At 42.3% G+C, this 288,358-nt stretch overlaps 2 protein-coding genes across 5 annotated transcripts; both read right to left on the bottom strand.

The window, feature by feature from the left end:
• Nucleotides 1–43,775: 43,775 nt before the first annotated feature.
• On the bottom strand, nucleotides 43,776–53,469 carry AQP4 (aquaporin 4). 3 transcript variants are annotated; one of them, XM_010977162.3, is made up of 5 exons: nucleotides 53,330–53,469; nucleotides 49,951–50,365; nucleotides 48,899–49,063; nucleotides 48,531–48,611; nucleotides 43,776–44,572 (listed from the first exon to the last, which is right to left on the bottom strand). In XM_010977162.3, exons 1-5 carry the CDS (start codon nucleotides 53,359–53,361, stop codon nucleotides 44,294–44,296), a joined length of 972 nt encoding a protein of 323 aa, XP_010975464.1. In that variant the 5' UTR covers nucleotides 53,362–53,469; the 3' UTR covers nucleotides 43,776–44,293. The 3 variants fall into 3 exon arrangements, with proteins under 3 accessions (XP_010975464.1, XP_010975471.1, XP_031294888.1); XM_010977169.3 differs by lacking the exon at nucleotides 53,330–53,469 and adding an exon at nucleotides 53,073–53,317; XM_031439028.2 differs by lacking the exon at nucleotides 53,330–53,469 and adding an exon at nucleotides 52,112–52,219.
• A 27,475-nt stretch (nucleotides 53,470–80,944) lies between these two features.
• CHST9 (carbohydrate sulfotransferase 9) lies at nucleotides 80,945–266,037 on the bottom strand. Of its 2 annotated transcripts, XM_031439022.2 has the most exons (6): nucleotides 266,000–266,037; nucleotides 239,706–239,916; nucleotides 192,375–192,413; nucleotides 168,107–168,148; nucleotides 105,038–105,075; nucleotides 80,945–82,823 (listed from the first exon to the last, which is right to left on the bottom strand). In XM_031439022.2, exons 2-6 carry the CDS (start codon nucleotides 239,824–239,826, stop codon nucleotides 81,732–81,734), a joined length of 1,332 nt encoding a protein of 443 aa, XP_031294882.1. In that variant the 5' UTR covers nucleotides 239,827–239,916; nucleotides 266,000–266,037; the 3' UTR covers nucleotides 80,945–81,731. The 2 variants fall into 2 exon arrangements, with proteins under 2 accessions (XP_031294882.1, XP_031294884.1); XM_031439024.2 differs by lacking the exons at nucleotides 105,038–105,075; nucleotides 239,706–239,916; nucleotides 266,000–266,037 and adding an exon at nucleotides 199,361–199,607.
• Between the last annotated feature and the right edge of the window lie 22,321 nt (nucleotides 266,038–288,358).

Genomic DNA, 288,358 nt, shown 5'->3' with positions numbered 1-288,358 from the left:
AGTGATGAGGAGTTCATCACCTAATAAGGTGGCCCATTCGGTTTTTAACTGATTTGATAGCCTTTGGGAAATTCCATGTGTTGAATTCTTCCTTTCTATAGCATTCGTCTTGCACCTGGTCCTAGGTCTTAGCTCTTTTAGATTCTATCGTTTCCCTTCAAGCTTCTTCTCTATTAGCTATTGAATTTGTATTCTACAGCTGGAGTTATTTTCATTTGCTTTATGACATGTTAAAAAAAGAAACACACAAAAAATCGTAGCTTATGTACTCAAACTAAAATTCTTTGGTATGACGTCTATGTCCATTTGGAGACCTCCATCCGTTTAAAAGGGAACTTGAAGTCAACACAACGTTGGTAACTTCGTTTACTCATTAAACTGAAAAACTCTAGGCTACACTTAGTATTTTTCCCGAGTTGAGTGGTCTGTGATGTGTCTTTGATAAATGTCTTTCTGTGCAGGACCTTCCATTCCTGTGTGCTGGACCTACTGGGTGGAGCCAGTCTATGGCACGCAGCACAGCCATGCCTTTTTCAGTGGTGAGCCTGAGCGATGTCTGAGCTACCAGACAATTTAACAGCTGTCACTTACAGAGGTCCATTTGCATCCAGATCTCAGAACTCTTTTTTCATCACCATCTTAGGGAGAAGGGACCATGCTAAACATTTTTCCAGATAGCCCAGCACTAAGGTGGTCACAAGTGAGTATTTAGTAAATTCCTGCTGAGCTGGCGTGAATGGAATCTACTTCAATAGATTTTCCTTCTTCCCTTGGACTTCTGTTTTCCTGTGGGGGTACTGGTGGTGTTCCTCTCTGCAAAACCAGAAAGACATCTTTTGATAATTCCTAATTCTGCAAAGTGTATTTGGATTCTGTAGCAATTCTCTGAGAGACTAGGTCAAGAATTCTGATAGATGTTATTGAAAAATTGTGTTTTTGTTTAAATTGATAATACAAAAGGGAAAAAGGATAAGAAGCTATCAGGATTGGGTCAGGAATCTAAGTTGGCATGTTCCAACGGGCAGCAGAAATTCCCACTGCTCAAAATCTCACGTACCAAAATGCTTACCTTTTTTGGTCTGGGTTCTTCAGAGGCTGCGGGATATCTGGATGAATGTTTTCAGTCACGTTTGTCTATCAGAGAATTGACGTTGTTATTTTTGTCCACAAGGACTAAGACATATGCAAACAAGTTGCAGTTTTTTTTTCCCATACATAGTTTTTCAGGGTGTTTTTCCTGATTCCCTTTACATAAGTTTAAATACACTGTGACTTGAGATGAGACCAATTTAAAATAGACACTGTTCGTTTCATTTTAACACATTCCTTTATCATATCCGTCTCTATTACTTTCACCCTGATAGGCAGTTCTTTGCTGGATCACTTGGCTGACGTGAATTCATGGGTTGCATTTGGGTTCCTGGGTACCAGATTCATTTGTAAGTCCCTCTCTGTCCATTTTCGGCAACTGGTCTGTCAATCTACTTAATGATTGTTCCCCTTGGCCTTTTTAGTAGGCATTTATGTACATTAATGGTAGAAGTTTTATGTACAAATAAAATTTGACATGTTTTTCAAGTGTTGGATTGGCATGTAGTGGATACTTTCGTTGCTTCCTCTGTAAACTGTAGGGATGTTAATTTTACTGGAAGGCCAGTCCTTGGAACCAAATCCAATAGCAAGGCGCCCCTCCTGGGCCCCCTTAGCCCTTTTGTTGAGGCACAAGTTTTCCTATAATTTCAATGAAAGGACAGGTCAGGAGATGACAGTCATCTGGATGTCAGGGTATTGGAGGGGTTGGCAGAAGGAAAGAGTGTGAAGAATGGGGGGGGTAGTTCAGTAGAAGATTGTGGGACCACGGAGATCTGAGGTTATTAGACAAATTAACAAAACATTGTCTCTCTGGCAAATGTTGTGCTGAAGACTTCTTACCCAGAGTGGAGTGTGGCTTGAATCCAAATGTTCTTGAAGATCCACATATAGATTTAGACGGGTTTGGAATGGAGCCAAAGGCCTTTTTTCAAGGTCGATTTCCAATGTCATTTTCCGATTCTCCTGGAGATAGGCTCTGTCACCATGATCTCCTAGAGCCACCAGCGCCTCATTTTGCCTTAGACGTTCTTCATTACTCCTCATCTCCTTTGCTGAACCGGGTGCTCCCTGAGGGCATGGCTGTCCTGGTATTCTGCTTGTGTCTCCCGCTCTGCTTAGTGGAGAAGGTGCTGTCCGGATGTTGGAGCTGAGCTGCATAGACTGGGATTGAAAGGATGGGAGAGAAAGCAGGTCAACTTTGAAAGCCTCTTGCATTTTCAAGAGCTGGAGATCCCTCCAGAGGCCACTCCCAGGGGAGGAACGGGCCGCGTCATGATGTGTGGAAGCTGCCTTTCTGGTGGAGGGGATGGCTGTGAAGCCCTGCCAGGGCATTTCCAAGCGGATGTCTTCTCAGAATCCTCAGTGCTCTTGGGCACAGCCAGGCTCCGAGGAAGAGGGTGACTCTGTTGGGTCATTAGAAAGCATTTAACCTCCAAGCGCTGAGGGCAGGAAAAGGAAAAGGCCTGGAGGATGAGATCGGCTCAGGGTACCAGGGAATAGATCAGAATTCTGAGTGACATCTTGCCTGTTTAAGCACTGTGACCTCCTTCTCTAGGTAAAGTCTCCCAGATCGAGTAGGTGACATGTCCCTCCTCCTTTATTTCCTGAGCCCTTTCAGCCACACGGATCTGCGGAATCCTGCAGCACAGGGGTTTCACTAATTCATCCCTGGGTGCTGCATGCCATAGGAGCGGAGTGAGGAAATCCACCCACCCTGTTACCCTGTTAGGATGCTAGCTTCCACGGTCCTGCCTCTGCTTTGATACTCGCAGCCTGCCACTGAGCGCCTGACTCTGAATTTCTGAGGTGCCTAGCACAACGCCTTATGCTGACTAGGTTTATTAAAACAACAATAATAATACATTTTAAATAAAACTATTGTTTCATAAATGCTTTCATTTTAATATACTAATTAAAAATCAAGAACATTCAATTTTTAACATGGTTTTACTTAATTTTATCTTCTTGGTTGATATTTATAAAATGTGATTATGTAAAAAAAAATGATAGCTTCAAAATCATGAACCACCACCTAATCACAGACTATAATGTTGTTAAAAACGTCCATCTTGCTGTATATCTTACTGTTACCCCAAACCCTGCTTCTATCCCACAGGTAACAATTCTCATAATGTTTGTATTTATCAGTCTGTTGCATTTCGTCTTAAACACAGTTTTATCTCCACGTGCACAAGCTTAGACAAGGTACTATTTAGTTGTATTTAAGTTTTAGTTTAAAAATCCTATCATCTTGGTTTTAGGTTTCTGGAATTTTCTTTTCTCTACTTAAAACTACATTTCCGTAATGTATTCATGTGGTTGCATGTAGTCATAGTTTATTAATTTTCATTGCCACGTAATATTCTATAGTGTGAAAATAAATAGTTTTTTTTTCCATTTTCCTGTTGATGGACATTTGGCTTGTTTATTGTTTTTGCTATTGGATGTTACTGGTGTGAAGCAAGAACAGTTATTTGGGGGGGGGGTGTATCTATTTAGGAATAAGGTCTACAAGTGTTCAGCTTGGCAGGATGATGCCAGACTGTTTTTGCAAAGTGGATCACCACTTATTCTCCCACCAGCCAGCTCTGAGATTCCCCGCTGACCTGCTTTCTCTACCGCCCATGGCAGACTTAGCTTTCTTCCCCTCTTAAACCATCCAGTGGGTATAAGATGATATATGACTTTTTGTTTCTCTGCTTTATCATGGGGATGGGACTGAGGGTAGGTTCTGCAATGTGTGCTTGTTGAACTGCCTTTACCGGAAAGTCCATCGAAGTCAGAGAAACAGAATTTTAGAGCTAGATGGGATTTTATAAGATGGGCCATCTGGGAGAGCCGAGGACCAGAGATGTCAACACCTGTATCTATAGCATCTCTTCCTTTATCATCTGTATCTAGCTCGTCTATGGCTACATCATCGGTATCTGTCTACAGCTGTGTTTCACACATGTTTGTGTGTGTCGTATGTTATAAAGAACAAACATGTCAATATTATCACAGTCCCCATGCAGGAGAGGAGGGGAGCAGGAAAGGATGAAAGCTATGCAGGCTGACAGGTGCATTCTCCCGAGAGAAGTAGGGAAATTATCTGCTCTGCTAAAGGGATTGTGGGCTGTGCGGGTCATCACCGCTTGGAGAATGTTATGCAAGATGACCTGTATGTGTACACATGTGGGTGTATGAAGAAGAGGTGTCTGCAAAGAGTGTGGATGAGAGAAATTGCTGGAGTTCATCAGTAATCACAGATGAGGGGAGCAAAAGAATTGAAGAGGAAAGAAGATTCTAGTAATGTTGTCATGACCCCTGTATTCTTTTAAGGTTCACTGAGAAATAGAATAAAGGATCTGAGTCATCTATGAAGTCCTCTTGGAGACCCTGATGTGTTTCCTTTAACTTGACAAAACATTGTGATGGAACCAGATGGAATCCATAAAATTTCAGCACTGTATTCACACAGATCCTAAAAACTCTAAGCACAGTAGATTGAAAAAATACCCACTTGTTGTTAAGATGATCATTACCTTTTTTTTTCACTTAAATAAGGAATAAGATATAAATGCTGCATGCATAAAATAGGATGGAGAGTTTCCTTTTCAAGTACAAATATCTCCTTATGACCAACAGGTCCCTTTCAGAACATATTTTAAAAATATAATATCCACTGAACTCTTGACGTATGTCAGCTAATAAAAGACAAATGAGTAGAAATATTCTCCTTCTGCTGAATATTAGCTTTTGGTTTCAGGTGCAGTCGAGTCATTCTGATGGGCAGAGAATCACTTGCGTTTATGTTAACCTCCGTGTAGTTGGAATTCCACTCGACCACGTGAATAAGAGCCCAGCTGTATTTAGCCGGGCTGACATTTCCACTGTCAAATCCACTAACCAAAGCCAAGTTGTAACAACATTTCCTGATACTCCTCTTAGGGACTGTACATCTATTTGTTTACTTATTTAATGTGACATTTCTTTCAGCGGCGACTCTTTCCATTGCTGGCTGTAATAGGAAATCCTTCTTTTGTACACTGAGTAATAAAGGAAAAAGGGAAAAGAAAGTAAATCTATACCTTAGATATTTTAACCACAGCATCCACTTAACATATGGTTCTTGTAACCTATAATAGACGTATAAAAATATGTGTCACCGCATTTCTCAGGGTCTCCCATTTGGAATCCTTTGAGAAGCATCTTAGACAATGTTAGATGTGCTCAGGGTGACTGCTCCTGTTCTGAGATCTTCCTTTTCATTTATAAAGTGTCAGGTGCTGCGACGCAGGGACTCCTATGCCCGGCTCTAGTTCTGACCTCCACGTGTCCTCGAGTTCCCTGGCTTCAGAAGCTCTGTTTTGCAGGGGCAATCCCCTTCCTCTGTTCACAGACAATTTCTCTCTTCCTCTCCTCCTGACAACCTGTCAGATAGTCACTGATTTCTCTTCCCTGGCAATGCACTGTTACCTGCAATTGCAGAAACCATTAATAAAACGGGTGGGAGGGGGCGGGGGGAGAGGGAAGTAAGACACAAAGGGAGTAAGGACTGTACATAGCCCGCGGGTTTTTCCCTCCCACACATATGATTCTCTGTCGTTCCCCGCCTCACGTGGGAAAACGTTGTCCTGCTGGAAATACACCTTGAAGGCAGCTCTGCCTCAAAGACATCACTATGCGTATTAATCACACACACTTGGTAGTGCCTAGAGTTGTTTTTCACGAAGCAAGCTGAAATAAACCCGCAACTTGCTCCTTGTCTTCTATAGGATCCCGGAGTGTGGGCTCAGGTGGCTCCTGCCCCCAAAAGAGGGATGAAAAGGGCTTGGAGAGGAATTCTTTATGACAGAAACAGACAGGGAAGGAAGCTTCACTGGATGAGATCAGCCCATCATCTAGGAAGACCAGAGCTCTGGGAAGTATTTCAGCACAGGAAACGGCCCCATATGTCAGTAAGAGAATCAATTGCAAAGGCACACAGAGGGGAGAAGGACCTAGAAAGGAAAATCAGAGGCAGATAAGAGAATTTCTAAGAGAGAGTCTTTGAAGACGCACGAGGATGCCTTAAAGGCTGAGATGACTTTCCCCCACATCTTGCCTGCTGCTCCCCCATTTTCCTACAGAACTTTACAGTTTGCTTATTTGAGAACAGATCACCTCTGTTACCTGGGCCAAATGGAATCTTGATTTTTTTTCGGAGCAATCTAGTGGATTCTGCCAACCCAGTGCCCACTCCGTGGGGTCCGTTGCTTCAGAGGAACAGCTGATGCTTTGGGGCTCGGCCGTGAGCAGCACTGGCTAATGGATGTTTGGCTTCCCTTTGTTAGACCAGCCCGAGGTGCAGGATGTTTTCTTTCTCCAAGACTAGTTAGTTGGTTAGAACACGATGTTAATGAGACCAAGGTAGATGTTTCTGAAAACTGGCGGTTTCACTTTACACAGAAGAAGATCTCTTGTTTGCTCACAGAGTCTACTCATAAAGGGAAGTGGTACTGTGGCCTGCACAAGCAAAGCCGTCAGCACCACTGGGAAACCAGGGACAGAGGCTGCCCTGTGCCTGTGTTTCTGACACCTGTTCCTTTTTCATTCTGAGAGGAAAGACCCTCGTGACCTGTCACACCTGACTTCAGAAGTCTTCTGACGTTCTCAGTGTTTTCAGTCGCTTCCCACCCTCGACACCGTACACGTGAAGGCCAGCTGTAGCTCTGCGCATGTCACTTTCATCAACGGCCCCGGGATTAAAGCCCAGTTCTTTGTATTTAAAATATTCTGGTTTGAGCCTGGGTTTTTCTTCTAATTTTGGTGCCTAATCTTCCATGTCACTCAACGTTTCAGTCAAACTGGATGATCCCTGAGCCCTGAAATTGTTTCCATTTTTTTTCTTACCTCTGCAGCTGTTCTTCTGATGTTCGCCCTGATGAGAGTGATGTTTCCCAGTTCTGTCTCTCATCCTTTCATTTTAAGGCGCTGTTCAAGTGTCACCAGTCCCATGAAACATTTTCTGTTCTCATAAATGAAGGCAAATTCTATCCTCTGAGTGTCTCTTGTACTTGGTTTATACCTCGCTTACGGCATGTGATTTTTTTCTATAATCATTTGTTCCTTTAGTAAGTATTAACTGAATACCTAAAAGTGCTAAACACTGAGGCACACGGGAGGTTGCACACAGACATATGTAACCCCCTCGTGTTAGTTAAGGATATCCGAGCTGCTCTAAGAGACAAACCCCAACACTGAGTGGTTTCCCAGGAGAGTCCAACACAGTGTTACTGGTTGGCTGGAGGCCCTTCTCTCCATGTTGATTCAAGGACTTCATTAGTTTTATTTATTGACTTTACTTTTATCTATTTTATCTCTTAGTTATCTATACTGTAGATAACAAATTAGCTGCATCACAAATTAGCTCCAAACCAGCTGGCTTAAAAACCACATACTATTTCACAAGTGCAGGGATTTGGAAGCGGTTTAGCTGGGGGGTAGTGATTTTCGGGTTTCTCGTGTGGTTGTAGTCAAGCGGATGGCTGGGTCTGCAGTTACCCGAAGGCTCGACCAGGGTTGGTGGGTCCACCTCCAAGGCGTCTCCCTCGCAGTCCCACACCACCTGCCTACTGTCCTCGTGGCAGAGTAGCTGGCTTGCCCCACAGTGAGAAACCCAAGAGGGAGCAAGATAGAGCCTGCTGGGTTCTAGTCTAGAAGTGAGTCGACAAGGCCAGCTCATGCTCTGGTGGGGGGCAAGGATTAAGCACCAACTTTCAAGGGAAGAATCTGTCACAGAATCTGTGGCCCTCTTTTGAAACCACCAGAGCATGGGACTCACACTCCCTCAGTTTGTGTTCTGCTGTCTCCTAGGGCCTAGGTTCTTTAGCTTCCAGCAGGTAGAAGATGAAAGCATGGAGAAGGCACACCGGCTTCTTAGAAACATTGATCTAAAAGTGACACATATGACGTCCATTCTCATTTCAGTGGTGAGTAGCGGGTGGCCACCTCTGGATTCCAGGGTGGCTGGAAAACGTCGTCTGGGGCTGGGCAGTGACAACACTCCATACCCTCCACTTTGCCCCAAAGGCCAGGGACTCTCTTGTCCTTTGTGTCCCCCGTTATACAAATAACAGGCCTTGTCAGAAGAGGTGCTCTGTAAATATTTCACGAACAAATGAATATATGAATGATGGGATGGGAGCACTGTTTTTCTGTATGTTGCAAAGGAGAAACCTAGGCTTGCCTCTTACTAGAATCCACACCAGCCATGCTACTCAGATCCTGTTTACAGCTCAGCTGCGGCATGCATGTCTACGCTCAGAACTACCTAGGCATGATGGCTCTCTTGTTATTGCTTATGAATTATTTATCTCCCCCTCTCTGAACTTTCTTCAAATGGCACATTGCAAAGGACTAGTTCTGGACTAAAGAATATTATATAAAGGCAAGAATGTTCAAAGCTTCCCTGTATCACTACACAAACAGTTCAAGTAAGAGGCTGCTGAACGCCGAAGTGATGGGATCACAGGGTAGCAGAGATAAGAAACAAATTGTCATAGCAACCAGAAGCCCTCACTTGGAATAACTGTACTTCAACTTAAAAGGTGGTTCTGGGAGCTTAAATACCCACAAAGAAATGGTTAATTTTGTAAAAGTGTCATTTAAATACGGGAGAACCTCTAAACTTTTCTGAGTGAATATAATTTGAAACCAGTATAATGTGGGAAAAAAGCCATAAAAGCGCTAGTGAACTTTCACCATAGTGTTTAATAGGAACAATAATTTGTGTTAATTGCTAAACACTATTTATTTGCTGAAAAAATAAGATACTGTTCATTTGGGGATTATACAGGGGAGGTGCAATTAGTACAGAAAAGTTGAAAAATGCAGAAAATATAATAGTATGAAAAAAATAATCCTACCACTCTGAGTAATTTTAAAAACATTTTTAGTCAATATAGATATGTATCTCTGTATACCTTCTTTCAATAATATGTATATTAAAAAAATTGAGATTGCACATGTATTTTCATTTAGTATGTTGATTTTAACTTCTGTCATCTCGTAAACATTTCCTCATGTCTTTAATATTCTTCAAAACATTAATTAGAGTTTCTACATGATTTTTGATAATTTAGACATATCATAAATGTATCTAATTATTCTTATAATGTTTGACATCTTGACTGTTTCCATAGTTTTGGCATCATAAATAATTTTCTAAACAACCCTGTGGTTTTAACAGTATTTGTCACACGGTGAGTTCTGAACAAGTGTTTAATGAATAAATTACAAGATACCAATCTTTATGCACATCTCTGATTATTGATATCATGTTCCTAAAAAATGAATTTTCAAGAATTATCAATAAGATGGGGGGGACTTGTGAACACTCAGAGATTCACTTGAGGGGGTAACTGGTCCCTCTTGGGGTTCACCATTAATAACATCTTATTGAACCCCCAAGTTAGGCTTGAAAGATGTCAAGTGACTGTGTGAATTTGACCCAATCATTTAACATTAGGTGTTGCAACCCTGGCTGCACAATAGATGTATCTGGGGAGATTAGGGGAAAAAAATAGCCATGTCTGGCCCCACCCTTGACAATTAAAATCCAAGTCTCTTGGGGGTAGAAGCCAGCGTCAATAGTGTGTAAAAGCTCCTGTGTGATTTTAATGTGCGGCTCAGGTCGAGGCCCAGGGACTTTGAGAGCATCTTCCCACGGGGATGGATGGACAAGAGGGTTCAACAGGTGGGCCGCTGGGAGGTGAGTGGGTGAGAGCAGTTTCCTGAATTATTGGGCACCAGGGATTTTAAATATTTTAAAATATAAATATTAAAAAAAAAAACCCAAACGGTAGCACCTGCAATCAAAGGGCAATCTTTTATACCAAGAAGTGGTGTGAGTCTCCCTGCTGAAGATCTGCAGGGGACTTGGCGAAAGTAACACAGTCCCCACCAAGCTGCCAACCTCCTTACCTGGGCTTTAGCCATTCCACTGGCCTGTTTCCCTTGACTTGCCGTTACTAGTCCGCATTACAGAAAGCCCTTCTGTTAACTGAAATTGTAATATAGTACTGAGCTTGCCAAGTACCAAAAAGCTCTGAAATCTAAACTTAAAAAGCAATTAAGGGTGGAAGAAGCAACTATTTCCAAGCTAGACTTCAAGAACAACCTTTGAAGCAACTGAAAATTTAAATTCTCAAAAATTTCTTTACGAAATAACGTCACGGGAAGTCCAGATTGCAGTCTGATCACCACAAAGCCCAGCGCCACACTCACGCACAAAGCCTTCTTGAGCTCGTAGAAGACACATCTGAGGCTCCAATAGTCAACTTTTCACAACGTGAAGGACAGGAAAATAAGCTGTGACTTGGAGAAGCTCATAGCGCGGGGGTGGCTGGTTGTGCACAGCGCCACCTTCTCCAGCCTCTGGATTTCAGCACAGGGCAGCAGCCGAGCCTTCCTTCCTTCTGGAAGGTGAGTAACAAAATCAACCAGGGCTGCACATGGCTGCAGGCAGACCTGGGCACATAGCTCCCAGCATCCTCTCCCTCCCCCTTTTCCCTCCCCACCATTGGCATCAGTCCCCTTATTTATTGGAAACACCAATCATTCTTTTCAACCAAGGCATTATTTTTCTTAAATATCATTTCTCCTGCCTCTAGGGATGTTGCATACAAACTTATTAATGAGACTGCTGTGTGATGTCACTGTGGATCTTGCCCGTGTTGGATGATCTGCTTAGTTCATGAGACATCCAGAATCTACAAAGTGACTGGCAGGGAACTGAGCATTTAGCATTTGCCAGCGTGGCAAGACATCACTGAAAGTGCAAGGATGAAAAGCCAATGTGTGGTTAAGTTGCTCGATCATAGCGTCTTTTGACTGCCTCAGCTCACTGTTCGGAGGCATCTAACTTAATGTCATTGCATTTGCTGTTAAAACAACTGTCCAGGAAATCACACCATGAAAGGAACAAATCATTACATCCTTTTCCCCAATTTTGCTGTGGTGATCCCTTAGACGACAAAACAGCTTCACCACCCTCTTTTTCATCCTCCACCCTCTGAAACTTAAATTCCACCCCCCATGGACATCTAATAAAAAAAAAAGAAAATCAGGATTGTTAATACAGATATGACTTACTTTCACCACCTGCCAAAGGGTGGAGCTGCAGAACCACAGACCGTGGGTACTTACAGCCTTTTCCATCCCATCGGTACTGCATCCAGCCCTGACTTAGACCCACCTTCTATCCCTTTTCCTTATTTAGCATTAGGTTCTCAGCCTTTTCTTTCCTGGTAAATTTACTCTGATGATAAATGGTGTAAATTTCTTCACAATTCGACCCCGAGATAGAAAAGCGGAGTGGGGACAGGCGCTTAAGGTCTCAGCTCTCAAAGAACCTCTGTTGAGAAGACATGTGCGTGAAATGTAGAGCCAGAGAAAAAATGATGAGGCGGAAATTGTGGTTTGTCAAGTTTAACAACTTTGGTTTTAAAACTTTGTGCAGGACTGCCGCTTAGTTAAAAACATGGGATTCATGGAAATTTAGCCTAAAATCCTGGATATGAGGGGACACTGTCAAGTAAGTCCTGCCTTTTCCAATTTTTATTCATGAAACGTAGCGACGTATTTATTTGCTTTTTAGTTATCATATCTAGTTGATAATCCAGACTTTACTGTTTAGAAGCATCCTCAAGATCTTTATTGGAGCCATAAAACAATGAAACCAAGGCTAGTGTTTGGAACCGTGTCAAAGGAATTTATGGTCTTATCACACTTAAATTAGAGAAGAGAATCTTGGGGGTTTTGTTGAGTGCAACCGTGCTCTTGAATCATTTGAAGCAACCTGGTGTCACCATTAGGTGGCGCACTGCAGCCACCGATCGCTTAGGCGGGCAGGAAGCAAGCTACGCCACAGAGGCAGGAATTCCTGGGCCCTTTCTCCGACCCTTCTTTCAGCCATTTAAGACTGCAGAAGACAGTGCGTGTGGAAGCCGGCAGCGCCTCTGACGCCCTTTGTGTGACGTCTGGCTTTGAGCTGCAGCGGCTGCGGCTCCTGGCCCCCGGCGCCTCTGAGCCCGCTGCCCCCGCCGCGTGAGCTCGCGCTTCCGGCGCGGGGTTTGCACCGGCAGCCGCGCCGCACCTGTCAAAACCTGCGCTCGGCTTGGACCGGGGTCTGCGGATTTTGCAACATTTGCGGTGGGGCAAGAGAATGAGTCTGATGAGGCTGTGTTTTGTGAACGAGTGCTGCTCTAGAATCCTATCCCCGCCTTTTAACATTGGGCAAAGGAAGAAAAATATAGTGAAAAAGTGAAATCGTGGTAATTACTCGGATTCTCGGCATCTGCTAATGTAACCCTTTTTCTTTAATCACGTTCTATAATGTGTGACCTTTACTTCCCCCGGTCACGCTGGCTAAAGGGACAAATCCAAAGTGCAGTTAACAAGGATCAGGATGGCAATAATCGTCTACGGCTGCAGGGTCTCCACGCAGCAGAATCTCAGGGCGCAGGGTTCCAGGTTGCCTGCTCATTCCTGGCAGCGTCTGGCTGCACCGGCTCCTCTCCATGGAGACTGGTAGGGCTTCTCTCCCCCTGGCATTCTTTAATCCAGTTTCCCACTCAATGAAGACACTTCTCTGCTCCCCACCATCAGCCTGCTTCTCCCCTTATTTTTCCTGTGGGTCCATCACTCCTTTGCTTGAAGATTCTCTTCCTGGGCTCCGGGGAGGCTGGGCATGGACTTCCAGGATCTTATAGCTCTCTTACTCTGGGAACTTGGAATACCTTCCCCCGCAACTAGATTGGAGCAGATTTAAGTGGCAGTGCCAATGACCAAACTCAAAAGTGTCCCTTGCTACCAACAGGACCCTTGAGTCTCGACCACTTCTTCCTTCAGCTGTACGGTCTGAGTTCAAATCACAGCCTTTCCACTTTCGTGCAGTGTGATCTTGGGTAAGTTACTTAACCTCTCTCTGCCTCAGTTTCCTCATATATAAATGGGGAGTGGAGGGGTCATCACAGGACCAACTTCCCAGCTTCGTTGTGAGGATGAAATGATTCAATCAATGCATATGATGGGCTGAGAACACGGTCTGGCTCTGAGTAAGCACACACTCAACAACGATTATTATTAGAACGTTTTGATCTTTATATGCCAGGAAATGACCACTAGTTCCCATTTTTCCAAAGGGCTGACTGAGACTTCTCAGGAAGTCTGATGTTCTGACTCATAAGTCAGAATTCTCCAGGTGAGTGGGCAGCTTCAAGTCACTATCTCCCCGTTCCCACTTCTCACTCGATAAATTTCCTGGAGGTAGACATGTTGCTAAACTACTGGTAGGAAGATGACTGTTGACCTGGAGCCCAGACTGGAAGAACCAGATCCTCAGAGCTTGCTTTGTATTTGTGGGTCTGGTTAGACATCCCTTTCTGTTTTAGCCACCAGCCCCCTTTCTCCTTCCTCAGGGCACCCTGAATTTCCTTTGGGAAACCGCTTGCTCCCTTTCTCAGCCATGTGGGATTGGGGAGGATCGAAACTCCCTCTGGTTCCAGCGTAGCCCCGATTGGCCTAAACCATCAGGCGGCTCCGCCTCCTCTGACAACTGCGGTAGGTTCAGTGAAGGAGCTTTAAGCCAATGAGGGCCTAGGGACATTTGCTGGGGTTTCTGAGAAAGAAAAATACAACCTTTTTTCCCAAACACTGTAGGAAAAGACCTTCCCTCTTCCTGTGGGTGGTGAGGCAGAAGGTGAGGTTGTAAGGTCTGAAATTTGGCAACTTTTGGACGAAGTCAACTGCTGGGAGAGACAGAACTCAGCCCTGGTTGTATCTTCTCAGCTGCTGGGTCCAGCTGCACCACAGCGTCCTCTGGCCTTCTCAGCTACAATTCAACACATTTCCTTTAGGAAATCAATCTGAGTTGAGTTTTTGGTCACTGGCACCGTACAAGGTCTGTCCTGACCGACACTATGGCAGCGAGGAACACTTCATGGTTTCCTAAGATTGAATTTGAAAACTATTCTTGCTGTTTTAGTCGTAGTTAGATGCCTAAAACACCTAAACATTCTGAAGCTTTCTATATTTGCATATGACCTCCCCTGATACCCAAATCTAGAGTGGACTCATTTGTTAAGTTGTGTTTCCAGAAAAATGTCCCACCTATCAACTAGGAAATGGCCTTTCTTGCACTTTTCTAAAGTGACGTAGATCAACACTTGGCACGTCGCTGGTGCTCATGGAATGTTCAAGAAATGAGGTTTTCTGGTTACTCGAATTTCTGATTAATTGAAAATTAATTAAAAGCTCTCCCCTTCCCCACCCATAACCTACTGTTTCCTCTCTGTAGAAAATCTTTGTGAAATGTTTAAATGCACTTTCTTTCCTTAGTAATTACAGTATAGTGAGCATAATTGCACTTTTGATGGTTACGAATTTTACAGTGCCTCAGGGTTATCAGGGTATAAATTCTCACTGTACAATATTTTACATGTAGAAGTTGGGGAAGTTGGGCTAAATATGGATTGATCTGGGGACATTTTCTAGAGGTTTATTTTTCAAAAACTAGTTTTCATTGTCTTTGGTCTTTTTCTTTAAAATATAATTTGTGTAAAAAGTTTAATCAAAATTTTGGTCAGATAGACTTTTTTTAACTTTTTTAATTAAAAATTACTATTTAATTTAATTTTTAACTTTTTAAAATTGAATGAAAGATTCTTTAAATTCTATACTGCTTTGCAACTGTCACATGTTTTGCACACATGATTTCATATAATCTCATAATAACCCTTTTTTCGTAATCCCCTGCCCCTCCTTCCTTCTCTCTCCCTACTGGTAACCACTTGTTTATTCTCTATGTCTGTGAGTCTGCTTTTTTTTTTTTTTTTTTTTTTACTAGCTGTATTTTTTAGATTCCACATATAAGTGATATACAGTATTTGAGCTGGACTCTTGTTAAGGAAAAACATTTTTTTAATAAGACATTTAAACACTGACATCAGTAATTACGCAGCAAAATTACTAATGTGGGGCAAGGTTGAAAAGGGACATTAGGGAAAATATGGGACAAAAGGGACCTTTCATTGGCAAGAGGAGTTTCAATGATGAGGTTATACTGGGGGTTAAGTTTGATTGCGTAAAGCCTCAGAAATGACCCAGGCTGACCTGTGAGAGTGAATTCACGGAATGTGCACAATGTTGATGCCAGGGCATCCGGCAAGCAGCAGCCGTGGTCCATTCTGGTCTTGTTTCTTTTGTAGACTGAAGGCCCAGTATTTCCAGATCCTTGTGTGTCCTGTGGCTATGGCCAACCCTGGTTGGTCATGAAGCGAGGCTGATGTGGAGGGAACACATCCGGCAAATACATACTGTTCTTGGCAGTCTTTTCTTGAGTGCATCCTTTCTGGTTTCTTGTCACCACTGGACTGATAGGCTGTAGAGGATTCAGGGATTTGGGATCAGGGCCGTTAGTCCTTTTATTTCCATCAGAGGTGTGATTGATAGCCAGAGTCAGAGTCAGAAGGCAGCGTAACATCGCGTGGAGAGCTATGGGCTGAACTGTGCCTCCCCCAGACTCAGACGCTGAGGCTCTCACCGCCAGTACCTCAGGGTGTGACTGTGTTGAAGACAGGGTCTGTAAAGAAGTAATTAAATAAAAATGAGGTCATTAGGATGGGCCTTAATCCCATAGCAGTGTTGTTCTTCTAAGAGAAGGAGATGAGGACAAAGTACAGAGGGAAGAGGATGTGAAGACCGAAGAGGAAGACGGTCGTCTATCAGCCGAGGGGAGAGACCTCCGAAGACACTCCCTCGCTGATGCTTTGGTCTCAGATTTTCAGCCTCTAGACTGTGAGAAGATACACTTCTGTTTTTAAGCTGCCCAGCCTGTGGCACTTCGTCATGGCAGCTTCAGCAAATGAGTACCTAGAGTTATCCAAGGAAGGGGCAGGCCAGCCATCAGGGCGTGGAGCCAAGGATGGGATGGAGAAATTGCAGCTCAAGCTAGGAGGATATGAAGGGGCCCGTCAAAGCATCCGGGGAGCAAACAGCAGGTTGCAGAATGTGGAAATTCACTGGCTGGGGACCAGCGGGTGGTACTGGGTCCTCCCTTTGGTCTCAATCCTCTTGATGTTGTGGTTCCCCTCTGCCTACCCTTGCTCCAATTTCTTACTCAAAGAGGCCATATTCTGTATGGTTGAGAAACTGCATTGGACAAGTTAAAAGTTTGTTTTCGTATTTTTTTTTCCAGCCTAGTCTGTCCTTTGCTAGGATCACCCTTCATGTGAATTAACGTTACGTGACCTACCGTCTGCAGGGTTTGTAGGTTGAGTTTTATTTACAGTAGTGGTGATGAACTCAGTAGCCTGAGTTAGCGAAACCCTCTCACTGGTCTCCCCTGTGAAGACGGCTTTGCAATGGTGGAGAAACTACAGAGGTTTCCTGAAAGAGTATGTATTGGCTGGAGGACTGATAAGATTGAGACACAGTCCATAATTAGGGGACTAACTTCTCTATAAGCAAAGCTGCTGCTTCTTTTTAAAATCGGGTTTAACCTCAGTCATCCCTCAATAGCACTACGCTATGCTCATTTTAGTTATAGACAAAATGTTTTACTCCCAAGTCAATCAGCCACCACTGAGACGAGCTCTAAGGAGATGAGTTAGTCTTCAGTCTCAGAATCCCACAGGGGAGACAGATAGGAGTGGTTCGAACATGAGAAAGACTATGAAATGTGCTGTAACAAAAGCGTGGATGGGTTTCATTCAGAGAAACAAAGGAGAAAGAGGATGTTTCCAGCCTGGGAGACACCTGGAGGAGGAAGGGACTTGAGTCCGGCCCTGGAGATGCAGCTGCATCTCAGACACAGACTGGGGGTAGGGGGTTTCAGGAGGAGAAACAGCCTGAACGTGCGCACAGAGGCCGGAGAGGGCGGGGTCTGCTCCGGAGCACAGCGTAACCTGATGAGACCGAGGTGCGGGCACGTCAGTCAGGTGAGGTGGCAGGGGAGAGACTGGAGGCAGAGGCTGGGGCCTGAGCCTGGGTGGCTCTGACTGCCAGGTTAGAGCGAGCTGGGAAGCCGGTCAATATTTTCGAGAACAGGAGCTGATGCGGGTATCTTGAATTTAGGAAGACAGTTCTGGAGGCAGAATGGAGAATGCGTGGCCTGGGTGGGTGTCAGGGGCCGGGACAGACCGGAGCCAGAGTGTCCAGCCTGGAAGCCACTGCAGTCGTTCAGATGACAGCTGGGAAGGTCATGACCTGGGAAAGTGACAGCGGAAAGGAAAAGGAGGCCTTGGACTTGGAGGTGTAGGGACCCAGGGAATCTGCCTGATACAAATGTCTCTGGGGTTAAACGCAATGATGAACTTAGAGGAAGTAAAGAAGGGACCAGATTCATTTTAATAAGAAGGTGAAAAACTCGTTTTTGAATACGTTGAATTTTGGGTGTGTACACATTCAGCAAGTGAGCTAAACTTGCTCTTTGAGGACTGGAATACGTCTCATTCACCTGTGTAGCCTCAGCACAAAGCAGGGCATCCATTCATTCATCCATTCATCCATTCATCCATTCTTCCATTCAGCTGACACTGATAAAATGCCCATTCTGTACCAGACTCAGAGGCTGGCCTGGAGAGGGTGCTCAACATTTATTTGTTTAACTGAACTAAACTGACCATTATGGATTCCCACACAGCTAAGATGTCATATTGAGAACGTCTAATTGGTAGACGTTCGTAAGACTACTAGATTCATGGGGATGGGACTTAGGGGTGGAAATGTAATAACTCTTCCAGGGAAGGAGGAGCTAATAGCCTCTCTCTGGACGGGTCGCTGGTGGAGGTGAGGTGGGAGTTCACCTGCCCTCTGCTGGGTCTTTCAGCATGGAAGTGGATGACGAACACAAAAGCCTTGGACACAGGGGAGGTGGAATTGGATGGCTGGGACATGCTGGGATCTGACCTACTCAGTTATAGGACTCCCTTCCCCTCCCCTGCTGACCCTCAACAATGCTCAGTGGTCAAAATGGGGACCAAAAGCAAAATGGATAACTGGAATCAGGTGAGATTGAAAATTGGAAGGGAGGATGTGGAGGTGGATGAAGGTTCCTGACAACCAGCATCTCCAAAGTATGTCTGAGAAAACAGAGCAAGAGTGGTAGGGGAGTGAGTGATGTTGTAAAGATCAAGGAGTTGAGTCTTGAAGACAGAAGCCAGATTCGGCCGCGATGAGAGAGGATAGGGGAGGTGGAAAGTTTGGAGTGCTCATCAGAGTTAGTTAGAAGCATTTTGTCAGGATCTATGTGTAACAATGAGAAGGGAGGGGATGTCACCCTTCACCTCAATCATGACATCCTTTGAAGTTAATCTTTGGAAATAGAATCTCAGTCTGAATTTCCTTGAGGTTCTTTTTCAGACATATGCTAAGTTGCAGCAGATTTCCCCCCACCCCCAAGTTTTTTACTTCTTCCTTCCTTGGCTGTAGCAGGCGTCAAAAGAGGTGCCTTTAAACAGAACACAAGATGCTGTCTTAATATTTGTGGTGCCCTGAGTCTGTGGGCTCCGGGTAGGCAGAGTGGTTACCGCTGGTTCTCAGTAAGCCTGCCCTTTCTATCAGCATTTAAGGAGGTGGTCCAGGTAGCAGAGCTCCTTTGACCTGGGCACAGGCAGTAGGATTGCTGCCTATACTGCCCGGATCTAAAACTCACCGAGGGCAAAGTGGCTCCGCAGCCCCGTTCCCACGGCAGAGGACGCAGGTTCCGTCCAGCAGCCATTAGGTGGTGCTGCCTGACCATCATTGCCCCTGCAGTGTCCTGCCCGGAGTGTGGGCACGATGTTAAACGCCGATCTTTTAAAAGGTGGAAGTGGCTGAGATTTCTCTATCGCCTCTGTGAAACTTACTGAATTTTCTCTATCTTTCCCCCCCTGCCCTCAAGAATAGCCAATTAACTGCTCTAAGGAAGCAGCAGACTGGGATGTGTCTGCTCAGACGGGAAACAGCTGTTGACATTTGAACAGCGGTTTCCATGTTGCCAGGAGTGTTCACATGTCAGAGTTCCTGGAGTCTAGTAGGTCTGCTCTCAAAAAGATTGCTGAATGAATACAAGAAGTACCGCACGGAGGGAAAATAGCTAACGAGCGTTGACTTTTGATCATGTAGAACAAGCACATCAGAGTTGATCTAGCAAAAGAGGTGCTGTTTCTGCGAGACAACGTGTATGACCATCGACAAACACGACACATAATCCTACTTAGTCTGCTGTGGGGGCAGGTACTATAGAAGTTGCCTCGTTAGCAGAAAATTGAAACAGCAACAGCAATTAGAGTTTATGTAAGAACATAACCTCAGACGCTCCTGGTCTCCAAACGGCTCTTTAATGGAAGGTTAAAGACTTCGTTCTCCATCACATGTTGCTATGTGGATGTGCTACTTTGCAGTCATGCTGAACGATTTGGGGGGGAGGCAGGGTAAAAAGATATTAAAGGCAGTATGTGCAGTTTCTTTGACCAGTTTGGAGAGTATTTTTATTTACCCGTGAAGTTGGTCATGACTGCAGGAACTGTCTTCGGCAGCTTCCCCTCTTGGGGACCCCGGGAGGTGACGGGCGCCCACAAATTCTTACATCGCCTTCTTCTGGGACTTGCTGACTCTCTAGAGGGAACCCCTATGGTGTCTAGGATTTTTCAGGTTCCCTGCTAAAAACCCTTGGGATGCTGGGAGTTGTGGCTCCTACACAGAGTGGGCCTAGGATTATCTAGGATGATTGTCACAAAATATCTACATTTTTTTAAATAATTTTTTTTAGTCTTTTTGTTTGTTTGTTTCTGTTCAGTCTTTTTGGGGGGGAGGTAATTTGGTTTATTTATTTAATTTTTTTAATGGAGGTACCGGAGAGTGACCCCAGGACCTTGTGCGTGCTGAGCATGCGCTCTACCACTTGAGCTACGCAATCTGCCCCTACAGTTTTAAATTTGAAAAAAATGACTCATACATCACAGGAAAAGAAAGTATACAATTTTGCAAATTTTGAATTATGTCAATAAGAATTAACAAGTTCCCCTTGTCCATGCTCCTGATTTCATTCTCCGTCAGAGGCAGACACTGCTGTTTGATATGTATCTCTTCCAGCTTTTTCCTATATTGTTACATCTCCTATAGTTCTAGAAACCTCCCCGTCTTGTTTTCTCTGCCTTTGTGACACACACACACACACACACACGTACACACACAACTCTTGTCTTTCCTTTCTTTCTTTTTTAAACCAAAAAATGGCATACAGTATTCCATTGCACAGATGTGTCACAATTTATTTCAGCAGTTTTCTATTGATGATCATTTTTGTAATATTCCTTTTTTTTTTTTTGGCTGTTATAAGCACTGCTATAACTAACATCCAGATGGGGGCAACTTTGCATTCTATCGACTGGTTTGAATTGGTGATGTTGTACACGAGGAAAATTGCGTGGCATCCTACCTAATGGGTAAGCCTGTATCAGTATTACACTGCAGATCACCCTTTGTGGTTTTGAGCAGGAATCAGAGGATGACTATTTCGGGACCTCCCATCAATGCAGCGATGGGGATTTGGCCCACAGCTCCTCACTATTTCACATTCTCCTGCACTGTTAGTTTTCTCTGAGGGTGTTACACACTCATCACCTCAAGAAAGCTATAGTTATTCAGTCACTGGCCCCTGCCTTTTTTTTCCCCTTCTTATTTCCCTTTTTAACAGTATCTAATTTCTTTATAGAAAATATGCCCATTTTTTCTTTCATTTCCATGTCTTTACTTTCTTTTTCCTTCCCTCCCTCCCTTTTTTTTCTCTCCTTACTTTGAAAGCACAACGTTACTTATCAGTCAGGTTTCCCATTTGGAATGCTCCCCTCGGAATTATTTTTTTTTTTCCTGGGGAAATTCTGAGTTTAAAATAAAAATAAGCAGGTGGCTCATGTGCTATTTCTCTCCCATCTCCCTTTTAGTAGGTAAGGCTCCATGGAGTCTCCCCGGGGGTTGCCAGCTCTCAGCAGTGAGCTGTCATACAAGCATGTTCCAAGACTTCCTCTTAGAACCCTGCTAAGACTAAGACGACTGTGTCTGGTGGCAGGAAGCTATGGGGATACCAGAAATGAGCGCCTTAACGGTGTGGTTTCAAGGTGGCTCATCTCCCAGGGTGGATATTTCTAAGAATTTATAGGGAGAGTCGTTTGACCAAGACTGTAAAGTTGAGAAAAGTGGTGGCAGTAGTCATTGCCGATTAAACAGAACTGGAGGAATCATCGCTATGAAAAGGGAGGGTGGATCTTGAGATGGAGACAAGAAATCACCATTTAGCAGGTGTTTGCAGGGACGAGGTTTAACCTGAATATTCCTCAGCGCATCATAATAGCAACTGATTCTATTTGTTGGGAAAAATTTATAAAATGACTAGTTAGTCAACCTTTTTTCCCCCCAATGTGTCACTAGTATATACACGACACAGGCAACAGATGTTAGAACAAACAAATCAATTTTTTCTCTTGTGAGTAACTGATCAGATTCTATATGGTTGACAAGCTCTGGTCGTCTTCACTGTAAAATAACAAGGTTTGGTTCGGTTGTTGAATCACTGAAGGTGGTCCATTAGGACTGGCTACTTGGAGCTCAACTTGCAGAGGGGTGCGTTTTTCATTGTGATGGCCGGACAGCCTCAGAACCATATTCTAAGAGTCTCTGCTCCTTTATATAGATAGTCACAGCTTCTCTGAATGAAGATGGAGAGTGAAGCATGTTGCCATGTTTCATTTCCCAGCATCTAAGATACAAAAGACAAAACCAAAGGCATCATCGGTGTTCCTGCCTACCTGTGGTTTGCTTTTATTGTTGTGCAAGAGGAGGTCTCACACATGGGAAACCATATGCTCCATCGCGGTTCAACTTATGATGTCTCATCTGGGAGAGGTTTGAGCCCCCATCCCTCAACATTTCTTTTATGACTCCAAGATTAAAAGACCATATTCCATTTTATTTTATTGTATCTTTTGGGAGAGGCACAGAAACAGTAACTCCTAGCGGAGGAGGGGACTGTGTGCCCTCTGAGCTGGAAACAGATGCTAATGCGAACCTCCTGGCAAGATCGCTGGCACAAATATATACAATATTTCTGCATCTTTCAAAGTGAGGATGCGTCTGACAATAAAAGAAAGTTGAATTACTGAATATATCCCCCCAAATACCATGTTCATGTGTAAAAAAGCAACATTCCTCTTTTCTGACCAAAAGAGAAATTTTAGTTGGTCGCTCAATCAAAAAAAAAAAGCCAGGTAAAGTAAGGAATCATGAAAAATAGCTTATGCAAGTCTTACAGGCTTTACTTAAGCTTGAAATCCTTAGTTATACACGAATTCACCAACCTTGTGAGGTGGGTCAGGACCTTGTCCCTGGGTTGGGACCTGCTGACGAATGCTCTGCCTTGGCTCTCGGGCACAAGGAACACCCACACCGCATCATTTACAGTGTTCAGCTTCAGCTTCTTAAGTGCAAGGAGAACTTACGGAAACTTAGAAGGAAATCTGAGGTCAGGATGCTTCTGGATTTTTATGATTACCCCCTTCAATCCTTTACTTGCCTTCCTCACATTGACTATAAAAGCTCTTTTTAAGTGAACTGTTTTTGTTGTTTCTTTCCAACACATTTGATATGGTTTTGTAGAAATAGATCTTTGGCTCTTTGTGTTCACATTCATTTCTTTCAATAAGGCTCAATGAAGTTACACAATTATAGTAACAAGCACAACTGGCGACACTGGATTTAGGAACGGCTTCTTGCGAAGCACCCGACGCAGGGGCCTGGACAGAACTGTGTGGGTCTGATGAGCGGTCTACTAGTTGAGAGAACTGGGTGTTCCGTGGGCACCAAACAGTATGCTTCACAGAGGGCAATGACAGCCAGCCTCAGTTAATCTTTCCTCATGGGAGGGATGTTGGCTAAGAGAGGATTTTTGAATCATTGTCATCAAGTATATAGGTCCTTGTAGGTCAATGAGCAACTCTTCCATATTCTTTTTTTTTGTTTTGTTTTGGTGCAATAAATGTATTTATTTTTCAGTTTAAGCAAGCCAGGGGGTGAATAAATCCAAAATGAAAATGCCACCCAGAGATTAGCTGCGGGCCACGCATGCAACATGACTGAGCAAAACCAAGCTGTTTCCAAACCCGTGTGCAGACTCAGTTCCTTCATGAATCAACTCTGTGTGGCACCACCTGTTTCATTAAGTGTCTTTCTGAAGATACAGAGTTTGTCTTTGTGCGGCAAGAAGTCTCCTTTCATAAAATTGTGTGTGTGTTTGTGTCTTCCATATTCTTTCATTGCATCAACATACAGAATGGTTGCTCTCGGCTAATGTCTCTTTAAACAATTGCAACATAGCATCCTTTAAAATCTGGTCTCATCTTCGGGGGCCAGCAAGTCTTCATTCAGGCAATAGAAATGTGTAAATGAATGAAGTCTGTGTATTAAACACTTCTGAGTGCAGGCTATCACAAACTTCTTTTGGTTTTTTTTTTTTCTTTCTTTTTTTTCCTAAAAGACATATGCATTACAGATGATGGGAAATCTCCATGTTCAACAATAAAAGTAAGAGAGAAAACCAGAGTGTTATTTAATGTTGGAAATCAAAACTGTCCCTGATTGAATTAGGAGGTGGAGAGGAAGACTTTCAGGACCCCAGGTGGACTGGAAAATGTAGGTGCCTGCAAGCTTGCAGTCGGTCACCAAATATCCAGTCCCTGTGTCTTTTCACTGCTCGTAATAGTGCCCAGCTCTGGGCTCCTGCTTGTTCTGCCTGATGACAAGGCCACCTTGATGAGGAGCCCCCCCCCAGAACCTTCCCCAGGGGCCTCCTGGGCTGGCCCCCCCGGACATCTGCCTTCAGAGTACACGATGCAGAAATCTTCAGGACAGAAGGAGGGCTGAGCTGCTGCTGTGTGCTCGGCTGGCTGAACTCCTAACATCCGATGATTAGATTTGATTTTTATGTCATCCTGAACTCTATCTGCAGTTCTCCCCCTTTTATCTTTTCTCGGCATCACAACCTTTACTACAAAGCTCATTTCAAGGGAAAAATCTCTAAGAATTCTAATCACTCCTGCTTCACGCTGGTCTGTTTGGGACCCCAGCTCACAAGATGTCCTTTGAACGATTGCTTTTAGTGAAATCAAAGTGACTTGAGGGGCAGAACTTTGATGCCCGACTACGTGTTTTATGCCACTTTGGGGCTTCCTCTCGCGACTTGATGGGATAAACGTGAAACGTGACTCATCAGGGGTGAAGAGGCTGAGGCTTGTGTTCTAGATTGTTGGCAGAATTTTAAATTAACACCAGGAACGTGCTCAGAAGAACTGGCCATTTTGTGAGACTTCAGAGGCAACCTGGAGTCAGGTCTGTGATTCTAGAATATTTTCAAATTGGGGCGATGGGTTTTCTTTGTGGTCAGATGCCTCAGGCAGCAGCCACAAAAGTGACTTCTTGCCCTTAGAGGGTCTTTTCCTTCCTTACTTTTGCAGCAGTTCTGCAAGTGGTGGTGACTTTGGGGAGATTACTAAGGGTTATGTAGGAAGGGTGGAAGACCTCTCCTCCATCCCGGGCTGGCACCCAGGATGCAAGATCTACTTCCTTCCATCTGCAAGCCCTCTGGAGCCGGGCCTGCTCTGAGAGCTATGTCTTCTCTTGATTAGAAAAGGAATCTTCAGCACAAGACTGCAGAACAATGTAGCCTTACCATTCTTTCCATCAGAGTGGGCTCTTAAAATGACTTACAGCAGCAAAAGTTACCAGATGTCCACTTGTCACCTCTAATAAAAAACACTGAACGCTTACTATGAACAAGACATGGCACACATATATTTCCTTTAATCTTCTCAATAGCTTTGGTGGCTTTATCATCCTCTTCCTGCAAAGGAAGAAAATGAGGTTTAGAAAGATAAAGATCCCACAGTTCATAAGGGGCAAAGCTGGGATGTAAATGCCCTTCTATCTGCTTTCAAAAATGGTGGTTATTAACTGGGAGACATTTGGGGGTTCTTTCAGGGTATCATTGTGAAGATTTATTCCATATTATTCATTTCAAGTTAGAGAGATGGAAGCACATGACATCTCATCTGGCCTCTTCAGTTCTTGGAAAGGAGAACGAAATGAAAAGGTGAGTACTTTTGATTATTGTCTCCTTAGATCACCGTCCATGCTGCCAAACAGATGCCACACTCTATCATCAAAGTGCGTTTATTCAGCATAAGGGAAACGAAGAGAAATTAGTAGCTACTGGCCCACAGGTAGGAAGGAGAATGGAGAATATTCTAGAATAATATAAAGCGTAAGCCCAAGTGAAGGAAGGCTGTTCTTGCCTGTGAAACAACCAGCAGCTCACTGGTCACTGCAGATGGCAATCTCTGGGTGCTGACGGGGACCCGGGCTTGGGGAAACCCCCAGCCCAGCGAGGGCTCCTGTGCTCTCCTTGTACGCGGGCTTCACGGCGGCGAGGGGCTGGCACAGCTTCCGGGGTCCACCTTCTCCATGGGCTTGCCTTCTGAAACACTCTGACAGCCTGCATTCGGACGGGCTAGCGAGCCCAAGAAATGAGGGCCGTTTTCTTTGCAAGTGTTTGCCAGGGTGTGGCCTAACAGGAGGAATGACTCTGTACATAATTGTATACCACTGTGATGAGTGCTTTTAAATGAAAAATACCCCGAAGACAGCACTGCCCAGCTCAAAAGCAATTCAGATGGATTACCCAACCTCTTTCGGCACCAACGTTTCCTTTATGTTCTTGGAAATAGCTGGAGAGATTTTTATATCCACACATATTTCAATCCTGGGACTTGGAAAGTTTCTCTCTTGTGCCTTAAAGAGCAACGCGTGCCACTATTAAACTTGAACTGCCTGGACAGCTGTGAAGACGGAAAAGAAATCCCAAGCTTGGAACATTTTCATTTTGTTGTGGGTATTGCTTATCGTGCAGCTGGTCTGAATTTTCTCTAAAAAGATGTTGTGCCACTGTTCCTCTGAGGCAGAACCTGAGGGCAAGTATCTCAACCCATCACCCTACACCTCCTTTCCGATCTCAGCAAGCTGTTTTGCCCTTAACTCTGTTGCGCAAAATCACAAAAGATGGCTGTTTGTCAGAATCTTCTTTAGGATGCAGTCTACGAGCTCATTCTCTGAAGTTGCTGGAACACGGCATTCCATTGTAAAAGATTTTCTACATCCACCCCCAACCCCATTTTCACAGTTTCCATGGTAACGTTTTGCTCTGATGACACCTCCAGGATTATTACCACCGTCCCAGTTATTTCCTTGGATTACTACCGCTGTTCATTGTCATCAGCATCATTTTGACTGTAGGTTAGTCACATTCGGAGCCTTAACGCCTGGCCTCTGGGGACCGTCTTCTCCAAACAGCTGCAAAGTGAAAAAAAAAAATTAGGATGTGAATTCCAAGAGGTTACTGGAAGTGCAATTATCCGACATCAGGTTTATTTTTTTCCTGTCCCTTTTCATTTTCCCACCAAGTCAATCTAACCCCTCCAGAATAGATGTGTTTGTTGGTATTACTTTTTGTTTTTAGAGGAGGAATGTATATGTGCCGTGTATGTGTCGGGGGTGGGAGGAATTCTACACCCAAAAGGAAATTTTCATTACTAATGGAAATTTTCATTAAATGTTAGAAACGTGTTATTTAGAGATTAAGTTTTAACAGACAATTATCCACCGATTTTATTATAGCTGTTGCACCAAACCTGTGCCCCTCCTCCAGGCTGAAGGGGGAAGAGGCCTCCTTTGAGTGACATGTTAGTTAGCGAGACCCCCAGGTCAGCTGGGACATCCTGTACATTTGAGATCTGCTTAAAGTTGCCTGGAAACCCTACCACCTAGGCCTTGAGAGTCCAGAGCCCTCACTGTAATGTGCACAAGTCCCCATAGCTGTGCTCTCCATCTCCAGGTCCCGGTGTTGATGCTTACTGCTCCTGCAGGGTTTAGGGGAACCCGGATGCAGGATTCAGTGTCTTCACCAGTTTCTAGAAGAAATCCAGATCAAGTTAGCTTGCCTTCTTGCCTTCCTGCCCTCCATCCCTCCCTCCCTCCCTTCTCCTTCACTCTTTCTTCCTTCTGGCTCTCCTGCCTCCTTCACTCACCCCTTCCTTTCTTTTGATGGGGGGTGGGGCTTTGATGACTTGGTGAGTCACTAGTCACCTCTTCAGGGAATGGCCACCTATCACCTGGCTCCCCAGCTCCACCGTCTCACCTCCTTTCTTCCTCTCTTCCTCTTACTTCCCCTCCTGGCACATTTAAGCATTTCTTCTCCTTGTCTTACTTAGGCAGCAATCCCTGAAAGCAGTTCAGTTTTCTCCTCTTGGTTCGTTTTGCCCATAGATATGTTTGTGGCACCTACAGATCAGTTAAAGATCTTTCTCCGCCCACAATGTGGTTACACCCTGAAGTTGAAAACATGGTTAAGTCCAAAATGCATTTAATACACTTAACCTAGCAAACATCATGGCTTAGCCTAGCCCACCTTAAATGTGCTCGGAACACTTCCGCTAGCCTGTGGCTGAGCAAGGTCATCTAACACAAAGCCTCTTTTATACTAAAGTGTTGAAAATCTCATGTCATTTATTGACTACTGGACTGAAAGTGAAAAACAGAATGGCTGTCTGTTTTTGTAAAAGCCTCTTCGTAAGTGATGTCACAATACGCTGTATCTTTTCATCTCTGCATTTCTGTTTGTAGTTATCTGTTTATTTCTGATTTATTTAATTCACATAAGCCTCCAGTAAAACTCATCGCCGTGGCCCGTTGTTTAGCACCTGTCACACAGGAGGTATATGATCAACATTTTTGAGCAAATAGGTAAATAATTGCCTCCTTTGTAAGACTGAGGTCTACATTATAGAACGCATCTAAGTGATGTGGCACAGTGCCGGTATATAGCAAGTGCTTAATACATGCACATCATTATAATTATTCTTACTCCTGTAGGTCTGCTGTTCTTGACTCCTAGAGAAAGCTGAGAGATGAATACTTTGCATTTCTTCAGCTAAGTCGCAATAGCTCTGTTAGCTAAGTTTTAATAGTACAAAGGCTTTCATTAAGCTCAATATTCTGCCCCTGGCTTTCGACTGAGTGTTAATTTAAGAAATGGAGACTTCCGAGGTCATCTGTGGGGCCCCTCATGAAGACTGCCTGCCGTGCAGCAGGCAGGGGCAGGGGCAGGGGCAGGGGCAGGGGCAGGGGCTTTGGGGTTTGGAGTCTGACTTTTTCTTTCCAGCAGGAGCCATGGGCGACTTCTGTCTCTGTGCCTTTATTTTCTAACCTGTAAAGCAGGCATACTCATCTGTCTCGCTGTGCTGTGATGATGATTAAATTATCAATACGTAAAGAGTTTAGGAGAATGCTTGGCACATAACAGACATTCAATATATCTTAGCTGTTCTTTTTACAAGGACTCGTAGGATACATTATTCCTGGAATTTAGTACAAAACAGAAAATAGTCACCCTTAAAGAGTTGGTATTTTTCTTTTTACATCATGGCAGATTTAATACAGGCCGTTACATATCCTCTTCGCACTTGCTATCAGAAATTTCAGAGCTAACTTTAGTGCTTCCGTGTAGCGAATCTCTCATCTCTAACCCATGTACATAAGCACCATTCTGTCTGTAGAGTTTATTATTCCTTGTATTTATCCTGCGGCTCTGGATTTTTTTTTAAAGTTGAAATCCCCCTCCAATCCTTTTGGGAAGCAGGTGGGGGTACAAATGATAAATTCATGAATTTCATAATAATACGTTAGGAAGGAAACACATTTTAGGTACTATTTATGTCAGATAAATTTTTTGTGATCTGAAGTTTCTCTGTAACCCTGCATAAACGTCTCCATTCCTTTGTGAATAACTAAAAGCAAATTCAGTATTATTGTGGGAATGATTCAGTTCAGAAATTCTAATGTAATATGTTCCAAATGCTTATAACTAGAAATTGCAAAATGAATGCTGGAAGTATTTGAAAAGCCCAAATTATTTTCCACTATTCATATCACAGAATCATAGAATTATAGAACAGCATGTAATTTGTTTCCATGTTTCACTTGGTTTGACCAAACTAACCAACTTAATTTCCTGTTAACCTAGTTCCAATTTCTTCTTAGAAATGAGACAAAACTACTGTATTTTCATTGATTTCTGGCATCAGAACATGTTTCCAGTTGGGTATTTCATTTGACTCCCTCTCAAGGTCAACACCTCAACCACTTGAAATAGAAGGATATCAACCCCATGCTAAAATTTTTTGAAGAACAAATTTTAAAGACCTTCACTGATAACTTTTATCAAGACTTTTTAGCATTCTGCTGGAGAGGGTGCAGAGAAAAAGGAACCCTGGTGGGAATGTAAGTTGGTGCAGCCACAGTGGAAAATAGTACGGAGATTCTGTAAAAAACTAAAAATAGAGTTACCATACAGTCTAGTAATCTCACTCCTGGGCATATATTCAGAGGAAATACTACTCTGTGAAGATACATGCACCCCAATGCTCATAGTTGCACTATGGAACATGGAAGCAACCTAAATGCCCATTGACAGATGATTGGATAAAGAAATATATATACACACACACACACACATACACATAATACAAAGACACACACACATACATACAATGGAATAGTACTCAGCCATAAAAAATAATGAAATTATGCCATTTACAGCAACATGGATGGATCTAGAGATGATCATACTAAGTGAAGTAAGTCAGACAGAGAAAGACAAATATCATATGATATCACTTCTATGCAGAATCTAAAAATAATATAACACAAATAAACTTATTTGCACAATAGAAACAGATTCACAGACATAAAAAACAAACTTATGGTTATCAAATGGGAAAGCAGGGCAAAGGGTAAATTAGGAGTTTGGGATTAGTAGATACAAACTACTATGTACAGCATAGAGAAACAACAAGGTCCTACTATACAGTACAGGAAACTACATTCACTAGCTTGTAATAACCTATAATGGAAAATAATATGAAAAGAATATATCTATGTATAAATGAATCACTATGCTGCACACCAGAAACTAATACAATATTGTAAATCAACTATACTTCAATTAAAAAATGAACAAAATAAAAAAGAGTCTATTAAAAAAGGACTTAACATTTCTGTTCTTTCTGCAGGTTGAAGCTAAAACTCATACCGCCACTGGGTAGAGAGAGGAGAAATATTTGGTAACTATGTGTTGGGTAACAGCCCACTGCAGAAAACCAGTAACAACCAATTCATACATTCAGTCATCAGCCAATAAATATTTACAGATTGCTGGCTGAGTGCCATGTGGGTGCCAGATTTTCTTGGGAAGTCTAGGGACTGACAGGGTAGTGAGCTGCTTTGATGCCACCCAGGGATCAGCCTGCATGCTCAGAGTTTGCACAAATAGAAGCTGTATTCGAGTTTCTCTTGGGAGAAAGGGCCAGGCTACAACCATCTTAATTCCTACCGAACCAGAGACAGAGGGCTGATTGCAGGTCTGGGAGATGGAATACATCCTCTTCAGCTCAGTGGCAGGGGAGGAGTTCCTAGGGATGGGAATCCCAGAGAACTAAAAAAATAAACAAAATAAAACCGAAATACGACCCATGAGGGAAAGAGTCAAGAGTAATCACTTGCCAGATTCAGAGAGCTCAAAGCTACCTAACCAATATTTTTATTTGTTAAATTTGGCAACTCTGTTTGCCTACTTCTCCCTCTGCCTGCAGCTTAGTGAGCCATTATCCAAAGGGAAGGGGAGGGGACAGGGAAGATTAGAACAGAAGCTATTCACAGCCCCTTCCTGGAAGTCAGGCATCTGCCAACTACAGATCTTAGCAAGGTGGGTGGGGGCACTCTTTGAAGAAAAATTGAGAAACTGCTTAATATTTGGGGAAGGAAATTTTCTATGTTAGTGAATCTGGTTTTGTGAATTAAAGCGATCATACGATTGTCTTTTTCATATTAAGTGAGCAGAAAATCATGGGGATCTGCCAAATTTCCTTCCAGGAACAGGGAATGATTATCTCCACTAAATAAAAGTTTAAAGGAACAGAAAGAGCACAAAAATAAATTTGTGTTTTGGTTCCATCCACACCCACATCCACATGTCTGACGGGAGGAACACAGGGTATTAACAGGGGAGACGTAGCAGAGGCACTAATAACGGCTGGAGGGAGTTCTCCGAGGAAGTAACAGTAAATGGGGAGCGGAAGAGAGTAGAGGATTTCTGTGCAAAGATGGCAGATGAAAGATTTTAACTCCCTCTCAAGATCCCCATAAAACAATTCTGAAGTGGTTTTTTAAAAAGGTATGAAACCCCAAAGCATAGGAAGAACAGAAAAGGAGGCAATAACTACAAAACTTTGTAACCTGGAAAGCAGATGGACGAGTGATAAAGGACCAGAGAGAACTTAAAGCTAAGTTCAAGCAGAGGAAGAAGAAATCCAGCTTGATGACCCAGCATTCACAGCTCAGAAATGGGACCCACCTGGGACTTCCCAAAGTGGGGTAGTTAGAGAGGCTAATATGGGTGGGAGCGATTGAAAGGCAGTTTTTGGAATAGTCAGACTCCCAGCTCACCTTGCCTGCTCACTGACCCACAACCCTGGCAAGAGGAGGAGGATCTACTTTTTCTAGAGAGAGAAGCGAGGCCCCGCTGAGGATGGAGAAACCATCCTGAAAACAGAGGCTTAAGTAAATGTATGCACTACTGGACGTCAAGACCGTCCCCCAGCCTTCTTCCCACGTTTGGCTTCCAGATATTGACTAGCCAGGCTGTCGCCTTCCACCAGGGGGATACAAGAGCTTTCTCTGGGGAATCCGACCAGCCTAGGGGCAAAGGTCTGCAGACGGTGGAGTCAAGACTTCCTCACCTAAACAGCCCAGTCAGGTCACCCTGCACTGAAGTTCAGAGTTCAGAAGTCCCAAATATTTGTTTGGGGGATTTAGTCTCCACACTTAAATATGAGCTGTCGCCAAGGATAACCAGAAATCTGAGTAAAGCATCTGATATAGTACAAGAAGTCCAATATCTGAAGAGCAGGGGCTCCAGAAGAAAGAACAGGCAAACTGGAAAGCAGGAGGTAAGGGACAATTCAGGTAAATATATCAGAGTTGAAGGGTTTGAGTTTTAGATTGAAAAAGCTCCCTGAATGCCTAGCAACAAAACAAAACGGGTGGAAATGGACCCAAGACATATCATTATGAAATGTCAATGCACTAGGGGAAAAGAGAGGGACCTACAAGCTGAGGAGACAGGGAGAGAGAGAAAGACACAGACAGGCAGGCAGACAGACAGAGACAAAAAGAGAGAGAAGATCAGGAAACCAGTGGCATATTTCTCATCTGCTAGACACTAGAGCCTTCAAAATTTCTTTTCTCAGACTATAATCAGTTGTCAGGATAAACAACCAACCAACCAAATAGAACAAACCAACAAAGAAAGCAAAATAAAAGAGGAAGATGAGAAACACCAGAGGGAGGCAAAGGGACTGTAAAGAAGATGGTGAGGGCAGATCCGAGGGTGGCAGACACTTCCTGGGAGAGGAGTTCGCCAGCCCAGGCTGGAGCAGGTCCGAAGGCCCCAGGAGAGGTTTCCTCAGAAAGGTGTCATCAAAAGAATGGCATGTCTCGGCATTTTCAGAGGAGATTTAGACAGGTGGCAAGGAATCTGGGGTTGGACTGGTAAATACTTAGCAAATGAAGAAAACAAACCCGACAAGATTATTATAAACTTTAGGGGAAACCACAGCTCATGCAAGAAAGGCAGAGAAATCACAGTCAACTCATGGCTGTGTTGTGAAGAGCATGTATGTGTACGCTGACGTGCTGGAAAGCGGGGAAGGAAAGACAATGTCTTCTTCTTCCGTGGTGGCAAGTCAATAGATGAATGTCTAAAATCAAAAACTAAAGAAATCAAAGCAGCCATGCAAACCTATTATTGAGAGACAGAGAGGCAATTGCTCAGATATTTAGTTAAGAAAAGTAAAAGTGATTGCCTTTCAAGGGTGAGGGGGAAAATGACAAAAGAGAATGGAGGGTATGATGTAGAACTATTAAAATGAACATTTTGAAAAACAATTAAATTATTTTATGGCAAAATGTGGAGTGACGGCATTGTGGTGGATGGGTTCGCAGAGAGCTCCAGGCAGAAGAGAAGGGACATGTGCAGGCCCTGGGTGAGACAGAGAGAATGGGGCTCATCTGAGGAATGGAAAGAAGTTCAAGGTCAGCATGGGGAGCAGAGGAGTGAGAGGGGCAAGGTGGGCAGGAGTGAGATAAAAAGCTAGAGGACTAACAGGGACCAGATCACAAATGGGTTTTAATTTTCTCCTAAGGACAATGGAAATCCAATGAAGGGCACTTTTATCTGCGACTAAGAGAAAGATCAGATGAAATAAGGGAATTGTACTGTGTTGTCTCACATCACAAGAAGCCCAGAGGTAGGACGGTTAACTCAGCAGCTTAGTGATGTCATGAGGGATCTGGCTCTTCTCCACTTTCTCCTCTGCTCTTCTCAGTGTGCCCGGTGTGTCTCAGACAAGCCAGATATTGCTTCCTCTTCCAACAGCATCCGAAGGCTAGAAGGGGAAGAAGGTCCATGTTCCTTCTGTCTCTGTCTCGGTTACTTGCTGTTGCGTGACTGACCGTATCAAAATCATTGTCTGAAAACAGTCACCCTTGAGCTTGCTTGTGGCCGTGAGTCAGGGATCCGGGGTGGGCTTCGCTGGGCATCTCTGCTGTTCTCTCTCGGACTCACATATTTGCTTGTAGTCAGTTAACTGGTGGCTTAACTGGGGCTGGATGGTCTCAGAGAACCTCACTTACATGTCTGGGACCTCAGCCAGGATGGCTGGAGCTGCTGACCTCCCTACTCCAAGGGGTCCTTCATCCCCCTGTTGACTAGACAGGGCTTCACGTGGGAGTCTCAAGGCAGTGTTCCAAGGAAATGAGGGCTGAAGCTGCGGGCCTCAGAAGTCCCACAAGACCACCCTGCTACATTCTATTGGTAGAGCGAGTTAGAGGAACAGCCCAGATTCAAGGGAAGAGAAATAGATTCCACCCCACGACGAGGAGGCCAGCAGAGCCATGTTGAGAAGGTGCCCATGAATAGGGATGGTATGAGTTATTATGGCCAGCTGTGCAGATAAATCTATCCAGCCTCCTTTTGAGTAGAGAATATTTTCTCAGATCCTTTCCTAAACCAATCACTGAAGAAGGCAATTTAATTATCCTAACTAGGTAAGCCTAATAAATTTGACTTCTTGGAACTGAACACCCATCCTTCTCTGGAGCCGAAGGATTCTTATTACAAAGAAATATGTGTGTGGGATTTGGATAGAAAATACAGTATCTCCCAGATTTTACTAACGAAATATAATTTCATTTTAAAAGATAACCTTTACAAGATAATGATTTCATTTAGAAAATAACCTTTCAAGATGAAAAGATATGACTTCATTTTTAAAAGATAACCTTGAAATAGGATTTAATTTTTAAAAGGAGGTTATTCTTCTTGCTTGGAGGGAAGCAAGACTGAAGGCAGATAGACCAGTTGCAGGATTTCTCAGTCTCAGCGCTGTTAATGTATTGAGCCAGATAATTCTTTGTTAGGGTGTGGAGAACTGTCCTTTGCTGTAGGATGTTTAGAAGTATCCCTGGCATCTACTCATTAGATGCCAGAAGCTCCCCTCCCCTTACTTGTAACAACCAAAAAAATCTCCTGACATTGTCAATTTTTATCTAGAGGGCAAAGTCACCCCCGGTTGAGAACCCCTGGGTTCAGAGGCTAATCCAGTTATGCAGGTGACTATTTCACTGGCCTGAACCAAAGCAGAGGCAGTAGGGATGGAGGCAAGAAGGATTTAAGAGATCTTAGATTTGGCAAATAATTGGATGGGGAGTGGGGACTACATGTGGATGGCTGCCATGTTTTGGCTTAGACAACTCTATAGTTTGGGGTACACAAGAGAAGAAACAGGTTGGAAGAAATTCAGGTAGCTAGTTCCGCTTGGGACATGTTCAGTTTGAGATGTTTGAAGAGCATAAATGAAGATATCCAAGAGACCTTAGAATAAAGATCTGAAACTGTTGATCCTTGAGCCTGGTCCAACCTCAGACATATTGTCTTTGTCTCTATGGTTTTAGAAAAAATACCTGTGAACCAACATTTAAGACTTTGGAGCCTCCATTTTCTAAAGATTGTCTAAAATATTAGAAGCTTAAGCCACACCGGACCCGGATTCTTAGATGACAGAAATCTGCTGAGGCGAGTTTAATGCAATTGGTCCCAGGCTCCCCAGAACCTTCTTGACTCTTGTCCATCACTTGCCTGCTTACCTTTGGAATAATTGGAGTGTATGACCTTTGCTTTGGTTGGACCTTTCTTCTCTTTGGTAGAGACACAGATGTGGGAACCATTACCATCTGAAAGGCTCTGCATTATACCTCTGTGTCCCTCTCTCACCCATATGTTTAAGTCAGACTTCCTAGATCTTTTAAAATATATCATTCATTTCCCCCTCCTCGAATTGACAGCAGTACATGTCCCTTGCAGAAAACATAGAAAAGACACCACACATGTTATCCCAAATCCCACAGTCCTGTTGGATTTTCTTGCTAGCTTTCCACATACCCTTGGGAGTGGTGATTAGGGAAGGAACCACCCCTTTCTGCCTCAGTTGGGGTAAACTTGCTGCCACTTTTCAGTCTAGATCTCAGGGTGCTTCATCTCTAAAGCAGAGTTATTTTTCCAAATGTCAGTGGAAGAAAGGAGATGAGCTGGTTGGATTCACCTCTCTGCTTTTGTGCCTTTTAAGCCAAACTTTGTGTGTTCTGGGCTTCGCTAAGAAAAAATCTCTGAAACAATCAAGAATTCAGGCAATTTAGTGTTTTCCCAATACCAAGAAATTCAACAGTCAGAATTTATTACCCCTGGTGTCTCTCAATGTTTCAAGGAAACATTTTCCATTTATGTTCATGCATTATCTCAAATGCTTTTAAAAATAAGCCTTAAATGTATTATTTGTAGGTAGCGCTTTTAAAACTGCTTGAATAATAGAAAAAAAAAATGACATGCCTCTTATAGAACAAAATGGGCCCTAGGAACAAGAGAGAGAGAGAACATGTAAGAAGGCATGTAATGGTTAGAATTATAATGACGTCTGACAATTACTTTCAATTTGAACTGAGGTGAAGAAAATCAGAATTACAATACTCTTGTGATTAAACTTTGATGAGCTGAAAATGTCATCATTGTTTGAGGAGAATTTTTTATTAGAGTTCAAAGAATATGAATGATTTAACCACAATGTACCAACACCACAGGGCTGAATAATCTGTATCAGTTTTTCTCAGCTTGTCCTCACTGCAGATCACTAGAGAAATCCCAGCTGCCCTCCTGTTCGTCTGCCACTGTTTCCAGAAGATCGATCGGCTTTTGAAACCACAAGATCAGCCTTACGTCCCTTGTGATAAGTTTTGACCCTGAAATCCTGAAGGAACTTAATACCATCAGTCACCTCCAGGAGCCCTGTGCTGAGATGAGGCTCATGATTGTTCCTTCTTAAAGAGATCAATTTTAAAGGCAAGATTTCTTGAGCGAGATGGAGGGAGCTCACGCTTTCATCCTGCACTTGTGGCTGAAGATCAGGATTCAGTGAGTCCCTTAATTCCCCTGGAGAAGTCTGTTTCCCTTTTACATGATGTTTTGACAATTAAAAAGGAGATGAGGGCTTATGTTTGCAGAGGACGATGTGTAGTGCAGTTCTCTGTGGGGCACTGATACCACACAGGACAACCGAGGTGCTAATTACAGCACAGGGTGACAAGAACACGCTAACTCAGCACCAGGACTTTGCTCTGCACGGAGCAAATGCTGTCCTAGCGGGTTCTGGGTGGCGTCAGGAGAGCCAGGAGCCCCTGTCCGCGTACCTTGCTGTTACTGAGGGACTCTTGCCCCCCTGCCCTTTCCTCCCTCTCTGGGAGCCCCACATTTAAACAGTTTACCAGTCATTGGTGGTACATCTCTATTACTTTCAAAGATTTTTGTCTTCTGAGAATCTAAGTCAAAATATTCTGGGATTTAAGCTACAATTCTGTAGTCTGGACACAGGGAAGTTAGTGCTGGCTGTGTTCCTTCTATTCATTTCCCGGAGCTGTTGCCGTTGTAATAATGTTACAACTTGGTCCACTCAATAATCTCAATACCTTTATTTGATTTGATTTCTTACAAATACAGTCTGTCAACTTTGTAGACTTATCCAGAGTAAGTTAATCATACACTAGTTCAATTTATTACCAAACACCATTTTATTGATTCCCCAACTAAAATTTTATTTAAATACAGCTACTACATCTTTAATAAATATATGTAATTTATTAAAATTTTCGATAGAGCCTTCAACAAGATAGGTGCTTAAACATCTACACTGACTGGGTGATTAATAGGTGAAAGGGAATTAAAATGACCTGGCTTAATGAAGGTCAAAGATAAATTGTCTAAGAAGGTAAATTAAAGACCAGCTAAGCAATTTGAGCTAAAAAAGTGGGAGGTACGTTGTAAAACCAGTCTCTGGTCAAGAAAAGAAAGTGAATTCTCGCCCATTCAAAGTCCTTTTCAAAAATACTTTTGTGAGTTTGGCTGACCTATCTTTGTGGCATTTGCCCTTGAGGGTTTAGATCTTCCTTCAGAGGTGGTCAAAACGATAACCAGAGGTTAAGTCATGAATAACTGAGAGGTTCAAACATGCTGCAGTCTGTATCGGCTGTGTAAGAATCAAAGGCTTGGAAAAAGCAGGTATGAATGTTGGAACAAGTGGGGGCCTAAAGCACCCCAGGTAAGAGACAGCACAGGGCAGTGGCTGAGAGCAGGGTCTATTGTTACTATAATTATTATTGAAATGGGGGAGACTTTATCAGTAACTTTGCAGTTAACCCTCAACTCTCTTTTCTGGACCAAACGAAAAATATCTTCAATAGTGCTCTTTATAATATTTTCCTTAAAAGATCAATCACACATTTCCTAAATTACCCAAAGTATCCTAAAGTAAACCCATTGTAACAGTCAACCCTATTCTTTGATTTAAGATATTTTCTAAGTTCTGTAATACTCACTCCAGGTCTGTAGTACATAATTTATTGCCCCTTGTTGGTGTTATACATGAAGATTTCCCCCAGTATGGCTAGAATATATTTATTGCCACTTAAGGAAAGATGGCTGATGGGAAATTAGGCTGAGGGATGAATGGGAGAACTTAATGTGATCTGGGAATTAATTTAAGGAATTGGGATTAGTGGGGATGTGGGCTCCAGGTTTTGCTTTACTACTAGGTAAAATTCTGGGTAATTTACTTAATTTTCTTTGACACTCAGATTCCTCATCTTTAGAAATGAGAATGATAGTAATGCTTGCCCCACAATGAGCTTTGAAGAGTAACTCATTGAGACTAATATTTATAAATTCTAAAGCCCAATATATACTCATAATTGGTAATTATTCTAATTCGTGAATTCCTCCTCTATCATTCTGAACTTTGGCCAATGCTTTTATAAGGGAAAAAGGAATACAAGCTATGATTTCTATCTGTTCACAGATTAACTTTATTCCTCCAAATTGGAGAATTTCTTCCATCCATCCATCCATCCATCTTGCATTTATTGAGCGCTAGCTATGTACTATCACTGTGTTATGCACAAAGGTTGCAAACATTAAGATCACGGTTCCTCAGAGACTTCTGAACATTTGGAGGTAGCAGAACTCGACTCAGCTTTTTTTTTTTTTTCAGGTCTCTTTAAACTTAAGGAGTGAAAAGATAAAAAAACTAAAAAGCAGTAAGAATTAATTCAGGTGACATATTGTTCTGGATATTTTCCAAGCAGGATAATTACCTAAAATCAGGCTGACATTTATTCTCTAGTTTCCTAGGCTTGTTAAAATACTTTTTGTGCTGAAATACTCATTGAGTTAAATTTCATCTAACATCTGGCCATCGTATAAATATGGCAATGAAAACATGTCTTGTTGCTTATACATTAGGTATAAATTTTAGAAACCCAATTACTGTTTCATTCTTTCTGTGCATTTTCCCTTTTATTTTCTTTAGTGTTGGAGCTAATTTTGGGTTCTTAATAGGAACTATATTAAGCATTCAAATATTTTGCACACACCTATACAGCGAAAACCAACTAGACTGAGGTATAGTGCTTTGTAGCATTTCCTAATGATTGTGAGATGTTCCTGAAGTTCTTTATTCATTTATGCAACAAGCATTTATTGAGTTGAAGCCTAGTCCTCAGTGTTGAGGGTGGAGAATACAGAATAAATAAGACACAGTCTTAGCCCTTAAGGAGTTTAAAACCTCGTAGAGGAGACAGATACCTACACAAATGATTTCACTACAACGTGATAAATGTGATAAGAGAGGTAGACATCCACCTGGATCCTCAGGCATCATTCACCACTCTTCCGATGCGTTGCACGTTACATTAATGACTGTCCTCAATCCTTGCCTGCGGGTCTGTATCCTCTCAAAATTGAGAGATTCAACCCAAGAACCCAAGGGAGTAAACCAGTACTCACTGAGACTCCGTTATCCATCTGGGTAGGCAGAATTTGCCAAAAACCCTAAGGGCAGATCATCTATTTAGTGATACCAGCCCCATCTGAGCCACTGTGGTTTGAGTCTTCACTTCTGGACTCTCTAATGAAAGCCGATATTCAATGTTCTATTTTGCATAGATGTGGACATTTAGGATTAAGCCCATGAAAACACAATTTTCACTGTTGACACCAGGGTATATACTCTGCACACTCTCAAAAATGCATTTTACTATATGGATTGTACCACCGTTTCATTTGGTGTTGATTGGACTCAAATATCTAAACCTTCTGGTCATTCTAAATGATGCTCTTAGAATAGAACTTGCAAAAGCTATGAATGAGTTTTTGAAACCATCAAACACAATGCTTCCCTTTTAAAACATTAAAAAGTTTATTTGCAAAAGCTTAGTAATATGAGATACAACATAATTCATGGAAATCAACCAGAATGCTAATACGTTAATAGATTATTCCAAATACTAGACATTACAGTTTCAGCCTCCTTACCATTAGCTCTAATATTGGAATAACGTTTCAGTTAATAAATAATTGTGAATATAACCATATGTTCAGTTTATTCTCACCAGTTTATCTTGAACTACAATTTTGTGATTTGGGTCATAAAAGTGATAAACAATTGCTTATATAGTTTCATAAATTGCATGTTTATTTAATTAATCCTGAAGAGAATCTAGAAATATATTCTGATGGGTTATCTAAATTCGGTGTATTTTTTAGCTCTTGGATTTTTAACATGCCTGGGTAACACTATAATTGCTCTTGAGTTTAATATTCTGTGCACATGTTGTGTAACATTTCGTTGATATGTGTTTTCATAGGCTGTTGTTATTTGCCGAAGTGAGTGGCCATAGTTTTTAAGCACTGAATTAAATGTCTTCCATGTATTTCAGAGAATTATGGGTTTCAAAAGTTACTGCTGTTATGGAGTGATCTATAAAGTACTGTAACACCAACGCAAACACACACGATTTGTGGTAAAGAGAGTGAGTTTTGTTATATTACATTTCCTGGATACTAACTACCTCTGGCCTAATAATTTCAATGCCATCGACATATTAGGAAAGACAGAATTACCTTCAGGTACAAACTATTCTGAATTTGCATATCCTTCAGTGCTTATAAGGAGAACTTACATGGGCTTTCTGTTGTTTGATAAGTTTGTCTATTGGGCCCAGCTGTCACAAAGGCAATTTCTCTGTCAAATGTCCATCACGTACGGGAACAGTGTCAACAAAAAGCAACAAAGAGCTTCTCTGGGATTGATGTCAGCATTTGAATCTGCTGTTCTATTTTGGAATTTTCTGGTTCATTATCGAGTTTAAACCAGTAAGTGAGTTGCCTGGCTTCACGGCCTAAAATTTGTGCTATTTGAAATCGGTCCACACTGCTAAAAATCAGATAGCTTAATTCCATCATATGTGTTATTGAAATATTTCTAATCTCCTTGTAAAATTTTCAAGACTGAGCTGCAGCTTAAGCCAGCACCTACCAACGGCATTAGGGAAAGGGTCAGACGAAAGAAAGAAAGTATCAAAATTTATGCCAAACATCAAATGGCAGCAACAAAGCGCAGGAATCCTACATTTAAGTAACTATTTAGATACCAGAAAATACTTCCTTCCAGTGGAAAAGTTTAGGATTTCTTGAAGAAATTATCATCTCCTATAAAATGAAAACATACATTCAAATTCTGGGTCCCCAAATTTTAAGAAAGCCCCGAAAACTTAAAAAATGACTCCTCACCCTTTGTACTCCTTTGCCCAACTCTACAGTTCTGCAGATTGGGGACCACCTTACAGTTTGGGGGTGCTTGTACTTTTCCTTAGGGAAGAGATGGTTGGCACCGTTTCCTGGCTGGCTATAATTCATTTATGTCCCTCCAGTTTTTCTCTCTGATCTCTTTTCTGTATATCTGTCAGCAGCGCTCTCCTGGGAGCAGCGCGATGCATTTCATTAATAAGACAGGATTAAAGGAAAAAGCCCCAGTCTCCTAACACACTTGGATAATTTGGTGCCATCCACCAGGCAGTAGACCCCTGCTGCAGAGATGTCATTAGAAAGGTACAATTTCATTACTTTTTACTAGCAGAGCCTTGAGTGAAATACAAAAATATGTTGTCTCTTATGTGGGAAAAGAAAAGTGCAAAAGCTTTCATTTGCTGCATGCCCCTAAAATAGTAGAATGCAAAAATATATTTTATAGTTTTTACATTTATATTGCCTTCCCTTAGTAGTCCTTGAAATCCTGCTTTTATTGAACGTTGAGCAAAATAAAGATTAAAAGAAAATTATTTATATTCTTAAATCACATATGAAATTTACATGTATTTTTCTTAACTAACACACTTGTTTTAGAATACCTACTATGTGCCAGGTACTCTGTTCGTTGATGGAAAACAATAAAAACATCATTTATGAGTTGTTTTTTTCCAGCACTAACTTAGTGAATGCTCTAACTGGAAGAGGGTGTAAAAGTGAGTGTATAGGAAGTAAACCATATGGCTGGATAAAAACGATCATGGGCCAGTAAAATGGTAAGTGTATTCGGAAAACCTGTTTCATTTTTCCCTTACTAACCGATTTTTGAATTGACTATTGGCCGATGGTTGATAGTATTATCCTTTGAGCCGAACCACCCCCGGTTTTAAGCCTTTAGTGGTACACTGCAAACATCTGAAAAGATGGGCATAAATCATCCTTAGAAATGCACCGTAGATCCTACAGATTCTGCCCCCAACAAGAAGCAAGGGGCCTCAGTGGTGGAGGTTGTGGTCGGCCCCCTCGCTGCAAAAGGGGCCTGGGATTTAGGCACCTGCCAAAAAGATGCCAGTGGGACTCCCAGGCGCTACCCTGGCGTATGTCTCTCTGGGAACCTCATGCATTACTTTCCTAGCACCGAAGAGAATCAAATTTAATAGTGGTCCATTATCTCACTGCCACAGACACACAACTGCCATTAGCACTAAAAGGTGGTGCACAGTTGGAACTGTGCATGGGAGAAGAAAGCCCTTGATTATCAGCTATTTACAAGCCACTCTGTGCAGTGATAGGTTTTCGCTTTCCTATTAGCTTTTGTTCAGTGGAATTGACTTTTGCTGCTCTTTGTCTAAGATAGAGGCTAGACTAGACAGTTAAGATGGTAGAAACTGGGGTTTCCAGAGATCATTTTACTGACATAAGGCAAAGCAGTAGAGGGAAAAAACAAGCTATTTTGACAAATAAATGAGCCAGTAATAAAAGACTTAAAAAAATGGGCTGGGTTACATGTACTATCTACTACAAATGAAAGACTGGTCACCTAGTCAGCTTTGAATACAGAGTTTTGAAGTCCCCACCGTTTTACTTTGCAACCACGTCAGTCTTTGTCTCTCGTGCATTTTAATTCATTAAAATATCATTACGCGCACAATGCAGATTATCAAGAAACGTCATGAGAAGTGGGACAGGAGCAGTGATCGGGACTGGTGGGACCAATTCATGCCTTCTAGAATGAGCAGAGCTTAATGATTAACAAAAAGTCAGCACTCAACTAGTCACGTTCTTGTTATCAAAAGTAGGTCTCGGCTAATGTTTAAATATAGATAACCAAAGTTACAAACAAACAAACCCCCCAGTTTTGCCAATAAATTAAAAAAAATTAGCAAAATGGTTAAGTAGTTAAAAGCTTAGATTGTTAACCTCGTGTAGTGTATCTGAGGATGTGCACTGAAAACAGATCAACTATTTGAAACCATTATGTGGATTCCCTTTCTCTTAGTGATTTTTGTATGATGGTAAATTTCCACCCACCCCCCATATGATCTTACAAGTCTTTTGTCCTGAACCTCAATAGATGCCTTATAACTTGGATTTTTTTAGGGTGGAACATATATAGGGTTTCTGAACATTCTTCAAATTTTCTGGGCTTTAGTTCCATATTACCTTGGACATTGAGGAGGAGGAAGGAATATTATAAATTGGAGTTGAGGTTGAAATTTGGGCATTTAAGATATAAATGAAAACAATTCATTAGCATTGACTCTTACTAATATTCTTTTGCCGAGGTAGTTTATAAATAGGGATTGTCTGCAAAAGGGTTTGTTCTATTTTCTCTCTTGAATGTGCATAACTCTGTGACATGCTACATTTTGCCACTGATAAACTTGATTTAACAGAATAACTACTCAGGTGAGGATTGACAATACCAGTTTCATGGTGGCGAAGGAGTAAGTTGATAGGTATGTCTGTAAGCTTTGTCAGGCAAGGCTTAACAAAATCGTGGTACACATTTTAAATTGATTGTGAATGAATGGCAGATACATAAGCTAGACAGACATTTGCTTTGGGGATATTTTTCAAAAGATTTTTTTTTTTAGATTTGAAATTCACGATAGGTTTCTTCCATTCCTCCTTGGTAAATAACGAAATATGCACTGTCTAGATTAAGTAATATGACATGAAATGACAAACCTGTACACGTCTAGTTTATAGCAGATCTGTTTCCTTAATGGGTGGAAGGAAATCTGAGGACAGTTCTAAGGGTTCTTGTCTGCTTTCAGCGCCGTCCTCTAGTCATACTGAAGACAACACCTCTCCAGATGGCTCTTTCCCCTTCTTCTCCTCACCCCGGTCAGTGTCGATCACGTGCACCACTCCGGGTTTCAGAATCAGGTCGTCGGTCTCTACCTGACTCCTGTTATCCTCCACCTCCATGTAGCTCCCTTTTGTTTGCTGGGCAGCTTTGCCGAAGGCTTCTTTAAAACAACGTTTGAGTTCAACATCTGGACAGAAGACATACTCATAAAGGCCACCCGCGAGGACAGCTCCTATTATTGGTCCAACCCAATATATCTGGGGAAAGCATGGAAGAGTTTTAGAGTGTAAGTGGAGTAAAACTATTTCTTTGAACAATACGCAGATATAGAACTTAGCTGGTTTAAATTGAGAGCAAATGTGTCATGCATGAGAAAAAGGAGAATTGGAAAGAAAATAAGAAAATTAAATCTGTATCCGAGATCCATGTGTTACTACATAACATTTGAACAGAAAATAAAAAATGACTGTTTCTTCTTCTCTTTTCCTGCTTTCAGTAATTATGTTCTTTCCATTTTCTAATAATCCTTAAAGCAAAGATAGGCCCTCTTTGGCTGTATTTTAAGTTAAGAAGACACTAAGATGTCTTCAACTAAAATAGAAAAAAAAATTCTGGAGAGTACGTATTTTCTTAATATTGCCATCTTACATTGGTTTTCTGTAGAATCACAATCCTAGTACAGATTGTATCATTTTGGGCTTTAATTATTCAGGACAGCATGACAAGTGGAATCCCAGCTCCACCACTCAGTAACCTTGTGACTGCTTACGTCTGTAACTTCACCTCCTAAACCTTGATTTTCTCATCTGCAAAATAGGGATTATGGTAATACATACCTCATGGGTTGTCAGGACTAAATTCAAATAATACTGGTAAAGTACTTAAGAGTTCTAATTTCATTAGTAACCTGTTCCATTCTATGTTTCCTAGACAATTTAAAGATGTCTGTGATGAGGCTAGCTATAGGTCATCTTCCTTCTGTTACATGCTTTTCTCTCTAAAATTTGGTGATTTGCTTTAAGAGAAAAACCTCATAGTTTGTCCATTAATTTTGCAGAGCTACTTCATCCTCATGGTTCTTACACTGATGAGTTGGTGGAAAAATCTGTTCTGAGTTTACGGGTGATGGCTCGCTGAGGATGAGCCATTCTAAGGGCTTTAAGTCAATAACAAGAAGTTTTTTATCGTATCACTTAAACGTCTAGAATAAACTCAGTTTTGAGTTTGGATACATTTCAACATTTGCTTCAGAGCACATGTTGGCTGTGGGATCCTAGCCATTCATTCAACAGATAAACTTCAGGAACAGAAACCCTGTTTCTGGATCATGCTCTCTGAGCTGGCTCCACTCAGGGCTTTTCTTGTCTGAACTCATTTAATTCTAACAACGACCTTCGATGTAGATACTATTATTATTCCATCTGATGGGTAAGACAACTGACACTCTGAGAGGGTAAGAAACTTTCTTAAGACACAGGAAACTATATTCAAAATCTTGTAATAACCTTTAATGAAAAAGAATGTGAAAATGAATATATGTATATATATGCATGACTGAGACATGGTGCTGTTCACCAGAAATTGACACATTGTAACTGACTATATTTCAATAAATTTTTTTTTAAATTGAAAGAAAACTTGCTTAAGATTTCATGCTTAGCAAGCGATTGAGGTGGGATTTCAAATCTCTCTTTTGAACTGTTACAGTTTTCTGCTACATTACACTTCTCTTATTTCAAAAAAAAAAAAAAAGATGAATGCTTCTGGCTTAAAATACTCTCTGGAAATTAAGCTCACTTAGCATCCTCATTGCAAAATCTAAAGAAAAGTCAAACTTTAAGCTGAAGCTGAACACATATACTTAACAGGGAACCTGTTGACAGAGTGGCTGCGAGAACCAAGTGCCTTATCTTGAACATGAAAGAAACGTGCGAGAGTTTACCTTCTCTGTGCCCTTTCAAAGGAGAAACGAGAGCCCTCCTCTAAATGTCTTTGCCCTCTGTTCCTTTGGTAAGATCTCATTAGGTATATTCTATTCAACCAACTACAAATCCCACACGGGAGAAAGAGGACTGCTGAACAATTCCGACACTTCCCCCAAAACACCTGTGGCCAAGACATCTCACTGCATGCTCTCAAAAACACATCTCAATTTCAAGTTGCTATTCCCAAAGTCATACTGCCCTGTAAAGTAACTTTTAAAATTTATAAAAGTAAAGAAGATTTATTGATTAAAAATAAAGTCCAGAAAAGTATAAAGAGGGAAGCTAAAAAATGTTACTACACTACACACAAAATTCACCATTAACGTTTTGTTGTTATTTCTAGTCTGTGGAACTATCTACAGACAGACTTTAAGTTAGTTGCTAATTTCACACAACCACTGCTGCAAAATGGACGTTCATTTCCCGATAAAGTAGCAACAAGGGGAACCTTTGATTCAACCAACAAGCTAAGAATTTTCTTACTATTTAAATTTTAACCCATTTCCTATAACTAACAAATAATTGATAAAAACATGTTTTCATCCACATTTTAAAGTCCTCATGGATTAAAAGTTGTCATTTTCCAAATTTAATTTATAAAACTGTTTAAATTTAATTTAAATTACAAATGCTGTTTGAATGTATAAACTGAACTAAAAGTTGTACTTTCGTCAGAAGATCTACATACTGTCTTTCCATTAAAAATTTCCGCTCCCGTTAACGTGGCAAATCTCTGGAGACATAAATGGAAATGTCAGTGGCAAAATGACCAATCTCACAGATAGTATGGCTGACTAAGTGTCTGCATGGCTGGGTCCCAAATCTTGCTTTTGATCATTGACTCGCATGCTGTTATTTGATGGGCTAGACTACTGGTAAGAACTTGGGACACTTTTCTTAGGAGCAAATGCACATAGCAGTGGTGCAAGGTAATCGTGGTTGTGTGAGTGTCACTGTGCCAATAACCACTGCATACATGAGATTAAAACAAAAGTGACACCCATAATGGAAAAGAATCTGAAAAAGAATATATATGTGTAATCAGGGGGAAGGTATAGCTCAGTGGGAGGGCACATGCTTAGCATGCATGGGTCCTGGGGTCAATCCGCAGTATCTCTGCTAAAGTAAATAAATAAATAATCCTAGTTATTTCCTCCTCTATACAAAATAAAATAAAATAAAATAAAATAAAATAAAATAAAATAAAATAAAATAAAAAAGAATACTTTGAACAAGAGGATAAAGTTGAAAAAAGTAACTGAATCACTTTGCTGTACATTTGAAACTAACACAAATTGTAAATCAAGTATACTTCAATAAAAAATAAATTAAAAAAACAGAAGTGACATATACTTACATTCATGAATTAAAAATGAAAGGTGTAAAATAGGATTCATAACGTGTAAATGAAAATAAAAGTTAGCCCCATTTGAAGCTGACATACGTCTCATGTTTATTGGTTATTGTAAGTTAGTGTGTAATAGACCTTCAACACTGCCACATTATTCATTTAAAAGATTTAAATTTCTTTCTGGTAAGAAACAATTGAAACAAGATTGATTGTGGTATTTAAAAACGGATACCCCAGCTCTCTGGAAGTGTTGCCACCACATTAATAAGTAGGTTAGGCATGAGGCTGAGAAGTGTGTCTTTTTCTGAAAGTCATTTATCTTTCTAGCCGTGGTTATGGTCATAATAGCATAAGCATTTGCACCATTTATTCCTCACCATCTGCAGTTCAAATGCTTCCAACTCGTATACTATTAATTGGATTCATGCTTCTGTAAACAGAAAAGGTAAATATTTTTGCTAAGGGCAGTGCTTTTAAGCATTTCTCTTTCTTTTTCTTTTTTTTTTTTTCTTGCAAGTACATTTTTTGTTATTGCTGGGAAGGATTTACTTTCAATTATTTAAACACCATATTCACCCCCCCACCTTGATTTTAACTTGTTTCAGATAGGCAACCTCCATGTATAATATATTCTGCCGAAGTCTGGCAGATACAGCGCCCAAAGCAATGCTTAAAAAAAAAAGGACGATCATTGAAGGCCCAGAACAGATATAAGATGAGACATTTTGCAGCAGATCTGTGCTAGTCTTTATGAAAGACATAATAAGATGTAAAGGGGGCGGGTGGTCAAAGTTGGGAGGAAGAGAAACTAGTGAGCAAAATACTGAGGAAAAAAGAGCTCAATGAGAGGAAAACAGGAACAACGAACAGAAAGGTTACCCAGTGGTTTTCCCAATTTCCCATGATGACTGCAGGTCCAAAGGATCGGGCAGGGTTCATGCTGGCCCCAGTGTAATTGATCTACAGGGAAAAAGAACAGAACTTCAGACGTTGCTGACACAGGGCTCCTAACAGGTATCCTTCATTGCACTTTGCTGCCATTTGCCAAGTCAGTTACGGGAACTGTCCAGATGATAGCCCAGCCATATCAACATTCTCATCACAGAGTTAGCAAAATGATCACCTAAAATGGACAGACGTGGCTGGATACTAAAGAACTACAGCTGGGAAACACAACATCTTCAGGCCAGCTCAACGGGGAGGATAAACGACATGGATCAATTATTTAAATGGACTGGGAGACTTACTGCAAATAAATGTCCAATTGCAACAGAAATTCCAATTGCTAAAGCTATCGACCCTGTGACATCGGTCCGTTTGGAATCACAGCTGGCAAAAATTGTAAACACCAACTGAAATGTGATTATCAACTCCACCAGGAGACCGTGACCAGCACTAAGATTTCCATGAACCTGGAAAGAGAAAAATATTCCAACTGAATTAAAGCGAGAGAACATTTTCTACGATAACATATCATTGTGAAAGATATATTTTATCTCTGTAAAAACTGATGATTAATTTGAGTGTTCTGTCCCACCCTTAGTTGAGATACTTCCCCCCCTCAAAAAAAGAAATAAGTTTCTACTCATCTTGGGCCATCACAAGATAATTAATTATTCTCACAATGACCAAGCGGGACTTTGTGCTGAATATCCTTTTCTACAAAGGAAGGAAAATGTGCCACTGCTGCACTTAACTTATAAAAGAGTTTCTTGAGAGTTTTGTAATTTTATAAGGCAATGATTAAATCCATTAATTAGATTTAAATTAATTAATATATATTTCAATTAAAATTTAAACTGTGTGTAGTTTTTTTAATCAACGCTGGTGCCGAGCTAACCAATGACATTCCTAATCAGCTAAGAACAATACTAGGATCAAGTGCCAATTTATTTTTTTGAGTGTTTACCCCGAATGTAGACCATTTTAAACCTCATGCCCATGACAAGAAACAAAAATGGTTCTTTCTGCTAGTGAACCAACAAATAATTGTAATAAAAAACGCCTTAAGCTAAATATGTAGTCGGTGTAGTCATTGGGATGGAGAGAGAGAGGAAAAAAACAGCACAATTTTTGTGCTACCCAGACTCAGTGATATTCAAGTCATTCAACAGCAAATCATGATTTCATATGATAGATGCAGTGTGGCCAGTATCAGTTTTCACCCCATCAAGAATCAGACGGTCCCTGGGAATAAATTAGCAACTTTTAGGAAGGTCTCTTAGGCCTCTAGGGTGTCATATAGCAGTCTATAAAGAGCCTGGAGTTCTAGTTTGAAAATGAGAGCTAAAGATGGTACCGTGGTGACCCCCAAGCCCCCCACCACGCTGGGAGGCGTGACCAGGTAGAGGATCCCAGCTCCAATGATGGCGCCCAGGCACTGGGCTGCGATGTAGAAGACGGACTTGGCGATGCTAATCTTCCTGGTGCACACCATGGCCACCGTCACAGCTGGGTTGATGTGGCCCCCACTGATGTGGCCAAAGCACTGGACCATAGTGGCGATGCTGAGTCCAAAGCAAAGGGAGATAAGAACCATGTCGACGGGTAAGGGCTTTTCTGCTCCACCCCAGTTGATGGTGGATCCCAGGCCGAGGAGGACAAAAATGAGCATAGCCAGAAATTCCGCCGTGACTGCCTTCCAGAAAGCTTGAGTCCAGACCCCTTTGAAGGCCACCATGATACTCTCTCTTCTACACAGAGGTCCACACTTACTGAAAAGGAAAACAAATTGGCCTCAGAAGCTACTAAACCAGGGTTTGTGAATTTTGGTGAAGATGGCCCGGCCTGCAGACTTGCCCTACTGTGGGGAGCCCACCCCCCTCAAAGGTTTTTTGCATACCAGGAAAGAGTGTTTCTGGAAAATCTCCTTAGTTAATTATCTCCTTAATTAATAGTCAAGAGATAGTTATTCTAACCTCCTTTGGTTTAATGTCCAAAGACCATCCAGTTTCACTGGAAAATCATCTGAATTGTCCCTAGAAAGGAAAATGCTTAAGTCGAGTTCCTTAAAGAATTAAGACTAAAATAGGTTTATCTTGTAGTTAATTCCCTCAGATCGAGTTTTGAAGTTTCAATGTACTTTTTACAGGTCATTTGTATTTGGAATTTACAGCCATAAAAAAGGGGGGGTCTTTCCCAGTTTTGTACTTTACTGTTCAGACGGCATTCTGAAAATGGATTTGTAGACTCTGGCTGAAGGGGAGGCCTGCTAGGAAGCCAGGAAAGCTGCAAGTCTGTCTTTCGAGAAGGTAAATTCGTTTGGCTGGAAGGGAACTGGGCGGCTGGCAGGGCAGGAGCTGGGCCCCGGGGACCCGGACAGGGACGCCGCCGCCCTCTCCCCCGCCAGCGGGTGGAGTCTGGGAGCCCGGCACGCCCGGGTCCGGGGGCGGCGCGGGGACGCAGGCCCCGGGGTGAGTCCGGGGCGCCTCCCCGAGGGCGGGAGCGGCCACCCCGGACCGTGCTAGGCTCCGGGCAGCGCCAGGGGCACAGATGCAGCGGCCCCGCCAGCCCGCCAGTGTCCCAGGCGCCCGGCAGCTCGCCCGGGAAAGTGCATCCAGGCCCCGCGGTGCATTTGCAGAGTTCAGGGACCATCCCTTCCTGGGCCTGAGACTCCACCCCTGATAAAACTTCCCAAAGGGATCCTGGCGGCCAGTGTGTGTCAGCAGCGCCCAGGCACGCTGCCTGCCAACTGTGGGTGACAGCGACTTGGGCAGAGCTGCGGGAGGCCGCGTGCAAGGGGGTGTGGCCTGGGAGACCGTGGTCCTCAAAACAGAAGGCTCTGGACAGCTGTTTCTCTCTACTGTCTTCTTCATGGCCTTCTCTTCTTCTTGTGCCTCTTCCTGGGGCGGGTGTGTGTGTGTGTGTGTGTGTGCGTGTGCTTGTGTGTGTCGGGGTTGGGGGAGGGGGTGAGGGTGGGGTGGGGAGCAGCCACGCAGCCTTTGGGACGGTGACCCTTTCTCCCTCCCGTCTACTTTCCTCTTAATGTCCTGGATCTTTATTGCTGAGAAGGGATGGAGTTTGAAGATATTAATGCCAGCAGCTCATTCTGTCAAGAAATGGCTAAGATTCTCTTTGGTGGGGGCGGGGGGCAACGACCCCCGTTCCCCCATTAGTTGAGACATTTGCCCTTTTCCTAAGCCTGTGACAGACATGGGAGCAAAGGAGTGTGGACAGCATTTAGCAGAGACTCTCATCCCAAAGGACTGTGAAAAGGGTTAGTCAAGAAAGCCAAGTATTTTAACAGATGGGCACGACGGCAGCTTTCCCCTTGAACAGTGCTGAGAGTGGGCCCTCCCTTCTCCCATCGCTCAGTGTCCCCAGGAGCCCAGGTCTGGCTGGGCGGTGGGGAAACGCTGTGCCAACAAGGGCCAGGGGACGTCTGCCTTGGCCTTTAGGATCTCAGCTCAGCCCCTGGTTTAATACGGGGCTTTGCTTCAGAGTTGGAGAGAGAAACCCACCTTCCGCCCAAGCCCAGGTGTCTGTAGAAGGGAGCAGCCAGCCCTGTCCCAAGCGTCCAGTGCCCAAGTGAACTCCTCTAAGTGAATCACGTAATCAGGAAAAACCCCAGCGGGGAAGACAATGCCATCACACTCCCTAGAGGAAGAATAAGGAAAGAGACAAAAACAGCCCTCGGAACAGGGCAGGGAGGGTGCCCTGGGAGAGAGGTGAAAAGTCTCCCCAATGGGGGAGAACCTCGAACTCACAAATTGGAAAAGAAGTTCGAGGGTGGCTTCTGAATTCACCAGCAGCCCGCGGCTTAGCCGGGACGGCAAAGGGCAAGGTGTTATGTCAGGTGCTGGTCTTCCGTGGCCAGCCTTAGTGGGAAGAAGGAAGAGGACAGAGCAGGAAGCTAAGGAAGCCAGGTGGGTGGGCCCTGGGGACAGCCCCCTCCCCGCCCTGCTCATTCTCTGTGCTTGTCTCCCTCTGCGAGACCCTGTCTAAGAAACGCAGTTGCTCTTTTCAGGTTCAAACTTTCACCAGCCAGAAAAATTAAAAACAAAACAAAAACCAAAAAACAGAGCCCCCAAATTCCCAAACAGATAAATATAGTCCTTAGGTGTGCATTTAGCCTTCTTTGAAAACCCATGAAATCTGATCTCTTTGCAGGGCAGAGTGAGCCTCAGGCGGCCGCGAACCCCAAGGTCCTCCGGCGGCATATGTGTCCCTCTGGCCCCAGCGTCTCCCACGGCCCCTCTTTCTGCCTCTCATCAGCGTTCCCTCAGGGTTCACGCTCCTGGAAATGGATCAACACCATTTGTTTTGCTTCTTTCGCCCCAGAACAAAGGGGGTTTGTTGATGTGACCGGGTTGTACTGGGCCGGACACATTACTTTCCAGCTGAACCCCCAACCGGATTCACTCCTGAGCCCCTGGGTAAGTAATTTTTCTGACAAAAAAAAATACGACAGCTTAGACTGACCTCCGCAGGGGGATTTTCTGGTGCTTTCGCGGGTCTCCAGCGCACGGAGGGTTTTGCCACAAAGCATCCCTTTTCTTCTGCCCTCCCTCTGCCTCTCTGATGAGTACGCCCAGTACTCAGCCCTGAAAGAACCATGCACCTGCCCTGTGGTTTCCTCCTAGATTCTGCCTGACAAGGCACACACATCTGTACTAAAAGAGTCAGAGTTTCATCTTCTGGCCCTGAGCATTGTTCCCTTACGGCAGAGAAGGACTTACCCCCACCGCCTTGCTGCGGGTCTGTCACTCATGCCTCTCCTGGCCAGAGTGCCGCCCTCATTGCCAGCCCCGCGGCTCCCAGTGAGCTGGGAGTCAGATTACGGCCGCTTGTCTGATTGGGTTTTTGGAGTCTAGGGGTGGAAAGATTCTGCACCATGTGGCAATCGAGTTATATTTGCACTTGAAATGCCTTTCTCTACCTGATCGCTCTAGGGTATTTCAGGAACACAGAACACTTGCCCACATTATGTTTTTTCAGCTGGTAATCCTGGAAAATGAGGATTTCCCCAAATTTTTGTGTGAGTTCTTCCCACCACAGAGAACGGTGGAGACATTGTCTTCTTTTGGTTATGGGTGTAGTTGAAACTGAACAAATATTAAAGCACGGATCTGCATGATCCAGTCGTTGAGATGATTGGAGATTCAGACTGCAGTGCCCTTGTCTTTGAGGGGCAGACTATCCAGTGGGCTCTATTTAAAGTTTTTGATCTCAGAAGCAGACTTTTAAGCACAGCAGATAACTGCAGGTCCCTGTGTAGCCCGGGCAGCACTGATTTGGATAACAGGAAATAAGACAGCTTCAGAGTGCTCCCCTGTAATAACAACTGTTGGGTAAGAAGTAGCAAATTTTAAATATATCAAGGTAGGGTGGGCACACAATTTGGGGGAACTGTAGGTAAATTTACTATCTAGAAACCTAGGGACAAGACTGTCTACATCATTTGTGGGGTCTAGTGCAAAATGAACACAGGACTTCTTGCTCAGAGACTATTACGAATTTCAAGATTGCAACAGCGGGACATTAAACAAAGTGCGGGGGCCCTTCGAGGTGCACAGGTTTGTGTGCCCATAAAGGCATCCCTGGCTAAGGAGTTGGGTGAACTCTGGAAGGCCTGAGAATTACTGTCTGCATCTCCATCTTATTAATTTTTTTCTTTAAATGGACCTCAAATACATGGAATTGGAATAATAATAATCCTTGGTGTGTGATGCTCTCACCAGCGGTACATATGTGACCTTCTTTAATTTTGTAATAGTTATATAATTACTTTTTAATAATATAATGAATATCTGTGAGTCGACCACTCTCCCCAACAACTGGAACTGTCATCATAACTCGCTTTTATCTATGGGACCCTCCCATCTCTGCCTCTCCGCCTACCATCTCTTTTCACATCAGAGTTTTTTTTTTTTCAGAATGAAATGTGGCAATAAAGACATGCAGGAGAGGGAAGAAGAAAACGGTTCCATTTTCACATCATATTTACAGTTTTTTGTTTTCTTGTTTCGTTTGGGTTCTTGAGAATTGGGAATGGCTGAAAAGCTCTTGTGGGGAAGAGGAATTAATATTTTGAGTGCGAATTTCAGACGAGCTCTTTATTTCTGTTTCAAGCATTCTCAGATAACAAAGATTAAGTCCACATCCTTCAGAATGTGGCCGCACACGGATGGTTATCCATCAGGGGTTTTGGCCTTTTAAAAATAAGCCCCCTGACGTCAGAATAAGCTCTGATGAGGGGGGAAACGGGGAATTTGTGTGAATCCACAAAGAACACTTAAAATATTTCATGTTGATGCTTAAAACTATTTATCATTTAGACTTGAGAATGAGATTTTTTTAAAGATGCAAAATGTTTTCTGTTCTTTCTTAAATTTGAAAACTTGACCTTGACATTGAGTCAGAAGTGTTTGTGAGGCCTCTGAACCCGAGGAACAAGGCCGGCTGCAGGGCTAGGTTCTTCCGTGCAAATCAAGCCTGTGGTCGGATCCATAGGAACTCACCCCGAGCGGCCCTCCCGAGGGCTGCTGGTCACTGGGGGGACATTTTTCAGGTCCACTCCCTGGAAACGGCGCTCAGCTCATTAGCATTCACTCCACTGCCCTTGGCAGTTCCCGTCACCATTTTACGAAGTGCCAGCAGAACTTGGTCACCACCGTTTCTCAGCCCCTTTCCCTTTCTTCTGGCTGGCTGATCGCGGCCCTGGGAGAATGTGTTGACAGTTCCTAAGGGATGGCTGTTCCCATCAAGGGAAGGGCCACCCTAATTGGCACCAGCTCCTACTGCTTTATTAGTACTCTCAGCAGAGCGGCTTGAAATTGACCAGGGATTAACCCTTCGCCTACCGGAGCTGGTTTTTCTTATTAGGTATTACTTCTTATCCTTTCTATATTTGAGTTGATGTTATTGATCTTCCTACAACATGCTCCTGTGAAATAACCAGCTACTTTTCTGGCTTTTCTTTAAACTAGGCACACAGACACTTCCAATAGGATTGGGGCAAACTACGCAGGATACAGTAATAAAGAAATCAGCTGTACTGCACATGTGATCATGGTGGAAGCATTCTGAGGTGGGGAGCCCTGGAGAACAGAAGAAGCTGAATTGTTTTGAACTGGTCTGGGCCTAGAGTCAATTGAGATTAGGAATCTAAAGTTTTTCCCCCACCTTTGGTAGCCTTAAAAGAGTCTAGATGCATTTAAAGATGGAATAACAATGTACTGAGGAAATCTTGACTTACTGTACCGTGCTCTCATCTTTAGGGAAAGGATAGTAGCATGGCATATTGATTTAAAATCAGTCTTATATGCCAGGCAAGCTTGTGAGGTTTTAGTTGAAGAGCTTTGTGAAGTTGTAGGTCAGTAACTTACAAGAAAAATGAAAGAAGGATAAGTGAAAATCACAAAAGTTCCTCAGCAAAAAGTAGCCAGTGGATGCACTTGGCTCCTGAATTCGTAACTATGTCATACTGTTTTCCTCTGGAGCTGATGTACAGCTTTCGGGTCTGTGGACTCCTTTTCCCTCCCTGGCCCTCAGAACTTTGAGTATTCCTTCATTCGTTCAGAGATTGAAGACTAACACAAACGCACCAAAAATGGCAGCATGCCTCAGTCCCAGGAGGGAAGTGTCCCCAGGCTGGCAGGGGCAGACTCAGTCACAACTCACACAGCTTACCTTGCTTTTCCTGAGTCTCAGCGATGTGACTCCCCCCAGAGCACTTATATATCAGTATGTTTGTTGAAAACAAAACAAAACCAAACCAAACAACAGCAGCATTGGCAGCCACCACACAAAGGGCTCTCACAGAGCTTTGTTCTCTTTTGAAAGAGGTGTTCCCTTCCTGTTACAGTAATTCAGAGTGGTGTCCGGAAACACAGCTCACCCCCAAAAGAGTAAAAGAAAATAACAATCAAAACCCAGCAGGGACCCCCAAAAAGTTTGATGTAGCTTCCCTTCCTCAGGGAGGTGACTCTGAGAAAGCCTGGGTCTTCCCAATGGACGTGAGACCTTTCACTGTGTTGCGCCCCTGCCCCCACGCCCCACGGACCCAGGTTTCCCCGTTTGGTCATGGCAGGCACGGTTTCCTTGGTTGAGGTCCAGGTGGACTCTGCTTTGGCTGGTGAGCCGTACTCTGCTGACATTTAAGGCAGGAATTCCCTGGGAAAATAGTCCAGAGACTCTCTCGGTGCTGCTGGCGGGGTTCCAAAGGTTTAGGGTTCCCTTCCCTCGGCAAACGGACAGAGGGAAAGGGAGGGACGGGAAGACAAATAGAAGGACTGTATTGAGTGACTGTATTTCATCTGAAGCTTGTGCAAAAAGGCAGACATGTGGTTGGATGACTGGATACTCTTCTCACCCCTTATCTCTCCCCAGCTACTATGACAGTTCAGAGTTTGGCTGGCCGTTTTAAAGGTTGCTCAGACATCCACAGTCGAAAATCAGTTTTCTGGGAAGCAAAGAACTCTGGGATCAAATGGGTTGGACCAAAATATTTAAAATGGCCAATAAGTGAAGTGTAGTCTGTATTAGTAATTCTTCCAAAATTTAAATTAAATTTGAATGTATTAAGAGCCACATCAGCATCTTGGCAATTATTACCTCTTATACAGAAAGCCTCAGAATCTTCATGTTTTTAACAAAGAAAGATAATCCCAGCTTCAGGGAAAGGGCAAGATGCTTTAAATTCTGTGGGTAAGGGGACCTGACAGGAGGAGGAGACCAAAAAACTAGGAAGCTTTAAAAAAAAATGCTTTTTGAATAATGTTAGAAACAGAATATTTTCCAAGAAAAGAGAAGAAAAAATAGTCATAATCTGTGATTATTTAAAAAAAAAGTGATAAACGTTCAACAGTCAAGTTATTTAGGAATTTTCTCAGATGACCCTTCTAATAACTCAGGCAAAACTCTCCCTTGCTTCTTTCTTAGGTGATCACACACCCTTCTCCTTAACCTCTGGACTTCCTCTTCTTGTGCAATCAGAAGAATCGTGCCCATGAAGAAATTCACAGGGCCTCTTAGAGGTGTCAATTCTCTTCAGTGGGTTCACCTTACCTGAACGTGCTTATCTTTAGCTACCCCTTGGCCTGGATGCCTGTTGCAGGGGACCACGCCATGGCCACACCTCGTCGGCTCTTCTAAGGAGCCAGCTAAGGTGATCCTTTCATCTTCAATTCCTTTCCCTTCTCTCCGTGCCGCGTGAGTCTCTGGTTCTTTGAGCACTCCTCAACATCTGTCTCCTCCGAGAAACCGCCCTTTGCAAACTAGCTGGGCTCTTGTCACTTGAGATACCCATGGATCCAACGCAACACTCTGCAGGTACTACTCGGGGATGTGTTTGGCTCGTACACCGGTGTTTTGATGCTAGTTTACTCTCTTTCTGGATGTGAATTGAAGTTGCAGGCTATATATGTCCTGTTCAATTTCTGACAGTAATGGGGATGATGGATGAGGATGGGGGGACAGTAATAATTTTGGGGATGACACCATTGTGCAGTGGGAGGAGAAGGGCTAAGAGCTGGCAGTCTCACCTCCATCACTTACTTCTTACGGCTGTAAGCCGTTTGATGTTTCTGAACCCTATGTCTTCATCTGTGAAACAGAACAGAACATTATCTCTGTCCTCCCTTTTTGCAAAGTGGTGCTAAGTCCAGATGCCCTCCTGACCCCATTCTGGTTTTGGACCACCTCATGTGGGCTTGCATAATACTTTGGTTCCCCGAGTTGTATCACACAGTTGTCCCCAGCATGCTTGTCTAACTCCATCACTGTAGTCTGTAATCAAAATGAGAGCAGAGAAACGCTCCAGTAATCTTAATCATTCATGACACCTAATAATTCATTGTTGTATCCCCAGCACCTAGAATGGACCCAAGACACTTTCTAAAGACTAAAAAACATTGTGGAATAAATAGCTAAGCGAACGAGGCTCAAATAGAATGATATTAGCAGACGTGCTTTTCCAACAGAATTGATAAAAGTAAATAATGATGATGTTGACGCTTGTGATGAAAAGGGCATACGATTTGTTAGCCAGGAAACCTATCCATTCCAAATCTTGAAAAAGCCATGTATTCTTAATCTCATTTACCCATTTCAAAATGAAATAATAAGTCTTTTCTAGTTCAGGTAAGAATTAAGAAACAGTAAATTGGTAATGTATGTGCAGGGCTGTGAAATAAAGAGCTAGGGAACTGGGAAGTACCAACATTAATGACCCCATTTTATAAACTTCATGTAGACACAGATAATTCCAAGGCCACATTTCCAAGCTGAAGTCAGAAACAATACTAAACAAACTTTGCCTTATGGATTAATCCAAAATGTCTCAGCACGTTTTATTAAAAAGTAAGAAACTGACCCTTGGATGTCATCTCCTCACTGGCTCAGGAACCCTTTGGGGATGATGACAATAAATGACATTTACAACTCTGACATATACATATATATACACACAAATACATAATATATATAATTATATATAATATATATAAAATAATACTAGTATATTTTTGTCTACTATGGGGCTATTGGTTGCTTTTTAAGTATATGAATTCTATCAGGGTACAAGTGCACCTTTTCTTGTATTCTCCCATTTATCTAAAAGACTTAAAAGGAAGTTTATGCTTGGCTCTTCTTTTGAAAATAGACTCATAGTTTATAAGGAAATGGGCTAATTTGGGGATCATTTGTTAAAGTATTTTAATAAACACAGAATCCTATTCTTGCTAACTGGTTAGATTATTTTTTTAAGTAACATTTTCATTGCAAATGAGAGGGACTTTTAAAAGAACAATTTAGTGAACCAGGAACATACTGACATAATGAACTATGATTCCCACTGATAATGGAGAGCGTTTGGTACAATAGAGCATTATTACAAAGTCTGAAACTGTTTTATCGACGTACTTAGTATATAGTTCATAATTTGTTGTAATAGTTTTCTGTGTACAAGACTTTATCATCACCCAAAGGGGCATATGAAAATCACTTTATAAACTTTCAAGAGCAATACAATTCTTCCTTATGATTATTGTTAATAATTCCATTTGAAAAATGAGAGTTGCTGAGTAAATGGAAGACTTCTGTGACGTCTTGGTAATGTCAGCATGACACCCTTCAACAGCACGTCGCGTAGCAGAGCTCACAGAATAAGTATGCAAACCTCATACTACCCTTCTCATTGTGCACAACATTTTGAGTAGAAAAAGTGTTGTACCAAGTGGCTTATGGCTCCTGGAATGTTAGAGACAGAGATCGTCAGTATCAGAACATGTGAAATTCTCAACACCTTGATTTCAGCTGAGATCACTAGACCCAACTACAGCCCAACATGGGGATACAGCCCCTCAAACACTTTAGAGTGCTGTGTAATCCTCTGAACATTTAATTTTGGTGAAGGGAGAACATAGTTGGGAGACTGAAGTCTTAAAGGTTTGTCACCTGTCAAAATCACATAGTTGAGGACATGAACTAGTCCTAGAAATCTGGGTCCTGAAGAGTTCACTTTAACCACTGGAATTTGCTCACTTCAGCTTCAATTTTTTTGCTTGCATCAGATCCTTACTATGCCAACGCACTGAGTCAGTAGGCCATAGCATATCTTTAAAAAAAGAAAGTGAAACAAATCCATTTAACCATTTTCCCCCCAGCAAAATTGCTGTTGGCTCTATGAAGCTAAAATTAGATGGAAAGATTGTCGATTGTCCAGTCTTCTAGGCTGACATTTCAAAATCAACATTGGAAGCAAAATTTTAAATCTGTGCATTTATAAAATCAGAATATCAAGAGTGGACTAAGCAACTAATCAAATATTTTAGGACATTGTGAGGTACCTAGAAAAAAGTTAAACAGCCAGTCTATGTCACCTATGGTAAAACATGAAAATTGTTAACACGGTAACAGTAGACTGACAAGGACTGAGATATTGTCCTATTTCTGGATGGCTGAAATATGAAACTGATGAGAAATTAACTAAATACTGTAACACCTGCTGCTTCATAGTATGGGATGCTCTTGCAGAATGGCTTGCAGGGTAACGAGCACAGGGTTTTCCCTGGTTCAGGAGTGTGCACCCCACCCCAGCTTCCCATGCTGCTCAGTCTTCCCTCCTCATGGCTCTGGCCAGGTGTTCTCCGGTGCCTCCAAGCTGCCTGCCCCAGGGGTCCCTCAGCCTCCTCACCTTCTTGCTCTTGCTCTACCCCTTCCACGGATGAGCTCAGCCCCTACATCACAGTGAAAACAAGCCCGCAGGTGAGAAATCCTTTGCATTTCCACAACCAAACCTAAAAATGTCTTGGCATCTGCCTAATCCTCTCCCCCTCATCTGTTTCCTGTGGGAAGAGTCTCCCTCGGTGTGTCTTGGGTGAATTCTACCACTCCTGGTCTGGGTCCCACCCATTTCTGCCTCCTCCAGTACCATTCTCTATTCTTACCTTTCTGATCAAACTTTTTGATCTCAGGAGCCCTTTACAACTGAAACTTACTGAATGAACTTTTTGTTTATGTGAACTGAAATAGAGAATTTTAAAAGTGTTTTATTTCATTTAAAAATAACAATAATAAACCCAGTATATGGTAACTAAATTGAATTTTCAAAGAGAAATATTCACATTCTCTAAAACAAAAAAATTGGCGAGAAGAGTAGCATTGTTTTACATTTTTGCAGTTCTCTTTAATGTCTGGTTTAATAGATGACAGCCGATTCCTCTTTCTGCTTCTCGGTGCAATCTGCTGGGAAATGATTGTTTGGGAAGAGAATCCTGCCACACACACATGTAGCTGGAAAAGAGAAATCTATTTTAGTAGCTTTTTCAGATCACTGTGGGTGTTTTTCTTTGATAGTACACCAAAACTCAGTAAGTGGTCATTTTTTTAAAGGTTAGCATCAATGTGGATTCTGAAGGCATATTAATAAATTTCTGTATCTTGTTACTTTAAACTCTATTCATCTATTTTTACTTTGAACTAGTCTTCTACTCATAAGGCATGATTTTTAACATTATGCATAGTCATTTGGAAAACATTCATTGACTGATGTGGCTCTTCCAAGGGTTGGCACATTTTACTTTATAATATCAAAAATATCATATTTATTAATATCACCACCAGTCACATCAGAAAAGTATCAAGGTTTTGAGAGCTGTCAACCTCATGGTAAAAGGCAAATTTTCCAAAATTAGAATTTTTGCTTGAAAGCTCAAATATTATTTCTGGCAACAAATTTGTCAGTTTTTCTAGAAGTGACAAGCTCATTTACTCATTTCCAAGAAAATGTTTGCCAATCACTCCATTTGAATAGCCGTAGCATCAGCCATTCCTTAAAGTAAAAATGGTATTCCATGAACAAAGGGGCTGGTTCAGCCCCCTCCTCCATCAGTCCTGAAGATGACCATCACACTCCATCTGTGGCAGAAGTGCTTACGCATGCTGCTCATTTCGTCACGTAGAACACCGCAGAGACCTGCACTCAGGGCCGAGAGTTAATACAATGAGTAATTTTTGTGCTTCCTCAAGGACCTTCCTAAGTGGAACTGACACTGATTTTCCTGGTGTGATGGTGAAGAGTTCCACCACGGCTAGGACAGTCCGACCCCTGATTCCCACCAACGTGCCAGCAGCTCTACCCACCACGGCTTTTGTGCTGACAATGCAAAAGTCATACAGTGAAAAGGGCAAGTAACATCGCGTTATGATCTTGAAAACAGCTGTGATCACCCAGACTCCCTGAAACGTCACAGGAAGCCCCAGAGGGAGAGACCACACTTTGAGACCCACAGCTCTAACTGATTACTCCTTTTTTCTATATTTTAACTCCCTACTTAACATTGTCTCTTTCAATTGGGAACCACCCCCACGAAAGCAAAAAACAAAACAAAACTGTTCAACCTCAGTTACCTACCAGAGACCATGAAATCTATTTCCCCCGTATAGCCAAACATCCTTAAAGAGCCATCCCCATTTATCGTCTCTGCTCTCTTCACATTTTGTCCTTTCAATCCCTCGAATCTAGTTTCTATCCCTAATGATTCCTGTAAATGGCTCTTTTCAGACTCCCAGCGCCTCCTCTGCTGTGTGACCCTAGAGGAAATCTCCAGTCCTTACCTTCCTTGACCCTCTGCAGCCCCGACCACACTGACCACTCACTCGTCCATCACATATGTGCCAAGCCTGGAGCTAAGTGCTTTCCACCACACGGCTCATTTAATCTGTGTGGCATCCTGGTGATGGTGCCATGATTACTGTTCCATTTTACAATTAAAGAAAAAAAGGAAAGTGCCCAAGGTCATACAGCTCACAAGTAGAAGTGCAGACTCTCAAATTCAGGGCTCCATGACCACAGGTCTTAAGCACCTCAATATACCCCCTTAGAAACACCCACCTCCCTTTCCCACGACATCGTTCTCCAAGTTTGCTGTTACCAGTTTCTCAAACCTCTATCATTTCTGTTCCACCTTCGCCACTTTTTCCATATCTAAGTCAACTCTTTACTACTACTTTATAATCATAAATGTACATATATGTACACAGTTGACCCTTGAACTGTACAGGTTCACATACCCAGATTTTTTTCAACAGGAAATAGCGCAGGACTACATGATCCGAGGTTGGTTGAATCCATGGATGCCGAACCTCAGATTTGGAGGGTCAACTCGAAGTTACAGGCAGAGTTCTGACTGCTTGGAGGGTGGGTGCCCCTAACCCCTGAGGTGTTCAAGGTCAACCGTATTTAAAGTCAGCTCAGATTTTTACTTAGCATCAATTTGTGCGACTTCTCCGCCAGTTTGATAGGCTGGTTAGATTTTTACGATGCACATTCAGTTCACTATGTGACTTTCAGAGAAGTCCATTCTACGTCCCACCTCCAGTCATCCTGCACACTGTCAGTGTGCGTCTGCTGCCTCCACGGTGAGCAATGGCACTCTTTTCGAGAAAGGAGGCAAGGGAGAGCAGATTCTGGAGGAAGTGCCTTCTCTCAAGATGGAAGGAAAAAGGGAGGCAGATGAAGACGTGTGTGCATCTTAGTTGATGGTGGTAAAAAATGGCCAGCCTTCAGGCTACACAGATTAAGGAATGTTTGATAGAGCAGCATAGAAATCGTTAGAGAATTAATTACTTCAGGATGAAGGATGGCGTTTTTCAGGCGCGAGGCTCAGGCTCTGCTGTCCGTCAGTGCCTACTGCACAGACCGGAGAGCCATGTGAGTGGCAGCGGCACTGTCCTCAGACCCCGGCCACACTGGTCCTGTGCTGGTCCACTGCTCTAGAAGGCTCTGCCCTAGCTCTGGTCCCTGTCCTCCTCCTCCTCCGGCACGTCAGAGCCCCTGCACACCACACAACCCACAGCCGGGACCCCGGGTCTGGGCCTGCCTCCTCTCTTGCCCCCCTCTGCTCTCGGGGTCCCCCTGCTGTTGTGCGCAGACCCAGGTCCCAGTGGCGGCCAGCGGCCGCGGGCGCAGCTGTGCGTGTAGGAGCTTGGGCGGGGGTGTCCGCACGCGCGCCGGTGCCGCGGCTGGGAGGGGAAGGGGGCGCCCCGTCATGCAATAGGCTTGGTTACCCCAGAGTCAGAGACCTGAGCCAAGGAGACAGAAGTGCTTCCCAAGAAACAGGAGCCACAGCTCAAAGGGAACGTGTGCTGCAGGTTCCACGGTGTGAACCCTTTTTTTTTTTTTTTAAATCAGTTCCTGGTAGGAACAGAATTAACTAGGGCTAGGCCACGCGTTGTGATGAAGAGTCTATTTAAATCAAGTGGGAAACTGGTGGACTGTGGACCTGGCGGAGCAGCGCTGTGTGTGGTTAGCACCCAGCCTAGCTTCACAGGTGTCACCACTGTGACTGTTCTGATACAGACCCAGCTGGAACCGGGTACCATTGGACACAGAACAGCAAAATGAGTGGAAACACGATGGCAAAAAGGGGCCTGAGTGAGATGAACACAGAAAGTCTTCCCTTATTTGCATTTGGCAAAGATTTTCCCCAATTCTTTAGGGAAAAAAGGGAAATAGTTTGTGTAGAAACTACACTCCATATTGTTTTTGGCTTCAGTCAGGTACACATCTATTGAACAAACTCAGCTGTTCCTCAAGGCGCTGGTAGAACAGTATGAAAACCAACTCCGGAGGGTTATCGGGTGGGAGCAGAGACTTCAGGTGCAGAAGACTTAAGACGGCAAAGATTTGGATAGATCTGTTCAGGAAGTATGCCGGGGAAGGCACAGGAGAGAAGTCACAAGGTCTTGGCCAGCTAGGAGTGCTTCTGAAGTTAGAAACTTGTAGGGAAACCAGCAACATTCTGTACTTTTCTTTAGCAGTGATTTGCAGTCGGCACAGGAACAGGTGAAATGAATGGAGCGGGTTGGGTCAAGCTTGGCACAGTGATTGCTTAAAAAATCCCCTGTTTGGTGAGGACAGCACTGAACGGGGTGGCCACGCTAATTGTCGTCATCATGGTCACTAACTTATTTTTTTTAGGCTCTTCCTATAGGACAGTTTCTGTCTTAAAATGTGTCATTTCTGAACTGGGCAGGAGTCATATGACCACAAGAAGGTTAGCAAGCTCGGGAAGATGGAAGGGCAGAGTGATTCCAGGGCTGGATGAAGGTTCCAGCAATTTGTCTTTAGTCGTTTTGACTTACACTGGAGGTGGGTGGAATTGCAGTACGAGGAATTTAAAGGTCTGACAACTGAAAAGTGAATGCCTGAGACACAGCATAGTGATTGTCTCTGAAGGTCATTAAAAAATGCAATGTATCATTTTGGCTGTTTTAGAATATTTTAGATGTGGCCCTTTTTTTTGGAAGCAGGATTATAAACAAGCTGATTACCCCGAATCCCTTCCTAACTTTAGGGATGTGAAATTACACTTAGTACTTTTTTGTTTTGTTTAGGCTTTTACTGATAGGGGGAAAAATGAGGATTTAATCTCATTATTTAAAATTGAGAAGAGAGATTTTCAAACAAAATAATTTGGCTCTCTGTGCTGTGGTTGAGAACTGTGGCTGTCTGTGAAAGTGTTTCCTTTATCAGGTGAGAAAAATCCAGTCCAGACCCATTTCATCTTTCATTTGGTTAGGATTTTTGGTAAGGTGGCCGTGTCAGGGAAGCACCTTACTATCATGTCCGGAAGATCTTAATTGGCATTTGTCACAGTAACTTTTAGACTTATGTTTAGAGGCATGTGGAAAAAGAGACACAGATTTCAGCCCACCTGGCTGGTTTGCTTGTCTGGGGATATGGAGCAATCTTAATTCAGATATCATGCAAGTCAGCGGGCCATGCAGGCAGCATCTTCTGTGAAGCTGATTGTTCATGCACAGCAAAACTCGCTTTCAATTACTGAAATCAATTTTTTCCAATGCCTCAAAGCAGGGATCATTCTGAGGCCTTTGAAAGCAATTTTTCATTTTATGTCTTTGCAAACCGATACATCACTCCGTTTGCTTTGCAACAGAAGAGCTGATTTAAAGCATTTCGCGCCCATGGCTCTCTCTGCCTCTTCTACCTGGGATCCCATGACCTTCTAGACCATTCTGTGCCACACGGTGGAACTCCAAGATGGCTTTCTCAATAGAAAATGTGTTGGCAGAGTGATAAAAATTGAGTGAATGTATGATTTAACCAAGGAGATTCTTTCCCCAATATTGGTACCGATGTGATTGCACTGATTCTTTTGTCAATTTGATTGCCTGGAAGATTGTAAGAATTCAGCAAATGGCTTTTAAAGAGTTTTCATTCTTTACATATATAGGTCACCTACTCGAAATCTTATTTCCCAGCTTAAAATCATTTTCTGACTAATGTGTTATATACTTCCATGGACAGTCTCTCACTTGTAAGAAAAATATGTTTTTTTTCCTCCTAGTGATAAGTACTAAAACTGATACATTTTTGAGAACATGACATTGAACACTGGTAGCCTCTGCTCATCTCTCTAGTCCTCGTGTCTGGAAAGCTTAGCTTAACATGGAAAGATTTCGTGTGTGTGGGTATATGTGCGTGTGAGTGAAATAAAAGGGAACTCCATTGCACTGTGTGGCTAGTTTCCAGACAAGTTTTGTCTTGCAAGTGATCATTTTAAAGTAATTTGGATTCTTCAATGTACTACCATTTAAAAATCTGTATTCAGGAACATTGCTGTTAATACTAGAACTTTAGTTACAGTCTCAAGTTTGAACCCCAATAAAGCCATAGCCCAGAGCCTATAAAAGTGTCCAAAAGATGTTTCTGAAAAATATTTCTGTGGACTGGAATGGGGAGTCGGCGGGGATGGGATGGTTGGAAGGAGGAGTCCGGGAGTGTCAACTGTACTGATTGACTAACAGCTAAAAGTGACCCTTATTTTGATCTTGTCTTCCATTTTAAAAAAAAGTTTGCATTTTTAAGAAGATCATTATTGCTGATATATGTCAGTTTGGTTGTTAAAAACTAGTACTGATCTTTTGATTTTATTTTGGGCCGCAGGCTTGCAAAGCTTTACTTCGGACTGCAGTAACTAAAGGTCCATGGCTCAGATTTATAGAATTACTGCAATGTGGGTATCTAGTCCAATTTTCTTACTTTTCAGAAGATGAAACAGAGTCCCAGAGAGGTTTGTTGATAAACGGAGAGAGTTGTGTTTTTTAACTCTATTTGATAACAGAATTTTTTATAAAAAATTTTCATTGGGGTTTTGGTGCAATACATAAGTATCTGATAGTTGGAGAGTATAGAAATTGAAGATGAATTACTAAATCAGAAGGTTGCGCGGCATCTGGTGGAAGGGAGCTTATCTTTTAGTTTTTTTCTGGCTCTTCTTCCACATGCGGCAGCCACTTTTGGCTCCGTCAGATGAGATCTTGTTTTCTACCTTAGCGTGAATTTCCCTGTTTGTTCCTCCAACATGCTAGGAGCTGTTAGAGCAACTCTCTCTTCAGCCATAATCATTAAACAAGTATCCACAGAGCTTAATCTATGAGCCGCAAAAGAAGAGCCAGACATGATTCCTGTTCACGTAGCAGAGTGACTAACACATCATCTTTTGGATTACCGTTACCCAATGGCCTAACAGGCTCAAGGTTGTCTATGACAGACAGTAAATAAGGAGGACGTAGCCGAGCTGATTCTACATCAGATCAGAACCTGATCATGTGTTAATTGAACGCTTGGCAATTGTTTTCTTGGTTTACCCACTCAGAATACTTGTACCGAGGAAATGAAGACAGAAAAGATGGGTGGCTTCATTTGACAATGATACGTGGGCTGTGTGGCATGATAAAAATTGTGGACAGGCAATTTTTAGGCCAGTTAGGATGGCTGCACTAGAGAATCCAAGAAATGCAAGGCAGTATCCATCATTCTCTTTACAACATACACATGACCTCTGTTTGGGTGTGTACCTAGTCACTGCAAACGCTGCCTCCAGGGTAGTTCACCGACAGGGTTAAGGAGAAGGGTGCATGTTAGGAAGCCAAGCTGCATTTGGAGAGAAATTGTGACGAGGTAGGGTTGCAAGGTTTACTGGTCACAATCCCAAACTGGGAATGAAAAAGTTGCCCTTTTGTTTAGCGTTCAAGTTGAGAGTTTGCCCTGCAAGAGATGGTCAACTGCTGACTTTACTTGAATGTCCTTGAAAAGAGAAGGCCTTCAACCAGACATGAACAGGAGAAGAATGCCAGGTTTTCTGGAAACATCGCCAAAACCCAACAATTTCTCAGAATTTTCAGAGGCGCCAGAGGAGTGTTTGCATTTCAATGGAAAAAGTTCTGAAAGCTCTGGAAACTATTCCCCGTTTTACTTTTTCATTGAAAAGCAAAAACCATTGCTGTGAATAAGACACAGAAGCACTTGCTAGGGCTTTGTTAAGAGTTAAAAAAGGGACCTCTGGGAAATTTTATTTGTTCAACCCTTTGCCACAAAGCCAAGACAAAGAGGATCAAGTCGTTACGGCAAATAGAAAATAAAAGTACTGTTAGTTTCAGCACAAAAGTACCCAATGCCTGGAGCCGCTTTCCACTGGCCTGGCTTTGAAAGAAAGGCAGACCTTTCTAGGTTTAAAGAAATGTCATCGCAATGACATTGCAGTAACTTAATCATACCCCTCATAAGTACGCACTCCTCCCAAGTGTTTAATCAGCTCATCACTACAGACACCTGGCCAGGAAGCTTGGAGATTATAGCATTTATAAGAGACAATTTTCAAGCAAAAGAATAATATCCAGTTGGGATTTGGAAGGATTTTACATAGACCTATAGCAACAGTCAAAAGTAAACAAAATTATTCTATGTTTAATTCTGCCGCAACAAGCTTGCAGTTGGCATTGTCCAGTAGAGACACAATGTCAGGACGGGGGTAGAGGTCCAGTGGAAATACAGTGTCAGCTCAGTGGTAGAGAAGAGGCTCGGCACGCACAGGGTCCTGGGTTCAGTCCCCACTACCTCCATTAACAAATCTATAATGTCAGCCACATAGAATTAAACATTTCTAGTAGCTACAAGCAAACAGTAAAAACAATAGGTAAGCTTAATAATACTGCACTTTATTTAATCCGATATATGTAAAATATTATGACTTCAACAGGAAATCAATGTAAACAATTAGGAATGAAACACTTTACATTTTTTTTCTTACTAAATGTTTAAATTTTATAAGTACTGTATACTTACAGTCTCTCTCCGTTTGGGAGCTAAATTTTCATTACAAATACAACTGACCCCTGAAAACAACAGATTTGAACTATGCAAGTCCACTTTTACATGAGTCTTTTTCAATGAAACGTTCACGGAGTTGGCTGAATCCCTGGATGTGGAACCTCGGGTACCGAGGGCAGCTATGGGGCTTGAGTGTCCATGGATTTTGGTATCCACAGTGCGTCCTGGAACCAATCCCCAGGAGATGCTGAGCGATGACTGTACTTGGCTGGTCTTCAGGTATCGTAATATTTAATTCAAAAGAGGAGATTCACAAACAGACTTTAAAAATTTCCAATAACTGAACTGAGTAACAGGTTTTAATTTTAAACTAATTAAAATGAAATAAAATAGAAAATTCAATGTCTCAGTTTTACTAGCCCCATTGTAAGTACCCAATGGCCACCATGTGGCTAAGTGGCTACTGTATTACATGATGTATTAAGAAGTTGCTAGTTTTTTTTTTATTATTATGCTGTGATTTTATTGTTTCAAATATTAGCTAATCAAGTGAGCTTTTGAAAATGCTGATGTCTTTTTATGTATAGATGTTTTGGGGAGAATACAAATGTTGTATGAGCTTTGGCCTGTCCTTTGCTACAGGGGTCTGTTTCTCCATTTAAGACCGTGGTGCATATTTTGCTAGAAATTGTCAAAATTCTCAGCAAACTTGGCCTGGGGGGCCTTGGGAATCAGTTGGTGATGAGGTTCAGGGGGTGGGAAAGAAAGATGAGGAGGTGGAACTGGGCAGAGGGAGGGGCGTTTTTCCACCAGGCTCAGAAATGTGAACATTATGTTTCAGGTAATATGATATCACCACATATTTTCTGATTATTAAAATAATGATTCTTTATTATAAAAAATTAACAACATTCAGATAAGCCTGAAAAGATAATAGAAACCATCCATAATTCCATTACGTGGAAATAACCCCTGGTAACGATGAACATACTTTTTTTTTTAGTTTTATAAATTTATTCAAACAATGACTGCTTTCCCTAGGGGCTTCTCTGGTCCTATTGGAGGCCCTGTCCTGATGGCTAGTAGGAAAACTTTGCTCAATAATGAGTATTATCTCAGTCTTAGAAATATTTGTTTTCTGCTTCAATATTCAGTCTTTTCAGAGTTTAAGCCCCTGTCGAGGTGAATTTAAATAGTTTCTTTTGGATGAGCTAGACTCCTGTTGAATGCTCAGTCTTGTGGATTTCTGCTCCTTTCCCGTCCCCTTTCCAGGTTAACTGAGCGTACGGAGCCAGTCGCGTGCCCTTCTGGCAGTCAGCCCGACCTCTGGGGCAGGGCACTGCTCTGATCTGCTCCTTCCCAGTGACTACACAATGTCCCTGGTCCGTCTGGTCTCTTGATGTGATGCGTCTTTACCCATCACAGGCACATCCGGTACCATCAGACATGCTGGGTCATGTGGCCAGGCGGCGGGGCAGCTAGCCTGAACTTCCTTCAGAGTCCTCTCTTGGTCTGAACCTCAACTGAACAGGCAGTCTTCTGAGTGTCTCACCCCATGAGTTAGACCAGGACCCCCGAGCACAGTATTTGCTGCCTCTAAAATCCAAAGAGGCAGCCCTTGAACTAAGCCTCTTAGTGGCAGGCGGCGCAAAGTGCAATAACGTGTCATTTCCCACAGAAGGAGTGCCCCGCACCTCCCCGACTGTTTACCGCCCCAAACCCTTGTGGATGTGAGAGACTCGGACATTTCCGTGGGGTTTATCCCCCACGCTGTTGCCCACTTGTATCTTCCTGGGACATCGGGGGATCTTGGCCATTTCCTGTTCTACAGGGCAAATTAACCTGGTGTTATCAGCACAGAGAGCTAAGGTGATGACTGGCAGAAGGTCAAGATAATCAAGGACTCTGTGCAGCCGACTCCAACAAAAGGCACAGAATTAACACAGCCCTGGGGCAAGATGGTGAATATTCTCTCTCTTCTGTGTGAAACTGATCTGTGTTTGATCTTTTCTGTCTTTCCTCTTGAAGGGGAAGAATGCTTTCACTAGATCAAAATCCACAAGCCAGAGGTCAGATGTTTACGCGCTGAGCTCCTTGCTTGAAAAAAAAAGACCTCATCCCCTTGAACAAGGGTTTTCTAAAACTATGAGAAGAAAAGGTGGTAAACAGCCCCACATTCTTTTCAAAAAGGGACTTTGCATTCTTTGTTAGGGTACCTGTGCCTTTGGGAAAATACCCAGACTTTTCCAGGTCTGTAAGCTATTGGGTCCAAGCGAAAGTTAATATGGAGGGACCCAAGACACCATCATCTGAAAGGCTACAGAAATGTGAATGATACTAGCTGTACGAACTCTGCACCAGAAGTGGACGCGGCTTGTCAGACATTCAGCAACACGGGGCTTCGGAACTGGATGGCCCACTGGCCATTGGCGGGAGCTGACAAAGTTGTTCTCAGACCCATCTCCTGCCTGTTTCAGTTTTTGGAAGAGTTCCTCCGCCATGTTACCCCCAGGGTAAATTAGAGCCGTCAGCGCTCTTGGTCGACGAAGAGGTCACCTTTTAATCTTCCCAGTCTTTTCTATGGAACAAACCTGAGATACGGTCCTGCCTTCTGTTACCTGAAGCTTTAAGACTTCAGTCGTCAAGTCGCTCTGGTGTGTCATCCTTGTTCGTCCAGCACCTGCCAGTGTCCTGTGAAGGAGGGAGCCTGAAACCCAGAGCTAGGTCCAATCAGTTCTACGATATGACTTTGCTGAGAGAGTGTCAACTACAGACTTGGCACTGAAGAAAAAGCAAGAAATGTGACAGAGACTGTCCCCGACACACGGAACTGTCTCCTTTTCCCGTGGGAACGTGTAACTTTGGAAAAGTGGCTACAAATGATCCGACCTGGCCTGGGTGGGGAGGGGGCTGGCCAGGAAAGGCTCTTCTGAAGACCGATGACGTTCTGAAGACTGGCCCCGGGTGTCCCAGGCTCAGAGACTCGCCCTCCGCAAGGCCCTGCGACGGGGAGCAGCGTGCTTCTCTGAGGCGATCCTGGTCCAGCCTGGTCAGGGCGCGGGGCTAACGGAAAGAAGGGAGCTGAGGATGGATGGCGTGACCGGTTTTTCTTGCTTGTTTCTACGTGGTGGTTAGGAAACCCACCGTTTTAAATGATTATCTTATTAAAAATAATCAACGCTTGAAAATCCAAGACTCAAATAGATGTCTATTTATTGAGCAAGACATGCAGTTTCTGCCCTCAGGTAGCTTAGAATCTAACAGAAAAGTTAAGGCCCATTTTCATACTGTTATTTTACAAGTTATAATGTGTTGTAAGGGAAGGACACAGGGCTAAGTGAACGTTGGGGTGGGTGTGTGAGACTCGGTCCTGTGTTCATTTCTTCAAAAAATATTTAATGAGTACCTTCTCTGCCATTACAGAGATGAACAAGAGAAGGAATTCAGCGAACTGGGGGGCCAGTTGCATACAGAAATGATTAGAATTCTCTCAGAGCAAAGAGAGAGACATGCACAGGGTCTCATGGGATAACAACAGTAGTTATAATTTAAGTACTTGGGTTGGGGGTATAGCTCAGTGGTAGAGTGCATGCCTAGCATGCACGAGGTCCTGGGTTCAATCCCCAGTACCTCCATCAACTAAACAAACAAACCTAATTACCCCCCCCCCCAAATTTATTGAGCATTTATTAAACACTTTACATAATTTTCCTAATAACCTGACAAGGGAGGTACTGCTCTCCTCATTTTCGATATGAGAAAACTAGCACTTGGAGAAGTTAAACAAATTGGAGCTGTCCCAAAGGTTGAAGGTTGAAGATGTGGAATTCCAACCCAGCTCTTGGTGATGACAAGCCTGGGCTCTTCCCCAGCAGAGCAGTGTGCTTCCCAGTAACACCAGGCTGGGGCTCTCACCGCAGTGTGAAGACTGGCAGTGTGGAGGGTGGCGCCGAGCAGAACCAGAGTGGGAGAATGGTCAGAAAGGACTGCAGCATTGCACGCAAGACAGGCTGAGGGTTTGAACCAGGAGAGTAACTGCATGGACGGGAGGGGAGGAGAAGCTTGAGAAGAATGTGGGTGGTGAAGGCAGTGGCCTTTCCTTGGCTGCGGGGAGTCCGCACGGGGAGAAGTCTGGCTTGACTCCTCGGCTCCTGTCGTGGGAGACAGAGCAGATGGATGGAGATGACATCAAATATAGAAAAAGCAGGTTTGGGGGTTAGATGATGAGTTCAACTTTAGTCATGAGGAGCTGGAAGTGCCAATGGGCCACTTCGGTGAAGAGGTCCAGCAGGAAGCTGGAAATCTGAGCAAAGGTCTGCTGCAGACGTGTGGGCTGGAGAAAGAGATTGCGAGCCATTAGTCTATGGGTGGAGTTATGGCAAGGAAAAGGGAAGAGATTCCCCAGGCAGAGTGGGTGCAGTGGGCTGAGTGAGGGATAGTCGTGGGGGTGGGGAGAGGAAGGGGTGATGTTGGGGGGGGAGGCAGCATCACATTGGAGGGGGCATGTGAGGGGGCCGTTAAGGAGAGAGAAGAAAGGGTCACTTCAGGCAGCGCGAATAGTAGGAACAAAGTAGGCAGAAGAGCAAGGCTATTTTCAAAGAATGTAATGGTTCAATCTGGATGGATCATAATGGGCTTGATGCCGTTACTGGGTGATATTGGATAAAAGTTACATTGTCGAGAGCCTTAAAGCCAGGCAGTGAGAACCTGGGAGCAGAACGATGATGTAGGAAGTTTATTTTCAAAGCGCGCAGAGTGGATTAAAGGGAGAAGTTATATGTAGAGTGGAATATTACTCAGTTTCAGAAGGAAGGAAACTCTGATATGTCTACAACATGGGTGAGCCCTGAGGATATCGTGATAAATGAGATAAACCAGTCACAAAAGGACAAATACTGTATGATTCCACTTACATGAGGTACTGAGAGTAGCCACATTTATGGAGACCGAGAGTAGAATGTGGTTACCGGGGACTGGAGGAAGGGAAAGGGGAAGTTATTTAAAGAAGAATGGGTATGAAGTTTTAGTTCTGCACAATAAAAAGAGTTCTGGAGATGGACAGTGATGATGGTTGCCTAACCACGTGGACATACTTAATGCCCCTTGAAAAGTTAAGACGGTAACTTAGGTTATGTGTATTTTACCACAATCAAAAGTTTAAAAAGGAAAAAAGGGGAGAAAAAAGAGAAGAGCAAAGGGAAAGGATGGTGGTGGTGGGGGGTAGGGCTTTTTCCAGAGGCTATTTCTAATAGTCCAGTGAATGTGGTGTGGCTAGAACTGGGTAGACAGCAGTAGAACTAAGAGTGGAAACAGGAACGGGCTGTGTTTGTATGCCAGAAATGGTCAGGTGTTGGCAATGTCATATGGTTCAACCTATTAGGAAGGAAAGGAGAGACAAATTGTTTAATGAAGTCCATGAAATGTACATTCTTACCATTTCAGTTAAATTGCAAAATATTTCCTGGGGCACTTGCTTTCACACTAATAAACCACATAGCAAATATTTTCCATTTTCAATCATCTTATGTCAATTTGAAAATGGCTATTTTTTTATGGGAGAAATTCACACTGTCTTCAATTTGTTCAGTGTGACGTGAAGTTGCCAAAAGTGCCTTCAGTACACATTTGTCTTTTGTGTTTCAACCAGGGAAAGTTTCCATTTCCCCATTTCATCCCAAAAGCTTTCAAAAGGTTTGGGCAGTGCCCAGGGCCGTCCCCATAGCTCACTTTGTTTCAGCTCTAGTTTGTGCAGTTGGCAGACTCAGATGCCAAGTTTCTGCTTTAGCACTGGTCAAAATCCCATGCAAGATTTTGGTACCACCACCTGCTGATCCATCTCTGAGTTGAGAGTTTTTCACTTTTAAGAGAGCAACGGAATGAAAGGAGCAAGTTTGATTATTACCTATAATCGACTAGGATTTAAAAAAAAATCATACATACGTAAGTGGCGCTCAAACTTTGTTGTATATAAGACTTATCCCAGGATGATGATGAAAAGCTTTTCTGCTCTCTGGGGACAAGAGTCATGGTTAGTGCTTCCCATGGCTGTGTTTCGGTTTTCTCCAGCTCTCCAAGTGTTGAAGTGGGAGAAAGAGGGGTTGAAGCACTGAGAAGCAAAGATAGTGGGGTGTCCTTGGGAAGGCTAAAGTCACCCAGGATAATTGCAGGAAGGAAGTGGAGAGGAGTGTTATGAGCTGGATAGGGAGATGCTCAGAGACATCTGGGAAACAGGCAGTTTTCAGAGTTGAGGATGAGTGGGTCCACCTTCAAAACAGGAGTGAGTTTTTCAAGAAAGGTTATGGAATAACAGCCTGGATGGATTTATGGGAACCAGTTTTCATCTCTAGACACCGAGGCTCCAAGGGCATGGGAGAATGACTCATCTCTGCTGAAGGGGATGAAAGGAATGTGTTGCCGGGGGACCCAGTGGCTAAGACAGAAGGATGCCAAAGAAAGGGGCTGGATTTCTCCCAACATGTGAGTTGTTGGTCAAAAGAGATTTCTTCAAACAATGAAATATTGGTTGGCCATCCCACTGGGCATAAGACCAGAGAACAAGCAGCATTTCGAGCGAGGGTAAGAAAACCCAGAATGTGACAACCTCACGGACTGCACAACACACATCTAGACAAAGAAAATGTTCAGAAGTCGCTTTTCCTTTGGAAGTTTGGTGGATGAAAGAACACACATTTCAGAGCAGGGGTGGCAAAGTGGGACACTCAGGGGTCAGCCAGGTAAGCGGATGTGTGATGACAGCTGGGTGGAGAGCATGAACAGGAGAGATCTCTGACCTCATCTAAAGGGGCCGACCTTGACTCTGCCTGTTTTCAGTTAGGCAGGTAGGATGCAGAGTAACAGAAATTCCCTATCATTGATAAAGAGTCCCAATTTTTAAATGTTGCTGATGAATTCAAATACGGAATAAAACGCTTTGTAGGTCAGACCAGACATCTGTGGCCAGACGTGGCCTGTAGGCAGCCAGTACATGGTCTCAGCTTTGGAGCCAGAGAGACCCTGGCAGGCACCTGGCTCTGGGGGGTGCCATTAAACCTCTCTGACCCTCAGTTTTCTCACTTATAAACTGATGGATGGAGTAATGCTTCACTCGCCTATTCTGGGGAATGGATTAGACATACTGTTCATGCTGTTAAGTGAATGTACATGAAGTGTTTTTCCAGTGTCTGTTATCCAGTAGGTGCTCAGTAAATGGCTCTCATATTGACCAGAATCATGCATTTTTTTTTTCACCATTTCCTCCCAAAACTTCATGAACAAATACATCATCCTAGGAATGTCCAAGACTGCTGTGTTCACAGCTACACTAAGGTGTGACTGTTAGGATAGAAAAGGCATGTGGCTTGGATCCCTTCCCCCAGTTGCCCTGCTCTGGAGCCTTCTCTTTAGATCCACAGATCCTACAGACATCCGAAAGTCACAAGGCAGAAATATACACACGATCCACTAAGAGATGCAGTAGAGGAGCCTTTACATGACATCAGGAAAACTTTTATTAAAGGAACTCTTTCTTTCCATGCAGTGCTTTGCTAGAAACTGTGCAAAGCGAATGAAACAGACACAGTTTCTTTCCACCTAAGACATATTCCAGTGACAATAGAGATTTTGTATGCATATAAAGAGTGACAGAGCAAATGAACAAATGATTAATGAAGCAAAGGACCAAAAGGTAGGGAAGGAACGCCTGTGTTTATTAGCAAGAGAAGAAGGTGATGCGTGTCACATTAGGAGGTCATTCTGTCTTCTTCCATTGTTAAGAGAGCACCTGAAGAGATGAGATTTCAAAACTGAATAATCGAAAAAGATTGCTTGGTGAGTTACCATGAAATGAACGTCCAGATAGAGAGGAGAGAGTATTTCAAATAGGAGATAAGAGTTGAGCAGAAGCTTAGAGATGAGAAAAAAATAATTGCTTAAATAGATTTGAATACATTTGCCTGGAAGAAGAAGATTCTCATGAAGGATTAAGATGGGAGCAACCAGGCAATTCAGAGCATTAAATGATGCAGAATGGACGAATGATGTTGAACTCAGAGCTGGCCTTCCTCAGATAGAGGACCTCGCAGGCTGAGGAAGTCTGTCTTCTTCTGGCTGAGCACGTATTTAATTTGATTTTTTCCGTGGTCTATTTCAGTTGGTTTAAGTCTAACTGCTCCTCTATTCTTTACTACAGCCTTCCTGAGTTAGTTGAGGGTTATCTAACTACTGAACTAGTACTGGGGATGGGAACTTGGGAAAAAGAGATGAGAGCCATTGCTTAGTTTCTAAGTGTAGTCGTGGAGTTCTCACTTTGGCTGACTTGCTGAGCTGCGACCATCTTCAACACCAAGTGCCCACGTGCGGAGAACTGGTGGGACTCCCTCCCTCTTGGACTACATTCCCCTTGACCTTGCCCTCTCCTGCAGCCACCCCGACTCTCTCGTCCAAATGATATTTTGTTTTCATTAAGCTAAATTTGTTCCAAAGACTTTTCCCTCTCTTTTTAAAAACTCTGTGTCTTATGATCAACTAGGGATTAAGAAAAAAAAAAAAAAAGAAAGAAAAGGAGGAGAGGAAGTCTAATTTTTTATAAAATCTTTGAAACTGTCAGTTGAACTCAGCAAGAATAAAGGGTTAAGCTGATCTGAAATGTCAAAAAAGTTTCAAGATGCCAACATACATTTCTTGCCTTTGGCTGTTCTAAATATAGGTAAGAGAAAGCAGAAGTAAGTTGTTACGTTTATAGCATTCTAAGAAGAGAGTGTGGTCGTGGTACTTGCTGCTCGGGTTCATTTCCCTGCCTAATTACCAGCTGAGTCTCTCTAGGCAAGTTACGCAGCCACCCTCTGCTTTAACTTCCTTTATTGAATATGGGGTGGTGATGGCGGTGCGTATAACACCCTCTAACTTAGTGTGACTATGGAGATGAAATAAATTAATGCCTGAAAAGCACTTCAGCATTGAGTAACTGCTAGCTATAATCGTGAATATTATTGTAAAGAATATGATTGAAATTGAGACGGAGTGACCCCAAAGGTAGGACTAAACTATGTTGGTCTTGGTCGAAGGTCCTCAGGTGGCTGAGCTACTATCAAATGCCTCGGCCAACCGTTCTTCAAATACCAGGGCACTTTGGGGAATGTTAGCCACGGGCAAAGTTTCTGCTTCGCCATCTTCCAAGAAGGCTTAGAGTTTTAAAGTCGCTCCAAGGGGCCAAGTGAGAATTCAGGGTAGGGAGATGTTTATTACAGCCCCAGCCTACTAATTCCAACTTCTACTAATTCAGCAAGTGACGTCTTCAAAGGGAACACTATGATTCAAAAGTCTCTGCGTCTGCTTACGTATCCCCTCAGCTAAGCACTAATGTGCAGTGTTAAGGAGATAACACCATTTTAAGAGTAATTATTCATGAAAACAGTGAAACCGTCTTTTTTTCCTCTTTGTAGTTACATGTGGTGTCCAGGTGGTTGCTGAATTGCTAGAGAATATTTTATACACCATGAAGTTGGAGAATTAGCAAGTGGCCCACATTTCCACTGGCTTACTGGGTATTTCCAAACACACCATGTCAAAAATCAGACAGTTGGGTGTCCTGTGCATACGTTTATGTTGAAGTTTGTGGCAGTTTCTGGGCACAATCACAAGAACACGTCTCCATAGGTAGTTCCCCAGGTTAAATAACTGTGGTTTGGGGTTTCATTGCCAACTTGTTACCCAAATAGTAATTCCAGACAGGAGAATAACAGAGTGGAGGGGCCTTCCCAGGGTGTCACTGCTGTCTGTGAAAGAAAGTCAGATCCTTAGGGTTTAATTAGAGGACTTATAATTACACCGAAAGCATGCTACTGTCAGCTGGGGACACTGCACATCTGGAAGATGGGTCTCGATGTGGTCACTTGCCTTTAGGGAATGAAATCCAAGAAACTGTGACTGTCCAGTGGGACAGTGATGCTCACGCTTGGCGTTTATACACAGGCAGAAATGCCAAAGGTCAAAGTGAGCCAGTCTGCAAAGCAGAGTAATTCAGGCGAGATAAATGGGAAATGTACTTAAAATTCCAAAGAATCCAGGATGAATGTGGTATCTTTGGCCCTAAGATGAAAAGACGTCATTTAAAAGGAAGAACAGGTACATAAAAGTGTGTTCTTCCTCCATGAAAATGTACCTGGCCCCCGGAACACAACCGCACAGGATGCCGGTTGGCATCAGAGAGTCTGCTTAGGGAAAGGATGACTGAGGGGCCCCCGATGGTTACACAGGCTCTGAAGAGAGGGTCAGGAGAGGAGCTGTTACAGCATAAGGGATAGAACAGCTTTGACAGGGAGAATTTTGTACCATTTTCTTCCTCTCACCCCTTTTCTCTACCACTGATGCCAGACAATCACAGATATGGACATATCATTGATCAGACATATGTATGCACGATTGGTTACATATATGATTGTGCATGTAGACATAGTCTATTCTCTCAAGTGCATTAGAGATGCTAATAAGACAGACAGGACCCTTGTTTCCACTTTTTGTTTCTTTCCAAAGTTATGAAAAGAAAGGTCGTTTGTTCCTTTCATGGTTTCAGGAGTAACTTTGAGAAAACCGCCTCTATCCTTTGTAGCAGATTCCATCTCAAACCGGTTTTGTGTAGTTGAAGAATAAACTGTCAGGCTTCTTGGCACGTTTTTATTCTTTCTCTCTCTTTCTCCATAAAAAGAGAAGTTCAATGTCTCTGAGTTACTAGGAATCCGCTCTACACGGTACGGCAAAATTTAAATGACACGATTTAGATTACACCAGAGTAAAACTCCTTAGAAACAGAGAGCGCAGCTTAAGTGCGTAGTTTAGAGGGAAGAGTAAATGGGGTGGAACAGTAGTAAAAGTTTGGTTGTGGAAGGTTTAATACTTACGATCCGGCGGCCTGTTGTAGTTAGTCACTCACTCCTTGGGAGACAGACGGGACGGGGTAAAGTGTGTGAAGAATGAAGCAATTCAGGAAAACTCAGCCATGAAATGGAAAATCAAAATGAAGTAAGGGCGACTGTAACTATCTTGGTCTATTAATATTCAAATATTAATACTTTTCTTTGAGAGCCATCACTGAATACTTACTGACAAGAAAAAATGGTAGCTTGAGAAGAACATATTCCAGAAACGCATTTAACAGGGCTTGAATGTGGGGTTTGCTTAACTCAGAGTAACCGCTGACCAGTTCAAGTGCATTTCCCATCGAAATGCATCTTCGAATTTAGGATCCCTTGGAAAAAAAATTCCCCAAATGCATTGCAACTTTTCATAGGGGTGACACATGATCGTATTTTCCAGAGACTCTGATTTAATATCTGAATGCAATCATACTTGACTCTGTTAAATAGAGAATCGTTAAACTTGAAAAGAAAAGACCTTAATTTGTATATGCATAAGCCTATTAAAAAACTTTTCTAGGGGGTCTTGTTATGTTTATTCTCTAGAACATAACCTATCTTTGAAGTGGTATATTCGTTTTTAAAAAAGCATTCCCAAGCCGAATAATTAGACTGAAAACAAAAGCTATTCTTTGAGTATATTTCCCACATAAAGCCATGCACGTGATGCTTTGATTCAAATAATGAATGCTCTTACAAAACTTTGTTATCGTTTGAGGTCTATATGCAGACTAGCAACTTTCGTTTTTGATGATCATTCCATCCTGAAACAAGTTCCCGCCCCCCCCCCCCCCCATTAAACCAGAATTAGGAGCACATTTCTATCCAATGGGGCTTAAACTTCTCCACCGCCTGCTTCAGAAGTGAAGTTATGTTCATTTTCTCTCTGCAAAGAGAGCTCAGAAGAAGACACAATTAATTCCCTGAAGTTTTTCTGGAACAGGAAGGTTGCCTTTGTTGCTTTGATCTTAGCATGTGGTGCTTTTTTTTTAATTGGCTGTTGAGTATTAAAAGCCACAGCCTCATCTGGTTTTTCTGCTATATTCTCATATTGTAAATCATATGATGCCTTCCAATCTAAAGTAAAATGCTCAGGTCCAAAATACCATTTTGAAATTTGTTTATCATTACAGCTGATAGAAAGATTTCCAAGGGTCTAAGAAAGCCATCCGATATTTGATTCATATGCCGCAAACTGCTAACAGTATCTCCATGCACTTCAGACAACACAGCCCAGAATGGAGACACACGCTCATGCTATTTCAGACCCCCCTTCCTAGAGCTGCACGAGGCTGCTGTAGCTCACGTAGCAGCTGGCTAGGTTACTGCTTCTATAACACAATCCATACCGCAAAAGTGGCTCTTTTCCAAACATTTTAGAGCAACTGGAGTTGTCTGCAGGTCTCTGTTAGGTAATTTTCCTATAACTTTGTGCCAGTTGGTTTCATACTATTTGGTAGACATCGTCATTAAATCAAGACAACAGCACTTGGTTGAATTTCTCTCATACAGAGAACTATAGGAAAATTACAGCTAGCTGATTTCAGGCCCTCATCACGACGCAAGTACAGGATGTTAGAAAATGAACGCAACCTACAAAAACGGAGTTGTATAATTAAACATCAAGTAGTCCAAGGAATAAAAGTCATAGATTAATTGTCTCTCAGTTTGAGTCAGATCCTTTAAATACTGTCTCACCACCTGAGCATTGGTTCTTCTATCAGAAGCGTGTCGATCCTTAAAGTTGGGAAATTTCAGCTCTTTTGGAGCTCCAATCAGCTGTAAAAAGTAATTGGCATCTTCTTCCAAAGTTTCAAATTTTCCGACAAAATCATAGCTGATCAAACACGGATAGCAGAGTTTGCTGACCTTTTCCCAGTGGATGTCCATGCCTACTGGACGGTGCGAATCCAGCAAATAGTGAATGAACTCTTTGAATTTGACTCCAGAGCCATTATTTAATGCTTCCTCACAGGCATTCGGCCGATATTTCTTTATAATTGCCTTCCCAAACACAGGATGGTAGTAACTATTGGGGTGTTCAAATTTGTCCCTAAATGCTGACACTAACCTTTCCATGGGATCACGAACAAACACAGCTTTGGTGTAGGTGTTTAAACGAATATGAATCCCTTTTAAGTCAAAGCTGTCGAGCTTTTTCAAATGCTTCCCATAGTGAACAGCATCATGAGAGATGTTGTCCGCAGAGGGAGCCAAGCCACTGAGTACCATCAGAACTCTCTTCCAGTTGGAACAGCCAGCTTTCGGCACTTCACAATATAAGATTTTGTGTTTGTCTTCCACATAGATCCTGGATACCATGTGAAAAAGATGTGACTGAGGGCGACTCACCCCGCCATATTTCTTGCAAAATTCCTGAAGGAAAGACCGGCGTTTTTCTTGAGTTGCATCAGCTCTCTTCCATTTGCCATCACTGACTAAGCTTTTGTTTAAAGGGCGAACATCCATTGGCCACTTCATTTCGCTGAACTTCCTGAAAAGGGTATTAGTCCCTTGATGTCTTTCAGTCAACTTAACTGTTGGTGACCCTGTGGTCCTACTCAAGGCTCGTGCCTCACCTTGTGGGTGGCTGGTCTCCGTTAAGACCCGAGTGGGCTTCTCAGAGTGGAGTAGGAGATTTTCTGTTTTCTCCTTGCGATCCCTGGGCATGTGGGACTTGGGGTTCTGTTAAAATACAGAAGGAGAGATGTTGAAGGCACATTCACAAATGTGGGTATATTGATAAGGAAATTAACATACTTGTTTTAAAATGCTATCTGTAGATCGACTATACTTAGAAACAGAAAAAGAATGTTATTGAGGAGAGTACATTTCACGTAAGCTGCCAGAACAAATTAGCAAAGCATGTGGAATATACATTTTGCAGTAAGCATCTTCACAGAAAATGTAACGATGAAAAATGGAATCCATGCATTGTTTTGAATCAAAGCTTCACATTTTACATTATGTATATTTGGGTTACTATTATGCTATTCATTTAATGTTAACATGATGCATTACATTAATGGATTTTTCTCATACTAAATTATCTGAACATTATTGGGATAAAACTACTAGTTACTCCTTTGAATCTCTGATCACAGTGAGTTTGCTATTGTTTTTGTATTGTCTTTGCATCCATAGCAATCAATTACATAATCTTACAAAATGCCAAAAAAAGAAAAATTCACAAGGTGGAAAGGAAAAGGGATCTTCTATCTTAGCTTTGCCTATAATGCAATAGAATGTAACTCCATCATTCTGTAGGTCAGTGATTCTTCAGCTATTAAGAAGTGTGTTACTTAGTGCATTTGAATGTAGATACAAAAAGTAGCTGTATTTGGACTGAAATTTTTGTTGTTTTGGGGAGGCATTCTGTAATGTCCAGAACAGTTCCACGTTGTAAATTACAACTTAAAATTGAAGCAAGGCCAATTTAAAATTCTGATGACCACTTCAAGTTTCCAAGCACTTGCAAAGCGTAATATATTTATCTGTTTCCCTTAGAAAGCGTTTTATTTTTCTAAGCTCATTTATCACAGTCGTTTCATAACTATAGTCATACTATCATATAATTTCATTCACGTACAAGACCATCCCTCATTCCCAAGTGAAGAATGACTAAGGAGTCCAGAAAGGTCTCCTTGATGTCCTGCTAAATAAAACTGCCCAATGCAGGATGAGAATTTAGTTCTCTTGTCGGTGGGATGAATCACCTGATTTATCATCGGCTCTCCATCTGACTACATCCTTTCCACAATTCTACTGTCTATAGCAATTGCTCTCAAATATTTGTTACATGAAGGAATGCATGTATGAACTGAATTAAGTCTTCAAGGATGATTAGGAATTTTCTGGCAAATTGAGCAAAAGAGCACTGTGTGTGGGAGGCACCTCCAGGCATCACGGTCCTCCCACCAGGTGAGTTTTAAGGAGAAGTGCTTCTTCCTAGTGGAAGAACACTGTGTAATCCCTGATCACTATGGCCCAACTGGCACAGCCCCACCAAACAGCTGCCTACATCCTTCACTCCACTGAGCCAACTCTTCAGGGTTTCAACTCTAAAACCATTGGTCTGCTGTCTTCTCAGAGACTGCCAGGAGGACTCTGAAGCCTTGAATCCCTCTTTACTCTGATCAACAACTTGTCGCCCAGAAGGTGTTCACGTGTCATATGAAATTTGACTTGAGGTTTGACAGATCACGGGGTTACTGCTAGAATGCGTGGGAAGTGCTTAGCATAGTCCTGAAGTCAAACTGCCGCCGTATTTCTGCTGCTGTTTCTTCAACAACTACAGCTAGAACAAAACGCTTGCGATTATCATTGTCTAGTCCTAGTAGTTGCCGCAACAGCACTTCATCCCAGTGACCTAGTGAATCTCGTTTCCCCGGTTGTCCATTATTACCCAGGCTGTAATTTGTGTTTCTACATATGACCCTATTGATTATCTCCCTGCCTCGCTAATAAAAACAAAAACAAAAACAGCCTTCCACTGTGTGCCCTCTGGACCTTCCGCTTGCGGTCATCAAATTCCCCTTTAATCTTCTGGAATGGACTTCTGGAATGTTTGTTTCCCATGACTTTCTCTGATGAAACCTGATTGGCCCCGGAGACTCTGCTTCCCTTGCACTTTTTCGAACAGATGAAGCTTCACTTTTTCCAACCACGTGACCCTCAGGCCAGAAGACAGGGAGCTATTTCCTGGGGCCTCATCATCACGGCTTCCAGGACTCGCCCCCAGCAAAACCGCCTGCCTCCCTGCCGCACATGCGCACAGGCGTCCTGCTCAGCATCCCTTTCCCTCCCCTCCTGCTGCCATCTGCCTTTCCCCCGATCTTTCTGCTTGATGCACTGAAGACTTTAGCTCCTGGCTCAGACTCTCGGTGTCCACTCTTGTCCTTATGTGTTGTGACTGCTCCTTGACCACCTCGCCTCTCATAGAAGTGTTCTCTGTGTTGCACAGACCTTGCCATCGCTGGAGCCTGCCTCACCTCCATCATCCCCACGACCCTCCTCGTCTCACCTTCCAGTTCATTGTTACTCCCAGTTTTGCACTTCTCTGACCACTTTTCATCACTATGTTATTCAGGCTTTTGAGTAACAGCCAGCATGCCTAGTGGCTCTCAGAAAGTCACCTCTGTGGGGAGGCGGTCCCTGTCCACCTTGTCTAAATCACTTTCCCCTCTGAGATGTTCTCCCACTGAGCTATCCTTATTTTTCTCACAGCACTTAGCACAATATGAGATGAATGTATTTACTTCTACGTTGTTGGTTTCCACCCCCTTCTACCTCTCTTGCACTAGAATCTGCCTGCAGAGGTCTGATCTTTCTTGTTCTTTGTAGAATCTCCGGTACCTCGCACGGTCCCTGACACGTAGAATATGACCAAGAAATGACTGTTGAAGGAGGTGATGTGATTATAACTCAATGATGGGCTTCTGACCAATTGTTTTATGACCTTGTTGAAGAAAAACAGTGCTAATCAGAAGGTGAAGGTTAACTTAAGATGAATCACTGACCGATTCCCGGTAAGGTGCTGAAAATCTGTATTCAAACAAATCTTTGGCAGGAGGGAAGACAAATAAAACAGGCACACGTAGAGCTGCTCGTGCTAAAGAAGGCTGGAGGGCAGGGATCCTTGCCTGCCTGCCAGAGCAGATTGGTTCAGTCACTCCATGCCCCCTGGGAACCCCTGGAGGCTTGCCAGCAACCTGGACTCCTAGGCCTCACTGTGGACACCCCGAAAAAGGATCTCTGGGGATGGGGCTCCTAACTAATTGAGACAAGCTCCCTACGCAGTAATGGCATTTGGGGTCCACCGAACTGGAGCATGGCAAAAGAAAGTGAAAAAAAAAAAAAAAAAAAAAAAAGAGTTCTTATTTCTCTTATTGCCCAGGAGAGGGAGACACCAAATAGGGTGGACGTGAATATTTCAGTAAGCAGAGACGAACGTCAGGTGTCACCTCAGCCCTCACCCGGACCAGAAGAAGTACCCTTCACCTTCGTCCACTTCCCTTTGCTGCAGGTCCCTGCTCCCCAATCACTGGCTTGGCTAGGAGATCACTGCCCGGGGAAGAGTGCATTGCTCATAGATCAGACTTCAATCTCCTACTAGTTTACTGAGTGCTAATCTGTTTCCTCTACTTTGACCAAATCAAGGTATGGACACAGGCTTAATTCTAAGTAATGACACCCCCTGAGGCTTCTTGTTGGTTGGCTGTGAGGCCTTCTCCCAGCAACACCTCATTTCGCCATCACGCACCTTACAGAGCAGTTACCAGGATGTGGCGACATCCCCCGCCTCCCAGCCCTCCCCTCCACCTCCTTTTAATCGCAGCAAAGGCTTTCCATAACTGAGGGGTTTGCGCTGCTGGTGTTTTAAATTTGAGGTTATACCAATGACTCGCCATCACCATCATCATGATAAAAACAGTTTACAATAACAACAAGAGTAAACGCTTACATTTCCATTTTCCTTCAGGCGCTTCATTCAGATTGTCCCTCAAGCAAATGTATAGAAAACCACACATCCTGCTCCTTCCCAAAGTGGCTCCTCCTGCACTCTTATCTATTTCTGGGATGGTTCTGTTACCGCTCACAAAATCTGAGATACGCTTTAACAATCAGAAAGTAAACTGGTGACTTCACATCTCATCAAGTCTTTCAAAAAATCTTTTCTTTTTTATTTATTGTCTCTTAATTGGATATTCTTTAGTAACCTCCTAATTAGCCTTCCTGAAACTTCCTGCCAAATTAGTCTTCCTAAAACATTTCACTTTTCATCCCCTTAAAATCTGGAACTGGCTCAACTACATATAAACTGAAGTCCCGACTCAGCTGGCATTGGCAGCCTGTCACCCCTGGGCCGCGTGTCACTTTGTGTTCTGGGTCCTCTGTTTGCATCTGTCAGCTTCTCAGCATCTCCCACCCACGCCCTCCCCCCTTTCTCGGGACTTTCCAAATCTCCTAAGTTGATATAAAATCCTGCTCTCTCCAGGAAAACCACCCAGGTCTCCAGCGAGGGATTCCACTCCTTGCTTCCACACTTAGTCTACACCACCTTTGTTACTGCATACACGGTTATTTGATTTTCTCATCGGAGAAAATCTTTCAGCCACAGCTAAACTGTAAACTTTGGCAGAAAGCTGTAGTTTTCCATAAGTACCTTTAAAGAGGCATTTCCTAGACACAGAGGTAGAGACCGTCACACACTCTTGCTGTTGGCTGAGTGCCCGCCACGAGCCAGACCCATCGCGCCCACTGCTGCCTCCTGCCACGACAGTCTTTCCCTCTGCTTTCCAGAGGAAGAAATGGAGCCTCAAAAACATCAACGTGTTTAAGACACACAGCTGGAGAAAAAGGGCCAATTCATGAGCTCAGTTTTGCTTTTTTCTTTCTTTTCTGGGCTCAAAGACTTTTCCTGTCCATGTTGCACCTTGCAGAGCAGAGAAGGGCTGCAGGGTCTGGAGGTCGCCACCACTTGGAGAATGATGTGGACGAGGAGCCTGAAAATGACACTGTCAGTGACTGGCTCAGGGAACACATCAAAGTTTCCTCTTCGAGTCTGAGCTCCTTAAGGGGGCTGGACTCTGCCTTCTTCCTTGTCCAAGAGAAGTCAGGCACCTCCACGTCAGAGATGTGGTAGGAAGAGGTGTGATGCCCCCAGAAGCTCTTTGGTGAGACTGAGAATCCAAACGTGTGGGAACTTAACAGTTCATCACCGGCAGCTTTGGGGCTCGGTCTGGACACCCTCTTGAACCATAGGAACAAGTTTGGATTCTCAATTTCTCCTGAACAGGACAGGCAGCCTCCGAAGGCAGGGCATTGGGGTAGGTAAGGGCGCAGCCTGCCTGGGGTGGAGTCCTGACTGTGGGGCAGCTTCTTTGCCTTGCCTGGACTCAGTCACTTTTTCTGCAAAGTGGGGACACTAGCAGCAATCATCTCAAAGATGCTGAGGATCAAATGAGTAAATAAAAGCAAAATGCTCTTAAAAGTTTCTGGTGCATAGTAAGTGATATGATGTGGCCATCCTTTAGGAACAATTTATTTGCTTTCAGCTAAAACGTATTCCTTGCTTTCACGAAATTGAAACACAGCACTTATGGTAAAAGTCGCCTACGTGATTTTCATGCTGACTACCGATTTGTGCAGACGATGCCACTTCTGAGAGTGTCATCAACACTGCAGACTGTCTCTGCTGTGCAGGGACCTTGGTGAGCAATTAACAGACAAATGTGATGATAATATTGGTAAATAAATGGTGATTTTCCCCCCTTCTTCCTTAGTTTTGACATTTTTTCTAGTTTACTTATATAATATTACTTTTAATAATGTACCTTTTGTGATTTATCTTGAATCTAGATGTGAGTGCATTTTCACTTCTTCATATTACCATGAAGACCTAGTTATTTCTAGTTGTTAATAAGAGTAATGATGGGAGCTGGTGGGATGCTTGAAAGCCCGTCTTTCTGGGGATACAAATCAGTGTGTCCCTGCCTGATGCCTCGGTGCCATGGCACCTCCTCTCAAATCTTAGGTCAAGGGCTTCAGAGGCTGATCGCTTAGTTAGGAGGGGGGTGAGGACCACGACCACATTCCCAGCAGGACACTGGGGACAGGCGGGAAGAGTGTGGGGATACAGTCCTAACACTGTACAGCCCCGCCCATCACCGCCATCCTCACGCCCCACTCTTCCATCTTCAGTAACGCACCCGACAAATGTTTCCTGATCACTTAGTGTGTCCTGGGCGCTGGGCTGCATGTCGGGAGTGTGGCTACAAACCAGCCTCTGTCCCTGCTCTTCAGGGGCAGCCTCAGGGTCAGGGTAGGGGAAGGAGATGCAGAAAAAACCAAGCATTACCATACTCACGGCAGGTGCTAAGATGCAGGAAGAAAGTCATGCTAGGACTGCCTAAGAGAGGGGCGTTTAACCCTGCCTTGGGGGCCAGCGAGGGTTCCCTGGAGAAAGTGTGTCCTGTGCAGAGTCACTTGTTTCCTGTCTCTGTAACTTGTCCCCACTCATGAATATTCTTCTCCATCTTGTTTGCCAAGTGACAAAGCAGGGGCCTGGGACAAGCTGATTTCCTGCACACGTCCAGTGTGGATGAGAGTGCAAAACGGCGTCAGTTACATATAGCATGAAAGAATAGAGAAGGTGGATTATGACTATTAGGGTTTTGATATTTCATTGGAATTTTAGATCGCTAATAGATTTGAAACATAGCTCTTAAAAACTGAAGTATAGTTGACATACACTATCATTGAAGTTATATACAATATAGAGATTCACAATTTTTAAGGCTTATGTTCCATGTGTAGCTGTTATCAAATATTGGCTATACTCCCCACGTTGTACAAGGAATCCTTGTAGCTTGTCTTATACCTAATAGTTTGTATCTTTCACTCCCTTACCCTTATCTTGCCCCTCCCCCCTTTCCTCTCCCCACTGGCAACCACAAATTTGTTCTGTCTGTGAGTCTATTTCTTTTTGGTTACATTCACTAGTTTGTTGTTGCATTTTTTAGGTTTTTACATATAAGTGATATTACACAGTACTTGTCTTTCTCTGTCTGACTTATTTCACTTAGCATAATGCCCTCCAAGTCCATCAGTGTTGCTGCAGGTGGCAAAATTTCATTCTTTTTGATGGCTGAGTAGTATTCCATTGTACATCCGTACCACAGCCTCTTTACCCACTCCTCTGTTGATGGACATATAGGCTGTGAATTAGAGCTCTTTAGTATTTCCAGGTTTCTGTTTAGTTTTCTAAAAATGAGTATTTGTCAGCCAGCCTCTCCTCCCCTTGCTCTGAAGATGAGTGACAGCAGTGTGTATATCTGGAGGGGAAACGGAGGAGGGCGCCCTGACTCCAACACCATGCTGTAGACAGTCCATCCTCGCTCTTGTTTGCCTAGTGGGGTAGGGGAGAAGGAACCAGCTTCCCAGGGCTGGAATGCCTAAATGTAAAGTGTTCCCTTTTTTGGGGAGGGGGGTATTGTTATGGGCATGGATTCCCAAGCAAGACATTTTCCAGGCAAGAGGAATGAGTCCATGAGGTGACTGCGGAATTGGGGACTAACTGGGGTGAACCAGGGGGCTAAGAAACTCAAGGGCCTGTTTCTTCCCCATCCATTGCCCACTAGTCCTGAGCTACGTGAGCCCTGGGAACAGCAATGCCTCCTGGGAGAGCAGCAGTGACACGGGCAGGGACACATTCCATTTGTCTTGTTTGGTTAAGCGTCTGCCAGCCCCAGATCAGGTTCGTCTGTGTCAGCACCTCTGAGGGACACACACGCCCCTCTGGCCGACATCGCCTGCAACATTGACAAGTCAGCTTTCCCCAAGGCTGCCTCTCCCCCAAGCCGGGCTCCACCCTCTCCGTCTGAGCAGGGGACTCACTCCTGCATGTTGCCCTGTGTCACCTGGGCCGGCACTGCGCTAGGAAGAGATGGTGGCCTGTGGCATCAGATTGTGCCTCGGGAAACCTGAGGCCATGCCGAGAGGGGTTCCTTTTCAGGATTTCAGTCTGAGAAAGAATGCGAAGGAAGAATGTAAGACATAAACTTGCATCAAAGCGGGACAGAGAGGGGGTCAGACAGAAGACCACTAACAAAGCAAATGCATGATCCAATGGATATTTGTCAGGTCTTATCTCTTCGTGCATTAAGATACATTTTATCACTTTTATTTTGCAAATATTATTTCATTAATTATACATATTGAAGCTTTTGGGGGGGAGGTTCCTAAAATAGTTTGTTTCTCCCGAAGATGACTATTTGGTTCAAGATGTCATTGAAGTGGCTACGAAGAAGCATCAATGGCCACGGCCAACTCCTTCTGGTCTCCCTGTCTTCTCCAGGCCAGGCAGGGGTGGCCCTGGGCCTCACCCCTTAGCCTGAGGCCGGGAGCCGTCAGGGGCTGTGCAACCTCACTGCCCGCAGCCGGTGCAGCAGGAGCGCCTGCCGGACGCGGGGGGTCACAGAGGGGCACCTGCCCCCTGCAGCCCAGCCTCGGTAAGTGCAGCTGTGCCAATGGAGAAGGGGTGGGAGCGGGGCAGCCCAACCCTTCCCGGCCCCGGAAGCAGCATTTTCCTGGGGAACTGTGTCTTCCCCACTCATTGCCGACTAGTCCAAAGCTACTTGAGCCAGCTGGGAGAGTGGCAGTGACATCGGCAGGGCTGGTGTTGACATCCAACCACAACTCTCTCATATTGAGACACTGATGGCGAGGAGTCTGCCTAATCAGTTTATAGAGAAACAGCTATCACCAAGCAAGCGAGCAAGCAAGCCTAATTCTCTAAAGATCCTCCAGACACTGCATCATCACCCCGTCTCCCCCTTCCTCATGATTCCGCAATCTGTTTTTCGGAAGGAACAAACACATCTTGAAGTACTTTGCTCAGAAATAGCATCACAGTGTATTGGCGTCCCCTACTCCACGAGGGAAAACCACCCTCAGCAGGAGGAGGAAGTGTCGGCTCCATACCGGGGCTCTTCTTAGGGCCCCCATAACTGTAGCCACTAGTGACTAGACTGGAGCCAATCCTGTAACAAGATGCAGGTGGATGGATCTGTGTGCCATCCACCTACGACAGCCAAAGAAAAGACTGGCACTGTTGGACTGGCTCTCAGACCGCTGGGAAGACCCTAGCCTCACGTGTGACTCACGGCCCATCGACTGAGACGCCAGGACCAGGGCATGCCCCCTCTGGAGTGTTTACACCACCGGAGCGGGCAGGCTCTTCTTGGCCCCTGCCAGGGCTCCAGCCTCCTTCAGGTAAAGCACGGCTGTTGGACCAAGACGTATGGAGAGGGTGAGTGATGACAGTGGGTTTGGGATGGGTCTTGATGGACGATTTGCGTGTGCTGCTCAATTAAGTTCATCCTCATCCCAGCTCTGTCACATGGTTATGATCAAGTTTCCATTAAACTTAACTCAGTGTCTTACAATTGGCGACTCCGAGAGCTGGGATTAAAATCCAGGCTTGCCTGGCTCCAACCCTTGTGTTTCTCACTGCATAACACACGTTTACCCCACAGGGCTCTCAGCGCCATCACATCTGGGATTAGAAGAGTGTTTTCCTTGCTGCTAGATCCAAGTGAATACTCTCCTTTGTACTGAGCCACCTTAAGGTGGCCAGATTTGTCTGAGCCAACTGGAGCTAGAGCGGACAGGGGACACGCCAAACCTATGATTGCTTACTTCTCCAATTTGAATTACATAGGTTGGGTACCAAGAACTGATGCTCTGCTGGATGATCCCAAATGATTAGCGTGGCTGAGGGCATACTGGGTTCTTGCTTCTAGAAAACCACGATGTAAACTAGTGCTCCTAGACTCCAGGTCTCTTGTTATGCTGAATAAATCCCACAGAGACGTAGTCATCCGCTCAGCTTTGATGTCAGAACAAAGCTCCTTATCGTCATGGCATCTTTATTTCCACTCCTGCCTCTCCATTCCTACTGGAAACATATAGCCAGACTTGGTGGTTATGGAGCGGTGGTGTCTTTACTTCATCCTTGATAACCTTTTCAAGAAAACTTACATCTTGGCATTTCAGGGACTGCAAATCCAGGACGACACCTAAGATGTGGGCACTTCTGAGCCGTGTGCCTGGATCAGGGGTGACAGGAGGAGAGTCGAAGTTCTCTTTCAGTCTCTGATAAACTCCCAGTGACCAGGGAACCGGGTCCCCACGGCTTTTTATCACCGAGACACTAGCTCTACGATGCCATCTCCATGGAGATTCATACATTGAGGGTAAAAAATGCCTATTTCCTGCCACGAGTAAGAGGATGCCTGAGAGTTGGGTCACAGCACCTTCCACCTGCCTGGACTCATCAGCAGGACTGTGTGTCCTCTGGGTCCCAGTATAGAACTCGTTTTCAGCAGAATCCAGTTTCTATATTTTAGGTTAGTAACTTATCAGATGGTTGGCCCAAAAGATGGAAACCAACAAGTTTCATGTATTGCATTTTGGTTAATTTCTCAGGGGTTCTATCGCCCTCCAGGTGGCTGTCTCCCAGGTTACTGGCATCCTTCTGCTCTAATCATCGCATCTCCTACCTCCATCCGGTCACTTTTCTGTACCGTGTCTTCTTCAAGGTATTTGCAGCCCCCAGCCCTGCATGGTTACAATCGTGGAGGTCTACAAGTGCCCAGACCAGTGTGCAGAAGATCTCCTGAGGGCCAAGGTAGGTTGTGAGACACAAATTTCACACCTACTTCAGCCCAACAGCTTGTGGCATGGGAGGGAGACCAGACTTAGTAAGTTTTTACCCTTATTCATGCTTTACTTGCAACTGTCAATTCACTTTAAATCTGTACTTTCTACCAGATCAACCTCACTTACACAACAGCGTGAGTTAGGTTACACAGCCTCACTACACAAATCACACAAATCACCCTGGGACAGGGGACCTAACTAATCCACCCGGGAGAGTTGCCTCAAGCTCTCATGTGTAAAAGAGAGATAATGATGCCGAATTTATGGACTGGTGAAAAATAAGTGGAATAAATACACAATCCCTGTCATATCTATTCATTAAATGTGGCTTGTCACCATAACTTTCATATTTCTGCGAGAGTATATTACCTCCCCGCAGCCCCCTGAGCCCTTGCGTTAAAACTTGTCAGACTTTGTTCATTCACAGCCCGTATTTAGACACCAAGTGCTATTCATTTTTTTCTATTCATTCCCACTATCAATGTATCACTTAGACACATTTTTTTTTATGCCCACACTATTGTCATGGCTGCTAGCGGAATAAATTAAGCAATGCATTCATTCGAGGAGGATGAGCGTCTAATATGTGCAATGTTGAGTGGTGTTGGGCCAGAGGGGCAAACCACTCTGATGAGGGTCAGTCCTCCTGGTACTTAGGTTCTTGTGGGTGAAGGCAGATCACGAACAGATAAACAAACAAAAGTTTTGATGGTGACACGTGTGACGTCAACACCAAAACAGCGTGATGTGATGGAACATGGGGGGCAGGTGGAAGGCGGGGAGACCAGGAGAACCAGCTGTCTAGGGAAGAGCTATTTGTGGAGAAGCTACTTGAGCTGAGATCTGAGAGACGAGAAGAAACCCAAGATCTAGGGGCGGAGCGTTTTAGGCAGGGGCAGTGAGGGCAGAGGGCCCTTGAATGGGAAGGAGCCTGGCCAGGAGGAGGGACAGTGGGCAGCCCAGTGTGGCTGTTTACAAGAGAGAGGAGCCCAGGGACACAGGATGAAACCAAAGAGGAGGGCAGGATCGTCTCCTGTGGGAACATCAGGTCATGGAGAATTTAGGGTTTAGGTCATGGGAAGGATTTAGGATTTCACCCAAGGTGTAAGATGAACCACTGGAAGTTTTTGACAAGGGGATAGCAGGATGTGATGGATGCTTTAAAAAGCTCACTGCGCTGGCCCAGTGGAGAATAGAATAGGGCGAGAAGCTGGTGGCTGGGCTCGGTGGAGATGGAACAAAAAGGAAAATACAGGGCAGGGTTTTAAGAGTCCATGCTAATGGTCCTGAAGGGATTTCTCTACTCCAAAATTTTCAGTGCTATCCCATATACTTCCTGCCAAATCAAATCTCAGTAACTTTGGTTTCCAAGTCCTCCTTGACCCTTCCCTGGCTACGTTTCATGGACTGTTGACTTTTCCAAACTCCACACTATCTACACTGTGTGGTTAATAAGCAAGCGAGTAATCACACCCTCTCTGGGGTTCTGCGCAGCCTTTAAGGTGGATTCGTCCTCTTTTTCAAGATAGAAAATCCCTTTAGAAGAGGCTCTGTATTGACCTTTTCCCCCATATCCTCCGTCATACTTACTACAGCTCTAAACACAGGGTATGGTGTGGAAACTGCTGACTGATTGATGAAAACCATGCATCACTCGCATTCGTTTCTTCAGGATTTCTCTTGTATGAGAGGTGATTATCTGTCAGTATTCATGGTGTCATTGAACCAATATGCAAGGCATTCATCATCTTGGGGATAAGCAGATGAAGCTTCCTTGTAATCTTTCTATTTTGCTGGGAAAATTTCACTTGCTTCGGAGTTTATGAGGCCATAAGTGGCTCCCATCTGTTGATGAACATATTTCTAAGAGTCATTTAGTCTCAAGGATGAAATACTTGAGGGGAAGTTAAATGGTAACTTTTATATTAAGTGTCATCTCAGTAACAGAACCAAAATTGGAAGCATGTGTTCAATTTTGGTCTTACGTTTTCGAAGCTTTAGGTCAGGCGAAGAATTAATTTCATTTCTTTACAAAGCAGATTATGCCTAATAAAATCTATTTTGTTTATGGTCACATTTAAGTCAATCCATTGCCTTAGAAAATGAGAGAAATCTGATTGGCTAATTACTCAACATAGTAAATTACATTATTCCCCATCCACAGAACACTGCCCTAATTGAATTATCCAGTAATAAATAGTGTGATGGAAATATTTCCTTTTAATACATTTTGAGCAAGGCATACACCAGTGATGAAACAGCGAAGAATCTTGTTTATTCCACCCTTGTTTGAGGATCAACCACAGAATATAACATAAGACTTCTGTGGATAATTCCACATTAAAGATAACAAAGCAAGGTAGCTCTCACTGGAATCCTTACCGGTACTTTTGAATTTTCACTACTTGTCTGTGTATCTTTTCCTTCCCAGAAATTTGTTCTCTGATAAGCGCTACTTTACAAAATAAAGTTTCAGTAAAATTGGTTTTAATTTACGCACTATCAAAGAGATATAGGTTGGATCATGCTCTCTCTGGGGAGGTAGAAAAACTCTCTAGGACACCTTCTTTCACTCTTGAGATTCGGGTGAGGACCACTTCCTCAGCCAAATGCAGATGCACACGAAGGTCTACACACAGTGTCAGGGATACCTGAGGGATCTGCCCCGAGGGGCCAAAACCGTGTATTTAGCATGGAGTCCGCAGCATCGGCCTTGTATGAATGACTACTAGTTGTTATTTATTTATTTTTTTCATTTTGGGCTTTTAGAAATATTTATTGCGGCCAAATGTTGGAAACAGTGAAATTCAAAATGATGAAGATTTTTTTTTTAAAAAAGTGTTTCAGTTTGCACATAGAAAGGAAATAGGCATTTTAGCATCGTTATGGGGAACAGAGCTCAACCTTAAGCAGCGATCTGCATACACTATAAATGTATTTCTGATCCTTGATCATTACTTCTTAAAACACATTTTTTATGTCCACAAGCAACTTTTATTCAGAATGATGACTGCTCAAGGGCTTCTTTCCCACACCCCCAGAAAACACCAAGCTTGCTCTTGAGTCCTTCATTCAGTTCCTTATCACGAGAAGAAAGAATAAGATGGGCAAACAGCTTAAAGGTAGATTAAAAGATACTCCATTAGAAATGTATATTCAAACATGAAGACAAATGGGCTCTTTGGCCCGTTCTGATCATAGCTTTAACCCAAGAAATGGAAGACTTTCTATGGGGAGGTGACGTCTGAGTTACTGAATGTTGAAGGGTCCCCACTAACCACGCTCCTGGCTCGTAGAACTTGGCCGCTGGGGTTAGTTTCTATGTGTTGAGGGAAAAAAATCCCCGAGGATGGTGCTGACCATTTTGCTCATAAAACCTGCTGAGCTGAAAGCCTGCAGTTACCCAGTGAGGCTCACCTTCAGGTACAGATGCTAACAAGTAGGGAGGGATGCATTAGAAAACTCAGTCGAGGGGATGAAAAAGATGAGAAACAGACTGACTAGAAAACACTTGTGGAATAAATTTTCCTGGCCTGTTGGGTGACAGCGTCTTAGGTGGTGTCATTCAGTTACACTAGATGGTAAATTCACTGTTTTTAATTTTTTTAAATAGATGTTACATTTTTAGTAGTTTCAGAATCCCATATTCTCTCAAATGAGTAAATATATAGTGACATATTATTAATAGTGAAGAACTTACAAAAGGGTTTTTAGAAGTAAGGTACTTTTCTGGAAAAGAGAAGAAGAGAAGATGTTTTAGCTGGTGACAGTACAGGTTTCTACTTCAACACTTGTTTTGTGCCCGTGGTAGTTCGGTCTGGGCTCTCTTAAGAAAAACTGCCAGTAGGCAACAGATTACCCCAATGTATACTGTTTTTTTTTTTTAAGTTTCTTTTCAGGCGACAAATAGTTTTTCTCTGAGACCAGATTCATTTGATTTTTCACTTACTTAATTAAAAAAGTAATTTAATGCTCATCAGGAACCCCAGAGTGAGTACCTGCTCATTTTGATAGTTACTACGTTTTGAAAAAAATAAATAAAAAGATCTACCACATCATAAATACCTGTATTCTAGAGTCAGTCTCCTAACCAACTGCTTTGGTGCTGGTGTCAAAATTAGAGTACTGGTTAGGGTGATCCTAAGTGGGAGCATTTAATTAATGGAAGAATGTTCAGAACTTGTGTAGTACAGCACAACAGCAAGGAGAAAGGATTTCAGAATGAGATCCACCTAGATTCAGGTTCCAGCTCTGTCACTCATCATCTGTGTGCCTTTAAATAAAGGTATTTAAAGCCACAGAGAAGAGTGGCTGATCTTACGGTAGAGTTGGACTGCTTGCTTCCATTCTTGGGCAAGCTACTTAGCTACCCTCGCCTTGACTCCCTTGATCTGTACCTACCTCCCAAGGTTACTGCTGTGAGGTTGAAAGGAGATAATTTTATGCAAGATTTAGCATAATGCCTGCACACATCAAGTTCATTAAACGCTTAATGGAGATTCTTCAAGATGGCGGAATAGGACACAGAGCTCACCCTCTCCCACGAAGTCACCAAAAATACATCTACATGTGGAACAGTTCTCACAGAATGCCTGCTCAACTTTGACAGAAGTGCAACTGGAACTATAGGGAGAGTCTTCATGAAACTGGATACACAACAAGGTCCTACTGTACAGCACTGGGAACTATAGTCAATATCTTGTAATAGCCTATAATGGAAAAGAATATAAAGAGGAATACATATGTAACTGAATGACAATGCTGCACACCAGAAATTAACACAACACTGTAAATATACTTCAATAAAAAATTTAAAAAACACTTAATAATAATGCTAACCATTATTAATTTCATGCTCCACACGGCAGGACCTGAAAAATTACTAAATCTTTCAAATGTGAGTTTCCGCCTGTATAGAAAGGAGATTAAAATAGGTGCCCTCCTAGGCTTGTTGTGACCAAGAAATGCGACGAAAACACAACTCTTGGTCACAGTTATTCAGAAGCATTCTGAGTCAGAATTATCTGCATATGTGATTGCTAGTAGTTCTTGCAGATTTGCTAATAAACAATTTTCCTTATTCCAGCCATTATTTCCTGCTTGGTATTCATGCTTTTAAAACACTCAAGGACTATTTTCTCCTCCCTCTTGACAATATATTTCCAAAGGCTCTTGTCTTTTTCCATAGACATCCTTATACAGTATTTTAACTTTCCTGGCTTCTGATTAAAGAGGCGAGGGCCTGCCCTTTGACATTAACACCTGAGTATCTCCTAGATATGAAGTCTTCTAGCCTTTAATAAAGATCATCTTTTATAAGTTCTTCTTTGTGGACCACCGTTGGTGCCGCCACTTTCAGTCTTGCTTCCAAGTACTTTTCAAAAAGACTCCTAAGTTGGACAGTTTTTTTAAAAGCACAACTTCCAGTTTTAGAAGGTAATCTTCAAAGAGAACGGAGGGACAAAAAAGGTCCTACTGCAGAGCACAGGGAACTATATTCAATAGCTTGTAATGGCCAATAACGAAAAATAATTGGAAGAAGAGTATATATGTGCATAAATCAATCACTATGCTGTATACCAGAAATTAACACAACATTGTAAATCACTATCCTTCCAAAAAAGGCATAATAGTCCCACATACACAATAAACAATGTTTTAGCTTCATAAGGAAACCAAATATTTTTAAGCATATTCAAACTCTACCTTGCTCTTTTGTCCCCTTCTGCACAATTTATACAATACTTTGTCTTTAAAAAGCAAAAAGAGAATGAGGAGATGGGAATCTTTACTAGCTCCTTGAGTGCTGAACCTGTCAAGAGAAACTCTCTTTAGGTCAAAGTTGTCTCCTTGAGTGCCTGGCCACTTTGATAAGAATAGTGCAAGGTAATGCAATCCCACTTTAAATTTAGAAGTTGTAAAGTTCACGCTATGCTGAAAAGGCAGCAGTGAATGGCATCGCCAACGCTTACATTCGAGAAAAAAAAAATCAGATGCCTAAGTCTTGACCCAAGCAAACGGTTCGATGTTCCGTAGGCAGTTATGAAATGTGGACATAAAGGTGAAATGAAGATGTGGGTCTCCTTGCCCTCCGATTCTTTCATTCCCCGACTGCGTGACCATTCTTCATAGAGACCACATGCAGCCTTAGCTTGTCTGTTTTTGGTTTCAGTTCCTTACTTGGAAGGGCAAAGGACAACATCTGGTTCCTGCTTGATAAGAATCAACGGCACACCAGGTTTGAACGGTCCAGGGTACCGGAAGGAGACTGCCCGCATCCCCACAATCCATCCCTCTGCCTTTTGAGATAATAGTTCAGTGAGTTAACGGATTTGCATTCTACCAGCAACTGGCTGGATGTTGCATGCAAGGAATACTCTCAGCTCTGTGATGACGAAAGTGTCTTGGAAGAGGTGACAGTGCGTTGGGCTCGGGAATATGAGTAAATTTTGTACATGCAGAGAAACAGGTGAGTATGTCGGCATGACAGTTTTAAATAGGACACAACAGTCTTACAGAAAGTGGTGCAATGGGAAATAAGTCTAGGGAGGCAGGGTGCACGCTCACCAGAGGAGGTCACAGGGCCTTGGGTTTTGTAGCCAAAGGTTAGGATTCTGTGGACAACAGGTGAGTGCGTTCAATCTTTTCTTCTTATTGGAATCACATTTTGAGATTTTTTTTTCTTCTTATTGGAATCACATTTTGAGATTTCTTATCGCTGATTTACAATGTTGTGTTAGTTTCTGGTGTACAGCACAGTGATTCAGTTATACATATACATATATATTCTTTTTCATTTATAGGTTATTACAAGCTATTAAATATAGTTCCCCGTGCGATACAGTAGGACCTTGTTGTTTGCCTATTCTGTATATACTAGCTTGTATCTGCTAACGTACTGAGTTTTTAAGTTGTAAATGTCTGATCAGGATCATCGTCAGCATATACGGAGCCTACAGAAGGATATGAATGGAGGCCCACGTACTGTAGGTCTAAATATTTAAGAATTTAAAGTAAGTGATACTCAAGACCTGGTCGTTGTTTTCACCCAGGGTCTGCAGCCTGTCCCAAAGGACTGCTCTGGGCCTAGAGGCTAAAGAAGCCCCTTCTCCTTGACGGCCACCCTGCCACTGGGGGCCACCAGGAGGAGAGTAGGATGGATACTGGCCTCAGCCAGGGACCCCAGGCAATGGCTGACCTGCCTCCACTGAGGACGGGGATGACCCAGTAAAGCTCATCAGGTTTCAGGAAACCTGTAAGGTTCTCTTACTTCATGCCTCATTTTTCTGACTCAGGATTGCCAGGCAGTTCTAAGTACCACGCAGAACATCACCTGCCCACGGCACCCATGTCCCAAGCAGGGGGGAGGGCAGGAGTACCGTTACCCAGAGGAACGCCATCTCCTGCACATCCTTCCACTTTGGGGTTTGGGGGGCTACCTTGAAACTAAAGCAGTTTCTTTTTCTCTCTGGTTTCAAAGGGCACAGGCTGATCTTTGATCACCCAGCCCAATCCCACCCCACTCGACCAGGGGGCCCAATCCAGCTGCTCTGTTCCTCTCCAACATTTTGTGTGTGCTCAACTGGTTATCAGACTTTACACATGAAGATGAAAAGCAAAAACAAAACAAAACAAAAAAAATGTTGCTATTTCTGTGCTTGTGATGTTTGGGTTCTTCCAAAGCATATGAACTCTCTTGGCCTGGTTTAGACAGTTATGCCATGTCTGAATCCAACCACTGACCCAGAATTTCTTGGCGGGGGAGGTGTGGGTGGGGTCTCAATTCCTGTGCTAACAGCGTTCCACTGGTGACTACAGTGCAGAGGCAAGGTAAAATCAGGGAGGCATTTCTGTTTAATTATTGTTTTTCGGCAGAGGAGAGATGCCAGGTCACTGGGATTTTGGCAAGTGCAGTGGAACAGAATGATGAATGGAATGGCGGCAGAGCAGGAGGGCCAAGCAGGTGAGATGAGGGCCCGGGGAAGCAGGGCCCAAGGGCTGGGCGTCGGGGGAGAAGCTGGGTGGCCGGAGATCTGGGGCTACCGGAGATCCCATCAGAAGTGCAGGTGTTCGCGGCAGAAGGAGCAGAGGCTGACTCTCAGGTTTCCAGCTTGTTAGGAGGTGAACTGCCCCCAAACTAGTATGTCACAGTCCTAATTCCTGGTACCTGTGAATGTGACCTTGTTTGGGAACACAGCCTCTGCAGATGTAATCAAGATGACGTCATGGCTGATGTCCTCATAAGAAGAGAAAAGACACAGAGGGAGCACAGCCATGTGCCGACCGAGGCAGTGACGGAAGAGATGGAGCTAAAAGCCGAGGACCCCCGGGGTTGCCTGCAGCCGTCAGAAGCCAGGAGGGAAGCAGTGAAGCCTCCTCCCCTGCAGGTTCCAGGGAGAGCCCGGCCCTGTGTCGATACCTTTGATTTTGAACTTCTAGCCTTCAGAAGCGAGAGACAATACGTTTGTGTTTTTCAAAGCACCCAGTTTGTGATTGTTTTTACAGAGCACTCCCAGGAAACGAATACACAGCTGTGAGAGCAGCCGATGGCATTGGCTCTCTGGGCTGGGCGATCAGCAAAGGCAAACCCGCCTCACAGGCAGCGCCTGAACTGGGAAAATGTTCCCCACAACACGCACATCCAACCCACGAGAAACGGAGTCCCGTATTCAGTGTCCCTCTTTGTCACCAAGTTGTATAAACACAAAGTATGAATTCATTCTGGGTTTCAATGATCTATTATCCAAAAAGGCATAAACAGAAGGTATCAATTTACTACGGATTTCAATTGCCTAGGCCCTATAGAAGAAGGCAGTTTCCATGATTTAAGGGAAGAGCGTTTATATTCAGTTTTCCCATTCTCATACTGACCATAGTCTACTTTGGTTTTGAAGGTATGTTGGGAAGGATCTTAAGGTATTATCTTTCATCTACCATAGTCAAAATGATTCAGAAAAACCTGGAGGAGATTTTCATCTCTACGAGGAACATTTTTCAGAGAGGAAATTGTTGCAGTGTTGAACTGCCAAAGAGACAGCTGAAAAAAAAATGGGTCACGCATTCATCTCATTCTGGGACATAAGCTGCCAAGTGATTCACTGCTCATTTCTGTCCTCTTCTCGTAAACAAGCTGCGTGAACAAGTTACTTTAAAAAAGCATCCTGATTTCCCCAGTGAATTACACAGGCAAAGAATCCAAGGTTCCCTCCAGAGAACTCAAATAGTTGTTTGTTCTCAGAGCTCAGGTGTGGTAAAAGAGCCCCGGGCTAAAAATGCAGCATATCGGCTGGTAGGCTAGAAACTTCCCTCCACTCCAGCCCTGATTCCTCACGCTGGTCTGCAGCTCGTAGCTTGCCCAATGGCATAAAAAAAAAAAAAAAGGAAAAATAAAGAAGACTTGCTTTTCGATTTCAATTTAATTACACAATCTATAGTGCCTAGTGGGAAGGATTTAGGAGCAAGATGGACGCTCAGCAGCGCTCCATTGTACATTCCTTTCTGATAAAGAACCCTGCATTGATTATCTAAGGTGAATACATAGAAATGTTTTTCAAAAGCCAAATCCTTTGGGTGGCAGAGTGTTTTAAAGAAGGGGAGCGTGGAGGCAAGAGGTACGAACTTGCAGTTGTAAAGCCAGTCAGTCATGGACGCAATGTACAGCATGGTGACCACAGTCAATACTGCTGTGCACGTGGAAGTTGCTAAGAGAGTAAATCTTAAAGCCATCACCGGAAAAAAAAAGTTTTGTTAACTTTGGATGGTGACAGATGGTAATTAGGCTTACTACAGAGATCATTTCACAGCGTATATAAATATGGAATCATTATGTTGTCCACCTGAAACTAATGTATGTTATATGTCAATTATATCTCAATTAAAAAAAATTAATAAGGAAGTGGCTTCACTTCTTGGCTCTTTGCCAGACTTTGGATAAATTAGAGGTGTAAGATGCCTCTTAGAATTGTATTCCTGGTGCCTTCTTGAGAGTCAGGGGCACCTCCCTACTTGGAAGAAGAAAGGATAGACATTCCACTGCAGAATTAGAAACACCAGCTGGCAGACACTGACTGAACAACAGCACAATTATCTGTTTTGAGAATGACTGTGTAATGAATATACTTAAGACCCTTACCTCTTAAAGTCAAGTCCAAAGAATTTCACTCTCTGACTGGGACTGGAAACCATTATGATTTTATCTGGCACCAAATCAATGTTTAAGATTATGAGTAAATATTTGGTGTTCTACTTTGGTGTCTACATACTCTTACTAGTTTGGCCAAGGGTAAAAAGAAGGAAAGTACAGGAATGAAAATTAGCCCCAAAGAAATGGTCTTAGTATATTTTTTGACCAACTAACTGCTTTACCTTGTTAAGTTAATAAAGAAAAAAGGCCTCTTTATAAGCAAAAAGGACTCCCTATGTGACTTTAAATAAATAAAAATGGTAGGATTAACTTTACTGGTTATCTGTTGCTCAGCCTTACCAGACCACCTGAGTATGTACAGAGAGCTGAAAATACAATGTCAAAGATACAAAGCACAAAAGGCAAATAAACTCTTTGAAATGGCTCACTGACTTTAGCATTGCACAGTGACACCATTCTGAAGTATTAACATGGCTGCTAGGAAGAGTCAATGTTTACAATTATATTCAAAAGCGGAATGGTACCCGGTAAGCATTACATTTTCCCTACTGCATCTGCAGTCTAGTATTTTAGCCAAATGAATGAATAATTTTTACAGTTTGATGAATTACAGGGCATCTGGCACAGATTAGGTAAAGCTAGAGCTTAATTTGGTTGGAATGACAATGGAGACTGGAATTGGAATTTATTTTGAAGGGCATCAGAAGGCTCTGAAACACGTAGCCTTGACTGGTATAAATGCAGATGTACCATGCTTCTCCTTGGCGAGCGTGAGTTATAATTGACGCCATAGGAGAACAACAGAAAAAGACACGGAGATTTTTGTGTCTCTGCCCAAGGCCCACATCTACATTCCAAGTCTAGTGGAAGGGGCAGCCTTCAGAGAAGCAGCAGCCAGACTGGCCTGTGGGAGGAGGGTGGGGCGGGGCAAGACAGGCTGCACTTGGTTTGTATGTGTGGCTGCGTGCGTCAAACCCCTCAAACAGTTGTGCGGAATGCCTCCATCTACTGGTAAATATAAAAGAAGAAAAATCAGTAAAAAGGGAAGCAGGCAGGAAGACACTGGTTCAGTATACACAGAAATCAAAGGCTGGAATGGAAAATCAACTTGCGTGTTTCCATCACTGGGAGTTTAGTTCTTAACTGTTTGGGATGGAGTGACTGGGTGAATTAGAACTTCAGAAAATCACGGAGGAGCATTACCTTAGTTAAGGGAGACGTACATAAAAGTATCTATTTGCTGCCATGAGAGTATCCATGCAGAGGTCACCATTTGCCCAGAGACACTTATGTGTTAGAACTGCCTCCCCGCCTTGGGGAGGTGCGTGTGGAGGGAAGGAGTGAGGTGGGAGGGACAAGGAAAGTGCATGATCATCCACATACGACCCATTTATTTGTTCTCAGAAACAATAACCATACGTCGCTCATATCCAATACCTAGCAATGCTCTTTTTAAAATATTTACAAATGCTTGATTATTAACATTTAAAGTAAAATTCTATATTACAGTTTATGAGAAGTGAGGAAATACCTGGTTGGTGATATATTCCTGGATTTTTTCTCTAGTCACTGAAAGAGAAAGCAAAAAGAAATTTAACATTAAAGTATGAAAATGAATAAAAATACAGTACTGGTCTTGCTCTGTTCTCACTCAAAACTCCATCAGCTGTCATGGACTCTCCGAGCAAAGATGTGTATCACAATAGAGACATTTACCATCACTCCAATAATTGGAATGAAAAAAGTCAAAACCAAAATAAACTACATTAGGCACAGATAATAGAAAAATGAGTGGAAATCTGGGAAGGGAGATATCAGAAGAATGTATTAAACTCTGGCAGAGAAATGGTAAAGCAATGAGAAGGTCAGAAGAAAAATCTGAACCACAGCCAGTCAAAGGTTTCCAAACAATGACAACCTGTTCCAGCACAATACTGACACTGAGCTCCTGGAAGCTTGAGGACGAGACAAGATTTAAAGTGGCGGATGGCAGAAGGGCTACTTTTCTCTTGCCTATGAAGATGAGAAGGACATTCTTATGCTTTGGTACCACCAGAGACTAAAACACAAACCAACAGTTCTATAAATGGTATCTTGGTCAGGACAGAAACAAATCAGGGTAACATATGAAAAGCAACAGAGGGGTACAAATAATGAAGACTCTAAAATAATAAACCTCAGTCATGGCAAAAATAGCTTGAAAGTGATCAATATCATGTATGTCTTAAAGACAAGGGAAAAAAATCCATAGTGATAACGGATCACCAACAAACCACCAGAAAGAGAGGAAAGAAGACATTTTGTGGGCCCATCGTTATGTGCTTGTGAACATCTTGGTGTGATATGTACACTTTATTAAACCTGTCCTTTTAAATTTTTCATTAAGATAATTGTGTAGTCATGTGCATTTGTAAGAAATAATACAGACAGGTCCCAGGTACCCTTTACCCCGTCTTCCCCACCGGTGACATCTACAAGATCTGTACTACAGTGGTATCACGACCAGGACACTGACATTGACCCAGCTGAGACACAGAACACTTCCACCACCACAAGGGTCCCTCACATCGCCCTTTGATAGTCACAGCCATCCCACACGCCGCCCCACCCTCTTCTTAACTCCTGGCAACCGCTAATCTCTTCTCCATTGCTATCATTTTCTCATTTCAAGAATGTTGTGTAAATGGAATCATACATTTTATAACCTTTTGGGACAGGATTTCCTCACTCAGCATAATTCTCTGGAAAGTCATCCAGGCTGCTGTGAGCATTCCTAGCTTTTTTTTTAAAAAAAAAATTGGTGAGTAGTATTCCACGGCAAGGATGTACCAACCCTTGTCTAGCATTTCACCTATTGAAGGCTAGTTTCTAGCTACTGTGAAGAAAGCTCCTATCAACATTTGTATACAGCTTTTTATGTGGACATAAGTCTTCATTTCTCTGAGATAAATGCCCAGGAGTGCAATTGCTGGGGGGTGTAGTGTTGCATACTTAGCTGTTTAAGAAACTATCAAACTATTTAAAAAAAACACATAATGAGTAAGTGATATTTACCAGTCAATTAAACAACCAATAATAATCATATATGGAAATTTTACTAAGTGTTCAGCACCAGGTGAGGTGTTACACAGGACACAGCAGATGAACAAGGAGCACAGAAAATGAAATGGTTCTGTTAAGAGTGGGCTATTCAATGTTAAAAAAAAAAAAGAGCGGGCTATTCAATCAAGCCACTGTCACGAAACGCCAGGGGCCGGGCAATCTTGGCGTTTCCAGATAATAAGGACCAATTTTCTTCATTTTTTAAAATGGTACGGCCCAACCAGACATTCTTGATATGTTTTAATATTAAGATTTCTTTTGTCAGATAATATGCAGAGTGTTAAAAGAGGAGTGTTTAATGGTTTGTAGAAAAAAAAAAACACCTTTTGAATTAGACCACTAGTATGGCTAAGAAGAGGGGGAAGAATGTTCTCGAAGGAGGAAGAGTCTATGCAAAGCTGTGTGACAGGAGGGAACAGGGTGGGTCCAAAGCCTGGGAAGGAAGCCAGCCAGGGGGAAGTAAGGGGAGGGGGGTGAGGGCTGAGACGAGGCTGGACAGACAGGTGAGAAGCTCAGGTAGACCGTTTGTCAGAGATTTATGATCTTCCCCAAAGTAGTGGGAAGTCAGTTATTAAGGGGATTTAGCCCAGAGTGTGATGGGGACACTGGAATGGCTTGGTCAGATTTGCATTTGTAGAAGACCCCTCCCACTGGGCAACGGGCTGGAGGTGATGCTGGGGGCAGCAGCATTGCTACAAAATCTTAGTTTTGCTTCCTTAGGAACCAAGGGAAAGCTGAAGGGATTCAAGTGAAAAATAAGAGCCCAAACAATCAAATAATTGTCACCTAACCGTGTAGCGGGTCACTGGACTCTAGAAAATGGAGGAGACAACAACCTGGTGCCTCATACTGTCATTGACTACATGTCTGACTTGGGTCCAGTTAATGTTCTCGTCTTGTTTGGCCATTTACAGGAAGACTTAACCATATTTTCCCTTCTCTGGATTTGTGAGGAGTAAATAAAATAAGCATGAATTTTGCAGGCAAAGGGTGAGAGAAGGCATTCTAGGGGGTTGAGACAGGAAGATTAGTCTCGGGGGCAGGATGAGGGTGTGTTTGGTGAGTCGTGAGGCGTTCTGAGTGGCTTGCGCCGTACGACCGCATGTCCCACAGCAGGCGGGATGCAAGGGGTGTGGGAAGAAGGTAAGAGACCAGCCTTTGGAGGTTGTGGACCAGAGGTGAGACTGAGAGGGGCTTTGCAGGCTGTGGGAGGTCAGCAGAGAGTTTTTAGAAGGGGGACGAGGTAGGAAAAGCTGTTCTCGAGAAAGAGGGCTTGGGCGGTGGTGTGGAGGATGAGTTGAGGGTGAAGGGAAGACGGAGGCAGAGAGAGCAATGAGCATGCTTAGTGTCTGGGCTTGAGTGATGAGGGCTTGAGGCCAGGGATGAAGGGACGTCTGGAGCAGGTGGCGTTTCTGAAGTAGTGTCTGGAGACGGACTGGACGTGGGAAGTACAGGAGCAGGGAGCAGGGCACCCTAGGTTTTCAGCCACGGGAACACGTGGGTAATGACGTCACTGAAGACACGGTGGGAGAAGGAACAGAATTGAAGGGGACTTTATTAAGTAAGTCCTGTGGGCTCGTTCTCGTAATTAAAATGAAGATATCTATAGGTTATGAAAGCTGACATGGCAATTATGGTGGATTGAATAATGGCCCACCCTCACATGCCTACATCCTAATCTCTGGAACCTGTGAACATGGTACCCTACCTGGCAAAGGCATATGCAAATGCGATTAAGTTAAGGATCTTGGGATGGAAATATTATCCTGCGTTATCTGAATGTGCTCAATATAATCATAAGAGTCCTTATAAGAGGGAGACAGGAGAGCCAAAGGCAGAGAGAAGGCAACATGATGATGCGAGCAGAGGTCAGACTGACGCCGTGGCTGGAGGGGGACCATGGGGCGGACAAAGCTGCAGAGGGAGGCCATGGGCATTGCTGGCTCCACTTAGAATAGTTTGGGGACACTGTTGTCCATCAGGAGCTTCAGGGACAGAAGTTACAGAAATGCCCCCAACTCCCCCCCCAACCAAGTCTGAGGGGACTTACTTCTCAAAGACTTGTCATTCCAGAGTAACTGCCTCAGATTCTCTAACCTCCATGCCGAGACTCACGCATCCCTCCCATTGTAAGTGGTTTGATTAACCACCTCAAACTGAATTATAACTTCAGGGGACATACTTTTGCTGCCTAAACAGTTTAGAACAGTGGTTTTTAACTTCTTTTAGGTTACAAGCCCCTTTGAGAATCTACGAGCAGCTACGAATCTGCTCCTCAGAAAAATGCCAACACCCAGCAAAACAGGAAAACGGCAGGAGGCGAGGGGCCCTCTGAAGCCACACACAGGTTTGCAAGAACCTGCAGTTTCAAGTCTCCTCTGAACAGGAGGCCCCAGCACATGAGATAATTTCTCAGATTCCGGCTCCTCTGGACCATTTTTAGTCCCTGAAAAAGACTCATTAGCTGATTAGCCACTGCCCTCGCTTAAGGCACTGAAAGCATGAGTCTAATGTCTTATTTTTATCCTAAAATATATGGTACCTTCAATATGTCAGATATCTCCTAAACTTGGGTGTGCAGGGACGTACACGGCAGGGCGACCACCCTCCAGGTCAAGGTCAAGTAGGAGAAGAGATAAGTGGAGATAAATGGCAGCACTGCACTGCAGGTGTTTTAATCGAGTTTTATGAATGACGCAGGGTGAGGACACAGAGGAAGAGCCACCCATGTGGCTGATCTTGGGGGACAAACAGGTTTCTGGGAAGGATGTTGCCAATGACCACTCTTACCCTCCTCCGTTTTAGCTTATGCAGAAATATGCCACTAACCACCAAGGACCACAATTTTAATTGATTTTTTAATTGGCTCTTTACTTAATGGTCTTTAAGAATATCTCCTGGATAAAGGCATGTCTGAACATACGCTTAGATGATGAATACAAGGATCAAGCATTGGGATGCAGGAGTCGGAATAATGAGCAAGTGGAACTTGAATCAGATCTTCAGAAAGGGGTGGAATTTGGAAAGCATCGTGACAATGACAGCTGTGGCTAGACGGGAGGATTTGGGAGAATTATTGGTGCCCAGGTAGGTTTGGGTGACCTGGAAACAAGTCGATTGCCTTATGTTTGAAGCAGTAGACAACTTGGGAACAATTATGGTTTCTTCAGCAGAGGTGGACTATGAAGAAAATGACACTGGTGAGTAGACTGAACAGAGCAACTGGAGAACACAGAGGGGGCTGTGTGGGTGGATAAACTGGGATAAAGGATTAAAGATGGGAAAGAGTCATATGGGGCTTATTTAGTCACTTAACAAATATGTGATCGGCTACCACGGGTCACATATGGACAAGCTCTGGGGAATCAGCTGGTCCCTCGCTGCACCCAAGAGCTTGCTGGCTGGGCTCCCTGCCCTTCCCTGGCATCGTCTACCTCTTTACCATCGCCGACATTTTGCATTATCCTTTCTGTAGTGATGCTCAAACTGTTCTGAAGGTACCACTGGTGAACTCTTCAGACGAGGCAAGGAAGGGGAAGTCGGGTTACGAATCTCCTCCTCCTTCTTGGAGCACAAGCACACCTGTTGTATCTCTGTGTATTACGGAGAGTAATCTGATATTCCACAGCTGCCAGATTCTGGAGTATCACATCCTCCCTCCTCTCCATCTAAGGGAATTTTAGGAAGGAATCTGAGAACTGGGGAAAGAGGACCAACATGGTGATCCGCAACAGAGCAGCTCTGGCAATTTGGGGAACTTTATCTTTATCCCGCAAAAGAGGACAGGGCAAAAGAGGTAACTATGGCTGATGAAAGGGCTCAAGGACCAGGAGTAGTTCAAGGGGGCCAAAGATGGGAGCCGAGGAGGGGTTTCCGAGCAGCCCAGGGGCAGTAGGAACAGTGTCTCAGTGTCTTCAGAATCTACCTACAACTTATGCTGTTGGTTTATAGCCGCTGACTTGCTGCGGCCCATCCATAGCTCTCCCCTGGATTGTGATCTTGCCGTCTGGCCATCCTGCCTCTCTGCTTGCACTCCCTAAACTCCTTACTACATCCTACTTGCCTTGCATCAGCTGCGTCTCGCCCATCTTTCCAAGCTTGCCTTGTTCTCTATTCCCTCTCCCTTCCTATCCTCCAGTCACTTGGGTTTGATGTGAATTTCTGGTCCTTTTGACCTTACTGTTATCTCTCTAATTTTGCAGGGCTGGCTTTTTCGAATTTTTCAGGTTTCAGTTTAATATTAAGACCTTAGGGGCTCTTCTCTGGCGCCTCTTGTGATTCTTTTTTAAATTATTATTATTTTTATTTTTTGGGGGGGAGGTAATTAGGTTTACTTATTTATTTTATCTTTAGAGGAGGTACTGGGGATTGAACCCAGGACCTTGTGTGTGCAAAGCATGCGCTCTACCACTTGAGCTATACCCCCCACCGCCCCTTTGATTCTTGATCTCAGCCCATCATGTGTTTCTTTCCTAGCACTGACCACGACTTGCAATTGCTTTGTCATTTGTATGTTTGCTTGCTTTTTTGCTTATTTCCTGTTTATAGTGGAAGCTCCCTGTGGTCGGGGACCAGGCCCTCTTATTCATTGTTGTAGCCCCAGGGCCCAGTGCTGGCACCCTCGAGGGTGCCAATGACTCTGTTTTGTGAGAGCAGACATTTTTGTATTAGTTCCCAATTGATTTTCCAAGAACTTTTAAGTACCCTAATCATAGTGATTATTATGTCAAAAGTCCTTTTCCCCCTATCTTATACAACATCTGTAGTAGCCCAGTTCTGTATTAGGAACATAGTAAGTGTTCAAAATTGTGGGAATTGAAGTGAAGGATGGAGAGTTAATTCTAGAAAACTTATAACATCAGGTTTTATACTTTTCCTGAAGGTTAACAATATTTTAATTGTCCTTTTAGTTTGAATTTACCTAAATTACCAGTTTTCTTTTTCTCCACTAAACTACTGTTTACGAAAACAAGATTTCTTAGCACAGCTACAGTGAAGATACAGGCTGCTCGTTAACTGCACTGCGGAGTACGTGGAATGAGGGGCCCTGGGTGATGGCAGGCTGGACAGCACCAGGGCAGACGACTTCAGAGCCCCAGCTACGGGTAGGAACCCAAGGCACAAACCTGGGCTGCGTCTTGGGATGATAAAGCAGGCTGGATACAAGTGTCTCTGGAGAAAGGTCACAGTGCGTCTGGGATTTGTGGTGTCTGCCCAGATAAGGAAGAGGTGGGTGACTGTTAGTGATGTAGGTGGCAGGGAACACATCCACGTTTGGAAGGGACTTGGGGACCAGGTCAGGAACAACTCAGGCAACAAGATAAGAGCCATGCTGGGGGACTGGGGGTAAGGGGGGCTGACTCAGAAGGTAACAGGGCAGGCTTCCAGTCACTGAGGTCAGAGAGTCAGCTGAGGGTCACGGGGACTCAGGAGCTGGAGAGACCTTTTCTGTGAGATACAGCTATTTACATATGAGAAAAATTATCTCCTCCCTTGAACTATTAAAACTCTACTAAATTAAAATATATAATTATATAATTATTTTGTGGCTCTAGTGGTTATGATTGCGGCTAATGATAATTTTTTTCTCCTGCTCACGGACAGTCTTAGCCTGGCAGAGATGTAAATGTTCCCCGGCCAAGACAAGAAAAAAGGAGGGAATCCCACTTAAGGAAAACCTAAGTCATTCCCAAATTTATTCAAATCATATTTGAGAAAGAGGAATGGAATTTAGGGGATCAACTGTCACTGCATAAGCCTTTGCTAATAAAAGATTAAGAAGTATGTGGTTTAGCATCTTTTAATTATTTTTCCTAGCATCTTGAATATACAATGTTTGAAATCTCTGGTTGGATCAACATTATTTTGCTCAGAGGTTTGTGGACTTTGCATACTGATTCTTTCCTGTTTCCAAGTACATTTGCTTTTAGGCTATTTTTATTCACTTTAAAGGAATTTTAATAACTTTCTGTTGACAGCATGGACAGCTGGTCTTGAGAATTAAAGAAAATTCACTTGCTGACTGAGGAAGGAAGTGACATCAATGAGCTTCTAAAGTCAGCCCAGAGGGGGGAAACTGGCTTGTGAGAGAGTAGCCTTTCATTGCACTGTATTTATCGAGCGATGCCTTGAGATGCAAATTGGTGTATCAATCAAATCTGTGGCGCCTACCTCCAACCAACTTAGTGCAAACTGAAGGAACAATGCCCCGAAACACTGGGGAAAAGGATGAGGGGCTTTGGAACCTAGGGGCGAAGTGAATGATGGGAGCTCATGGTCCCCTCTCTGGGCTGATGCTTCATTCTCTGTCAAGCCTCAGTTTCTTTGTCTAGAAAATGAGTTCGATGTAAATTTTTGGCTGAAGTCAGTCCATTTCTGTGACAGGTGGCTAATGAGACCATGTCCTAACAGGTGCAGTGGAGACACGTTATCTCACCACTTTGTCCCAAAGAGAGCTAGCAATTGCTCTCGATCCTCCACTGACAGCGATCTAGAAAGAGGAATCTTTACGTGTCATTTGTAACTGCCACCTTTATCACTTGATATTTTTAAAATTGGTGTTTGCTGTTTAGAACTCTGCTGTAGAAAAAGTCAGGCACCAAATCGGGACTTTAAATAATAATGACAATCGTCATAACAATGATCATTGTCACAGTAACGGATGACTTGATTCTTTCCCACCGGCAGAGAATTTCCCTCTGGAGCTGCAGATAACCATGTCTCAAAGGCAACTGTGGTGCAGGTAGAGTGTGGCTGTACCAGTGGGTTGTATCATGTGCACGTGCACATGCGTGTACATCTACACATCTGTGTAAAAGAGAGGCAGAAAAGTACCTGAATACATCTTATGGTAATGAGCTGAAAGATTAAATTGCTGATGACTTATTTCTTAGCTCATTTTACAAAGTGTCTGCGATGGTTGCAGTGATGGCGCGATACCATTGTTTAACCAATCTCCGTTGGAGTTAGCAGTCTTGAGTTAAAGGGAATTTTACTCAGCCCAAGAGGTAGATGCATTAATGCTGGCTTCTTTTCCTTGTCTGTAAACTTATTTGGGGTGTTCAATTACATTTTCAAATTGTGTGAGCTTACATAAGTAACTCGAACTACTCAAAAAACATTAAGTAAAGAAAAGAATGACTGGGTTCTCAATAGCCATAGTCTTCAGGCCAAAGCATTTTCAGATTACCCCCAAGCAAAACTCGCTCATTTGATCCTACAGCAATATTTTAATAAGCATCTATTCTAGACAATATGCTCAGTGCTCTGGAGGTACAGAAGTAAGGGAGAGGAGATCAGATGAACATCTCCAGAAATAACTACATGAAATCATGGAGCTGTAAGGGATTTATTAGTAAATTGTACAGGTCATCAGACCAAAAGGTATTGAAATCTTGATATAGCAGAACTGGCGATGGGTTCACTTTCAGGTTTTTCTAGTCTTGGCTTTGCCACTGTCAAGTTCCATGGCATTTAGCAAATAGCTTCACTCCTGTAGTCTTTGCTTTATCTTTAGTGCCTAATGACAACATTGCACGTACAGATGGCCTCTAAATTTGTTTCGAGTTACTTAAATTCTTGGGCCCTAAAAAAAATGAGAGAGATTGAAAATTTCCAGAGAATTGGCAAAGGTGAAAAGGAAAAAAGTTGTGTTTGGTGGGGGAACCGGAGGAGACTTCATAAAGGAGGTAGCATTTGACCTGGGTAGTTAGATGAGTAGAAATAGATTGGAGGAAAGCCCAGAACCAGGAAATTCATGGGGCGTGTACAGAGAGTAGTAAACAGTTCTTCTTGACTTCAGTGAAGTCTGTCTGTTAGCAAGTAATCAGAGGCAAGGAAACATGTGTATGATGGACCAATACCATGGAGTGTTCTAAATACTTCAGGAGCGACTTTGACATTTATTTGATAACAGAGCTCTAAAAGAGTTCTGAGCCAGAGAGTGATCAAAACTGTTTTAAGAAGAACAATCTAACAATACTATGGTTTGAGGATGAGGGGACACTGGGAAGGAGGTGGAATAATGTAGGTGAATGTGAGATACACTGTGTAGGTAGAATGGACTTAATTCAGATGTGGGGCTGGGGCAGCTGGACAGTGGAAAGAAAGAAACAGAAGTTGACTAATATCTTGAGCTTGGTTACTTGGGAGAAGATGCTCTTAATGCAAAGGTGGAAACAAGGAAATAGGGCCAGTTTAAAGAAGCAAATTTGGTGAGTAATGGTGGAAGTGGAATGATTAGCTCAGTCTCAACATTTATTAAGTTGAAAAAAACCAGTAAAACATCCCGGAGGAGGCAGAAAATGAGATCAGCAGAGAGGTCAAGATGAGGCAGTCTTCTGCAGAGATGGCCGGGGAAGCTACAGGATGCAAGATGCTTTTGAAAGTATATACAGAGAAATAATGACCAAATTAGAACTTTGGGGAACAGTTGTATTGTAGTTACATTTGGATAATTTGCTGCCTTCTTAGGCAATGGGATGCAAATCTCACATTGTCTGCAGTGAATAGGAGATGCCACACAAGCTATCACAAGGATTCACTCTCAGGAACTAGCAAGTTAGAGGTTTGGTTTCAGAGTTTAAGTTCTCACTGGTCCTGCATTTGAGTCAAAGTCTTTGATTCTGACACCAATTGCAATGGCATGTTTTTCCTTTAACATCCCAAACAATTAACTGAATTCTCCACGGATACTGACTGGGTAGCCCACAAATTTAACTCAATTCTGACACTATTTACCCAGAGACAGAGTCAAATTCCACAGGTTAAAGGCTCAGTCCTAGAAGCCTGCACCCCCGCCCCAGCCCCATCATGCACATGGACACACACACACCACACTTCACGGATGCCAGCTGTGAGTCCAGCTTGTCACCTGGGTTCCAGCTATTGACCAGAGGTCCTCACGACTCCTCCTTTGGGTTTGTTTAATTTACTAGAGTAGCACTTACAGAACTCAAAGAAAGGTTTTGCTTACTACATCATCAGTTTATTGCAGAAGCATGTAACTCAGGAACAGCCCGATGAAGAGATGCACTGGACAAGGTATGGGGAAGGCGGACAGAGCATCCATGCCCTCACTGGGGGACCATTATCCCTAAACCTCCACTCCTTCACCAACCCCATCCTTCTGGGGGTTTATGGAAGCTCTATGACATAGGCACGACTGATTAAATCATTGGCCATTGAACTCAATCACCAGGCCCTCTCCCCTCCCCTTGGAGTTCAGGGGTGGGACTGAAAGTTCCAAACCCTCTAATCACATGGCTGGTTCTCCTGGCAACCAGACAACATGAAGTGAGGGTCCAAAAGTCACCTCATTAAGACAACAAAGGACACCTTTATGACTCTCATCACTTAGGAAATTCTAAAAGCTTTAGCAGCTCTGTGCCAGAAACTGGGGACCAAGACTGAATATATATATTTCTTATTATAAACCATAATGTTGCAAAGGCAAATTACAAGTTCTAGGAGAAGAAACTTAGGTTGATTTCCTTATTTATAAACTGAAGCTTTCCAAAGTTTGGGACTTTTCGAAAGACATCAACCACAGATTTTAGTAATGGGCAAGGGTAAGGGTCAAGCAGTCAGACTGTCTGCTGGAAATTCAGTTTCTCTACTTTCTGTCTGAGTGGCCTTGGGCAAATAACAACCTCTTTGAGTTTCCTCATCTGTAACTAAGGATAACAAATATATTACAGAATCTTTTTTCTTTTTTTTTTGATAATTCAACGAGTTAACATAAAGGGCTTGGCACAATACCTGGCATCAGGAATGACTGGTATCACAGGATGCTCCAGCTAAGGACAATAAAGTCGGATTGTTTAAAACCCAGATGGAAGCTGTTTTTGAATGTGGTTAAGAAAAATAACAGCAAATTTCAAGATGGCAAAGTGTCCTGTTCTGGAGTGGCCGAGCAGTATGGAGGAAAACTAGGGATCATGTGTATTTTCAGTGCCCCACAAAAGTTGAGTCAAATTTAAATGATTAACAAATGGCCAAGAACTTTAGCTTAGCCAATCAATAAAAATGAAAATGCCAATTTTTACCTTAAGGCATTAATGCACAGGCATTCATCCCAAGTCCTGCTCTTGGCCCCAGAGGGTCACAAGGACACACAGGAGAAAGAACCCTGCAGCTTTTGGTCCAGAGCAGTTGAGGGGCAGAGAGGGACCAGCTGACACAGAGGCAGAGGGACTTCCCTCAAGAACTGTGGGGGCGGGGCCCCCCTGGAGAACTAATTCTGGTTCTCCTGCAAAACACGCTATGAGAAGGAGAATGTGCACAATTTCCTGTTTACCTCTTGATGCTTCTCAGGGTGAATTACAACATGGCACCTGTCAAAGACTCTCTTCTTGATCAAACTTTACCCAGGTTCCTCTGACCTTGACCTTGACCTTGACCCTGGTCCAGTCTTCTGCAGCCTAGCCCAGTCTCAGCAAGAATCCTCCTGGGAGTAGGAGTCCCTGACTCTTGCTCTGTGATCAACTTCCTCACCCCCCACCTTTGACGTGTAAGTCCTTGGCCTGCCTTTAGCAAGAATCCTGTTAGGTCAGTTTAGCAAGACTCCACCTACCTTTAATGTCTCCTCTTAGTAACTGTCCATCCACTAACCCCTCACTCTGCTCCCTGGCCGTCAGTCTCCGCTTGTTCTTGTCTTTTAGCCCACGTCTCTCCGCTATCACACACCCCTATTGCACCAGTCCTGAATAAAGTCTTCTGGACCATTTTAACAAGTGTTGGAATTCCTTTTTTCCTTTAACACACCTAGTATTTTATCATTAAATTCATTTTTCTTTCCTTTACAACCATTACACTGTCTAAAAATGACTGTGTTTCATTAATTCCTTAAGTTTGCAAATCCCAGGGACTCACAACTTCTAATAATTCCTGGTGATGGCTTAAAGCCTTAGTGTACAATCAGGGCAACTGTAAGTGCCACAATCAATCAATGGCAGCCACTAGACCTCACAGTGTCATTCACAGTAGGAGCCACAGTCTTAGGAAAAGTTAAGATCCCTCCCCACCCCCACTTTGGAAGTGGCAAGAAAGGCTAGCTTAGTTTTTAAAGATCAAATACAGATTTTTGAAATGGAGTTCCCTTTTTCTTTCAAATTCAAGCCAAGATTTTTTTTTTTAACACTGAATTGGGACAGCTGGGTTTTTTAGGGAAGTTTTAGAGTACCAGAGGCGACAGACAGGATATGTGGATGTTTTCTCAGGGACCTCTTACATCAGCACTTACCCACTGAGGGCTAGAACGCACTGAAAGGATTGCTAATGTGCTGTAATTGCGAGGCAGCCTCCCGGCTCTGTGGACATGATGTGAGCAGACCTCCAGAGAGGTTGTTTGGATGTTGCAGATTACGGTTCCAGGCAGGGAAAAAGTGAAGGCTGTGCCTTCTTCAGCGTCCCTCTGTAGGACCAGGGGGGTCACGTTGTGGCATGTGGGTGGCCTGTGGTTCAGGCAGCAGGGACCAGATGTAAACAGGCAGTGTGACACCGTGTGACACCGTTTTCCCCAGAAATCAACCTACCAGACATTTTCCTGTGCAATACCCACAGGAAAGGATAGGCTTGTGACTTTTATGCTTTTATTTCACGTCCCTTACTTTTTGGTGTAGTTTTTTGGCATTTGGGAGAACGTTGTCATTTGTTTGCCTGTTTTACATTTCGGGATTTCTGACCACCGCTCCCTGCCAGGGGAGGAGGGGGGGACAGGAGGGAGGGGAGTGGGGAGCATGGTAGGGCGGCATAGAGAGTTGTTATAAAACCAATTCTGTGGTCAGACTCTTTTAACACTGAGGAAAAGGTAGAAATTACAAAGCTGAACCCAATCTCTATGGTTGTATCATATTAATTTCTTCTTTATTCACATACTTATTTTATTTGACATCATTAAAATTAATTAGGGGGAAATCATTTAACATTCATTCAAATCATAATTGATTTGTAGCTTCTTGCTTTTCATGAAGAAAGATTTTTGGGTTTTAAATAAATGCTCACCACTTTATTACTTAGCAGGAAAATATGTTGCTTATTCTGTTTCACAATGGTGACAGAATAATTTTCTTTTGTTTTTTTTCCCCTTTCATTTGGAAAATGTATTTCTCTGATTAAATTTGGTTGTTCCCATAAAAGCAATAATTTGAGTAAGTAACTGAAACTCATGAGTCCCTAAACTATTATATATATATGAACTGTTACATGATTTTAAAAAAATTTTAAATTTCTCATTCTTCTTTTATTCCTTAAAAGAACAGAGAGCAACAGCCTTTAGAGTTTTCCAGTAAAGGCAAATAATACTGATTCTGCTCGGGTGCTTTATTGAGCACTGCATCACTATAATTCTCCTTACGTTTAAACACACCCAACTGTCATATGTAAGAATTTAAGGTGCTCATTTATCTCCTCTGACTGTCTTGCCCATTCCATCCTTCTCTGTTAATCAGGTTAAGGTCCATAATACTTTGGTAGTTTCAATCACCAATTTCAATCTTATACAAGCAGAAAACCCTTTCTCCTTGACTTCGATTAAATTCATTACTTATAGAGGATTTTCTTTTTCTTCTGTTAGAGACTATATGTATCAACAGCATGATGCTGGTTCCGGGCTCCAGTAACTGCATAGGCTATGTTTCTTTCTGCACCAGCCTTGGCTCTGAGAAAGGTCCATTTCATCATGGATCTTTGTGGCTTATATCCCAAGACCAAAGAGCATCACAAAGAAATTATAAGCCTAACACCCAGCAGATTTATCATCAGCATTATCATTTTGAAACAATTTAAAGTAGATAGTAGGATAAAGAAAATAAATATATTATTAGGAAGTCCAGTGTTCAGTGTAAGAAAAAAGAAATGAGAAAGGCAGAGGAGTTCTAAATTTCAATGGAAAACATATGAAAGCACCACTGAGAAAAAAACAAACATTTTAGCAGCAATGAGCACACTGAACACCCAGATCTTAGTTTCTACACTCTACTTTCAACTTTTCCGTAAGTTTGAAAACTTCCATAACTCATAGTCAGGGGAAAAAAGAAGGCAATTGAATTCAGTACTAAGTATGGCAGAGATAAGACCTGGTTAACAAGTTTATTTTTTGACCAGTGGTGAGTAAGAATAGTTTCTAAAGAATGGCAGGGGCTGAGGCCAAATGGCGGTGATCTTGGAGGTGAGAAAAGGGAAGCAGGAAGGACGGGCCTCGCATATGAGAAATGGGAATGAAATGAAAGGCAAAGGATTGAGTTAGTGCAGAAATATTAATGGAACCAAAGGACTCAAAGACAGCTCTGGCTGAGGCCAAGGAGCTGGAGGAGGAGGAGGAGACTGGAGGCAGCACTGGGAACTCTGTGCAGCGGGTGAGCGGGCAATATGTCCAAGGCGCAGGTGTGGCTCTGAACTGGAGGAGGGACGCGCACCCTCTGATGCTGAAGGCAAGGAATATGGAGAGCACAGAGTGAGTTTGTAGGTAAGTGAGAAATGGAGAGATTGCACGCCTGTGGCTTCCATTTCCTGCCAACATCTGAAGCAAGGCAGCCTGCAAAAAATGCGAAGAGTGAGGATGTAAAGATGGCAGTGAGGGATTAGAATCACCGTGAATGGGAACCAGGACATTAAGATAGTGGGTGATGTAAAGACCTTCCTCATGTTGGAGGACATGATTTCAAAGTGGCACTTGTCAGCACCGCTGTGGGATGTGCTCCATCTTTCTAGCAGGTGATGTGAAAATAGAGGGTGCAAGGGCGCCACGGTCCTGAAGAAGGGGAGCTCTGATGATGGACATGAAGGCTCCGAACAGATTAGGAAGGAAGATGGGCTCAGGACAGAAACAAATGCAGAGAATGGCTGAATAAAAGGTCCAGAGAAATCTATGAGGCCAAAGAACAGTTAGGTGGGCAAGAAGCACCCTGTGAGGAACAACAGCAAGATGCAGTCAGAGATCTGAGTTTCTGATTTTTGAAGGAGAGCAATTACTTGAAGTAGAGTAGGTCAAGATCAAGTTGTGGCCATGGGAGCTTGTGGCTGAAGCTGAGCAGCGATTAAGTTCATGGTTGCTGTGAAGTTTCCCAGAACCACAGGCTCTAGAGTTAGATGAGCAGAGCCTTTATTCCAGTTTCCACCAGAAGTTTGAAAGTGCTTCTGTCTGTGAGGCGTCCAATTCTGGTTCACTGCCATTTATAAAAGTTTGCCGTACTCCAATGAATGGTTTTGCTTAATTTATTTTTATCCAAGTAAGAGGATTAGGAAAGAGTCAAAGCTGAGGCATGAATTCCCCTTCTAGGATTCAGTCTAAGGAAATCCTCAGGGCGGTGTACAAAACTGCGTCAGCGTGTGTGCTCCAGGCTGGGCAGGGACAAGCTTGAGGATGACTTAAGAGAACCTCAGCAAGAGCTGGCTAAAGAAGTTCTGGAAAAAATCTTTCAGCTGGACTCTTACGTAGCCAGGCAAAATGATGAAATGGATCTATTTAGTGAGCTATGGATATATCTAATGAAAAAAGTGAGTTACAAAACATCATGAACGTATGTTTGTTAAAATGGATATATTTTTATGAAAAACATTATGAGTCCCTGGGTGATGGATTTATGGATCCACTTTTCAGTTTGTTTCTCTGTACATTCGAATTTTCTATGGTGAGTTACTTGTTAATAAAAACGTTTGAATTTCTTCTTCAGTGAAGACACACAAATGGCCAACAGGCACAGGAAAACATGCTCAATATCACTAATTATCAGAGAAATGCAAATCAAAACTACAATGAGGTATCACTTCACGTTAGTCAGAATGGCCATCGTTAAAAAGTCCACAACTTATAAATGCTGGATAGGCTGTGGAAAAAAGGGAACCCTCCCACACTGTTGGTGAGAATGTAATTTGGTGCAGCCATTATGGAAAACAGTATGGAACATCCTTCAAAAACTAAAAATAGACTTACCACTTGATCTAGCAATCCCACTTCTGGCCATATATCCAAAGTAAACTCTAATTCAAAAAATTACATGCACCCCAATGTGCACAGCAGCTCTATTTACAAGAGCCAAGACATGGAAGCAACCTAAATGTCCACCGACAGATGACTGGATAAAGAAGTTGTGGTATGTGTACACACACACACACACACACACACACACACACACACACAATGGAATACTACTAAGCTGTATAAAAGAATGAAATAATGCCATTTGCAGCAACATAGATAGACCTAGAGATTATCACACCAAGTGACGTTAAGTCAGAAAAAAGTCAAATACCATATGATACCACTTGTATGTGGAATCTAAAAAAAAAATGACACAAATGCACTTATTTACAAAACAGAAACAGATTTCATGGACTAGAAAACAAACTTCTGGTTAACAAAGAAGGAAGAGGGGGTATAAATTAGAAGTTTGGGATTTGCAGATACAAGCTACTATATATAAAATAGATAAACAACAAGGTCCTATTATACAGCAGAAGGAACTATATTCAATACCTTGTCCTAACCTATAATGGAAAAGAACATGAAAAAGAATATATCTATGTATAACTGAATCACTATGCTGCACCCAGACACTAATACAACATTGTAAACCAACTGTACTTCAATAAAATGTTTGAATTTCAAATAAATTGAAAATGAACCATAAACAGCTTATAACATGACTGTGTTAAAAACTTTATTGTCTTATTATTACTAAATCAATGTTTGTTTTTTTGTGAAAAATTTAGACAATATAGATACAAGAAGTAAACAATAATGACTTAGGATCCTACCACCTGTAGATAAAACCTGTTAACATTCATGGTGCAGCTTTCCAGATATTTCATTTTTATTCTTTCAAAAATGGTACCATCTAAGACATACCTTAAAAAATGTTTTGTTCACTTAAATAATGTATTATGAATAATCTTGGCTTGATGTTAAACATTTTCAATCTGCATCATTCTGAACGACTATTATTATTATTTTTTTAATATACCAAAGTTCCTTTAATCCCTCTCTTGAGATATCGAAGTTATTTTATTGTTTTTTTTTGGGGGGGAGGGAACCCTGTCTTATGCAGCACTGTGAGGGGTGTTCACATGAACATATCTTTAGGCTCATCCGTGGCTCTTCCCTAGCGCAGATACCTAGCCGTGGAATTGATCGATTATAGTTTTACAAAATGTCTTAACACTAATACTAAGAATCTTCCTATAAGCCTATTTCTCGGCCCTTCTGTCAACTCTGAATTTAAAAAATGGTAACAATGTTTTAGGAAACATGCTGTTTAAGCAATCCCATTGTTTTGACTTTGTTTCATTTTTTTCTTTCAGAGGATGAACACTTTTATGTGCTTAAAGGGCACTGATATTTCTTCTTCTCATTTCTCTGACTCCCTTTTCTAATAGAGCATTTCTCTTATTAATATTAATTTTTGCCTAGCATACGTTCTGTGCATATTTTCCCTAATTTATCCTTTGCTTTACTTGCTTGCAGAGGGAAGGTGATAAAAGGAGAAGGTGATGGCTGCAATGGCTCGTATTTAGGGAGCCCTTACATGGTACCAGTACCATGCCAGAGGCGTCACGTGCAAGGTCCACACTCTTACTGCGAGAAGCCTCCTGGTATCTCCAGTTGTGCAGATGATGAAGACGGGGACTGACCGAAGTTAATGTGGCTCAGATCACAGAGCTGGGAATGGGTGAGCTCAACCTCCTGACTTCAGAGCCCGCCACCCTTCCTTTCCTGGTTCCTGCCTTTAGTGCAGTGCTTGGAAAGACACACCGCTGTGTAGCTATTAAAAACAGTAAGGTCAAATCTGTATATGGTGATGTAGAACAATGTCTGCACTGTGTCCTCAGAACAGTGCATATAACTAACGTGCTTTAACAACAAGTTCCGACTGTATAGCACAGGGAACTACATTCAGTAACTTGTAATAACCTATAATGAAAAAGAGTATATACATATATGTACAACTGAATCACCGTGCTGCACACCAGAAACTAACACACACTGTAAATCAACTAGACGTCAACGAATAAAAGGTACGTGTATTTATATACAGATAAGGAAGTCAGAGGACGTACACTTGAACACTTTGTTATAGGTGGAGGCTTGGTAGGAAAGGGGTGATATTCGGTTTTATTTTAGACACATTTGGGGTTTTTTTAAGCTTTTTATTAGAAACGTACTTGGTTGCTCTAAAGAGAACGGTATTTCTGTTGGGTAAGAAGGCGCGGCCGAGGCTTTAATCTGCCTTTTCTTTTCTGCACATTGGGACAAGCATGCATCCCTTCATCCATTCATCTGTTCAACGATCAAGGTACCTTGCCTGAAAGTCTACTTGGTGTTGATCTTGGACTGGATATGGTAAAATCAAAAATGAGAGGATATGACCTGTCCATTGCCACAGTCTAGCTGGGAGACAAACACAGGACAATTCTGGTGTCCTGGTCACAGGAATACTGCAGAAGACAGTAAGAACAGTGGGAATGGAGGACCACTGGCCTGGGGATGTCAGGAAAAACTTCTTGAAAGAGGAAGCATTGAAGCGGAGATGTACCTACAGAACTCACCCCTTCCTGGCTCCGCCTGCCTCTCCAGCCTGGGTGGCAACAATCTCCTGTCACTATCCTGGGGTTAGCACTTTATCTCCTGTTGCCTGCTCCCTCCTCTCCCCCGCATTTTGGAGGCAGTTCCTTTCTAAGTAACTGCTTTCTAACTTATCTCAACCTGAGTGAGACCTCAATTTCCTTTGGGACATTTACTGATACACAGTGGCTTTGGCCTGGGGCAGGTGCAGCCCAGCTGGGCGGTGACAGGGCTGAAGGCTGGCAGCATCCCTGGGGGTGGCTGGCATCTCACCTGGGCACTGAGGTCAAGGCCTCTGCAGCAAAAACCTGTACAGGTGTCCGATGTAACAAGGAGAAAACTGGCAGGTGGCGGGTGGTAGTGTGTGTGTATGTAGGACAAACTCTGAAGACTTCAATAAACCATGACAGATGGGATGGAGCCGGAGAAACGTGATTGGTCTTCTAATGATAAGGCTGTTTGTTTGTTTTAAATTCCAGGGCTGATGTTTTTAGAGAAACACCCATCACTTAGATGAGTAAATCAAGACTTCAAAAAGCTGACTTGCTCACTCATTCATTCAGCAAAGACCGAGGGCACGCTGAGTACCAGGCACTTGGCTGAGGATAAAGAGTGAACACCGTGAACCCAAGCCCCTTCAGTGATGGAGCCGGATTGGAACCCAAGCTGGTCTCCCCGCTACACACAGTGCGCCTGCTCCTGCCTTATGCTGCCTCCTTTTTTAAGTATCTGGCAAAGTCTCACTTTGCCAAAACGCTCCTTCAAAAAGACCCAGCCCTGCCACTTCTGGGGGCCCCAGAGACCACGGAGCTACGTCTGCATCTTGTCCGCACACTTGCAGTTAAGCCCGGCAGCACCTCCAAGCTCCTAGACTCTGCAGGCTGGTAACACAGGCTGGGAAGTCATTACAGGGACTGGTTGTAAAAGCTACTGTGTGTGCTTATTACTGAGCCGTTGGGTCTATTTTTAAGAGCACAGAGAAGGAAAAGATTAGCTGCCTACAAGCTCCCCCAGCTGTTCAAATGGAAAAATTTCACAGAGCCCTAGGGTGCTCAGCGGCACTGATTCAGGCCTGTATTTTTAAAGAGCGCTTAAAAAGTAAGTGAAACAACCCTCTGTGTGTCTCCTCCTATGGAGACCCCTGTTACAACTTAAAGAACATCCTGTAGCCCCAGAGTGTGATGATCAGGGACCTGGGGTCCATGCCAACCCCTCTATTTACTGGCTGTGTGACCTCGAACAATTTACCTGGCATCTCTGAACCTTGCTTTCTTTTTCCAACTGGAATTATCAGAATAATACCTATCTCATGAGGTTTTCCTGAGGACTGAATGACATTAACATATGTCTCATAATTAGCACAGTGTCTGGCACATAGTAAATGCTCAATAAATGGCGCCACTATTATTACAAGCATTACCTCTTTACTTACTACAACGTTAGGGAGGGAAGGGGAAAGGAATTTTAGGTAAATTTAGAGAGAAAAATCATCAACTACATTAACATAAGAAAAGAGGAGTAGAACTGAGATTTCTGTTCCCCCTTAACAGGGACACTGGGGATTGAACCCAGGACCTCGTGCATGCCAGGCACACACTCTACAGATGAGCTATCCCCTCCATCCTCCTGGACTGAGATCTTGATGCAGCTAACACAGGCTTGACATTTACCAAACTTGTAAAGCTTTATAAAACCTGGAGACCAAATCTAAATCCATATCGTGTACTTTATACCATTGCTCACATTTAATTCCTCCACTAAGAAATTAGTGCAATTATCTATGGATATACTCAGAGGCAGCTCTTTTCTTATATGTTTCAGTTAATCCTCTCAACAAGCTCTTGTTACATACAGTGTACACTGGTTCTCAAGCACCCATCTGGTTACTGGACAGCTGCTTCCATAAGGACAGCCCACCTCTGCTGCGGTCTGTGCGCGCCTGTCCCAGACAGCGGGCCGGGAGGTTGGCATCTCAGTAAAGGACTATTACCCTCAAGCAAGTGCAGGAAGGGAGAGGGGAGAAGGCACTTTTTTTTTTTTTATAACTTCCAGAAACAAATACGATCATTTTAGACTTCAAATTTCTTTTTCCCATTTAGTGCACGTTACTTATAGCTGTTGTTTTATTTTTCTTGATGCATTTGCAGTAAGCAAGAAAATCAAAGACAGGCCCAGAGGACAGTGATGGAAACCCTAGTGATCCTTCTGGCAGGGCTTCTCAGTGCAGGGTGAAGAGGAAACAGCGCCGTCAGGATGCTGACCCCTCAGCCCCCAGGTCTCTGGGTCCTTTGCACTCCCCCTCCAGCAGCCCTGTCTGCTCACCACACAAGTGCATGTCCATTCTACCCCAGAACCACCGTTACCAGGTGTGCAGTGACGGAAAAAGGATGGAAGCCCTGCCTTGGAGAAGGGGAAGCTTTGAGCACTGCCCTTTCAAAACCAGGCCAAGGGAATTGTGCAGGGTTGATTCTGTATTTCCCAGTACAGCACAAGGAGGCAGCACAAAGCAACCACCACCATGGGAAAGAGATGATACAACCAACAAATGTGCAGGAAGAGGCGTGGGACGGGGAGTCCCTTTTCCTAGTGGTCAGAGTGAAAAGCCAGGCCAAGATAGTGGGCGCTCAGTCTAGGGAAGGAGAAACACATCTCCTATTTTATATTCAGAATAGTGATCTGTTGCTTCCTTTCATTACCTGCAGTTGTCCAAAGCCAACACCTTCTTGGGAAGCCTATTAAAACAATGTAAAACTTATTACAAGGACTTCCTCCCAGTTAACAGCTCAGGTATCATGTGGGTTTAGAATTTTCGCTGCGGCTGGACTGTAACTTTCAGGTAAGTGTCACCTGATCGGTGCATCACAGTCTGAGGCTGCGTTGTGCCACTTGCCACGTGTTTCACAAAAATACTTCCCTGGAGTAAGACATCCTGGTGCCCAGGGAGTGTTATTGCCACTTGCAAGGGCAGTCTGTTTTGGCGAGAGGGCCATCAATTTATAATTACGTGAAGATATGTGTGCGGAACCATGAGTGAGCTGATGACACGATCTCTGTTTACTCCAGTGATGTTCCGTGCTTTTTATAGACTGGCATCCCGGGGCAGTGGGCCACCTGGCTTGCCCTTTAATTTGACCTTGGCTTGTAGCGTGGGCTTTGGCATCCACAGGCCTGAGTTCAAGTTCAAGCACTTCCATTCATCAGCTGTGCAACCTTGGATAAGTTATTTAACATCTCCAGGCCACAGGCTGCAAACCAGAGAGATGTGGATAATAAGAGAACTGATTTCATGATGTGGTTGTGAAGGCTAATGGATAAAGCAGACCACGTGCCTGGGAGAGCTTAAAACGGGTTCCCTCTTCTCTTTAGTCCTGTGACAACAGAAATGGTAACAAACTCTTCTATCAGTACCAGCAGATGGTGAATACATTCATGGGGATCGGAGGGTCTTGTGACCAAGCGGCAGGCCTCACGAGGGACCCACGAAGGAGACATCTCTCAGTCAGAAAAATAAATGATATTGAAGAAGTGGTCATTGAGGGAAAATGGAATCCTGACTCTATCACCCAAACAGATGACACTGGCAATTAAAAGAGAACAGATATGTATGGTCTTATCTTGGTCTGTATGCCTAACGTTACATGGCTTAGCAAAAATAAATACTAGCTTTATTCATAATGCTGCCTTTATTCTTCTCAATTAATTATTTTGTTTCTTGCTAACGTCTCTCGCATTCCTAGTGGATAATCCCAACGGATCATTTTAGGGTGGGAAGTGTTAGGTTAAAAAACTTCACTGTTGTTAACAATTTTTCATAAGAATTTTGTTGGTGAGTTGAAAAGGTGAAATGCTTTATAAAAACTGTTTCTATGACAGCTATTGTAAAAAAAAATCAAAGACAAGCTATGATTGATAGGATACTTTCATTTTTTTTCTAAAGAAATCTCTAAGTCCTTGGAAAAGATCAGGCACGCAAAAGTGAGTCAAACCTTGAAAATTATGCTCTTCTTATTGTGCACTCTGAAGCACAAATACACCTTCGTTTTAAGTTGCAAGAATAGTAATCTAGTACTTTGGGGATTTAAAACAATTCATTTCCCTGCTTTAAATTCTTTTGAAACAACAAGGGAGGAATATAAACATTGCACACGGTATTTCTTGATTTAAACACCAAATCCTTGATAAAATGCTGATTCTTTTAGAATGTCGCTCTCTCTCATGCAAATACATTCACACATCCACACATCCAGTTGCTTATAACTATCTGGCCTTCCAATGAATTAATCACAAATCTTCCTGTTACAGCAGCATCTTCTCAGCGGGCCCAGCAGTTTCCTAGTTCCCTTGGCCATGTCGGAAAGGATCCTGTGTCAGTATCAACTGAACGAGTGAAGCCCAGTTGGCCATTCTGAGGCCTATGAATTATTTTTAGTATTTTAGGGTTTCCCTGGCTAATGTTTGGTGATCACCAGCAATATAAAAATGAGACTTTAATTTTTCCTCTCTAAAAAAGATTCACAGAAGCTGCTGCAGAAGTTTAAAAGACCCTAGAAATCTACCTAACCGTCCAGTGTTCCAGTGGGCAGATGTCTCGGGCTAGCCTAAGGATTCACGTCATTTTAATCTCAGGCATGATCAAGCAAACACTACAGATACAACTTCTTGGGGACAGGTCATAAGGATAGTGTGACCTAAATATTGAGGGTTTTATTCTTCGTCTTATGAAATTCCAAAGGTAGCCTCATTCATTGTGGAAAAAATTTCCAGTATTGAGGAAGTGCAAAGTGAAAGCTTAAAATGTTTTCTCCCCTCCTCTCCCTGACACTGCTTCTTCTGTACTATTCTGTAAGTTTGTTGCACATACAAGAATTTTCACATTTGTCTTTTTGCTTTCAACAAATAGGGCTATGCTACAGGTGCTGTTTAGCTACTACTTCTGTTTTTTTCTTTTATTTAATAGTGTATTGTAAACATCTGTCGATTCACACAGACACATCCCATCACTTTTGATAACTACACTGTATTCTACTGTCACTTTTTAGCAGATCGCTATTGTATGTGTTTAGAAATGTCTTCGTTACAAGCAATTTGTCAATGAACTTTCTTCTATCTTCACCTACTGACACAAGTATATTCTGTAGGTTAAATTCTTAGAACTAGAATTGCTTGGTTAAAGGGTATGTGAATTAAACATTTTGGTTGTTACTGCCAGGTGACCACAAAAAAGATTATGCACATTTAGACTCCGAAACAACGTTATGAGAGCATGTCTTCTCCACATCTAGTCTTCAGCGTTTCCAAGTTCTGAAATCACTGTCATCACTCTCTTGGTTTTAATTGGCATTTAAAAAATTAGTGGTGAGGTTGACTTTTTAACTTAAATGATTGTAATCATTTATGATTACTTTTCTGTGAACTGTCGATTTTCCACACATCTACTTTTTATTTATAATAGTTCATTGCACATTAAAGAAATCAGACTTTTGTGTGTTGAATTCTGAAGGACTTTTCGCTGACTTTCAACTTGGATCATGGAGAATATTTTTTGTGTGGACGTTTTTACTATTTGTGTCAATTTATTGAATGCTATATTATGCTGTGGGCATTTCAAGCCTTTATTCAACAGGCTTTTACAAATGCACGGCTATTTAAAAAAAATCAGCTATTTTTTCCAATATTCTTAAGGTTTATTATTTTTTGATGATTCCTTATCTTAGATTTAAAATTTCGTTATGCTTGAAATTTAGGAAAGACCTAAATATATTTTTCCTGCTAGATGACTAGCCAGTTTTGCCCAAACTACTGATTTTGAAGACTGCATCTCTCCTGCACTGATCTGAGATGCCACCTTTATTTACACAAAATATCCACATGAGTCTGGGTCTCTTTTCAAATCTGCTGCTGACTCCTTTGTCTATCCTTGTTTGAATTCACACAGTTTTATGTTTTAATGCTTTACTATCTAGCCTTTCTTCTTTCTTTCTCCATTTTTCCCCTGTTAATTCCTAAATAATATGAGAATGGAAGCCTCTACACAGGCTTAAGGTGACCTCTGGTTGTTAGTATGTATTTGGCAACTGTGATCACAGATAAAAATGCTTTTATTCCTCAAAATAGTTTTTGAAAGACGACAGGCCCAGACACTTTCCTAGGCTTTGAGAGTAAAGCAGTGGGAAAGAATGAAGAGGTCCCTGTTCTTACTGAGCTTACATTATAGAGACTGGGAGGAAATAAACAATAAGAATATTGACAAATACGCAATGTAATACATTTCCATGAAGTGGAATGAGGAAAGCAATTTAGGTGATGAGACAGTGGTTGCAGGGAGGGAGATATTTTAGATAGGCTATTTGAGGAAGGTTTGCGGAGTGACATCTGAGCATAGCTCCAAGTTAGGTAAGCTTTAGTTTATCATATCTCATCTCCTTCTAAATAGCTTGACCTTGATACTTCAATGTCTAAAATAGAATTTGTCATCTTTCCCTTAAAGTCTGTTCCCCTTTGGTCTTCATCATTTTGGCCAGTGTTAAACCATCCTGTCTCCAAGTCACCAGATTCTGAAACCTTCGGGTCCTTTTTGCTTTGCTTTTCTCCCCGAGCCTGCCTGCTGGGAGGACCAGAGCCTCTGCTCCGGAACGTCTTCACAGTCTGTCTTTGCCTTGCCATGGCCGATTCTGGGACCTGTGTTTCCAGGTTCCCACAGTGACATGATCACATCTGCCTCCAAAACCAGTTTCTCTGCCTCTCCCTTTCAGCCCCTACTCACCCTGATTAACCGTCTAGATTGACCGTCCAGAGCTTTCCTGACAAAAACCTTTGAGCTGCTGGTGGAAAGGATTTCTGCCTACATAATAAAACAACAGATGTCTTCGCCTCGGACTCAAGATCCTGCAAAATCTGAAGCCTGCACAATTCTCAAGCCTTCTTTCCAAAGCAATAACACTCACTCTCTGCCAGGGACTATTCTAAACACTGTACATATGGACTCATTTAATCCTCACAACGACCCGCTGAGGTAAGGGCTGTTACCATCGTCGCTTTACAAATGAGAAAGTCGAGGCACAGAGAAGTTAACTGACTGGCCAGAGTCACAGAGCCAGCCCATCGACAGACAGGATTTCAGCTGAAGATGTGAAACTGCACGGTCTGGCCTCTAACCACAGTGGTGTATGCTACCTTCTAATCTTTCCAAACTGGTCCCTGCCTGTGTGTGACTGACAGCGTTCCTCCAGGCAGGAACAGTCTCTCCCTCGTTCTCCTTCTACTTGTCCAAGTCCTCCAGGCCCAGCTCAGGTAGCCTCTCCCCTTCTCTAACCAGCCTCAGCCTCACTGGTTGCCCCACCTCTGAATTCTCAGGGTAACTTTAATCAGGATAACTCTAGGCTGTATCCGCTATTACCACAACGTGGCGCACATGACTCTGCATATGTGTTCTGTTCCTGCAGCTCAGACTGCAAACCACACTGAGGCAGACACAGTGGCTCATTCCTCTGGAGACCCAAGGAAGACACAGCTCATGCAGTAGGTACTTAACGTTGATGGTTGCTTGGGTTGGTCAGAGGACACTTTCTGGAATAAAGCCTGTTTCCAGATATTACTGATAACTTTTGCATATTTAAATTTAAAACATGCCATATAAAAACCTGAGGGAAGACAGAGAAGTTCACTCAACAAATAGCACACGGCCTGAGCATACGCGGAGCACCAGGCTTCATTCTAGTCCCTGTACAGCATCCTGGAACAAGTGAAGCTCAGTCCGATTAGGCCAGGTGACGCTGCAGTCACAAAGGTCACCTGGTCACAGTGGTTTGAAAAGAAAGGCTTTCTCTTGATCACACTGTATGTGCTTTGATGGCTCCAGGGTTGGGGGGGGGTTGGTCCACTCACTCAACAAGGACTGAGCCTGACAGAGCAGCCTCCACTCCAACAGGTGTGGGATGCCAGGTCCAAGGGAGGAGGGGATACGGCAAGGTGGGCTACCGGGAAAGCCAGACGTGGCACACATCCTTTCTGCTCCCCTTTTAGCAGCCAAAATGGCACAGAGCCTCACCTAAACTCAAGCAGTCAGGAAGGCAGTGACGCCTGCACAAGGCCTGGAAGGAGCCAGAGCTGCATGTCAGTGGGTGTTTCTCACGACTCTGGGGCTTCTTGGGGACTCGAGAGGGGCAAGCCGACAACGAGTTACAGGTAAGTAAACCACAGATCGCGTTAGACAATGCTCAGCGTTAGGGAGAAAGAGAAAGGAGAGCAGAGCCAGGACGGGGGCTGGAGTGTCAGGGCTGCGCTGGCCACGGCTGCAGGGCTTCAGTGTCAGCTGGGGTGTTCCTTCCGCAATGGCACTGAACAAGGAGCTGAAGGAGGTGAAGGAGTTAGTTGCGGGCGTGTGGGAGGGGGGTTCTAGGCAGAGGGACCAGCGGGAGCCCCAAAGTCAGAGCATCTCCAGGTGTCTGAGGAACAGAAAGGAAGCTAGCGTGGCCGGAGCAGACGGGGCCAGGCCGGCTGCAGCAGGTGGCACCACTGCAGCTGCCCGGCTTTTGCTCTGAATGACCCAGGGAGCCCTGGCCGGGTTTGGAGCAGAGTATGACAGGACTTCACGTCACCTTAAGGAGGGTCTGGGTTAAGGACGACCTGGTGAAGGGTGTGAGGGCGGCCGCGGCCAGCCAGGTGAGAGCGGAGGGTGGTGCTCACATGGGCTGAAGGCACCTTCTCTCGCCAGGGGCTCTGATTGCAGATTTCCTGTCAGGGCTATGCGCTTTAAAATGCAGTTTCAGTTTCAAAGGTGGCACCGTACTGAGAACGAAATCTGGTCTCTTCCCATGGCCCTTGCAATGGCCTTGGCCCTCCTCCCGCTTCGTCCTTTGACACCTGCTCCTTGTCCACGAACTCCAGCCACACGGGCCTCCTTGTGGCCACTTGTTACCCAGGTTCTTCCCAGCCTCGCTGGATGTTCCCTTCACTCAGAACTCTGTCTCCTTTTTTCACATCTCAGCTCAAACGTCTCGTGTTAGGGAGGCCTTCCCTGGGCTGGGAGCTTTAAGGAGGCCTCTGCTCATTTTTCTTGGTCCCCTCATGCCTCTGTTTCCCTCACAGCTCCCGTTACAACCTGCAGTTTCCAGCGCTTGTTTAATTCCTTGTTGCTGATCCCTGCAATGCAAGCTCCGTGACCGCACAGCCGGGACAGTGGGTCTGCCTGGCTCTAAGAGGAATCCCCAGTGTCTGCAACAGTCCCCGGCAGAGTGGGGCACCCATGTTCACAAATGTGTTCATGGACAAATGAAAGAATGAAGAGTCTCAAAGGCCAAGCTGAGTCAATGAGGCAAGGACGCAGGTCAACAGATAAGTGGTCCCGGGGAACTTAAAAGAGGTTTTTTTTTTCAAGTAACTCATAAAAACTTGAGGAGGTAACGCTTTAGAATTGTTTTTTGAACCCCAGACTGGATACGCTGGCCCTGAGCATGCTGGCCACTTAACATATTCCATTTTAATGATCTGTTTTTGTGTCTGTTTCCTCCACCAGGGGCTATGTCCTATTCTTTCTTTTATCCCTGGTGCCTAAGTGCTCGATAAATACTTTTTGTACCAAACTACACTGACTACTTGTGTCTTCTAACTCTCTCATGCTGAGCTCTCTAATTAGATCCTTATTAAAAAATAAAATCTTATCATGAATCTCGTAGGGCACTTTGTGGGGAAAAAAAAAACTTTGCATGCATGCCATGATCTCTGGGATACATCGAGATGTTTCTAATCAAGCCACCATCTGGGCCACACGTTTTATTCACTCTCTTTTGTTGTATTCCATCAACTCAAGACATTACAGAATCTGAAGTATAGGGTCTGAACTATGATCTGTGACCTGGATCTCCCTGAGAGGTCTATTTTATTTTTGAAGTTTCAAAATCGATGTGTTTTGAAATGAAAGAAAATAAGGGACTCATAAAATGAAAGTCGGGGTTCAGGAACAGGGAGTGGACCCTGCTAGGCATTAGCAGACTCGGCAGATGTCTTTAACCAGTGGGGGATGGTTAGGAACCGACACAGAGGCAGAGGCCACGCGCTCCACGTTCTCTAGGGACTACGTGGAGCGCTGAGGGCCACTGAGCAGGAGAGTGAACGTTCAGATGAGAGAGGCCTGATGAAGGTGGGGAAAGAGAAGAGGAGACCAAGGTGTGAAGTGTGTTTTCTGATTCTTCAAACTGCTGTTGACTTGGTTTCCTCTGCAAACCTGTTAATGATTTTAGTATTAGGCCGAATTTTTGTTTTAGCTTAAGAATTAATTTCCTTATGCTTGTACGGTGCCCAGCAGCTTTCAGACACTTCTGCAATCCTCCGTCTCGTCTGATCCTCCCAACAACCTCCCAGCAGCAGGCAGAGTGCAGATGACTATTTTCATCTTTACAAACGAGGCGCAAGAGGCTCTGAGCTTCGGGCAACTTGCTCCAGGCCGCAGACTGTAACGGGGCAGAGGTGCCAACACGGGACCTTCTGTGTCCCTTCAGCCTTGCTTTTCTGTTTAAACCTAGGGCTTTATTAGCTCAGGGTCTCCTGAGCAAAGACTTCAGGTGTAATGATGGAGAAAGGGTGGGCTTCCAGGAGAGGCGAGTCAGGGAAGGGAGCTAAACAAGGCTGATTCCAGGAGGGCCAGACGCAGGCTGATTTTTGAGGGAGCTGCACCGTAGAGCATAAAGCACATCTCAGAATTTATCTCACCTCGAGGCAAAGGAGTTGGCCGTTTGTGTTCCCACACGGGTCTACGCTGGCCATCAGCAGCAGGCACCCACACCACCTCAGGGAGCACCCAGTGCCTGGGAACAATCCCCTGAAGGGGGCCTGCTAGCAGTCAAGCGTCCTAAAGGGGCTCCAATAATGTCCCCCCAAACTATGCTGATCAGGAGGATTAAATAGCTGCAAGTTGGATAACCGGGAGCAACTCAGAATTTAAAAAATGCTATACATACAGACGAAGTCATTGCCTTCCGAGGCGTTCTGAGGGCAGGCAGGACCTCTGGGCATTTTCTTTGCAATCAGAATCAGAGCTGCAGTCATCTCGCTCCCCGAGGAGTCTGGTGCAAAGAAACTCATTCAGAAAAAGGGGGTGTTGGTCAAGGCTGGATGTTGTTTCATTGAATTTACAGAAATTAATTTTATCAACTCATATCCTGTTCAGACAAAAGGTCAGGCACAGAGAACAAGTGATTTAACTCCAAGTCACGAAACTGGTAGATGGCAGGGAAGCCAGGTTTCCAGACACCTAGTCCAGAGTCTTTTCTAGGTCACTGCACGCCAGCCAATCAGAAGCGACTTTGCTTTCCAGCTGGGCGGGGCTGAGGTGAGGACCCAGGAGGGCGGGGAGGGGCGGGGAGGGTTCCCTCCCTGGACTCCCGCAGTCAGGAGTCCTAGACCCTGTCCAGACCCGGAGAGGAGACTGAGTCTCTCCCATGTGCTTTAAATCCTCTACCACAGACGGCCTCTTGCCGGACAGGAAGCGAAGCACCTTTGTGACTCATTGGCAGAGGCTGCGTGGCGTGGCAGTCACAGGCACAGAATCCACGTAGCGCTCGGATGAGAAGCCACCAGGGCTGGTGAGGAGACGGAGTGTAGGCAGGAGAAGTGGGCGTTGATTCCGAGCTTAGAAGAGGGGAAAAAAATCCATCTCCTTGCATTGGTTGCCACTCAGCCCTATGAAGTATTATTGCGTAGCTTGACTGGGTTCAAGGCTTTATTCCATGCATCCTTCCCTCCTTAGAAGGGATGGTCTTATTTGAAGAGAAGAATCTGAGGGAGATGAGAAATCTGGGGAGCCCTGTGCCTCGGAGCGTGTTCTCCAGGTCCTTTCAATCAATATGTGCGGGGCTGGCAGGGACCGCGAGCATCCCATGCGACGTCACAGAACCATCTTGGAGAAGTCCAACATGCACGCCCTGAAAATGGGCGTCTCTAAAGAAAATGCTACTTGCTAATATATAAAGCCATTTAATTTGTACTGAAGTTAAAAAAAAAATAAGTTTAACCGAAACTCAGATGGAAGTTGTCTAAATGCTCGGGTTAGAGAGAAGATTGGGTCAGATACTATAGCAGGTCCTAAAGCAATAGCCCGCTGCAGGGAGTACAAATCTATCTGCATTTGGTCTAAGTGTAGAGTGACCTTTCACTACCAAGCCTTGAGCTTAAAGTCAGCTGCAGTTATTGGAAATCATTTCCAAAGTCATTCGTTTAAAAAAAGGGAGGAGGAGGGGGGAGGGGGAGGAGGAAGAGGAGAAGAAGAAGAAGTAATACAGATTTAAAGACGCCTCCATATATGCAGAAAGCCAGGTCTGCAGTGCTGGTCAGAAGTAATATAGGAGAAAATTTGCAGTGATGAGTTTGGAAAACCATCTAAAAGGTCTAGGGCCACAAGGACTGCAATTTAATTTTCTTTCCTTATCCATCAGTAGAATTATTCCTATGTGTATTGCTAAGCTATTTACCAACACCTTATGTATAGCAGGAAAAGGATATGCAGTGTTATTTAGGAGGGAGTTACTGAGAACCATTCGCTTTCATTAGATCAGGGATAATATTACACTGAAACCAAGCAGAGAACATTCCAACGAGCAGAAGTCTCACCTCATTCCAAATGGTGGCATTTATATGCAGGGTGTCCAACATGTCATTAGAGATTTTTCAAAGGGCATATATAGCTGAAGTCACTAGGGCATGATTACATGTGCTACCTTAATAAGTTGAAAAAAAAATCTTCACTCGCTCAGCAGGAGCTCAGAAATACTCCCCTGCTCACCACTGAATGCTAAATGAGCCCCCTTTTCAGATGCAGGCAGAAAAAGAGGAGGTATCCGTGTGTGTTAGAAATAAGACATACTTTGATGATTCTCAAAGACATTCTTTTCTCCCATGCTTTTTTTCCCCAATGATAAAAAATGCTTAATGTGGAATATCGATTTATTTTTCTCAGAGTTACAACAGAAACTAATGATAAATTATTCTGCTTTATTTAATTAGGAATCTCTTTGTTTCCAAATTTCCTTTTCACCCTTTCTAATCAATCCCTCTTCCTTCCCCCTTTTCCTGATTTTGTGTGTGTGTGTGTGTGTGTTAATATAATTTTTTTCTTTTTGATTTCTTAGACTTCAGAGTAGATTCCTTAAGAACAATAACAATATCTATTTAGATGATTTATTAAGGATTTTTACTGTTTATTAAGGATTTATTACAGATTATGTCTTTTAAGAATTAAATCAGAGTAATAATCCTTCTGTTCTTCGCCCCAACAAAAATGTAAGGAACATCTATCGTGTGCTAGAACTTTCCTAGACACCAGCACCCACATAAATTAAAAATAAATCACCTTGTTTGTCCTCACTGATGTTGGTCTGCTTTTGTTAGTTGAAGAGAAGGCTGCTACCATTTGGAATTTGTGATGCGGAGGAACCAACACTATGTTCCGAAAGAAATCTGGGTCCCAGTGTTGCTTCCAACACTTTCCAGCCTTCTAACCGGAGGCAAGAAACTTTATCTAAGCCTTACTTTCTTCAACTGTGAAGTGAGAAAAATAATAGCGGGCCTGCCTACCTCACAGGGATGCGGAGAAAATAAAAAGAAAAAACTTCATGAAAATGCCTCATAAATTTTAACGTGTTATGCAAATAGAAGGCACTAACGCATTTAGTAAATGGCAGATTCGGTTGGTGCCTGGCCCAGTGCTAAGCCAGGTGGGTTCTCTGCAAAGAGCTGAGTCCAAGAGAGGGTCATGACCTCAGCAGACAGTAAGAATTTTCTAAGTGGCTTATGTAAACACTCCCTGTATCCATGCGCGTATGTACTTTTTTGTTTTGTTTTTTCATTTGTCATTTTTTAGGAAAGGACCAGTATGTCAGGCAACAGAAGGATGGATCCTTTATCCTTGAGGATGTTATCCTGAGCTATTGTGTTCTGGACACGTGGCCCTCTTGTTGTGAGAGTCTGACGGTGAAACTTCTATCAAATGTGAACAGTTTGTGCCTTTCATCCTCCTGATGACAACCTCTTGCGTCTTTTCCTTTCATTATAAAAGCAGTATGTTCATAAGGGAATACTTGAAAAAGACCAAAAGGGAGACATGAGAAAAATGCTGCCCGCAGTACCACTGTCCTCAGACAACCAAGCCTAACACCTCACTTCTTCACTGTCTCCCTCTCTCTTTTTCCCCACTCATATATATATACATATATATATATATTTTTTTTTTTCTTTGGTTGGTTAACTTTATAGAGTTGTGGTCAAACTGCACATCCAATGTTACCGTCTGCTTTTATTTCCCACATAACATCATAAAATAAGCCATTTTCTATGTTTCCATTTCCTTTCTCCCCTCTTGTCATTCAAAACCCAAGTCCTACACCATCTCCTTCTGGCAGCTTACCATGTCCTGCTGGTCTAATTTATGTGGGTCTCAGTTACATCCCAGTAGCATGCTTAGGCCACCTCTGGAGACCATCTCCTTCCTGTAAGTGAACTGGGTCATCTTTATTCCCCATTTTGCCACGAGCTCCTTCAAGTGGGAACCACGTCTCTCTGACTTTGTGTTCACAGAGCCTAGATCAGTGCCTGGCATAGGCTGCTCAATCAGTATTTGTAGAATGAACTACCAATCGTTGTAATAAATTCTGAGCAAAAACCATGCGTGTCTGCTCTTCAGTCCTTTGAGTGGATAAACTATGATTTCCTTTAAAATCCCTCTATTGCTGGTTTTAATATTGTTACTACAAATAACTATGAAATTGACATTCTTAAATACACTTTTTTTCCTACTTCAGAATTTTTTTTAAAGATTCAAAGAAGGGAAATTCTAGGTCTAAACATTTTTTGACTCTTGAAATGTATTGCCCAATTACTTTTAAAGAGGTTGCATCCAGCTTCACTGGCTCCAGCCTACATCCTAGCCTTCATTAAGACTCCATTAAGACAACACAGATGTTTCTTCCTCCAGGAAGCCTTCTCTGCTCCTCTACCACTTTGTCAAGCTTAGGTATGCCTCTCCTGTACTTATAACCCTCCACCATAGATTTACGATGCTTTATTACCATTATGTATTTATTCCTCTTTCTTCCAGACAAGACTATAAGCTCTTTTAGGGCAAGAGGCAAGTCTTACTTATTTTTATAATCCTCAGTGCCTAGAAGAATAACTCATTCTCGATACATTCTTATTGACTGCAAGTAGCTAGTATTTAATCCAACTATATAACAAAACTGATCCACAAATAAAGATAATAATGGTGATGGTTACTATATACTGAACCAGAGAGATATAGTTAGTGGAATTTCTTACTCTGGAAATCTTGACAGAATTAACGTTCAGTACATACTGTACTGTCCAGTTATTCAACAATTCACACACTGGAGTCAGGACATTTCACCATAATGAATTTTTCCTTCTCCTTCCACCTGCCTTTACTCTGTTTTCTACATCAGGCTTCCTTCCTCTGACAGTCTTAGGGTTTACCAGCCTGCAGACTGAAGGAGTGGGAGTGTGACCTAAGGCAAGCAGCTCTATCAGTTCCAGATCTGTTAAAAAAAGAAAGTCCACACTTTTTTTGGGAAGAAAAAAAAAAAGATCTTATAATTTATAATGGTTAATGATGAATATTTTACCAAGGGCAGAAAACGAGCAAACTGGTATGAGAACCTATAGAATTATCTTGTAGCAACTCACTGGCCAAAAACGAAGCCTGAATATTCTATGTCTTAAGTCCCAGGGCAGAAAGGATATGTCAAATGAAGGGATCCTTAAAGGATACAGGGAGTGCTTTTCACTTTTTTGGTCTTTTTTCAAAATGCTGATCAATTGTCATCTATGTAAAAATGACCTTAAATATGTAAGGAGAATTCTGGGATGTGGAAACAGATCAAGGCCAGAAAGCCCCTTTCCCTTCAATTTTACACATAATCTCACAGCAGAGTTGGATTAACTAGTGCATCTTTATCCCAGTTTCCCAAATTAAGAAGTGGATTGGGAAATTAGAATTGGTTGCAGATTGAATTTTCTATGTTCAATAAAAGTCTTTGGTTTGGAAAAAAATCTTTAAAGTATTGGTGAGAGAAAGCTAAATGGTCCTTTTTCCTGGACTAAAAACATACATATGCACAACCAAGCCAAGTCCTTCACGCCTAAATGCCGATTTCTAAACTTGGGACGCACGCGGAAACGACGTACATTCTTCCCTGCGAGGTACCCATCCTCACTCCATTCACAAAATATAGCTGCTCACGTCTGGCATCAATCAGCATGTGAATTCCTGACGTACTGAGCTGTAGCCAAGTATTTGCTAACTGGCATGTTTGGAGCAGAGCGACATCAATCATTCAAGTGTTACTCATTTCCATTGTAATGAGCACTTGAGGACGAACAGTCAGTTCACTGTTCAGGAATACATGTGCAATCCTGCTGCCGATCACCCATAAACACGAACTCATGTTCAGATTCTGGCGCTTGCCTCTGGCGTGTGGACTTGGGAGGTACGATTTCTGTGGGTAATTACCCCACAGCGGATGCGCGTAGTGCTTTGTAGTGAACAAAGCCTTCCATCACAGACCCTCGCAGGTCCAGCAGAAGCGGAGGCCTGACAATTTAATTATTACTATTACATTTAAAGCTAACTCTAATAATTTCTGACAAGCCCCCTATCTTTGTCAGATAATTCAGTGGGCTGAGCCAAGTTACTAAATATCTGTTGAAGCCAGTCCCTTCCCTCCTCCAGCCTATCACAGCCCTAATTCAACTTCTCATCAGCTCTCTCTTGATCAGTTTCCACACTGCTTTGAACTGGTCCTCGTCCTCCAGTCTCCATCCTCCCCTTCCCACTCCTCAATCAATCCTGCTCACAGCAGTCAGAGTGACCTTTAGAAAAACAAATCTATTATGTTATTCTCCCTCCTTATCATCATTCAACGGCTTACAGCTGCCTTCAAGATAAAGTACCAACTCCTACACAGAGTAAACAAGACCCACAGGGCTTTGCATGGTCTGGCCTCTGCCTGGGGGCTAGATTCAGAGCCTCTAAACATCACAAAGATTATGGAGCCCCATTTCCTGGTCTCCTCACCCAGACGTAATTAAGAAAAAGAGAGGAAGAAGCCAAAGCACACAAAACACATTTGGATGCTGTAGTTAAAACTGTTTCTTAAAACAGTTTACAAAATGTTGGATACATTTATCAAAGGTAAACATCTTTCACTTTTTTGCCCCTCTTCTGCTTTACTGGTGTTCCTAAAATTCTGCATACTTTAGCCAGGTGAATGATTATGGTTTCTCTCCAGCAAAAAAACATTCAAGCAAACAAAACAGTAGCAACAAGAAAAGTCCACCTAAGCCACTAAGTAACTCGTTCGTTCATTCATTCATTCACTTACAGTGAATTCATTCTATGCCAGGCACGGTACCAGCCCCTGCTCAGGCTTGGGGATGGATAATGAATGGGGTGCTGTCACTGGCCTCAAGGAGCTCACAGTTTGGAAGGGAGCAGGGGGAAGGGACTGCAGAATCCTTGCGATTTTCCAGTCTCTTCTGGAACACCTCTTGTGGCAGGTGCCTCAGTGCCCCTTTCCTCCCAGAAGGCTCTGTTCATAGTACCTTGATTTAGGATTCCTTGTCCACAAGACAGCCCTTCAAATATGTATTGATTTACTCAAAAATTATATAATTCCTTTCAACAGGATAGTCCTTCAAGAGTAAAATGATATACCACTTATTTACTCAAAATCAAAAATTATATAATTCCTTTCCACAGGATAGTCCTTCAAGAGTAAAATGAAATAGTATTCATTTACTCAAAAAATGGTATTGAATTTCTAATCTATGCCACACTCTGGGAATTGCAAGTCTCTGACCTTAAGCTCCTCCTGGTCTAGTGGCAGATACAGGCAAGTGGACAGACGATTACAGAGGAGTGTGAAAGAAGAGTGCCTGAGGGGCTGACTCGAGACCCCTGTGTGCACGGATGTGCAAGGAGACAGAGGAGCTGACCCCCAGGAGGTATCAGCCAGGCCAGGAATCGTGATGGGGATCCAGGCCAAGGAACACCAAAAAGCACCACCTGGAGGGGTGACCAAGCATATGCAGAGACAGACATACCTACCTACATACATGTATGCATACACGTGCACACGCATGCATGCATACATGCACACACATACATACGTGTATCTATACATACGTGTATCTATACATACACACAGAACTACAAAGTTCTGTAGTTATTCCAAGTGGATGCTTTTTGCAATGCTGTGAATTGTTACTGAGTCTTGCTATGTGCAAGGCGTCATTCAAGGTCCTGTTCTTTTCTGGGGTCAACCCTTTTTCAATTTCACTTTCCCAGTGGTTCCCAACCCAGTTACCGCCGTGGTTTTCACTAACAAAATGTAATTCCCCCTTTTGATGACAATGACTTAAGCAAGCCTTGGAAGTTAAGACCTGAACTCAAAACCCAGACTCATACCTTCCTAGCCATGAACCTTGGGAAATTTATTTAACGGCATCTAATTGTACATTTCCTCATTTACAAAGTGAGGAAATATCTTTCTTATGGGGATTCTGTGAAGATGAGATGGAGTCTCAACCTGCACCGTGCCTACAGCATAATCAGTGCTCCAAAAGTGCTAGTCCAGAGAGGATGGTCTTTTCAATTAATTAGGCTGCAGCCACTGGCTACGCCAATCCTGACCCCTGCTTCACACCACCAACAAAAAATTAATTCCAGATGGATTGTGGAATTCCAGACCATCTTCATAAGGCGAGTATCACAATAGGACGAGTCACACGAATTTCTCTGGTTTCCCAGTGTAGATAAAAGTTATGTTAACCTGTACTGTAGTCTACTAAGTGTGTAATATCATTTTGTCTAGGAAAAACAATGTACATACCTTAAGTAGAAAACATTTTGTTGTTTGAAAAATGCTCACCATCATCTGGGCCTTCAGTAATCTCTTCGCTGGTGGAGGGTCCTGGCTGGATGTTGATGGCTGCTGACTGATCAGGGTGGTGGTAGCGGTGGCAATTTATTAAAATAAGACAACAATGAAGTTTGATGCATTAATTGGCTCTTCCTTTGGTGAACGACTTCTCTGCAGCACACAGTGCTGTTGGATACCACTTTCCCTACATCAGAACTTCTTTCAAAATTGGAGTCGATCCTCTCAAACCCTGCCGCTGCTTTGTCAACTGAGTTTATATCATATTCTACACCCTTTGTTGTCATTCCCACAGCATCTTCACCAGGAGTCAGAGTCCATCTCAAGCAACCACTTCCTCTGCTCACCCATGAGAAGCAGCTCTCATCTGTGAAAGCGTGACCACGAGACGGCAGCGATTCAGTCCCGTCTTCCGGCTCCACTTCTAATTCTGGTTCTCTGGTTTCTTCCACCACGGCTGCAGTTCCTTCCTCCACTCACGTCTTGAACTCCTCAAAGCCACCCATGAGGGTTGAAATCAACTTCTCCCAAAGCCCTGTTAATGCTACTATTTTGTCCTCTTCCGTGAATCACGAATGTCCTTAACAGCATCTAGAATGGCGAATCCTTTCCAGGACGTTTTCCATTTACCGTTTCCCAGATCCATCAGGGGAATCACTTTCTATGGCAGGTACAGCCTTAAGAAATGTATTTCTTAAATAATAAGACTTGAGAGTCAAAATGACCCCTTGATCCACAGGCTGCAGAATGGACGTGTGTTTGCAGGCATGAAGACACCACGAACCTCGTCCACCTCCACCAGAGCTCTTGGGTGAGCAGTCACATTTTGAAAGGAATCTTTTTCTATGAGCAGTGGGTCTCAACAGTGGGCTTAGAATGTTCCGTCAACCATGCTGTCAGCTGGAGACCTTGCCGCAGCTTCGACATCAGCACAGGCTGCTGCACCTTGTGCTTCCATGTTACAGGGAGCACTATTTTCTTCTGAAACCTCAAGAACCTACTTCCGCTGGCTTCAGACTCCTCCCCTGCAGCTTCCTCACCTCACTCAGCCTTCACTGAGTTGAAGAGAGGGAAGCCTTGCTCTGGATTAGGCTTCGGCTGAAGGGAATGCTGTGGCTGGCTTGATCTTCTGTGTAGACTGCTCAAATCTTCTCCCTATCTGCAGTAAGGCTGTTCTGATTTCTTATCATTCGTGTGTTCGCTGGAGCAGCACTTCTGATCCTTCGAGAACTTCTCCTTTGCATTCACAGCTTGGCTAACTGTTTGAGGCCCAGCTTTCAGCCTGTCTCAGCTTTCCACAGGCCTTCCTCACTGAACTTAATCATGTCTAGCTTTTGATTTAAAGTGAGATTTGATTTAAAGTGCGACTCTTCCTTTCATTTGAACACTCAGGGGCCACTGTATGGTATTAACTGGCCTAATTTCAATATTGCTGTGTTTCAGAGAATAGGGATGCCCAGGAGAGGGAGAGAGACAGGGGAATGGCTGGTCAGTGGAGCAGTCAGAACACACACAACGTTAATCCATTAAGTTCACTGTCATATACGGGTTCAATTCGCTGCGCCCCAACACAGTTACTATAGTAACACCAAAGATGACTGATCAGAGATAACCAAAACAAACACAATCATTGTGAAAAAGTGTGAAATACCGTGAGAATCCCCCAAATGCGACCCGAAGACACAAAGTGAGAAATGCTGTTGGAAAAATGATGCCAACAGACGTGCTCAATGCGGGGTCACCAAAAACCTCCCGTTTATAAAAGAACGCAACATCTGGGAAGCAGAGCAAAGCAAAGTGTGAGCAAATGAGATATGCCTGTATAAAGGAATCTAGAGAGACGATTAGGCCTTTGTCTTCTTTTTCACTGATATCAAATGGGAAAGAATGTCCTGTAAGTGCAGGAAATTCGTGATTATCACGTGCGAACGTTCGGGAGGGACTTTTCAGGCTGTGCTCCTTCCCCATGGGGATGGGGTTTTTCTCTGGGTAGCTGCTGGTCCTAGCCCCTCCCCAGCCCCCAGCCCCTCCACAAGTCAACCTGGCAATCATTCCATTTGAAAGAACTGGAGCTACTTTTCACTTGGGAGAACATAATAAAAATCAGTTCTTCACCACTAAATTAGGACGGACAACCCTTCTCTTGGGGGAAGAAAAGCAATAAGTGATCACAATAATGAGATTGTGCAAAAAGCTTTGAAAACGCTTAGACCACATTTATACAGAACAGTATTTGCTTACATGTCAGATACAGCTGTCAGATTTATGGTTCAGAGACACTGAGTAGGTAATAAATTTGAGTACAACCATTTACTGAAACCATTTTATTTGTTTCTTTAAAAAATAAAAATACTACTTGCTTGTTCACTTCATGTTAAACTATTGTATCCAAATTCCTCCACTTTGGATTTTCAGAATCGATGCTGGCAGGATTTAGCCCATAATGGAATAATTCATTTTACAAAGGAAATACCTTTATCAATGCAGTGGGCTCTCAAAAACTGTGTTCCAAGCATGATAAGAGATTTTTATTCCGTATCATTGAAACTGACTTTCCTGGGTCTCATAAAATGCATTTCCCAAAGTAATTAAATGTTTATAAGCTCAAACTCAATATTTTAATCTCAAATTTAAACAGAACAAAGACGTTTAAGGGCTTATATAAAGAAAACATGAGAAGTTGGAGAAAATAAAATGATTTCATTATAGTTTATCATTTTCTGTATCTTGAGAGAGTTGTATGTTTCTCTTTAACTTCCTACATTTTAACCAAAAGGATAACAATTACCTGCCTTCTGGGGTTTTTATAAGTGTTATAATTTATGAAATATCACAGAGTTAGTAGTAGTAGAGTTACTGTTATCTAAATATTTAAGGAAGCCTACTGATAAAACAAAAATAAAAATTCAAAATACATGTAATTAATTGGAGTCCCAGATGCTGAGTGAGAACAGTGTGTAACGATGCAGAGCTAATTATTTAGTGGCAGGTTACAAAATACATCAGTTAAAATAGGGGGAAAGAAGAACCCTATTTACAAGAGAATAGCAGAATGAAATGAAACAGAAAACACGATTGATGGCGCACTCATTTAACTCAGTAATAATATGCTTGCAATGCAGAGATCCAGGCTGTCTTTTGGATTTTTTGGGAGCAAATTCAGAGTTGCACCTGGTGTCACTGGTGGGACCGCGCTGCTGACACCAGCCTTCCCTCCTTCCCCTCCCACTCTCATTTCCAAAGTTGTGTGTCTGCCTAACGGTGCTCCCTGGATTCACCCCAGACCTCCAGTTCCCTAACCACATCTGCTCCGCTCTTAGTTTCTGCACATGGAACTGTGGCTCTGCTGGGCACCTTGGGGCTTTGGCAAACTCACCAAGAAAAAACTGTAGTCGTGGAGGAGTCTCTTGAGACAAACATGATGAGTTTGGTGGCTGAAGCATTCAATGATGGAAGGACTTTTCAAAATTTTAATCCGGATGTGTTTTACTTTTAGAGAACTCAAATGTAGAAAATCCAAAATAATTTACCTATTCTTTCAAATTTAATTTATTTTTCAAGTGATACTCAACCCAAAAACACAGAGATGAAGAAATCCTACTATAGGAGCCCACAGCCTAGAGAATCGATCTTAAAATCTTTTTCATTAATCAGCACTAAACTCTCTCCATCATTTATTTGTTTTATCTATCTATCTATCTATCAATCATCTTCTATTACTTATCTGTCGTCTACCACTGTGGTAGAATATTTTGATCTCATAAAATTCACTCCAACCCCAAATACAGAATTAAAAAGCTTAAAAAAAACATATAAATGGAAGTTCTATTATTTTCTTCCCTAATATATTATCTTGCTTATCCCCTGAGGTATAAGCAACTCACTTTGGAAATCACTGCCTGAAAAGGAAACACAGACATGTGAACAGAAAATATAAGAAGGCACAGAGATGGAAGCAATTAACCCACTGGGGGAAACTGGTAAGACTTTACAGAGGAAGTAGATTTAAAACCGGGCTCTGTGAAGAATGAGTAGTATACAAAACAGGTAACACAGGAGGTGGTGGTGTGTGTGTACATGACTAGTGAGTTACCTTTGACACCAGTGTTTTTCACATTTGTTTATTTATTTAATGTCATTGAACTTTTTATTCTATTCAAATCCTATGTGGAAGCCTGACATATAATATGAACAAAAGCAGAATCGCTCTAGTTGAAACAGAGGGTGGCATCCAGAGAGGGAGGGTCTCCTCAGTGCTGAGGAGGCGCTGGGGAACTCAGGAGTCCAGACAGTGCATCTGAAAAGCCACTACTTTAGACAAGAGATTTCCTTAAGTAATGAGTTTTTCTACTATATTTTTTAAAGTTTTAGAGAGTATAATTTTGATGTAAATATTGGGAAAATTAAAATTAATCATTTTATGGAACAAGGTATCAATCCAAATGTCAAGTTGCCAGTTCGTCCCCTTCCATTAGAAGTTTCTAAACAGAGAAAATATACTAAAAGTAGAGATTTATGATTTAGATGTGCATCTGATTTGGTAAAATATTTTTTTCTCTCTAGTTCGAAGGGATGAGAGTAAACAGTAATAACTGTATTTCATAAGAATCTATTAATTTAACAAACATTTGTTGAATACCTGGTCTCTGCCAGGCACTGTGTTGGTTACTGTGAATAAATTTGAAAACTCACTTGTGGTCCAATGGAAGGAAGTAGGCAGTTAAACATAGTAGAATCATGTGCAAAATGTGCACATGTCAAACTTAATAATGTGTGATTGCCAAATAATAACAATACCATAAATCACTATGAAATTATATTTTGCATATGCACTCCATTGTATACTATAATATTGCTATATATTATACATTTATATGTACATATTATTGAACATTTTTGCTGTGTTTTATGTAAAATTGGGTATCAACATTTAGTATTACCCATCCCACGCACAGGATTTTTTTATTAGTGAACTTTTTTTTTTATTGCCTGTTTCCACATCCTCTGCTCAAATGGATTAAGGAGCTCATTTTTAACTCTCATTGATTTATAAAAGCTCTTTATATTATTAACCCCTTTCTGTTGAATTTCATATAAATCCCATTTATATGACAATATGTTAGTGCTCTTGAGGTCCAAACAAGCAGTTGGCGACATATCTTTTCAAAGGAATAATTCTTGATCAATTGGTGAACAAATAAAAAAGTTTTCCCTTGGTGTACACGGTAATCAATTGCCCGGAAAGTTTAGTGTTTCTTAAGACACCAACAACTCCTTTCCGTTTGTTATCTCAAAGAGAGTAGGGGTCTAGGACCACCTAATTATCAACATGTCTTTTAACTGCAAGGGTGTCCACCAGGATTTCAGAAAGCCACACGTAACTGGGGTCAATTCCTTGTTGGGCAGAACTGACTTGTGCACTGAGTGGGTGTCTAGCAGTATTGGCTCCTATCAACTAAATGCCAGTGACTTTTAATTTCTGTGACAACAAAAAGCTGTCCTCGTAAACTTCCAGAAAATCTTCCTTGCGGGGCACCCTTCCCCTGATGAAATCACTGCTCTGTTGAATACAGTGTCAGCCCCTGTGTTGTAGCGCGTATTATAGCACGTTGCAGGGTCCTGCGTCAGGACAGTCTGTTCACAGGTCCCCGCTGCAAACACTGAGCTCTTTCCACTCATGGAACATCTTGGTATTTTCCGAAGCCAGGAAGTGGATGCGATACAGAATTGCAATATATTGCAGTGACCAAGAAAAGCAAATGTTCTGTCCTCCTAAGGAGAAATGTTAAGGAACTGCACGATATTCATGACTGTGTACATAAATATAGAAAATGTGAAGTTAAGCCCACGGAGAAGGGCTGTGTAGGAGGAGAAGACAAATGGCAAAAATGTAAAAAAGCAAAGATCTTTTCCTAAGTCAAAAACTGAAATTAAAATTAATCTATTTATTGTAACTCAGCTATGAGGGCTGACTAACTGGATGGATGTCTTATGATTTGACTTGGCTTGAAAAAAGTGAAAACATGAATGCACCCTAAAAATCGTTCTGAAATTATAATTTCGTGAAAACTGGCATCTGAAGTAACATCTGCTGTCGGTCTGAATGAAAGGCTTCTTTGTTTTTATTTACTTAATGGAGGCACTGGGGAGTGAACCCAGGACTTCATGCATGCTAAGCAAGTGCTCTACCACTGAGCTATACCCTTCTCCTTGTCTGAATGGGAAGTTTATTTAAAGGTTGAGGGCAGGGTTGGGTGCCAAGAGCGGCTGATTGAAAACAAAGCTCTAGAGTAATCTGCATAACAATTACACTAATCATCTTCCTCCCAGAAAAACTGATGATGTGGAGGCTTGCCTATGACCACATGGTGAGCCAGGGGAGCAGGGAGCCAAATTCCTGATTCCCAGTCCCAGCCCATCATTTCATTATTCAAGAAGTCCTAGATCCACCACTCACGGGACATTAGCCCAAAGCTCACAAACTAGGTCAGCGGGCGAAGTTTTTCAACTTACAGGATGAAATGATGGACACGGACCTGCTAAACTGTACTTGCAATTATTTTCTTAATTATAACTGCAGGGTAATTTCCGCAGACGGGGTGCATAATACAGGAAGATGTTTTCCCCTTCACATTAAGGAGTAGGGCAACTGAAGGTCTCCCATCTTTGCTCTAAGTGTGGCCGAGATATCTGTTGGCCCCTAAATACAGACTTCAGGATTTTATGCAGCGACTGCTCCACATGACAACCAAAAGAAATGGTGAGTTTGGAAAAGAAAATCAATTAAACTGGTTGGTTGATGTCATGTGGACCAAAGCAAGCTTTTTTTGGCCACATCTTTCACTTTTCCACTTAAATCTGTGGTTTTAGTTCTGTATACACACCATGAAAACAGGTTTTTCTGCTTGTTTGGGTCCAGTAAGGGGGAGACTGTAAGAATGTGTGCTTGTTTTTTGCTGTTACATTTCTCCCCGCGGACCTGATCAGTGTGAGAGACGATCCTCTTCCGGCATCAGATAACACGTTGTTCATAACCATCAAGTTTAGGTAAAACAGATCCTGCAAACACATTTTATTGGTTTCTTAAGAAAATAGGGATGTGAGTGTTTGGAAAGGAGGAAAAAGATAAAATTTAAGCCACCAAACAGGAATAGAACTAAAACCAGAACTCAATATAACAGCTAATGAAAACGAAGAACAATAAAGCGGAGGAACAAAGCCGGGCAGAATGGGAGGAAAAATGAAATGAAAGAGAGAGGCCAGTAAAAGTGAAATCGGAGTAACTAGGAACAGCAGAGGGAGGGGACAAACGCCTCGAGGGTGAGATTAATGGAAGGGATGAGGACGTGGCAAAGAGACCAAAAGAAAGCTATGGAAGGGACTGAGGAAGGCAAAGACTGTGTCCTCACTGTTTTCTCCTTCATTTCCCCCCGTAACAACACAGCAATACTTCCAGTGGTGAAAGCCAGAGGGAGAGAGAAGCTAGGACTTTTGACTTCAAAACTGTGCCCACCTGAAATGCTCCTTCTCTCACCAAACCGGTACCTAGAAACAGCCCATCAGAAGACATCCTGAATTCTTACGTCTAGAATCAGGTATTTTTCCCTCCCCTGAAAAGGCGTATGTCAGTAATGCTTCTATTTCAGAAAGTACTCTTGGTAACGCTGATTTCAGATCCCTAAGTGCCCTCTAGTGACAAGGTCCAATTTCAAAATCTCTTTCCCTGTAGTTCTGTTCTCAACGTTGTTTCCTTCTCCCAGGACAAATGTGGCTGTCGCAAGCACAAAGCATCCGACTTATGATCAATTTATTTTAATTGGGCAGAGAGGAGTTTCTTGAGTAGCTGTAGGACACTATAATAGTGAGTTACTGTTTTCACTTATAAATCAAACTATAATTGGAAAATGTGATTGTCGCCTATTACAAGAGCGGCTTTCTCTCAGTTACACTGTTACAGAACAAACAATTTGGGGGTGTGGTCAGTCATATCCCCTCTTCCTCCTGTTAAGTTTTATTAAGACTCAGATTCCTGACATAGTTTCTCTTCATTCATCTTGTGACACGGTAAAACCGCGGCACAGCCGACAAGAATGACATGCCTCTACGGCTCGGTTCCAGTTTTCCTTTCTCCTGATCACTTCCCATAGCCCTGCAGCCTTAATATGGTAGCTAAGAGAAAAAACGTTGCAATCATCAAAATTTAGGCTTAAACACTAATTTAATAACTTTCTGTGGCATGTGGGGCATGCTCTGTCATTTCTTTAAATATCAGTTTTATACCTGCAATATAAGGAATAATCGTAAAAGACTGTTACGGGGGATTAAATAAGACATTACGCGTTAAGCTCTCAGCAGCACAACTGAATGTATTAGGGCTTAATAAAGGATAGTTATTAAGATGTACAGCCCCATAATTGATATAGACCAACCCTGGGTCTTTTCTTCTTACTTTAGAGACGTTTGGTGGAAGCAAGCTCAATGCTGTGAAGCAGAGTCACGATGACCTTTAAACAGACTGTGTTTACTTCTAATCAGAGCTATTTTTAGATTCTCTTGCGCACCTAAGTGCTCAAGAGCTTAAGGAGAACGTTCAGCAGACTCAGTTCTGACGTATCATGATCAAAAAATTGTCTGAATGAAAAAAGGCAAACGGGAGATATTAACACCTCTCTCTGTGTATGTCCCTGTATGCACAGATTCTTGAACGTATCGTTCTCTTTTTATCGACGAGGAAACTAAGGCCGAGAAAGGTTACATCATTCAGGAAAAAAGTGGGGAAGGGACGGCTCGCCAGAGGAGGAATGAAAACTTCCTGAAGGGGGTGATTTTCCCATGGACGCCCTCCCTACCCTCCTCTAGGGGCAAGAGACAGGGGTAGAAGAGGTCTGCCCCTGAGCCACTAGGACTGATGGAAGTGTGTTGAACTCTTAGTCACTGCTGGGGTGGAAACAGTTAGGGACCACTGGCTTGGTGACTGATCTTGAATGAGAACCTAGATCAATTATGCTATAAACATTTATATCTGTAGCCACATAAGAGGAATTGTTTCCATTTCTTGTATTCAGAATTTTTAGCTGCAGACATCTCTGGTTTTCCTCACTTGTACTCTCTGTACTGCCCTAGTCTCACTCCCATCACCAATTTACAGACCTAGTTAAAAGGAAAACTGATTAGCATGACGTTAAAAGAATCAGCATGCGACTGGAACCTTCTCTCTGATGTAATCAGAATAATAGACTTCAGCCAGTGCCCCGAAGAGAAAGAGGTTAGCTGCTCTAGGTTTTTATTAATTTTTCTTACTTATTTATTTGCCCAGGATCAAATGCTCACTGATGAATCTATTTCCAGAGATCTCTACAACTTACACCCCAGGCATGGGGCGGGTATGTTATATCCACGGAAGTCAACCAATGTTAGTGAATTTGGGGCAAGCGAGTATTTCCAGCAGCCTGAAAACCTCTAGCAATGCATGGACCACGAGCTGAGTTTAAAATAGTATCCCCTGCCATATCCATTTTTATTGTAATTCTGTTTGGCCTGTTTCATCACCTATTTTTCATTCCCTTGATTTCAGGATGGCGGAGATCCCCCTCTTCCTTTATCGTCACAGCGTCTAGTGTGTCACATGCGAAGCTGTACCAACTGTTTCTAAAAATGACTTCCCATCCCCAGTCGCCGATCTCTTCTTTGGTACTAAAATTTGTCATCCTCGTCGTCCCCCTTTCCAGATTCAAACGATTTATGTGATTGCTTCTCAGCCTTGCCAGGATTGCCACAATTTCAGAAGTTACCCCCACTCAACCCGTCACCTAAAAAGGTGCACAGAATGGTTGGATCTCACTGATCCGGAACAAGCCAGACCAGCAAAGCCAAGCTGTCTGAGGAGCTGTCTGAGGGTTGGTGAACAGTGCAGTGGTGCATGAGCAGGCCTTCCGAGTCTGTAAACCTAGCATGACGCAAACCAAGGGGCTCACGGGCCAGCACTCTCTCCCTCTCTTCCTATGTTCCTCTCTCTCACATGTACAGAAACATACTTCCGTAGCTGAAGTAGGTTTTTGTTCCAGGCATCAGGAAAGGACAGGGAGCCCTGCTGGGTTCTACTTAACATTTTGCTGCAAATTGTGTATATGTGTAACTCCAACCCAGTCATAGAGTCTCAAGACATTAATGTTGAAAAGGATCTTAGAGACTCTTTTATCTCCCCTGTGGCCTGGACCACGCACCATGTCCTGGACAAGAAACTTTGAGTGGTTTAGCTTGTGGCTCCAGAGGCCACTCCTTGAACTGGTGGCTGTGGCCATCTGTGAAGAGGGTGCAGGACTAACTCCTAGGATGTCAGTTCATCTACACCCTTCTGAGATGAGCTCATCTCTTCCTTTGCCCACAGACTCCAGCATGGCGTCCTGCATGTATTATTGCTTAATGAATGCTGCACAATTTGAATTTGTTGTTCAGATCCCCTTGGTAACAGAGTGAGCACTGATCTTTAGATGAATGGAGATCGCCAAGTCACTATCAGACCAAGGCGGGAACTAAGGTCTAGGTTTAGTATAATTTCCCTTCCTGCAGTTCAGAATGAAAATATGACAGAACAATGGGTGAAATCATGCCAGCGAGTATGGGAATAGATTTCTGACGTGTGGCATGCAATCTGCGAGGGCACTCCTTCACTTGGTCCTGCACTTTGAGAAGTAATGGAATGGAAAATTAAATTAAATAAACTTTTATTCTGTGGCTCTGTTGAAAAGGGTACCATCAAATACTTTGAGAAGTATATCTGAAAGCAGTTTCTGAAGTTCTTTCACGTTATTGAATTGCGAAAAAATATCTTCTCATCTCTTTTATGTTTTCCTTCTGCCTTTGGTAGAATCAAATCCATGGTAACTTACTTTGGGTTGCGTCAGGAATACACACTTAGTACCAGAAGCCTTCAAGGTGAAACCTGAAAGCATAGGTTCTAAATTAAACCAGAAGAAGTAACAAGGTAATACTTTTATTGTTTTCATTTATATCACCCTCTAACCTCAGACTTCTGTGCAGGCTTTTACGTCTTAGATGTTGTAGCTATTTCTATGGCTGCTAGGTTCTTTACTTAAATATAATTACATCATACTCAGTAATCAATTTCATTTATAACATGTTTAAACATATATTACTTTTTTTCTTTTCATATGAAGTAAATTTATCTGTGATCACAAAATGATACTTGACAGGTGCAAGGACCAAGTGCCCTTGGTTTTTAGCCCAGGGATTTAAGTGATGTCACTTCCCGTGGTCTATAATGTCTTTTTCTCACTTCAGCTGTCTTCTTTCAGACTATTGTTTTTTCAGCAACATATAGACAAAGAAGTCCCTCTCTCCTTGTGCACTTGACTAATGTTAAGTTATTGACCTTGTATAAATGTTGCATGACTTGAAGTAACTGCAAGCGTCATTCAAGACAGACGCTCTCTTACGATCTCCGGGAATGATTCTTGGTTCTACCGCACAGAGACAGCCGTGGACTGGGAGGAGCGTGAGGTTTGGGGTCCCACAGCCTCAGGCTTGTATCCCAAATCCATACCTACTACCTGTGGGCTCAGGAAAGGTAATTCCTTTGAACCTTGGGTTTCTCATCTACAGCACATCCATTCACTGTTCTCAATATGGTGCCCAAGTAACACTCTTAGAAACATATTTTATGCATGTATCTTTAAACAGTTCTCAACATGAATTTAGAATGGTCAAAACATTCACAAAATGAGAGAAAATACTCCCACCCCCCCCCCCAAAAAAAAACAAAAAAAAAAAACCCAGGCTACAACTCTTAATACATAGTTATTTTATAGAGAAACTGAGGCTTGGAGAGGTTAAACAACCTGAACCAGGACCTACAATGGGTCAGGATTTTGAACCAAATTCTATCAGATTCCAGAGTCCAAAGGCTTGTAATGCCCAAGAAAGGAAACAGGAGCCAGGACCAGTCACAAAGCCAAAGGAGGGAGGTTAATGGTGTGAAAGATGAAACAGACCTTAAACACTGTCTGTCTTTCACCTACGTGTACTCATCCATGGTCACCAATTAATCTAGAAACAGGCGCTTTTCAAGCATCTGATGTGGGAGGGGCAGGGAAGCATACAACGGAAGTTCACGGTACATTCCTTTGACTCATCCAGGAAGATGGGAAACTGAATAACCGTGGGGCAATAAAATTCCAAACTGCTCAGCATTTAATAACTAACGTGGCACGCGGGCAGATAACCGAGAGGCCAGCGGAGACAGCTGTCATCAGGAAAGCTGCATGGAAACCTACCCCAAAAGTGGCAGAACTTGTGTCTTAACTCAGGGAACACGCGGGCAGAGTGTGCTTTATTGGGGAAGCACGGGCATGCTTAACACGTTCATGGGGTCAAGACTGCAGGGCGGTGAGAAGTCCGGTGCGAGGGAAGGGAGTGGATGGGAGCCAGGCAGAAATGGGATACCAGAGCCTGACTGAACACTTTGCGAGCCATCCTCAGCAAGAGAGAGAACAAGACAAGGCAGCTCTGTGTTACTCCCCACCTGGGGCAGCACACCAGGGGTTAGCGGAGCAGAGGCGGCCAGAATTAGGAAATTCAACCAGGAGATGAGGACAGGGATACTCAGGAGAAGGGAAGAGGGAGAGCATGGTGCTGGGGTGGAATTGGACAAGGGAGAGCCTTTAAGTGGAAAGACAGAGAAGTAAACTTGGGGTGCATTTCGACTTGAATGGCTGAAGTCACTATTGATTCTACTTCTCTTATTTAAATTCTTGGGGAGACAAATTGGCTAGTCCAGGAGGGACCCAGAAAGTCTCTCTGGGTTGCCAGGTGATGAGCCGGACTCCTAGCTTCTGCTCCCAACTCACCCTCTGCAGGAGAGGCAAATCAAGGATCCAAATTCCCACAGGGCTGTCAGAGTGAGCAGCTGGCATTTCCTGACAATTCTCTGCACGCTGACTTTTAAATTTAGATTGACTGCATTCTGCTGGCAACGCTGCTCCCGGGTAGAAACCCAAGTTCTCAAACCAACACATATATGAGTAAATTCACATTTATAACTTATGTAGTTTTTTACTCCCTCGAGCTCTTCGGCTTGAAAATGGAAACAGCAAACAAACAAATGAAAATAAAAGCGGGGAGCTCAGAAAGGCAAAGCAAGTTTCCCCAAATCACACAGATAGGATGTAGTAATAGACTTAGAACTCTAGTCCAGCACACATTTATTTTCCAATTCGAGAATCCAAAATAAAACAAAAGGGCACAATGATAAATAAATTTTACCCCCAACAGTTTTGGACATGGGGCTGAAAACTGTAGCTCGTGGCTACCCGTCAAAGAATTGCAGACGACCATGAAACTGGGCAGTAAATCAGATCACGTGCCCACAGAAACTTTCCAGTGTTAGGCCACCCCTGCGGTATAGACGCTGCCTCTGTAATACACCTTGGCCAAGCCAGGAGAGTGGAGTGCTGCCTTCTAATCGAATTCTTTCACTTAGTGTACCAGCTTGGGCAAGGCCACTTAGATTCTGTGGTTTATGAAATAAAGGACTGTGTGGTGCAACAGTAAGGACTTCCATGACACTTGCGACGTGTCTAAAAACAACAAGCAAAATGGTGTTCATAATTTCTCATTCCATGAATTTGTGCAGCGTATAACACTTGCCAGGTCTGTGCAGTAGCTGATTTTCAGAGCACGCTACACATGCTGAATCCACTGTTCATTTCAAAGCTCTGTAACACACAACACTAGTACATTCACGAATTATTAAGCTGTGTTACCCTTGTAACACTGAATGAACAGTTCTTAAATATACTTTTATAATTTGATATCTTGCTTGGCATGAAAAAATTAGCAAAATAATCGAACAAGAAAACAATAGCTTGAGCTTGAAGCCCTGCATATATGACATGAAATTTAAATACATTTGTAAGTATCTGAGCTTATTTCACTCTTCTAACAGCCACTAAAGATTTAACTCAAGAAAACACTCCTTGGTTTAAAAAAAAATTAGCAAAGACCCTTACTCAAGGTACTATGCAATTAACATCATTATTCAGCGTTTTCCTGGGTGCTCCTCTCTTTTGCATATATTAGCAGCAAGTGTTGATATTTAACTTACTATACACATTTTGTCATGATCACTGAAGACTAAAAATTTCATTTTAAAGTTTCAATTATCTAGATGACTTGTTTATTTCTTGAAAATTAATCTCCTGGCACAGTGCCTTCAAATAATAGCCATGTGTTAAATGTTAGCTAATTTAAATTTAATAAATCGGTTGTCAACTCTTGCTTTTGTGTAGAAAAGCACACCCTTGGTAATGTCAGTCTTTTGAGAAAGTTGATGAAACAAAAATTTTAAGTTCAACAGTGTTCATAAAAGCAAAAACCTATGATTGTGGTAAGCAGTATCATAAATAAAACGTGTACGTGCGGCAAATATTAAATACTAAGATTCAAGAACGGTGTTGCCACGCCATCACTCACAAGTCTGCAAGAACACACGCACTTCACTAAAGTCAATGGAGTGTACCAGTTCATCTTGGCATTATTCATAATCGAAACATTTCAATTTTAGTTAACACACACACAAAACTAATTTAAAAGTCAAATGAGGAAATTAGTTCTGTGTTCCCCATGTTCCAGTTCCACAGTGATATCAACCAGCCAAATTTGGCCTTAGGAGGTATGAAAAAGTATCTAATCCAATGAGTGGAAAACCTTTTAAAGAATCACCGATCTGTTAAAACTAATGTTTTTGCAACCGATTCAACAAAAATATATTTAGTGTTGTAAAAGAGCCCTCAGACTAATCTATTACAGAACAACTGAGCTTATCTATAGATTTACTTCTAGATTTCAAAAGCAGCGGATCAAGAACTAGAGGGTTTATGTAAGAAATACAGTTCGCTTCCTAAAAAAATTAAATTGAACAGTATATTGGTTGAAAAATATTTTCTGCACACACTTGATAAAGACTAGGGGGCATCTTTTCCTGTTTTAAATCTCTTAGATTTCTCAGTCAACACTATTAACAACACATCCTAGACCACTGCCTTTATTTCTGTAACATTCTTCCTGTGTGCTTCCCCAACTTTTCCCATTCTTTTAGTCTCTCTCTTTTCCATTTTTTGGTTTATTTCTTTATCAGTCCCCACTGTGCACGGCACCGAGGACTCTGTCCTTCATTCCTTATTTGTTTATCTCTCCATCAGGTCTTTTGTCTCCCGTCTATGAAGTTAAACATCTCCCCAAGACCAGGTTTTATTTATTGCCATTTGCAGATATCTAACTCGACCCTAAAGCTCAACAACAACAAAAAAGGTACTAAAATTCCTTGACTTTCCTGCTAAAACATTTTCGTAATCATTACATTCTGGCTCTCCTGCAAGCTCACCATCGCTACCCAGAGCGTGACTAGTTCCAGGGCCCACACAGATGCCCAAATCTGAGGATGCTCAAGTCTGTCACATAAAACGGCTTGGTACAGCCGGCCCTCCGTATCTGCCCGATACTTAGTCATTCTGACAGCCTTCTTTCAAAGGGTTCCAGTCTCCTCCGTGCGCGGAGAAGGACCCAGACTGGATATCACCTGCTGAGACAGGTCTCCCAACAATACTTTTTATTTTCCCAACTAGAGAAGGAGCTGTGTGTACATCTGTGAGGCACTGTGCGCCCTTGGGAGAGGGGAGGGGAATGTTCATCTGAGAAAAGGGAGGGGTAATGCCGTCTGGCCAGTGGCGGGGCACAGAGGCAGGGAGAGGACGTTAACCTTGACCCCGTACCCAGATCATTCATCTGCCTGCCCAGAGCCGCGATGGTAGCTCCCAGTCACACCTCTGCCTCTCTTGAAAACTTGACAGGGAAGGATACATACTAATGTATTTTGTCTGTACCTCCTAATGTCAGGAAATAACTTCAAACTGCAGAGAGAGTCACGTGGGGATCCTACATCGCGCAGCCTACCCGACCAATCGACAGAGCTCTCTGCACAACAATTCTTGGTTCATGTCTTCCTTTCCTTTACCACTTGGCATAATTTACACGAATTCTTTGCAAGTCCTTTTAGTGGAATTGCCTGCTTCCGGTTTCTCTCCCATCCGGTCCACACTGCCTGTTCGAGAACGACCTATAACTGGTTGGTGCAAGTGACATTTGGTCTCCTTCACATGGTCTCATCCTGACTTCTGGACAGTATTTCAAGACTTTACTTCAGCTTAATCTTCCAGCTCCCGGCCTGCTCCTTACTTCTTCACTCTGTCCACGTACAGGCACCGCATGGCCCTTATGTGGCTCTAATTCCAAATCCCCTTGGTTGGTACCCCCCTCTCTGCTCTACAGGTCTATGGACCGCTCCTCCTGAGAGTTCTGTCCAGTGAACACCAGCGAGCGACCCCATCATCCCCAGCCACATGCCATCAGCCATGACTTGTAAATATAAGCTGCTCTCCTGGGACTCTGAAACAGAAGTAGTGTTAGTGACTGTCCCTCAGTCTAGCTACAAACACCCCACGCTCATCTTGTGAGGAGAGTGGGCTTTGCTCATAAGGAAGGACAGTCTTCATCCTTCATCATAACTCTTGGCGATGGCCAGCGAGGCCCTTCCACGCCTTGCTGCTGCCCCTCTCCTCCGCTCACTGCCCCACCCTCGCCTGCGTCACACCAGCCCTTACCTGCCTGAGGCCGTCACATGTGCTGCCTCTCCTGCAAGGCTGCTCTGCCCCTGCCTGTGACAGGACTGGGTCCCTCTCAACCCAAGTCTCCGAAAGAAGGTCACTTGCTCAGACAGGTCTCCCGACAAGCGGTCTTCCCTGTTACTGTCGTCTGCAGTGCCTGCCGCATCCCGCACAGCACTAGCGAAGTCTAAACCTTTGCTTATGTGCCTAGCTCTCCTCATTTAGCCCGTAAGCCCCTAGAGGTGGGAACCTGATCTGTCTGTTCACCACGGCACATCCAGTGCCCAGCACGTAGTATGGGTCAGTAAACATATTCACCAAAGGGATAAACATTGTCAGAGCTTTCCTTAGCTCTAGGTAATGTTCAAGCATCACCTTAGTAAAACTTAAGAGATTACAAATTTGGTATACTTAAGTTTGTATATATTGCATAATACATTGCATGCCTTTAAGATACTACAAATTTGGTATATTTAAATCACAATATGCAATAAATGATATTTGTAGGAAAGTCTGATAATTTGCTATCATCCTCCTGCTGCAGAGATGGGGATAAAGAATAGAAATAGCATGGCCTGGCTCCCTGGACCCGAAGTCATTGCTCAAGGACAGTGAAAGACGCTATAAAATCACTTGCACTATAAAGATCATTATCTAAAGTCATTATCATGCACAGGACATTCAAACCTCACGTGGAGCTTTCTTTCCTAGTACTTCGATCCTGACAATTCTCAAAACACCCAGACTTACTTTCTATTTCTCAGAAAAAGGAGGATAAATCAAGGAGACACTTGAAAATGAACAAATACTCACGAATTTATAAAAGTGCAGTGATAGCCCCATGTTTCACTCATTATAAACATGCCTCTTTATCTGCCTGCAAACTGCCATTATTATTATTTCCAATTTTAAAAGTTCCTCCCTCACTTTTTGAGTAATAGTAAAATAGCTTTACCACCTCAGGGTAAACAAAGAGTTTTCTTTATAGATAGGCCACTAAAAAGCAATAATCATAAAAGAGAAAAATAATTTATTATTCTTTATCAAATTAAAAAATTGGCTCATCAAAAGGCACTTTAAATAAAATGAATAGGCCAACCACAAACTGGGAAAATATTTACTGTGCATGGATCTGACAAAGGGCTTTCCAGAACCTATGAAGAACTCCTACCATCAGCAAGAGACAAGTGATTGGTAAAAGAGAGAAAAAACTTGAACAGACATCTCACCAAAGAAGATACACAAACGGACAACAGCACATAAAAAGGAGATCAAGATCATGGCCATCAGAGAGATGCCCCTTAAAGCCACGAGCGATACCATTTCATACCCACTGTTGATGAGGATAAGCAGTAGCCGGAAATTTTAACATCGTTGGTGAACTAATGGACAGTTTCTGATTAACCTTAAAGGTTAAACTGTGAATTCCATTTCTTGTTCTTTATCCAATGGGAATGAACACAGTTATTCACAAACAGACTTGTACAGGAATTTCAGAGCAGTCTTATCCATAAGAGTCCTAAACTAAAAATAACTCACATGTCAATACCAGGATAAATAACTTGTAGTTTAGTCATACAGTGGAATATTACTCAACAATAAAAAAGAATCAACTACCAATACATGCACCAATCACAAAAATACTTATACAGTAAGTGAATGGAGCATCTACAAAGTATATGTTATGTGATTCCATTCATAGAACTAACCTATGGGGATAGAAATAGGCAAGTTGTTGCTTGGGCAGTAGAGAGGAGATGAAGGGGTGGGAGGGAAGTGAGGGGAGGGGTCTTCAACTGGAATTGACAGGAAAGGGCCATAAGGGAAACATTTAGGGTATGAGATTCAGTGTCTTATTTTGGGTGGCTATTATACAGAGTGCATATAATTGTCAAAACTCATTGCATTGAACACTTAAGATCTGTGTGTTTTACCGCATATAAATTGTACCTTAATTTTAAAAATTAAGAGATTGTCATTTTAAAAAAAAACTTTAACACTAAACATCATTCAGAATATTTCTCTACTTTTTAGGTATGAGAAACATTAAAAAAAAATTCTTGTTCTATTGAATTTAACACACCTGGTTTACAATATATGATGACTACATTAATGTAACCAGTTTCATTAGATTAATTGTAATTCATTAGACTCAATTTATAGTAAAGTTCAGAAACATAAAGATAAAAAAAACCCAAAGAAACACCTCCCGAAACAAACAAAAACTCCTGCTCTAAATCAGGATCGTTTTCAAAGGTGAATGTCATTGCCACAGTCCACCAGCAAGGGGAGTAGTTACACTTTGAGAAGAATTCGAACCTCGTCACCAGTGAATTACTCCATAGGGCACTTTAACAAGACCAAAAACCGACTTCTGGGTGTAGCCAGAATGGAAATGACAGATCATTTGAATGCAAGAGAAAAAGACCGGAAACCTTGACCCTCTAGATTACTTTGCACCTCAGTGAGAAAGGGAAAAACAGACCAGTTTATTAAAAGGATATGTTCATGTAATGCAGGCACCGGGAGAATATTTTAAAGAACAGCTACATTAACTGTGGGATGCCGCTTTTTCTCGGTTAATTATTCCCCATACAAGAATAATAATGTACATACACCCACTTCTCCCACGAAAGAAAAAGACCTGAACGGTGCCACTATTTTGACGGATGTGGGAATGACAGCATCATTCTGCACGGAATCTGCAAGCTGTTAGAACACTGGAGCCTGTTCGAGAGTAGGTAAGACTGGCAGAGGGTAATTTTTAAAAATCTTGAAGAGTAAGGGCTTTTCCGTTGAGACAGATCCCAAATCTGAAGGTTTATGCTGCATTTTTAATAGGTATCATCACTTCACCAATTCTTACAAGATTTGTAAGGCTTAATTCTCCCATAAGCTCAAGAAGGCTGTAGAAAAGTCTCTTTCTATCCCTTACTGCCAGGTTGGGTAATCCTGGATGTACAGAAATGAATGTTCTGGCTGACAAGAGGAAGCACGTCCCTAGGCGTGCGTGAGTGCGGGGCTCCTGGTAGAGACACTTACAATATGGGTAACTGCCCGCTTTGCACTCTAACCTCCGTAATAACCCTGACCTTGATTCTAACACCACAGTACCTTCTCCATCCTCCTCATTCCCCGGAGAAGCTGAGCACAGAGGAACCAGCATTGTGTGCCTTAGAAAGTGCCCTGAGCCACGCCCGGCAGGGGGGCTGGAATCCCCACTTACAGGAAACCCACATCTCTGCATTCTGCAGTGCTCACAAAGCTGGGGTGCGCCCTCCCTCCTCCCTTGGGGCTCAGTGAGTGCAAGGATGCTGGATGCACAGAAACAAGAGTCCCTTCTGGAACCGTGTAGGAGAACACGCCTCCAGAAGAAAAGCTTTTTAGAAGCTGAGCAAGGTGTGTGGGCTGAGCAGGGGTGGTCAGGGGCAACTCTTTCCAGCTGCAGCTCCTTCACAAAGGCAGCCCTCCACCCCGGGGGGAGAGAGCAAGCTCTCACCATGCAGAACAGTTATCAGCCATGAACGTGTGTACCCTTCGGCTGGGACACAGACCCTGCCCGAAGATTTTCCTCATGAAAATCCAAGGAATGCTTTTCAGTTCAATATCCCTGAGAAATGATTTGGAATTACTTCCACTCATCAAATAGAGAGAAAGCACTTTTCCCCCTCAGTTTCTATAAATGGAGGAAGTATGGGATCCAAAGTAAGGAGAGTCAAGTTTTAGACTCCGCCTTGAACATCTTCTTGAGGTCCCCACGTCTGTGATGTTACAGTCTGGACTGTATTCTTGCCGGCAAGGATTCGCGGGGTTGTCCCACACTGACCACCATTTCACTACGCAGCAAAGAATTTTTAGAGAACAATGAGAAAGATTCAGGAATACAGTGCTGCTGGCCACAGAGTCCTAATTCCGAGTTTGCCACTGGATGGACATGAGTCTTGTGTTCTTCCAACTAAGTGGGAAATAAACCAAAATACTGTCTCCCAAGGGTGACTAAAATCTGCAAGGTGTATGAAAGGTGGAGATGAGGTGGAAAGGGGGGACTAGACGAAGAACCCAGAGATGGGAGACGTGCTGATTGAAAGAGGAAACAGAAGGAAGATGTAGTTAGAGCTAAAGAGATGAAAAAGATAAAGATGTCTGTGTGTGTGTTTAAAAATTTAATTTGATTTTTAGCTGACGTATAACTGACTCACAGTATTGCTTTCAGTTGCACAGCACAGCAGCACAGTACAGCAGCACAGTATTTTTATAGGTTGTGCACCATCTAAAGTTATTGTAATATTATTGACCGTATTCTCTGTTCCCTATTTATTTTATAACTGGTGGCTTGTTGTGTGTGCTTGTACCGAGAGGTGAGTTGCTCGCTCTAAGGGATCTGGAGTGAAGACCACGCACAAACCAGGCAGGAATGAGTGGCAGTTGTTAGAAGTCACTCTGGTCTGGCTGGCACGGCACCAGGGGACTAAAGCACATTCAGAAAAGGGCTGATGTGCATTTGTGGCCTGAAGGCTGAGTCCCCAGCCTGAAACTGAATCAGGAGAAGCGTTGTGTGGCGCTTCCTACCCTGGGGAAGGCAGAGACTTCCCACCCTGGGGAAGGTTGTGCTTCAGCACGGCTCCTGCCTCGTACGGAGGGACCACGCGTGGGGAGTGAGGATGCTGTGTGTCCTGGAATGGTCTATATGTGGGCAGGTGACCACAGCTGACCGAAAGCAATGAACAGGGAGCAAGGTGCTTAGAGGTGAATCCTGCGTGATCCCTGTTGGTCTCCACAGGAGGCTGGGCTTTGGGAACCAAGTCTGAGGAGAAAGAAGAGTGAGCTCTGGGGTGTCCCACCCCCTAATGAGACTTTACAGTTGTATTTTTCACAGAGATCTAGATTTGTCTGAATTTGACAGGGTTTCCCTGATGTTTCACATCTTATTCATGGAAGACACTTATATTCATTATCTTCAAAGATCTTAGACAGCAGCTAGCACCTTGAATTTAGGAGATCCTTAATGAATAATTACTGACTGAATGAATGAACTCAGTTCCCCAAAGACAAATGTGTCTTCTATTAATTAAAACAGGAGTCAGTGATGGGCCAGATATAGCCTATATTTTCTTTATGACTGCCATTTGGCAAATGAAGGACGCTCTCTAGCAATTCAAATCTCCCTCTGAGGGAAGTTTAGTAACTATCAAGATAGATCTTGGCAGCTCTCGCCTGGGGTCCCCAGGGCTCGCTAAGCATTTGAAGAGGACACTGGATATTATCTTAGCGGCTGGGGGGAGAACCCGCTTCCAGGGGCAGGAGGGGAAGCGTGGTCCTGCCTGTCGCACCCAGTGAATTCTGTACTGCCTGGAGTTCTGTCTGGAACTGGTGCCTGCAGCCAGGCTCCTTTTTGCTTGGTTCAAATTCCAGTTTTCTATTCCAGAGGAAGTAGAAACCCTTCTCACTGCCTTGCGTGCTAGGGAAGAACTAAACATCAAGTGGAGGGAGAGGCTGGGGGTGGGCGGGGACTGCGAGCGCAGGGCGGAGAGAGAGGGTGGGAGGAGCAGGCAAGGGACTGGCTGGTGTCTTACCCACAGCTGGTGTCTGGAGCTCAGCTGACAGGAGAGTGTACAACCCTGGGGACTTTGGCAACTCAACCTTCTTACTTGAAAATGACAAGAGCCTGAAGGTCACAGGCAGCTGAGCCTGAAGAGGAAACACAATATTCTGCCAACCCAGTGTTGAGGCTGGAGGATAGATCTTTGTTTGTTTGTTTTAGTTTTCCTGTTTGTTTTTTGGGAGAGAGAATTCAGTTTATTTATTTATTTATTTTAAGGGCAGTACTGGGGATTGAACCCAGGACCTCGTGCACGCTAAGCATGTGCTCTACCATTGAGCTATACACCCCCCGGAGTACAGTCTTAGGGAATCAGGCCTCCAAGTTTCTGGGATCTGCACTGATCAACATTTTCAACGTTCCCTCAGTGGCATCGAGCCTGCTTTGACCTTCCCCAACTCCAGTCCATCAGATCATCCATGTCGGCTGCTCCGGAGCTGTATGACTGCACCGCAGAGTCATGTTTTGAGAAGGGGCTCTCAATTCTGCTTAAAAACATTCTTACATGTCCCCTTCTGGTTTTCATTCCTCATTGCGATTTTTCACTCTCTCTCCCTGGGGATAAGCTCTGATTCACAGATAATAATCATCTAGCACCTTTCATCTCTAGAGGACCTTTAGCTGAGTACGTGGTACGTAACTCATCTTTATAATCTCAGTGACCCCTATAAGCGACGTACTGTTCTCCTCACATTATAGACAAGAGCTCAGAGGTTAAGATAACACCGAAATGCACGTAGGTTATGGGATCTGCCCATGTTGACATCACTCACAGGCACCTGAGCTGGGGTTCAAGCCTGTGTCCTCCGAGTCTACACCCCATTATCCAACAGGACAGTGGGAAGAAAACTGAAGCTCATAGACACAAACTCCCTCAAATTTCTTTATAGCCACCTTCAAATTTATTGCTCCTTATTGTCACTCATTGTTTATTAACTGACTAGCCCTTTTCTCCTCCAGCATGGATAAGCTGATTCTATTCTGTGTTCCTAAAAGTCCTCTCACTTGTCCTTACATAGTCTTATCTCTTCCCATTTCTTCCCGTTTCAGTTCTCTGCAGATGGCCCTCAGATGTTTCTGTGAGCTCCGATGGCTGTTTCCAACCACCAAGTAAAGGCGTATTTCCTCAGTAACACACCTTTTTATAGATCATACACCGTCCCCCACACCTCCTCAGCTCTCTGCAAGTACCATGTCTGCTCTGCGTTTCTTAAGCAGCCCATGGAGTCCCTGTCTCCATACTTTGGCTCATAATGATTTGGAATGTTCTCCTTCCTCTCCTTGTAGAAATTCTATTTTTTTTTTAAGAATGAGCTTAAAAAATGTTACACCAGCTATGAATATTTCCCCAACTCTCCCAGTCAGAATTTAACGGTATATTCTCTGTGTCCCCAAAGCACTTTGCTTATAAGAATGACACATCACTCATCACATGAGAAACTTGTCTCCATCTCTATTTCAACTTATGGGCTTTCAGCATAACAAGGACAATAAGACAGTTTACACACGTTTACACACGTTTACACAAGCATGGACCTTGACTAAGTGTTTGTTGAATGAATGAATGAACGGTGATTCAGTTACTGCTCTGATTTTCCAACATGCCCCAATGAGGCCATGATCTGATTTTAGGGTCATTTTTTTCCTCACCTTAAAAATCTTCACTGTCATCCTGGGAATTTGTCTTGCCTGCTTTGTGAAAATTTCGAGTTTTAAATTAAAAAAAAATTACCTGTGATATAAAACCATGGAAAAGGAAAGGGAATGATACATCATTTTTCTTGTAAAAATAAATACACTACTGTCATCCAGGTGATCAGTGTTACAGAGAAGCATCCAAAAAAATGACAGTTTATATTTGTAAATTAAAAATATAAGATAATCAGAATTGATTCTCTTCTAGTAACAAATATTTAAGTTCACATGTAACACAACAGTACATTTCATTAGATTGGAATAATGAGTTTGGGGAAGTGGGAGGGACTGGGGGGATGTTAGCCCGAATTATGGAAGTCAGATTTATTGAAAGCCACGCAGTTTTATTAGTTTCAATACTATGATCTGCCAATAAAGTCTGTCTAAGGAGACACCTACTTAATGGCATGGATCCTTATTTAATAGCTGAATCTTTTTTGCCTGAAGACCACTGTCTATGAGAAAGCCATGAGGACAATTATTCTTTTTAAATAAGTTACAGGTACTGCCTTTATTTCTCTTATCAAATCCATTCCTTGGAGATAATTCAAAGGTACATTTCATCTTAGTCTGGGTCAAATTGTCAAACATGGTGTATTTGCAATATCTGAATGAGGTTTTACTACATTCTTAGAGGAAGACACTTCTGGAGAATAATGAAGAGAATCCAACGGGAAGTGGTAAATACTTTTTCAAATAAAAAAACAGGAAAAATGTGAACTTTTTCAAATAAGATGAACATTAATTATTCATTAAGCTAGAGCTAACTGAGATCTATCTTCAGAGTCTTTGGTTTCCTTTGTAAATTCCTGGAGGGCAAGGGTCACGGTCTGCTTGATTCTCTCCCAGCCTTCCAAGACGTCATACGCCCCAACAACGCCACCGGGGCTGCGCCTTCCGGGGATGGCTGTCATTGAAAGAACAGGCGTTCAAAAGCAATGCTATGGGGGTTTCAGACATGGTAGCGTCTGTTCTCCTTCTGTCTAACTACCTGAGACCCAAACATTATGGAGAGTTTACTCACTGATTCTGGGTAGAGGCCGCAAGTAGTGTGTAGGTCCCCATCCTAGAAAAGAAAAGAGGGAATTCATATATTACCATCACATCCAAGGACATTTAAGAACCTTTCTACATTAAACACGCTTCAAATATCAGTCTCTGATATGTTATTTCTAGCCAAGAAAATCACGAGGAGGGAGAGGATTATGAAACAGAGTATGTCATTCCTGTGTTTCTGGGCTGCTCAAGAGGTGACAGGCTTGGTGTGGCTTACGAGGCAACCTGGCATTACCTTCAAACTTTGCCACAGAAAAGAGTGAGCTTTGTGCCTGTACCTTCTGTGTCTGAGAAACGGAGCTAGAAAACATCCACCGCAAGGAAGAAAAGCTCCCTGGCTTCTCTGCATCCTGCTCCACAACATGCCAAGGTGTTGACATACAATCACAGTTTCTGCGTAAAACACCTGAGAACTTGGGCTAGACCTCTTTGGGTACAAAGGATGCTCGGGGCAGGTGTGCCACGTGCCTCCCTGATGTGGCACAGCTGGTGACCCACCATTGGAGACCTCGGTTGGTAAAACTTAGAAGAGCAAATGAAATGAAATCTAGGATAAAAGAACCAAAGCTCTTTGAGGGAAGCCCTCCCGTGCGTATTTAAATCAGCCAGAACTAACGCAGATTTGGAGGGAAGAGCTCGAACCAAGGGATCTTGGGGTTTTCCTTGAGCCAAAGATTTTTCATCTTAATAATCTAGAAGGACCCTTCTCTGCCAGATGAAGTTACTAAATGTAACAGTGTATTTCTTCTGCTTTAGTCATCTCTGGGGAGAGGTGAGCCTCAACTTACTCTGAGAACAAGTCTAGGGAATCACAAGAGGGTAAGTATATGGCTGTTTAGACTTCTGCTTTCTAGATTACACTGTTACAATTCTTCCTTCAAAAACATATTACAAATATACCATATAGAATGCATATTATATACTGTACATAATACCACATATTTTATGTAATACATATTATATATTACACGTGAAACTATACATTAATATATATCTTATCTATGTATATGTAATGTTTTGCTCTCTGCATTGTCTTTTTCAAAATATGCTTTAATTAGTTTTTTGGGGGGAGGGTAATTAGGTTTATTTATTTAATGGAGGTACTGGGGATTCAACCCAGGACCTCGTGCATGTTAATTAAGTATGTGCTCTACCACTGAGCTATAACCTCCCCCTCAAAATACCCCTTTCAAAGTTTGCTGAGAAAAATTTGAACAAGTACTTCAGAATGGTGAGGCTTAAGCAATGGTAGGATGAATTCTCTGTCCTGCTATTCTGCTCCATTTAAGTAACCTGCTCTCAGGGTGACTCATTTATAATACTGCTTTTCTAAACCTAATTGAGACAAAGGATCCTATTGGCCCTTGCCTTTTAAATTAATCTTTCACCAAATTTCATTGGCGCTAAAATATTCCAGTTTATACTTATGTCAATTAAATCCTATTCCATCCTTAGAATGACTGAAGGAGTATATCCAAGAGCATTTTGAGCTGCACTGTCATGAGTTTCCTGGGATAAGGGATCAGCAGCTCCACTTGATTTAGTAATTTCTGCATTTTGAATGAAGGCACTTATCAGGTCATTAGTAGAGCTCATCAATAAGTTACAGGTCCTACAGTACAATCGATCCCCACGGGTTGGAACCTGATATGTCATCCACTGCACTGACTCACTTTGATGCAACTGCAAGTCTGCATTTACTTGTTCACCCATGTAACAATAGCATGATTAAGGTCACACTTTTGTGACTTGGTGACAACAATACTGTTTAGACCAGATCCCCAAATCTTCCTCCACACAAAACTGATTTTATCCAGGACGTCTCATTGTTTACATAACCTGCCACATAACCGTGGAAGGAAATTAAACTGACATGGAAAAACAAACGGCTATTCAAAAAGTCAAATGCGGCTGCTTCTTTATCTCTGATGAAATTCTGCTAAGTCGCTTATGATTGCATGAGAAGCTGCTCTCATCAGGTATAGCCCCTCAGCTCTCAGGTTTACCAAGTCATTTCCATTAAAAAATGTGGACACGGAAGCTATTTCCCTATCCCCTGCCAGGGCTCAGCTGTGTAAAGACTGTGCAAGGTCACCCGCTAATTTCTTTTCTTTTTTAAAAATTTATTGTAGTAAAAAACACATAAGATCTATCTTCTTAACAAATTTTAAAATGGACAGTAGGGTATTGTTTACTGCAAGCACGATGTAGCGCAGCAGATGGCTAGGACTCCTTCATCCTGCAGGGCTGAAAGTCTATACCCACTGAACAGCAACTCCCCATCACCCTCTTCCCAGCCCCAGGAAACCACCATTTGCTAATTTCTCCAGGGTCTCAGGAAACCTGACATTGGGGCATAATAATGAGATTATACTCCTGGACTGGATACACTCTGATGGTCTGGTTTGGCTTTCCACTCATTGCAGACTAAAGTATATCATTAGATGCATGCAAGTGTCCTACAGCATATAGTAAACTTGCTGAACACAGGGATGGGGAGGAGGGGATAGCTCAGTGGTAGAGCGCACGCTTAGCATGCACGAGGCCATGGGTTCAATCCCCAGTGCCTCCATCTCACACACACACACACAGAGACATGACTTAGTCTTCTCTTTATAATTTCCCAAAACCTAGTTTAGTGCTGTGTATAAATATGTATTGAGTTAAACTATAATATTTCTTTTCAAAGGTTAACATTAATTAATGTTAATTTTAAGGATCTGACAAAAAGACAGGAAAGCAAATACCATTTATTTTTGAATTTATGACTTGTCTCCTAAAAAAAGCCTCCCCTCTCACCTCCCAACAACAGTTAAAGTATGCATAGCCCTTTAAAGAGTCTGACTCTGTCTTCTGACTCATGGCTATTCCTACATACTTTTTAACGTAATGACCACCTAGGATGTGGCTCTCAGTCCGTATAATCAATATAGGCTGACTTCCTCGCTACATGACCATACATTAAGTAACCATGAACGTTCTCCCGTGGTCAGCTGTGAAAACGGCTTTAAATGTCAGCAGGCAGGCTTGCTTCACATAACAGAAGTTAACTGGGTTTGTCCAGAGCCCTGAAAATTAGTAAGAGTTCAAATCTCACATCCAGTGTACGTGTCCTTATATTACACTTAGGAGATTGATATGGTATTAAAGGCTTAATTGAGTGGCACAGACAATCTAATGCAACAAGATCTTTCCCCTTCATCACATGCCTTTACTCTGGGCCATTTTTGTTTTCAGTGGTAAAGCACGTATCACCTGTTGAAACTTGGTGTATCACCATACTGAATGAATAGGTTCAGAGCTTTAATGGGAAATCAATTTTTTAAAATGTAGCATCTCACCAATCCTTTTTTCCGAGGGTTTGGGAGATCCGTGCAGCACGAATAGCACACTGAGCCAAGCAGGGCTCGCACTCAAGTGAGGGAACACAGATGTGACCAGAATGTACTTTCCTGAAAGTAATTCTTCTGGCCACTTGATAAATTAATTAAGTTGGTTACCATCACCCTTACTTGACGAGAATACAAGACAGGAAAAGGCTGGACAGTTCCCTGAGACCACGTGGTAGTTTGCTGTTAAAACTGAAATAGGGTTACATTTCATGAATTTTTTTCTCCAGTAAACCTTTCATAAACATGAGGATCAATACCCTCTTAATTTTACATAGAGATATATTGATGCAAAAAAAGAACGTCATAGTGAGGTTTAGGTTCTTTGCTGTAAAATATTTGGCTGGATTCAAGTTCATCCCCATATTTTATTTTGTAATATTGGTTTGGTCTAATCTTACCCTCTTTTCTCTTTTCCTCTAAAATCGCTTGGATATACACTTATTAAATCAATAATAACCACAGTAACAGCTAACAGGTACTGAATCCTTATTAAATATCAGACCTGGTGCTGAGCACTTGACGTGACCCCTGTCTAATCTACGACCAGAACAATCCCACGGGAATCTGACCTGGATTTCTGCTAATGGAATGTAACTACATGTTTCCAGTTCTTCACTTGTTAACATAAGCCCCACCCACCACCATCATCATCATCTATATTTCCTAGATTCAGTTCCATTAAAGTGCACTGAGAACTCCATGACACACAGCAGGAAGCCTCTGAGATTTGTTTGAGGTTTTCCCTACCATTTTACCAATGTATTTTCACACCTGATTCTGTAGCATTTTATTTTCAGTAACTCAACTTCGAGTCTCTCCAAACCATCTTCATAGAAGTAGCAGTTCTTTTAGGCATCCCTATGTCACTGGTTTTATACAATTTATAATTGAATTGAGTAATTCTAGGCACAAATACAGCAGGCAGAGCAGGTGTGGGAACACACACAACTGAGTCGGGCCACACGCGTCCCCACAGGTGGGGGCAGACGCTACAGGTGGGCTCAGGGCATGGCAGGTGGGGGCCTGGAGGTGAGCTGGCTGGAAGCGTCCGTCAGCAGGGTACATCTCGGGAAGGGGCAGAGTTGCTGAATCAGGGACATCATTTAAGAGAAGGCCAGTTAAAAGAACTTTTGTTGTATTTGATACTTTAACTGTGTAGGCTAAAATTAAAAGATAATTAAAAAAAAAAAAAAAAAGAAGCAGAAGGAAAAAAGAGAGTGAGTTTAGGTTCCTTGTCCAGGATTACAAACTAGAGCTGGAGCTAGGATTTGGCTCCAGAAATCAGCCTTTCGGTCTAGCACGTCAGTGTCCGTCCGTCCCCCCCCCACCATCCCAGGAGCCTCAGGACAGAGGTAACTGTGGAGGCTTGGGTGGGCTGCGGCTGCCCAGGAAGGGGGTTCAAGACAGCTCAAGGGCGGTCCGCAAGAGGACACAGCAACAGAAGCGGGAGGAGGCCTGAGAGCGATGAAACAGTCTTGGGACTCTGCCGAAGAAGAACCCTGTGATTGAAGCTAACCTCGCGTTAACCCAAATATTTCTTGACCTTGGGCCTCTCTGGTTCAAAACAAAAGGGCTTTTAGCAGATAAGTTCGGCCAACTATTTTCAGAACCGGTTTTTGCAACTCTGAAATGGAAGAAACCCTGAAAGGGCGTCCCTGCCCTTCAGCAAACAATCAACGACCCCGGAGGCCCGTTGCCCCAGCGGTCCCGTGGGAAGCCAGGTGTGGGAGCAAGCTTAGTGGGAATCTGTGACGGCAAACGGCATTCAGAGTGAAGTCATTTGAATCTCACCCCCTACTTCCTTCTAATCCTTGGGTTTTACAGCTTCTATTTCCATCAAGTCCTCCTTGGAGTAAGACTATGTAAGCACCAGTTTTGAAGAACTCCCTAGCCTCTGTTAAAAACAAAACAACAGGTCCAAAATGGGGTCACCTGTGCTAAGCCCATGTCACCAAAGAGAAACTTAATACCGAACCTAATGGCAGTTCCCATCTCCCCCAAGAATGCAGTCGTAACCGGTGGGTTAGGAACTTTCTGGTCAGTACCAGTGAGGTAACCTGCCACAAAGACCCTTTTCATCCACCACAGGAAGGTGAGGTCTGCCCGGGCCTCATGCCTTCTGCTTTCTGCCTATAAAAGCCTTCCTCTTGGGCAACCTCCTCAGAACCCCTCTCTGCTTGCTAGACGTCATGCCGCCCGATCTGCGAATCACTTAAAAAAGCCAATTAGATCTTCAAATTTACTCGGCTGAATTTTGTTTTTTAACACCTCCTAGAAGGGATGATTTTATGATAGCTGCTTTAAAAATGCCGGGAATGGATTACGTTTTTCCGTTATGTATCAATGCTTTCAGTTTATGTTAAAGGTTTCCGATGTTTCTGTCCTTGGCCTTTTCCAAACTGTTTCCTTCAAGAAGAAAATTAGAAAGGTATTAAGATTTCTATGACTTCATAAGGAATTCATAAAAAGGTTAAAGACCTTTAAATGGCCATCCTGCCAATAAAATGGTGCTAAGTTGTGCAAACTCTTCAGACACGGGACATCACTTTTATACATGTTCAAAAAACAGCTGTTTCGATTTTAACTGATGTGGTTTAAAAAATAATTATTGCAATCATTGAGCCACAAATGTGGTTGAGATTTAGAGCCTCCTTCACATAAAACAGTATGTCACTCCAATAGCTTTTTGGAAGCAATATTTTAAACAGTGGAATAAGTATTTAATTAATATGCATGCAAAGGTAGGGCGTGCATGGGTAGAGATCGAATATCAGCGAGTATCTGAGCGCTCCTTCCCTCGGAGCCTCGCTCTAGCTTCTGCGCTCTGCCCTTGGCCGAGTGCACGCGCCCTGGCAGGGGGACCCGGCACTTTACCGCGTGCTTTGTGTGGAACAGAGGACAAACTGAACCATGTGCAGCCAGGCCCTGCGAGACGGGATGAGCCCAACCGGCAGCCTGGAAAGCGAGAACCGCACTGAAAAGGGGCAGGTCTGACTCTGCAGCTGGCTCAGGGGAAGCCAATGAACCCAGCTCTGCTGCGCCCTAATTCCCTCTTCTACAAAATGTATTAATGTCCATTTCGACGTTGAGATTCTGGGAAACGAGGCAGCTACCAAGCTTTTCCTATTTATGTTGTATTTCATCACCCCACCACCATAAGTGCTGTCACACACGCCACCACCTCTGATGCTCAGAGCAGTTACTTGCTGGCGCGTTATCCTGCCTCACTCTTGCCAGACCATCTCTGCAGGAACTTCACCCTCTCTCCCATCTCTCAAGCTCACCTGTACTTGGTTCAGTCCCAAGTACATACACACGCTAGCTCTGACCTCTCCTGAGCTTCAACTCTGCTTCTCCAAGTTCTAGCTTCCATGTGGGTGTCCTATTGTTGGATCAAGTGGACTAGACTTGAACGAAACTCGCAATCCTTTCCCCCAAACCACCTGTCCCCCTGAACTTGCACATGTGCGTCTATTACAGACTTCTGCCAGGTAGGCTTGTGACTTTGACATTCCCCCCCATCTCTTCTCCACACCTGTTTCCAGACAGTCACCTTTGGATCTTTTCTTTCTGTGTCTCATACTCATTCTTCTTTTTTTGTTAACCCCCCATCAATCCTGCCAAAATCCTTAGCACATCAAAGTCTAGACGACTGCAGTGGTCCCCAAACTGATGTCCTGATTTCAGACTCTGACCTAATGTTGATATACCAAATCAAGCATCTAAAAAACTGCTCTGCCCGTGCTCATCTCCTCCTCAAAACCTCTATTTGCTTCTCTCCGTTATAAGATCCCATTTAACTCTCATTAAATATGACCACTGCTTACCCGTGCAACTCAGAACTTTCCTAAACAAATTCTGAAAGTCCCCCGAAGAGGCCACATTCATTTCTATTCCCAAGCCTGAAACAGCCAACTCTCTCTCTGCTGTCTGAAAAGGACCCACTCCTTCAAGATCTAACCTTGATGACCTCATCTCTCGCTGCTCAGAGTGGTCGGATTCTGAATGTTAGTCGTTACCACTCATTTGGGAGGATGGCAAAGCCCAGGAGCAAGCAGCACACCAGGCAAAGCCCCTTCACATAGAGTAACTCATTCGGTCCTTGAGCTCATCGGGTAAGCACCATGAATTCTCCTACTTTACAGGTGAGAGCATGGTTCAGAGAGGTTACTGATGTGTCTAGGCCACAAAGTTGCCAAGTGCTGGACCCAAACCCAGGTGGTCCAAGTGCTGGATTCAAACCCAGGTGGTCCAGCCACAGAGTCCGGGGTTCCTTACCTTTACACCACCATGTACAGAATCTTCCTGTTATAGAAGTCATCAACTGTCTCTCCCACATGCAAGCTGATTAAGGGAAAGCACTTCGCCTCTGTCCTCTTTGTCTCTTTGGCATACTCAGAGACACCTGGTATGAGAATTCCAAGAGGTGCAGGAAGCAAATTTCACAGTAGAAACAACGATGAACCTTGTACAGTGTCTGCCATGCTTAAAACACACTGAGGCACACCTTCCTTCTTGATTTTTCCTGTGTTATGTTAAAAGTGCTGCTGCATGGGCTTAAGACCTAAATACACATTTCTCCAAAGACATCCATATGGCCAACAGGCACATGAAAAGATGCTCACTATCGCTAACTATTAGAGAAGTGCAAATCAAAACTACAATGAGGTATCACCTCACACCAGTCAGAATGGCCGTCATTAAAAAGTCTACAAATAATGAATGCTGGAGAGGGTGTGGAGAAAAAGGACTCTTCCTACACTGATGATGGGAAGATAAATTGGTGCAGCCACTATGGAGAGCAGTATGGAGGGTCCTTAACAAACTAAAAATAGTTACCATATGATCCAGCAATACCACTTCTGGGCATATACCTGGAGAAAACTCTAATTCAAAAAGATACATGCACCTCAGTGTTCATAGCAGCAGTATTTACAACAGCCAAAACATGGAAGCAACGTAAGTGTCCATCAACAGATGAATGGATAAAGAACATGTGGTATATATACTCAATGAAATATTACTCAGCCATAAAGCAGAATGAAATAATTTGCAGTAACATGGATGGACCTAGAGATTATCATATTAAGTGATGTAAATCAGGCAGAGAAAGACAAATATCATATGATATCATTTATATGTGGAATCTAAAAAGAATGATACAAATAAACTTATTCACAAACCAGAAATAGACTCACACACACAGAAAACAAACTTATGGTTACCAAAGGGGAAGGGGAGGGAGGGGGGAGGGAGGGATAAATTGGGAGTTTGGGATTAGCATATACACATTACTATATATAAAATAGACAAACAATAAAGACCTACTGTATAGCATAGGGAACTATATTCAACATATTATAATAACCTATAATGGAAAAGAATCTATAAATATATATATATATATGTAACTGAATCACTTTTCTGTACACTTAAAACTAACACAACTTTGTAAATCAACTATACTTCAACAAAATTTTTTTAAAGTGCTTCTGCATATTTCACAGTTTGAAAAAGGGGTAATGTTCATAATAAAAATACCTTAAACATTTCCAGGTTTCAGAATGTGGGCCAGACAATGAGGACTTTTAATGTCACAGCCTCCCTCCCTCCCTTTCTTTTTTCTTTCCTTCCTTCGTCACTCTCTCAACAAAAATTTCTTTTATGCACACCACATGCCAGAAAAACAGACCTCTGGGCGTGCTATTAACATTTCCATCCTAGATGCTAAAAGACAGAGGCAAGTAACATCAAGTGATATCAGAAGCAATAAAGTGATCACTAAAATTTACTGTGAACATACCATGAGCTAGACGTTAGGGACTTGACAGCTATTTTTCTCACGCCTCATAACAGCTCTATGAGATAATACTATTATATCTCCATTTGTGTATAAGGGGAGTAAGTTGAGGGAGGGGATGGTCACACGACTCCCAGAGATTCCAGCCCTGGTAGTTTGAGATTAGAGCTTGCGCTCTCAACCTTTACACTGGACTCCCTCCAGGAGTAGGTTTCAGCCGCACGGCATGCAGAGGGCATATGCGAAACTGGTTTCATTTCCTTTCCACGAATAGTGTTGGAGCAAAACAGGGATTCTCCCGATATCAGCACAGACTTCCTCCGCAAGCAGGTGTGTGACTTTTAACAAGTTTACTCTCAGGGCTTCAGTTAATCCATTTGTAAAACAAAAAATTAGCACCAGAGCATCTCCAGAGCTCCTCCCAGATATAGACCTTCCATTATTCTAAAGAGGCAGCTGTAGGGCAGTGAGAATCCACCAAGTCTGGAGTCAGAAGAACTAGGTTTGTTTTAATAGCCAGCATCCTCATTGAAGCCGGTCACAGGGCTCTGCATCCATAACTTCTGGCTTGCCTTCTCTGGACTTCAGCTGCCTGGAAGATGATTTCCTAGTCCAAGTATCATCTGGAAATACAATGATCTACCCTCTCAACAGACTTTTAAGTGCACATACATTATTGTTGACTGCAGGTACAATGCTGTACTATAGGACTGGAGAGCATCTTGCCGGACTGAAATTTTATGCCTGTTGATCAGTAACCCCCTTCCTCCCCTCTTCCCCCACCCCCCGGTAACCACCATTTCACTCTTTGATTCTATGACCTTGACTATTTTTGATGCCTCATATAAGTGGAGTCATGTAATATTTGTCTTTGGGGTCTGGGTTATTTTACGTAGCATAATGTCCTCATGGTTCCTCCATGTTGTTGCATGTCACAGAATTTCTTTCTTTTTGAAGGCTGAATAGTATTCCATTGCATGTATAGACTACATTTTCTTTATCCATTCATCTGTCAATGGACCTTTAGGTGTTTCCACATCTTGGCTATTGTGAATAACACGGCCTAGGGCATGGGAGAGCAAATGATCTCTTACACATTCTGGTTTCAATTCTTCTGGATAAGCACCCACATGTGGGATTGTTGGACTATATGGTGGTTCTATTTTTAATTTTTTGAGGAACCTCCATACTGTTTTTCCATAGTGACTACACCACTTTGCATTCCCACCAGCAGGGTGTATGTAACTGCCAGAGAATTCAAAACCAAAGTCTCAGTTTCTGAATTCTTTCTTGTCCTGTTCCGTGGCCGCAGGTTTTGCTCTTTAGATGTGAGACTTGAACTCATGTCCAGTATTTCTTCATTGTAAGCTCTGGCTCCAAAAAGGAGCTATGCCCATAAAATAATGCACTTGATTTGGAAGGGTGTTTACATCATTCCTTCCCTTCTCTGCATTTTCAGGATTGTTTTGCTAACCAGCATGATCCACGTAAACCTTTTTCTTTTCATCTGAAATATAGTCTCTGTTTACACTGCTGACTCCCAAGTCTTAACTGTGTCGCTCACCTGAGCTCCAGATTAGACCTTGTTTGTACTCTTAACCTTTACACTGGACCAACTGAAAATAGAAAAATAGGAGCCTACTGAAGTAGATTACTTAAAATGAGAAAAACTAGTTAAAAGGTTTAAAACAAAGATGTTGTGCATTATCTACCTATATTCGCTCATAGGATCCAAAAGCACATGTGCCTCATGGCCGTGCAACAGTGTATATGATATAGTCCTGAAAGCAGATTGAATACAGCTGCAGGATGATTCAAGTTGCTGAGAAGAGGGGAGTAAGGAGCATCGGTTCATCTGAAGGGACACAGAAGCAGCAGGAATCTTCCTCTGAAGGTAAGTCCCCAAGCTGAGGATGATTGGACTTGTTCCAGCTCTTCTTTCTCTCCAGTTTCAGGGAAGAAAGAAGAGGGATGGACAGTAAAACCAGAAACCCTTCTTCCCTCCTCTGCTTGCGTGAACTGCCAATCACCCAACACAAAGATCACTGCTGGAAATACAATGTGACCTGGAGTTAGTTACATTGTAGGGTTTCTACAGAAGAAAAAACAAAGGCACTGCTGTCTCCCTTCCTTCCTTCCTTCCTTCCTTCCTTCCTTCCTTCCTTCCTTCCTTCCTTCCTTCCTTCCTTCCTTCCTTCCTTCCTTCCTTCCTTCGTTTCTTTCTTCAACATTTTACTATGAAAATTTCCAAACATACAGAAAAATGGAAAACCTTCATTTCTTGAGACCATATATTTCTCCCTCCATCAGATGGAGCCAAGTGGTCTCAGAACTCCCCCCCTACTGGGTGGGACCAGAAAATTCTAAACCTCTAACTGCCTGAGCAAAGGACTGGACCATTCATGATCACTTCTGACATTCTGGTCACCTTATCAGTTTCATCATACCTGCAGCTAGTTGATGACCCTTGTTAGACAACACCTGACTGCTTGTATCATTTAATTTATTTTAAATTTATTTTATTGTGGTAAGAACACTTAACATGAAGGAGATCTACCCTCTGAACGCATTTTTAAGTGTACAATACAGTGTTGTTCACGACAGGTCAGTGCTGCACAGCAGATCTTCCCATGCATTACTTAAAAACAGGAGACAGTGAACTCCATCTTTCAAAGCCATCTAGTTTTTGCTTGTTTGGTTTTTTATAATCTCTCAATGACTCTGACAACTGCCAAGTTTAACTGTTTCCTGACATCATTAGAATACTAAGCATAGGACATTACTGGTCCTTTAATGTGAAACCAGGATCTAATCCAGATGTATTAGGAAGTTGTTACTTAAAGACTTCTGTTAGGGAGTTAAAAAGTATTCAGCTGATTCTCTCTCTTGATTTTCTTCCTCATGTGGAGGGGGCAAATGATTTTTTTCTTGTTTTTTTCAATAAATGCCGGAAAGGTAAATTCAATTCTAGGAATGCATTTACATTTTACTGTTAAAAAAATTCTGTACATTTGCATCAAATTAAATAAAGAAAGAAGATGTTAACATTCTACTATATTCAACAATCAAAAACACCATCCTGAATGATGTAGCCAAAACTCTTTACATGTTGGGTATTTTAGGCCCCAAATTATTTTAGCTAAACCAGTGCAGTGATTTTTAATATGGTCATTTAATTAACATTAAAAATACAGCAATAATTCATACTTATATATGAATTATGAGTTATATATTTGAATAAGAGTTTGTTGTTTTTTTTTTTTTTTTAGTTTACAGCGGTGATTCTACAAACATGTTAATTAAGCCTACTTTGAATGGTTCGGCTTGACTTTTCACAAATGCCTTTATAATTTCCAGGAAGTCGATGCACAGCTGTCCCCCAGCACACAAAGACCGCTACTGTTTCCTGCTGCTGAGAAGGCCTGGCTAGGGCGGACACTAGGAAGGCATGTGGACACTACGAAGGCTCACTTTGCGATTAAAAAAAAAAAGGCGGGAGGGATAATTTAGAAGTTTGGGATCAACAGATACACACTACTATATACAAAATAGACAAACAGCAGGGACCTCCTGTACAGCACAGGGAACTATATTCAATATCCTGTAATAACCTATAATGGAAAAAGAATATATATGTATGCATGTATATATATAAAACTGAATCACTTTTGCTGTATACCTGAAACTAACACAACATTGCAAATCAACTATACTTCAATGCAAAGTTTTGTTTTGAAAAAAAATTGAACATCCCATGACAGAGAAATTGTCATTCATATCCTATTATTTTCTAAGATTTAGAAGCCCCTATATTAATGGCAAATGAGTTACTGATAAATGTGCTTGACTGCAATTAAAAGAGATGCAACAGAGACTTGCGCTTAAGGCATGAGATGCAATGTTAATGAAATCCTACAATCTCCTTTCAGTCCGATCTCCCCCAGTTGCTTCTGAAGGTAGACTCCCATTTCCAGTTGCATGTAGGCAGGTAGGAATTCCATATGAAAATAACATTCTTTCCCTGTATTTACATACACTTTTGAAAATAAACAGCAGAATACTGAGAATCAACAAGCACCAGAAAGGCCAAATTATTAAAGAAACAGTGATTTTTGTGCCTTGTTTTTAACATTGCAGTGACCTAAAAGGTAATATTCATTATCCGTTCAGGCAAACAGACTGATTCTGAGGCAACCAAGATTCATCCATAGCAAATCTGAAGGCAAAGTTCAAAAATTACCATCCCACCCCCCAAATACTCCAAATCATCAAATCAAAGAATTTTTAAAAATATGTTTGAGATTTTTCTCCATCTCAGATAGAACTTCGGTGCTGTGCCCTCGACTCACAGTAGCAAATAATAAATGTTCTTTTAATCTTCAACAAGTGAATGAATAAATGAATGACTTCACTTCCAAATTGAATTAGGATGCAGGAATTAATATGCAGAACTAAGAAAGTTTGCATTAATTTCTGGCTAAGGAGGCGCTCACGGCTCCAGGGGTGGTTAAAAGATGATCCTCTGTACCCCAAATGCTCTGACTAGGGGGGCTCAGACCCTTCTCACAAGTGTTCCCACTTCCCTGGTTTTCTCGTCCTCCCTTTGCAATTCCTTCCCACCATTCTCCAGGAATTCTTCCCTCAGGAAACTCACAGGACCATCTTCTGTGTGGGATGATTTAACAAAACCACTTGTTCCTTCTTTGGTTGAACCAGTATTTACTTCTTTCAGGCCTGGTGGAAGGCCCCAGGGACAAAACAGAACCATACAAGCAACTTCTGTCTTTGTTTTCCAGACATTGTTCCATTTTATTCAAAACCAAGCTCAAGAAAGCAAGAACCAAGAACGTGCAAGGACCTCAGTCTCCGGACAGGCATTCCAGGACTGGGCATGTTGCCGATACAGGCTCACTCAGTCCGGTCCTGGTGCCATGACAGTGCCTGGAGAATGGAGAGCATTCAATAATGGAGAGTTTGCTAAATACATTTAGTAGCTCATCCAACATCTATGCATTCAGTGCTTACTATGCTCCAGGTGATAAGGCTATGCTGGTAAGAAGGAGATCCAAGTTCCCTGCCCTGGGTTGGGGGGACGTAGCCTAGAGCAGTGCTGTCCAACAGAACTTCCCATGGGGACGGAAATGTTCAGCTCTGCACGGTCCGCTGGGCGAGCCCCTGACCGAACACTTGCTCTGTGGCTAGTACAACTGAGGAACTGACTTGTAGACTTTAATTAATTTAAATTTAAATTAAAAAAACGAAGCAGTGTAAAACATGTTTCCATTAAACACAACTTTGTTGTTTGGGCGGGACTACAGTTTTCTTTAATGTTGTGTCTCGTGCACTGTGGATCTTCATTGTGTATCTGGCAAATGCAGAGTTTCTAGCATCTCATTTATCATTTTTTATATAGATTACAGGTTGAAATGATAATTTTTAATATACTGGGTTAAATAGCATTAATCTCATCTATTTCTTTTTACTTGTTTAAAATGTGGCTACTCAAAAATTTAAGTTTACATCTCTGTTTAGAATTGTATTTCTATTGGATCTAGAAGCAAGCAAGAGAGAGGGAACAAAACCAAATAAGCAAATAAATAATTATGAAATCTAGAGAATCTTACAAATCTAATCATTCTTTCTGCCTAGGTTAAAACCTTATAGGGTACCATATGATTCAATAATTTTAGTTCTGGCTGTATATTCAAAAGCATCAAAAGCAGAGTCTCAAAGAGGTATTTGTACACCCATGTTCATAGCAGCATCATTCTAATAGCCAAAAGGTGGAAGCAACCCAAATGCCTACTGATGGATGAATGGATAAACAAAATTCAGTATATCCATACAACTGAATATTGCTCAGCCTTTTACGTAAAGGCAAGAAAATTCTGGCACATGCTACAGCATAGATAAATCTTGAAGACACTATGCTGAGTGGAAGAAGCCAGTCACAAAAAGACAAATATTATATAATTCTACTTATATGAGGTCCTAAGATAATCAAATCTGTAGAGACAGAAAGTAGAAGGGCGGCTGCCAGAGGTTAGGGGGAGGGAAAAAAGGGGAGTTGTTTAATAAGCACAGAGTTTCAGTTGTGCAACATGAAAAGCGTTCCGCGGACGCACGGTGGTGATGCTAGCTTAACAATGTGAAGATACTCAGTGCCGCTGGACTGCACATTTGAAATGGTTAAGATGGTAAAATTTGTTATGTGTATTTTACTGTAATTAGAAACATTTTTAAAACCTTTACAGGGAAAATAACTATATTACTCCAGTAAGATTGAGGGCATTTCCAGGTATTATGAGTCAATGAAAAGCATTAAATTTAATATAGATCATATTTACTGATCTATATGTCTTGGCATAAACATTTTCGAGTGGCAGGGAAGCCAGCAGATTAGATACAAAAATGGTCAAAGAAAACAATGGAAAAATGCACTAAATAAGGTCAGGTCTGAAGGTGGTGTTTAACAGAGAGCTGTGTTCTCAGAGAAGGCCTGGGTAGAATTGCATTTCAGGGATATTGTTGAGGAGGAAAAGAACACATCTGACTGAGAAATATAGACTGTTTCTGTGCAGTGAGAAATAAGAGATTTATAGTCATGCTAATAACTACATAGTGAAGATGTGTGAGCAAATGCAGGCAAGCAAAGAGATTCAAAAGCCACTCGGTGAGGACTCAGACAAGATAAAGACACCGAACAAAGGCATGGGCCACGGTCAGGATCATCTTCTATAAATAGTTCAAACGGAAGCTAAGACACTGATGATCACATTGAATAAAATTTAATATGCTATCTGGAGTCAGTAATGCAGTAATTTACGGCCATTCATTAGCCCCTCAATGTGAATTAGTTGACTAGACGACTCAGCTGTTTCTGGAAGAGTCCCCTGGCCCCGCCCTTCCCCACACCTTGTACCTCCCCTGGTGGCTCTGTCTCCTTCTCCAGCTAAGGCTCTGCCCCTTTCAGAGTCCCTCCGATGGCCACTCAAGTCATAACCTCACTTCTGGGGTCAGCCGTCTTCGGCTGTTTCTTGTTTCCTCAGAGTCTCACGGCTTCTCTCCTGTGCTGCAAATCCTCTTATCTGGGAATTTTCCAGTGAGATAATAGGACAATTTATACAACTGATGACTGTATTGCTCAGCTCCAGTGACTCCATTCACTTTAGCAGGTTTCTAGTTACACAGGGTACAAGTATATCATTTACAGTTGATTAAAATGTTTGTGATCATTTCTACTAAAAAAAAAAAAAAAAAGCAAGTTGGGCACCTGTCCCTTGGTTAGAAATACAAGTTCATTGTTTTCTTTGTGGGAAAATCTGGTACGACTTAAGGCTCCTTTCACAAGAACGCCTAAGGATCATGATATTCTGTTTCTGTGGGCATTTTTTATCGTTTGTTAATATAAGTGCCACTTTCAACTAATCAAAGTACATGTTTACCTAGGATGCTCCATTCCCACATCAGGTCAGGTGAGAGTGTAGTTACTGTTCTACTGACTGATACACACACCTAGGTGCCCTTTGATGTGAATTCCACAGTAAATTCAAACCAGCATGAGCCTAATTTGGTTGAGGCTCCGCTCTGGCTCGTACCGCTTTAATGAGCTCCATCACAGAGCTCCTGAAAGTCCATTTTTTATTTGCATTCCTTTCCATTTTAATTGGGAGTTCCTTGTGGCTTTCTTACAGAATATGCAATTTAAGCCAAAAGCCCGAAGTAATTTTTGGCTAACAAAATTATGAAACTCTTCTTCATTTTTCTCTCCTGGATGAAAGAAACACAGACATGTTGCTCAAGAATCAACCTGGTTAAAAGTTTTCTCTTTTTCAGTTACACACCACACGGCTTTAAGGGGAAATCTTTTGTGATGCAGTGAAAGAGTATTTCTTCCCTGCTGCCTAAAGAAACCATGTTTCAAGTCTCAACTGTGTGCAGATAAGTCCTGCTCTGTGCACTATACTAGCAATCCAAATTAAACACGTGAGGGAATTTCAGAGATTTGTATTTCTACCTATACTTTGATGATCTGGGTGATGTTGGCAATCTCTCCCACATTAGCTGTTTATCGTTACAGATTTCTTCAGCCTGCACATACATGCTGCTTTAAATGCAGTGTCACACAATGAAATTTAAGGGATTTTCAAAACAACGTGGCACAGCTGTGTTCATTCATTCTCTAGCATAAATTCGACTAGCCGGAAAATGAAGTTTGTTTAAAAATAAACTCTTCAAGACTCCTTTTAATGAAAAGCTGGTGCAAATGTCTTCCAGGTTGTGGATGGAAACATGCATCTAAGATACCTTATTTCATTCAATGATAAATATTGCTCTGAAACCATAAACCCAGAGAGAATTGGTTATTTTTTTCTTTTACATTGATTTCATGAACATAGTTCAGAGAGCCAGTCCTTCAGAAAAGCTGTTTAAAAAAACAAACGGGCCAAAGATGGATTGCCTGCGAGGTGGAAGCAGAAAACTGGTAGCTTAGAACCAGAGGATGGATAAACGTGAGACATCATTTATACCAACCTGAGCCACGTGGGCACAGAATATGAGAAATGAATATTGTACTTATTTTTTCACTGAAGCCCTAGGGCTTGTTTTGGGTTGAATGTGGATCGCAGGTCTGGTTCAAGCCTCAACTTTGTTATTTGTTAGCTAACAGAGGGACCGTGGCCAAGCAGTGGGAAATGCAGAAGCTCTGCTCTCAGGCCGAGATCCGATCCGGTGGTGTGCTGGTCAGCCTTTAAGAACTGGCTCTCTGGTAACCAACCAACCCACGTGGCTTTGTAATGTTTGCCAATTTCTGCGGTGTAAATGCTCCCACCACAGCCAGTTGAAGCTCCTCCACGACCTCACTGACCACAGAGCCGGGAACCGACACGCACACACGGTTCTCTCCTAACACCTCCCCGGAGATGACCAGCCGCTCCAGCAAGCCACTGCCTACGCGTCACTCCCGGTGCTGCCAGCTCACACACGGGGTCGAAGGCACGTTACTTCACTTCTCCACATCTCAGTTTTCCAATTCGTAAAATGTTGACCATGAACAAAGTTCACAAGGCCACTCTGGGAGTAAAACAGAAGGCACTGAGCACAGAGCCTGAAATAGCAGATCTCAGTGAACATCGACTCCCCCCTGACTTGATGACTGAACGATTCTGTCCTGTGTCTGTCTCTGTCTCTTTCTCCTCCTCTCCACGGGCAAACTCTCTGAAAGAACAAGTCTGCATTTGTTCTTAGTTGTTGTCTACTCCCTCACTCAACCCATCGCTATCTGGCTTTCCCTGACAGAACTCCTAAAAAAGGATTTCTTTGTGGTGACCAGCAGATTTTTTCCCCCAACTCCAAGGGACATTTTTTAGTTCTTATTTTATTTGATTGCTCTGTGGCATCTGACATGCTTGGCCAATCCCTCCTTCTTCTTCTGTCTTTCTCCCTCTCTTGGGTTCAGACACAGAGAACTCTGCTGATTCCCAGAGGACAACGCTGATGGACCTTTCTCAGGCTCTGGCCTCTGGTTTCTCTCACCGTGTTCTTTGTGAATGTCAGGGATTTTCCAAGGATGCATCCTCGCCTCTTCCCTCCTCGAACCCCCACCTCCCTCTGGGCCAATTCATTTATAACCAGGGCTTCCACTCTTATCCAGGGGCCAACGACTTGAAAGGCAAGCCTGCATCTCAGACCTGTCTCTGGAGTTCCTGACTTGTGATGCCTGCTGCTTATTCAACATTCTTGACATTTCTGCCTCCGTTTCCCAGAGGTCACACTATAATCAACAAAGATAAGACACAACTTATCATTTCCCCACCAGACCTGTCCCTCCTCCTGGGCTCCCTACGCAGAGTGCACTGTTCATCTCATTTCTTGGGCTGGACACCTAGGAGTCATCCTCCTTTACCTCCCCTACCCAATCAAACGGGCAGTTCTATCTTGTAAATAATCTGCATTCCACTTCCTTAGCTCCCTCTCTAATGACACCGTGTGCCCGAAGACCCCTCAGACCTTCATCCTTGCATTCTTAGATACTTCAAGTGATGTACCACCTGATTTCCCTACCTCCAGTCAATTGCCCTTCCATTCACACTTCCTCTGGAGGGCGTTTATAAAACGCAAATAGATTATGTAATTCCTTGCCTTCCATCAGCTTCCCACAGCTACTGCATAAAGTCCACACTCCATGGGATGGCGTAATGGTCCTTGCTGATTCTGGCTCATGCTTACTTGTCTGGCCACATCTCTTGCCTCCTATCCATTTATGACTACACTCCAGTCTTATTAACCGCTAACCTTCCCCTCAGTAGGCCGTGCTTTTTCTTGTTCTTGGCTCTCTGGAAAGCCAGCCCTCTCCCCTTCTCTACCTATTAAATTCCAATTCTTTCTTCAAGGATCAGCTCAAGCCTCTCCTCTTCCATGAACGCTTCTTTGAAATCCTCATGACACCTTGTACGTGATTCCCTAAGAGGCACAATTCATGCTGTATTATAATCATCTGTATGTACTTGCTTTTCTCTCCCAGCTGAAAGTGGATGAATCAAAGCATTAATGCCGTGTCTTATTCATCACTGCATCTCTTTGTCAAGCACAAAGCCTGGACCATGAAAATGTTGATCAAATTGAACGTATCTACTTAAAAAGGCCTCCTCAGATTCCTTCTTTGCTCCTCTGTGGTGTCAAATGAGATGGAATCCAGACAAGAGTTTTTTTTTTTTTTTTTAATTGAGATATAATCGACACACAACATTATATTAGTTTTTAGTGTACAGCATAATGATTCAATATTTGTATATATTGCAATAAGTCTAGTTAACATTTTTCACTGTACATAGTTACAAATTTGTTTCTTTTTTTTCCCCGTGATGAGAACTTTTAAGATCTACTCTTTTAGCAACCTTCAAATATGCAATATAGTATTATTAAGGGACAAGAGTTTTTGCAAGCTACGAAGACGTTAAGATGATAGGCGTTTTCAATCTTGAGTCTAATTGGAATAATGATTCTCAAAGTGAGGATAAAACATGAAGAATACTACAAAATATTAATGTCCAAGAAATGGTGGGCTTTTCAAGAATGATAGTTTACTTCAATGTGTTTGTTGTAACATAATCTGCCTGCTAGCTTCATATGTTTAGTGTTGGTCACCAATAATTAAAACAATGACCAACTAGGTCTTTTCATGCTTATTTTGAGGATTTTTTTTGGATAGTGTACAAGAATTACAGCGAAAAGCACTACAAAACAGTAATTGCATCGAGAAAAATCATGCTAAATATGCATCCACTTGAATATTCGCATTCAATAAACGAATACCATACAAGTAAGTGAATATTCTATTCCCACACAGGTGGAAGAATGTATTCAGTATCTAACTTTTTAAAATCCGAATGGCTGCATATTCAATATGTGTTTAAAAGTTTCAAAATGGAAGTACTATTGCTGGTTTAGAACACTTCAAAGAAGCAAAAAGCTCATTAAAAAAATAAGTAGCTGGGGGAGGGTCTAGCTCAGTGGTAGAGCACATGCTTAGCACACTCGAGGTCCTGGGTTCAGTCCCCAGTACCTCCATTAAAAAAAAAAAAAAAAGTAAGTAGCAAGGACTGAGCTTACAAAGCAGATGCTCCACCATTTGCTGAATTTCCAATAATAAATTTCACCTTTTGAGTTGAGGGAAAAAATAACATTGTTCTTCTTTACTGGTAACTTTTCACAAATGATGCAAATGAAAACAGGATCTTTAACTTTGAGGATGTTCTAATGTCATAAATGAAAAGAATGCAACTTTGTTTTGAAATACTCCTTATCATCTCTACCGGTAACTCTTTATTATTCTCTGTCCACTGGAACTACTCTTTACTCAATACTTGACTGGATTTGAAAGTGTTCTCCTTTTAGGAAAAAATTGGAACAATACACATTTAGCAGATGGTGCCTCTACAGTCTACGTTTGTAAGCCTTCTAATATATCTTTTCCTAAATAATAATTTATGAAGCCCCTTTCTCTGTGAGAATTCTTCTTTGAATTTTTTGCTGGGTTGCTTTTTAAAGAAACAGGATTTCCTTGACCCCCAAAGAGATCTTTCTCCTGATAAGATAAAAATACTTCAAACTCAGTACAGATTTTATGTTATAATCTATGTAGTATGGCTGCTTCTTTTTTTTTTTTTCTTTTCTATTTTTCTGATGAGGAAATTGGGTCCTTCAAACAATCAAGGGCAAATAGATAACTGATGATATCAGTAATCTGCCTCCTGATATTTGACTATTTACCACTACGCAGCCATACATTTTTAGTATTATTTACCAACCCAAGTAGCCAACTTTAGCTTTGATGTTGCTGGCCATGTTGTATGAATTTGACATGGGTTTCCAAACTCAACATCAAGCGGCACATGCTTTGAATTATTTTTCAAAAATGGCTAAGCTTACCATAGCTTTTTTAAAAAAAATGACACCAGGTTATACATATCTCTTGTCACTCATTCCCAGCTGATCAAAAACAGCATCATATTTGTAACAACAGCCAGAGTTACAGTCAGGACGCAAACAACTTTCTCCCTAAAAGAAGCTAAACAGACTACAGAACAACTTTATTTCACAGTCTTAGCCCCATTAGCTATATGCTCTATGATGCAGCAACTCAGTCTAAAGTAATTTAGCTCAGCTTTGGAATATGACTCATTCAGTTATATAATAAGATGAGAGCCACTGAGAATTTTTGTGTTTATCCATATAGAGTAGAGCCATTTCAATAAAGTAATAACGGTAAGCAGAATCATAGACACAAAATTGGAAAGAACCAGAGGAACGATCCAACCAAACTCTTCATGAATCTCTTATCAACATCCCTTGCAGGTGATGGCCAAACTCTGTACAGCTTTACACACATAATCTCATTCTTCCCAGGCCTGGAGAGGTGCCCTTGTTACGAAGTTATTTTTTATTGTGAGAAAAACTTACCTCTGTGACTTTCATTCTTAGTGCAAGATTCTTTAAACAAAGAAGTAACCAACCAATGAGTGAGGGTCCTGGAAGTCCTTATTTTAATGAGGAATATTTTTGTCTACAATATTATTTTTCTAAATTCTTTCTCCCATAGCTGGGAGATGGAAGAGGATGTGGGGTGTATGGTCTAAATCAGCAGACAAGACATAGAATCTGAACAGAATAAACAACAAACGATATAAAGAAGTCCAGACAGGAAGTCAGAGCCAGAGATGCCCATGGTCTTGGTATCTCGGGAGCATACTTTTATCTAAAGGTGCAGATACTCAAACTAGCATCACAAAACACGGAGATATTTATGACTAATTGCCAAAGGTTATGCCCCGACTTTGAAAGCTCAGACTATCTTTACAAATATAGATTTCCCGAGGGCAGGATTTGTGTTCTTTGAAATAACGAGGCGCCAAAAAAATTTCCCCCCATATTTGAGCTGTGTCCATTAGCTATCCTTGACTTCACTTTCCAACAGAAAGTTTCTTTCACCTTCTCAAATAAATGGGACACACTGACAAGCTGTGAATCAGCTGGAGCAAATTAGCTTCACTAATAAAGGGAGTTTCCTCATAAATTTGGTGATTACTGTTTCCTATTGCCCTAAAAAGATTTTCCAATTATTGAAAAATATTTTATAAAGCAAAACACTCAACACAGTATCAAAGTGACTTGCATTTTGATTTGAAAAGAAAGCTTAGGATGGTGGGACACTGGAGAGAAAAAAGAATGAAGAAAATCTGAGCTCTTTTCCTGCCTCTGTCTCTAGTCCTTGTGTCACCTTGGTCACACAGCATATTAGAATCCATGAGCATGGGGGGAATTTAAAGAGGCATCTGGTTTAGCACTTTGGCCAATTTAGCTTTCTTCCCAACTATAAAGTTTCTTCACGCCCATACCTAGAGGATAGCATTTTAGGAACAGCATAAATAATTTTCCCCCAAGGAGCAATAAGGGCGGTAATCGCATCTGTGAGGCCACCAGACACCTCGTCTTCACTTTTTTGTTGTCGTTGCTAAGGCATTCATGATCAGGTTTTAAAAGAGTCTCAAGGAGAATACAAACACTAATATTTAAGAGGGAAAGCATGCATCTAGTAAAGTGCCCAGTTGTCTGAGATGAATGCTAAGGTTGAGGAGGAGGACAGATAGATAATTGTTTATATATTTTTGATTAAAACAGATTTTTGTCTTCCATTGACTCCACTGGAAACACACCTAACACACTGCTAACCAGACCAAAAAGTCAAAAGAAGGTAACGTTTGGGAGCAACGTGTCTTTGTGTTGGTGGCTCTCACATATCATAGAATAACAGGTTGGTGGACACACTTGGGAAAGGTGACGAGCATAGGTATATATACCAAATTAGAGCCTCTAGGTCTACTGGCAATTTTAGGGTATTAGGAGCTGCAAGATTGCCCTTATGCAAAGATTTACTTGGTAAGTGAAAACTGATCTTACCGCATGACTTCAAGCCAAAAGCCAAGTGATGAAAATATGAAAATGTAAAACCTTATTTTTGTATTAGATAGCTAACATTGGCCCCTACTATGTGAGACGGCGCTGTGCCAGCATCATTCCCTTCTGGATATATATTCGGTTTAGAAGTCACATGCTTCTTAAAATTCCTCCAAAATGTAAAGATTCTTCTTGGTTAAGCAGTGGACACTGTCTTGAAAGACATTAACTACATAAATGGCTTTAAGAAAAATAACTGAGACTCACAGATACTTGGGAAAAATGAAATGGCTGTCAATGATTATGACCTTCATATTTTGAAATCAGTAATAATGGAAAAATCAAAGGACATTCTGTAGCATTTTTGTTTGAATAGAAAGAATGAAAAGGACATGATTGATGTGAAAGAGGAAAAAAAACCCCTCAATGTATTCATTTATTTTAATTAATTTTAAATCAACCCATTCTAGGACTATGAACTGTTCTATTTTTACGTGAGTTTTTGAATACTAAATTGCAAACAGATTTTTTTAAAGGTGGAAGTAAAAACATGAAGTAAAGCTGAGGCCAATTAGTCAAAATCTTACCTGAAGTCGCTCTTTGTTCTCTTCTCTTCCCCACTCTCCCTGAAACAAGAAGGCAGATCAGTTACAATGAGCGGCCATGAAAACATGATGTAACCAAGATGGACGCCCAGCCCAGTTTACGGCAAATCCCAGATCGTCTCTGCTCCAGCCATGTCCAGCCTGCTTCTAGAGATGACTGGGCATAGCCGAAAGGGGTGAAAGGTGTTCTCAAATCAATTCATGGAAGTAAAAAGTAAATGAGTATGCGTCACATATGCTGCTGGGTTTTAAAAATCCAGTTAATAAGAGTCATTTACTCAACAATAAGCCGACAAGCTGCTAATCCCCATGGAACAAAAAACACACCGTTCTAGGTGGGAGCAAACACCTGCATAACATAAGACCACGGCCTCTTACAACCTCCTAGGGGAGATAAACAACAGACAATACAACCTGAAATGAGATGTGCTTCCAAAGGGTACACATGTTTAAAGATATGAGAGGATGAAACAACTACTTTAAGAAATAAAGGGGTGCCCATGAAGTTATGGAGAAAATGGTATTTGATTTGGCCCTTGGGAGATACGTATGATTTGGGGAATCTGAAAAAGGGGAACGATTGATTCTCGGCAAAGAAATAGTATGGGCCGTGTGAGACAAGGCTATCTCAGCAAGAAGAGTCTGCGTAGGGCTTGCTCTGAGAACCTGAAAGACAGCAGTTTTGAGCAGGATGAGAGCGACCCTAGAGGTTAGGCAGAGGGGCAAGAGGTTATGGACTGAGTATGTCAGCAGGGGCGGAGAGCAGGGAAGATGGATGTAAGAGAGGGCAGGAAGGCAGAGCTTACGGGGCCCAGGGAGGGCCTTGTACAAAATGTGAAGAGCAAGGGAGGCGGAACGGTCAGGACGAATGCTTATCTAGGTGACTTGCGGTGTGGTGTTGCAATCCGGGGAAACGGTAAAAAGCGATGGGGGCACAGGAATGAGGCGTTCTGTTTTAGACTTAAGGAGCTGGAAGTGCTAAAGGGACACGGAGCTTGTGAGAGAGATCAGAACTGAAATTACAGATGCAGAGAATGTCCATCTTGAGAAGATGGCTGGAGTGGAAGGGGGAAATGGGAACGTAAAAGCAGGCAGAACAGAGGGCTGGGCGGGAAACAAAAATGCTACTCTTGTTTTGTGATGTAGGACCATGAGAAGACAGAAGAAGAAGCAGAGATCCACGGAGATCAACAGAACACAGTTCTTCATGGACCACAAATCAAGTTTTAGGAAGTATGGGGGATACCAACGGCATCCCATACTGCTGAGTTTCTGTGGCTGTTGTGAGATAGAGATTGTGAGAACAGTTTTAGCGGAGCTGCGGTAGGGAACACCAGAGAGGCTGCGAGGCCTGGAAGAGTAGTGGGTGATGAGGAAGACGGGGCTGAGGAGGTGTCTTCTTGTTCACAATACGTGCCAGCACGAAAATGAGTGAGACGCGGCAATACTTTGAGCAGGAGTTAAGTCAGGGTTCCTGGGACACTTCAACATGTTTATGGGCCTAAATCAGAAACTTTGCACCAGAGCAGTGGTGTGTGTCAACACCACAGCTGAGGTGACAGAGACTTGGTTTTGAGACGAGTAAGCGAGGGCCACCCTTCCAGCCATCACTTCCCTGTCAGCCACCAATTTTTCACAGACGGAGCCGCTTACTGAGCATTTACAGAAGCTGTATGTAAACTTTATCGAAGTTTTTCTACCAGCCCTTTATGTCTTTCAAAATCCTAAACCATAAGGTGGAAAATGTACAATCTTTCACTCGTGCAGCTGCCCAAAGTGTAGAATTCAGCTAACTGGCATCTTGATTAATGGCACATTCCATTCACTCGGGTGATTACCAGAGGACTTGTTTGATGCAATTTATTTCAATGATTCAAACAGATAAACGGCATCAATCGTCCGTTTAAAGGCTTCATTCATTACCAAGTGTGATGGGGCATCTCCTCATCTGAGACTTGTCTTGGGCAAGCCACTGAAAATTATTTTTGATGATCCATTTTTGTATACTAGGGGCTCTCAAACATTTTCATGAATTTTAAAAAATTTTATTCATGTCCTGAATTAAAAATAAAGTATATAAAAAAGATTAAAAAAAAACCCCCATCTCTTTGGAGAGTCTTTAACTTGTGTAAGAATGACTCATAAATCCTGAAAGTTGACAAGAAATGTAATGAAGGTAAATAATAGGGTGTGGTAGTCAGCCTCCAAGGTGACCCGACGGTCCTCGTGACCCTCCTCCTGGTGTTCCTGTTCTTGTGTGGTACACTCCCACGCTGAATTAGACTGACTTGTGTAGCCGATAGGATTTTGCACAAAGGATGAAGTGTGGCTTCTGAGGTTGGGCCTTAAAACACACTGTGGCTTCCATCTTGCTCTCAGATCACTTCCTCCCAGGAAGCCAGATAATACCAATCAGGACACTCGAGTAGCCTTATGGAGAGACCCAAGCGGCAAGGAAATAAGGCCTCCTGTCAACAGCCAATGAGGAACTGAGGCCTCCAGTTAACAGCCAGTGAGGAGCTGGGGACTCCTGTCAATAGCCAAGGAGGAACTGAGCCTTCCTGCCAGCAGTCGGCATCAATTTGCTCGGCATCAATTTGCCCGGCATCTGAGCAGCGCATCTCCCAGCCCCAGCCAAACCTTCACATGGCAGCGGCTCTGGCTGATACCCTGACTGCGACTTCGTGGGAGACGCTGACCCAGAATCATCCACTTAGCCACTCCAGACTTCCCCAGAGAAACTGTATGTGATGGTAAATGTTTACCGTTGTTCTCAGCTGCCAAGTTTTGGGTAAACTTATACAGCAATACTACTTATGGAATGATTTTTTTATGAAAGGTTAGGTTAATTTATCTCAACAGAATATACCTACAGCCATGTTAGCTGTGGCAAATCAGTCTGTCTCCCTGACTTTCTCATCTGGAAAGCGGGGATCAGAGCCTGCTTATCTGGATTGTCCTGAGGCTTAAATACATCCACATGCAGAGCCACCAAGAAATGGAGGAAACTCACACAAAATACTGGGGTTCAAGGTTTCAGAAGGGAGGCTGGAAGGCGTTGCTGATAATGTCTTTTTCACTGAGATTTCAAACCGTTCTCTGCCCCCGTGTTACATGAAAGGGCTCTGTAAACTGTGGAGGGCTACAGAAATGTGTCTTAGCTTTATTATGCTATTACTTCTGTTATGGGAATCGACTTAGATTTCTGTTCTTAGTTACATACACACTAAACCTCAAATGAGAAACATTAACACTAGGTAAGTAAGACAATCTTATATTGATCAAGGGACACGGAGACTGAACTGCTTAACTGGAGATAACCCTCTAGGTTTCTTTCTCAGTCTCTTTAGCTTGCTCGGCACAGGTGATCTTATCTCTAGGTGATCATCACCTGCACAGAAAGAGATGCCTCTTCAGACCTACATCTCCAGCTCCAAAATCTGCTTCGGTCTTAGGCCTACTGGAAATCTCTATTTGTGTTTTCTGCTTCACGACACAAGTCCTTAACTTACACCCTTATATTCCCCTACAAAACTGCTTATCTTCAGCGCCATCCTCCTATCTGCTCAGGCACCCAAACTCGGGACCTAAGAATCATCGGCCCCTCCCTTTCACGCAGCCTCAGATCTAACCCCTCCTTTCTCCCTGCTACTGCCCTGGTTCATAAACTCCGTATTTTTTCCTGGCTCCATATTTTTTACAGGCTCCTAACGGATTTCATTGGTTTTAGGGATGGTTATTCCATCCCTGCAGTCTGACCTCAATTAAAGATTAAAATACACGTTCCTGAATATGAAATTTATGACCCTGAAAGATCTGGCCATGACCTGCCTTCTTCTACCATTCAGAACACTCACCAGTGATGCTAGGAATTGCACCTCTCACTCCAGCTCTCTGTATGTGACGTTTCTGCTTCCTGGAATGTCCTGTCCTGTCCTTCCTATCCATCAAAACTCTACTCATCCTTCAGAGCTGAGCTCCCATGCCGAAGCTTCAGTGAAGCCTTTGACTTTGTGCCACCTCCCCCACCTCCCCTCTCCCTACAGAATTAATCACCCTTCTTTCTACGCTCCTTTGGCCCTTTATTTGCACCTTTGCTACAGTGCTAACTCCAGTGTTTGGCTTATAATTAGATGCATGTTTATTTCCCCAACTGGACTGTGGCCTCCTTTAGGGCGAGGAGTGTATCTTCTCTCTCTCTCCTCACACCTCACAGCGCCTGGAACACAAATGCTTGGGAGCGGGTTGCACAGAGAGAGTTATGCCCTATTCCAACCCTCCTTCAAATGCTAAAGAACGTGAAATCAATTTTAGTGCTGTTAACACTGGGTGCAAGTACAACCAACAACAGAGCTTTTACCAAGTATTCACATTACAACTGACAACCTAGAAAACTATTACATTAGAAAAGTGGGTGATAAAACAACAGAGGCTTTCAGAATGATGAACATGCCCTAGTTGTGCTTTATTGTATCACAGATTCCACTTGAAGAACAAAACATTAAAGTATGGTTTGCAGTTCACTTCCCTTTAAGCCTGGATAGAGCACTCCACCTGTGAGGAATAAAAGCGGACCGTAATCTCATAAAAATGGAATTTGCAGGGTCCCATTTTTCTTCTGAGAAAGTGAACATTAAAATTCTACATCTCATGGTGATTTATTTATAAAAACCGAGTCTTGATTTTTTAAAAAGCCATTTTAGATTTGGGAGTTGATATTGTTTCACAGAGAATCCTTAAATATATATCCATTTATAGCACATTTCAGTACAGAAATAGTCTCTTCATTGAAGTGATTGTTTCTGATGTTTTAAAACCACAAGCACATAAATGGCAATCCAGTGATGTCTCACTAATAATGAGTGGGGCATTTGTATCACAACTCAGTATCTCAAGTCACTTCTAATGAACAGAAAATTTTGTGTGTACATATATATGCATTTATGCGTATACACAGATATAAATAGTGGGTGTACACACATACGTGTATATGTGTATGTATATGCATATATATGCATGTATATATAATGCACTGCATATATGTACATGTGAGATATACACACACACACACACCCATATTTTTACAATCATAGTCTACAAATACAAATAGTGGGTATACACATGTACATGCATATATACAATGCATTACATATATGTACATGTGAGATATATACACATATATATACACGCACATACATATATACCTCCCATATTTTTACAATCAGACATAGTCTAATCTCCAAAAGATCCTCTCTTCTACCTGCCTCTATCCTTGTGTAATCAAGTCTGTCATGGAATCTTATCGAGCTTCCCTCACGCACTACCAGTTTCTCAGTAGCCAGTTCTGAGTGTGCATTCATTTGCAGGCATTTTATCTGCCCTGCTCCGAGAGGTATTATTAATCACATCCTGTTGCTAGGATACCTGAGAATGTTCATTTGTGTCCGATGTTTCTTTGGCAAAATGCACTACGAAGAAGGCATAGAATCATGACAAGGAAAATTACTGTGCACGTGCTACTTATTCAAAAAGAGGCAGCAGGGGAGGCGGGGAGTAGCATAACTACCAGATGATATAATGTGAACTCCCATGAATTTGTTTTTTAACATCGTTTTCACCTAGATTTTAATGGAAAAACATTGGCAATATTTGCAAAATAAGAATCTGTAGTATGTCCATACTTCTGAGTTAACTAGGCAAAGTGGAAGGAGGCAGGGTTTTGATTCTGTTTACTTTACGGGAACTCAGAGAGGAAGGGGCTTTAAGAATTACTCACTTCAAATGCCTCAATTTCAGACAAGGTTACTAGGTGACAGTGCCAGCTGATTTGCAGAGCCAACCTAAAAACGGGGTCACCACCATTGCCATGTTTAGCTATTTTAATGCAAGACTTATGAGAAAAGTAATCTTCAAAATGTGCATTTGGGTAATGAGGGGAAAAATGTCTTTATCGATACCTTAAAAACATGACTGCTGTTTTGGGTATGAGTATACCAAAGATTCCTGCTTATTGATTGTAATGAGAGAAAATATGAATATGTAAAATCCAGCTAAATGCAAGATTTTCTTTGTCAACCTCTTCCCACAGGACACAGCATGATACAGTGAAATAAACATGGACTTTGGAGTTGGATGGACTAACTTTCCATCTTAACCAGTGGTACCTATGAGCTATGTGGTCTGGGAACAAGGCAAAGAACATCTCCTCAGTGCATGGTCCTTTCTGTTCTCTTCTCTTTTCTCTCTAGGGCTTGTGTGTCTGTGTTGTGTGCACACAAGACATATATATGTACATACACACACAGTATCTGTTTACCTATCATCCACCTATCAAATTGATCTATCTGTACCTACTTATCTCTTGTACTTCAACTGAAAACAGAAACAATTTGAGTTTTACTTCCATTATCGTTTCCAAGTAATATTTGCACAGTGCTGTCATTATACACATGCTAATCGTAGTAGCTCACGTTTACTGAACAATACTTGTGTGCTCACCACTGTTATCAGCATATTTTATGTTAATTCATTTTCTCTTCAAAATATTACACAATTTTAGAAACATTTTACCTATTTTCAGGTAAGGAAACTTGGTTCAAATTTGTTACATAACTTTGCCAGATCACTGAACTACTTAGTGGCCAATAAATCATGAAAGGACAGAAAAATAGTTGTGGGGAAAAGGCAGGGAGGATTCGGGTTAGGATATTTATCCACAAGCCATTTATAATCAGTTTCTAGGTTTGGAAGGTTCCCTGAATAAAGGAGTTTGTCAAAAATATTTCAGCAGACTTTTTTTTAAAAAAAAAAAACTAGCTGTTTATTATTTATCAAGTTATTTGCTTGAATGAATGAGCTGCCATTTTAACTGCTAAACACCTAATCATAATATTCCACGAGTAGAATGCCCCAAAGACCTTCAGATTTTGAACTTTTTTTTAGTAGTTTAGTATTTAGTTAGTACCTACCATGAATTGGGGACTCTAATGACACTTGAACATCATTTAATTTAGTCTTCACAATAACTCCATGGAGGAGACGATAATCACTTCCATTTTCCAGTGGAGAAAAGAGGCTCAGAAAAGTTTCTGAAAGGGGCACAAGGTTCCAGTTAGTGATTGGCAGGACTTGACTGTGAACCCAGGGATTGGTACCCTTCCTGAGTGCACTGGCGATGGGGATTAAGGGCAGCTCTGCAGTGTGGGGAAGAACTCAGTTTCCGCTTTCGCATGGAATCAGTGCGGGATTCTGGGCACTTCACTTACCCTCTCTGCATTGTATTTATCTGGAAATGGGGGTAATACTAGTTCTTACTTTGCAGGGTCATTATGAGGGTTCAATAAAACGTTTACATGTTTGGTGTATGATGCTATCACATTTATAAAATTCTCACTTCAGCGCCTGGGAAACAGCAACCTGGCGCATTGCCAGGTGCTTCTCTTTATGGACGTTCCACATCAGGTGGTCCCTAGTAACAGGATACTTCTTTATATTCTCAGGGTCAGTGGCTTCATTTACACAAATATTATAAAGTTCAGCCTTTGTGAGTTTCTCAGTTTTTTTTTTTTTTTTTTTTACCATCACTTCTCTCTCTTGCTTCCCCATAGAATTTCTAAGAGAGAAACAGCTCCCCACTTGGGTGAAGCCCTTTCCTCTCCGCTTCGTGGCATAACTCTTTCCAAATACAAGTTGGCTTGACAAAACACACACTGACGTGGCAAAACCCTCCCCGATTAGGAGCTAAGGTGACACGATTTCAGAATCCAGAGTTTGTGGTTCGAATCCCTCCCCACATTCTGTACTGACCAGCAGCTGTGGAACTGCCCACAGTCTAATACGATCTAAACAGAAATCGGAGGATCTCACTGCCAGAACTGACTCACTGAAACAAGTGGTAAGACCTTGGACAAGTAACTTGGCTTTTCCAAGATTCATAGGTCTCTTTAGTTAGACAGGTAAATACTATCTTTTAATGATACCAAAAGAAATTGTACAAACAGGGATGTGAGAGGATCTCAAGTGCTGTTCTATAGGGCAGGAACAGAGAAGCTTAACTGGGCCACTTTGAAGACCAGCTAGTCTACAGAATAGAAACTGGATAGTTTCTGTTTCTGTCAATTGTATAAAAAGGCAGGCAGAGAAGGTTATTTTATCATTGATGCCTGGATTTATGCTGGCGTTGAAATGGCATCAGCCTCAGCAGACCCTGTGGTGAGCCTCTGTATGGCTGGGTTTAGAGAAACTCCACTTGCTCTTTTGTCTGTTTCTCTTTGGTGAGCTGAGGCGTTGCGAGGACACTTAGGCAAAGACAGCCATTATGAACACGCTGTGTGCTGGGAGCTCCAGGCAGCGTACCTTGCTGCAGAAAGCGGCCCTTCAGAAACATATTGATACAGATAGATCTGGGCCTCCGAGGTTGGCCTGCTGCCTTGGCAGAGCTGACACTCCATCTGCACTCCCCAGCCCTGGGGTCCGCCATCCATCACAGCGTGTAGAAGGCCTGAGAAAGACTGAGTGCACAAAGATTTTTCCTGGGCTGACCGCTCAGCAGAGAAATAGTACAGTCAGCATGAGAAACAATAGTTTTATGTTCTCTTGGAAATTCTCAAAGTACAGAATTTCTTCCCACTTAGATCCACCTGACAAGCACATAATGAATGTGACAAGCAACCGTTCCTTCCAGATTCCCAACACTGGCCTGGGTGAATTAAATCTTAGTGCAAATTTTGATATTCAGAACCTCATTCTGAAGCAGTCAGTTGTTGGCAGAGAAGTTTTTTGGAAGACTTTTAGATGAAGTCAGACTGGGAAAAAAAAAAAAATCCCCAAAACAAAAAACCAACCTCATCCCCAGTGATTGCCAGGTCATAAAACATCTCTGCAAAGTGGGAACTCTAGTCATAGTAATAGATGCTTCAGCTACTGACCAAAGCATTTCTACTTTCCTTTGTACCATAATACATTTCGAGTAAGTTGTGATGTGATGTGAACAATTTTTAAATGACATGATATTCTCAATGTCCTTGGAAGTTCATTCTGTAAAAGAAGCAGGAATGAATTATTTTGAAAACTCAAGAATCTTTTCGTAACACACTGACTCACTCCTGTACTGCAATAACAATGACCATATGTTAAGAAGTGGAGTCAAATTTCCTGCCTGCTCAATCGTCTGGGCCTTCGTAAATTGCTTGACTAATAGAATATGCTAGAAATGCCTGTTTCTTGGTTTGCGCCTTGAAAATCAGGCAGCTTCTACTTCTTGAGTCTTTTAACAATACTTGCTCTGAGAGAAGCCGGCCCCCAGGTAAGAAGTCAGACTAGCCTGAGACCGCCATGCTGCGAGGAAGCTCAAGCCGCCCACACACGGAGGCCACGTGGAACATGAGCTGCCTGGACCGTACAGGACCCTCAACGCGCAGTCCCAGCCGTCCCGACCCAGGTGCCAGGCGTGTGTGGATGATGACACCGTCCTGGATATGGGTCCTCCAGCCCCAGTCACCTCAGCGAACAGCCATACAGATTAGACAAACTGCCCAGCTGAACCTTTCCAAATTCCTAACCTACAACACTGCAAGCAAAATAAATATTTGTTTGATACCATTAAGTTTTGGCATACTTTGGTACGCACCAACGGATAATAAAAACAATGCCCTTTCTGTTTGCCTAGTAAGAATATTTATTGATATACCTATCCACATACACCAATATATACTGATTCTTTTTTCCCTTAAAGCAGGGCTTACCTAGATTCCGTCTTCCCTAAGATGGCTTGCTCAACTATGCCTATAAATATGTTCTGTTATCCAGCACTGTGGCATCTAAACGGCACCTAAACTTGTTCCTGTTCAGGAAAAAGAATAAACCTTCTCATTATTAGGAGTGTGGTTAATCTGTGCACAATCTATGGAGATTAATATGGACTTCGGTTTTATACAAGTATTACAATATTATCCCCTGTCCAGGTTGCCAAGCCAAACTGAAGTGGAGACTGGCCAGTCATCCAGCATTTTCAAACGTGTAAACCATCAACTGCGGTACCCATTTGAAACAACAACATTCAAACATTCCCCCAGGCTTCAAAACCAAAGCCTTTATCGTTTATGGCTGGAATTATACAGAAACCCTCTGAACTGAAATACTGGAAAGATCCAACAGCTATTTCTTGCTAAATAATTAAAAATTATCTTAGTTTCCCTGGATAGGTTTACTTTTAAAGGATACGTTAGAAGAATCTATATTGAATTAAGAGCTTTAATACTATTTAGGGTTCATTTTGTGTAGAAGGCAACAAGGGGAAACGTTTCATTATGAAAGGTAATGATATGAGTCCAATCAGACTCTATGCTTGTGAAGTCAGGGTCTGCTCGCTTTAAATAGCAATTTATTTGGCTAATGGACACACAGCCCTGTCCAGCTTTTCATCTGAGGGAGACGGGCACACTTCTCTGCTCTCTCCCAGGCTCTTAATCATCTCCTCATTAGTGGGTGAAGAAAACTGGTAAGGTCAGAGGTGACCTTCATTTTCCTCTCTGAGATGTCAGCACAGGTTTCATTCCTGCTAGCCCCAGCTTTTTCCTTTTTTATCTTAAAAAAATCCTCATCCGACTCATCTTTTCCTTCGCATTGACCTGCATCAAAGGTTTGGGACTTAGTCGGGGAAGCTCACATTTCACGGACTGCAAAAAGACGATCAAGAAAGTGTGCTTAGATCAGTGGATATGGATTTATTGCTTTTGGACTTTGCAGTGTACTCCGTAATCTTGTAAAACCATCCTCCGTCAACCTGGTTGACTACCCGAGTCTCCTAGAAGACTTGTTAATTATCTAGTACATTTTATGTGGAGGAGAAGAGGCTCGCCAACACGTGGGTCCTTAGAAAGCAATAAGAGAACAAATACTGTCGAGCCTTTAGGTGGAAAGCTAGGTGACAGGTGGAAAGCTAGGCGTCTTCTGTCTGCAACACCCTGTACAGAGTAAACACGCAAGTGGCGGTCAAGGGAAGGGCTGCAGAAAGCAGCGCCTGCAGGCTGCAGGCTCAACGCACGTGGCCTCCAGAAGGGGCTGGAAGTGGGCCTTTACCTGGTAATAGAGACAGAGTGGGAGACACTCCAGGAGGGAAGAGAAATAAATATCATCCGAACACCTAAGGCAGTAAGCTATTTTCTGGCAAAATCTTTAATCAGTATTCAGTGGGAGATGTGATTTCAGAAAAAGCAAGCCAGGGAACAGACACAGTGCAGAGGGCAGCTCCTTCTGATGCAGCCTGCCCACAAAGACAGGTAGCGGAGCATCCCGGGGTGGGCGGGGAGGGTGCAGGTGAGCTGGAAGGGAGTGAGAACACCGACAAGGGTCTTCCCACTGGCTTCAGCACCTGGAAGCTTAGATTTGCACAACAGCAAGAATCTGGCCATCCCAGGGGAGGGGAGTAACTTTCTAGCTTGATTTACTGTAGTGGACATAGCTGAGTGCCTCCCCTCCACTCACTCCTCCTCTCATTCCACGGTGGTACTCAACCCTCCTCTCACATGCATGACGCACAACTGACATAAACAAATCATCCTGGTCCCATGCCCCTTGCTCTAGGTGGTCATTTGACGTTTCTGGCCAGTGACATGAGATGAATTCTGTTGAAGAATTTCGCTGAGCAGTTTCCCATGCCAAAAACAACCCCAACAGATGGAAGAACACATTTCCTTTTCTTTCAGTGGATGTTGTCACATGTGGGTATGATGCCTGGAACAGGAGGATAAAGCCAACGCTGCAAGGACGACCGGAGGGGTCAGACCCCAGGAGGATATCCCTCAGGCTCACAACTAAGGTGCCACGGAACCACCCCATCCCGAGATTTCTTGTCATGGGTTATTTAACCTTTTTGTGTTTAAGTTACAGGTTTTGGTTACTTGCAGCTGAAAGCATCCTTTATTATCCACAGGTTAACCACAAAGTAAGAGTATTCTATGCTAAATAAACTGGGAATGCTAAATGATTTTTAGGATTGCTAATGATTATGCTATGCTAAATAAACTAGAAATAAAACCTGAAGGAAAGGAAAGAGCATTGCCTTTAGGATGGTCCCAGGAATTGTCCCCACAATTCTACTACCACTCCCCAGCCAGGGGCTGCACTTTAGAGGGCCTGGCCTGGTGCTCTTCCAGACACATCACCTCACACAGGGCGAGAAGGACCAGACTGTCTGCCCAGAGAGTCCGCGCCTTACCTGGACTGTGCACTGAGTAGCTGGGACACCAGATTTCCCTGGCCAGGGATCTCTGAGGCCCTGCGGGGTCTGAACGGGCTTCCTCCCCGGATCAGATCTCTAGAAGGGCTGGGGGACCAGACCGCATCATTGGCATAAGGCCTGTGGGGTGTTTAGAGGATGCCTGGGGCCGGGATGGGTGTGCAGACTAGACCCAGTGCATGTGTCTGAGGCCCCTCTCAGTGGTGGAGGGGTGGTGACGGAGGGGAGCAATGGAGGTAGAAAGAAGAGGGGGCTTACACTGGTTCTCCTGCCCCAGCCCAGCGATTATAGGGCAGGTGTGTCATGACACACACACCAAGGGTAGTTCCTTTGAGAATGCACAGGAATGATGGGCACATAGACTCTCTCACTGAATTCGCACAGCAGTTCAAGGGAGGGGAAGGGGAGGTGTCTGCCCACATTTTATAAATAAGGATAATAAAGGCTCAGAGAGGTGAACTTGCCTAAGATTACCCAGTAAGTGTCAGAACATGGATTTGAATCCAGGACCCTCAAAGTTCTCACTGTTTACCACATGTGCTCCCTCTGATTTTTCCGTGACATTGGTTTAATTTCTGTACGAAATTGAAAGACACAGATTGTTTAAATTACCCTTTTTATTTGTGTGGTCTCTAGCTTCCTATCTCAAGATCACTTAGAATTGCTTATTCGAAGGGGGTAAATACAAATGAACGAAATCCAATCAAATTTCTTTATGAATGGGTCATTTTCAAAAAAATTTTTAAATATTTTTTTGGGGAGGAAGGTAATCAGGATTGTTTTATTTATTTATTTTTTAATTTTTTAATTTATTTAATGGAGGTACTGAGGATTGAACTCAGGACTCATGCATGCTAGGCACGTATTCTGTCACTGAGCTATGCCCTCCCTTGAATCACTGTTGAATTTATTTGCTCTTGAAAAAAGTTGAAAATGTTCAACGATTTATACTGGTGTAAAGTAAATGAAGTGGGACAAAAAAGCCTCTCCTTCTCGCGTGGTATTACGGGATACGGATGATCCACTGTCATTTGTATAAAATGTTCTCTGAAGTTTTTGGGAAATGGGTCAATTCTATTCTTTTTCCTTTGTTGTGCAAAATATGTAAGTTTTATTTTCCATAAAATTATCTGAGCTGGCTGCTTACATAGCCCCAATCTGTCAGTTTCATTTTAAATTCTCCAATTCACTATTTGCTACAGATTAAAAAAAAAAAAGTTAGGAGGTGATTTGCATTTTTTTTTTTTTTTTTGGTAAATTGCAGTTTTTTATCTTCTGGTTGAACCAACTGTATTTAAATCTGGGTGAGGGCGGTGGAGGGGAGGCCTGCATCTTCGCAGGGTAGTTCTGGAAGGGGAGACGTCATTCCCACGTGTGCCAGATCCAAGCATACTCTCAGGGCCACCTAAGAGATTTCTCCCAGAATACTGAATACCTAATGGAAAACACTTTGATAATTGTTTTAACTCTGTCATGACACTGTCAAATATTTGGGGGAAAAATCAAGTCTGAGCAATAATAGGCAGGCTGACATCAGTTCCTGAGACACTGATAGGAAATCCTGGAAAAGTGCTAATAGATACACACAGAAGAGTCATTTCAAGAGATGAAAGAAATGTTACAAAATCCAGACCACACACTTGTAATATCTAAGTCTTAGAGTTACAAAACTGCAGGCCATGAGCTCTGCCATCATTTTTCTGGAGTCAGCCTGACAGAGCCAGGTTGCTCTGTCCGGCTTCCAACGATATCTACTCACCCAGATGCCACCCTGGTTAACATGGGCACAGCACTCTGTTTCCTGAGATTCAGAGCAGTTATATTTTTGTAGCAGAAAGTACTATTCGGGCTTGAAACCAAACGGCAAGGCTAGCTTTAACTCAAGAAAGTTCAAAACTTAGAATTTTGTTCTTGGTGTCCAAATGATGCCGCCATGGATGGGTGAACCATTCATCTAAAGAAATATGGTTGGTGCATATTTTTATTTTTTGCCATTTTGGAAATATCCGACAGTATTGCACATGACACCGTAAGCAGTGAAAAGAAGCATGGAATACAGAGGTTTCTTCTGTTAAGCTGATCCTGTCTCTGGTAATGACCAACACTTTCGTCCCCTGGCTGGTCTCCAGAGGCTTTCACTTAATCCCATATTCAACAGGACACTGCTTGGGGTGAGGCTGGCACATGGGTACCCGTTCACCCTGTGATGCACATGCAATCTGAAATAGACTGCCAGCAGCTCAGGGCAGGAGGAGAAGAGGCCAGACCTGCTAGGCTATTTGTCATCTCAAACATTTCAAGCACTGCATTCCACCTCCTAAGCCGGACACAGGCTATACGTAGCCCCTGGCAAGACGTTTAGTTTTGGGGGCACACAAGTAAGTGTTGTAATGTATCAACCCAAGGGAGAGAGAGAAGACTGGGCACCTGGAGCTTTTCTTTCTGTGTTTAAATGACAGAAAACTCTCTGATAAACATCTTACTATTTCGTCTTTAAGGCTAGATAATTCCATGGAATGGAATTAAAATACATATTAAGGACGTTTGCTGGGTGAAGACTATCTCACAGGCAACTACATTTGGTCTGACTTCGGTCTGCTTTCAAAGGACTGCAAGGGTCTTCGGGGGTAGTATTTCTCCCCCCCCCAATTCTGGAAAGTCAGAATTTTAGACCTGACTTTTGTCATTCTGTTATCTTTCATAATCACTGTGTGAAAATAAATGTGCACTGAAAAGACCAATGTTAACAGGAAAGAGGGTTTGCTATTAAAGACAAAACAAATTGTAGCCACTCTTGGCCTTCAAGGAGAGTGGCAGAATGCCATCTCCAGGGAAACTGGTTCCTTAGGAAAATTCTCTGGTGTCTTAAAAATCCATTTTGGTGATGACAGTGAGGCTCCTTGGATAGTTTAGTTGCGAGAGGGCGGAGGGAAGGAAAGGGGGATTTTTCTGTATGATGAAATAAAACGAATAGTGGAGTTGTTTATGCATCTTCTTTGAGAGGTTAAGTAACTGAAAAAAGTAAAGAGAAATGTAGTCTAAAAAGGGAGGGGCTTATATATGAATATGGTGATCAGTTGGGACCAAAGGAAAGATATAACCAATAATAAATTCCCATTTTAGGAAATGGCCAACAAACATTTGGAACCACAAAAACGACTTTCAATATAAGTTGTTTCCAATTCTATGAAGTGTTGAACCCCAAGCTACGGACCTCCCAAATCAACAGAAGAGCTGGTTAGGCATCATAGAGATGTGTGAAGGTGGCAAAAGGCTTTGGACTGGAAGACTGGAGAGCGTTAGGTTCTAGGAGGGAAAATGTGGAGCGGGAGCATAAGCAGAGCACAGAATAGCCAAGGAGCAGGAGGAACGGCAAGCCCCCTGGGCGGCCAAAGGACACTGGACTTTACAGAGTGTGGGGAAAGATTCTGTTTATTTGATTATCAAAAGAATGGCTGACTCAAGAAGGGTAGATGAACTTTAAGTTTGGGCAACAAAATCTAAAGGCAAAGAGCATGCTGTCAGGTGGCTCTTACTGACTCGCATGTTTCGAGCATTACTTCCTAGGTATGAACAAGGCAAAGTAGAGGGGGGGCCTGCACGTGGATCCTCGCTCTTCCACTTAAAAGTTAATGAGATCTGGGCCGACTGCTTTCCCCTCTGCATCTCCATCTCCTCATGTTCAAGATGGAAGCAAAATACGAAACTATTAGCGTTACCATAAAAATGAGAAGAAACGTTGACTATTACGTTTTCAATAAATGCTGAAACCAAAATCACAACTTTCAAGCCACAGTAAAATAAAAATCAATACAATTCCGTAAACCTGCCAAAAATCCCACTATCCCCAAAATGCCTACACTATTCACAAACCTCCTACACACTCATTATTTAATGAAATGACTTAACTGGTTGGCGGTATTTTTACACACAATTTCATGTAAATCTGGTGCTTTTTTTTTTCATTAATGATGTCTCATGACATATTCCACACTATTTGAATTTCTTATGTATATTTAGTTATTAAAAAATAATTAGTTGTTTCTAAAAAGATTAACTAAACGGGTCTCAGTAAATATCAAGAGCTTCCAGGAACTCACTATGTTCAGGAAACACCTTCAAGTCCTGCTAGCGATTATTTCTAAGCCTCCCACTTCTGGAGTGGTTTCTCTTTCACGTGTATGATCCCATTTGGTCTTGATGCCGCTGACCTTTTGTGGTGTTGTTAAGACCAAATTTTCTACATTCAAACCATTAAATTCAACTAGTTATGATCCAACTTTCTAATTGCCTCTTGAAAGCAAAGTGGTACGATTTCTCACTGCACCACCTGATCAATACTTCCACAGTTAAACCAAAGTTTCAAATTCATAAACTCACCTATGGGAATGTTTCTAGTTGGTTATCTGGTTGGCAAACTGTACTGACATCTTACCACTACGGACTTTTTTTGGAAATCCATTCAGTTCAATTTTGTTTAGGAGATTAAGCATTTCTTTGGAGAGCAAAATAGCTAGATCAAAACTGACATGGCGTTAAATTTACAGGGCGACGCTTTCTGGTTTGGCGGTTAGGCTTTAATAATATTTTGTGGCAGTAACAACACGCCACTGCCTGACATTTCCCTCCTCTTTAGAAATTTAAAAAGAAAGAAAACTAAAGAAAAACAAAAAGCTTTCCTGTAACAGGATCAAGGAACTCAACTACTACATCAATTCTGTCCATTTCAATGCAGGGTTAATACCCAACGTATTTCTTTTTCATTTGTCTATTTTCACGGAGAAGTGGACTGTTTTGAGTGTTTCTAGTCCTATGCCCTATCTCCACTTTTCTATAGGCCTTATGCACTCCTTTGTAAAATGAGAATTTAAAAAGGGGTTGTTACCGTGAGCTTTGAGCGTTAAATCTAATATATGTAGATTGACAGGCCATTTGATTATTCTGGGAATAGCCATCCAGTTTTTAGTTTATTAAGCCCCTCTGCCCCTCAATCATTTTATTGCAGCAACACTAGGGCATGGTCTGGGTTCTGAAACTCAAAGCAGATTTTTTTTTTTTAATGAATTATGAGAAAAAAGCAAGTTACAACTACTGCATATTATATTAATTTGGGGACTCTTTTTAAATGATCCATCTTCCCTCTCTTCCATGCACAGAAGACTCTCATAAATGATTCCGTCTCTAACTTTCACTGCCTGCTCCTCTCTCTCCCAACCTCAATCGTGCCCCTTTAAGGAACAAGAATAAAGTGATGAAAAGTTCTCATATACAACACAAATATTTTTGTGGAAATTAACCTGGAGAAAACAAGAGGAATAAAGAGACGCAAGGATGATTTCTTTATGAAATACAGATCCAATCACTATATCCTAAAAACGGTTTTTGACCACTGAACAGAAGTTATGCCAGTTACACCACATGAGACATTATTTTCTCTTATGAAAAGTGAAAAATTGTTAAAAAAAAAAACTTAATCTAAAGATATGCTCCTCCCTTTTAGATCTACAAATAAATGCTGTATGTAAATTAGGGCGATTTCCCAATAGTCTTGTCGCTTTAAATCCTCTCTTAGCATGGCCTTAACCTCCCTGTGCTCTTAACCTTTCCGTTTAACTGTCTGGTAAAATCACATTCTGGGATCAGTCCAAGTCTCTGCCTTTTCATCTGACTGATGAGTGAAGATGCAATAAAATACTCGAATGCGCACCTTTCACAAATAAGATACGTGTCTTCACAAGCACACAGCCACAAATTCATGGTATCCAACCCAAATAGGCTGTCGGTGGGGCTGGAAATTTTGGGTTTCCTTAGTCAGTTCTTTCACCTACCCTTCATTATAAGCATTCCATACCTTCTCTTTTATCCAAAGATAAAGAACATCCCCCTATTTCTTACTTCGCAGATTAAAACTGTCACCATCACATGGGTTTCCCATTCAACGTTCTGCCAACACACCTGCAGTCTTGCAATTCTTACTGCGTTCTCCTTGTCATGATGGAGGAGGGAGCCCTTCCCTCTTCAAGGCTGTTCTTGATCTCCTCCACTCCAGGGTCCCCAGATTATTTCCTTTCTCATTTGTTTCCCATTAGATCCTCGCCATCAATATTTAAATGTGATGCAGTCTCTGCTTTGTAACAAAAGAACAAAGTCCCTCTCCCTGCAAGACGCTACATCACTGTCCATCCGCACTGCCCTGCAGGCTCCTGCGACAGCTCCATGGGGCCAGTCCCCAAGTGTCAGCCCCTCCGTCTGAGTCCCAGCTCCTGCTGGTCCACTTCTGCCGACTGCTCCTGGCTTCTGGGCTCCAGTAACATTATTTCCGCCCCCCAGTCCTGGTGGCGGTAGTGCCCTCTGCTCTCGCTAATCTTGCTGCCCCATGATGCATTGTTGGCCCCTCCAGCTCCTCTGGCACCTGTGTAACCAGAGGAATTATTTTCTAACTGGATCCTATTCTTTTTCTTTTTTTCCTGAAATTATGCCTCCTTTCTACTCAGCCTTCTTCCATCTTTGATACATGTCAGTATTTCATTCATCCTTCAGGGCCCAAGTCCAATCCACCTTTTAAAGCTCTGTGATACTACTTTAAATCTTCAAACTTACTTGATAAATGCCTATGCATGTATCTACTGTCCTTGGGCACTGGGGCACACTCCAGAGGAAGGGAGGAATCACCTGCAATGTGAGATTTATCCTAAGACAACGTCTCTCTTACCGGGTCCTCAATACATTCATTCTTGTATTTTTTCAATTCAAAAATTTAATTTATCGTTTCTTTTGTAGAAACCAGTATTTCCATGGAAATATCTGTATTTCTCATACGAACCCAGTGTTGAGAAAGCCACTGCCAGGACAAAATGGACCATGTGTTATTCCAATAAAAGTGGCACGATCGCTTAAAGACATACAAACAATGGACAGCATTAATACAGTAACAGACGTCCTGGGGTGGGGGTGGGGGGTCCTATATTTTCCTGAGTCTAAGACTGTATCAATGCTAGACACCTTCACAATTAGTTAGTGCAAGGAGTCTCTCCACTTGCCCTCCTTCCCACCAGACACACGTTTACATACGGCGTATGGGATGATCAGCTGGGCGTCTACACCACTTGCAGTCTCCTCTATGTGAAGACGACGCTTTTCCGGCTCAGCAGCGTGAGAGAGCGCGACTTTCAGGATGAAGGTCGGCTCGGTAGTTACTTCCATGCTGGGCAGCGCGGGGACTCTTCTCTGACGGGGCTACAGCGGGGCCTGAAGGCGGGTAGCTGGGAAAGGGTGAGCCAGCCCTGGGGCAGGCACGTGCCCAGGCAGGGGTGGCTCAGAGGGGCGCTGGAGGGCCGACGCGGGAGGGGCCAGGCACTCATTCCCGGACTGACGTTCAGTCCCCGCAGCAGCTCCTTCACGCTCGCGCCCCCTGTCGGCCTCCCCAGGAAACTATTTGCGGCTTCTGACATTTCATGCAGCTCTCAACTGTGTTTTACTTACTTTTCATGACTACATCTATTCTTTTTCCCCTGTATACAGGGCAGTCCATCATACGTTCTATTTCTCTGGGTTCACATTTATTATCTCCTCTTGTCTTACTTTTTTCTAATCTCAGTCGTGTCCACAACTCCACGAGGGGGAGCTGGTATAATTCACCCTTGATAAGTTGGAACTGAGTTACAACTGACACAGAACAACTTGTCTCACCTAGGGTAGCCTATCTGGTGACAAAGTTAAGAACAGAACACAGGTAATTCATATTTTATCGTAGCACTTTTGAATATGACATCTCGCTGTTTACCATTCCCTTCAAATGAGTGAAAATTTGAGACTAACATCCTTACCTTATAAAGCACGGAAGCAACTTTCTCCCAAAAGGTATGTTATTTTGAAACCTGTGATTTATTTTGGGCAGCTTAGCTTGAAGCATCTTTTCTCAAATTCACCTCATTTTATTCTCTATTATTTATCCCAGATATCTGAATCTACATGTAGACGACCTACTCAGTAAATGATGGAGTGTGTTATTCCAATAAAAGTGGTGGTTATTCCAATAAATGACTGGTGTGTATTTTCAAACAAAGACAAAACTATAAAAACGCCTTCAAGTTAATGAGAGTGACTTGTAACAAATTACATTTAAAAAACAGCCTTGGAGGGGTATGAGATTTTGGGGTGTGTTCCTTTGCAGAATTGAATAAAAGTGGACTCGACTAATGTTATCCTTTCTTCTTCCGACAAATAGTGACTTCCGCTGGGAGATGATGATCACCATAGCTTCCTACCCTCCTGACCCCTCCCCCAGCCCCCAAACCTTGACATTCACGTGGTGCTCCTGGCCTGCCTCTGCGTAGTAGGACTGGGCAGTTTGCGTCCTGATGTTGAGATTCTACTTGTAAGAAACACAGTCGCTCTTTTCTGTTCCTAGCTTTGCATAAGCAACAATTTTTACACTCTGTTTTTTAATGTATTATTGAGTTTGGAACAGAGCATAACAATACATAAGATTTAATACATATTAAGTCTTAATATAAGGTAAGTAATATTAATACACAATACTGTATAATTTATGCATAATTATATAAGTGTATGTTATAGTTATTACAATATAATTATATAACTATAACACAGTTATATAATTATACATTTTATATAAAATAGTCATATAAGTATATATTTATTTCATATAAAATATAATTATATAATTACATCTTTTATCTAATATATTATATAAATGTTATTTAATTACATCTTTTATGTAATATATAATTACATAAATGTTATATATAATACTATCTAACATCTAACATACATGTAAATCTTGTATATTTATAAACTGAGAACACAGCAATACATAAGATGTGACAGCTATAACGGAGTCACTGAAAAGCAGTAATAAAAATAATGCTTTAAAGAAAACATTCCTCACCATGTTTTTTTTTTTTTTCAATTTTTAAAAGCTAGGAAGTATAGACCATAGATCACGGATAAATAAAAGTGAAGTGCCCCCAAACTGGTGCAGCAGTTGCCTCTCTGACTAGCACGCGTTGCAGCTCTTGTGAGAGGTGCTTTTTTTTGCTGATACATTTTATTAGTTGCAAGAAGCTTCACTGGGTGACATAGTTGTCATAGTCATTTTACAAACTTGTCCAACCAGCTAGCAAATATACTAAACTTCCACTACTTTACAAATGGAAATAGTAACGTGTGCGTGCACACACACACACACAGGGAAATCCTTATTTCCGGAAGGATATCAAAGAAGGGATAAAACAAACTCCGGCTGCCAGCTGGCCTTATTCAATCATTCATTCTCAGCGTCTGATTCAGTGTTGAGAAAATACTTTCATTCCATCTGACTCCAAATGGTCTGAAATTCTTACAAATATACATCACTTATCCTTTTTCAGGTAAAATTCGTTAAGAACATAGATTACTGGCCCACGACAACATGTAAAACTTGGCCATATCAGGAATACTTTTTTTGTTTCCAGCAACACCTAAACATCTCATTTACTAGGCATCAGTTACATACAATGATCTACCTCCTCCACAGTCATACATATGCCCACAAGTGCAAAACTTCTAATGATCCTGTCAGAGTTGGAAAACACTGTTCTCAAGTGCACAGTGTGAGAAGGACTAAAATTAATTACAAAACATCTAAATATTTAAAGATCTGCCATATTTAGGGATTTCCTAGGGCACCTAGAAGATTGTCGTGGATGCCTGAATCCAAGGGGCAAATCATAAAATTCCAGGAGATCAAACAATTTTAATACATGTGCCAATGCCAGGCCCCTTAGACCCTGGTCCTGATAAAGATGTGAAGTCCACAGAGCTGCAACCCGAGAAGCCACCGGGGCCGTCCTGCCATGGTAACATCATTTACCGTGTCATTACCACTGTCACCGTGTCCTCAACCTCAAAGCATGCGTGTCCAGGTGATAAATTATTGAATCTGACATTTCTCGACATTCATGAAGCACTCTGGCAGAAGGACTCAGCTCCCTTAACTAATTTGTGCAGTTTCAAGACAATAGGCTCTACTGGGAAAGGATTAAATTCCTGAGAGTTTACTGAAATGACATAATTAGAAGTTTTAGGCTCTTTCTGATATGGGACAACCCCAGAAGCAGTAGCAGTAATCATCCTATTTAATTTAATAAGGGGCCAATTTGTTTTTAATGAACGTGTGTGTGTATGTAATACTGGTTCGCTTCAGTGGGCTTGGCTTCTCCTAGGCCTCTAAGGTTCCATTTGAAAATGATTTTCAAAAGGGAAAAGTCTCCAGAATGCTTGGAATGCTTTGCTACCTGACCAGTACATGAACCCTGGGACAGGCGTGGGTCGGGGCGGCAACTAAGAGCCCGCATGCCACGCCCAGGAGGTCAGAATGAACAAACACAGTCCCGTCCCAACTCCTGGCTCAAGCCAGTTAGGTTTTCGTCTGTGTTTAGCAGAATAAGCCCAGAACAGACATCCTGTCTGCAGTCAACGCAAGGGGCTCCATGCTTTCCTCCCCATGACCTTGGAGTCTTGCAAATGTGATTCTGTTGAGGATGTGAGCTTCGAGTGCCATGCGTCACTCTTTCATCCACGATCAGGCCAGTAAGGTGCTTGACACAAACCTTTGTACGGAGGTTGCTCCATATTTTCTGCACACAGTGGGAAAGGAGGTGAGAGCTTCATGCCCGAGGAGCGGGGAGGAGGTGAACCAGAAGCCACACATTTCGCCATTTGGAGCAGTGATTTGTCACACGGACTCTGATGGCCTTAGTACAGAGACTAACTGCAAACATTGATCAGGGAATTCTCACTCTTCTGGAAGAGGCAGTCCATCTACATTTTATACCACGTTCATAGAAGGTGCATAAAATTCTGAATTTATAGCTTCACAGGGTTCATTCACCCTGCCAAGCTAGAGTTTACTGACTCGTCTGTGTGGAAACTTTGGAACAATTTTTGTTACCATTATTGGTGGCGCCACGGTGGTTTTCCACTCTATCTTTACCGATGTTCAGAATCCATCGCATTGATAGAAGCAAGAGGAGTTACTGCAATTTTAATTATAACATGGATGCGAATCAAGGAAAATTCTAAATGGCTAAAATTCTGATCGGTAGACTTGAAATGCTCTTAGAATGCTTTAAGTTAGCCACTAAATAAATACACAGACTCCAATGTATTTGTATACACTTGACCATATAGTTTTTTTCTTTTCTGTATGCTCACTTAATTTCTGCCCAAATAGAATATATGTTTTGGTAAGAAGGAAAAATACCTTCCTTATCTGCATCTTCCACAGCACTCAGCACAGCGCCCAATAAATCCTCATTAAATGAGTCTTGAAAACAAAAACTCCATTCATCATAGATAATGTTGTGGATAGTGGGAAGGGAGCCTTGGTTTGGAGATTTTTATTGCAACAAAGAAATAAACTTCTTTGGGGAAAGTGGGGAGTGATCAAGTGACTACATCTCTACCAGTTCTGTGTATTTTTCAGTCCACGTGCCTGAAATGTAATACGGAAGAAAAATGGGTAACTTGCTAAAAAACAAATAAGCAAATAATGCATCTTGTTCGTGTAAAGACAGAACACAATACAACATGGTAGAAAGAATTCACTATTTGGTCCGTTATTGTTTCTACAAGAGAGAAACAGGGCCCTCAAGTGTGGGGTGCAGACCAGGGGCACCAGAGTCTGGTACTCCGGAGGTGCTAAGTGACTTTCTTGAAGCTGTCACGTAACAGGTGACAGAGTGCAGATTCAAGCCTCATCGAGCTGGCCCTAGAGCCAGAGCTCCCTGCACCGTCTCCACCCTCTGGTTACCTCTGTTGGACAGCTCAAACAGGAAGGCAGAGTGCGGCCTTCTTTGACCTCTTGGAACATACACATTGGGTGACACAAAGCTAAGTAACTGGCGACGGGTATGGCTTCGAACTGTCATTAAAATATGAAAGAGGATTTCCCTGGGTGAGAAAGGTCTCTGAGAAGAAAAGGCAGAAGATCCCTGGGGGAATACAGTGTATGACGATTGCAAGAACAGGAGAGTGGTCTCGAAAAGGAGGTAGCGGCTACACCTTGAATTGTACTAAAACTTGTCTATAGAGTTTGAGTACAATTCTCCAGGCAATGGACAGTTAATGGAGTTTCAGCTCGTGGTATGATGCAGACTTATTTTAGGAAGACAATGTTTGCAATCGTACCAAAATTAGACTAAGAAAGAACAGATCTGCTCAGAGTCCCTTGGCTATGGTTGCTGTTTCCGTTCACCGTATAGCACTGCTGTGTGGGTACCATCTTGTCCCCTGGTTTCATTTATAAACAGCCCAGAAGACTCATGCTGAGAATCTTCTCAGGTCTCCTTGTTTATGAGTCAGTTTTGTCAGTGAAATGCGCTCTAAAATTACACAAGAAGGGAGCTACAACAGGTACCGCATGTGTATGGTGGACACGCAGGTTTCAGTAATGAACTGGAGCTGGTATGGAAAGGCAGAAAATTTTCAGATTTACAGTGTGTTTCTTAACCACGTGTCTGTTAATGCTCCGGACTGTGGCTGGTCCTCAGCCCCGACTCCCCATCGTGCTGATGAGGAGGAAGAATGGCTCCCTTGGTATCTTTGAGGGAATTTCACAAAGACAGACATAGTTTTGCTGCTGTCATTTCAGTGTAAACTTTCCCTGAATTGATAAACATCTCCGGATCACTATTCTAATGGCATGTTTCTCCCTCCTAATAAGCTGCATTTGGGGGACAGCAGTCTGGATGAAGGGTGATTGTGGGCAAAAAACACAGCATGCTGCACAGATTCCCAAAAACTTGCATTCCTGCCCTATGTTGTAGTACCTTCAAATCTCAAACCCATTTATTATTCAGGGCTTGTCTCTTGGTCCCCCGTCAATTTCCCCAGTTCCTCGGAAACTGAAGTCTTCCATCACGCTTAGCAGTTCTCTCTGAAATTTCCTGATGTCAACCAGCCACTCACCAAACACCGACCAATCACCTCTTCTGTTAACTTCCTCTACTTGTTTCCTGGAAAACCCACCAATGATTCTTTACTAGACCTGTATGAGTCTCTTGTAATTGTGTTCCACCTGTCCATTTGCATTTCCCCTCATAGCTATGGCTTTAGCTACTTTTCAAACACATGGATGAGTGGGCTGCTGAGACTCAGAACTGCCTGGTTTTGGTTTTTTATCATTAGTTAAGTCAAAGTTCTTTACAACTTTTGAATATAAAATGATGCAAACAGGTATATTTATAGACATAAGCAAATTAGCTTTTTTCTTGTTTGGGTAAGTAAATTATATGTGAATAACATTAAATGATGTTTCACTTAGACAGATAGTTTTGTCTGATAAATACAGACAATCCCTTTAAGAGACCAAGAGTTTGGATTAGACATTTATACATTTACAGATACTGGGATATAGATAAGGGAAAGGAAAAATGAAAAGAAAAAAATGCATCTAAATAGAAATATCAGTTTTTTCCATTCCAAAAAATTCTTTTTCAGGATAATGATATTTCTTTTCTTTTTTTTAAACCAAGAAATATCTGAATAATTTGGGAAAAGTTGAAAGGAGAGGAAGGAGTGATGGCAAGTGTAGAAAAAAATTACACTCTATTATCACCTCTTATCCTTCCAAACAAAAAAAAAATCACTGTTGATTATAAGTACAATGTACCATAAAGCTACTATCCTTGAGGGAGGGTATAGCTCAAGTGGTAGAACGCATGCTTTGCATGCACAAGGTCCTGGGTTCAATCCCCAGTACCTCTTCTAAACATAAATAAATAAATAAATCTAATTATCTCCTACTCCCCCCCAATTTTATTTTAAAAAGCTACTATACTTATTAATGCATTTCATATTGGGATATATAAATTTTTTTTCCAATTCTGGTCTTTATCAAGTCCAAGGGGACAGGAACTTTATTTTTCCCAGAAATTTTTAAATTAAAATATCTTTATTCTATGTCCTCACTACACAGGACAGTCATATCTTGCATTCATTGATAACAAAATATATGATAATTCTCAGGGTAATTAAGGGATAATTATAGGATGAGGAGGTCAGAAGCCTTGAAAATGACAGTAGTGTTTCTAGCAAATCCCACTACCCAGAAAGATTTACGCAGCAAATAAACAGAACACGTTAAAGCAAATAATACTGCAGCATCAAGAATTTGCGCCCACAACAGGGATGGCCTCTGGACACCTGGGAGCTGGATCTCATTAAGTCAGTCCTTAATCAAGGCACAACAACCTTTTTTTCTCCTACAAACCCACGGGACACAGCCTACCGGTTCCTGGGATTTGATGTCTGTATTTACTCTAGCAAGTGACATTTGTTCCTGGTGTGAAGGAGCTGGGTTATTTTCAGTTTTGCTAAGAAATTGCTCATTTTTGCCTTGGATTTAGACAGCAAAATACTGAGTGATTTATCTCCTGTCTTGAGCCCAGATAAGAACGGGCATGTGGCCACAGTTGAAGGCCAGGCAAAGCCTCTGACCAATCCAACTGAGATCTGTGTTTCATCTAACTGTTTGGGCCCAAGCTAGCCCTGACAGCTTGTTTATTCCAAGGGAGCATGCAGCCATGGGGTGGGGGCTGGTTTCTCCAGAGCCAGACTCTAATTGGTGCTGACGCCAGCTGCCTGATTTCCATCACCTTCCATCTGAATCAGTTCATCATCGCCACTTCATTTGTCTGCCAGCGGCTCCCAGTGAATTTCAAAATTGATTTTGACAACTTTTGTTTTTAACCTCAAGGCGCTGCCTGGGTTCACCTAGGTGAGTTTGACAATTTGATGTTTCTCTTCATAATCAGGGAAGGTTCAGGGCCAGAGCCAGCCTCTGAGCCCTGGGCACTTTTGAGAGAACTTGGGTCTCCTTGCCTTACTCATTAGCAGGACCGGGAGCTCCCGGCTGAGGAGAGAAATGGGGAAGTCTAATTTTCTTTATTTAGGTGGATGCAGAGTTGAGTAATTTATTACCAGGGTGGTCTGAGAGGCAGATGGAGAAAGACAGAGCTTTTGCCTTGGGGTTTAAACACATTAAAATAAATCCTATTGCAACAGTGTAAATGTTTATTGTAGAGTTCCTCGCCAGAATTTTACAGCCTAGTTTTTGGTTTGGACTGTTTCGTTTCTGCCACCTTGATACAAGTTCTGTTTTGCTAATTTGCTTCTGGCCTTTGCCTCCTTGCTTTCTCCGACTTCTAGGTTCTACTGTTTCCTCTTGCTTTGTACCGTGTGTCCAACATGTCCTCCTGTTTGCAAGTAATGGGTATTATTTTCCTGCCTGAAATCTTTCTGTTCCCTTTATAGGTGTCAGGTTCTCTGACATTTCTATACTAATTGGGATCTTTTGGGCTATAATGAAAAGAAATTTGCAACTCCAACTGGCTAAAAAATAAAGATATTTATTTTCTCCCATCACTGGAAGCTCAGACCCCAGGCTAGGGACCATCTGGGCCACATGTCATCATGGACTCAAATTTCTTCCAGTTTCCTGCACGGACCACCTCAGCCTTAGAGTCCTGATGAGGCATGTTCCCTCATGGTCACAGATGGTCATGGGGTGGCCTCTGCTGTTTCTAGGTTGCATACCTAGAAACAGAATGTCTCTGGGGAAAAGGATGGGGGATGGGGTGAGGGGCGGGGCATCGTTCATTCCCCAGTTAGATATGTCAGGTCTTCCGGCAGACATCCCTTTGTGTTTCGGGGGCTAAATTTGGATTATACGCCCATTCCATTAACTAGGGCAATGGTGATCTTAGACCAGTGGTTCTCAAAGTGCAGTCACAGGCCAGCAGCATCAGCATCACCTGGGGATGTGTGAGGAACGCCGGTTCGCAAGCCCCAACTGAGATACGCAGACTCGGAAACGCAGAGGCTGGGATCCGGCAATCTGCACTTTAACAAACGCTTCAGTGATTCTGATTCAAGTTCAAGATCGATGTCTACTAATCACCTGGGGCAGAGTGGATTTAGGAGTCTACTGCTATGACCTCTCCAATATCTCTCGTGGAAGAGGCCTGAGTTCCCGAAGTCATTCTTCTTTAAATACCGGTGTGTAGTCAGGATATAAACTCTGCATTTCTACTGTTAAACTTATCCCTAATTATACATTCTATTCTTTCTAACGCTACTATAAATGGGATTCTTAATTCCACTTCCAATTGTTCACTGCATGTACAGCAATACAAATTACTTCTGTGCATTGATTGTCTCCTACAACCTTGCCAAACTCATTTATTAATTTTTTGGTAGATTTCCATATTTAAGATTATGTCATCTGTCGATAGAGATATTTTTCTTCCTTTTTCATCTGGATACCAGACTTCACTTTCCACCAAACATTTCAGATCCAATTCTGAAGACTCTTTTATTAAATGACCAAAGGATGAGCAACATAACCAAGTAACATATGAAAAGCGTACGCTATTTTTAAATCACTTGGATATTTAGGATAGGAAACATTTTATCTACCCTACATCAGGCCTTGGGCTAAGTGCTTCCTATAGTATTTAATATGTTTACACCAGCTTTGAAAGTAAGTATGAATGACCCATTTTATGGATGAGAAGACAGAGGCTCGGAGGGCTCAACATCGGGGAGTTGGAAATCTGCAGGCAAAGTGGGGATCTGAACCTGGGCTGTCTGACTTCAAAGTTAGACTTAAAAACTCTTTACAAGTAAGAAACTCAACTACTTTACAAAGAGATTTAATTAACAGGAAACAAAATAATAGCAGCACCCTGGAGATGTGCGGTTGGCTCTGGAGCAAGCAGCCCGCCTGCCCCCCAGGGCCTCTGCGGCTGTGCGCACCTGCAGTTCCCACCGGACTCCCTGCTGGCCGCTGTCTCAGGCCATTTCTGCCACCGGACTGCTTTCACTCACATAGCAGCAGCCCTTGGTCTTGTGAGAATGGCCACTATTCCTTCTGGCCTCTCCTTCCCCCACCACCCGTGCCACCCAAAGCAACATCTCCTGGCTCAACCATTATATGGTATTCAAGTGTAATGAAGATGTTAGTGATTTCTGTTCGACAATCAATGAAGTTGATTCAGAGTTATGATTTGTATGCATTTAAGTGAAGATGCATTTATTTTGATCGAGCAGTTTCCTTTTATTTTTTTTTTTAATTTTGGAACCCAAAACTATGCCTGTCAGCAAACATTTTCATGAGTTCTTGGACAGATCACAGACTCTGGGTATGGGGCTGATGAGAGCTGCCTTTGGTTAAAACCATTTTCTCGCCCCTTGGACCCAGTATTTCTAAATGATTGACCCACCCAACCAATACCTATCTTTCCATTTTAATTAATAATGTGCACCCATAACCTCACGGAACTGATGGGAGCAAATACAAAGGACTTGTTTTCTGCTAAGTCATTCAGCCACATTATAGAGAAAGATACAGCATCCACTGGACTTTCAGAAGTTTTGAACATCATTTAAGAGCTCCTAGTGGTCTGAGCATTTGGGATATGGGGACCTCACTGTGGGGACTGCGGGGTGGCTGTTACTAAAAGTCTTTTTTCAGTTGTAACATTTTGTGGAAAAAGACACAACGAAACACTCCCAAGAACATTACAGCCTCTTCACTGAACTTTGCTCTTGTTTCTCTAGCTAATGGCCCGGTTACTTGCCCTTTCCAGTGGGTCCCGAGCTATTTTCACAGCTTAAGGCTCCGTTTACTTTAAGCCTATACCTGGACTGCACGTGATTATCCCCCTATCAGTTTTTTGCCGCTTTCTCTCTAAGCCTTTTCTATGGCTTCTTCACTTCCTTCTCTTTTGAGAAATTCCATCTGGGGGATGTCTCCTTAAGGACTTATTCCAGGCACCAACCGTTTTTTTTAAAGGAGACTCCCTTCAGACTCATTCAACAGAGAATTACCAAATATTCAGTATGTATGAACAGGCACAGTACAGCATGCTGAGAATACAGCAGTAAATCCAATGCGGTCACTCATTTATAGTTTAATGGGCGAGATCAGTATTAGACTATCCAACAGTCACACAGGTAAATTAACAATTACCAATTATGGTAACTGCAATGAAGGAAAGGTACAAGGTACTGATAGAGAGCATATCCAAGGAACCTGACAGAGATGGGTCAATCAGGGAAGACCTTAAGGAGGTGGTGATATTAAACCTGAGATCTTAAGTGTAAGTAGTAGTTACGTGCACAGACGGGCAGGACTATTCCAAACAGAAGAAACAGCCTTTAGAATCATCCTGAGGTTTAAGTTTTACATTTTACACTAGTAAGGACATTTGTTAGCCAAAGATAAAGCACATTCTTCCACTCTGGCTGAAACAGACAAAGAGGAAACAGATGCCTCTATTAAGAGCGCATTTGGGAAATGAGTAAAGAAAGCCATGATTGGAGGAGAGATCAGAGCGTGCTCCCACTCAGCCTCCTCCAGGATGCTCTTCTCCTGATATAACAGGGCCAGAGGTTCATGACCAGGTTGCCACAGATGATTGCAAATGCATTATGCTTCCGTTTGCTCTTTTCTACAGCTAATCTCAGAGCGAAACTCCTCCAGCCCTCCGCCATTCTGTGTCCCTCTTGCTCTCAGGGTCAGTGGCTCCTGAGCCTGGTTACTCAGCAGAATCCCTTTGGCTGCTAAAATCTGTAAGGCTTCCCAGCCAATTGCAGAACTACTGAATTGGGGTGTCCCAGGGTGAGACTGTGGTAATCCACATAAAAAAAAAAAAAGCTTCTCAGGTGCTTATGATTTGAAAAAGGATTGAGAAACCCTGTTATACTCCCAGCTTGTGCCCCTGGGCAAGTTACTTACCCTCTCTGTGACTCCACGGCAAACCGAGAATCACAATGGTTCTATTTATGGGGTTGAGGTGAGTATAAAAAAAAGGTAGAGAATCCTGACTTCATGGAGCATATCTGGGTAGGAAACACAGTCATCGAAGGAAATGCCAGTCCCAGGGACTTCTACCTCAGGACCGCCCCACAGATAGGAATTCCACTGAGTCGCCTCTGGTGGTGATTTCTGAGGTTACTTTAAGAGCTGGGCAGCTGCCACAGAGCTGAATGGGGCAACATGAATATCAGCTGGTTTAAAAACCTGCCTTCCTGCCTTCTTTAACAGTATTGCCTCTATGTTCCCCACCTCCTTGACTGGCCCAAAGCTGTCAACTGTCAGGCCATACTTTCTGTGAGACCGTGAGGGAAGGTCTGCAACCCAGGCTGGCCAGTTGGAATAGTTATCTCCATGGGAACAGCCACTGTAGCAGAGGATGCCAGCAGGATGGAGCAGAGTCCGTTTCCAGTAACTGACATGGGCACCAGGGAAGACAGAGGTCTCTTCTTTGTAATTGCTATCAATAAAGATGATGCGAGTCTGGAATTTCCCCTATCTTTGCCATCAAATGCAGGTACCCGCTGTGGACGCAGCTGTCCAGAGGAAAGCAAGTCCAAGAGAGGAAGCCAGAGATGGGGGGGTCCTAGTAACGACACTGCTGGACACTGGATCGAGCTACTTCTGAAACCACCGTGGACTCCCCAGGCCTGGGCAGAGACTACGGGAGTCTCCTGCGGAATGTATCTACCTATTTATCTGTTGGTTTAACTTACATGGAGATGGATTTCTGTCCCTTGAAACTCAGAGTCCCTAATTTGAAAAGACACGTGCACCCCAATGTTCATAGAAGCACTATTTACAATAGCCAAGACATGGAAGCAACTTAAATGTCCATCAACAGATGACTGGTAAAGAAAATGTGAGATACACATATATATGAATATTACTCAGCCATTAAAAAGAATGAAATAATGCCATTTGTAGCAACATGAATGGACCTAGAGATGACCAAAGTAAGGGAAGTAAGCCAGAAAGAGAAAGAAAAATACCATATATAGTCACTTATATGTTGAATCTAAAAAAAAAAAAAAAAAAGGACATAAATGAACTGACTTACAAAACAGAGACAGACTCACAGACATAGAAACCAAACTTATGGCTACCAGGGTTGTGGGAAGGGATAAATTGGGAGTTCAGGATTTGAAGATACTAACTACTATATGTAAAATACATAAACAACAAGGTCCTATGGTATAACACAGGGAATATTCAGTACCTTGCAATGACCTGTAATGACAAAGAATATATAGTATTTTTTATATATATAAATACTATATATATATATATATATATATATATATATATATATAGTATTTATATAACTGAATCACTATGCTGTACACCAGGAATTAACACAACATTGTGAATTGACTATACTTAAAAAAAAACCCCAGAGTTCTGCACAATACCTTTGGGTGTTTTTCTGTCCTATCTGTAGTCAGTATGGCTTATGCCAGGGTGCCATGAAGTTGTGTTTGAGGAGAAAGGCTGAGACTACAACCTGGAGGAGCGAGAGCAGAAGTACTGATGGGAGGGGATGGCAGCACCGTCACTGCTCTCGCTCAGGTTTTGCTATTACTGAGGAGCAAACATTTCAGCATCCTTCAAATACGTGACTCAGAAAAACTTAAAAGTTTAAAAATGTATTTACCATCCTGCTCTGTTTAGGAATTTTGCTATTCCCAAGATACGGTCCCAGACATGAGTGGGCTTGTCCCTTCCCTTAAATGAAACCACCTTAGTAAAAATGCTGTTTTTCCTACAAATTTAGTAAGAGCCCATGTCTTACACTAAAGCTTGGCAAGACTGTGTTCCAGCGCGAGCAGATCTCTGTTCAGAGCTACATCGAATACAAACTGGAATGGACTTACAAACAGCATTAAAAGTTAATGAAAAATCATCCTTGTATATGCTGAACAACAAACAAAAAAGTCAAAGAAAAAAAACTAATTATGTGCTGCTAGTTATAGTTAAGACTTAAGTAATTATTCTGAATTTGAAATTTAGATCATTCCCTCCCTCCTTGATGTAATTATCCACTAGCCATCCTAATGCACATTTTTCACGTCAAGCGAGCCGGAACTCCAAACCGAGGAGGTGGGGCTGCAAGAGAGAACGGGGAAAAGGCAAATGCGAGGCACATGGAAAACAAAGACTGTAGAAAGACATTAGCGTTTACTGCACAATCCATCACGAAAATGTGCAGGCGCGCCGAGCTGTCTTTATTTGGCCACAATACAAAGGAAATAGATACGAACCCAATACATCTCCAGTGTGACTACTCAAAGGAAAAAAAAAAAAAAACAAGCCGGAAGAAGCGAGTTGTAAGTGAATGAAAATATCAGCATTTCAGGGCAGAAGGGAAACCTGAAAAATCTCTACCATAGCTTCCTTGTGTTTTAGGTCAAGAGACACATTTGGGTGGACAGAGGGCCTCAGCCAAGGACACACGACTACTAGTTGGAGCTCCCTTGGTGCTAATCAGTGACTATCTCCCTCTCTAAAACATACACCTACTAGGAAAAAACAGAGATCAGGCAGTGTTCTTTCAATAGACGGATTTCTCAGAATCTCCAACACAGTGATTCTGCCAGTTTGCCGAGGATCTACTCTAATTAAGCAACCACAGGATGGGCTTGGGGGTGACCCACGCACTGTGAGACGGACCTGAGCTAACAACTCCAATGATCACCACCCCTGTAAGTCTCTAGCCTGAAACTGATGTTCTGGGTCTCCTGAAATTAGTGTGAGTTCAGGGCCAGGGTCCAGTAATTCCCCAAAAGACTGATTATTTCTTTTTCTCCAATGAATAGTCCTCCTAGTGAGAGGCCACAGTATTCAATAACATCTTAGTGAGTCTTTTGGAATTACGTGAGTTTTTTAAATTAGAAATTTAAATTGTAGAATAAGATAGTCCTTCGTGCCATGAAGACAGAGTATCATGTCCTGGGTTTAGTGAAATTCCAGAGCAACAGAACAAGAAGGGGCAAGGAGTCTGGGGAGGGCAGAGAGGTAATGGGGAGAAATGTCAAAAAACAAGGGAAGACTCACTCGTTCCCCCAGGACACCCTATTAGTTCTCCAAATTGCCACAGAGCAGCTTGCTGCAAAGCAGACATAAGTATCGTGGCAATAGAAGAGGCCATTTTTATGCACTGACACCAAGCATGTGGTCTGTTAGGATCTAACACGACAGCCAGAGTCTGGCAACATGGGTACTCTCTGCAAACCACCGCCACCAGCAGCACAGACGACCGTGGGTCTGTGCGTTCCAGACGGGGCCAGGCAGCTGAACTGGTACCCTGTCACGTCTTCACAATGCTCCTCTCTGGCTCAGGAGTCCTCTCTCCTCGCCTGCTGCAGTCTTTGGCCTTCAGTGACTCTCATGAATATTCGGAGAATACAAAAACAGATCGATGGATGCCCTTATGAAGTTCTAGAAGCCTTACAAGGGAGCTTTCTGGAAGGCATGGCAACACAATTGTTTGAAGTTGATACAATGATTCACGTAGTAGTGCTATTCACTGTACACGCAAAAAAAAAGAAAAAAAAAAAAAGTAACAACCCAAAGGGTCCCCAAAGTCAAAACGGAACCAATGAATATTTAAGAATTCCAGATGCTAAAAATATACCTGAGATCTCATTTTCTTCTTCATCAGAAATTGCTTCAGGGAAGAAGACTCTTTGCCTTCTGGAATCCAACATCAGCCAAGTTAACTTGGCATCCTGGCAGAAATCAAGGATACCCTGACTCTTGCCAGTTGAAACAGACAGCATGAAATTTAATGTAGGAAATACAGAGGAAAAAAGCTGCCTACCTGTTGCTGTGAATTAGACAAGACTTACGCTATTGAAATTTCACTGGGTATTGCCTTGGTAGAATCTGAATTTGTTCAGTTTTGTTTTTTCAAATGAACACCTGCCATTACGAGCTCAATCTAGCTGATGTAAGAATATTTCAGAAGAATGAGAAACCTATTAAATTCTTCCGTGACTACCAGTTTTCCATTTAAAGCGCATCACCATTTCCCCCTCTATTCCAGATCGCTCATCACTCTTTACTGCTCTTTCAAAAACAGAGCATCTCGCTCTCTGGATATGAGATTTCAGGTTGCAGTTATGTCTTTTTCCCTAGCTGTGGGTTATCGGACATACCTCTGATCCAAAGCAAACTGGGAGTCTCTACCTATTTTCTGCCAGTGGTTCAGTGAATGGACTTCTGATTTCTGTTGGTTATCGAATTGCTTCTGGGAATGGACGTAAAATGCAGGCACTGACCCTTAGTGTCAATCGTAAAATTCTGAGCCCAAAATTCAGAGGCAATTCCATTGTTTACAGTGTATTTCTGGCAGCGTGACCATAAGCAGCCTGACTGCTTTATGGATTTATCTGTCTCCTGAGCAGACTTAAAAGAAGGCTTAGTAAAACCTACATCGGTTTATTGAGTGCATGAGAGCTGGCTGTCACCCTTGTCTTCTCCCCCTACGGGGTATTTTTTGGCTTTATGCATCTGAAGAGAGTTTTAAAACTGAGTTTTGAAAGTTTGAAAGTAAAGAATTTCCTAGTGTTACTAAATATGTCTTTCTTAGCTAATTATTTTATTATGAGTCATGTAGAAACTTGGGGACTAACGATAAAAATCATTTGTATTTTAAAGTCACATTTCATATTACAAGAAATGCAAAATTGTGTGAGCCTGGTTTATATGAGCTAATAATTCATAATAAATTGGTTATAAAAGTAATTTGAAAGCTGTTCCTAGGACCATGAAATATATAAGTATTTATGTCTATTGCTTTTCATTTGCAAACAACTATTAATTGTGATTTTACCCGTACAGTGCATGATAAGCATTCTGGAATTCTACATTTATCATCGTGATGTTTTTATTAAGAGCATGTTAGGGTATTTCCATGAGTACTCTGCTCAGTGCACGGCCACACCATGGAAAGCTGGACGTTCTGCCTGTTACTGTTTCTGCTCCGAATGGAACCAAACCATTTTGATGTCAATTTCTGGCCTCAATTTTTAAAAAAACGAATGTGGAAAATTCTCTCTCCATCAAGCATCTTTACTAACTCCGTAGCCAGCTGCCACCCATGCAACAGTTAAATGTCATCGGAAAAGAAGAAAATGGCGCCTGCGCAGGATGAACCTTGTTCCTTCTCTGAGATGGGTCGAGACAAACAGGAACCTTCCTGAGACGGTGGCTGTCAATGTCACTGTGGTCAACACTGTTCTTCATGGGCTTTTAAAAATCACTAACACTGGGGACAATGCTTCTGCACTGAGGGCCACACATAGGGGCTGCCCAAGTGAGTTTAAAATCTTCTGGAAAACAAAGAAGTCTCACAAGGGGAAAATTGAGAAAATAAGAGAAGTGAGAGTTCTGAGCAAAAGGACAGAAACTTACAAAGCACATTTCTTTATCCTAGAGAAAAGCCAGAAAATTATATGACACTGCAAGTTAACTACATTGTCACTACAATACTGCATGATAAAGAAGTTCTGCAGAAGTCTGTTACCACGATAGGAGCACTCCTCTTTCCATGAAATCAGACGGTGGCTTCTCACAGACTCTGAGAAAACATCACTTTCATGGCTGTGCAAGTTGGGGGGCAGCCACGCACGCACCTAAGAGAGAAGGCATATACCTGTTTCTTTTCCAAGATTTCTAACTCAGAATTTTCAAATTGAGCTGGCCAACTCCCACCTGTCATGGCCAAGGGAAGCGCGGGCCAGGCACAGGGGACGCCACGGTGAAGTGGCCTGCTGGTGCCACCCTCACAGATCTCATGGCCTGATGGGCTAAGGGTGACGGGCAGGATCTCAGCCAACCCTCCTAATCTCCCGTCACGAGTGTTTTGTGGGGAGGCACAGCGAGCACACAAGAGGGGCAGCTTAGACGTCGGAGACACAGGAACTGCAGGGGCCTCGGGTTGAGTGGCCCCGGGACCAGGGAAGCAGGTGAAATTTAGCACAGTTGGAGGGGAAGTGCCACGTGACCCCGGTGGCCAGAAATGAGTCTGGAGAGTTAAGTAGAGGTTGTATCGTGAAGGGCCTCCACAGGCAAATTTTGGAGTTTAAGTTCATCCCAAGAGCCACTGGGGGCAAAGAAGAGCTTCACGAGGGAAGAGGAAAATGGAGGCATCGCCAATAGCAACGAGGCCTCTAGGTCGGGGCGACGGCCTCGGCCGTGAAACGGGACGGACTGGAGAAATACTATGAGGTGGGCTTTGTGCTTCCTGAGTTTAAGGGATCTGTGGGGTGTTCACACAGAGAGGCTGGAAGCAGACGGCACACGGGACCAGGGTTCGAGGGATGGGGTGACACCCGGCGAGCATGCAGGTTAGAGGAAAAGAGGCCTGAGGGCAGAAGTCTGAAGAACACCAACACCTAAGGGATGGGAAAAAGGAAACAAAGTCGTCTGAACAAGGAACTGAGACTACAGCCAGAGAAGGGAGGGAAAGTGGACGAGTCTGTCCTCACGGACATCGAGGGAAGGTGGCATTTTAAGAGCCACTAGTATCTAAAACTGCAGAGAGCGAAGAGGAACAAGAGTGGAACACGCAGAGGACTGGGAAGGACTTGCTGGACTTGAGGGCAGGCAGGATACTGGGGGAACGGGGCCCGCGGTGGATGGGGAGGGACCGCAGGAGGTAAGGGCAGGGTGAGCGAGCATAATAGAGCAGAGAGAGTGATTACACAAAGTTCTTTTATGAAGTTAAAGGAGCAGGGGAAGGGGTATACTGGGGGGAGAGGAAAACTGTGGTGGAAAGCATTGGGTATTTGGGGTGGGTTGAAGCATGTATAGATACAGATACAAGAAGTGACAGAAATGAAAAGACAGGAAGAGAGAAGAAAGAGAAGATGGGCAAGATCACCAAGGAGGCAGACCACTTCGGAGACAGAATATGAGTGGGAGGAGGAGGGGGAGGAAGATGAAGGAGGAGGAGGAAGAGGGAGAAGCTGGGAGAAGGGCCAGCGACGGGGTGGACACAGATCAGCCTGTGTGTCGTTAGGAGGAGACTCTGAGAGCTTCCTTTCCTGTGAAGTAGGAGGGGAGGTAGTCTGCAGGGAGACATGGGGGAGTGGACATGCCCAGAGCTACGGGGGAGAAGGTCACACACCTGCAAACTGCCTCTCTGGAAAACGAGAGAGAAAAAGCTCTCGGGAACCTGGGACTGCCAGGTCACATTCAGAGCCTGGCAACGTCTCCTGCTACCAATGTGTCTCCCATCATTTCCCATCACAGTCTACAGCTGCCAGATATAAAAAGCCAGCCAGGCTGATCTTGAGGGATGACACCATGAAACGGACTATTTTGTATAACAGTTAGTTTATGAGGATTCATGACCCGAACAAAACATCCCTGCAAGAATATTCCAAATGGATTGAACGACCCCCTAGAAGAGGACAGTTTTTTTCCCCAACACCTTGAGCCTAGGAAAGTAGGGGAGACTGGCCAGTGCCTACACCTATTCCAACTTTGGAATTTCTCATTATTAATAATTTTAATAGGATACTCATCAATTACATGATTTCTGGGTTATACATAATACACCTATGTGACTGTTTAACCAAAGTTAGACAAAGTTGTTCAATCCTTCAGAAAAGGCCCTGTGGAACACGCAGAGCTGCGGAGCACGCAAACGCGCGGTGAAGGCTGTGGCCGTGCTAGAGGCTGGCTGAGGGGCTGCGAGTCCGGCAGAAATGGGCAGCTGCTCTGTCTCCGGAATCTCTCTCCCATTTCTCCCCATCGAGCCCTTCGCTGGGGTCTCCTGGGTTCCAGGAGTGAGGGTCCTGACCCTCCGCGGGCTGCCAGTTGGGGAGACAGGCATGAAAGCAAATGTTTGCAACCTGGACTGAGTCACGCCACGAGAGATGGGGATAAAGGCTGCAGAGGAGGAAGGGGAGCCTAGGGATGAATGCTGTCTGCTGGATTAGCACCAAAACATTGACTTTCAATCCCATATATGAAACCCAGTGGAACTCTTGGCAATCTGTGACTCGGGAAACACAGCAGAGAGTACACTTAATGAAAACTAAGAGCCCCCTTTTCTTTAAAAACAATCCATGTTTTCTTTTCAGGTTTTAATTCCTCTTTAATATGGGATGACCTAGATACCGTCAAATTTCCCATCAAATCTTTTAGTTGCTTGATTTACTCTTGAAAGGGACGTGCCCAGAGACACTGGTTCTGTACAGTTGAACCTTCTTTTGTAGTCTGGGGTAGTTACAAGGCAAAGCTCTTCTTCGTGCAGATTTTTCCGCTGGAGAACAGAAGCTACATCCTTGCTCCTGGTGAGGCACCTGGCTGCTAGCCTTCTAGACCGGGTTTGGGAATGGTTATGTTCAAGCCACTTTAGGAAACAAACTGAAAATGCAAAGTGTCCTGAGTCCTCCTGTATCTCAAGGGGAAGGGAGGAGGAAGGGAAGCCAGCATGGAGGGAAGGCGAAGAGCACTGTAGGGAGAATAGGCAGTTATCAGGAACCCCATTTTGTTACTTCCTGTCTATTGCGAATTTGAGCCTTTTCGTTGCTTCTCTCCAAAAGGAGGAGGCTGGGACGAGATGATGCTTCCATATTTGAAGTTTATTTTTATTAGGAAAATCAGAGAGTTTGGACTAGGCGGTATTGCATACTGAACCCATAGTCCCCGCCAGGAGCTCATCTGCCCATCACCATGAATTACGTAACGAGTGGGGTCTCTATCCTCATACTCGAAGTCCACACTAATGACCGGTAGTTATTTTAATCGATTCGCAATGAGCTGCTAACTACTCCTGTGGCGTGCCAATAAAGCAAGAGGTGCTGTGAGCGCAGGTTCTGTGGCTTATAGTTGTATCTTTCATTAAACATTTTCAGTGCCCTAAGAAGTCTTAATTTTGATTTGGAAATCTGTGAGTCCAAATAAACATTTTTGTATCCATTTTACCAGGATTTTCACTGAACATCTGCAGTGGTCCAAGGAGTCCTCATTTTGATTTGCCTGAGCAGACAGGAAGATACCATATGAAATCATAGAATCTTGAAGTTGATGTTATTTTGGAAAACATGCAGTTTGACAGCTTTACAGGAACTCTCAAATATGTGAACAAAGATGCTATACAGGAGTGTTCTTAACAGGATTGTGAGCAAAAAAATCAGAAGCACCTTTAATGCATGTCAGTTGAAGAATGGACAAATGAATTGGCAGCATATTCACATGACAAAATATTACATGGGACTCAGGTGAATGAATTCAAGCTACAAATATCAATATAAATAAAACTCAAAGACCTCATGTTAAATGAAAAAGCAAGTTGCAAAAGGCTATATATGGATAGACACCTTTTAGGTAAGGCTAAAAATATGAAAAAGGAATACACGTAAGTGCTAAAAATTTAGAGATGTGCACAGGAATGCAGTGATAAAGGTCAAATTCAGGACAGTGGTCACCTGAGGAGAGCAAGGAAGAAGGGATGGAGATTGGAGAAGAAAAGACACCAGAATCTGGAGAGATTAGTCAACTTGTTCAAGGACACAAAACAGGCTAGAAACTAGAGCCCAGCACTTTCCACTGCAGAACACCACTTCCAAACTGGAGAGCTTCTGAGCCTGTCTTTATTTTTATGTCCCTTTCAGACCCAAAATGAGAGCCACAGGGAATTTAACATTATAAGGGATCGTTAAAAAGTCATCTGAGGCAACTCCTCCCTCAATTTTCGACTTTTCCTAACAACGTGTCTGCCTAACGGTGATCCAGCCTTTGTTCACAAAACACAGCAAAAGGGAAAAATAACCCTCTGCAGGTAACATCTCTAACCTCAAGGAACATATTTCAGGATACCCCTGGAGCAAATGCCCTGCAAACCAAACACTGCAACTTCTGCAAAATCCTGCGTTCATTAGCAGCCTTCTTTTGCTTAGCTTTTGAGATGGGTTGATGAATTCAGTAAAGATTTACTGAGCAGCTACTACGTGCCAAGTGCCATGCTAGGTGTTAGAGCACAGCTATGAGCAAGGCAGCATCTTGTGGTCCACGAAGTAAAATAAATCAAAACCAGTGAGGGACAAGGAAAATCCAGCAATGGAAACAGCAAAGGAAAACATGTCCCAGGAAGAGAGAATAGCTAACAGAGAGGCCTCTCTGAGAGGGGAAAAGTCATGTAAAAGAAAGATGCGTTCAAAGGTGGCCAGAGAGGGTTAGTGGTCATTTGATTAAAAAAATGGTTGTCACCTTCATCAAAACCAGAGAAAATAACTCAAACAAGTGACTTATTTAAAAAAAGCAATTTTATTTTCCTGACTATATGATTGGCAGTAAGGATAAAGTCTTTCCATGCTATAAATGGCTTTGCTCCAAGTCAGGTATACACAAGCCCCCTGGGAGAAAACAGAATTTCAATACAGCAACAACATGATCAGGATGAACAGCCTGATTTTGGCGGAAAAGGATACACCTTCTCATCAGAGAGACTCAGGAGAAAAGAATTAGGCCAAACCAGTCTAAAGGCAAAACTTCATATGCCACAGAATACACTTAGTTTGAAAAAAGCAAGGGATTACGCAAAGCGTAATCAGCCAGAGAAAGACAAATACTGCATGATTTCTATTCCACAAGGACTCTAAACAAACCCAAACCCCTCAAAACAGTCAAGCTCATATGTACAGAGAACAGACTGGTGGTGGCCAGAGGTGGAGGGAGAGGGTGGGAGAAATGGGTGAACTGTTTTTGGTTTTTTATTTTAAATATATTGATTTCTTTTTTAAAAATTTAAAAATGAAAAAAAAATTGGTCCTGAATAATAATGCTCAGAAGTTGTTAGATTTTTACAATGTAAATAAATCCAGGGAACAGTTTTTGTTTGGAATGGTTGAGACTAAACTTGATTCTGGAAAATCTCAACAACAACAAAAAAGAAATAACATAAGGTATTCAGTGGGGTGTTCGATTTTTCACTATTTTGTATATTTAAAAATATGTGTAAATAATTTTTTACTACTTGATAGGGGATTTTATTAGATATACGTATTTCTAACACAGGTTTCATACAGTAATAGAAGATACCATATTTTAAAATAAATATATAGTAAGTGTTACAGTTCAGAGAGTCACCAGGATCGTCATTTTTAAAACGGTTTAAAAGATCCGGGGTTTCATTCACCACAGTCAGGCCGTGGAGGAAGGACGAGCCTCATGCAGTGCTGGCCGGGGATGCAATGAGGACGATGAAGATGCAGAAGTTAAGGAGGTGGGTTCTGGCTTAACATATGGCGCTTTCTAAGGAGGTGGCTATAGAGTTGAGTGGATGCCCTGGGAAGTAGTGGATCCTGTGTCCCAGAAATATTCAAACACAATCTATGCAGTCATTCGGCCGGATGTTGGGAAATCTGCTGAAGCATTATTTATCACCCGCACGACAATCCTATTGAGCACCTACCCAATAAATGCCCCAAGCTGCGGAGCGAGCACACCCAGGAAGTGAGATGGACAAGGTCTCTGTCCTCGTGGAGAGCGCAGAACAGTCAATGGATGCACACAATTAATAATTAAGTCAACAGATAATTAAACAAAGTAATTGCTAATCATGATCATTTCTCCAATGAAAATAAATAAGGTGGTGGGGGAGGCTGACAGGTGGGTTGTGGGGTGATCAAAGTAGGTGACAGCTGAGCTAAGCCCTAGCAGGTGAGAGCTGGGAGAAGAGCACTCGGCTTCTGAACCTGCGAGAGCGCTGAGCTAGCCAAGGACTTGGGGTGGCAGAGGAAGCGAGGGGAAGCGGGATGACACCCTGAGGGAACAGACGTGGGGCTCCTGAGGCGGGAACTGGCTACACCCACAGCTCTGTGGGCCCCAGGGACAAGTTTCTGGTAAAGGGAATGAGATAGCCCTGAAAAGTTTTGAACAGGGGAGTGGATGTCATCAGATTTATATTTTTTAAAAACAGGTGGTGTACAAGATGATCTTTAAATTTTTTCGAAAGCTGAGATTCTGAATCTGTTATGCTAGGGTCTTAACCCTGTCTTATTGCACGTACAAAACAACTGCGTCCCACACCTTTTGGTCCTTGGTCTGTTTAGCAGCCAGAGACTACCCTGAGAAAGAGCAACAAGTCGCAAATTTCAACAGTAGCTGCGGGAAAAAAGTGACCCATGCTTGTGAGTTATCCTGAATTGGCCCGCCTCGTTCCTGCGTCTTTCCCAGACATGTGTCTGTTCCGCTCTGATCTGGTCCCCTGCATCTGTTGACCCAGCCCCCACCACCATGCCCCTCCCTCTGACACTTTTATCCGGTCAGCAATCCCGTCACAGGCAACTGATCGGGCTCCTTCTCCTGGTCCCAACTCATTACTTTGCCTCAGAATGGAGGGCCTGTCTCCTTCCCGTCACAATGGATTGTCCTTTCGTACCAAGGCCTTGGCCTGAACCCAAGACTTCCTCCCTTACAATCCATGAGCATATAGTCTCCTTGAGAACAGGGGTTATATCTGGTTCTCTATTAGATCTCTGCATTCACCACACTGTTTGGCACTGACGATCACTAAGTCTTCAAAAAATACTGTTGAATGAACAAATTCCTGACCTTGGGCAGCCTGTCCGGACACGAGATCCTCCTGCACAGTGACCCTCCTCTCTGCCCCTCAATCTGCCATGCCCCTTCCAACACTTCCAACAACAGCTCTGTGCCAGTTACATTTCCCAGTGATTTTCACCAGGGCCAGAAGGGAGACTTTTTTTTTCCTCTCTTAATCGGTCGAGGCACAAATTTGAGTTCCTGAACTGTGGCTGAGTTGTAACTAGGGTAACTCAGGATAAGCAAGTCTGAGGATGCTCTGCATCATTTCCAGAATAATCAGAAAGGAGTTCACATTCATGGTGCAATACTGCTTGTGAGACACTGTGCTAAGTGCTTTGCAGGCACTGTCTCCTGTAATGCTATATGGAAACCATCATTATCCCCATTTTACAGATGAGGAAACTGAGGCTTAGAGAGGCTAAGTGATTTGCCCAGGGTCATATGGTTGAAAAGGAAATTTGAGATTTTCAAGATTCCTTTGAATGTAAAACTTGTACTTTTAACAAACTAGAAAGAAGAGCTGTATAAAATAAAATTCACAGTAATACACATCCACATACTGAAAATCAGCACAAAGAAATTTATAATTTAACTGATGATAGTATTGAAGGACGGATGTTCATCTGGAACTCTCTGTTGTATAATTGGATAGATTTTCATTCCTCTGTCACATATTTTTCCTCTTCACCTCCAAAAAAATCTTGCCTATTCATAATGTTTTACTAGCATATCACAGCCTATTTAAGTTTGGTTTTTTTTTTTTTGGTAATTCTGGAGCATTTTATTTTAATAAGAAGCAGCCCAGGAAAACTAAGAAGGCACAGAAAACAGTCCCTCCCTTAGTAGGTTTTTAAAAGCCTCAAAAGAAAAAAAAAGGCATGAAAAGAACCCCAGAGTTCTCCTATACCAGTGAAATGTACGTGAGATCAAACCATTCAGAGTTTTAAAACCTTCTCTATTTTCAAGGGATCTCTGGAACCAAAACTTCTTCCAACGTTCTGTGAGTCATAGTTCTTAAGTGTCCAAAACTCGTATTTTTTCCCCCCAGTTTTTAACTTAACATCAAAACACACATTCGGATATTTTCTGGTTTAAAAAGAGGCTGCCTTTAAAAATGCCCGAAGCTCCTGACATTATCTGAAACACACCTGAAATACACAGGTCCCTGTCTGCCTGGAAAACTGCAGAACTACCACTGGGGCACAAGCCAAGTACAAGGCAAAGTTCCAGATGGAAGCCTTATGAAGAAGAACGAAACTTTCCTTCAGTAAAGCAGTCATCTAAAGGAATCCTGGTTCTAACGTTTATTCTCACGGTCATGAGGAGATAGTGGAAAATACTATATACTCCATTTAGGACATATTGAGAATCAGAGAAAGTACTTCTAGCAAATCACAAATAAAAATTAAGGGGAGAGATTGTAAATGTTTCACCAGCCCAACGTAAGTGGGGAAAATAATTACCCAACTTGGAAAACGTATGAACTGGATTAAGAATCCAACGTGCAGAAGAGATTATACATCTATAAACTTGTGAATCCAGCTGAGGTTTACCACGTCAGAGATTTAAAAACCTCTGTACTGACGCTACGGCATTTATTATACGTTTATCATATCCACTTCTTGGTTAGGAGGCTCTTTTAGGGCTCACGAGGCATAGGAAAACCTAAGCGTGGGTCACACTTTGAAAACTCTAAGCTTTGTATCTTTGGGCCAGTCACTTAAAGTTTCCGTTTGAAGTCTCAGTTGCTTCATCTGTGCTCTAGGGGCAATATTCACCGTTTGTCCATCACAGAAGCAATGTACAGGTCTGGACTTCAGAGAGACACCACCTGGGTTTGAACCCTAAAGGTCTTGCCTCTGCACCTAACCCTACACATGTGGGCCTTGGATAACGTTCTGATCCACCTGCAGCTCACTGTCCTCGTCTACACACCCAGACTATCACACCCAGGAAGACATCGTTAGGATAAGAGAAAATACACGTAAACATTTGGCACTTATTAAACTTTCAATAAATGGTAGCGATTGAGGTTGCGGACATATTTTGTAAACTGCATTATATATGGAAGGTTATGACACGACTTGACTGTTTCTTCAAATATCATGTGTCTTCCTACGGACCATAACATTTCTTCATTTGTCTACATATATGAATATAATTTCTTTTACATATTGCAGCCCCCTTGTGATACTTTTCTTGAGAAATTTACTATGAGGCAATGATATTAGCAAACCTCCCAATATGAGATGTCTTTGATTCTTCCTCCTTTGCTGCCACGGGGTCTACAGTCTGCAGTGAATTTTTAACTCACTCATTCAATCAGCACCTACTGCAGGCTTCTACGTGACAAGATCTATGCTAGGAATTATATTGCAGGAGGAGTTAGCCTATACATTTTATCACAGATGGTTTCATTAAATATAAGTTGTTATGATAAAACACTGCAGTGATAATATAGAAAACTTAGAAAATATTATAGTTTCCATATAAGTTTTGACAATACATTACATATTCTCTAGAAAATAATTATACGCAGTCTTTTCACAGGAGTTGCAATATAAATTAAATAAATCCAAAGTGTCTGTAAGGCTAAACCAAGGAAAGGGACTTAAAGATGGAAACAAATTTTAAAATGATCATATTTGTGACTTAGTGTGGAATTACCTTTCAGAATAGACCCTTCAGGGCTTTATATCTAGAATAATTTTAAAATGGGCCACAATTGGAAACAAGTAAGAAATTGTTCTGTTTTTACTTTGTTTTTCTTAATAGTCACAAGCTTAGGCTATTTCTACTAATGGAAAACAAACGGATTTGACAACACCTACGTGTATATACTTCTACGACGTTCTAAAACATTTCCTTTAACCGTTATAAATATAATCCACTTTAACAGTAATTGAGTGCCTCCAACGTACAGCAATTACAAACTGAATGATGAAAGTACAGGATAGGCATAGTAGGCAGCTTCAAACTACTGCTCCTGGACCAAACCGGCCGACCACCTGTTGTTGTAAATAACGTTTTATTGGAACACGTCCTGATCCATTTGTTTACAAATAATCTTTGGCTGCTTTTTTGATCCACTGGCAGAGCTGAACAGTTCTGACAGAGACGATACAGCCTGCAAAGCCTGAAATGATTTTTAATTTTTACTGAAAAGGTTTGCCAACTCTGTATGTTAAAGGTAGTAAGGAATTGCTACACCAACTGGAGCAGCAACACAAAAATTAAAACGGAATTGAAAGAGAGTTTGCTGTATATTCACCTCCTTTCAGGCCTATGCCCAGTGCTTAGCGAACACATCAAGGGCAGGATAAACGCTCCACGTCTGCGGAGACGAAGTCTCCACAAACAGTCCTTACTGCCCAAGAGGGCTAGAGGGCCCCTCCCCCAAGATGACAAAAATTCCAAGTGTGGCCCCAAGGGACCAAGCAAACGCTCACCAGAAATGTACACCCATCCTTTGTTTGGGGAGCTGGGGGTTTTCGTTTGTCTCGTGTTTTACGTTGCTGGAAGTATGGTAATTTTCCAGGTATCCACAGACATCACAGCTTATTTAACTGAAAATGACCATTATGATTAAAAATTGGAAAAAGGAAAAAAAAAGAAGTTGTGGTGTTACCTGTGCGCTGTTCTTCAAACCAGACTTGCAGGTACATGAAGAGGAGCAGCCCTGCGACCCCAAACATGAGCACTGACAGGAAGACTTGTCTGGGGGTCATGACCACTTCAGAAGGCTGCATCTCTCCTCATTTCTGAAGACCGCAGGATTTGGTTTTCCGCAGACCTTCAGCTTCTTGCTTTTTCTCTGAGGCACTGTTCCATGCAGTAACCTAGAATTTTAAAAAAAATCCATACTGTACCTTGCTGATGACATTTCTTCCCAAATATGGTATAAATACGCAGTATGTCAACAAAACTGAGGATTTACATGAACTTTAACACTCTGCAGACAGAAGGGACTGTGGCTGATGTCCCTGGAAAGGCAATTTTCTGTTGTTACCTTTATCTTATCTAAGGAATGTGCTATCCTGCAGTTAATAAGTAACAGCCTAACATTTAATTGGGTGAAGCAAGCCCAGACTTCAGCTCTCCTATATTGTAAAGTCGAGTTCAGGTTACCTTAAAATGGTTGTGAGGGCAAAAAAGACTCTCAGAATAGACTGCTGAAGATGGAATTTTGAAAAGCATGTTCATGGAAAAAAGGGGGGAAAAAACCACTTCATGTTTTAGAATTATATAAAATTAAAAAACATAGGGTTCAATCTCTCATTTCCCTCTCTTGTAAAAGTAATAGGTTTCTCCAACTTAAAGAGTACCCTCGAAATCCCTCAAAGGCACAGGAGGATAAAGATGAAAAGGTCAAGGTTCAAAGGCCTCTTCCAAAGTAACCTGGGAGTAGAGAAATCTACGTTAGATTACAGAAATTGACTTCAGTGATAAAAGATTACTTTATTTAAAGAAATACTGAATGACATTGTTTTAGAATGACCTCATTTAGTGGAATCTTAACTTTATATATATATATATTTTTTTAAGCTCCATCCACTTCTGAGAATTTAATTAAGATACAAACCTTCTTCTCAGACAAATATAAACACACACAAAACCTTGTGTAAAATGTCAGTCTGTATGTACCCTTACTGAAACCCAAGTTAAGAAGCCTTGCTCCCCGTGAACTGCTGTGCAGATACGCAGTAGCTTGCATGGTGAGCTCACCTAGTTAGCAGACAGCTAATGAGGCCAAGGTCATGGCTTTGTGTCTGAGGCCCGCCAAAGACTTTGCCTCTGTTCCTCGGCCACACCCCCTCTTGGGATGCGCTGAATAAATGGTTTCTCAGCGTGAGGACATCACACACACACTGCTGTGTCTAAAAATTCTCTCTCCTTTTTCTCCAAAACTGCCTCAAAAACTTCTGAAAGAATATTGATTTAGCCTTTGAAAAGAGGTGTCTGGTGAGGCGCCAGGTAAAAGTTAGAAAGTGCTGTGGGAGATGGCGAGGCTGGTTAAAGGATAATATTAGCTATTCTTGGCAAAACCAACTTTCACACAGCTGCTGGGCTTCAGGGGTAACCTCTGAGATCAGAATTAGACGTGGATGTGGTAGAACCATCTCCTGATTAGAAAAAGAAGAGATCCACCCAACAGGTCAAAGTGTTTACATGCAGAACAACCACAAAAAGACATATTATAAATACATTTTTTCCTTCATATTTTAATTATTCCATGGAAGGGGCCAGAGTAAGAGCAGTGACTGTCAGCATTACCTGAGGGGCTTCCTCGAATCCACCTCTGAGTCCCTTGAGGAAGGGGCAATGGTTAACGTTTTCACAAGTGCTTTAGGGGATTTCGGCAGGAGAGGAAGTTTTTAAATAAGTCAAAGAACTGAGGATATTAACATACTGCTCACTTGGTGGGTTATACTTTGCTTTTATATCGATTCGAAACTGAAATATTATGGGCTTTCTAAACATAAGCAACCACGAACAGCTCCCGAGGGAGATTTGCAGCTTGAGGTGTTCCAAGATCGAATCCCTCAAGGAAACTAGGAATAGAAGCCAGCTTTCTCTTTTCTCGATGCTTCAGTTAAACGAGGAACAGACATAATTCTTGGACCCACAGGAAGATTCAGATATGAGGAAACCAGTTAAACCAAATCTACTAGGAACAAAGAAATAGTTGTTTACAAGAAAAAAAGAGACTCTTACAATCTGTCTACATAATTAAAACTTATCTGGGAAGAAAGAGGAGAGAAGAAAATCCATAAATCAGAACAGAGCCAAAGGCCTGTGGGAACGGTGGCTGTGAGAGCCAATGGAAGTCCTCCCTGGGGGTTCGCAGGGGAAAATTATTACCTACGACGCTGGAAGAAGATTAAGAATTTGCCCTTCCTTTCTTCGGGAGATGCGGCTCTCTGCTGACACATCCTCCTGGGTAAGAAGTCAGTAGAAAACCCATAATGGTTATTATGGCAGATGTGGGCAGAGCAGAGCGATGAAAGCCACAAGGCAGAAAGGCAATCTGGTGTAAAACGGAGAGGTACGTTTGATTTTCTCCCATCTCAGTCCATTAATCCAACATTGGCATCAGGAAATGGCTCTCATTAAACAAAGGTGAGGCACGAGGAGCAGCAGTCTTGCTTTAAGCAAACCTGAAGGTCAGGTGTGATGGGAAAACACACCTATTTGGAGCCCAAACATCTACCACCATGCCTGCGGAAAAAGTGCAGACTACTGGAGGCTGAAATTACTTGGAATAATGCTATTTTATGTACAAGCATTATACAACATTTCCATGGTCAAAGGCTTCCTGTATTTTGTACAATCCTGCCTCTCCTCGCTCATACATACCGTCTACCTTGAACCTAACAGGTACTCAACAATGGGATGCACTGAACTGAATTTGGGGCTCAATAACAAAATGCAGGTAATTAATTTTCCAGTTGTATTTGTAAATCATTAGTTCTAAGCTACAAATGGAGAAATATGGACTATTAAAATACTGAAAGGGTCTACGTGATTTTGTTAATAAATACTATTGCATTTACTTTTCCCTGCATATCCTATGGATTAATCCCTAATAATTACAAAAGTATAGAAATAATTATTTCACTCCATTATCTCTTTCACAACACCTTAAAAGTCATTCTTTCAAATGACCCTGGCAACAAAAAGAAGCATTTGGGGACTTAGTATAGTGATAGATTCCAGGAGGGAGGCAATTTATTTAAGAGGAAATTTTGAGTTGTCCAGTTTGCCAGAAGCCTACAATTTTAAAGGAGGGAGGTATGGAGTTTGAGAAAGGTTTGGATCTAATTATGCAGTTTTGGTGGGAGAAAACCCCCAGAGTCAGGGGGACCCCCATCCCTCCCCACAAGCTCAGCAGGACCTCAGCAGTCCTTGCCTTCTGCCTCCCTCCATAGCAGCTGCACCACACTCCTCTTTCGCACTCTCTGAGCAAACAGACCAACAGGGACAAACTCCCTCAATTTACTACCGCCCCTCGCAAAGTTTACTGTCATCTGGCTCCATCCTCATCTCTTTGCCTCTATTTCTGACGACCAAGAGCTCTCACTCTTGCCTCCATCTCTTGCGGGCTGCTGTGAAACGCGGCTACATCACCGTGCCCAGCCCAGGCTGGGTCTTCTTCTGAACCTCTTCACCCAGTGACTTGTTCCTCTGAAACCCCTCCAGCCGTTACCCCACTGCTGTCATTCCCATGCAAGCCTCACCACAGAGTACTCTGCCCCGAGTGCCTCAGTGCCTACTTCCCAGCCTTTTCTCAACCCACAGCTGCCCAGGAAGCTGGAGAAGATGGGTGAGGCGCAGAAGTTGTGTAGCGATGGAAAATTTGTTATAACTTGGGGTTTTGCTTTCCTTTTTTTGCTATTCTAGTTCCTCTTCTATGAGTTTCCTGTTTATTCCCCTTTCTCATTTTTCTTATTGCTCTGTAGTTCTTCATGCATTTTAGATGGTAATTCTTTATCAGTTAGGAGCATTACAAAAATCTTCCTGTCCGTGACTTTTTTCTTTCTTCCCTCTCCCTCCCTTCCTCCCTTCTTTCCTCCCTACCTCCCGCCTTTTGCTGGTGGTGTGGTTGTTTTACTATGCAGAAATTTAAAATCAATTTTTATCATTCTTTTCCTTACTGATTTATAATCTTGAAAGAAAACACATGATGTATTCAGAGTCAGGAAATTGGGGAGAGTGTAATAAAGGGGGCAATTTACAAAGATGTGTTCGGGGTTTCGAGAAACCAACAAGGGTAGAGCAGTCCCCAAGGGCAAGTAACGGCAACCACTCCCAGAAGTGAAGACAGGAAGCAGAGAGCTATTCCTGAGCCTGAGAGGGGGCTGGAGGCAGGGGCATGGCTGACGGGAGATGCAGCCTGCTGAACAAGCACAACACGCTGGAGCCAGGTGTTCAGGGGACCGGCTTCCTTAACTTCCTCCTGTCCTGAGACTTCCTGCCAGTGACCCACTTGGCAAAGCCAACCCAAAGCTTGAGGACAGGAGAGCTTTTTTATGTAACACATTCCCGTGAGCCTCCCAAACCACAGGGAAGAGAGGGGATGGGGGACGGCGTTCTTTACAAATGTTCTCAGGTAATATTCCTCACCTTCAAATAACACCGTCATTCTTTCATATTTCCTTTCAGAGGTTTTAAAGTTCTACTCTCCATATTGGGAATGTGAATCCACCTGGAATGCTTTTGTGTGCATGTGGGCTATTTATTTCACGTGGACAACAGTCCAACTCTATTTACTGAGTGGTTTATTATTTTACTATTGATTGTTAATGCCGATTTTGTTATAGTCCAAGTTCCTGTGTATGCTTGTACAAACATCTGCGCCTATCTTTGAGGAATGGAAAATGAATCTGATTACTGATCTAATTCTGTTAATGGTTATGCGTTTATTCATTTTGCTTTTTTGAGTCAGCTGTAGAAAATTATATTGCCTACACAATTATCATTTCCTTTTCACATCCAAATTTATAAGCACAGGGTTGTTAACAGGATTTTCTTATGATTTTAAAGATCTCTTTCATAGTTGTAAATATAGCCCCCTTTTCATTCTCAGTATATGTGTTTGTGACTTTTCTCTTATTTTCTTTGAACATTCTTATTAGAAGTTGTCTGTTTTATTTTAAAGTATACTGTAATTCCTCTCTATTGCTTTTTGTATGTTTGTTTTTATTCTCTCTTATTGATTCTTCTTTTATCTTCATTTCTTTCATCATTCTGTTTTTTTTTTTCCTTTAGGGGTATCTGTTGTTTTTTTTCCAATGTTTTTGAATTGTGAAAATTAATTCATGCATTTTAGATCTTTTTTATAAAACACATTTATGTAAGCCCATTAATTTCCTCCAAAATTACTTTTGTGCCATATCACATGATTTTACATGTAGCATTGTCACCATCCAGTTCTAAATATTTTGTAATTTAAATCATCATAAATTTGTTTCTTATTTTTAAAATGGCTTTTCTCTTTCTTCTTCTTTAGTTTCCTAAAGTTATCAAATCCTCTCTGTTCTTCTTTATGCTTTCTTTGAATCTGTAGATTTCATTTGTTAGCTAAGCAGTACTTTAAATTAAAAAAAAGACTACCCTCTTAATAATAAATTTTTCTCACAAAGTTTATAGCTTTCACAGGAACTTCAGCATGCTTTAAATACTTGTTGAACTGTATTTCCTCACTCTGATCATGCTTGAGATCTATTTAATTTCAACCATTCAAATAATACATTTATTATTAGCTATTAAAATAAACTTATTGGTATTCACCAATTTCTGTGTTCAGTGTTAATTAACCTGTGTCAGACTTTCTACCCACAGAATGGTAAAATAATACATTTTTGCTATCTAATCCACTAACTTTGCTATGATTTGCTGTAGCAGCCAAGAAAATTAATATAGTACATTTCTATTACAGAGTAACATGCTAAAGGAAGATTGTTTGTGAAATTACTATGAATGGGTAGTACTGATCTTTTCAAATAATTTTCACATGGTTTCTCAGGTCTAGTGTTTCATGGTCTATTCCTGTAACAGCTCCATTGTTCAGCATATTTTGTCATACAGAGCACAGAAACACATTCCTTTACTAGACACTAATTTGTAGGTACTTCCTTATGCATTTTTTTGCTTTGATTTCCTGTGTAATTTATTTTAACAGGTACCTTCTACTTTTAGCTATTGTAATTAAATTTTAATTATAATTAAAGTTTTTAACAAGACAAGGCTTTGCCCTTAGAGTCTTTGTTTTAGAAGAAAAAGTTTTAAACTCACATTTGACATTTTAGTGTTCAGTGTAGAGTTTCTCGTTTTGTTTCTTTAAAGACTGCATAAGACTAAAACCAAGGGCCCTTGCAAACATTTGTCTGTATTAAAGAAGGAAAAAAATAAAAACACCCATACAGATTGTTGTTGAATAGACTGTTCATCCCATTTCTCATTTTCACTTGTTTACTTGTTCCTCATTCTAAAGATGTCAAAGTGTTAAATATGGATGACACAAAAATGGCGCTGGAGCATCCATCTGCTCAAGCACAGTCGCAAGAACCTACAGCATGTGTTTACACGCCAGTCAGGAATCACCAGGATCACATTAAGGAACACGTAAGGCACTTACAGCATCAAATTCTACTTCATTAAAGGGTCCTATGAAGACAGAGGGAGTCCTTGAAAAGTTTTTTGGAGTCCTGGGATTTGGGCACGGCGGTACAAGGAAACAGCGATTTGAGCGGTCATGTCTAAGACAACTTGAAGGCATTACTGGTGAGGGATTATGTCAGGTGAGATAAGTGAGGACTGCAGACTGGGTAAGGGGGTCAGCAAGTCCAGTGAAATATGGAGTTTTAGTTACCATAGTAATTAATAGCACAACCTAAGAAGTGCTAAAGAAAAGACGGCTTCCAGTCCACGATTGGGACTGACTGTGGCGTAACCAATAGAAACGGGCGGGTTTCAAGTAAGAAGTGGAAGGAAAGGCTCTTCAAGTGGGTGCTGTGTTGCCTCCTTAACACCCCTCCTGCTGCTCTGTGTGGAAGCCACACAGTTTAGAACGGACTGCCTCTACCTCCAGCTCCAGCGATTGGCCCCCAATAGTGTAATTCTAACACGGTAATTAATCCTATGGTCAAAACAGTTGGTTCAGGAAAGGCCCCGAGTATCATTTTCCTGTAGCTGCCATAACAAGCTACTACAAATGTGGTAGCTTAAAACAACAAAAATTTCTTCTCTCGCAGTTCCAGAGGCCAGAAGTCCGAAATCAAGGTGCGGTCAGGGCCACATTCTGCCTGGAGGCTCTAGGGGAGAATCCTTTCTTGCCTCTTCTGATTTCTGGTGGCCCCAGTCTTGGCTTCTAACTTCACACAGCCTTCTCCTCTGTGTATTTTATAAGGATATTTGCCCCTGGATTTGTGGACACCCCACCACCCCCCGATTATCCAGGATGAGCTTACCTCAAGATCCTGGACATAATTACATCAGCAAAGATGTAATTCTTTTTCCAGGTAAGGTCACAGGTTCTGGGAGATACAGTGTGCACAGATCTTTTTTCAGATCACCATTCAACCACCGAAACAGGCTTCGCCTGGCCACAGTGACTGTCTTGGGAGTGACTTAAATATAATGAAGCTCAGTGCTATGGTTGGATGGTCAGGAGATGTGGTATTTCCTTCCACCGTGAACGTGAATAAGGAAGCACACAGTTCCTGTTGTTGCTGGAAGGCTCCTGGCGACCCTGATGGAAGCCAGCCTAAAGCTCAAGACAGCACAGAGGAAGGCAAAACTGAAAACCTGCAGAGAAACAGGAAAAGCTCTGACTGACCCTGACAGGACTCACTCTGCTGCTGAATTTGTAAATTACAGGAGCCAATAAACTTCCTTTATTTTTCAATGTACTACAAAGCAACTGTAAGTACAGTGAGAGAGCTAAGGAATTAGCTATATTTTGGGTGTAGCGATTTTGGCAAGATAACCAGAAACAAACGAAAACAGTAGTGCTAACATTTATTGAGCACTTATATATTCCAGACACTATTCTGAGCTTTTTATTTTGATTATTTAATTTAATTCTCACAAATAACTCTACTGTCTTCCCAGTCAAGAAATCTGCAGGACTGGCTCATGTAACCACATGGTCTGAAGCAGAATTCAGTTGAGAGATGAAGTGACAGGTGTCAGAGGGAACAGACCACAGAGGACCCTGGGGTCAAACTATGGTGATTTCATTTGTCCTGTGGACACCAGGGACCGAAGGGCAGTTCTGAAGGGAGTGTGGAAGGATCAGGTTTGCACTGTGGGACAATCCCTTGGCAGGAGCTGGAGATGAGACTGAAGGTCAGGAAGAGGACAGCAGCTGGCAGGGAATCCCCAGGGCAGGGGTTGGGCTCGATTTTATTCCAATGCCCAAATCCTTCCGTCCTTCCACTCATGCACACCCTCCTGTCTTTCGTCACTGGAGGTGGCTTACCACAGTGGTTAATTAAGTGTGACGATCCTGCCGCCTGACTGCTGAGTTTTGTCACACAGCTGGAACCCCTGGAACCCCTGTGTGCCTCAGTTTCCTTACATCTAAACTGAGGATAGTAAAAGTATTTACCTTGTTTGCTAAATGCTGTGAAGCAGGTCAATACACACAGGATATTTGGAAGAATGCCTGGCCCACAGAACTCATGTACAATATTAAAATGCTAATATCTTTGTGTCTCAGCTGTCCAGCACAGGGGACGGCTACGTTGCAGTCAATCAATAGGTATCTGTTGAAAGGTCGAGTATTTTTACTTCAAAAGGCAGTCAGTCTGTTTTGACTGTGAAAAAGGTTTATTCTTTCAATTCACGCCAATTCGACCCAATCAATAAACACCCATTAGGCTGGACGAAGACTGGGGCCGGCGCCCGACACTGGAGGCGAAGCGGAAAGGAGTAGGGTTTAATCTCTGATCTTCCTCAGCGAGCATCTGAACCCAACTCTTCATAACTTGCACAAGTTGGTATCAGAAGAGCCTTCTAGAACAACTCATAACAGATCTGTTCTCTCCTTTACATGACAGACTTTTCAATTATTGAAAACAATTATCCTGTCTACCCTTAATTCTTTTTTACTCCAAGATAAACAATAAACACACACAATTCCTTCAGCCATTCCTAACGGGATACGATTTAGGAGTATTCAATCAACTTAATCATCCTCCTCGAGACATGTTCGTGTTTGTTAATGCTTTTCTTTAAATGCAAGGCTCAGAAGTAGACAGAATCATCTAAGCATGATTGAATGGGTGAGAATCAGCACCCATAAAAATAATGTCTAAACTTGAGTGCCTTCACAGATAAAATGGGAGAATAAACCAGGTTACAGGTTAGAGCCTTAGGGGCTTCCTTCAGTCCAAACGGCAGGAAAACAGAGAGACCTTCTTTAAAAAAAAGTCAAAGGGAAGGATTGTGAAGTGGGAAACATGCCATAAAGAACATGCAATTAAGAAACTAAGACAGGATATTATTACATGGCAGACAATAAATAAAACATTTGCTTAATAAATAAATGCAGGGCAACGATTCAAGAAATAGTAGGCATGAAGGTGAACGATGAAACATGGTCACCCCCAAAAGTGGAAAAAGAAGAGAACAGAAGAGATGATTATGTCAACATGAAATTATCGAGAGAAGATCAAAGCAGACTGGAGGATTTTGGAAAGACAAATTCCAAGATAAGAATGTTCTAATCCAACCATTGTCTGAAGTGTCAGAAGAGAAAAAGGGGTATTTCCTGTAGTGCACAGTAGGGGAAGATACTTTTTATACATAAAAATATTATTCATATACCCTTGAACCTTAAATAATAATGAGGTACTCTGGGTACTATGTACACAAGCAATACACATTAATCTAAATTTTTGTTCTTTGTTTCAATGAGAGTCGGACGTGAGTTTTTCATAGCAACTGAAAGAGGAAGTTGCTTTTCAGGGAGATAATCTAATATATAAAGGAATTATAAAGTCTAGTGAGTTCGGTGGGGTATTATGACTGTGACATAATGCAAAAATGAGATAATGTAGGAGCGAGTGAATGAGAGAGAGAGAGAGAGGGAGGGACAGTGAGCAAGAGAATTTTAAAAGCTTCCTAGCAATGTATTTGCTTCCAAAAGACCTCAAAAAACAAACAAAACTCAGCATGCAATTAACTATTATGCAGATATAAGACTGACATTATAGATGAATGATTAAAATCATACAAAAAGATCCATGATACCTTCTTAGGTGAAAAGGGCACAGGTTATAAAACCACTGGAACACGCAGTTTGCTAAATATTGTAGTTCAGCCCCTGGTCACAGGGTAGAATTGCATTCTGGCCCCTCTTATGATTGGTGGGGGCTGTGTGACTAGTTAAAAAAAAATAACAAACAAACAAACAAAAACATCCCTGCAGCAAGGAAGAGGCCACACACAACAGAATGTCAGGAAGTCATTTTGATCTTTTCACTTCTTAAGAGTAAGCAGTAGTTAAAATTAGAATGTGAGCTACAATATAAAACAGAATGGATCAAATTGGTTTTGGAATGTTACTTTTTACAATATAACAGCAATATCTGTACTTAATTAACATCCAATAATTAAAACTACTTCTAGGACAACAAATTCCTGGGACAAAGAATTTAGTCAAAAAGTTTGGCATTGCTCTACATTCAACAAATTGTCTTGATATATTTTCAAATTAGTATCTTACAGTGAGATAATAAAACATAGATTGTTTTATTATTACTATTGTTACTTGTTGTTAGCTAGATAAAATATCTATTCTAGGTTGTCACCTACATATTACACTATTTCTAAATTCCCTCTCTGCTCATCACAGTAACAATGAAACCCTTGTAAAACTATCATATTTATAGGATATCCTGTTTCCTTATGCCAGATATGCTAGGCAGTTATTTATATTAATGATTAGCTAGACAGTCAATACCTATTTGGAAGATTGATTTTTCCCTTTCATTATATATTATCTAGACATCTAATATGTTGCTACTGTATAATGTTTCTTAGAGTAAGGATAATACTGCTTTCCAAAAGATAGTAAAATTCTAGAGCTAACATAAAACTCTATAAAACACTAGAAATATGTGTATATTCAAAAATGATTTGTTTCTTACAGACAGTAAAGTTTGTGAGCCAGGCACTCAAGGCTGGCTTCAAGCAACCTCATGCAAATATTTATTAAATGCTATTATGTGCTCCCTCTCTTTGCTCGTTTCACATTCTAGCCCATCTGTGCTTTGCCTGCAACCATTTAACAGAGAAACAACACGAAATAAAACAGCAAAGGTGCTAATCTACAAATCTTGGTTTCAAAAAGAAAAATAAATTAAGCCTGCAAAAATATCTACTGACAAAAATCATATTGTAAGCTCTTAAGGCATTTCCAAAGAATATACCACGAAACAGTGCTCAGGTGGAGGGCATACCTCAGCAGCAGAGCGCGTGCTTAGCATACAGGAGGTCCTGGGTTCAATTCCCAGCACCTCCATTAAAAATAAATAAATAAACCTAATTATCTCCCCCTCAATTAAAAAAAAAAAAACAGTGCTCATAAAAAAATATCAAAGTAACTGCCATAGGGTAGTTGTTGAAATAAGTGTCGTTTTTATTGGGAGGGCTAAAATGATGCTAACAAAGGAAAGACAGAATAATATATAACTCTGAAGATTAACATTCCACAAAAAAGGCAGGAAATACAACAAAACATATAAAAGAAAGGGTTCTGAGCCTGAAGGGTACCACAAGATTATGAATAACTAGTGATGCTTTTAATGCTATTATTATTAAACTAAACTAAACAAACAAAAAAATTCAAAAGGTCTGTAATTTATACCCTTAGAGAGTTAAGAGAAAAGATTGGTTCCAACAAACAGGATCCTTTATTTAATAAAAAGAAAGGAAATCAGAGCGCGCACGCGGACACACACAAACACACACACACACACACACACACACAAGCTCTTGTAAATGAAAAACATAACCAGAGTGAAAATTCAACATATAGGTTAGAAGACACATTAAGGCAACTTCTAAGAAGGTAGAGCAAAAGAACAAAAGGGATAGAAAATTGGACAAGAAATAAAAAAGCCAGGAAATAGAATTTATCTAAGAGATTCAAAATCCAAGTAACAGAGGAGGTCCAGGCAGAGAGGACTGAGAAAAGGAAGGAGTTCAATACTGATATAATTTAAGAGAATTTCAGGAAAATGAAGGACATGAATTTCCAAATATAAAGGGATCGCTGAGTATTTAGCACGATGGGTATGAAATAAACGCACCAAGGGATATTGTATAGACATTTCAGAACACTAGGAAGAAAGAAAAGATTCCGTGTTTTGCCACAGAGAAACAAACAGGTCATATTCAGAGGATCAAGAATCAGAATTCATCAGACTTATCAACGGTAACAGTGGAAACTAGAATAAGGCCATGGAGCAAGGATGCCTTCACATTTCTCAAGGACAATCATTCTCACTTAAAGTTCTATTAAGTGCTACCAAATTCTGCCAAAGTCTCAATCAAGGGTGTGGTAAAAAAACCCCCTACAGATCAGTATCTCTCATGAACATAGATGTAAAAATACTCAACAAAATATTAGCCAATCAAGCAATATATCAAAAAAATTATACTCCATAACAAGTGGATTCAGCCATGTATGCAAGGTTGATTTAATATTTAAAAAAATCAATTATTGTAACCCATCACATAAAAGAAGAAAAATCACAAGAGTTTATCAGTATATGAAGAAAAAGCATCTGACAAACTCCAAAACTCATTCATGATAAAAGATGCTCCACATCATATGTCATCAGGCAAATGCAGATTAAAACAACAACGAGGTACCACCACTCACCTATCAGAATGGCTAAAGTGGAGAACACCGACAACACCAAATGCTGACGAGGACACGGGGCAACAAGTATTCTCACTCACTGCTGGCAGGAACGCAAAATGGTACTATCACTTCAGAAGGCAGCTTGGCAAGTCTTACAAAAGTAATGTACCCGTACATACGATCCAGAAATCATGCTCCTTGGTATTTACCTAAAGGAGGTAAGGGTACCATGGGAGACAATGGAAGGAAAGCCATGACTGCTAACTCACAAGACAGATTTAGGGGTCTGACTGGTTCACCTTGAGGGCAAACGGAACCAGCGTGGTGAGAGAGGGTATTCGAGACCTTCGAGACCAGACCCACACTGGAGCTGTAGGCTGTCCACCACACCAGCTCCTGCCATCCCCGTGGCTGGCCCCCTTGAAAAATGAAAAGCAAATCAGAAAATGGCTTATGGACTAGAGACATAGGTACCTGGCAAGGAGGAAGGGGGTGGGGGGATAAGGATCTGGCAAGCAAAAATTCAGGAAGTATAGTGCACAGGAGCCTCCCCCTAGAATAAACTTGATAATGAAATCCAGCTAGCCACAAAATAAATCAGAATTAACTCAGAGAAGGGAACAGCCATGAAAGGATTGCTTCTGAGCACTGATTTCATTCAAATATGAAAATCTGAAATATGGCGTAATAATAAAAATGTAACCAAAACCATGAGGAAAGGGAATTGGAAGCATCCTTTATTTTATTTTTATTTGCTAACACGCAGTAAAATTGATGGGGGTGGGATGTACAGTTCCATGATGTGTTATAAACGTACAGGGTTCATAAAGAGAAGGCAGCTCTGCTACATTTTATTTTACAGCTAAAGTGCTTTTTCTAATCAGGTGAGTAGATGCCACAAAAGCAAACACCCAATTAATTGGGGATTCCAATATGCAGAGGCAGGAAGACTTCCCTGGTAATGATTAGGTGTTTATTTCTGGTAACTGTGATTTTCAGCGTGGTTTAGCTCACTACTCGTGACAGGTTATAGAGTTCCACTTTGCTATTTCTTCCGCGATAGCAGTGTTTGGAACATGTGCACAAACAGAACAACACGATTTTCCATCATTTGTTGTTCTGCTCCTTTCTGATACTTCAGGTAAAATGACCTATTAAGCACCATGAATGAAAAATAGTCACATCCTTGGTCGAGAATTCTGCATTCTGTGTGCAGGGAATTCAATATGTTTATAATATCTACAATCATTCCCCAAGGCACAATCTTTCAACACGGATTTATTCTCAAAAGGTTCTATTTGTACAAAGTCTTATTATCATATATGTATATTCAATAAACTTAGAGTACAGCTTCCAGCTAATAATTACCTACACAAATTGTTCGCATAGCTGTTCGCTTTCAAAGCCGAATTCTATATGGAAGTTCACTGTTTCTATTGCTATAAATTCAAACAACTTTTAACTCACATTGTTCATGGTCTTAGAACTTTTTTAAAAAAATGTGAAATAAAAATTCATAAACAGTTTAATGAGATCACAAAATTCAATTTCACCGAGTTCTCTTGGGTCTTAAAATTCTGTGCCCCTCACAGCAGTATGGGTATCCCCTGTCTTACGACTGACACGTTAAGCAGCTTGAGGGTGGGGGTGGGAGGTGAGGGACTACGGACATATGAACTAAAGCTATTATTATCTTTATTTGACGATAATCAAGACTTTTTAAGAATCAACTCTCTCCTCTAATAGTTTACTATTTTCTTCCCTATTAAAAACAATTCCAAGTTTCAACTGATTATTGTCTTAATAAGCTGAAGATGAAGTTTAATTTCCTATCACAGAGAAATTTAGCCTCAAGACAATATAAACTGGCAGTACCAGGAAACTGGTTCTTTCAGATTTTTCAGAAACTCAAACCTCTTCTGCTTAGTTATAATTTACAACAAGTTACGAACTCTCATATGAACTGTAAGGGGAAAGAGCTCTTCTAACATTCTTACCTTTGGTTTATTGTATCTTAAGATACAAGAAGATCTAGAAGTTCTTTTCTTAATCATATGTCAAGAAACATCACTTCACTCGTTCGGCTTGAGTGGAAGGTACATATTAAAGCAGCTCTAAATGTTATCAAAATATTACATCGTACACTTAAACGGCAGGAGGAACAAGTCTGGTTAAGCTGGTGGCTGCCAGATAATCTTCCTGTAAAGGTCCTCCCCTCTCTTTGTAATTAATGAGCATCTGTGAGTTGACATTTCGAGCTGGTGTGAATGTCCTGTCTCCAGCAACCATTCACCCAGTGGTGGGTCATCCTTTGATTGTTCTCATGACAGGAATAGCAAAAAGGTGACTTTATAATTCTAGCCTTTCTTTTAATCGTTGACCTGTACTCTTCAGTGAAACAGAGCTTTTCCTTCTACTCAGCCCCATCTGCACACTACACACACACTATGTGCTCGTGGATTCCTTCCACACTCAATGTGCTCTACCCCATAACACACATTAGTACTTCTTATGTTCAAATGATCCCAAATTGGGCCAGTAAGTGTCCCTTAAATCTGGCTCTTCTGTCCTTCTGATGTGCCCCCGCCAGCTTCTGAGCAATCCCTTGAGTTCTGACACAAAGTGTCCCCAGCTTAGCAGGTTCACTCCTAAACTAGTTCAAGCAAGAAGGCTTTAAATAAAACGGGTTAACTCAACTCAATTTTAATGCAGCAATTTGAATTCATGCACAAATAATTAGAACAGTGCCTAGAACACAGTCAGTGCCAGTCAGTGTGGAAGGTCTCCTCCTTAACTATATTAGCCACAGTGAATTCTTCAAAATGCAGACTAATTTATAACACAGATTTTTATGTCACTTTTTCAGTTTCATCTATTTATGCTTATTTTTTGCTCTCCTTCATTTCTTTTATCTCCATATGGAAATCCTATGGAGAGGGAATCTCCAAAGAGTTTTTTTGTTTTCTCCAACATGGCACAATCTTAGATCACTGACTATCGCCAAAATACGCAGACAGCACAGCATAAATCCCCATAAAGTAAAGCCTTTTAGAATTCCTGAAATTATCAAGGGATTTTACCTGTCAGAGGAAATAATGTAAAGAAATGTCCGGGCCTTTTTTTTTCCCCTTTGGTAAAAAAGTCAATAGACCAGCTTCATTTTTTAAGCAAACACAGCACTACTCAAGTCATCTCTGAATGAATCACTGATAAGGAGAAACTAATAGGGAGGAAAAAGATGAGTATGACAGTTGGAGAGATCACAAAGAAAGTAAAAAGTGGGGCCTCATAGCTTGCAAGTTATTTATTTCCTAATGTCAGAATGTGAGGGTGGACGGGAGTGTGAACCTGTGTGTAGTAATGTGCATGCGTGTGCACACATGGGGTTAGAGAGAGGATGCCCGGTCAACATTTACCCAACAAATACTTACTACACTCTCACTCTCGGTGGGCACTGCAGTCTTTTCCAGGAGTATAAGGACTGAGAAAACTAGACAGGTCTCTTCCTTAATGATTAATTAAATATTTACACAAATAAATTTGAATTTGCAACCACTTCGATGCATATGGACACATGAGTATGGATACAAGCAGGCATATAAATACATACGTGTGTAGATGTATATTGCAAGAGGAATTGGCTCAGTCTTGGGGGAAGACATGGACCTTTAGAGGAGGTGACATTTGGGTTGGTGTTTGAGGTTTAACTGACACTTAACTAGGCAAGGTTTGGGCGCGTGTGTTTACAGGTGTGAGGATGGGAGAGAGCATGGAGAGTCAGAGCACCCAGCAGGAAGCCAGGCAGCTGAAGCAGACAGAAGGGTCGGGGTGGGTACCAAAAGAGATGAGACTGGAGGAGCCTGACCTTGCTGGGTTTCAAAAAATCAAGTGCACAGTTTGGGTGTTTACCTTAAAGCAATGGTAACCCATTTAAGTGGTATGAATAGTTGAAGGGGTGACAGTTATCATATTTGCATTTAAAAAAGGCTCCTCTGGCACCTTATTGGAGGATGGATTCAGGGTGGGGGGCAATGACGGATGCCAGGAGACCAGCTATGAAGGCCCTGGAGTTCTCTACACAATGGATGTTGAAAGTTGAGACCTAAGGCAGGTGTGTAACATCCTTTGGAGGTAACAATCGATGACTGGGCGAAGGCTTTAATCTTGGGTGGATGGAGTGGATGGAGGGGGACCATCAAGGATAAAAATCCAGATTGAGAGCTGGGGAATCCTAGAGGTTGAGGTGAGATGGGCAAAGACCGCAAGTTTGATTTTGACATGTTCCATCTGACATTTAAGATAGACAAGAAGGAATACCAAGTACAGAGCTGGCTCTACAAGTGGAGAATTTAGAGAGACTTTCTGAGCCATAATTATGTTTTATAGCATGCTCCAAATAAAACACGTGCCATAATTTCAAGGAATCTTATTAAACTGTACTTAGCATGTGTATGTTGGGAAAACTCAAGGTGAACCAAAGTTCTAAGGTACTAGATGAACAGCCTCTGCTACTTGAGAGTTGAATCATTTGCAAATTCATTTCTATTCTAAATGCTGTTATAATTCCCTGATCTGAAAAACCTGAAAATATGATATTGCTAGACTTTGTAGCAAGTGAGATATACCTATGGTTAGCAGGTGAGAGCTAGCTAGCTAGCTAGCTATCTATCTATCTATCTATCTATCTATCTATCTATCTATCTATCTATCTATATTGAAGTCACAAAAGTGATCACGTAAGTACAGAATTAATATTTAAATTATTTAACAATCTGCACAACTTGGGCTCCAGCCACAAATAACCAATAAGATTACACCAGTGTATCCAGTGGAAGCCCAGCCCTGTCACAATAACAGAACCTCATTCTCCAATGGTAAAAATTCCTAATTGAAAATAGAGTGCAAATATTAGAAGGCAGGCGTGTTGATAGTTACTACTTGTAGACCAATAATGTTACTAACACCTAGGGATTTTTTTAATACATTGAGAACATTGATTTTTTTTTTTTTTTGCAGGGGACGGGGAATACATTACCCTCATTCTAATCTACTGTTCAAGTGTGCTGTGAGAAAACCAAATTTACTGAGAGATATGTTTCAAAAAAATTGTGCCCACAATTTAATTTCAAAATTCCTTTTCAAAGGATACAAGAAACGTCATCATTTTATCTAAATATTCACAGACTGATTTGCTTAACGTAACCTGTAACTTTGGGCCACAGCTCCACTCCCCTTGGGTGACAAAAAAAGACAACAGAAATGACCACAAAGCTAAGTGAGCTTTGAGCTTCTTGATTCGGAAACTAACGACGTAGAAGTACTACATTCTCCATTTGAACTGACAAAGTTGTCTTACTGGGTTTCCCACTTCCGCACGTCCAATAGAGGCTTCTGAAATGCCTTTTACTGCGTCAGCTGGGTGTGTTTTCCCTCTTCACAACCACATGCTTTCATGTTTCAGATTTCAGTTTAGGGGAGTAATGAAGTCCAATGGTAAAAGGAGGCAGTGTGATTGGAAAGTGTCATATCTATTTATTCAGACAAAGAAGGTTTTCTCTTGTGTGGCACTGTGAACAGTACAAAGAGGAAGGAGGGCATTCCTTTCACAATCTTCGCCTCTGTTCCGTGCAAGAGAAAAAAGCATCATAAGAAAAGCAGATATTCCAATAAAATTTCACTGCCTGTGTAGATTTTGTGCTGCTCAAAGAAGCTCCTTACTTCCCTTATCACCTCCACAGCCCAACCCCCACGATTTCACCTCCTCTCCGTTCCCACTGCACCATGACACTCGTAGCAGAAACTGTAACAAAAGTAGACAAAATCAAGTTAGGGGTCAGCCTGAGGTTCAATGTTGGGCCATTCAATTGACCAAGAAGCTTCCAGTAAGAATGAACAATATAGGGCAAGACAATCACAGATCAAACTGTGTTCTGTACGATCACTGCACCCCCTTGGTAGGAAAAGCTACCTCTCCTGACTGCGTAGAATGTGCCTTTCTGCACAGAGAATCTTGTGATTGTGTCAAAGCCATTGGTTACTTGCACGCACACAAACACACACAGACACAGTGTGACTTCCATCTTAATTGTTGAAGACTTTACATTAAAAAGCTTCTTTCCTTAAAGAGAATAAGAAAAAAGGAGGAAATACAATGTGACATAAGACATCATAGGTGGACCCACAGTGGGAAGTAATCTAAAGAAAAAAAATCTTCCTTGAAAATCTGATAAACTCAAGATGCTTGCTATATAGTTCATACTGAAATGGTATTTTATAATAACTCAATTCTCAAGAGCAGGTCTTATGGTCTAGTAGAAAGACCATTAGAAGGAAGAAAATTTGAGTTTCACTCTCAGTTCCCCCTTTGCTTCTTGGATCCTACACTCTCTCGTAAGTTGTGTATATGGGTAATCTTCAAATCCCCCTAATCTCTCTGTAAATACTAAATATTATGCAGAAAGAAGAGATGTGGGTGTGTTTTTTTTAGTGTGGCAGCAGTGCACAGACTAAATACATCGAGACAGACAACACAGTCTTTGTAACTCTACCCCTCCAACTCCTATCTGCCAGCACCGGACACATTTATTCCAAGTAACACAAAAAAATTCCAATACAACAGTTTATTTGCATTGGTAACAGATTTGGGCCTCTGCTATGAACATACTTCACTATGTTTTATGGTGCAACTTCCAACACTGGACCCAAGCAGTTCTTTGTGTGCATAAGAATATCTCAAGGGCATTAAAAATATAATCTCAGATAGTATTTCCTTTCCTGTTTTTTCAGTACCTGAAATCATGTGTGTAGGCATGTACGTGTATGTATATACCATGTGCATCTTTACATATACATGCACAGACTTATACATACGTGCATTTGTGTGAATGTACATAGTGTCTCTCTCCAGGTGTGAATGCCTTCCAGGCCTTCTGGAGATAGGCATTTACACAAGCTGAAGGCCTGGGAGAAGTAAAATATTAACCAGCTTGCATATTAGTTTGTCAACACTCATGGCCACCCATAAAAGATAGAGTCCTGAGAGAAATAAGGACCAAAAGGAGTCAATTTTTATAAGGATGAGAGAGAGAGAAAGAGCACAATGTGAGCCTGAGTTTGATGGGAAGTGAAATTTGTAATCCTGGTCCACGGATGACAGATCCGTGGACGAGTGAGATGTCCTGCTTAAAAGAAGCAAGGATTGGGTAGGGGCATGAAAAACACCCTGCGCCATCATAAAAATCCTGTTTCTCCAGCCCTGGGGCTCTCATCAGGGCCAGACTGCCCCTGGAGCCTATTTGGGGAAGGACTGGGAAGGCTTAGGTTTGTCACAATTACTAAGGGAAGGGAATTCTGTTGGCCTTTCGTGGCTTTTTAATGAAGAATTTCCCCAGATATCCCAAACAACATGCAGTGTTCCTCCGAACTAAACCCATAATGAACATCCACCTGCAGAATCCGGTATAGAATCCTAATGAAGCACTTCATAAGAATTTCCACCAAAAGCCCAGTGGTTTGCAACAAGGTTGCTGTGGTGAATGATTCAATCGTTTGTATAGTCTTCCTCCTAAATCTGGAATTCATAGACTACAAGATGAATAGAAAATAAGCTGAAGAAAAGGCAGCGTCGGCACTGAATCAATAATTTCCACTGCGGAAATACTTCATTTGTTATTACTGATGATAACAGTGTGTAGCTCGCAGAGGCCCTGCAAGTAGGGTTCACATTAGCAACAACAGGAAAATGCTGCATAAAGCAGTTTGGGGGTTTGGGTGGAAATATATTAATAGTATTTACTCTCTCGTTTGCAAAATATCATACTTTCACATTTTCTCCGCCCCGAGAGTCTGTAACTCGACTCGGCATGTTTTCTCCACGATTACCATCACGCCCTTCCTTCTGTCACCATATACAAATGCCTGCTTGTAATTATCCTGATACAACTTTTAGGCCATTCTCCTTTCATTTTCCTATACTTCTTGGATAGAACATCTTCTGATGTTTTTAATCTGTCTTAAATCCCAATTTATTCATTACACACACAAGCAAGCTTCTGACTCCTTTGTTCCATGTTCCAGTGAAGTCACACCCCTCCCAAACATCAGTACAGTGAAATGCACGTTTTACTACAAATGGCTTTTATTTTATTGCCCCTTTTCAGGACCAATATATGCAGTGATTAGATTGTTGATAAATCACATTTCAAGATACTAAGGGGGTGACACAAAATATTTGTTCTTAAAAAAGGGGACAGAGTGTAAGAGGGTTGAGAATGACAGTTTGGTCCACAGTGAATGATCGAAGACAGGACAATCACACGCCTTCTGCACGTATCTCTCTATCACGTCACATCATGACTGTCCTGTACGGCTGACATCATGATGGCCAGTGAGTTAACTCCCCCCATCCAGCCACCCAACTTAAAGGAGATGGACGAGAAGTCCAGAGATCAGGTTTCTAGTTTCTGCTCTGCCACTAACCACCAGTGTCACCTTTAGCAACTCAGGGGGACCACTGTGGGCCCCCATTTCCTTAACTATAAAATAAGAGCACTGAAATAAAGTACCTTTCAGGTCCTTTCCAGCTCCATAACAAAATGCATAATTTTGATTCTAAGACTGAGGGCACTGATCAGAAGAACCTGATTCCCTTAATAAATGTATATAAAATATATCCTGTGGGTCTCAGTTAAAGATTTCCCACCACAATATATATATTTTTAAAGTACTCGGTCTAGTCAAGGCTTTAAAAAATGCCATGTCTTATAAGAAACAAAAATGTTCCCTCAAGAAAGAAGTAACTCTACACATTATGGAGCGAGCACATTTATTATGGGAACACAGTCACCAATCTGAAGGGGACACCGACTTTTCTAGTACCATTCCGCTCACTGCTGTAAAAGCCACAGTTTTATGTCTTCTTTGAATTCTTGAAATAAAAATGATCTTATCTATCTGCTTTTCCAATCACACATTTTTGGCAGCTCTAAACTTCTTTGTAGGGGTTTTCTAAATTCTAACAGTCCACAGAAATAACAGTTCAACAAAATCTATATACAACTGAACACCGACCACAGAAAAGGTGTTTAAGAGCAAGCACTTTGGTGTGAATCGACTTCAGGTCCGAGTAACTAGTTCATCCACAACCAATTCTGCCCTGGAGCTTCTGAAGAACACAATAGAAACCTGTTAAATTGGCAGCCTTGCTGAACTTCAACTATTTTATCTAACCAGGTCCCCAGTAATGATAGATACTTGACAGCTTCTTTTTGATAAAAGTTTGATCTGGGGAACAGGTGCAACGATCAAACGGACCAAACCCCTTATTCTGATGGAGGCTGGCTGTTTCTGCTTCTGGGACACACACATGTAAATAAGGCTCGGGAACATCACCTTAGCACATCCACACGGGTGTGCTTTAAGAGAACCTAACGCTTAAAAAAAATCAGTTTTGTAAGATTTAAATAATAGTATATTCGTATTTGGTTTTCAGGAGCACCCCACTATCATTTATTAAAAACATATTAATCACCTCCGTGACAGACAAACTGGGACTGAATTTCTCCAATTTTGATTGAAGAATTTTTTTTCCCCAAGAACACAGCTAATCCTTAACACAAATTCATTAAGGAAGCATACAATCAAGTCTCGACCATCTCTCCTGAGTAATATATAATTTACTGCAAAGTTGTCACACAGGTTTGCTCATTTCTGTCACCCAGCTCGTTTCTGGGCAGGCTGCCCACAAGCCCCATCTCCCCATAAATCGGTTTTGCTGTTTGTGACATGTAAGCGCATTTAAAAACTAACCTAAACAAAACAAAATAATTAGAAAGGCAACGTGCCCGCAACAACAACGAGAATCTTTTTCAGCTCAAACATGTAATACACTCCAAGACAAACACAAATGACTTTTTAAATAACCATGATTTTGGATTATCTTTGCCTCTCTTCCTCTCATTAACATGAATAATTCAGAGAGCTCATTCCACGCGATGAAATGGTCTCCCCTCAATAATTCATTTTTAGCACACGAAAAATAAGATGTCTAACGCATCCTTATGTTTTTTCCAAAGGTTTAAATTAGACATTTTTAAATGCAACTTTACTTTCACAGTGATCTATAGTTTGGGTTCCTTCCTTTCAATGCTATCCTGGCAGTAAGCAGGGAGACTTCTGAGTTCAGGGCAAGGAGAGAAGAGAGCGGTGGAGCAGGTAAGAAGGCAGAAGCCCCATCTGCCTTTGGTTCTTGATATTCTTCAAGTACAATCAATTATTCGCACAGTGTGACCAAGACGGCCGATGGCTTTTTCCTTAAATACATGAAAATGCTCTGGGACATTACACCCCTATTTGAGTTAAAAGAACTTCCTAATGTTCTGGCCACACTAACCGAACACTGTTTTTATTATGCAACTTAACTTTGAGTGATAAAAATATCCTGACATTGAAGTTCCAGCTCTAGCAAACGTCCCTAAAAGGGAAAGCACTTCTGGGTGGGAATGGGAGGGGGGGACTCAAAACCTCAAATCTTGCTTTAATGATGACATGAACAAAATGATGAGGGTGGGTCTATCTCCTAATTATACACAAACTCATCCAGGTTCCAAAACACAGGTATCACGAGTACTATGGAGATGGACGTTTTATTCACATCCTCTATAACACCCTACAGCAGCACACCCAGTATTTGTGTGCGAAGCAATGCATAGGTCTAAGGTCTACTGAATTTGGGGGGTCAAATATTAAGCTGGCCTCCCATTTGTAAATTCTTCCCAGGAGGATGTTGCATTCTTCTGGAGACCACACTCGTTTTGGGGGCTGTTTAATGCACTGCTTCAGAGCAGCAAATGCTACCCTTGCGACCAGGAAGAACGGGAAAGAATGCCATCAGGAGGAGCCTGCAGCTGCACTAATTCTCAGCTTCTCTCTGGTGATAAAAAGGTGGGGGGAAAAAAGCAATCAGATTTCACCAGAGTATACACCAGCCTTGGCCAAAGGCTTGAAAACTTTTTTGATCTCTCCTTTTCATTGGAAATGAAAGGAGAGGCGCTTACAGTGTAAAAAGCCAAACACAACAGTTGCTGAACTTGGGTCAAGATCAGACACCACTACCCGCTTTGGGGATATTCATGGAGATGCACAAAACGAGGATGTATGTTTTGATACCTGTGAAAATAAAACATTGCGCTTTAAGTGAGTGGGAGAGAACAGATGGTTGGTAATGATTTAAAACATTTATGTTTTGGACTGTCACCAAGCCTCTGTATTAAAAAATATGGTGTCTTAGTCAGTACATACCAACAACTATCTGCAAGGCTCATTTTCTGGAGGATGCTACTGTAATACAGGAGATAAAAAAACAAATGAGGCCAGAGGAGAAGTCGTCCCGTTTTCTCAAGGCATTCAGTGCGTGCTATTTCTTTCTGACTATATTTCATCAAAATGATCTCTGTGTGACGAGAGGGTTTTAATTTTTCCTCAATAATGAGTCAACTACAAGTGCCCAGCTATCATATCCCTTTTGAATGCATGGGGTAGAACTGTCATTTTGTCCCGTATATCTGATTCACATTAACTGAAGCCCTTAAAAACCCTCTGAGCAATAATAAAGTCTGGTTGACCAGGGTACCTTGCTTATGAAAAACAGTAACATTCTCCTTATTCTCAATTTGGTAGACAGGCATATGGTGTCATGATTACATACTGGAACTAGCAGGTGCCAGGCCACCGAATTAGTAAGACAGGTAAATATTAACTATTGTCACACTGCATTTTGGGATGTGTGTGTGTGTGTGTGTGTGTGTGTGTGTAGTGTGTCAGTCTAAAAGGAGCCCAGGTCCTTTAAAAATGGAATAGTGACAAATACAGATAAAATTGTATATAGAGAGTTTAAGGCAATGTCTGGGTTTAAATCGAAGAAAAAGAAAGACTGGTTAATAACACTCTTAATTACTACAAAAACTGCTAAAGGAGAGTCTTATTAAACATCCACAGTGTTTTGATTTGGTCGTGATAACTTAATGGAGAAGAAGTTACACAGACACCCACTCTGTATTATTTACTTCTTGTCTCTTTGAAAACCCTGGGATCTATTCAAGGACAGGTTTGCTGGTGGGAGGGAGCTGGGGGTGGACCTGCAGGGAGAGGGGGAGGGCCAACGGCCGCTCTAGCTTCACTCCTGTGAACTTAGTTGGAAATAACTCCTGACAGCCATCAAACATACACCTTTCAGCCTTCTAACAGAAACATGCTGTGAGGCAGGATGTGCAAACAGGGCATAAGAGGGAGAGGGAACAGTGTGAAAGCAGCAGCAGCAGCGACAAAGTAACCACGCAGTGCCTGCTTGCCCCAACCCCGCTCCAGCCACCTGCCCAGAGCACCCCCAACCCCACTGCCGGGACTGCCACTGAGCCCGGGCTTCCAGTCTCCTCACTCCCCTCCCACACTGCCCGCAGCCTTAGCAAGAGCCTTTGCAAGGTCTCGGAGTTTGGGACCCATGCAAAAAGGGGCACCACAGCAAAGATGCTCATCTTCCTGACAAACACGCTGGAGGACCGGATAAACTGGCATGAGAAACTCAAGACTGTTCCTTCTGGTGTCCGTTTTCCAACCTCGGCTTGCCCCGACTAGGGGCTGCTAACTAAAAACTGGCACTTGCCATCTGCCTCTACAAGGACTGGATCGCACTGGCACTTGCCATCTATCTGTTTGGATTAAATCACGAGCCGCTGCAGCCTCTGACCTCCAACACGTCCTGAATAAAGGAGCTGAGGATGAAGACCAGGAATGAGAAGCTCTGTGCTCACAGAAGACTGGCTAAACAGGCCTCCAGATAGTTAAGATATTTTCAGGAGAAGATTTTAAGACCCCAATTCTTGCATCTCTTCATATCTAGAAAAGCACTAAAATCATTAAGGGAGAAATCTGCTCTTCATGACGAGCAGGAAGCCTCCACCAAACATGTCCCTAACTGCACGCCCCCCGCCCCCCCCCCCCATAAATCATATATAATACTGTTTCCCCCTGCCTCTTTGGGACAGTTTCTCAGAGCTTTCTGGGATGCTGTCTACCGGGTTATAGTACTCATTTTGCCCCAAATAAAACTTAACCCACAACTTTCACGTTGTGTGATTTTATTTCAGTCGACAGGGCTGGCACCAGAGTCCCGGATTCCGAGTCCACCGCGGGGGCGCAGCAGTCCAGCACAGGTAGCTCACAAGTTCAGGCCTCCTCCTCCTCCCCCGCCCGCCTCGTACCCCCTCCATCTCCCGGACCCCCTCCCCTCCCCACTTCAGCGCAGTCAATAAAGTGAACAGGAGTGGGTTCAAATATGGAGGGGAGGTGGGGGTTAGATTAGGGGTGGAATGAAAACGATGTCCCCCTCAGTCACCAGGGGTGAAGTACCCGGAAAGGTGAGGATGCACGTCCCCGCCCACCCAGACCCCTCTGCTACCCAGGGTGCAAGCAGCACCCCAAAATCTCGGCCTCTCCAACCCCGGACACCCTGCCCCCCAACCTCCGACACACGGACCCAGGGCGTTTACCTCGGAGCGGAGCGGCGCGGGGAGCGGAGGGCGGCAGGCGCCGGCAGGTACCGCTTTTGAGGGCGCGGGAGCTTCGGCGGGAAAGTTCCCCGAGCTGCGGGGCAAACTCTCGGGGACTCCGCCCCGCCGCAGGCCGCGGGGTGGGCAGGAGCGCCGGGCGCGGGAGCGGGGGCGGCGCGGAGCCGGACGCTCGCCCTCGCGCGTCGGCCCGGCTGGGGCTGCGGCGCCGATTGGGCTCCGGGCCGCTCGGGCTCCTGCTCCCGCCGCCGCCGCCGCCGCTGCGCCCCCGCCCCGCGCCCCGGCGCCCCCGCCCCCGCGCCCGCGGCTCCGCCCCCCCCGCTCCGCCCCCTGCGCGCCCCCTCCCATCTCCCCTCCGTCGCGCTCTCTGCCTCTGACTTTCTGACCTTCTGTTTGCTGGCCGCTCGCCCTCGCTCCCAGTCCTAGGGCTCTCGCGCCACCCATTCCTGGTCCAGAGAGTGATGATCTCCGACGTTTCCTGAGTCACCTCCTTCTGTTCTTCACCTCTGCCCTGTCTCAGATTCCTTCCCAAGTGTTCTAGAAACACCTGAAGGGCAAATCTATAGGTTAGTAGGCTGTGGCAAGCATTGACGGCAAAGTCTTAGAATTTCTTTTGCATTACAGACAGATTGATCAGTCTATCTATTATACACATATATAATTATAAAGGTAGATCTATAGGTCAGTAAAGGATTCAGTAAGGATATATCTGCCATAGGCAAGTTCGGTAACAGGTTTATGTAAGGCAGGGGCTTCCTAAGACCGAGCAAAGTGACCCTGTACAGTATCCAAGACCCTGTAGGTCCCTCAGGCCAGGCATTTCAAAATCGTTCAAGCCGAATTCAGCAGACCAAGATTACGATAGATTTTTTTTTATCATTAAAGGAAACTTTATTGAGATTTAAAAATTAGTTCCAAATATTATGCTAGCAACAATTTGACCAAACTAGGGCAAATAAAATTAACATAACCCTTGATTGCTTACTTTGCATTCAGGTAGTCTGTAGGAATGAATAAAGAAAACCTAAATTTTTAAAAACGTAGGAAGTGGTTAAACCTACCTCAGTGCTACATTAGAATTTTTTTTCCAACGGAGACGTTATCAACATTCTACATTTTCAGTAGGTCTTATTCTTACTAGTAGGTTAGAAGTAATACATCTAGTGGTAGTGAACTTGGCTTCAGAGAAGAAATACTATTATAAGACTTGCTTGCCTGACTCTGATTTCTTTTAAACACAACCTGGTTTATTTTGTTAAAAGAGCTTTAATTTGTATGTCTGCTGGTTTATTAATTAACACTTAACTCAGATACTGTCTGTCTGCCCTGCATTGAAGTCCTTATTCACCACGAGAATGAAACTCTTTTTCTGCATTTGGACTTCTAAAGAAACAAGGGAGTGTCCCTGAGCTGTATTTAACTGGAAATTGATGAGTGCTTCTTGAATGAATTAACCATTTTAACTTAGTCATTTTGGGTTTGGTCCCATGGGTGTCATTCCGTGTTCTAGGAACTCTTGGAGCTGTGACTGTTTCACCAGAGCAGTGAAGAACTCCCAGCCGGGCTCAGGAGACCTGGACTCCACTCCATTGCTGCTTCAAGACATGCAACTTTTGTAGCCAATGCCTTCTGATTTGTAAAATAGAGGAATCAAGCAAGAATATCATTATAACTGTCTTGTTTCTAAATTCTGAAAGTTTTTAGAGCTCATGGGGGAAACTGGGCATGGTCAGGTCAATTCTGATGGAAACGGCGCTAGGCATTGCCCATCCATTGTGGGATTTTCCCGCATCTATTTCATTCACCTATTATAGCAAATGAAACCCTTCAAACTGTGAACTGTTCTATTCCTAAATCTCTACCTGAAGTCATTAAAAAATATTTTAATGACTGAGGAAATTGAACTTTGTGACTTTCCAACATTGATGAATAAAGGATCAAAGAATCACCTAAAAACCATACCAAACATCAGTATAAGATGCATCTGCTCATGGCATTTGGTTATATGGTTATGGCCTGGCATGAGAGCCCTATAGTTAAGCCCAAATAGCACCTTCTTAGATTTTGTAGTTAAACTAGTTTAATTTTTACATTGTGCATTATTTCTAAACATTGGCTCCCAGCATGTTTCTAAACTCTCCAGTTTATTACTTTTGTTTAGTTCTTCAAATTTCTTAAAATGTTTAACTATTGATCGATCCTGGGCAAGTATGAAGCTTATGGATCATTGATCCTTTCATGTGTAGGTTGGTAACAATTATACTCGTAAAAGAAATTTCTGAGGGGGAGGGGATAGCTCAGTGGTAGAGTGTGTGCTTAGCATGCATGAGGTTCAGGGTTCAATCCCTAGTACCTCCATTAAAATATATAAACCTAATTACCTCCCCCCCAAAATAAAAATTAAAAATCATTAAAAATAAATTTTAAAAAGTGAAACTTTTAAAAAGATCTACTTTAAAAAAAGAAATTTTTACATCGAATCTCAAGGTATGTTTGTTGGCCAGAGTGCCTTGGTGGAAAGAGGCCTTAATCATTTCCAGCTGAAACACACTCTGGGCAGATGTCACTGGGCTAAGTACAAGAAATGCAAACTTCACTTTGAAAGTAGTGTAATTAATAATATAAAGAATGAGCTGTATGTAAGGAGAACGAGGTAGAGGAAAGGAGTAGAGAAGGCTATTTTCCTGGTGTCTCAATGTAGGAAAAAAAAGCTGCTTTAAGGTATGAGCACAGCACCATAATGCAATAGTTCTTGCTGATTTTGAGTTTGTGCTTTTCATTAACCATGCAGTTTCCAATGATGATGTGGCTTGATGAATAGACAGAATAACAATTCAACAGAAATGTATTAAGCACAATGTACAAGGCCATATGGGGGCTGCAGATACCTCTAAACCATCATAATTTATGGCTTCAACTGTTTTGTGGAGAGAAAGGAGAGATAGATTTACCTGGAAAAAAATATTTTGACATGAGCCAATGGAGGTTAGGCCAGTAGCTAGAGTAATTTCCCTTCGAGTTTTCTTGCTCTTATCCTCCAGAGCAGGAGTAAAACAAGAAACTAATCAAAGAACATCGTTTATGTTGATTCCCAAGCGAGAGAACACAAGCAGCCCCACTGAACCAGAGGGGAGAATGGCGGAACTCCGGTTTTAGATGACAGAAGACACCATATCCAGCTTTTTCTGGTTGGGGTGGGGGAAGATAAAAATAAACAATTCTTAAGGAAAAAGAGGTCTAAAAGGTGTTTTAAACCTTAAGCTAGTGAGATGAGACGGAAAGAATCTTGGAGACCTGGATGTGGTTCCCGGAAGATGGGCAAGGCTTTCTGTCCCTGGGCTCAGTTCTATCACCTGGAGTGCACGAGGTCATGGAACTGGATGGGCCCTAATGGACCCTCCACCTTCGCAACTTCCCTGAGGTCTGATCCTGATCACTGACTTTGATCAAGCTATTCAAACTTCACCCATCGATGGAGCTGCGTAACGACAGCCAAAGTGAATTCTAATCAGAAAATAAAAGCCTGGAGTAGGCTTTTTCTTCAATAGCAGAAATCCACAGCAAAGGTGAGAGCACACTAGAGTAGTGTGGTACTGATTATCCAACGTTCGTCTACAGGTTGCAGGGTGTGGCATTGCACAAAGTAGAACTTCCTCTCTGAAATTTCAGAAGAAAACATCGTATAGTTCTAATATCAGAAATAAACAGGACAAAGCATTAAAACTTTACAGACTAGGAGGAGTCTGGAAGCACAATAACTTATTTACTTTCAGCACCATATAGCAAAGTTTGCAATTTGAGGTTGACCACAATTATTGAATGATAGGGAAATAAAAAAGACTTGGCTTTTGTGAACTCTGTCTTTAACACTGTTTTTTTAGGGAAGAAATTATTTTCTTAAAAAAATTAAGAAAAATATCAAGAACCAGATTATATACAGCTAAAGCACAAATTAAGTATCCAGAAGAATATTGGGGGGGAAAAAAGGGGGAAATGCATGCCCGGACAAAGCATAGGATTAATGGTAAATGAGGAAGAACTATGACTCCTAAAAAATTAAAAATTTTAAAATAGATAAAAGGATAACATTGGTCAGACAGAAAAACTAAAAGATAATTATAAACAAATAAAAATGAAACAAGATGTGATGCCTTTATTATGATGTCTCTGCTGCCCAAGTAAAGCGATGATTCAAGGTCAAATAAATTAGAATGGTCAGCACCTAATAGTCTTGGTAAATGGAACAGGTCAATAAATATATATTGATTGGGTGATTGAATAAGAACGGCTGGCAGTTATTTTAGGAAAATCAAAGTCACTAGGGAACTTATGTCTGTAATTTTTATAACTAAGCAAGTATGAATTTCCTTTAAAAAAAAATAAGAAACAAAACCTTTCCAAATAGTCACTTTTAACTCCTAAGCAATGAAATTTCATAAAAATTTTCTACGATAGTGTTTACATGTAGAAAAACCTAAATTGGAAACATGTAACATGTGGAAATATAACTGTGCCTCTGTAGAAAGAGATTACATTTTTTACAGCTTTGATGGTTTGGGGTAGGTGATTGGAATAGGCAAAATTCTATGTGACCAGTTTACTGGGAAGATGCAATACTTTCCTCTAAATCAATATTTGGACACATACATTTTCATTTCCTGAAGTGGGTTCAGTTTTTGATATAACCGGTTAAGATATGAAGTGATGACTTCAAGACTCTAAGTCAAAATAAAAAAATCATTTGCAGCAGCCTGAATTGATGTGAGGCTGTAAGTTTCAACAGTGTCTAGGAATGGGTTAGTGATGGAGCCTTCCTTGACAAAATATTTTGCTAATTAATTCACCAAGCATGGCTAGTCTGGTCAGTGTGGGTACTCTGGGTTGGTGCCTTGGATAGAAAAACTAAAAAGATACAGTCCCTTTTATTAAGATGATAACTAATGAATTCAAGTCATATATCATTAAATTTAGAAGTGCTAAGCCTATAGGGAAAAAAAAGAGAAGGGTTTGCTGGGAGTAAAAGAAAAAGGAAAAATTGAAATAGCCTTGAATGATATCTATTCAAGTGTGTGTGTGTTTATATTTGAAAGGGAGAAAGCAATCAAGCAAGCTCTTAAGAGATTTGATGAAATCAAGAGACTATGTCAATGACGTATCCTCAGGTAAAATACGGCATTTGAGGGCAGAGAGTAATTCTAAATCCACCCCTCCCACACGATGAAATATTTCCTTGTCTGGCACTGGGAGTGTCTGTGATACACGGTTCACTTCACCAAATCTAGTATCATTTCAGCCCTGGGGGACACAGACCATGGTGACTGTCTTGGCTTTTTTGAACACTTCTTGTTGACCGTTCATTCAAAGTGTATCCTGTTAACAGGAGGATTTTTTCTGTAACAATGAAGGTAAACAATGATTTTTGAAAGCCAATGTATAAGATGAAAACATTAGTGCAAAATTCAAGAAATCTTATATCTGGTAACCTCATAAAATTAAGCACATAATATCAGAAATGTATTACAAATACTATTTCCTAAAGTTGATACTCAAAATAGCTGAACAAAGAACCAACTCAGCTTAATATCAAACTCATATATTATTTACATCTCACCCTATGTCAACACACAGTTACTTATAACACTATTCAGATGTCTGATCTACTTAAAAGTCTCTTTTTCCCTTGTATTCAAAAAGGAACTTAAAAAATTTTCTCATTGTACTTAGAAAAGAGAAGAAAGAAGTTAATTTCTACTAGATATTGACTTTCTTGTTTTTGTCTTGAGCTAACAACAACAGGATTTAAAACTTGAAGGACCACCTTGTTCTAGGAGGAAAAATGGACACTATTTCTGACGTAACAATTTTGAAAGTAGCTTGAACCTCAGGTGCTGAGGTAAAAGTAAACAATTCTGGATATGATCTCTTGCTTGAATCCATCTTTCAACATATTTCTTAACACATGGCAGCATCCAAGGATAAATTTTCCAAGAAAGAATGTGACTTCATGCAACTCCCTCAAAAAGTTGTCAAATTTAGGTTCATGGGGAATGATAGATTTAAGCATTTATGAGTTAACTGTCCGAATGTTAAAACCACCTGCGTGACATGATATCACTGTTACCTGAACATCTCTTACCTGCCTCACCTTCTCTCCTCTTGGTTCACATCCTGTGTTCTAACCACTGGGCTGAGCACCTTCATTGTTAATTTCAAAACACTAATATTATTTTGAAAAATTCTCCAAGCAGAGAGTAAGTCTGTAGGATAGTTATTGATTCAGTGTAATTTTTCAGTGTTGAGTGACACGTTTGAGAAGTGCTCACAGCATCATAGCTGGCACCTCTTTATGCCTTAATTTTCATTTTGATTGGAGGGACAGCTTAATGAATCTGCACCAAGATGTTCAATCTGCATTTTTCAGACTTCCTTGACTGCATTTCGGGAAGCACTAAATCATATTATGCACATGTCCAGAAACTATATATACCTGTCTTGTTTTGTTTCTTCAATCACCACTAAAAGCAAAGGAGTAGGACACCAGTATGCTTTCTTTTGAACACTGTCTGTAGCTCTGGGTTAGGCATACAGACATCTTCTTTCCCAGCCTAGGAGCTCACCCACATCTGTTTGCCAAGCTGACTGGAGTCTTTTATGGGAGAGAAAAGTGAAATATGTTTCAATCTGATGAAAAAGCAGGAAGGAGAACAAAGACTTTCATAAAGACATAGAAACAAATATTCGACAACTTTATTGGAAATGTAAATACCAGGAATTAATGCATAAAATGATGTTCACCAGGCAGTCCCTAGCTGTGAATAAACTTGTAAACCACCCTTTGGATTAAATGCAACAAAATGGTATTATGTTGAATCAGAATAACTTATAGGTGGGGAACAGAAGAGCTAAAGCTTGTAGGCTGAGCAGAGAGCAGCGAGTACATGATCTCACACACAATGAAAAAGCGTCAAGTTAGGGAGGGAAGGGGGAGCCTAGTGTTTGCTATTCTTTCCTGCTTTTCTTGAATATTTAGAAAGCATGTCTGTTGATGGAAAGAACTAGTAAATATTTATAGATAACATCACCTACCTTAGGTAGCCTGTCACTTCAGCAGATTAAACTGACCTCTTTTAAACATTTGTTTTAAAATGTAAATGGTACCTGCATGAGAAGAATGATTTTCCTCAAACCATCTCTTCCCTGCCATGTCTATTCTTGCCTGCAGGAAAACAAAATAGAGGACTGAATAGGATGTGGCATCATCATTTATGACTTTCATCCACTGTGTAAATATAAAGAATCACTGGGAACACAAGTTAATGAAAACAGAACTGTGACACCAATAGATCTAGAGGTGTGGGGGCTTGATAGAACTGTCTCCAATTTACAGGTTACAGTGTTGACGGTCCGCAAATTCTAGCAGATTTCTTATCCATTGTTCTGATAGTTCTGATCTCCGCAATCTCAGAGGACTATGAAAAATGGAGAAAGAATTGGGAGGAAAACTCATGGTCGTATCAAATGCCAAGCACAGTGCCTGGCGTATGATAGGCAAGCATGATTTATTGACAGAATCAAATTAAACTTAAAATAAGATTTATAGAAAAGACCAAGTAATCTGGCATTATTTAAGCTGTCTTCAAAATGTTTTAAATTGAAAAATATTTTAAAGAAAATGGGCTAAGATTGACAGCAATAAGGGTCATGTAATATTACATACATGTGTACATGGGAACCACATCTTGTGTTCATTTATTTATCAGATATTTACTGAGCATCTCTCATGTCCACAGTTGCCTCTTGGGATTGGTATGCAAACAAGAAAAGTAAGAGCTCTGCCTTTGTGCTATTTATGCTCTAGTGGGGAAAGGATACAGAACAAGTATACAAAATAAATAAACATGATATGTAGGACTGAAATTTTCTATGAAGGAAATAACTGGGGTTATTTGATAGGTAATAGTGGGGAGAGGGTACTGAGGTGGAAGCTCAGGAAAGAGGGTGATGTCTGAGCTGAGTCCTTAGAGATGAGAAGGAGTAAATGAAACCCAAATCCTAGGGAACAGTGTTCCGGGCAGAAGAATCAGAATGTGCGATGAGAAAGAGTTTGGTGTGTCTGGGGAACAGACAGAAAGCCAAACAGGCTGTGGGTGGCGAGATGAGTCCTTCTGAGCTGAGGCTAAGAAGTCAGAGGGCTCAGTTCACGGAGGGCTCGTAGACACAACAAGGCATTCACACTTTCTTTTACGTGTGCTGGGAAGATGCTGGATGGTTTTACAAAGAGTCAGATTTATATTTCTTTTTTGGGTGGGGGGTTTGAGGGGAGGAGGTAATTCGGTTTATTTATTTAAACAGAGGAGACACTGGGGATTGAACCCAGGGCCTTGTGCATGCTAAACACACACCCTACCACTGAGCTATACTCTCTGCCCGCCAGATTTATATTTCTTGGTAGTGAATGTAAATAACAGAATTAATATAGAAGCTGTATTACTGTTTCATGGATCGAAACACCTTTTAAAATAGAATAATTTCTCCTTGAAGAATGTTCCATATGTGGTCCTACCTTTAGGCGTCTGGAAATAGTTTATGCATCATAACACGAGGACCCCCTTATGTCTGTGACACACATACACACACACAATACAGCAAGCCGATTATTTTTGTGTCTAGCTTACATCTTTAATGAAAGTCATAAATCACACTATAGCTGTACGATGAAATTTAGGATCAGTCCTATAATTAATTCTGGTGAGGTTTTGCATGCACTTATGAATGGACCTTCGATTTGGCTAAAGTGAGCCGAAGAGGGAAGATTTCTCAAGGTCTCTTTCAACTCTTACCACCGGCATTCCCACTAAAACTGTGGACCTTTTTGGACTTTTACGCCTTAAAAAAACAACAGCGACTCTGAGACTTGCTTAGTTTTAGCGTTTGTTAAAGAAAAGTGCCCAGCTGGGGCTGCACACCCACCAACTGGAGCCCACGGGCTCTGATGACAGGAAACAGCAGGCCCTTGCTCGCTGCCCGAAGAATGTTGGCTGGGTTCCTGGTATTTGGGATCTTTTTTCACTATTTTGCTGTTGTTTTAATCATATTATAAAACTGTGGGCTGTCCAAAACCTTAGCGGTGACATAATTCATGGGAGAAAATGCATCCTAGGGTTATGTAGGAAATGTGTCAGTTTAAAATGGTAAGAGATATGATGGGGGGCACTAGTTAGAGCTGCCTTAACTAAGCACCGCCAGCCAGGTGACTAAAACAGCAGATATTCGTGGTCTCACAATTCTGGAGGCTAGCAGCCCAAGATCCAGGTGTCAGCAAGGCTCACTTTTTTCTAAGGCTGCGCTCCTTGGCCTATTTCTCCCTGGGTCTTCACATTGTCTCCCCTCGGTACTTGTCATGTCTTAGTCTTCTCTTCAAAGAGCCACCAGTCATACTGGATTTAAGGCTCACCCTAGTGACCTCATTCTAAGTTAGTTGCCTCTTTAAGGACCTTATCTACAAATCCTGGGGATCAGACTTCAACACAGGAATTTTGGGGGTGGGTGGGTAATACTATTCAGCCCATAACAGAGGGGTCAGTAAGAAATCTGAAAATTAGAAGGAAAGATATTAAGAACTGTATTCATGTAGCTTGAACCTCACTGAGCCCCACTCAGCCTTGAACTTCACAACTTTCATGCAATCTGGACTTGCAGAATCCCGTAGTCTACCTGCTTTGAGTGACACTATTCAACATCCCGGCTTTCTTGTCCTAGTTTAAATACAGTTTGCAGTTGAGACCTACTTTTTTCCGTCATGCCCGGACGGAACAGTGGTCTCAAGGAAGGTGACTTCAGTGGTGATGGAATTATATTATCATGTGGTGTTTAGATCAGGAATGAAAAGATCAGAAACATGCTCAGTGGAAAAGGAGTAGAAGAGGCAGGGTAACTCTAACCATTTCATTAGAAGGACAGGTTATTATAACAATTTTAATTATTTAGTTATGTAATCAGTGATTTGAAATTTACTGATTACAAGGCTTTTTCCCGTCTGGTTTCAGGACATGTTTCTCTCCATTTACTAAATCAGAATGTTGCCCATGTAACAGTTCACTGTCTTGATGCAAGATTTAATCACTGTTATTTGCCAACTCTCAAAATATTAGCTCACCATGGTGGGTACTTTCTGTTTGCCCCTCCACATCCAAAAGTCACCTCCCCATCCTGCCCTGTGTCGGAGGGCAGACCTGTATGTACTGCATTTTCAGGTCCCCTTATCTCCTGGTTTCCGACTGGGCTCTGCCCATGGGATGCTGGCACAGGTCAGAGAATAAGAGGAGAGAGAGAGAAGAGCCTTATATCCTTGGCTTCATCCTTTCCAGGTTGTCTAGAGGGCGCTTAAATATTCTTCCAAAGGTCACAACCCAACCCTCCATCCTCTGGCCCCTAGGACCACTTCCTTTCTTCCCCTTTCTAAGCCTAAAGGTACTAATTCCTGTCCCATTCCATCCCTTCCACTAGCCGTGTGGTTCTATGTTCTTCCTGGGTGATTTTCTTAGAAGAGTTGCACTTCTTTGCAAATCATCCAGTTATTAAACTTTCCTCCGTGTACCCCGTTAGAATGCCATTCTACCTGAATTACTGTGAATAAACGTATCTCCATTCAGCTGCATTACTGAGCAGATAAGAAGGCAGAGTCCCACCAGATGAATTGGTTCAGTCATTGATTTCTCACATTAAACATCTTTGTTGGGCATCTCCCACGCTCCTGGCACCACGTTTGGTGTGGGGGATATGACACCTGGGGTCCCAAGGAGTTGAACGTCTGTTGGAGGAGGGCAGAGGGAGACAGCCGTGTTAGTAAGAAATGGCAGAGAAGAAGACTAGAGAGGGTTGTCTAACTTTGGGCTAGTGGTCAGGGAGTATCAAGGAAAGTTCTACTAGAAGTGGCAAGTCAGTTCATCTTTGAGGACTGGGATGGGGAACAAAAAGGAGGAATGGGGGAAGGGGGACATTTTTGTCACAGGAAAACATACGTGAGGAGGTCCTGGGGTGAGAGAGAGAGAGAGCCTGGGGTGTTTGCAGAGTAGAAAGCAGCTCAGAGTGTCTAGAGCCCGTGCCGCAGTGGAGTGAGAAGTATGAGGCTGCAAATGTTTGCAGGGGTCTTGTATGTGCTTCTGAGGAATCTGAACATTACTCCAAAAGCAATGGGGAGAATGAGATTACAAGCAAGGGAATAAGACCTCAGAAAGCTCACACTGGCAGAGTGTGGAAAATGCTCAAGGCTGGAGGCAGAGAAGCAAGGGAGGGGACTGTTGAATTAATCTAGACAAGAGATGCCAGTGGCCTGAACAAATGCCTTCGCAGTCGGAAGGGGGGAAGCGGAGAGAATGGAGGGATGTAATCTACAGGAAACCTGCCAGCGGCAGCCCAGGTACCACGTCAGACTGAACTTCAGAACATGCATAGCTCTGCGGATCAACAAAAAGCTGAACTGTAAACTTGTCATAACCTTTCCAGAATTTCAGTCACGCTTGTTCCTATTGCTGAAATAGCCACGGTTAGAGCGCTCATGGGAGACGGACCTTGTAGTTTTTATAGAGATTTGAATGGGGCATGTCAATTAGTTGGCCCCAAGTAAATATTTGCTGGGTGACTTAATCATCTGCCCTTTAAAACTAATATACCTTGAGTGATCACAGACTTCTATTATATGCTATGCTTTGCAGTTTTACTTTACCATGCTGGTCTTCAGCAAGAATGAAATCACATAGCTTAATATAAAAAAATGAATAATTTACAACAGCCCCTTGTGGTTGGTCTGGGATTCCAGTCATGATTTTAAAAGGTCTTCACAGAGCGTAACACAAATGAAAAATTCTTGCAAATGCTATCTTTACAATCCTTCACAAATAAATATGTTTTCCTTTATCTATTTTTAGATAGTCTAGTATGCATTGAACTATGAGTAGGATTTTACGTTTTTTTTATGTTTTTAGTCAGTCATAGTAGTGCTTGCTACAAAAAATACATTATCTTTTTTTTCAGGACGTAAGGATATTATTTACTGAATTTCCGAGTTTTTGCACTGACTATCACCTCGGTGACTTGAAAAAAGTTGGCCTAGTTCCACAAATATCCAAAAGGAGTTACTAGAAACATGAAAGATCATTAAAGATATTTTAATAGAATATTTAGAGAAATAAAAATTTTAAAGATGTTTGAGGTATGGCAGCAGTAAAGATTTTTAAAAACCACTTAAATTTGACTAGGGCCAAAAATTTATTTTGATAAAGCAAATCTACCTTATTAAGTTACTAGTCTTCAAATCCCAAAGAGAATAGATGATCCACTGAGAACTTATATATAAGATTAAGACACATAGGGTATACATGAGGAAAAACAATGTTGGTCTGAAAAATATATATCCATCCATCATACTTTATATACTGAACATGTAAAGTCAGACTGCGCCTTTCAGAACAACATTGTTTGAAATGACCATCATAGCTGTACTTGTCCTGAGCTTGCATCCCCAAATTTGATTTTCTTTAATGCATGTAGAGTTGATAAGAGAGTGTGCTTGTAAAAACTCAAGTGTAACTGTATTTATTTTCAACAAGAAATACTGCTGCCCAGATAGAGTAAGACCAAAAGCGAGGAAGGTATACAAGGTAATTCATGTTATGATCAGGAGACTGTTTAGTAACTGTTGAAAGAAGCAAAGCGGTTCATTTACATGCTAGCTGTCCCCATGGCTAGTGCAAGTACCATGCTGGGAGAGCTGATTTAGCCGAAAGACATCCATCTGACCAATACCCTCGTGCACGGGCTCGTGTTGATCACTATGCCCTCTCTCCTGGGCCATTATGAAAAACTGGGTTACAAATGTTTAGATTATCTCTTTCCCCCCCACCTCATCTGTCATCACTATAATTTCCTCCTGAATTCTAGGCACGTGGCCTTCTTCTATTGACTGATCTTTTTTTCCTAGATGGATTAATATCATTGATTAAGCTCCAGCAACCTCTTTTACCAATGAATCCTAGTCAGGAGTGATAGATACACTTAAGGATACTGGATATGTTGTTTCCGGAGTCTTCTCAGCTATGTATTCACAACCTATTCCCGTGGTCCAGGGGCATCTTATTATTGCCTTCCGAGTTCTGGCTCTGATATTATGTTTAGTTTAGCTGAAGAGTAAATTATTCAGTCCACAGTGAGAGCTGAATTTCCAACAGTGATTTCTTTTAAAAAAAATTTCTGGCAAGAGTCTCTCCCAAGGTAATGCTATCTGACCTCAGGGAGCCCAACCATCATTTACACTAAAGACACAGCACCTCAGAAAGGACAGATGTCTAAGTGCCCTCCTAGCAAAACGGCATCTGAAGGGGGCCTTTTCCCCATTTGGGTCTGGCACATGCTATATTTTGCCCCATCTTTCTGCATATGCGAAAGTTTTCCTTATTTAGGAAAGCAGCACGGTCTAATGGAAAGAGTGAAATCAGATAAACCTTCAGCTTTGCACGTTAAAATTAGAACTTCGCTGTCCATCCTAGAGAGAGCTGTTACAGAAATTAACACAGCACAGAGTAGGCATCTGAGAACTACCTGAAAGAGTTAATCAGTTACCTATTGCCTTGAAAGTCTACTTGTCTTGAATTCTTTGGCTATTACTAGAGCTCAGGCATAGACCATAAAACACCTTTACATCTTAAAAGAAGTGGCATATGTTTCTCTGAATGGTGCATAAAAAATCCCACACCTATCTGAAAAATATAGGCGTGTATGGCTTTTTCCCTTAAGAAGCTAAATTCTTTTATGCTATTAATATTAAATGGAAATTAAATTAAATGGCCATTCTAAGGAAAAACTTATTTCTCCTATTTTTCTCATAGGCTTCCTCAGTGCAATTAAGCTCTCCGTTTTGGGGAGAGAAAGAAAAAGTTGTTAAGGGTAAGAGGATAAATAAAATACAAAACACCTACTTCAATATTTTACATATTGCCCCAAGTGATACATCTCTATGTCAAATACTTAAAACTCCTTTATACAGTCCCCAGATAGGATCTTAGAAAACTGATCACTCTCTCTTGTCTCTCTGTGTTTCTCTGTCTCTCTTTAACTTCAAAGCAGGATTGCAGGATTTTAAAACAAGTCATAGGAGTGCCATGTACCGTGAATGGATGAAACAGGGGAGGGTGGGAGACAGATAAAGGATTTTTCTTTATGAAATAATGAAAGTGAAATTCGAGGAAAGCCAGAAAGTAGAATAAATAACATTAACCAAGCTTTGCCATATCTCTCTCTCTCTGTCTTTTTTTTGTTTTTCATGGCAATCAATTTATCGACATAAGTCTGCTGACTGACAAAGGCAGGCATGTGTATAAAGTGTCATAGCAAATGCCTCAGGATTTTGATAACCCATTGAATTGTATTGATCATTCTTCAGCCTAGATCTTTTCCCCCCGACTATATAAGGTGAAATATTTTAAAGTATTTATCTTCCAATTTACCCTATGCAACTCTTCTACATTAGAGTTCTTTTCTACTTTTGGAAGAAAATATTTTATATTCTAAAAAAAAAACAAAACAAAACCCTATTGTCACTGTGATGTATTTTGCATTCTAAATAAACTTATTTATCATATATATTTTTATAATTATTAAATAGAATAAATAATTGCAAAATTCTGTTAAAATTAGTGTTCCAGTTTTATAGTCTAATCTGTAATTGTATTTAGATATTTAAGGCTTAATTTTCATACATGTATGTATTGCTTTTGGTTTTTTGGTATTTATCTGCTGTATCTACCAAATAGTAATTTTCTGATGCAAAAGGAACAAATTAAAATTAGAAATCTTTGTGTTTCCTTCATTTTCCAATCTAAACAGTAAAAGAGCGATTCATTCAGATATGCAAAAAGGAGAAGCCACAGCTCAGGTATAGATTGTCTGTAGCAGAGTCGACTTGGTCAATTATAAAGAAGAAGATACTCCAGAAAAGAAGTAGTAAGTTCATCTTTCCATCAAAATGACTAGGAAATCATAGTAATTATCAAAAAAGACACATGAATACCATATCCCAACATTTCCCTTTTTGCCTTCACTTTAGCTGCTGAGAGGACAAACACACAGAATGACGTCTATTTCCCATAAGCAACTTAGCATGTACTTAGTCATGAAGTTATGTGATGGATGAAGCGAAAGGAACTCTTCATCCACAGGTAAGTTCCAGAAAAATCCAAACCTGTTGAAAAGGATGTTACCTCTAACCCAAGCTGAAGGACTTGAGTAATAAAATTAGAAACTAAACATGGACTTAACCTGCTCTTAGTGATTAAGCCAGAGAAATTTTAACCCAGCAGGGAGAAAAAAATCAAAATATCAAAATGATCAGCAGATTGAAAGAAACTGTTGGAACTATTAGCTTTTCCGCATAGTTTCTGTCCTCACTTTATACCACTTCCTGGAAATAGGCAATTGCCTTTCTTTAAGTTTTGGACATGTTCTAGGAGTCCAGGCTGTCCTTTGATGGGTATTTTTTCCTGTGCACTGCTAGTGATGATTACATTTCAAAAGAAGCCATGGGCATCCAAGGAGCTATGGGCATAACTTCCTACCTTCCCCTCCAGGAATGTTCGCTGCTAGTCAAGGGAGAGACACAGAAAGTCAGAGGCCTGGTTTGAGAATGTATGCCTGGAACCCTGGATTTCTACATGTCTGTGTTGTGGACAGATGTCTTCCTGAAATACAAGGAAATCCAGAACCTCCTAAAGGCAGATTTCTAGCAGAACAATGGATTCCCCTACAGAACTAGTGGACTGAACTAGACCTGGTTAAATTTACCTACGATGGCCACAAGGTGAGGAGGAAGACAGAGGCACCTGCTCCTCTGAGATCTCCGAGTGACAGGTCTCTGGACCACAAAGCATAATAGTGAATGTTCTTGGGATGAGACTAGACATAAAATCAGAGGAATCTTGGAAAACCTCTGGCTTAACTTCCTCATTTTATAGCAAAGGAAACTTAATCCAGGTTACATGTCTTCTTACATGGTGTGTGTACAATCTATAACTCATGACTATCTTTCCAAGAATATTCGTTTGTGCTGCCACTTTGAAAGAAATGATTGAAAACTTCATTGAAAGCACCATATTTCTTTTCTGCTGAATCCTATACCACATTATTGCACTGCGTAAGCATCCTGATGGTGATTTTCTTCATTAGGAAAGCTGCAGATGTTGTTAATTCATTATTCACCTAAAGTTCGGAGTACATCTTTAAGAAGGAGGGATTTATTTCTTGAAGTGATATTGATTTTTCCATTAAAATATGTGCATTATCTGATGGACAATTTATTTCTTCAGTATAAAAGATAATCTCTCAGCTCGATGTCGTTGGATTATTCTCTCATATGAACCCAGGATGAAACCTGGTTTTATCAACAGTAAAATTAAACCCATAACCTGAATCTACCGTGAAATGACTATTAAAAAGATGACATAGGTCTCATCTCTGGGGGTAAACAAGCTGTCACTAACGGCTCGTATACGCTGTTGAAAGCCTCTTTCAGAAATTCATTTATAATGAAGATTAGTTGTTTTCCCAATTTAATTAGAGAAACATTTAAACACCCATTAACCACTATGGAATAGTAAGTGTTGCAAAAATGCGAATAACATTTTTAGCGATTAGGTTTTAGGTCTTTGACTGACAAACAATGAAGAAGATGTGCCTTTTCTAGAGAATTCCCAGTACCTAAGACCTCCCTTACTAGCCAGTTCCCTCCTAAAGAAAGAAAATGCAGAATCATCTCTCTTCTGCGAGACTATCTTCATGTAAGGAAACACATCTTTGTAAATAGATGTTAGGGGTTATGTATGACAGTAGACTGATGTCTTTATATTTTCTTCCATACCAACAGGATCTGATTCTTCCAGATTTTTACACTAATTCATACTCTACATTTATTTACAGAATTTATGCCCATTAACAATAGTACAAATATAACCTGTTCTGAAATATCTCCTTCATATAACTGAAATTTTCTTGTCACAGAATGGTGGAAGAAGTTTAGCACTCTCATCTGGATCTCTTCCTACCCAGAGGACATATTTGCAAAAACATCTAAAACCCAAAGGACAATCCATCAAAGAGAAATAAAATTTTGGCAATGCAGTGAGTGCACTTTTGGGTCAATGGCAAAAGTTTCACTGCATTACCTGTGGGGAAAAAAAACCCCACAGTTACAATTTCAGAAAAATAAATAAAAATTAAATGTTACTGTGCTTTGTTGAGATCCTGTTTCAGAAAGTAAGATTCTAGAATTATCTAATCTTTGAATTCAAGAACTGGAACCAGGTTGAAATGTCAGCACCATCGCCATGTTGATATTGTCAGGACTTCAATTCCCAATCGGCCAGCAAAAACTTAGGGAAATGGACAGGTGAGTCTAACCAGAAAGGAAGAGGGTGGATGGCTTTTTGGAATCTTGTTGAAGCTGTACAAATTATCCTGCCTTGGCACGCCTGCCAGCTCTGCTTCTAGAAACAGCCAGTGTGGCCAAGCATGAAGCTGTCCATCAAGAAAGGGCTAATTATTTAATTAAGAGGAGAAGCGTTACATGACTGCACCATTAACTTGATGACAGTGGAGTAAAACCCAAAGCCAGCTGCTTTTGCGTCTGTTGGCTGTGTTTGATTTCCGTGCGTTTGTTCACCGCCATGCTTAGCGCTACTGGGCAGCTCTGGTCTAGAAGATAAAACCCTTTAATACTCTATTTAGAACTACAGGAGACGAAGCTTAATCAATACTTTTTATGAATCTGTAAACTATTACAGCACAGCCTCTTCCCACAGACTTTCCCCTTGTGACACGGCTATATTATTTTGGGGCCAGAGGCTCAAGCAATATTGAAATCCTGCTTGAATTCATCTTCTACAGACCATAAAAGTGACAAGATCCCCACAGATTTACATTTTTTATGCTATAGATTAATCAATCTTGCAGGTGGAAAGGGAAGGATTTTGGTGTGTGTGCTACAGACTATCTTTTCAGCCCGAGGAGAGTGTGAAAAATTAATTTTCTTTTTTTCCAGAAAAAGTGGTTAGCGAGGGTGACTTGTCTAAATCAAAGAAAACGCAGTTAGAAGTTTCCTTTCACCACCTGCTTTTTGATAGATTCTGACAATGATTCAACAGCGTCATAAAGAAAAGCTTCTGGAATGCATAAGCTAATGGAAAATAATTCTTTGGCAACAAAAAATAGCAACTGATTTGTGGTCGTTGCTGTTAAACTCAAACTCAGATACTGATGAAGAGATGAATCTGTTTAGAATTGTTACCAGTTGCAGTGTTTATGGCTGGTGTGATGCAAAGTGTGCGGATTTACGCCAGGGATTTTTATACACCAAACTATCACATCATCTGTCAGAACAGCCATGCCAAAACGGGCTTCTTTTGTTTTTAAGAAAAAGCTGTCGAATTTTTCCATATTCACTCTTTAAAAATGGAATTGTTTTTTTTCCCACAAGAGTCTTATCAATTATTTATGCACAGTAGCGACTAAACCATTTTAATTTTGCCTTGGACAGTTCTTTGGTATAAAAGTGCCACGGACAATCTCAAAATGCCATTGAGTATTTTGCAGACTAAGGATAGCTTCTAGAAGCGTTAACTCACCTGTCCCACCAATTTAAAGAAGCTAAGATTTGCCTACAGAGAGGAGGGATAATACAATTATAAAATAAAATTCAAATTTTTCGAGAGCTTTAGTTCCTAAAACTCTTAGAAGCATGATTTGTCAATAGCTATCAAAGTGGAAAATACACAGTCTTTGACACATGTATTTTCATGTGTCATGACATCTAGAAATTTATTTTACAGATATACACGTAGGTTCACTTTCACACATGTGAAAAGACGTGTCTTTAAGGTTATTTCCAGAAGAATCTTTGTTATAACAAATGATGGAAAACCATCCAAACACCCATCTTTAGCAAACTCCTTAAATGCATTATTTTCTAACTGTCTGTTGGATTACTGTGAGCTGATGCGCTGATGTACGGAATATGGACAGATAATCAGCATACTGTTAGGTAGAAAAGACTTGATAGAGAATGATGTATCTATATATCTACATACATAATATATAAATATTTATTTTTATCATTTTTGTACAAACAGGAGGGAGGTAATATATTTACATTTGCATAATCTCTGAAAGAATATTTTTGAAACTGTGAGACCAATAACTGGTCCTCTGTGAAGAGCAAGGTAGAAAATGGGTATCTTGTTTCTGTCTATGAAGACAGAAATGGGAGGAGACATTTTTCTGTGCTCCCATTTAAATTTTTTCTATTTACATTTAAACCATGTAAATAGATTGAAGTAGTGAATAAATAACTTTTGAAATAAAAAAAGTAAAGAATATACATACATCAGCCTCCAAGGGGACCAGGATTTGTTGGATAAGTTAGATCCTTGAAAATTCTGGTCCCTCGTGTGGAACATGCTATCCTCTTAGCTGAGAGCCACCAACTTCCAGCTGCCAGCATCTGCCTGCCTCACTGCTCGGCCGCATCACGGGGCAGCCAGAAGGGCCAGAGGACTAATGCTCCCCACCCCGTGTCTGGAGTGGCCCTGGGACCACGCACTGCAGAGGGTTACTGAATCAGTATCCCAGCAACCGTGAGGACGGATTCCACACTGGAATCCAGCTCTTTTGCTCCAGGTGGTGACTTGTTCGATAATACATCCTGTATTGTCTGCCCTCCTTTTTTTCTCTCACTTCTTCACTCCTTTCCCACTTTCCTGAGATCACCTCCTAAATATAAACTCTAAAAGACACTCTGATCCTCATTGCCAGGTTTGCGTCTGGAGGAATCCAAACTAAGACAATGGCTACTAGAAGCTGGAAAGTCAAGGGACAATTTCTGATGCTTCATAGCATCATCATTACTGGGGCTTCAGCTGTGGAATGAGTCACAGGTTCAAAGGGAGGGACTGGCTTATGAAACAGCTCTGGCATTCTGAGTGCCAGAGGTGCAGTGATCATTACAGACTGTGGCATTAGTTGATCATTGCTAAGTTTAAGCGAAGTACTGAGGGAAGCTTTCGGTTCACCCAACTATCATCCCAAGGCATGGAGAAACCCAGAGGGTCTTCATGGCAGTGTTCAAAGGAATCCTCAGCTCCTCTAATTGGAGGGTAGCTTTGCTCAAAAATCAGGCCATGCTAAGCATAGTACAGGAGGCTCAGTGCATGGCCTTCCACCATAAATATCAGAACTCTGGAAAGGAATGATGGAAACCTTGAGACCTGGCATGGAGACATTTAGAGGATACACTTGAGGACCTTGAACTCCAGATCCCCCTGAACTCCCTGGGCTAGGATAAGTGGCACAGTCCCCGTGCTGGAAAACAGCAGCCTCCCTTTGTCTGACGACCATGCAAAGACCCACCTTGGGCAGATGACTCCCAAGAGGATACGAATCTTCCTCAAGATCTCCTCCCACCTCCCCTCTCTGCTTCTGGACTAATAACTGGGGCCACAACACAGCATGGCCTCCTTTGGGAGAAAAGGGATTATCTACTGAAAGAACCACAGCATCTGCTAAAATGCACCAAGACGAAGCAGGAGAACATGCCCGGGAAGGGATCTTGAAGATGCTGGATGTGGTGAGGGGTAGAACGTAAGGCAGGACAAGGGAGGGGGGGTTATTGCCATGGGGGTGCTCTCCCAGGACGGAGGATTTAGCATCCCGGTGAGAATATCTATACAGCTCGGGAAAGACAGGGGCGAACAATAAATAAGGTGGAGATGCCAGAACTGCCTTGGCAAAGTTTTGAGGGAGGGATCAAAACGCACAGAGAACTGATCATGCTGGAACAAATACCACAGAAGATCAGAGACCCCTTCAGTGAGCCTATACATATTGGGAGGAACCAGGGGACACTCCTTTCTCTAAAGCAGGAAAGATTTCAACTAGTCCTCTGTAAGGAGGGCTGCCAGATAAAATACAGGAGGAAATAATTGGGACACACTTTTGCCAAGAAATTATTCACTGTTTATCTGAAATTCAAATTTCACTGGGCATCTGTTGTGTGTGTTTGTTGTTGTTGTTGTTGTTTTTTGCTAAATCTGACAGCTCATTCCATTAGCCAGTGTTGATGATGGGAAACCATGGAAATAGGCTCCCTCATGTCACCGGAGGTGGAAGGATTTCAGGATAGCAGAAGCCACGTGGTTGCACTTCATCAGCAAAGGTAAGGAGAATGGAATTCTGAAAAGGGCCCCAGGGCTGGAATGAAAGCCAGCCTCTGAACAGCAGGGATCTGCAGCAATGGCTAATAGACCACGGTATTCAAGGGGCAAAATACAAAGTAGCCAAAAAGAGTGCTGTTTGACCAGTGTAACCAAGAAGGATTAAGAATAAGTGATTTCAAATGGCATTATTTTATTCTTTTCTATGGCTAGTGCTATTCCATTGTATAAATTACCACGACTTCTTCCATCAACAGTCCATCTATTGAGGGACATTTAGGTTGTTTCCATGTCTTGGCTATTGTAAATAGGGCTGCTATGAACATTGGGGTGCAAGTGTATTTTCAAATTAGTGTTCCCTCCGGATATATGCCCAGGAGTGGGGGCCGTCATTCTATGTGAAGTAAGCCAGAAAGAGAAAGAAAAGTACCACATGATATCACTTATATGTGGACTCTTAAAAAAAAAAGACACAAATGAACTTACTTACAAAACAGAAACAGACTCACAGACATAGAAAAGAAACTTATGGTTACCAGGGGGACAAGGGGATGGGGAGGGATAAGTTGGGAGTTTGAGATTTGCAGATTCAAACTACTGTATATAAAACAGATAAACAACAAGGTTCTACTGTATAGCACAGGGAATTATATTCAATACCTTGTAGGAACCTATAATGAAAAAGAATATGAAAAGGAATATATGTATATATATGTGTGACTGAAACATTATGCTGTACGTTTGAACAACATTGTAAACTGACTATCCTTCAAGTAAAAAAATGGGAAAAAAGTGAGTGATTTCAGTTACAGAAATGAAAAATGTTGAAATGTTGACCCTTTGCCCGGCTTCCAGACCTAGCCAGTTCTCAGGCCAATTGAATGGGAGGCCACTTTCCTTCAGGGAAATCTCTGAAGCATCACAGGAGGCACCAGGAACAATTTCTCCCAACTCTTTCTCAAGGAGACCTGCCACCATTTCCGGAGTATCTAAACCCAGGGTGAAAGCAAATACTCAAATTGTTTTAGGACTCCTGGGTACAGCATTTGCATGAAACTGATACCAGTGAATCCCAAACACCTTCATGGCC

This window comes from Camelus dromedarius, chromosome 32 (genome assembly GCF_036321535.1).
Source record: "Camelus dromedarius isolate mCamDro1 chromosome 32, mCamDro1.pat, whole genome shotgun sequence".
In the NCBI taxonomy this organism is placed as follows: Eukaryota; Metazoa; Chordata; class Mammalia; order Artiodactyla; family Camelidae; genus Camelus; species Camelus dromedarius.
This window is presented reverse-complemented; position numbering and strand designations above follow the sequence as displayed.

Coding starts and splice junctions, on each gene's coding strand:
- AQP4 (XM_010977162.3), bottom strand. CDS start 53,361: ATGAGTGACAGACCCGCAGCAAGGCGGTGGGG. Junction 50,366..53,329: donor CCCGCAGCAAGGCGGTGGGG/GTAAGTCCTTCT, acceptor TTTCCTTTTCAG/TAAGTGTGGACCTCTGTGTA. Junction 44,573..48,530: donor GAAATTGGGAAAACCACTGG/GTAACCTTTCTG, acceptor TGCTTTCCCCAG/ATATATTGGGTTGGACCAAT.
- CHST9 (XM_031439022.2), bottom strand. CDS start 239,826: ATGCAGCCTTCTGAAGTGGTCATGACCCCCAGACAAGTCTTCCTGTCA. Junction 168,149..192,374: donor AGAACAAAGAGCGACTTCAG/GTAAGATTTTGA, acceptor TTTCTTTTCTAG/GATGGGGACCTACACACTAC. Junction 105,076..168,106: donor GCGGCCTCTACCCAGAATCA/GTGAGTAAACTC, acceptor TTTCTCTTTCAG/TGACTAGAGAAAAAATCCAG.